At 40.6% G+C, this 232272-nt stretch overlaps 3 protein-coding genes across 13 annotated transcripts; 1 reads left to right on the top strand and 2 right to left on the bottom strand.

The window, feature by feature from the left end:
- Positions 1 to 6783: 6783 nt before the first annotated feature.
- Positions 6784 to 11586, top strand: DYNLT1 (dynein light chain Tctex-type 1). Its single transcript, XM_068408171.1, has 5 exons — positions 6784 to 6919; positions 9217 to 9258; positions 10449 to 10572; positions 10793 to 10870; positions 11167 to 11586. Exons 1-5 carry the CDS (start codon positions 6893 to 6895, stop codon positions 11235 to 11237), a joined length of 342 nt encoding a protein of 113 aa, XP_068264272.1. The 5' UTR covers positions 6784 to 6892; the 3' UTR covers positions 11238 to 11586.
- A 2680-nt stretch (positions 11587 to 14266) lies between these two features.
- TMEM181 (transmembrane protein 181) lies at positions 14267 to 42313 on the bottom strand. 2 transcript variants are annotated; one of them, XM_068411999.1, is made up of 17 exons: positions 42224 to 42313; positions 38483 to 38586; positions 33274 to 33329; positions 31887 to 31977; positions 31217 to 31335; positions 29954 to 30073; positions 27897 to 27977; positions 26438 to 26537; positions 25567 to 25697; positions 24849 to 24940; positions 23707 to 23764; positions 22922 to 23024; positions 22773 to 22824; positions 22032 to 22114; positions 20835 to 20924; positions 19132 to 19198; positions 14267 to 18185 (listed from the first exon to the last, which is right to left on the bottom strand). In XM_068411999.1, the coding sequence occupies exons 1-17, from the start codon at positions 42229 to 42231 to the stop codon at positions 18107 to 18109; spliced, it is 1434 nt and encodes a 477-aa protein (XP_068268100.1). In that variant the 5' UTR covers positions 42232 to 42313; the 3' UTR covers positions 14267 to 18106. The 2 variants fall into 2 exon arrangements, with proteins under 2 accessions (XP_068268100.1, XP_068268109.1); XM_068412008.1 differs by lacking the exon at positions 29954 to 30073.
- A 22644-nt stretch (positions 42314 to 64957) lies between these two features.
- TULP4 (TUB like protein 4) lies at positions 64958 to 230694 on the bottom strand. 10 transcript variants are annotated; one of them, XM_068411837.1, is made up of 17 exons: positions 230654 to 230672; positions 218074 to 218144; positions 216444 to 216594; positions 198484 to 200775; positions 126355 to 126483; positions 125881 to 126042; positions 105432 to 105612; positions 102824 to 102958; positions 98705 to 98871; positions 89890 to 90114; positions 87438 to 87672; positions 86794 to 86938; positions 85169 to 85313; positions 83724 to 83817; positions 81965 to 82108; positions 74368 to 76955; positions 64958 to 72579 (listed from the first exon to the last, which is right to left on the bottom strand). In XM_068411837.1, exons 4-17 carry the CDS (start codon positions 198733 to 198735, stop codon positions 72463 to 72465), a joined length of 4719 nt encoding a protein of 1572 aa, XP_068267938.1. In that variant the 5' UTR covers positions 198736 to 200775; positions 216444 to 216594; positions 218074 to 218144; positions 230654 to 230672; the 3' UTR covers positions 64958 to 72462. The 10 variants fall into 10 exon arrangements, with proteins under 10 accessions (XP_068267938.1, XP_068267637.1, XP_068267851.1 ...); XM_068411536.1 differs by lacking the exon at positions 230654 to 230672 and adding an exon at positions 230520 to 230638; XM_068411750.1 differs by lacking the exons at positions 216444 to 216594; positions 218074 to 218144; positions 230654 to 230672 and adding exons at positions 229022 to 229093; positions 230520 to 230638.
- Between the last annotated feature and the right edge of the window lie 1578 nt (positions 230695 to 232272).

The raw sequence follows: 232272 nt of genomic DNA, 5'->3' as shown, positions 1-232272 counted from the left end.
CGTTCTGCAGACAGTCTCACCATAGTGTCCATTAACACTCAGCCACATACCTTCACATTTTTTTTGTACAGTCAACATAAAACAACCAATAAAGAAGCTTAAGTTAGTTTTGAACACAGGCCTACAAGCCCCATGACTGGAAAAGTCATACTGGTTGAGAAAAAAATGACCCTTTCTAATCTCATCTTATTGAAAAGACAAAACATCACAAGCCTAAGAGGGAAGACACCCTCTAAGAGTCACTTCTATCAATTACCTATGTTTGTTAAGTCTAAATAAACAGTTCAATACCCAATAATGCTATTATCTTTGTTAATACACACAAACACTAAAGAGTTAAGATATATATTATTTCCAGCTAAGTGCATTAACAATTTTGGCCTCAAACTGATGATGTTAATGTACAAACATATGAAAAATATAAAATTAAACAGAAACACAACTGAATTTTGGATATATTCTGTGACCTTCACTTTTGTAAAACTCCCACTAAACTAAAAAATACTGAATACACTTTGCAGCGAAGTAGAGAAAGAAAATGATTATTCAATCTAATTCAGCTTACACACCAAATACAGTTTTAATAGTACTGTCTAGTGTGTATTACAAGAAATGTAAGAGAGTTCCACTTATGGTACACCAAATATTAAAGATGTGTATATGAAAACTGGTTAAGTGTTTCAAACTTAATCTGAACTAAATACATACAGTCAGACTCTAGGCAGAAGGTCTAGACACTAGGACAGAAGCGTTACACTTTCCCAAAGTAGTTACTGATGCTTCACGAATGAACCTCAGCTGAGAATCTGACCAACTACCTGCATTGCTGGATCACTGTTTTAAAATACTGCGAGTTTTAAGTTTAAAAAAAAAAAACCACCAAAACTTCAGATATATAGTGACAATGTATTTTTGTTGGTGCAGGGAATTACTTTACATAGAGCTTGCCCCGATTAAGTTACTTAACTTCCCACAAAAAAGCAGGAGGTGATAATTTGTATTTATAAACAGTATGCACTCCATTCTTTTATATTTTTTTCGTGAAACCCTTCAACAGACACCAGAAGGACAAAGCATTTCACAGAAGTGTTAACAAAGAAAAAAAAAAGATTGGTTTCCTGTGGAAACAAAAGAGACAGAGATAGGCATAATCATATTTTATTTCCTTACCAACTGCAATTTCACAGGAAATTACTCAGTTGAAACCTAAAAAGCCTGAGCAGTTTTTTAACACAATATATGTCATTTTCAAAGGCCCCTGCATCCTTTACCTGCTTTCATCTTTTACCTCAAGAATACCTCCCAGGATTGATGAGCATGTTTAGAGCCTTCAACTCCATTTAAGTCAATACAATCTGAAAGAGCAGTCAGTACAAACTCATGGACCTCTGCACTATACAGGATACCAAAGCACCCATTACAGAGTAAGTTATGCTTTCTATAAACTCCTAGGGTTTCCAAAGGCTAGTATATCTACAACGTCATCAGAAAATCCTGCTGAAGCATCAGTAAAAGCTAGCAAATTCATGGTAGTCGTTATTAGGTGGATCCAATAAAACTGCTCTAGTGATCTTCAAGAAAAATATATAAATGTCTTGCAGAGCTATTAAGAACGTGCCACTGTAAAACAGTTACTAAGAGCAACAGCTGTAGTTAAGCAAGTACAGAAATAGTTGCTATTTGATATCTCCTTCAAATTCTTCAAAAAAGGACTACCACCCTTCTTCACAGAAGAGCACAAAGAGTTTTCCACATTTCAAGCCTGTTTTGGGAACTGGATTTCCGATGACATCTTAGTGTATGAAAAATATTTGGGGCATACAGAATCTTATTTAGAGATGCATATAAATTTAAAAAAAAAACTATTGTTTCAGCTATTCAAGCTTGTACAAATTTAAATGGTGTGAGGGAAGGAATAGCTTGGATCCTCCCCTCATTTCCACTATGCCTTGCTTGCAGTTATACCCTCTGGGAGACACAGGTTCTGCCCTAGCCAGGGCAGGATTCTTCAGAAGGGCATTCGGCCTCAGCCCATCAGTGACACCGCAAACACCATCATCCAAACCACTTGGTCTGTTGCTACACTTCATATCCTATTCACAGGGATAAATCATAAGCACTGAATCTAATGCCAGCAGTAGACTGCCACAAGGACTAGGATGGAAAGATTAGCATCATCTTCTGGCACCGAACAACAGAACAAACTTACTGCAGAGCGAAGTGCCAGGGGCCCTACGTCCTACATCATCTACACTATGCAGAGAGACAAAAAGCCTCCGTGGCTCTCTCACCGCTGGACAAGATCATCACATGCTGCACAGAATACAGCTGAAAAATCCGCCATGTAGCCAGCAGCTATATCAATATTGCACCTGGACATTCTTACGGTTTTATTTTTCATTCATGAAGATTTAAGCTCAGACAGTCATTGCGTTCTGTCAATTTTTATTGCACATTCAAAGATAATTCAAAATCTAGCTTAATGATGAGGTAGCTTTAAGAATAAATAAAGTACTATATCCCCCAAAATGGGAGATAATCCTTGTGCCCCACAACAGACTTGAACCAGTAATCATTTCACAGAGGTGTTCAAATCGGACTGAAAAGCTCTTCACCATTGTCAAAGAAGAGCTCTGTGACATCAAAGCTGTCTGCATAAGATTAGTTTTTTGGCAGTAAAAAAAAAGTGGTGTTTTCAGTAATGACCCTCCTTGACAGGAAAAAACAATCTTAAAAACCTTCACAGATGACCTCCTTTCATGTTTACCCATTGAATCCAGGTAGATGATAGAAGTTTTACATGTTCAGCTAACCTCAAAGCCAAGCATCTTCTACGTAAAACCAAAAGGAACAGCAACCTCTTCAGTAAATACCATGACACTTCGCCCTTTTCCACACAACATAAAATATTTTCTTCAAGCATTATTTTAAATTACGTATTTAAAATAACCCAGTGTCAGGCACCTTGCAAATGGATCAGTAGCTTTCTGAAACTATCATGTGAAGTCTCAAAGCCATCGTAAAGGAGATGGGATGACCAGTGTGGTCACATCTGAGGAGATGTGTGCACACACACACTGCAATCTCAGAAGACCATGCTTTTTTCTTTTATATCAGGCTAAAATAGTATGTAGTTATGTAACTGAATATCAACCAAAAGGCCTACCTAGGACAAAATTAAGTTCGTAAAAGGTAGCTTTTTTTTAAAGTTTTTGAACTTAGAAATGCCTGACTTAGCAAGCTACTTTTTCTCAAAGCAATTTTGCATGTAATGTATTATTGATCTCCTTTCAGATCCTTAAGCATTAGCAAAATAATGACAATTAAATAAGAATAAATAAACTGATCTTCTGAAGTCACAGACTTCATTGCCTTGAGATAATTGTATTACTTCACCATTAACTCAGAAGGTGGATGTAATACATTCAGTAGCTAGGACACAGATTAAGGAGGTTCAGAGTAAAAATGATCACAAATGCTCCTGGAATTTATGGCTATTTTATATTCTGCAGAGGCCAATCACGTATATTTATTCTTAGTTAAGAAAATTACAAGGGTTATTATATACTGCCTGGCTGCAACAGTTTGATTTTCACATCCTTGCATACACACATGCAAATTATTTATAATTACTTTGATAATGTTTTACCAAACTTATGTCCTGTGATTTTAATAACATCCCACCCCAGCACTTAAACTTAAACAAAAAAAAAAAAATAAATTTTTAATCTCTAGTAGTGGTCTTTCCATGAAATCTTTGCAGTCTGAAGAACACCATTCCAGTAAGTAAAAATGCATCCTCTTGTGCAATGTCATATAGAACACATTAAAATATGTCCTTACCTTTTCAGCAGCCACTAAAGAAAGACGCATGGAAGTAAACCGCTTTTAAGAGACGAGTAGCACTCATTATTTATTTATCTTTCCTTAAAGAAAACTGGTGGCTGTTCTCCACCCCCTTTCCTTCCTTTTGACACTGAAATTAGACTGACGTATGTACAGAGGAGCATCCCCAAAATGGCTAAAAGCAAATGCACTCAAAGAAGAGCTCTAGCATTACAATAGCTTTTGCCAAGTCTCTGGTTTTGTTACCAGCAACAGCAACTAGAAATCAAAGAGAAGTTATTCATTTTTCTAACATTAAAAAGAGACTCTGCACAAGAAACTATAAAAGTTGACTGATACCATCAAAACATGCTCAGTCTTCAAGCCACACACAGGAAGAGAGGTGGCTTTGAGTTTTACATGGTTTCTTTTTCTGATACGATAGATGTGAAAATACTACTAACCTCAATGTCCCTAGGACGTGCACAAAAAACCCTGCTTTTATCATAAACAGTTATTTCCTGGAAACAAAATAGTTTTCTATTCAGGTCTGAATGACAAAGCAATTAGCACAGATAAAAGTTCAAAAGAATTCATTTTTTATGCATCTGCAAAAAGAAGAAAATTATTTTACCTCACAACTGGAAATCTGATCTCAGATAATGATTAAAAGTTAAAATATTATTTGTATTGGATATCCCAGTTCAGTCTATTACAGAACCAGGTGTGAGTAATTAAGTTCAAAATTATATCCAAATTATTTCAAAGGCTGGAAAAGAAGAGAGGCTCTTCTTGCAGGTCAATCTCCTTTCTTGTTCCTGGTTCTACCATATAAACTGTATGTACGGTGCAGAAGCCCTTCTTAGTGTTTTGGGTGTTTTAAGAAATATTATTTTTAGTTAAAATTAAACAGAGCACTGCAATTCTATTCACATGGCAAAATTAATCAGCCTGCAATTTTATAACCTCATGAAGTTAAATAGGTTCAAACACTTCCACCTGTGTATGTCAAGTTTAATCACCTTCAACTGTATCACTGAAGAGAGAGCAACTGTTAGTGGGGCACAGAACTAAGCCCGACAAAGAATATTTGGATGATTTGGGCCTTCATTTCAGGCAAAACTTTAACTAAATGAAAGACCAGAAATAACCTGAGGATTGTAACTACTCACGGCAACAGATTTATAGTATCACAAAGCCAGGCTGAGGAACGTTAGCCTTACTGCCAGCATTCCCCTAATATTTAACCAAAGCCTTTATTTCTTTCACTTCTATCTCATTGCATTTTTCCCTCTCACCCCTGGACATGGAAAACTGCTGCAATATTTTATACACACTGAGAATGTAACCAAGTTACAGCCTTTTATTCTTTTGTCTAAACAAGCACCACTTGTGCAGCCTTCCCATGGGCCTCACTTCTTTGGACTCTGCTTTCTGCTCGGTGGGAGCAGCAAGCGCAGGGCTCAGAGGGGCCGAGGGCTACCTCAGCACCCAGCCGCAGTCCCGCTGTATCCTGGCAGGGAGGGCAGAGCAAGCGCTGCCTGCAGGGTGCCCATGCAGTCCCAAAGTGAGGTGATGGGTCAGGGTCATCTTCTTCGGGAGAAACAGGAGGCAGGGCCAGACATTTGACTGGAGACAAGGCCAAAACATAGGGCCGAGATCCACCTCAGAGGCAGGCCTGGAGCAGAGGGCACAGGGGTGGAGGCCACAGCTGAGGCTGATGAGGGCAGCTAAGGCCTGTCCGTGCACTCGGGACCCCGAGGCTGTAACTCACTCACAACCTTCTTGAAATACAACGCCTAAAACGACACAGTATTCCTCATGAGGCCTTACGGCGCAGAGTACAATAGAGATGCTGCTTCCCACGTCCTGCAAGCTTCACGGCCATTTACATGTCCCAGTATGGCATCTTCTTTTTTAACAGCAGCATTGTGTGACGGACTGAGGTAAATCGTACCTAACACGCTCCCCTACCCTCTTGTCTATGGAACGGCTACCGAGTGAGCTGGTCCTGCCCTGTCTGCATTTACAGAGCTGGTTATTCCTGCCTCAGCGCAGGCCTTTGCACTTGCCCCCAGCAAGTTTTCTCCTTCATTCAGACTATTTCTCCAGCTCATCCAGGCCACTCTGAACCTGAACAGCATCTTCCACCGCTTACGTTGTCTCTCAGAGGTTGGTATCATCAGTAATTTGGGCAATGTGTAAACACTGCACACACACATACACAAGATCCATAAGCTGTGAAGAGTGTGCCCTTTAATGTCATTGTCCAGATTCCGATTCTGGCTGCTAGAAACAACAGGATCTGCTTAGAACTGTAAGAACACACATATTCTTCATGTCTTTCCATGGTTTTTTTTTGTTTCAGTTCCTGGGCACACATTACACACTCATGCCTTCATTTCAAGGTGTTTCCGGAAACAAGATGCAGACCCTCCTTCCCAGGGAAGGACCTCTCGGATCCACCTCCCCCAGGCAGCCCACCGAACACGCACGGCGAGCTCTCTGCATGAAAAACGCAGCCGTGACAAGCAGCCTCCTCTCTCTCCCTCCCCCTCAGCCCCACGCTTTGGGGCGTTTGACAACCCCATGGCGGTCCCACCACCCCGCCGAGCGGCATGTCCCGGCCAGGCGCCTCCTTGCTGTCGCTATGGCGACCGCGCCATCCTGGAGGGCGCCGGGCAGGCCGAGCCCCGCAGAGTCGCCGGCGCCCCCCGTTGCTACGCGCCCGAGACGCAGAGACCGCATTGCCCAGGCGTAAAGCGGGGGAGGGGGGGGCGCATGCGCACTGCCAGCCTTACAGTGGGGAGGTGCAGGGCTGTACGGAAGTCAAGCAGAGGCGGGCTCGAGGCGCGCAGGCGCAGAGTGCCGAGCGGCTTCTGTGGCCGCGCCCCGCCGCCGGCGGGCAGCACTGCGCAAGCGCCCTGGGCGCCCGGCCCGGCGCGGGTGGAAGGGGCGCGGAGCCGGAGGCGCAGGCGCACTGCGGGCAGCGGCCGGCGCGTGGGGCGCGGCGGTGAGGGGGCGGTGCCGGGGTGTCGGTTGCAGCGTGAGAGGCTCCAGCGGGAGGATGGACGACTTCCAGTCGGGGGAGGAGGTAACGGACCGGGGCGGGAGGCAGCGGGGGGGCAGCGGGAGGGCAGCTACGGGGCTGCCCCTGGCTTCGCCTTTCGGGAGGCTGCGGGCCGGCGGGGCTCTCGGGCGATACCTGTCCGCCCCGGGCCGCACCCTTCGCTCCCCCCCCGGAGAGCCCGGGGCCGTTGGGAGCCCCACCACCCCCCCATCGCGCCGACCCCCTGCCACGCGTATCGCCTTCGGGGTATCGCTGGCCGTTGGCGGTGTCTCCGAGCCGTGCGTCCTGGGCAACGACTGGAGACAGGCCCGGCCTTTGTTCCTGCCGCCCGGGGCTGTCCCGGCAGCTCGCCGTCCTCTGACAGTGTGAGCAGATCTGGTCACTGGCCGTGCCGGTGGGTCCAGCCCCTTGTCTGCGTTTCGGGTATTCGCTGGGCTTCTCTTCCCCGGCGTCGACCCACGCCTGCTTCTCTCCCGAAAGCTGCCGCTGCAAGTCACTTGGAGAAAATGCTCGAGGGGTGTCATGGCTTCTGGCTTCACCAGCAGGATGAAGCGGTGTGCTGTGGTAGGAGGTTTGCTGGTCCGGTTTAGATCAGCATGAGGAAAACTCGAGTAAGAGTCTATTTGTACAGAAAGAAAAGCTCAAGCAGATAGTGCGCATGTTACAGGCACACTAATGAGACAGCTATCTCATTACACCCCGTCAACGAAGATACAAAATCGGATAAATCAAGGGTCTTTATCGTGCTAAGTGACTCCCCAGCAAGTGTTGCTCTTGCAGAGGGACAGTTTTTCTGAGCTGTGACAATTTGCTGCATTGTTCCTCAACAGCTGCGTTGTGGCTTGGTTAGACAATAGCAAAGCAGTGTGAGGGGTGAAGGTGTGTCAGGCTTGTGCTGTTCTAAAAGCCTTGTGCTGATTGCTGGGCCTGGCCTGTGTTATACAGTTAGGGATATTTTTAAAAAACTGGTAATTAACATACTTGAACATCATTCTTACAGCTGTTTTCAAAAACGTTTTTGGAATTACTCAAAAATAGTACTGCTTTGTGGTTTGCATTTGTTGCCTGGGAACACCCCTTTTAAACAAGGTATTGGAAACATCGAGTCTGCTTTCCTTGTGCCAGAGGGGTACTGCAGGGGAATCACAAAGCATCCAGATTTTTTCCCTTTGTTTTTTAATACAAAAAGTGTTTGTATTATCTTCTAAAAGGATGGAATAGCGTTGTATTACTTGGCAACTCAGTTACAGCATACAAATCACAAAGCTGGATATCAGGACGTTATGTTCTGTTTTGCCATGTATCTAAACCCATCTATGCTCTCATCCCAAAAAAAAGGAGAGGTTCGAGAAGTAACACATCGTGCCTGCACACCCGAATTATGCTGTTACTTGTGTTTGCCAGCTGGAGAAGCTGACAGACCTCCCCGTGAAAACTCAGTCAACATATGCTTGATTAGGTTAATTTTGAAATTGTTATTCAGTCTTCTGAGATTAATTAGTTTGCTGTTACGTGCATCTCTTTTGTCTGATTCCTTTCCTCTGGCTTGTGAGGTGAGGCTGTGAGGTATGGTGCGGTGCCTGTGGCAGTGGCCTGTTTTAGCCACCACACTGGGAGGCAGTAATAGCCAAGGGACTGAAGCAGGAAAACATACTAACCATACAAGAAAACAGGTAGTGCTTTTAAGATTAGTAAAATGTTGAGGCCTTCTCTGTCCCCATTCCACATGCTTAATCTCTACTCCCCGGAGCCTGAGAGAAGGCTGAAGGTGGTGGGAAGTCTAGTGAGCTGGATTTCCCCTTTGGTTTCCAAGGGGCAGTTTTCTTCTTATCCCCAGCTGAGATTGTCATGACAGCTTTTCCTTGAGCTGTGAACTGATGTTTTGTCCACATCAATGCACCTGGAGATGTTGGTTTCATTTCACTGTAAGCTGTGTTTGCAGACTGAGGTTATCTCTGCATCCCCACTCTGTGAATTGGGGACATTAATGCCTATTGTAAAATGAGAATATATACGTACAGAAGCGCTATACATATTATTTTAAAGTACTTTCAAGATAAAAATTGAAAACTTTGACTCAAAAGGCCAGCCACTATTAGTTAATCTGTTACTTTTCATTACTTTGCTAAGAATGCGAACTTGGCTGGGTTCAGGGAGCCAGAGTACATATGAGCAAATAAAGGAAGATTTGGTATCTTCTGATGTGCAAGAAGTCTGACAAGGATAAATTAAGCTTTTGGTGCACATTCTTAACAAAGCTTGAACTCTGTAAACAGAAGGATGTGTCCACTGATTATTTAAAATTCTGCTCTTTTTTGTAGACTTCCTTTGTTGTTGATGAAGTCAGTAGCATCATTAAAGAGGTAAACATTTTCATTTCGTTGGTGTGAAAGTATGGTATGTTATATGCTGTGTGCTAAAAAGTATTCAGGAAAATCTGATAAGCAATATATAATAGATTTCTAGACAGGTTGCTATCAAAGTACAGGTAATTGTTGATTTAACCAATGTGTTGATTTAACCAAGTTCAAAAGATACTGAACATAACTTCATATGCTCCTCTCTGGTTGCAATGTATCCCTGTTAGAATTTCTAGGGGGATGTTGTATGTTAAGCCCTATAGAGAGAGATTTTGTGTTTCAGTAACTTACAGGCGTTTTTATAGGCATATGCATGTTACTGTGTTTTTTTGAGATGCTTTTCCTCTGAAGTGAGTTCTTGTTTGTTTGAAGTGATTGAACTATTCTCGTTGCTAAGGAACATGAATTTCCTGTTTAGAAGATTTCCAGAGGGATTTATTTTTTGTGTCCAGAATTCCTCATGTAGAGTAGACTAGTGCAATTTTTTTCTTGTTGCAAAGCAACTGTTTTGGTCAGACTCTGTAAATCAAATACGCATGCTTTAATACATGCTCCTGTCTCTTCTGAATCTGAAATTATTTTGTGGTTAATTTTTAAACAATTGCTGCAAGTAAAAAAATGTAACAATGAAAAATATGCAACTTTAATGTATTTTTGTTTGTGCCTTAAAGGGGAAACTTTCCTCGTAAGTAAAATGGATTCTTTGGCTGAAGGCTTTTGCTCTGTTAGTAACCAGCAACTACATGGGTCTTTTGGTTTGATTTGGGGTTTTGTTTCCCAAGAATGATTCTACTGACAAATCTGAAGTTAGTTTCTATAGAAGAATACGGGTGAATGAGCCATTGTTGTGTGCATTTTTTCAGTCTCTTCAGGACTATTTAAGTGCAAGACCCTTTTCATAACGCTGGCTTCAGGACACTGGGACAGGAACTACAGCTAAAGAATCAAAATATCACAAAATGAAGGGAGGGTGGAATCTGTATGATAATTCCCCCTATGCCTGGCTCAAACTCTAACCTGCAAGTTTTTTAGTACTTGAAAACACTTCCAACAATCAGTATGGACAAGCAGTATTTAGGATTTTTTTCTGTGGCTATGGGGTCTCATCTTTAGTGCTCCACGTTGGAATGGGTTAGTGGGTGCCTTATAGGTTGACAACAGTGCAGCTTATTTTATGTGTTTGTCGCCAATAGGCCATAGAAAGCGCGATAGGTGGCAACGCCTACCAGCACAGCAAAGTGAACCAGTGGACAACAAGCGTGGTGGAACAAACGCTAAGCCAGCTCACAAAGCTGGGGAAGCCTTTCAAGTATATTGGTGAGCTCCACTTTCTCCTTTCTCTTAAAGCTGGTACAGTCAAGTGCTCTGGTGGGTAGGGGATGGGGGAAGATCTTAGCAAGAATCATGTCTGTAAACTGTTCATAAGCATGTATATATGCCCCTGTGTGTGTGTATGTACTGTGCTAAGCAAAAATGTAGCTAAATGTTAATTAACATGTTAGTGATAAATAATAAAAGCTTCTCTACTGACTAACAGTGACCTGTGTGATTATGCAAAAGAATGGTGCTGGGCTACATACAGCAAGCTCTTGCTTCTGGGACAACTCCAGTGATGGTAAGTAACACAACTGTTGGATTTTTCATGTTGCAACTTTAATGCTAGTCCCCTTACGACTAGGCAGCATACTTTCTTTTTTCCCTTTCTTTGCTGTAGTTTTGGAGTGATAGCATACAGTTCGGTATTTTTTCCATTTGGCTGTGGTGCTAACTCATATATAGGAAATGCTTAGCTGTTGTGAAAGCTTCATTCTTAAGATTCTTAATGTAAACAATTACAAACATGCATATAAGGGCGTGTATTTAATCACTGTAACTTTCTTCTGTCTCTGAAACCCTTTTTTGTATTTGTAGGAACCTGTACTGTGAGATGGGAGAATAAGACTATGTACTGTATTGTCAGTGCCTTTGGACTTGCAATATAATTGCCTTGGAATCGTTCATCCTTCTCTTTTCTACTCCAGCACTTGATTCCATCTCTACTCAAACTGTGAACACTGAACAACTTCTGGTTTTAATGTACTTTTTAAGTAACTTTTTTCAAACGTAGAAATGTGAAAACATGCTGTTACATGGTTTATGTTTGTACTTAGTATTGTACCAGTGTTGCCATACTGTCTTAACACTTCAAGAACTTCTCTTCAAGGTGCTAATACTGAAATCTGCTGCAGTGCAAACACTTTCTCTAGATTTCTTTTTTAAGACCAATAGAAATGAGACACCGACTTTCACACTTTGTACTCTTGGTTAGCATTAAATTATTGAAATTCATAACCATTGGTGTGACTCATTTAAACTTAAATCTTTTGTTATTTAATTAAAAAAAGGTTCCAATTCTTTCAATTCTCTTCAGGGTAGTTGAGATACATACCAGAATACAAAGCACTTCCATAATTTTGCCAGTCACTGCAAAATTGCAAGAAAAAAAGACAATGTTTATCAGAAAGTAACTTGGCTGCATTTTTGGGACCTGTTTAATCTGATTGTATGGTATTTAGGACATGGAACTATAACAGAAATAACTATCTTCATTGAACAGAGACAGGTAAGTATTTCACATTCTAGAAGTGCTCAGCAAGCTATACATGGGTAATCATTCACTACTGCAGCCAATTACATTTGTTAAGTAGGTCTTGAACTTACCTGCTACCTTCTACATTGATTTTGCTGATAGTGAGTGGGAGGAGTTCTGATAGTTGGTGAAACGTGATCCTTTCTGAAAGGAAAAAACTGCCTCAAGGCAACATGACTAAATAACATGTGAGTATGCCTTCCAGAGTAAAGTTGCAGGGGAATAACAAGTAAAACAAGTTTTCAGCATAGGCTTGGATAAGGTTTTCTTTGTCAGCTAATTAAAGAAATGGCAGCATGCTGTGAATTTCAGGCTGCCTCTGTGAACTGCTATGCTGCTTCTGTAAGCAGTAGCTCACTGCTAGTGAAGGTGAAAGAATTACTTCCAAAGCAAGTATGGGAGAGTATTCCTGGGCCAGGGTCAGCCTGAGTGACCTGCATTTGCTTATATTTAGGAAGCTTTTCAAATGTTTTCAGAATCTGGCTCTCAGCTAAAGATGTTTAGAATGAGATGACTGCTCATACAACAGTATGTTTCCATGATCTGGAAAGATGTAATACTGAAAAATCAAATGACAGCAGAGGATTTGTTTTTCATAGTGCTAGGTGTACAGGGGTGCTCTCTGTGATAACTCTACTTAGCGAATCCAAAAGGACTGTAGAAACCCTGTGCTAGGCAAGGCTTCAACCCTCTTCCTTCCTATCCGTTTCTGCTGTCAGTAGGGCAAAAAAGTTGTTTTTCGTTTGGCCTTGGTACACTTGAGACTTTAATATAGCTGTAAGGCTTATATATTTCACAGAATCACAGAATGTTAGGGATTGGAAGGGACCTCGAAAGATCATCTAGTCCAATCCCCCTGCCGGGGCAGGATTGCCTAGACCATATCACACAGGAACGCGTCCAGGCGGGCCTTGAACGTCTCCAGAGAAGGAGACTCCACAACCTCTCTGGGCAGCCTGTTCCAGTGTTTGGTCATCCTCACCGTAAAGAAGTTTTTCCTCAAAAAAACTTCCTAGTATTTCTGCTAGCATACCAGTTTCAAAACATCTCTGTAAACACATTTCCTTCATGACAAGGAGGAAGGAGGTGGGAAGGGGGTGTCATCATCTACTGTAACTGCCACCAATGAGTATGACCTGTTTTCCACCTTTAACTGAAACCTAAAGGAAAGGGCTTCAGAATTAACTGCTGCTGGTAAATGAGCATTGCCATCTCTGATACTAAAGTAGGAGTAAGTTGAGCATCCATTTGTGCAGAGAGGTTTACAGCCATTTTATTCAGCACACACTGAGATTTCAGTCTCGAGTCCTCGAGTTTATACAAGGAATGGCATCACCTCAAATGCAGGGTGACACACTGATCACTTTTGCAGTCTACCAGCTATGAGCAGACTCTTGGAAGATAAATAGAATCGTTTTGGTTGGAAAGGACCTTTAAGATCAAGTCCAACCGTTCACCTAACACTGCCAAGTCCACTCCTAGACAATGTCCCAAAGCACCACATCGACATGTCTTTTAAATACCTCCAGGGATGGTGACTCAACCACTTCCCTGGGCAGCCTGTTCCAATGCATAACACTTTCAGTGAAGAAGTTTTTCCTAATATCCAATCTAAACCTCCCCTGGTGCAACTTGAGGCTGTTTCCTCTCGTCCTATCGCTTGTTACTTGGGAGAAGAGACTGACACCTGCCTTGCTACAACCTCCTTTCAGATAGCTGTAGAGAGCGATAAGGTCTCCCCTCAGGCTCCTTTTCTCCAGACTAAACAACTCCCGTTCCCTCAGATACAGAGCTAGAAGAAGATGAGTGACATCAGCATCTTCACCATCTCTAAACCTTTTTTTTTTTTTTAATCACTGGGCCATGGATTGAAGGTGGGGCAGCCCTTCCTGGGTGTGCTGAGAGGATGCATTGTTGCAGGGTAAGTGGGAGAACTTACAGCCCTGCTAGCAGAGGCATCTGACAGCAGACACACGAAGCATGCACTTTTGGCAGAAAGGTAGCTGGCACTAACATTCACCAGGGGAAGTTTTAGTGCCAGCATGACCGCAGCAGGCTTTGCAAAGCCACTGTTAAGCCATTTGAGAATGCCAGTTCCCCTTTGTAAACTGGCCATCGTATTTCTTGGGAAAATTGGCAACCTGTCCTTCCACCTTCAAGCCCAGGCAGGGCAATCAAAAAAAAAAAACCAACCCAAAACCCCCAACCCAAAACATAATTCCCTGGCTAATCTGTGCTGACACAGCCTCCTGGATCCCATCCTTATGCAATTAGCCAAGTTTAAATATGCATAAGAAAATACATGTAACTGAAAATATGTGTAAGTAAGTTATGAAAATGGTACAGTTATTCACTAGAGGAAAATAAAACTAAGATACCATATAAAGATATAAAGCTTTATTATGAACATATTTAACAATGATTATGCACATGAACTCTTCCAAGAAACTCAATACCTGACTTTTACTTGAAGTAAAATATTAGGTTTTCCTTCATATTCCATATTAGCATGAAGTTTTCCAACATAAATGGATAATTTGCTGTCTAACACAACTTCTAGACACATAGAATATTTAACACATCCTCATGCACATTTTCTCAAAGCAGCATTTAATTACAGCTTCTCATTAAACAGAGCATTTATCTTACACATTTTTATACCATTTTGGTACACAATTTTTCCATATTTTCATTTTACATATTTACAAACTTCTAAAAAAAAGTTTTACAGTAATGCAAAGGTTATTACTGGCATAAGCAAAAGGAAATGGGGGAAAATTAGGTGACTATGAATACAAATTGTCTTTTGGCTCAGAGAAAGACAACAGATCAAAGTCTTTCCTAGCTGGAACCCTCCTTCCCTTTTCCCCAGTATTAGTTCCATGCGTCTGTTGCACTAGCTGTTCCTTACTGGTGTTAAGCTTTATGCTTCCTGTTTGCCAGTCCTAGGAAAGTTTCCAACCAATTCCAACATCAACTGTATTTTTAAAGCAAACGCTACAGAAAATGGTTGCCATGAATGGCTCACACTTGATGATTATTGATTTCTTAAAGTCCCTCTTGATCATTGTGCACATGGAAGTCTTGCAGTTATGTAATAGATGGCATCTCCTTCAGAGCAGGACCACTGTATACTGTGTATATGCCTTTTTGCATACTTTTCTCATTTTATACAGTTCCACTAGTGATGATGGAATTATTTAATTACTTTAGCAGCAACAAAAGGAAAGCCAGGCTAGTTTCTTATCCAGCTCTCTTCTGTTACACCCTTAGGTTACAATACTTCACTCAGAGGTGAATTTATGCCGCCCATGCTGTTTACAATCCATATTGTAATATTCCTCAAGTACTGTCTCTACTTTCCAATTGTGGAGATAAGAGGAGTGAAACTGAGATTTCTTGCTAGCAAAACTATTTCCTCATCTGCTTCACTGCTTTTGCCTTTTTACTGTATATTGAATTTGATGCGACAGTGCTTCAGCCAAGCTTACCATTATGCTCTAGCACTTCCGAAATACAAACCTACTTTGCATGGCAAACATTGCTTAAATATAATCTCTAAAAATTAACAAGGAAACTATTTTCTCACTATTTTCGTAGTGAGATAGATAGATACTTAAGTACACATTTTCCATTCTCAGCTTTCCTATTTCCACTTTGAATGTAGTGATGTAGAAAAGTTAATGCAAATAAAAGCCAAGTGAAATGGGCTGAGAACACAGCTTAGAAAAAATCATCTCAAAGTTAGATTAAAAATATTTTCTTTAGTTAATGAAATCCCAAAGCATGACACTGTATTTCAGGGTAACAACCAGTTCAGACTGTGATAAGAAACATCAGTATACTTTGCACATTGGTCAAATCAAACATTTTCTCTCTTCAGAACAATTGAGAACAGAATTAAACAATATCAGAGCCAAAAAGATCTGAATATATAAGGATCATGTAAATAATCATTTTTTGAAGCCCTAATTCCTGCACCCCCTGTTACTCCAATGGAAGTCAAAAGGATTTGGGGTATGCAAAGGATGCCTAGCTGGCTCCCAAGTTTGACTCCACAAATTCAAACAGCTGTAAAAGCCTCGAGAGTTATCTGGGGAATGGTAAAAATGAGAGTGGGCTCTCCTCCTTTAGGATACAAAGATCATCTCCCATACTTGATAAAAGAAAGTCTAAAAGGAAGTGCTGAAGGTACAACTTACTGCAGTTCACTGGAAAAAAAACCAACACACTATTAACTTGAGGTACTTCTTGAGTGTTTTCCTATGTTCTTCTAAACTGACACCAATTAATTAAGAAATGAAAGGAAAAGTCCTTCTCCTTCCCCCCAGCAGTTTCCTTGCTTTAGACATACAATAGTGCTTTGGCTTCTAACAAATAAATGATCCCTGGTACAGAAGGTTTTATATGTCAAATACTCTCAAAAAATATCAGAGCTCTACATAATTTTAGAAAGTTCTCTCTCTCACACACACAGAATATCTTACCACACTTGTCTTTAGCAGAGCACTGATGTAATCTGAACTATTCTATGACATCAAGGATGCAACCACATGAAGCAGTTCCTCTGGTCCTCTTTAAGCAAACTGCTATCCTGTGAAGTCTCCCCTGCATGATCTGGAACAGCTACCAGGAGATTATTGCAAAAGGAATGGTCTAGAACAGTTGTTGCATCAAAGCAGAACAAATCTACTTTTTCCCCAATATGATTCAGCACGTCTAGCAGGACTTCATTGCACTCTTCTGCTTGAAGTAGTTCAATGATGAGTACAATTCCTTAGTGTAAGCCAGCACCATTTTTTGTCTAATACATTAACAGTGCTTTTGAGAGTCTTTTCTACAGCAGCAGGGCAGAGAAATTTTATGAGAGTAAATCACAGTTATGAATCCGTGGAAAAAAAAGATACTTTCAGATAGGTCAAGTACCTGAAAACAAAAGCAGTTAGAAACAAACAGCATCCACTTAAATAAAGAACTGAACAATGGTGTAGGAGAAAACCAACTTTTAAATAGAGAAGCAGCAGCATTGTACTAGGAATACTTAATTCCCATATAACTCTGTTCCAGCACAGACTGCAATACAGATAATCACCAAATGTGCTAGTAAAAGTTTCAATCAGGACAGGTGGCGACAGTGGTATGACAAAGTTGTTGAACTATGCACAGAACATGCTCAAAAGCAGACTCTCATGCACATTTAATACATAAGCAACCATGATTGTTCCTAGGATGTAGATTAACTATCTATTAATACAACTTAAGGAAAAATTCTGATGTAGAAAAAGCCTCTATAAATGAAATGTTTGGAAATTTGGAATTGTAATTCTCTATGAAACTTTCATACTGTATTCTCTGCAAGTGTAACAATCTCCTCCAGCATACAAAAAACCCAGAAAGAAGAGAACTGGCTTCCTTCTGAGATTTGTTGCTGCCTAAATATTTCCCTTTCAAAGGTCTGTTTAAAGTAACAAAACGAAAAAAACCCACACTTTTGTTGTGACAGTAAAGCATGTTATGAATCATACATTATATAAATAATTTTGCACCACTGAGGCTATTTTGGCTCACTAGAACTTGACTATTTGCAAGTATCTTGCACTTACAAATCCAGTAAACTCATTTAAATGAATTAAAGAAATGGTTTTAAGTCTATATCGCTTCTTGAAGGAAGAATGGAAAGCTTGTGTTTTCTTGCATTAAAAAAAAAAGAAAAGATAAAAACCTAAACCAGTTCATTCCCTGCCTCCAGCTCAAAAGACTAAGGTAGAAAATGGAAAGGGAAATGAGGCACTTCGTACAGCAGTGGACAATATACAAAGGAGCTAACACAAATGCAACAGATGAATGACAGTATGCTGTACATAATCCTCAAAAAAAAAACCCAACAAAAAAACAAGCAGCAAGGAAGCAATTTTAAAATCAGCATATAATCAGTGACACTTCTAAATGGAAATAGACTTAAAGATTTTAGTCCACAGACATCCTGCTGTCAGGCATTTTATAAGACATGTAAAAGTTTTGTTTTCTTAAGTTTTCACCACAACCTTTTCAAGCATTCTTTTTTTCAGTTTTAACTTTGTAAACAGAAACTGAAGTGGGATGTCCTTCCTGGGAGTTGGTGTTCAGATGACAGCAGACTGTAAGGAAGCCAAGGAAGTTGTCCATCTAGGAAAACTTCAAAATTGGTTTAATTCCAGCTGAACAAGTCTGTCTACATCAAAATCAATCACTGTCCGATTCCTCTTTATACTTGGCTCTAATAGCTTGGCCATTCTGAAGTGGCATTTCTTCATAGTCACTCCTGTGAAACAGATACTGTTAAAAATTCTGAACATGGTGTTCAGATAGGAAGTCCAAAATAAACAGAAAAGTTCTAAACTACATTGAGGCATCAAATTTTATTTGGGTAAGAAGATGGTATCTGTTTTCCTTCTTTGTTGGGGATATGAACAATATATATGACTTCTCTCCAAAGGATGATGCATAATAAAAGTTATTCCAGTAACTACAAGCCACTCTTCACAAGGATTAGTATAGAAGCAAGCTGGTACTACCACTACTCATGTAACTAAACAAAGGCAAGCTATCTCAGACAACGCATATAGCTAGTCTAGCACAAGCTAGTGCAGGTTACTGCAGCAATAACCCCATCCTCACTGTTTCAACCACGTCAGTGTCCTTGGTAAGAGGTGAAAACATCAAGGGCAGATAATGAGTTTGCTCCGTGTCTAGCACAAAGACACTTGACCTGGATGGGTTTTAAGTGCTGCTATAAGTCTCATATTACACAAATTCACACAGGTCCAGGAAATTTTGCTAGATTTGATTATTCTTATTTCTATAAGTGATGGACGCTTAAGAAGAGCCATTATCCTTCTCTGCAGCATTTACGTGTGAGCTGCCTCTTTGCTAACTCCACCCGAGTCCTGCAATCCTTCCCTGTTTAAAAGGAAGTCCTTTCCTTTCACGTCTCTCACTGCCTTCACTCCACGACCTACCAGCATCCTAATACTTTCTTACCTGTTTGTATCAGTGTCATGGCAATCCCTTTTAGAAACCAAAAAAAAGAAAAAAAAATAACGTGCATTCTCATTGCATTTCTGTTTCAGAATAAGGCTACATTTCTGTTCTTTAGGCAGAATACTTTCACTAACAACCTACAAAGCCTTCACTTATTTAATGAATATGGAAAAGAACATTACAAAAATAACACACCAAAAGTCTCCGTAGGTATTTTATAATCTTACCCATAAATCACATCATCATCTGAATCATTCAGCATAGAAAAAGCAGGATTGTCTTTCAACTGTGATTCTGGAAAATACAAATAAGGATAATTTAGTGCATTAAACGTAGAAATGTGGCTGTACTTCTAATCCAACACTGAAGCAACAGACTCAACAACTTCCAAGACAGTCATGACTACAATTCAACAAAACTATATCCAAACAGGAATTCTCTCCTTTAAATTCTTCACCCTTCAGCCACATCATGGTATTCTTAAGAGTTAAGGAGATTACATTAATTATCTTGTATTATTTTTAGATAGATATTCTTCATGTAGTATAAGCTGATTTCTTCCCTTGTGCAGTCTTCCTACGTCATATTATTTCAACCTGCACATAGGAGTAATTAAGTCATATTTCATTATTCTTAATCAAAAGTTCATATATATTTAAAAAGTGCAGACTTCATTAACTTCTTGGTTATTTCTAAGCTACAAATATAGCAGACCAAAGTTGCAATCCCTTGTATGCAAGTCAATGATCAGCCAGTTATTTTACATCTTTGCAATAGATGAAGGAAGGACTTCTGCCTTTATGGTGACATGAAACGTAACAGATACTTTCCATTGGCTATTTATGACAATTCCCTCTACCTTGTTTTAAGGCCTTCATTTCTTGCATAATCTGTGCTGCTTAGCTGCAGTTCATAATTATATGCAAGTAAAATTCAATCCAGCAATTTGCCATAAACATCTTTTTCCTGGCAGCTTTCTACTTCCTCCCTTCTATAAACTAATACTTCTTGCAACCCAACAGCAATTTTTTAACTTTATCATCACCCAGGCACTTGTCTTGTCTTAATGGAAAAATAGCATTTTTCTGTAACAGTTTCATCCATCTCAACTCCAAAAAGTTTAGAGAAAGGACCAGCTCCAGTATTTAGTGCCTTCCCCTTGCATACCTCTCGACATGCAAGATGTAATTGGACAGGGTGCCAGATAATCTCACCTAGGCTCCCTTTCCCATGAAAGGATGGACCAGATGATCTTTCCAGGTCCCTTCCAACCTGGACTGTTCTATGGTTCTGTATTTTAAACTCAATGCTTACAGCGGAGAATGCATTCAGTATAAATATTTATTTTACAGCATCTTTATGTTAGAGAGGGATAATGCTTTATAATCATCATGTGAGTCAGATGACATCCTCTACGTAGGAATGCAAAAAGAGAAGTGACACTGATTCAATCCTTAATCTCCCTTTTCATGGGCTCTGTGCAGCCCTCTCCCCATAGCAAGTTCCCCAAAATTCCCCTGTGTTAGCTTCACTACTGCTTTTCCAACAGCATGTTACCTATCCAGTTTGCCAGCATGCCAATATATTAACCTTACTGTCAGAACAAAGTACAAATGAAGTATTGTTGCTCCTTAAGGATTGTCTGTGAGTCAGTGCAAAAGTTAGTGCATGATATGCAAGCATCATATTGACTGTAAGCTTGATCTAAGTGCCTAAGAATTCAAGTCAAGCTAATCAGTTGTATACATTGTATGTGTTCCCTTCATATTTCCAATACTAATTTGCTCAGGAGCAGTGCAGCTTCTGCCTATGTTCACTCAAAGCAAATTGAAACAGTAACGAGACAACCGAAACATAAAGATGTTACACAGTATCTGCTAATATGCCAGCTCTTGTCATCTAAGTTTGCTAGATAATTGCTTACACTTACCATATAGTGCATTCTTTGAGGGGGAATACACGAAGGCTAATGTGTAGAGATAAAAGTTCAATAAACCATAAAATGATAAGAATTCTGCTGGTAGTAAGCGTCAAGGATATTGCTCAATATAGCTCCATACATATTAACTTTGGAAACAAGACCCAAACCATACATAAGCTGTTTCAATGGGAAGAATGTTTACTGCACTAAAGTTTGAGAGCATGAATGGCTAAACAAAACTGCAGGTTTTGATTCAATGACAACTAACGTACTCAAGCTATTTCAAGGTATAGCTCCCACTGAAGACAAAGCTTTAACACAAGTAACATTTGCTGAGATAAGGTCTACTCTTGAGTGGTGGAGTGCATGGTAAATTGAATAGTTCTGCCTTCAATGCTAAAAGAAAGCTTAGTAACGGGGGTGTTTAGGTGGGGTTTTTTTGTTTATTTTTTAAAAAGTTCTTGCTTGGCACAGTGATTGAGAAGGAAGGAGAAAGGATTATCTGTAGATAGAACTCTGAAGATGGCTTCTTGCCATCATTTTGGGAAAATAGTAAAGGCTTTACATATTCTTTTCTACTAGCTCCCAACACACATCTAAGCTTATCAGTAACTGGAGCAGTTACAGTCACACAGGCAGTTTCAGAAAGTAGGATGAACTAGGATCTCATTGTTCAGGTCCAGAAATACAGTTTGTAATCCTGTTGCCAACAGACATCAGAAATAGTTTCTCTCAAGTCAAATTCTCTGCTATGACCTCTTCAACATGTAGACTTGGATCAATGCACAAACACATTTTCGGTGACTTCTAAACTATTTATTTCTTCAATATTTTGGTACGCCCCATGCCAACTGATAGGTATAGAGCAAAATGAATTCATGCAGCCATCCAAATTTGTCACAATAACTTGTTAAAATTACTTGAATGCATGAATATCTAGCCCTTCATTCCTTTTGAAGAGTATCAAATCAAATGCAGTTGTGATTTATGTGATGTAAACAAATTAGACTGAAACTGTCTCAGGTCATAATCTTTACAACAGCCACTGCAAAATGCTGACATGAAACCTCGATCAAAATGGACTGACCTTCAAAAGTCTACCTAGAAGTCAAAGGTCTCAGTCCTTAGGTACATCATTTTTAAGTACCTTCTGCATGAAAAACAGATTAACATTCCTAATTGAGCAGTATCACACCACAAGGATATAATTCTGATAATGAGTCGACAGCTCAGCAACAAAGTTGTCCTGTAGAACTTGTGCTCCAAAGCGCAGGTAGAGTATAACAATGCTGTGGAAGAAGCATATAGGTGTACTGTGTCTTTGAACAGCAAAATTGAAATGGTAGGTTGATAGAAGAGTATATGAGAAAATAATTATGTTAACATGCTGACCATTTATTATAAGACACATTTGCTTTCATAGTTCTTAATTGAGAATGATTCTTTTGTGATTAAAAGTCAGCAGTCAACTGAGTAAAGCAGAACACCCCCACCCTCCATGGTCCATTTCCCTCAGATTTCATCCACTACAGACAATCCAAGAGTCAACAGTAATTTGAAGTAACTGCTTGGAGTGAGGGAGACAGATATTAACAATAACCTAAGAAACTAATTCTAAACTTCTGCTTTGACTAAGTGAAGCTTACAAAGCTCTAAAAGAGCTGCACTGCAGACACGGTGCACTGCAGACCACTCAGCAGTACAGAAAACATCTCTGCTAAGTGAACGTCTAAATCTTGCAGTGCATTGCTGTGGTAACAGAAATAAAGTTGGCTCTAAAAGCCTGAAGAAGGGTTAAAAAATTAAGAAATGCTTGCCATAACAATCATATCAAAAGACATTCCTCAGTTTCACTGACAATTTTATTATCCACAAAATGTATTCAACGCCCTGAAAAAAAGGTTATAAAAGTTACAGTACTGAGAAATGTACTTTGAAAAGCCTTACCTAATGACAAGCACTACAAAGGTTAATGCAGTCAAGAATTTTAACCTGAGATCTGAAAAAGATTGAGAAAATTTGTTATTAGCAAATTTACACCTACATCAAGGAGAAGGAAGCCTGCCTGGGGGAGAATCAAAAGAAATATTCCTTACCAACATAAGGCATGTTACGAAGTTCTGAGCATGCCCTCACTATCAGGAACAAAAGGTAAAGAATGTATGTGGTTGCCACCACAAGGAAGAAGATTTTCATTCCCTATAAGAAGAGTGTTAGTTTTCATTATTTAATGAGATTTGGTCTATTCCTTCTTCCCTCAATAGAACTCATTATTTCCCAAAGCACAACATAGAATGGTCCATTTATTTGGGGAAAGTAGGCTCATGAAAGGAAGTACAAAACGAGGATGGCTATACATCAAGATAAGGTTTTGGGGAATGTAAAAAAAGGATGTTTAATAGAAGTCATCATTTTGTTCACTGAGTTAACAGTGAGCTGAATCTCAATGATTTTCTAAAAACACAGCGCCTGAGAACAATACAAGGACCCGTACAAATTAGATCTTCCTTTACAACAAGAAAGTCTGAAATTTACTAGGACAGAGGATCTTGGCAGGAGTAAAGATGTACGAATGTGACTTAATAAGAGGCTTAAAAAATTTTCTTTCAATCCCAACATTCACGAGTCTGTGACTAAACTTGTGGTGTTGAGTCTCCAGATTTGCAAGACAATTTACTCTTCTCATTGGGATGGAGCTCAATAAGGCCTATGCATGATTGAAAGCAAAATTAAAAGTACCCCAGTCAGAATAAGACCATCTGACCAGCATTTGCTATTTTCTAAATTATGTTATAGATTTTAATAGAAGAACCAACCCCACCTCCTTGTATTGCCTAACTCCACCTGACAATTTAATAGCAAGAAAACTTCTCTGACTTACCTGGAAATTACCTGTGTCAACCCTGTATTGATATGTAGGATCATGTACTTCATTAACACTAGAAAAGATTCCAAATGAAAAAGTGGTATTTACATCATTACAAAAGACAAAAAGCTGTACTGACCCAGAAATCCACTAACAAAAGAAAAGGTTTAAAGTTACTGTACAGAGTTTATAACTAAAGGTTTTGGCCGTGTAAACTGGTGCAATGCCATTGATTCCAACAGAGTCATGACAATTTACAGTACATGACATCCTCCTTCTTCCCAAACCCAATTTTGAAGGAATATGGAGGATTTCAATTGTGAGCATGTCTAATCTCCCCACTTATTTTTTAGAAAATGTATTATCTCCTGAATTCCTACAAGCCTTCAGGATTCCGTGTTTAAATTTTATCCTTAGTGATAAGAATTATACTCAAGAAATAACTGTGGTATAAGCCCTTCCCTCATAGCAATTCTGCTGATGGGGCACTAGCACAGGCATTTCCTGCAACTGCACTGCTTTCAACAATGTGCATCGGCATGGAGAAGGTTAGAAGGTATCTTCCCTCTGAGAAATAAAATAAGAGGCGAACACTTGAGACTAAAACAGTTTAGAAACTACAAATCTACCAAAACTGAGAAAGTTTTGTGGGTGTGGAATAGTGACACCTTTATGTTAAGACAACAAATTGGGAAAAAAAAAAGAGAGAAACACTAAACCAAGCCAAAGAACTGAGTTTTGAGAAGAGATAGCATAGCTTGACTGAGCAGTGTCAATACCAGTTGTGCAGGTTTAATAGTTGAGAAAGTTTGGTCAAACTGTGTAATAGTTAACTACACAGAAACTGTTGCTTCAAGTAAATACTAAAAGCTAATTGGGACATAGTGCTAGAGGGAGTATTGTAGGGAGCCATAACATGTTGACAAAGTAGTGATTTCTAGATCTCACTCTGATTTAAAAAATTATGTACTACTAGATCATCCATGGTGAATTCTGTTTTCAAATCAGTCACAATTTGCAAAACAGAAAGATGTAAGAATTTGAACTCCATGCCTATAAAACAATCAGAGCATTAAGAAACAGATACCACTAAATAATCTTCTCATTCTTGAATACTCTCAGCTCGTTGCTTTTGCACTAAATTTTACATTACTTACGTTTGCCATATTCCCAGTGTAACAGAGGCCAGCCACAATAGTCCGACAATAAAGAATTTGGGCAGATAGAAAGTTAAGCACTTCCTTTCCCCCTGTTGAGGAAACAATAGTGTGGTGAAGGAGTGAACCCACATTTGAGATTTCATTCATTCTTGATAGAATAAATAATTATCATCTTTGTTCTGTTCAACATGAACTACATTAAGAGACTCGCCTTCAGTGTTTTTAACCCGCACAGGTGATTACAGGAGACATAAAATTGTATCATCATTTGTGTTAATAAGATGCAGTAGATTTGGAGCGTCCTATTTATAAGGTCCCACATATTTCACTGATACTGCAAATATAGGAATATGCTCCAGAATTCATATTTATCTTATGCAGTATTTTAAAGTGGTTTAAAAAACAATCAACCACCATATACAACAACAAAACCCTTCAAGCAGGAACAAAGCATAATGGCATCATAATACTGAAGACTGTCTTGCAATAGTTTAGAGTGGACTGTCCCATCTATCTCGTTCAGGCATGGTAGCCTCAAAACAGTCTACTTCACCAAAAATAATTTTAACTCCAAAGCTTCAAGATACGTTGTACTTTAAGAATAAAATAAATGTCTCTTTTTTAAAAATTTCGTTTTGTTTTTGTCACCTTTTGAGAGAACTGAAAAACCAAGTACTGTCTTCTCAGTAAGTAGTAGATAATGTTGCACCCTTACCTGTACTCTTATACCATGGTAGACGCAAAGCCAGAACAACAACAATGCACACAGAAACAGCGACTGGAATAGATCATCCAGCATTCCAGGAAACCAGCTGTTCACCAGAAAAGAAAGGGGGAAAAACGGATCTGTAACAAAATAAGAAAAAAAACTTAGAGGGCAAAAAGCACATTCTTTTCTATTATGAAAGGTAAAGTAGAATGTATCTGCAGAGGAACAAAAAACCCTAGATTTTTCAAATTACACCAGTAAATGAAATTGAAGTTTGCTGTATCTTGAAGTAATTCACAAAGAAAACGGTGCCTCCAGCAGCAATCCTCTGTGCTGTAGAAATAATCTGAAACGGTTGCCAAGAATTCTAGAAGATTTCAGGTTTCATTAGACTTTCTACTAAACCACTGCTCTTGGTGATGACCTAAAAAATTATCATAGAATGACTGAAAGGTAAATATTCTTTTGGTAGTGCTAGAGAGTGCTAGAAGTAGTCTCCATTGTTAACTAAAGCATGAGTATCTGAAAAATTAAGAAATAAGACTTAGCAGACAAACACAGAAATTGCATTTACATGTCACTATATGAAAGGTTCAATATTAGTTGCAGTCACCTAGTCCAAGCAGAGCTTTAAACAAATAGAGCTGACATTCTCGTGACTGAGAAGAATGAAATCCACCTACTCATTATGCCCTTGAATTTGATACATTTAAAAAGGGTTGGTTTTTGTTTTTTAAATTAGTTTTCTGAAGTATCATAAGCAGCTGCTTATAAGTTCACGGCCAAATTCCATTTTGCCTTTTCTCTGTCTTTCACTCTCTTTTTTTTCTCCCCCCGCTGTCCCTGAGCTTTTCTAAAACTTCCAGGATACAAGTACCGTTGTAAAGTAGCAGGAGGGGAAGGAGGATGGACATCCATTTCTGTTCAATACCCCAGTCTCTCATGGAGAATTTCCGAAGGGAATGTGCAAACAGACACTATAAAACAACAACAACAAAAATTTGTAAGGAAGGAATACAGCCTTAATGGCTTTGCCAAAGTAAAGAGGTAACACAGCACATTGCAAAGGCTACTTCACAAGGTCTTTGCCACTGAGAAGATTGTAATGCAGGAGCCACGTCTCCTAGCTTCTACTTCTCCTTCAAGTTTGCTGGCTTACCGCAATGCAAATTACTTAATCTCTCAAGGAAACTGAGAAGGAAACCAGCTAGTACCACACAAATCAACAATGTATGAAAAAATGTTGCCTAATTACTGGTCACATACTACCAACAATTTCCACTTAAACTCACTTTTTAAAAAAACAGATTCCATATTGCATTCACAGTTACCTGCTGAGTGACATCATCTATGTGAGAAAAATGCTATGCAAGTGTTCAGTGCTTTAGTGTCCTTAGTCTGAAAATTCTGCGGTTTAGATTTTATGTTGGGTTTTTTTTTTTCCAAACACTTCTTTTCCAGGGGCCAAACCAGGTTGGAGGGGAGAGAGAATCTAAATCGTAGCATAATTTTAGGTTGTAAGGGACCTCTGGAGGTCATCTGGCCCATCCTCACACTCAAGGCAGTGACAACTTTGAAGTTAGATCAAGGTCATATTCAGCTGAGTTTTGCACATTTTCAGAGATGGTAAGCCCACACTTTGGGCATTCTATTCCAATATCTGAGCCTACCTGCACTGAAAAAAAATTTTTTCTTGCATCTAATCACAATTTTCTTTGTTTAAGCAAAATTAGAATCGTAGAATCATAGAATCATTTTGGTTGGAAAGGACCTTTAATCATCAAGTCCAACCATTAACCCAGCACTGCCAAGTCCACCACTAAACCATGTCCCTAATCACCACATCTACTCCTCTTTTAAATACCTCCAGGGATGGTGACTCCACCACTTCCCTGGGCAGCCTGCTCCACTGCTTGACAACCCTTTCAGTGAAGAAATTATTCCTGATATCCAATCTAAACCTCCCCTGGCACAACTTGAGGCCATTTCCTCTCATCCTATCGCTTGAAACCTGGGAGAAGAGACTAACACCCTTCCGGCTACAACCTCCTTTCAGGTAGTTGTAGACAGCAATGAGAATTCTTCCTGTTCAATTCAAAATCAGAGTTTAGAAAAACAAGTTTTCCCATCTATCCTATTTTCTTAATGCCCCTTCAATACCACTCGTAAAAACATAAAAGCAACAACTGCATAAGTATTTTAGAAACATTTTTTGCACCCATTCAGTGATATCTCAACTCTACTGCCTGGGGTTAAGTTACTAAACACAGCACTACAGAGCAGTGTTATCAGTTGCCTACATAATACACTCCAGAAACACTGAAACAAAATCTTACCGTGACCATAAAAGTAAGAACTACAAAGACAAATCGGAACCATATTTCCACTTGTGAAAAAGTTGGATTGTAGGTCTTCCACTACAAGAAAACAGAAGAAAAATAGCCCAATGAACAGTGTTTTGACAGGGTACATACAACATCAATGATTAGCACTTTCTGCAGATACAGAAAAGGTCTCTGGCTTTTCAAAATTTAAAGGTATAAGCAAATTCCACCATGTCACCATGGGAAGACAAAAATAAATTCATACCCATAGAACCAGTTGATGAAAAGATAACCAAAGCAGCCTAATATGCTTGCTTCTCTTTTACCCTGACACTTAGTAACCTACTCGGTGTGCTGTCATATGTTAAAGCACTTCTCAGGACAAAAATGATATTCTTCATTGATTTCAATTGCACTTTCATTCAAAGTTTGGCTGCCAATAATTAAGTAAATCCAGTACGTTCTTCTTTATTACCACGGTCAGATGCAGAAATTGATTATGAAGAGGTTGATAAGGTACAGGCATGCTTCCTGGAATGGGTTTGTTTTCTTAAAGCTTATTCTCTTGTTTCAGAAGTGGAAAGAAGAAAATCAAGTAAAGGAAGAATAAATGAGCTAAGCAGAAATAAAGAACTTTTTTCATAAGTTAAGGAGGAAAAGTTCCTTCTTCTCCTCTAATTATTAGAAGGGCACAAATATTAATTATAACATGTCAGTTTGTATAAACTCTGGTCTGTTGACAATTTACCTCATACCTGTCATGCTTCTCTTTTGAAGCCACTTTTGAAATGTAAACTCCCTGGTACAACATATGCTCTGCCCATCTGAACAAGAAGCTTTACCTTTCAATGTATTAAATCTGTCAACCTCTGTCTTGTCTTTTTAAACCATAAACGTAGAATGAAAATTGTAGGTAGAGAATCCCATTATACAAAAGGTCATCTATTATTTCAACTGAGATCACCATAAACCATTGTAATAATGAAATAAATTGACAATTTTAGTTGCTGTGGGAAAGCAGGACTTTGGTTTTAGGTTTTTTGGTTTTGCACACAAGGCAGCTTTGCCTTAAAGGCAGCCTGCAAAGCAAGATAATAAACCGTACAATAAACAGTATGAATGCTCCAACACTTAGTCCTGTTTGAAATCTGGAACTAAGCAAAGGGTTTGTGAGTTTGGGGTTTTTTTTCCTCTTAGAGCTTATTTTTAATGATGTGCTTTATGCACTAGAATATTACAAATATTAATAGCCAGGAAGTTCATTTAGTATATACAAAACATTTTTGCTTTACGGTAAGATTTTTGCTTGCTACCTGCTCTGACATACCGAATGTTGCATACAGGTAGAATATACCATAGTAACCTGTACTATAAATTGGGTTTAGTTCCATTTTCTCCCAATGCAAATGTTTCTTCTAAATGTCTTTCTGGAGCCAATCAGCACACACTGATGATGTAACTGTTTTATAAGAAATCTTTAGCACTATGAACTGAGCTAGTTATTTCACTAGGGATTATTCTAGTGAATTATTTTTCTAGCCTGCTTATTTCAGCGGAATAAACATTCTTCTCTTCCTCATAAGCACAGTCAAAATAAAAATCTTCATTTTTCTATAAGTTTGTTAAATCTTTCTAGCCCACGCTTTTGTGAAGTCTGGAAAAATCTTGCTAATTCAGATGCACCTTCTGGAAAGGCTGAAAAAGACACCATGCTTTAGAGAAGCAACATCTCTATAAGCAAATGCAGAAAACTGGATGTTCTAGTCTAGCTTGCCTACTGTTAAAAATATCTCCCAGGAATTAGACTAAATTTATCTGTTCCAGAAACAACATTAGCAGTTCAGAAAGAAAAATCTTTCCTTATAGAGTTTAAAAAAAATGGTCTAGACCCTTATTAACAGCAAATGCTATAATAGTTCTGACATTAGTAGTGACAGAAAAATTAATTATGATGCATCTTTATGTTTATCTTCAAAAATGAGATAACTTTTTTATTACAGTTAAAGCAGACTTCTACAGCATTAGTAATTAAAGACATTTCTTTTGCTAGTACAAAACTTTATACTTACTGTGAAAGTAATATTCTGGATGGTGTATGTTAACTTATTTAAGTCTTCAAAGCTAACAAATATGTTGTACTGAGTGTAGTTCAGGTAGCCAAGGTGAGCAACAATGATTTCACTGCATTTCTGTGAACACATACAGTGAAGAATAGTATGTAAAAGCCTTCAGTTTATTCCAGAATATGCACTGTAAGTATAGGTTGGAGAATTTGTTTCTAAATGGTCAGATATTGATGATATTTATTACATGCCTTACCAATCTTGATCAGTCAGAATAAGACTCAAACAAGACCCGCAGATAAAGAATTTCTTGAAAGATACCAGATAAAGCAGAAGAAACTGATAAACTCAGTCAGCAGGATCAAAGGTTGAATTGATAAACAAGGCTAGCTTTTCACTTAAGCTGGTGAAAGCAACTGCTTGCAGCACCAGGAAGAATCTGAATAACTCTGTCAGTCAAGCTCTAGGTCATCGGATTGTGAGATGGGGCTATCTTGTACTAACTCATTTCTAAAAGTTAACAGAAGGAGAGAAAACCCAACCATATCGCTCTTTTGGCTGTGTATAATTAAATCTAATGGAACACTGTTCATTAATTTCTGCAGATTTCATATATATGTGTATATATAAAAAAAGAAAACATTTGATTTACCCTATATGCTTATCACAAAAAAATTCAGCCATGCCCTTCCTAAAGGACTCGCATCTGGAAAAGCTGTTTTGGATGTCTCTAAGCTTAAAAATTCCAGTGAAAATTATACTAGAAACTCAAAACCTTAAACATTTCTTCACAGGTGGCAAGAAAGTTGGCTTTTTCAGAACATAGATGCCAGCTGATTTCAACCAAACTCTCTGCTAGGTGTTGGAGGAGAATTTTTCTCTCCTCTAGAGCCCTATATCCAATCTTCTACTACAATATTCCTTTCTTCAGTACTGCTACATTTGTTCAGGTGACTAAGCAGGACACGCTGCTTTGCTGGCAGAGAGCTACTCTAACAAGAGAGCTACTCTAACAAGAAAGATGGGTCTCTAAGGTCTAATGGGTCTCTAGACACAAGTCATAGAAGTAAACAGAAAAAGATGGATAGGTAGGTATCTTGCTCAGCATTACTACCTAGGTTACAATTATAAAACAAACTATACTCCAGAGTCTTTCCTGAGACGTGCTTAACAGATATATTCTTCTCATTTGCAATGTAATGTAACATGCACACAAATAGATTTAAAGAAAATGTACTGTATTAGAGTTTTGTTTAAGCAGGCACATACTTGTGCACAACTGAGTAATCTCGTCCGATTGTGAACTTGATTATTAACATATGGCGTGCTTCCATCCTTCACCACTCCAAGTACTTTGACTGTCATAGTAACATTCTTTTTGAGGGATACTGTAATTAAAAGAGAAAACATTAAGCTATTGCTACACGCAGAAATGAAATCTCAAATAGACTTCCAAATATAGTTTAAAACACATATGATATCTAAGATTACTCAGAGTTATTCAGTTATACTTTACTGGAGTAGGGGTCCAGTATCTTAATAAAAAAAACACAAAACTTTTTATTTATATGCTTAGGCAGTAAGTCACAAATGCCCCATACTAAATCTTAACAGTTTTATTGAGAAATTAATATCATCACAATCTACACATCTAATTCCCCCCAAAATGAAAGAAGAGAGACACAGATTCCCTAGATACTACTGCTGTCACAGAAACAACAAACAACTTATCCCATATACCTGTTGCTTCCAGTTCTCAAGATCAGTGCTGTCCATGTCTTTACTGGGGGCAGGGGGTGGAGGGGGAGAAACTGTATCAGAGGAAAAACCCACCAACCATAGCCAGAAAGCAACAGGATCATGTATGTGACAGATGAAATTAAAGATACAATATACAGGTTGCTATAACAGTTTCCTGAGAATTAGGTAAGATTCTCACCATCGTGCTGATCCAACTCAACTACACAGGTCAGCCACAGCTGCTGATTGTAAGTCGACAGTGGTGGTGAACTTAAATTAAATGGCTTCAGCTGTAAAAAACCCCACGAGGTTAGTACCAGCCATTATTCTGTTACATGATAAATCTGTAGTTACAGTGATGTAAGGCATGTTAATTATGTTTGTGACAATATTTTTGGGAATAGTTTTGGTATGTGCTGCTCTGTGGACAATACAATAAACAGCTCAAATATAAGTCTTCCAGAGAAGTAGCTTAAACAGCATGTGTATTTTGGACAAGGAAAGGTACAACTACTTAAAGCACATAAAAGCAGCAGCAATAAAACTAAAAAGTTCAGATATGAAAAACAAAATCCTGAGACCTAGCCTGGAAATAAAAAGTCATTTCTAGCACTTTACATCAAAAGTCATATTTAAACCTGTTTAACTGACTAAAAGTCATATTTAACTGATTAATAGTCATATTTAAACCTGTTTAACTGTAATTATTAAAACAACTATTTTTCCAGTAGATTTTCTAAAAATCCTACATTCATTTCAAAAGCATGGAAGATATCACTAACAGATAAAACCTACATGCAGGAAAGACTTTTCTTATTTGATATAAAAATACGCTTTTTAGAAAAAAAAATCCACCCATAATACAGTACCAATCCAAATATATATAGGTGACTATTAGACCAAAAAAAGAAACGTTCCAGTGTAAAGAAAATTTACTTAAAAACCAAATCAAAACAACAAAACCTCTTTAGCACTTTCACAAAAATTACTTTAGATATTAGGTTGACAGCAAAGAGCTAGACAGAAATAAAAATGCAAGAACTGAGAACCAAAATTTGAAAGCTTTCCAGAAAATGAATGTGAAGGTTCACGTTAGGAAGCCAGCCATGTCTTGGTCATGTGACAGTGAACCATTAACAAGAAAAAAGAAATATTCCTTCCCAGCTGATAGAAAGGAAGATCACAAGAGGGATATCGTTAGTTGCCACTGAGAGCATTGTTTTTCAGTTTATGTTCTCAATTTCCATTTCTGGACCCTCTACAAGAATCTCCAACATGAACTCATCAGGGAATCCTATCAACACTCAAGTGTTACTTTATCAGAAATTATGTGCAGAAACATCATAGAATTCTCTACGTTACCTGCTCACAAAGTAAGAGACTAGAAATTGCTGCTGGGCCACTCATGAAATAACACAGTGGTAGTAAAATATTGTACTTTCAGTTTCGAACTGGAAAGCACCATGTGGCCAAGAAGTTTTCCAGTAAATATGTAAATATTTAAAATAATTTGAGGGAAGGAGGGGAATGTTTCTGATATCAAATAAAGCCATTCATGTAATCCGACGATATTAATTAACTCTTACCTTTAGGCTGTTATTTAAGTCGGTTCTTGCTACAGAAGATTCAATTACATTAGGACCTACACAATATATAAGAAGGAAGAAAGAAAACAATGTTGAAGTATGTGTATTACTGATAAGTAACAACATAAATATAGGATTTCAAGAGACTGTGCAAAATACCTCCCTGCAAAGCAAGTAAATAGGATCCCACTTTTCAGATGTTTAAGCTGAAAGGTAAATCACTTAGACCATTTAATTATAATTAATAAACTCGGCCTGAATGTTCCTTTAAGCCTCTCTGCCATAGTATCTAGGCATGATTAAATAGGAAGTAAATTGTAAATCAAGAACTCCATGTAAGAAGCCCTGCATGTGTACTCTAAACTACTATAACAAGCCACACGGTATTTTTCCCAAGCTAAGCTGTACACTGCAGTCATGAAAGTACTCAGCTACAGAAAAAGCTAGCAAAGCACCAGTGGCACTGTTGTTACAGTAACTTGAAGCTCAAGAAGGGCTGCAAAAATCACCTGAAAAAACAGCATATTTAATTGTACTATAAAGTTGCTATAACCAAACTGCTACCATTAGCTGATTTACATAGAGCGTAGTGTCCATAACACGTTGTACTCAAGGCTCAGGTACCAGTGCAAACACATCCCATTGTATTTGAGTGCATGATGCTAATGCCTTTTTATGTACCTGTAGTGTACGTGCTTGTACAGTCACAACAGCAGTCCTTTCTGGCTACTGCTGGATTTTCATCACAGTGATCTGTTCAAGCCAAGATACCCACGTGTTTGTTTAGGAACAGTTCTCAGTCTACTCAGATTGGGCCCCTCCTTTTCTATAGAAATCTGGGGCTATAATATATTATGTATATCATCACATAAATAAACGTAATTGCATAAAAGTTCTATAAACAATTTCTCCTAAAACAGACAATCAATTTAATCAATGAAGTTTCATGTCCAATTGTAGTGGGAGATGTTCAGCTCGCTACCAGACTTTTAAAGCAACCATTCCTCCAATCATTCTGGATATGAACACACACACTTAACATGTACTGATCAACTGCATCCATCTGCTCACACCCTACCTCCAGTTCTGTATGCAGTAAATGGGAAGCAATAAAATCATAATTTATGTTAGAAAAGACCTCCAGAGGCCATCTAGTCCACCCTCTTATTTAATTAGATCAGGTTGCTCAGAGCCATGTCCAGTCAAGTCTTGAACACCTCCAAGGACAGAGCCTCCCACAACATCCCCGGGCAACTTGTTCCAGTATTTAACCAACCTTATGGTAAGAAAAAGATTCCTAATATTTAACTGGAATTTCTTGTGTTCCAGCTCGTGTCTGTTGCCTCTCACCCTATCACCATGCAGCTCTGAGAAGAGTCTAGCCCCATCTTCTGTGTATCCTCTGATAAGGTAGTTCTAGACAGCAGTAAGGTTTCCCCTTAGCCGCCTTAGGTATGCAAGAACACATGGTACCGGGGAGAAGAGGAATGCAGGCATGTATGTACATACACAGAAGTATGTACTCATGCATGCATATGTACATACACAAAAGGACTAAACCAGAAAAATGAAAGGGAAGAGTAGGAAAAGGTCTGTATCTATATACCAGGGTGTGAACAAACACAGAGGAGATGTATAGCAGGTAGGGACATAGGCAGGACATATATGTGTGTATTTGGGTCACTCTAGAGGCTTTCTAGTCACAGTAAGATTTCTCTGTCCGAATGGTCTCTCTCCTTACGTATTCAGCCTGGGAATTTAATGTAACTTATTAATCCCAAAAATATTCTGTTTCAGCCACAAACTTAGTATTAAAAAAATTATGCAAGTAAAGCAGTTTTTCACAAAGACCCTGGACTTCAAAGTTACTACAGAGAAACAATGGAAAAGAAGGAAGTTTAGAAATGAGCAACATGGGCTCATTCCATGCAAGTGTTTTAGGTTAGCTGTCATGACAGCTCTAAACATGCAGCATTGCTTGGGTTTCTATAACCATTCTACGATATTAACCATCTTACAGACTTTAAATGGAAAAATGAAGAATTTCACCCATCACACTCAAAGCTTCATATTAGATTTACAGTTCAACTTCACGAACAGCCACCCATTATAAAGTCAGTTGGACATCACTGAACTTTTCAGTTCTCAAGTACATATAAACGGGGCAGATTTTGGGAAGGCATTTTAATTTTGAAAAGCATAATTCAATTTCAGTAAGTGCTCACAGTTGATAAGTCATCATTTTTCAGTAATGAAGTCTTAACAAAAACAAAAGAATGAGCCTTTTTAAAAAGATTTTTTTTTTTTTTACCAGAAGATATGAACTAATATTGGGGCAGAGAGATCATAGTTCCAGTTTTCAAGAGAAGCAACCAAAAAAATAATGAGGTTCTACTGCTATAACTGGTACTCCTCTAGCAAGCAATATATTAAAGCTTTTCAAAGCAACTGACCAAAACGATGCTGTGGTCATATTATTAAAAAATGGTGATTAAATTACATTGTTATTGTTTTTCTTCTAGTCTTGCTCAGTTAACAGAATCACATCTGAAAGCAAAGAACCACCCTGAAGTGGTGAACAGGAAAACTGCACAGGTAGAGAAAATGAGCCCTGCACCTTGTATTCTCCTTGCTCTTCTCTCACCCCACATATAACAGATCCATTGGGAAAAGGGAAAGAAAGTGAGTGTAACTTGGGAAATAAAAAACAAGTCTGCATCTGTCTTGGGTTACAAGAACTGAAGAGCAACAGCCACCTCAGTTTAAACTGTCTTGTTTTCTCAGATGAGAAGCAAGACTTCTGCGAGGCTTCCCAAACTGTAGATAGAGATGTTGAGTATGGGCAATGGCATATTCAAGTAGCACAGGAAATATGGATGCATCTCCCACTTCTTCATTTACTTAGTGGGTTTGGTGAGTTTTGCTCAGACTGCACCCTTTAACGAGGGAGCACTCTATTGTTAGTGCCCCTCCCTCTATTCCCAGGAAGCAAGAAGCTGTGAACAAAAGAAATGAAGAACATCATAGTAAACGTTCAGTGGGTTTCCTTCCAAGGTAAACAGCATTCTTTTAAAAATAAAAAAGTTATAATAATGAACTGTGTTCACGCTTTGTCAACAAAACTATCCAGCAAACTTCAGTAAGGGGAAAACCGGGGGAGGCGCGCTCTCGGGTGCTGGGGAACGGTCCGGAGTAAGCTATGCGATCTCAATGTGAGTATGGAAGCTTCTCGTTTATTAACAAAGAAAGCAGTGGTTATATAGACTATGCATATGTTAATCACGCGCCCCGATCGCACTTGTGATTGGTCCATAGGTTTACATATTCAGAGCCGTGACCGCCCCCTCCCCTCCCGGATGTAGTTTTGCTTCCCGCGAAGCAGGCACCACGAGGTTCTTTGTTCTGCACCGTGCAAGGGGAGTCCAAGGTCGCTAGCTCTGGGCTTAACCCTTGCTCAAAGCCTGGGTTGCTCAGACTGCTCAGTGGCACAAGATCGTGCCCCTTCTCACTTAACCAAACCTCTACAGCAAACCAGTCTTACAAGAACAAGAAACCCACAGCCATGCCAGTTCCTAAAGAGGATCACAGGCAAGACCCCAGCAGGGTACAGATGACCAAGCATTGCTTACAGCAGCCAAGTCCCCTGGACCAAAGGCAACCACACATCAGCAGATCACTCTGCACGCAGATGCAATGCAACACACCAACACAGCTCTCTTTCAGGTTCTGCTACTGATTAAGAATGAAATGCTCAGTTTTCTCTTCCAGGAGCATTGCTTTTTGCCTAGTCTTATGTAAAACAACTTTCTTGCTTTTCTTGTAACTAGGCAGTATAAATACACAAATATGGTTCACTTTTTAAGCCAAATAGCCAAATGACACTAAAGTAAGTCATTCCAGGTTTTTTTCCTTTATCATTCATATAAAACACATTTTTGTAAATGTATTTATACAGTATTTTAGTGGCCAAATAATGCCCTTCAGCATCCTTAGGCAAGTCACAGGAATATCAGTGGTTAACCTTTACAAACTGGAAGTCTGTTTGGACCTTAGGCTGCTTCAATAAATCAAGCAGCAAGCAAGAAGGTTTTATTTCACAGAAAAATTTTATTATTTAATGCTATTATGAAGAATGTACTGCCTACAAGGCACGGATGGGCATAGAAAGCCCGAACAGCTGCCTCCAATTAACCCCCCCTTCTTTCCAAGGCAGGCAGAAGCAGATGAGTCCCAGGCCTGGGCAGCCTGTCTCATTCTAAAGGAAGTGAAGGACAGGGCAGAGGTAGAGACAATCGTACAGACAGGTCAAGAGGTGTCACTGAGTGGCACAGGAGAACACACTGGGTGACAAGGAAATAAGCAGCAAGGTGGATGGAGGTGGTAACATCCTTAAATGATTCTTACATGGGGGGTGGGTTGCTTAATGAGTACAATTTCCCACCTTCCCCTCTCCCTGTCTCTCTTAACTTCTGTGCTGGCAAAGCTATCCTGACAGCAGAGTATTAGCTTATTAACACTGTAGTGACAGCACGCTGACTTCTTTTTCAAGTACGTTTTAGACCTGGAAAAGCTCTCTGGCATGAAATACAGAGGGCTCCCACGCTTTCCATCTGCCTAATGACACTCTGCATCTTTGTTGACCAGACTTCCACAAATCTCTCTGATCTCCAGGATAAGTATCCAGGCATTATGCGCTTAGCCTCCTCGATCACGTCATGACTCCCACAACAGTCTTTGAAACCAGAGACCTAAGCTCATATATGTTCAACAACAGAAGTTATTATTTTTACGTTACTAAAATATTTTATATTTCTGTGGCATTTATCACCCAAACATTTAGAAGACTTTACAAACAGTTATCAATTTCCTCACAGGAAATCAAGTGTTAGCACCACCATTTTACAGACTGAAATACAAAGAAGAAAATTAATGTAGCAGTCTGCTGAAAAATTATGTTACAATGAAGCTGGTTTTGTTTCACGTTACTGACTTCCTCTGCAAAGTAGCTGCAAATACCAAATCTGTGTAGGTCGTACTCCTGTGAAAAAATGAGAAGGAAGAAACGCTTTCCCCTCCCTGTCAAAGGTAATGCTTCCTCAGACATCTCAGGGGCAGTAAGCTCATTAGCATTTAAATACATCTGTAAATACCAACAGGTTTAAACAAAGCATACAAGAACTGTAATCTTTTAAAAAGACAACATCCTTACCTGCTATTCCTATGAAGACTGTCAGACCAAAACAAACAAAGAATACTACGAAGACCAGAACAAAATGCCGTTTGGACAGTGTGTATAATCGCATCGGTGCCAGCCTACAGGAAGCAAAAGAAAGCACAGAATTAGCTGTTGGTCATATTTCTAAAGGGGGGAAAAAAACCAGGCCCCATTCATTCTTCCGCAAAGAAAATTAAACCAAACTCTGAGGTAAGATGTAACACTAAGAAAAAAAATATTAATGCTGCTTTATAGAGCAAGGATAACTACTAAGAATTATTAAACATATGTATGTGCATGCACATCCACACCCCAAAATGTATGAATTTGGCCCATTCTTTTTACGCTAGGGTTTTCTATTGTCCTAAGACTTGAGCAAGAGAAAGCATTTCTTAGAGGGAGAAAGTTACATTTTTTTAGTTCATAACGATAATAATTTAAACATCCAAGATACCAGGTCTCCTGCACTGACAGCTTAACCTAAAGGGACTGACGTCACTAACAACTCACCTACCTGCACAGGATCTTGAGTTTTCTACACCCTATATATATATATATACTTAATCCCAAATGCCAATTAATAGAGACATTTCAAACCAGAACTTGTCTGTACAACTTTTGCAGGGATAGAACTACAGTATTTTCCTTAAATCAATGTCTTAACACCTCAGCGTTCATGCACTTAAGCCACTTTAAAGCTATTACATCCGTACAACTACTAAAATAACTAACTAAGGTGCATTTTCCTATCTGTTCCAAGGGCTCCTTCAGTTCCACAGATGACCTGATATTCCTTGTCTGACTAAGAACACCATGTATGGGATATTATTTGAGATACCAAAGAAAATCCTTTATATATAAAAATGGTACATAAAATGTTGATATGCCTAAATTAACTATGAGGGTTCAAGTGGATACCAAATGCTTCATGGAAGAGCACACACTGAGGATCACTCAATACACAGAAACCAGGTCTGGATAGGAAAGTCTATGGCTTGAGAATAGCTGACGACTGGTAAAGTATTGTATATATGCAGGAAAGTACCACATATGCTTGTGCTGTTCTTAACAGCTTACAGATGGGCATCCACTTCACAGCTACAGTCTGATGCAGGATACTTTTGACTTGCTACGCATATTCTTGGGTCTTTTGACAAGCTTCCTGATTTCCAAGTTTTTACAGACATTTCAAAATGCATAATGTGAACATGAAAAGCAGCTTCATCTCCACAGTCCTTACAGGAAAGTCACCAGAGCTCACCACCCAGACAACACTCACAGCGTTACAGCTACCGGCAACTATCCCCTTGGTCTACTCGTATGCCAGAGCACAGATCCGCTTGCAAGCTTTCAAAGAAACGTGTTCCAGGCATTGGCTCATTCTCTATTGCAGCTCCTCTCCAGGTGGTGCAACACCTAGTAGTCAAAATGGGTAGGTATACACCTACCTAAGAACGGTCATGCTGGCACTTAACAGAGAAGAGACCAGAGAGGGTAGGGACACACTCTGTGTTTCCCCTTCTTCGTTCATACTGGTACTCCTGAAGCCTCATTTAAGCCACTGACTGCATGTGCTACTATACACGTCAGTAAGGCAACGTGGACACTTTTTGTATGAGCAAATGTAAGACCTCGGCCAAATCTTAACTACGTTTATCATGCAGCAAACAACAATTTATAGCATTCCTATTGGATGATGTATTCTTCATTGTCCCTTGCTGGAATAACAGAATTTCCTCGTGTGGTTTGAGTGTCCCATTTCAACCTATCACCAGCTGACCCACAAAGCAGAGAAAATCCTCCTGTATGTTCACTGTTTTAACACCTGCCTTTTGGAAAGAGGTTATATAAAATTTATAAATATACTTAAGTGCAAGTTGATGATCCCCCACTAACAGCTTCTTTCTCACATCTGAAAGGCCTAATAAAGAATGAAATGTTTTAAAGGCATTTATGGGAAAAGCAAAAAGGGTTCCTCACTCTGGAAGCACCTGTTCAAATAAAGAACTGTGCTTTGCTTTACCAATGGAAGATGCTTTAATCCGCCTAGCCAAGGCAGTCCAGAGCTCTGGACTAGCCATCCAAGTGTCTGCAGATTTCTCAGGCAGCTTTTACCACCTGTACTGCATTTTATCCTAACTCAGACAGAAACTACGTATTTTATAATTAAATTGGATATGTCTGAAACTAACTGCAAAGAAGCAGAAAGCACTGAGATACAAACAGAGAAGTATTACACTTATACACCTCAAATAGTAATCAGTAAAAACTGAACTGCACTAATACAATCTGTGATAGACTGAAGTCTGGAAACTCACACTCACAACAACTGCAATCCTTCAGTAGCCATTCATCGTGAGATGTAAAGGTAGGTTAAATCTTGCTGTTTGAGTAAAGTTTTCACTTAAATCGTTAAGCAAAATGTTTCTCAGGCTGTTCCTCATCTTCAAATCACTTTGCATGCCTGCACAACACAGTCTTTACTAGAGTAAAGACTATCATGAAAAACAGAGCCTTTTATACAATAGTTTTCACTTAAGACTCTCACTTTACAGATGGGGAGGCTGTGACAAAATTGGGATTAAGCAGTAGGTAGCACAGAGTTGATATTAAAATCAGAAATAACTCACTTTTATGCACAGTAGCTTTTCTGATATACTAGCCTCAACATCTCTGCCTCCAACTGCTCTATTTTAGGCTCACTCCCAAATAAAAACACCAAAACCACTTTGATTTAAATGATTATATATGCTACCTACATTCATAGTACTGGGTCTACCTGTACACACTGCACTTTCTCATGGTTTAAAGGCATTGCTTGCTTCGGTGTCCCTCGGAAGACCTTGAATTCCTTCCTGCAGATGTATTCCACAACGGTTAATAGCTAATGAGGCAGCACATGACTACCTAAAAAGATGCATACAATTAATATTAACAGTACTACGTAGTACTGTTACATGACAACTGAGAGCCAGCCATTACTACACTAAACAGCTTGTGTGCACAGGGTGGGTCTGGCTTTTTTTCAGTGTCTTGTTTGTTGTATTCATTGAAGCCTGAATAATTAGTCACGACTATGGCTCTGTCCGTGCGGAGACATATCTGGGAAAACAAGTTTTTCTTTTTCCTTAACAGACACAGTCTGAGAACGGAGATACAGAGGGGTTTATTCACCACAGAAGAGGAAAAACCCGCGGCGCTCTAAAGAAGTAGGGAGTCACTCTCAGGTTTCTGACTGGCAAACCACAGCCTCAAAAGCATTAGGTTAGCCCTCGGTGATCTGATTCCCTTCATGAGAACTGACGTGTATAAACCCAGTGACAACATTCAGGTCTTTACAGGGGAAAAGCCTAAATTACCGCACCCGGCCAGAGGAAGGCATTTCTTCCCTCTGCCCCGGCCCCGGCCCCAAGCAAACAAACCCGTCCCGGCCCCGGCAGCGTCGGGTCGGTGCGTGTCGCCCCGAGACCTAGCGGACCGAGCCGGCGGCCGGGGCGGTGGCGGCCGCGGGGAGCCCGGAGCAGCCGGCAGCCCCCCCGCAGGCAGGCTCCCCGCCGGCCATCAAACGGCCGCTCCCGCCGCCAGCGCCCGAGCGCGAGGGCAGACCCGCGAGCCCCCAGCGAGCCGCCACGCCACCCGGCACGCGCGAGGGCCCCCGCCGCCGTCGCCGAGCCCCCAACCCGCCCCCGGCGCGCGAGCGGCGACCACCCCCCTCCTCCCCCGCCCACCACTCACGGCTCCATCCCCGCGCCGCATGCGCAGTGGAGGCACCTCCCCGCCGCCGGCCGGGAGCCGTCGCCGCCGTGGCACAATCACAAGCGGTGCCTCCCGGCGGCTTCCGCGTGCGTCACCCGGCCTCCACGCGACTCGGGAGACGTCACAGGAGCCCACGCTGCCCCTCCGCCGCGGGGCCGAAGGGCGATGCTGCTGGCAGGGGGCGGTGGCGCTACGGCGAGCCGGAGGGGACACGGGCCTACGCTCCGCGGCTCGCTCCCGGGCGCAGCGCCGGTGCTGGGGGCGGCTGGCGGGGCGGCTGACGGTCACGGCGGTCGAGGCCTGGCCTGCAGCCTGAGGGGCAAACCGCCCTCTCCCGCGCCGTACGGCAACCTGCAACCGCCGCTTTTCCGCAACGGGAGCCGCCGGGGCGGGCAGCGGGCGCAGTCAGGGGCTGCCGACCCGCCCAGGCAGCCCCCGCCAGCCGCCCGGGGCCGCGGGAGGGAGAGCCTCCTCGGGAGGGCAGCTCAGTCAGGCGCGGAGCTTCGGCGCTTTGAGGCGCCACCTTCGCTTCGGTGCACGGGCCCTGAGCGCAAGCCCATGGCTTGTTCTCCCCTGCTGAACCCCGGGGGCTCAAAACGCCTCGTTCTGTCGGGTGGCAGCAGTAGTTCCCGCATCTCCAGTGCCCTTTCTCAGCTTGTGTTGTAGTAGCAGCAACCACATTCATCGGAGGGAAATACCTAAGACAGAGGAGTGGTTCTGAATCCGATTTAAGCCTGTCCATTTTAGGCATAAGGACTGACGTGGCTTATCCCCGCTGAACGTGTGCATGTTTATTGCCCGTTAGAGACGGCCTCCGGGTTTGCAAATGATTTTTTTTTCCAGCCTGATGAAATGGCGATGTCTTTTTCAGTGGAATGAAAATGCCATTGCTGCAGTCACCTGCGTGCAGCCCTGTGATACTCAAGAGATGTGATTAATGTATCATGTTCACGGAGAATTCAGTCAGCTCACAAGCGCCAGAAATGAAATCCTAGGAGTAAGCTACTACTTTAAACACACAACTTAATAAAAATCTCCAGATCGCTCCTAACACTATTTTATTCTTGCACAAATGTTGAGATGAAGCTGGATTTTGTTCTGTTTTCCTACTAAATGTCCTGAGACTGGGCAACAAAGATATTGTCAACTGATCCATTGGGTAGTGATGATGAAAACGAGGCAGTTTTAGGGATTTTGCCAAGTTATATTTTGTATTCATTTTTGTAAGCTCTAATATTTGCTTATAGAAAGCCAGCACTGCAGTTACTTAAACGTGTGGGGATACCTGATGTCTAGGATAAAGTTCAGAGTGACTTCCTGGCTTTGGTCATATGCGTAAGGTAGAGCCACCTTAGGATGATCCCTGAGATGTTTAGAAAGATCAGTCAACATCATATAATTTAAAAATTGTCTCTTCACCAATCAAATACTTCAATTAAAAGCTTACTTAGATTGTAAGATGGTTTTATTGCAATTACTTTTTAAAGGTACTTAACATTAATAACATTATTCATTTCATGCAGTTGCCCTACAGGTAATTCATGTCATTACTGGTGACCTGCGGGACCCAGTATGTCCCTTGTGTAACACCACTAAACCCAAAAAGAAACATGCAGGGAATTAATTCAGTCATTGATACTGGTATTTATCTCATCAGTTAGATCTGTGATTTACAGCACTGATGATTGTTTAGTAATCTCATAAAAAGGCTGTCTTGAGAAATGCAGAATACCAAGTGATGAAGGAAAGGCATTTATAAATTTTAAATCAACAAGAATCACTACTGTAGGGCAGAAGATAAAGCTTCAAGTACTCAGGCCAAGCTAACAAACTGTATTTGCTCAGAACAAGATAGCACTGCCAAGCCACAATTTGAAGTCATTAGGTCACGTGTGACTATGACATGCATTGTATGGCTTTCAGCACGCTTCAGGCTTCTCCAACAAGTTCTCCCTGGCCAGAAAACAAAGGAATGGTGCCTACAGCATCTGTGACCACTTCCAGTGTTCTGGGAAGCGCAGTTGCAGAGTTACAACCGCTGCCATTTATGTGCGCACATCTGAGCTATTTGGATGACTGCTCCAATCCCTCTGGCACTCAGGTGTCTCACTAATGTGAATGAATTTATTCTCCTCAAAACAAAAATACATTCTTCTCATTGAACAGGTAGGAAACTGAAGCACAGAGAGACTGAGCCTTGCCAAAAGTCACTTGGAGAACAGTGTGGGCAGCAGAGCTCGAAATCCAGCTTGCTTCAATTTTAGCCATGGGACCACATTTCTCTTTGCCATCTACCAACCTTCAAAGGATTGTGAATACAATGTAAACACATATGTTGTACCCTGTAAGTTTTGTGAAAATAATGGCATTGAGTTTATAAACTAAACACTCAGAGGGAAGGCACTGTGAAACCCCTCTCCCTCCACAAGCAGGGAGTCAGTCAGAGTCTCTCTCGAATTTGCTCCTTGCAAGAAGGTGCCTCACTCAGTGCCTTGTATGACCTGCTCTGGGGCAAAATAGCGCAAGAAGCTATTGTCTACCTCATTTATTGTAGAAACAGGATGGTGTATGGTGAATGAGGCTTGCAAGAAGAGGCAGGCTGATCTACAAATAAGCAGGCTGAATGCTAGCTCGGCCAGGATTCTGCTTACAGTAACCACCTTAACACGAATGCTATACTTTCATGGCTCATACCTACAGCTTTAGTGACAAAAGGTGAAATCCAGTCTCTCTGTAGCTCTTTGATTTTTGCCAGCACAAATGTTTGTGCAGGAGAGTGGTGAATCAAATAAGGGAAATTATCTGGGTTAAAAGTCATTCAGAAAAAAAAAGGGTGTTCTGCTGGATTAGTTGCTCAGTCACTGTGCAGCTACAGGAATATTTGTGGGCAGACAAGAAAGACTGCAGAGATGTGTGACTAGGGAAAGGAGAGCTAGGATGGCTTCTGCCAGCCACAGAGCCAGCTTATGGCAGCCTAAAGCAATCACGAAGCTACAGTGTTAGCCTCCTCCTCCTGCTGCTGTTTCCAGCCTTCTAGCCCCAGCTGTTTGCTTCACACTGGGGTCATTCGGGTTCTTCCCCCAGCTGTCAGGACCCAGCAGTGAGCCCTGGAAGAACAAGAGAGAGGTGCCAGTTGTGGCTTGAAGCAGCCACTGAAGACCCTGCCAGGCTCTAGCCTGGAAGCAGCATGAACCTTCAGGGAATTTGACTGCAATTCTCCAGGAAGGTCCTGCTGACCCCTTGGCTTCTCACAGACTTGCACTTTGAGCACTTGCGAAAGATTTTAAGAAGGGGGGAAGAAGTGTTATCCTTATCAGAACAACCCTCTCTGGTGAACTTCAAATTTCTTCTCTGAAGCACACAGGCACTAGTTTCTCTAAGGAAAAATGAACAGCTTCTCCTTATTGCTGAGTCAAATTATGTCCTTTTCTCTGGTCTTTTTGCCAAAGGAGCAGAACCCCTGTGAATGAACTTTTCCCACACGTTTTGAAGATCAGCTATGTTGTAATGAACTGGAAACACTAATAGGAGATGCTGAGGAATTAAGAATATTGGTATCATCTATAATTACCTCTTCTGTTACCCGTATAAGCAATATCAAGCATTAACTAAAGCTGCAAGTTAAATAATACATTTCACGATATCCTATATATAGTCTTTTCTTTTTGATGTACAAAATGTCATATTATTGCATGATAGGAGTTTAAAATGTATTTAAAGCAGGGCGGATTGTAGGTCATTTACCTTAATCTCTGGGTATTATTACTAAGTTCAGTGTCAACACTGCGCTGCCCTGTATAAGTTGATTGGCCAGTGGGACACGTTCATTAACCCAGAAACTAATTTCTCAAGAGTACCAAGTTGTCACTTATAGTTATGCAACTCTGATGTCAGACCACAATTTGGCTACCCTCCTGCTCTCTCCTCTCTATCAAGTAGGCACATTAATTGCTTGCTTTCCTATCAAAATGTTTTCAGCATGCTGAACTCTTCGACATCAGCTAGGGGATAGAGTTATGAAACTCCCACTGAAATAACTGTCAGCTGATTGCGAGGCCTGGTGTCTTCTGGTAGGCTTTGCGTATCCCATTGACAACATGTCGAAGAGATAAAATGTAGATGGTTTAGTACCATTGGTACTAAGCTCTTTTTGCACCCATAGCTTACTTAAAATTGCCTAGCACAGGGGGGCGAGCCGTCGGCTGCCAGCCCTCCATCAACAATCCCTGCCCGGCCATCAGGGCCAGGAGGCATGCTAGGGAAGGAAGGAACATATTGGAGTGGGAGGGACAGACACCAGTGAACAAACTGTTCATTCAAGTGGCTTGTTTGGACCAATTTTTCAGGGGTATAAATTAGAACAATCCTGAAGCTGCTGTAATAAATCAAGGGCTGATAATGCTTTGTGACAGTTCCCAGGACTGATGGGAGAGCGTAACACTTTTCCCTTCTTTTGCCTTCTCTGAGTTTATCTGCTACACCAAGCGTCTCCTGGTGTACCACAGACTAACCTTAGATGTACTAAGTCCAGACCAACCTTGTATTGGGGTTACCAATGAGGTTGTTTAACATCGTGCCCATTAGTCTGTAAATATACAGTCTCTTTTGCAAGCATACCATGAAGTGCCATGTCTGCCTAAGGGAACTATCACCCAGACAGATGGCATTAATCAGTGTGCTGAGCAATGGTTAACCCTGCTCTCTCCATCGCTCCCAGATGTCTGGGTAAATTAGCACTTGCTTGTGGCAAATACACCAGGAGGCACAATTTAGAGACTATTCTGGGATATTGGGCAGAACAAACTCACTAACATCTGTGTAGTGTGGATGAGTGTCCTGGGGCTCTGCAGAGCAAGGATGGCGTAGCTTGAGATGGCTGAGGAGCCTGGCACCCTTAGTTATCACCCCTGCCCAAAGAACAGGCTGCTCACAGACAGCTGCTGAACCACATGTTCAAAAGCACTGTGCTTTAAGGGAAACCATCACCAAAAGATGTCATTAAACTGGGACACCCTCAGAGCTGAATCAGAAATGACTCAGCCATCCGTGAAGCAAGAGCACACTTACTTGGGAAAACAGCTACATGATCCATCTGTGAGCTATGTCATTCCCTCGCACTGAACCCCCCTGTGACTGAGAATGAGCACGTACCAGCACAGGGTACAACAAGCACTCCTCAGTCAAGAGGAGTCACAAAGGGGACTGCTTGGTGTTTTTCCATTTCTGTATCAGCTCTGCTCCAAAGCTTGCCAGCTTTGAGTTTTCCTGTTGGCACTCCGAAAAGGATGTCCGTATAGAAATCAGGAGTGAGACTACAGCAGCCAATTTTTTTTGTTTGTTTTAGCAAATATTGATTACTTGCAAGTTCATGTCCCCCCTCCCTCTGCTTCCCTCTCACTTAATGGACTAGGCCACTCCATTCCCGAAGAGGCAATGGAAACCACCAGCTGATGGCCAAATGTCTTTGCTCATCAGCAGGAGGGGAGAGTTAAGGCTGGCAGTGGTTGACAGCTGCACATTTGTGAATACAGTGTGTGAGAGGGACGAAACATGCTTTTATATGGTTTTACCATCTCTTCATTTTGTTAGTTTGGTATAAGATATTATTTGCTGTTATTAAGATGGTTATTTTAAAGAACCTCCTTGGTTTGAAGTAAAGACAAGCCACACTGCATTACTTGGTCAAATTTCCAAAATTCCTTCTGCCATCAGAGCAGTAAGGCTCTCCATTACATCCCTGACTGTGCTCATTTATAACCTCACCAGATGAATAAAGTGTGAGAGAGAGAAGAGGATGAAGTATGTAATTCTCCTTCCTAAGTGACAGTTGGCTGTAAGAAGAATACATAGTAGCATCAAGAAACCCTCCTCCTTACCAGGAATCTAAAAAGCAGGTGCCATTGCTACATCCATCCCTAACGCTAAAGGGAAACACTCACCAGAACAGCAGGTACACAGTGACAGTAACAGTAAACTTATTCTGCACTAGGTCACTCAGGTTAAGATTGTGGGATGCAGAGAAGTACTAGCATGATTTCTAAGTCACGAAATGTTATTTCCTTGCCAAGAGCCCAATATTACTCCACTTCATTCTAGGCGACCTGTGGCTGATACCTCTTGGGGATACTCTTACTGAAGAAAGGGCAATCTAGCACTAACTCTACAAGCTCATTTGATGGAGTAGCATCTCCTCTTTTCAATACAGAAAGTCCCTCCATATACACTTTTAGTCATAAAAACGAGTTAATGACAATTTACCTTGGAGAGCTTGGGTTTCTTCTGGAAACAAAGCTCAATAAATGCCTCTCCCAGGACCTCTTATTTGTTAATCCAAAGCTTTTCTCTCTCCCCTCTTTCTCCATTCTAGTGCCAATATTCATTATTGCTCTGCCAGGTGCACACAGGTACATTTCCATCACTCCTTATCACCTCCCATGGCTTCTCACACAATGCTCAGGTACAAGGAGCCACTGTTTTGACAGGCGGGATGGTGGTTATGTTAAACTCTGCCAAGCTGTCAGGCAGTTTTTTCCAAACTCCATAACTCTCTGTAGTTTTTGCTATTGTGAACAATGAGACAAATTTGATCTAATGGACCATGTGTGCCTTCATTGAGGAAAACAGACACAGAGTACTGAAGTCAAATGATCTAAGCAGGAGAACTGGGGCACTGTGCACAAACAGGCAGTACTTATGCTCAGATTCATAGTAAAATAGAGCTGGAAGAGACCTCACAAGGTACTTAATCTTTCCTTCTGTCTCAGGATTGAATCTGTCAGATCTATGTCTTTCTTGGTATGTGTTTGTCAAAAGCTTTTAAAGACCTCCAGTGATGGAGATGCTACAGTCTCCCTGGATAACCCTTCCTGTAGTGTTTTACCATCCATCCCACTCAGAAGTTTTTTCTTAATGTCTGATATGAACTTTTCTTGCTACATTTAAAATTATTCTGTAGTATTTTGCACAAATGATCATGAAGTTTCTCTTTACAGAAACTCTTATTCCCCCTACTTGGATTTTCCTTTGGGTTAGCAACCCTAAATTTGCCTCACAGCTGTATTTTCTAGGCCTTTGTCCATATCTCTGTCCTTAGGCTCTCTTCCACTGGCAGGCCCTTCAAGTGTGGTGCCCCGAACTGGACACATTTCCAGCTAAGGTCTGGAGTGATGACTAAATTAGATGGTTTAATTCTCACATATTGCAAACTGTGCTCCTGTTGTACACCCCAAATTACTTTTACCTTTGTCACATGTATAAGACAATGTCATTGTTGGAAGAGGTTATTTTATAAAGCATTATAATTCCCATACCCTTTTTTACAAAAATGTTGTAACCCTTCATTCCCCAATCTGTATTTGTGTGGCTGAATAGCATTCATTCTCTGTGTAGGTCTTGGCGTTTGTTTCTCCTGATTTTCATTCTACTATTTCAGACCCTTTCTCTGGTCCAGAAATTCTTCTGGTTTATAACCCATTCCTCCAACATGTTTGTAGTCTCTCCTAGCCTTGTGCAATCTCAAAACGTCAATACTCTCCAGCCATCACTGGTCATTCATGGAAACAAAAGACAGGGCCATGTACAGAATAAACATGGGTGTAGTCTACTCAGTACGTCTGTCCCTTTTGACCTCAGCCTTTACCAACCGCTCTGATTCCCTAGCCAGTTTTGTACTATTCCAGGGTCGTTTCACGGCTGCTTTAGCCCACGTTCCCCTCGCTTGCCATGACAGCAGAAGACGTGCCGCACTGAGGAATGCAAAGGGAAACTGCTTTTATCACCTCTGTAAGGACACTAACGTGAGGGTAGAAACAGAGGGGTTGGACCTCCTGCCCGGCGGCGCTGCCAGGCTACGTCCCGCCGCAGCTGCCGCTGCCGCACGCCCGCGACTGCGGGGCCCGGGCTCCCCCGGCGCCGCCCGCCTGAGGGGGGCCCCTGGGCTGCGGCGGCTGCGCCCGGGTGCGCGGCCGGGGGTCGTCGCATGAAGCCCGGCCTCAGATTTCCCTGTGCCGGTCCCCGTCCAACCCCCCCGCCCGCCCCGTGAAGACCGCCTGGTCCCCTCCGGAGCCCCGGCCGAGCGCCGCGGCGGCCACCCCGGACAAGCCGGGCGGAGCCCCGGCGGGCGGGCAGCGCCCTGGGCCCCGGGGAGAGCCGCGCCCGCGCCCGTACCGGTAGTAGCGGTCATCCTTGTAGGGGGTGAGGTCCTCCTTGATCTCCCGGTAGGTCTCCCGCACCCGCCTGCATAAGCGCTTGACCTCGCCGCACAGCGGGCTCCCGAAGGCGGCGAAATCCGCCTCCATGCCGCCCCGCGCCGCCTCAGGCCCCGCGCTCCGCCATGGCGCCCCGCCAGAGCCCGCCCGGCGCTGCGCGCCCGCGGGGCGGGGGCGGCGCAGGAGCCGCCGCAGCGGCAGCAGCAGCAGCAGCGGCGGCAGGGGCGGGCCCTCGGCGCACGGCCCGCGCCCGCGGAGGCGGCGGGAGCTGCTTCAGCACCACGGAGAGGGGCGGCCGGTGCGCGCCGCCGCGGCCCGGGCGAGGCCGCCACCCCCGCCCCGGCGCCCCCGCCCCGCGGACGTTCCGGTGGTTTGGGCTGTAGGAGCGGGCGGTGGGAGCCGGGGGCTTTGACTGCGGTGCCGGAAGCCTCTCAGCCTCCCCCGCGACAGCTGACGCCGCGCAGCCGGGCCTCCCCCGGCCCAGTCTCCCGCTCGGCCCTGCCCTCTTCCCCCCCGGCCCGCAGCTCCCCAGGGAAGTAAGCAAAGACCTTGCATCACCTCCGCTGAAAACATCTGATTTTTTTTACAATAAAACTCTTTTGTTCTTAAAAACATAGGAGCTCTATTTAAAATTAATGCCCCGATTTTTATTGTCTCTTTTACCCAACCTAAATGAGGCCAATTTGCGCCACCAAAGAAGGCCTAACGTGTGCATAAAAGAAATCCTATGCTAAATCCACTTTTCATGGTCATAATGCCAAAAATTGTCCAGCATTGAGAATGAAGCTGTTTAGATTTTCAGAGTGGCTTCTGCTGAGCAGTAGTCAATTTGCAGAGTGCCGTGTTAGCTTCATTTGTATTAAACTTTTCTTCATAAACAAATTCACATTTAAACATTGTTTTAAATTATTCTATCAATTCAAACAAATTTCATTAATTAATGGCAATGATGGTATCCATATTAAATATGAAAATACATTACCATTGATATGTCATTATTGTTTCTAGAGAGTATAAATATAGAAGTCTGCTATACTGCCATGGTGGTGCAGCAGGAGAGGGATGATACGTCTCCCGTAGGTGGGAGAAAGAGAGAGGAAGGATTGCCTTTGACTGAGAACTTCTGTTTCCATTAGGCTCCATTTAGGCTGGAGACTAGAAGGTTCGTAACAACCACAGGACTGTTGTTCTGGAGCTGTCTCCAAGGAGGAGCAAAGAGACCAGCCAGTGTTAGGGCAGAGCTTGACCAGCTTTTGAACAACTACTTTGAAACCTCGGGACAGGCTCAGCAGGTCCCTCACACTTCTGTGACTGTCTGTATGTTATAACTTGCCAGCACCCTGCTCGTTACAGTACATGTGGCTGATGTAGTCATGTAGGATTTTCCTGGAAGTGTTCATTTCTGTGTAAATGTTTTATTTGTGATTAAGGTTTAGCCATGTCTTCCCTCAAAGTAAGAATTAAAATTCTTTGTTATGTGTGATGAATGCGCTGCTTCCAGCTCTCAGGCTCAGAGGTAGGAATTCTCAATGGGATCTTTAAATGGTAAGTACCAAAAGGAGGAAATAAAACATGTAAGGCTTCAGCTGAGTAAAAACACATTCACTGCTGGGAGTTATGCAGTTAGTGTAGCAAAGTAATAAAAAATATGGTCCAAGATTAAAAACTGATTACCATTTAATTACTTACAACTAAGTGACCTCTATTGCATTTATTTCTCAAAAAAAATAACAAGGCTTGCTTGGGGGCCCAAAGCTGCACCATTCCAGAGATGCAATCTAGTTTCCTCCCTGTTGTGCTGAACATTATCCAGACCAGCTTCAAACTGTGTCTGTCCCCTACAGCTCAAGTGCCGCAGGAGGAAATCACAGCCCCTATGGAAGGCCGACAGTCAGGCCTGCAGGTTCCTCACACAGAGAAGGTGTTAGCACTGACATATAGTAACCCACCAACTTTTGCTATCAAAAAATAAAACAGACAGCGTTTCAATTAACAATTACCAGACATTACAGGATTAAAATTACTAGGCTTGTGAATAGTGACGTTTGTGTGAAGACACAAGCTAACTGGGTATTCCCATTGTGGTCCATATTAAACACTCAAAGACTCCAAGAAGGTTAAGAATTAATTTTGAGTCTCCAAAACACTTCAACACGTCGATAAAACAAGCAATACCTGGAGCTGTGTGCATGCACCAGTGTACAAATCAAATGTTTTCAGTGCATGGCCTCCTCTGCCTGGGAAATGACTAGACACTGAAAGCATGTAGAGCTACACCAGCCATGCCTTGTGCAGCCAAGAAAACACCCAAGGGCTAAGGACATCGGTGGTCTATGAAGCTCAGCCATCTGAAAGTGACTTTGAGAAAATGATACTGTAGTTACAAGTCTGGCCTGCTGCTTTTTTAAAAGTGCAGCCCTTGCTACACGCTAGCAGTTCCTAGGTAAAATTTTAAGGAAAAAAAAATTAGCTTCCATCCAAATGTTTTCTTCAAAGAAATTTCAGGTCATGTTTGGCTTTTTTTTAATGAGAAAAATATTAAAACAAACTTTTAATATTAAACAGGCACTTCTATTAAAACTGCCAATCTATTGTCTTTTGTCAAAAACCTAATGAATGGAACATTTCAATTAGCTGCTCTTTTACCCTTAGCCCTGCAGATGCTAACAGGCCACATTTCTACCTTTATCAGTTGTCCTTCTTTCCTGTCCAGTGCAGTCATGGCACAGATTGGGCTGGCACAGAAAAGCGTTTGGTTCTGCAGGAAACACAACTTTGGCAAAAGCAAAGAGAGGTCAAGGTTTCATAGACAGCTTTGCAAGCAAGATGCCAGAGTAACCAACAAATTACCTGCACTGGGGTATGACTTGCCCCACTCATTTCAGGGCACCCTAACTCATCTATCCAAGCACAGCACCTTCTATGTCAACCTTGTTTTACTGCTTTTCACAGCACATAATAAAAGAGAGGCAGCATCAAACCGCATCTAAGAACAAACCAATCTAAAGCAATACTGAGAGTGCTATAAATCTCAGTTAGAATTTAAGCATCTGGAACTCAATCCATCCCCCGAGTGCTTCTGGACTTCATGAGCGAGAGAAAAGCCCCAAGAGTCTAAGACTAAGCTGTGATCAAACTCAACATCTGTTCAATGCACTTCCTGTATCATGCCACATGGACAGTCTTATTTTGAGGGTGGAGCTTAACAGAAGTCCCCCACATAATTTTTCTTCTTGATTCTTCCCCTGTGTATAGTTACCCTTCTACAGCATCAGTCACATGTATTAAATTGTGATAGTAGCTAAATAGAAAGCTTGGCAATCCATGTAAAAGCACCAGGGTTGTTACTCTGGGCTCTTTCAGAAGCAATAGCAGCTGGTGCTGAGAAGTTAAGGGAATAAATGCTGCCGACTCAAGTCCCTCTTTTTTCAGCAAAAGAACAAAACCACAAGCAAGCAGAAGTCCAGCTGCTTAGCAAATACTTTCTCCTTCAAAATTGTTTTGAGTCAGAGAAAGGCAGCAGGGGCAGGTGCTGGACTGGCACATCAAATGGCACAGAAACAAGCACACATCCATACTGAGTCTCCCAAGACAGGAGAGTCTGTGCTGCTGTTATATAGCTGCAAATATGCCTCTGAGTCTTGCCACATACAGAAGTCGTCACTGAGTATCCTCAAACTACATGAGCAGAAACTGTGCTGAGCCCCACAGAAACCTCAGGACTTTGGTCCACCCTGCCCTCTTCTTCACTGCTGCCTTGATTCTGGAAGAGAATAACCCCTGCCTCGCCCCAGGCCATCACGGCTTGACTGTCCCCTCCTGTCAGATAACTACTTTGTCACAGTTAACCAGTTACGTGAGGACAACTGTTAGCAGGCAGCCCTTGCTGCGCATGCAGAGGGGCGCAGCAGCGTGCTGGGGACAGAAAGGTCGCGGGAGCTCAGCAGGAGCACGGCGCTCACTCATTTATTTGAAGGGGTGGCACAGAGACATCAGCTGGGACAGCCCCTGACAGATCATCCATAACAAATCATCTCTGAGCTGGCAGGAGCGCTGGAGCCACAGCTGCTCTTGTCATCGCTGGGAGGAATAATGGAAGTCCCGACCTCGCTTCAGCAGCAAGAGAGACTCATTGCTCTCTTTCTACCTTTGGAGATGAATCTTCCCTGAATCTATCTTGCTTTGAAGAGATGCGAAGACAAGCAATCAAATAAGATTTATAATATCTTTTGATCAAAATTTAAGAAGAATCTCTTGCAAGATGATTCCAAGGATGAGAAAGAGGAAACCCTGATCACACCTGATTCACACTCTTCTGTACCTCATAGTACAGCTGGGTTGCTCTTTCCTTGACTGTCATGTAGAAAGCAACAGAAAGACTGAAATGGCCTAACTGGGAGCATGACTAGATTGCCTGTCCTACAGATAAATTAACATTTTAATATGGTGTTCCAGTGTGATTACTAGCTTTCAAATGTCGGATGTACTTGGAATAATAATTACCAGTGGCATATATTAGCTTAAATATCTTGCTTGTATTAAAAGGAATACTTGTATGGAAAAAAAAAACTCAACAACTTGTGATATCTAGGTAACAACTAGGGAAGACTTAAGAGTAACTGCATATTTTAAATTGCTGCTTACTTTTTGTATTTTGGTTACCTTAGTCAATGAAATAAATCACCATCTTTACTTTTCAGTTCTCACACGGCATATTGCTGCAGGTATACTTTAGAGAAAAAGTGGTGCCTTTTGATACCAGTATTTTAGTTCAGTTAAGTTTTTGAAGATAGTGAGAATTCTTTAATTATGCTCTTCTCTGAAATAAGCTAAACAGACAAATTGGCACTCTCCCTTCTTCCAAGATAGTTTAAAAACCGGGACAGCAGAAGCAGACCCAGTATTTTATCAGGTGAAATCACTTCCCTCTTTCCATTGCCCTACTTACCAATCTGAGGATAATACTAGCTCTTTTTGCAAGAAGATCTCTTGGGATTGCTAACATATCATATTGGGATGCTTGTCTGCTCTGACCTGTGCCTCCAAATCAGACCTGCAGTTTTCGGAGCTCAATTACTGATTTTGAAGATATGTCCACATTCCTTGCTTCTAAATGCAGAACTTTGCATTTGTCTATATTAAAAATGCATTTTGTCTGTAATGTTTCACTGCCCTGCCCTTACTGCTATTTGCCATTCTGGCAGTTTTGTGCCATCTCCAGCTTTGATCAACCACAGTCCTGTATTTTCTTTCAAGTCCTGCTTACTGTCAGATGTAGTACTCACCTCTGCAAAATCCTATCAGAAACACTCCACTCAGTGACAATTCCACATGGCAAGCTACTTTGTGAGATCTCTCGGTTCATTTGTAATCCATTTAAAGCACACCTCGTTCACACTAGTTATTGCTAATTTCTTTATTGGAACCCCAGACAGTAGTTCATGAAATGCCCTGTGAATGAAATTTTATCTACAAATTGAGGTAACAACCTCAAATAATGGTGTCAAAGGACATAGCGGGATAAGATCTCTTTTTTTGTCCATAATAACATATCACCTAAAACTACTTTCTCATGGTTTACATCCTTATATTCCAGGTTTTAACTGACTCCTATATCATCCTTTTTACTATTTTGTCCGCTGCTGGGGTCAGCATGGCTGGCCTGCCACCTACTTCCTTTTTTTCAAATATTGCTAGCTAAGCATTTTCTCAGGCTCGGAAATTTCACAGACTATATAAAATTCATTAAAAATGCACACCAGTTGGCTGGAATTCTCTTCAGCCTGCTCTATGCCACTCTTGATGACAAACTAGCCAAGTCTCAACCTTTTGAAAAAAGAGTGAAACAGGATGAAGTGACACAGGTCGATTTTGGTTATTACTGCAAGTCATTAACTATACTGTCTGAGGAACGGGTTTGGCACGGTGTTTAATTTTGTACTTTAATTTTGTACTTAATTTACCCATCTATTTTAGCAGAAAAGGAAGGAGGGTGTTAAGTGTGCTCAAGTGTAGCAATATGTTCTCCAACAGTAAGCAGTATGTGATACCATCTTGCATCACTCAGGGTGCCAAAGTATAGCTAGTAGAATCCCACATTTTTTTCTTAAAGTTAGCTCATGTACTTTGTAGCTCATGTACTTTGGAGAGAGACATTTTTCCTTTAGAGCTAAAATTGCAGAACTGGCTCTGGAGCTTGGGATCTCTTGACACGCTGCCTAGTGCCTTTGTGTACCTTTTACCTCCTTATGTGAGAAAGGAATTTCTTTAGAAGCTTTTTATTTCAGGGCTGTACAGTAAGTTTCAAGCTATAGTAGGATTCCATCCAGTTATTGCTGTCCACAAGAGAGAGGAGAGAATTATTAAAATTACAGCTCTTCGGATCAGTCACAGTTTAAACTAAGTCCACCTCCTGGGTACTGCTCATTGTATCTGTACTATGAGCAACTGGACACAACACAGCTTGCTTTTCCACATCTCTGCATTGCTCTGAAGACTCAAATTCTTTGATGATTCAAGCTGTCTCTCCTGGTTGCCTGTGGGTGTACTGTCTGGTCCCTCAGGGAATTACAATGAATATTCCTCCTGCTAGTTTGCTCAAATCCACTGCTTTACAGTCCCAGGTGATTTCTGTTGCACCAAGAATCTGTTTCACATTTACTTTATTTTTGTGACATACTGTAAGACACTGCTGCAGTCTGCAGTTCCCTCATCTCCTCTGGCTTTCCAAAGATTTTATTTGGTCCCAACAGCTACAGTCTGTATGTTCATTCATCACCGGCTCCATAGGAAAGTCCCCCTCTTGGTGAATTCATGCAGGCATGAAGAATTAGGGTGAGCTGTCCTGCCTTCCTATTCCTCCTGCAGGTGCACCTCAGGAACTGGTGTTTGCTTTGTGGATGCTCTCACTTCATTTTTGATGTGCTGTTATGAAAAGCCCCTGCCCCAGCACCACACTGTTACCATCACTGATAGATCAGGTTCCATTGAGGCTTGCTGGTATGCCATGTGTATCATACACTGGAAAGCCAGAGCGTTGTGTTGAAGTTGGTTTTATTTTGATTTTTTTTTCCTTTTTAATTGGCTTGATGAATACATCAAGGGAAATAAAGAACACGGCAATAAAAGGGAAGCTATTAGAATGCAACACTGAGGAGCTGAAACGATGGCTTATTCAATTGCTCTGAGTCAGGCACAGATAACTGTTGTTATAGGGCTTCTCTGTGTCACTGCGTTAGAAAAGTCATTGTCAGGAACCACCTGGGAGGAAAATCCAGTTAATTTGGTGAGCTTGCTGTGTGTAAAACTCCTGGGAGTAGCATTCATCTCACAGAGTCAGTGAACCAAGGTCAGAAAATTCAGTTGCTGGTCTCATTTGAAGTAGCAAGGTTTAATAATGCTTTTTGAAGACATCAGTGTTGCCAGACTTTGGATCCTACAGCCTTTAGTAGCTTCAAAGTGATGATTAAGCTTTTAAAAATGGTGCCATGCCTGTTGGTGACGTATTTTTGCACTGTAACATTTAAGCTTTACATATTTATCAGTCAAAATTTGATTATTAATACAATAAGAATGATATACATTGTTTAAAAGCACCATAAACAGACAACATAGTATTTTCCCTTAACATGTTCATATACTATAAAACACTTGTAAGATTCTATTTCAAACAAAATAATTCACCTCCATGTCTTACAAATCTTCAGTGAAATGATTTTACTCAGTACCTCTCTTCATCTTCAATCTTCTGGTAGGCAGAGTTGCAGTTTGCACCTCTTTGTTCAAGCAAAGGCATGACTGATCTATCTGTGTGCATTGACCATGGTAGGATACACCTGATAAAAAATGTGAAAGGCAGCTGTGGTGGTAATGATCCAAACATCCTCTCTCTGTCCAGATTCTTCTGGGTACCAGTTGTGTAGCCACAGCTTGCAGGACGGAGCAAAAGAGGTTTGCCTGCAGCAACTGCCTCCAAATTCCAGTGTAACTGTACACAGTGCAAACTGACACAGCGCATGCCCAAAGACAGATGGGACCTACTTCATTCATTTTGGACATTATTGACATCAAGTACTGCCCATCACAGGATTTCATGTCACCTATGTTTCAAAAACATCTGGTGAAATTGTTAGTGCTTGGAGCTACACCTGCGTGAGTTTTCTATCTATCTCCCAACTTTCCCTCACCTATAAAAGCACTAGCAGCGTTAACATCCTAAACAAGACACATAGGCTTGTTACTGCTCCACAAACATCAGCCTCGGGGGAGCATTCGACTTCATGGATGCCTGTGACTCTTGTTCAGGCTTGCGTTCCAGTCATCTGGTATTCTGGGCAAGATATAAAATTGCTGCATCCAAGGCTAAGCTCAAGAATAGTTATGTCTTCAGGGGTAACTGTGGCTGATTTGTACCCATGACTTGAGGCACAGACTGCATGCAAAAAAGTCCATCAGCTTTTGTAAGAGAATTTATTAAGTCTGAGCTTTTTTTCAAGTCACTGATTAGCTCAGGGACTCATTTATGACACGGATAATTTATCATATAAACTTACTCTCTTCTGCAATGAATCTGATGAGGCTTGATGGGATGAGGCCTGAGCTGCTGATGGGATTAAAAACCTTTCTCCATTGCTACACAATTCTCTTCTTGAAATGAATACTTGCTTTGGATCCTCTGTTGCTCTCTCTGCAACATTTTTTGGTCATCTTTTGGAAATATCAAACATTAGATAAATTTTGCAGCTTCTGTATCATTTGGTAGTGCTAATGACCTGGTGAAGTCAATGCCTAGTTAACACTTCATTCTTTGGATTAAATTCATTGTGTACTTACAGAGACTATGATGATCTCAGTAGGAGTCACACTTATAACCCATTGCCAGTGGGTTGCTAGTACCCAGGGAATACACAGGGACTCCTTCAGTTCTCCGTGTTGCACAACAATTAATATTTGTCCTAACAAATTCCTCCAACATCCTTTCCTGAGCACTTTCCAACTCCATTCTTTCTGTTGGTACTTGAAAACATCTTAAATTTCTACTTGGACATCGAGTCATAATGTTTCTATGAAGATGAATCACTTCTAAAACAATTCCTCCTGATATCATTATGTTGTTCTTCCCTAACTTTACATACTTTAATAGGTTATCAACAACGTCAGAGAGGCAATTAGCCAAGCAGTTAACGGACTGACAGCATCTGCCTCATTAGCACTGACTGCATTTATCTAGTGCACTCAAACTTTTCAAACAAAGCTTCAACACCCACCTGATATTTTAAAGTCATAGGTACTTACAGGTCTTCATGAGTTATCTTGAAATTAATGAGTTAAATCACAGCTGTCAGTTGTTTCATATGATTACTAACTCATGCACGTAATTACCACCTAACTTAACTGTTTTGCGAGTAAATTTTGTGGTACACCCTGTTCTTTCAATCTCTTCAGCTGATTACTTCTCAATTGCCTGCTACACTAAGATTATTCCAAAAGAATGTAGAGATCCAATTTAAAGACGACATCATCAGTTGTCTGTAAAACTCTACTCAAAAACATTTTAAACATCTGTTCTTTTGTTCAAATTGTTTTCAACTTTGTCTCTTGCACTGAGTAATCTACACATAGATTAACGCAACAACTTTGGGAACATGACAAATATCACTTTATCTTCATGAATTCCATGTTTTGGTGTTTCAGACCTGACCTCCAGCTTAGGACAGCTGCACTTCTTGGATCTTTTCTTCACTGGCTTGCTTGTAACTTCACAGATGCGAGAAATTTTGCTATGAGGTTCTTCATTGTTATTATCTTTGGATAAATAAAGATATTTTCCTAATGGATGCAAATGGCTCTCAGTATGCAACATTTTCTATTTCAGAATATTTACTTTTAGATTATAATTCTCACCATCTTCTAAAATTTTATTTTGATTCTCTTCACATTTAATATTCACACACTAACAATTTCCACAAAAAAGAGGTTTCCACAGCCACTGTCTTTCTAGTGGTGATGGCACGGATGACCATACATCTGAATGATACATCTGAATACAAGTGATTTACATTAATGCATCAGCTCATGAGTTTTGTCCTTACTTCTTCTGAGGTAAAGTACATTCTGTCTCATATGCTGCTGATCCACCCCTGACAGCTTCACTGACTTCCCAGAAGCCTCTCCTTTCTCAATTGCTATTGCCTTGGCTCTTTGGACAGCTTTTTCATCATGAACGTAACTGCAGTACTTCTGATGATGCTCAGTGTGATGCATTTTACTCTCACTAGAGTTTTCCATAATCTCCAGAAGTGGAATCCAATTGTGGATTCTGGCAGCTCTCTGAAGGATGCTCTCTCAATTTACGGCCTGAGGGGACACTTCATCAGCATCCGGAACTTCTGAAGTTCATAGCAGAAATTCCAGTGTGCATTATACATACACCATGGTTTTTGGAAAGATATCCACTCTTTTTTCACAGTCACTGATATGTTCTGTTGATCAGACACAATTCAAATCTGCAAAAACCTGTATATTTTATATATGGTAGATAAAAATATTAGTATAATATAAATAGGAATACTAGCAGTGGATTTATGAACAAAACTGGAATCCTGTTTTTAGTGACTCTCTAAGCCATACAAATAAAGCCTGTCAAAATGAATGTTTGCTGTCTCAGGTTATACTAGCTACCACACCAGCTCAAGGAGAAAAATCTTAAGGTATGTTCATAGCTGAGGAAAACAAGGATGCTTCCCTCATTAGAAAGCATCATGAAATGAGATAGAGAAGTCACTTAGAAGTCAAATCACAGTTAGGTGACTTCTGAAGATGAGACTCCGCATTTGGCTGCCTCTGCGTGAGGCAATTAGAAGACTCCCGGATGTTTAAATCATCTTTAGTATCTTCCCTTTGCTATAACTGCCTCATATAGCCTCTTGTCTAAAATAAACATCCTTTCAGATTACAAAAAAAGTAAAAAAGTCCTATATGGCTTTGAAAGGAAAGGGAAGAAATTAATCTCACCAAAACTGCGCAACAAAGGGAACAAAGACATTCTTGTTTTAAGAGAGAGGACTATCACCAGGCTGCAATGAGAAAGGAGAACAAAGAAATGCTACTTAACTGCAGTTCACATCTAACTTTCTTCCTTATCCATGGGGAAGTGAGAAATAGAAGAAAATGTGGAACAGCTGGAAAGGATAAAAATATCAGGAGATGGAACAAAGCAAAACATTCTCCCAGATGAATAGGTTTCCCTTTGATCAAATAAAAAAGATTTGAAATGTGTAATAAAAAATGAGAATATGCAATACACAGCTATAATGAATGAGGAGTGAGATGAAAGGTCTGAGATGAATCTCGATTGGTATGAAGTGCTCCAGGTTTTTTTTTTCTGATCTCGTACAACTCCCTCACAACTAGGTAATTACTTAGCTCCTGAGTCTATCCCATTAAGACTGCATAACCAAAGCTGGGCTGCTGTTGAAAAAATCTGCAATAAGTAAAGATTGCTATTTTATTATTCGTAGTTACTTTGGTAGTAACACCAATAAAAAATGGAACATGGCATTGACCAGAGACAATAACCTAGCTTGGTGAAAAAGCTCATGATCTAGCCAGTAGTTACTAAATCATACACATAAGCTTAACTATATGTATAGCTGCTGTATTCCTAGTTTCTTTTTGAAAAGCCCTTACTTAAATATTGTTCTCTCACTATCTGCACAGGTCCTTCTGACCTCTAAACCAGGCAGCATAAATAGAGGGCACTGGGCACAAACAGCCCTTATATTAATCTAAATCATAAAAATAAGATAGCACTATTATCAACTCAACCACAATCATATGTAAAAAGGAACAAGTAAATGCTATTGATCCCTCTATAAGGCAAGAAAATGATCACTGGAACCTTTCTAGGATATTTTCCTAAAGGCTGGTATTTTTATTTGTCTACTGCAGCCCCTGTTAGTTGATAAATTTTGCATTTGCATCACCTGCCCTTTCCAGGCAGGCATGCCTCAGGAGTCATCTCCCCCAAACAAGCCACCTCTCCACATCTATTTGCTTCCTTTCATGCCTCCTCCCTCTCAAGAGCTGGTTACAGCTCCAGTGTTCTCACTGAGGCACATTTATGTACTAACATGTACAGAAGGTGACTCAGCAAACTTGAAGTTTATTTACAAACTACAAGTGACTGCATGTGTTCAATTCAGCTGGTTGCACCCAGCAGAGAGGGGCCTTCCAAAAACAATCTTCCAGAACAACAAACCAAACTGCATGAGCTCAGTTCCATGAGCAAAGGAGATGCTTTGCCTGTTACCCTGAGTGAATCAACTACCAGTGCTGTAGCTGGCAGAACCCCCAATAACACTAAAAAAGGGCAGGGAAGCAGAAGTTGACTGAACTTTAAGTCAATATCCTTCACAAAGAAGGAAAATCAATCTCAATCTAAAAGGAAAATGCTTGAATCAGCTTAGTTCACCTGGCCAGTTACTATCTCAGGGAAACACCGAAACTAGCCAAAGCAAAGAGCAGAACAGCACAAGGGCAAAGCGGAGTGCCATGACAGAAGCTGTATTGCTGTTCCATTTCTCTGTCTCCAGACGTAACAACTAAATTTCATAATTTCTGCATTTTAGTAGACTTTGAATTTCACCTGTAAACTAATCTAGAACTAAGGGAGATTTCATGAATGTTGGCAGACCCTCAGCACTCATTCCCTGAGCAGTGCTGGTGCTAGAAGAGGACTTTTCACAGTAGCAGTGCAGAGCATTCAGACACAAGGCTGGGAATCCTCCCCCTTCTCCTCATTCCCAGATGCTGACATTCCAGGTTTAAGCTTGTTTTAGAAATGCTGGCATATGAATGGTGACACTGGTTCACAGTGAGAATCCATTTAAGCCCAGTGTTTTGTCTCCTACAATAGCCATTTGCAGCTTCCTCGGGAAGAGCAAGAACAGAGCAAATTCATATAGTATTTCCCCTAATATTCCCCCAGCCTCTAACTATTTTCAGCTCAGGGAACTTTCTGCCCCTGTCGTAGTTTGTTTTGTGTCCCAATGGATCTCTCTCTCATGCACTTCTCCAGTCTTGCTTGAATTCTTGTAAACTTCTTGTTTCACAGCATCCTTTGGCAAAGTGGTCTGCTACTCACCTCCTTGAAGAGCCACCTCCTTTTGTTTGATATCCTCCTCCACTATTATTTCATTTTATTTTCATTTTATAGCCCCTAGTTTTTCTACAGTAAGAGACAATCAACAGACAAGCCCTACCCACCTTTCCAAATTACTCCTGTTTTGGTGGATCTCTAGCAATCCCTTTAAGCTACCCCTTTTCCAGGCTGAAGAGTCCTAGCCTTGGCAGTTATTCCTCATGTAGAAGCTGATTTATGCTTTTCATCATCCCTGTTGCCTGTTGTGAATCTTGTCTAGATCTAATCTACCTTTTCTAAGACAAGGGGACCAGTACTGCACAGTATGCAAAGTGTGGCGACTGACAGTTCTATACAGTGACCCTGTATCGTCTGCTTTGCTGTCAACTCTTTTCCTAAACATTACTAATATTTTATTTTCTTCTTTTGACTGCTGCTGAGCACCAACTGGATGTTTTCAGAGAGTAAACTATCAAACTCTCAGAGGTCTCTTCTGAGTAGCAGAAGTCACTTCAGAGGCCATCACCACAAATGTGAAGTGAGAAGTGTTTTGTTTCCCCATGTGTATCACTTCACATTTACCCATAGCAAATTTCACCTGCCATTTTATTGCCAAGTTTCATAAAGACTTTCTGAGATTCTTGATGATTGGCCATTCCTTTACTATTTGAGTAACTTCATATCATCAGTAAACTTTGTAGCTCAATGTTCAAACTCTTTTCAAGGCCATCCATGAATATGGTGAACAGGTGAGGATCCAGCACCAACCCCTGCAAAACTCCACTGGTAAGCTGGGTCCATTATGAGGATCCATAGCAGGATTCTCTCATTTGTGCCATAGCTGGGATGTTTACTACGCAAGGTAAGCTACTTTACTACCTTTTTTATTTTCTCAGCCCCCAGAATGCTTATTTTAGTTAAAAACCAGAGACGAACACTGGCCATCACAGCATTTTATTCTGTTATTAAAGATGACAGGACAGAGGAATCCCTCGTGGTAATGTTAAAGTTTCCAGTATATCAATGACAAAATGAGATGTACCACAAACCCCAAAGGTAATTTCCTTAAAAAGGAAAGCAAGAAGAGGAGAAACAGCACAAGAATCGGCTGATATCCAGGCAGATAGGAACATTATTACCACAAAATCTTTGCCATCCGTCCTTGCATACGAATGACACAAAGTACGATGGGCTGGTGCACGCATCAAGTTTAGTGGAACTTGCGGATACAGTTATTGAAAAGAGAAAGCATAATGGCATCTGGCTATTTATTATTCAGATCGTTTCAGTGCAGATTTGTCATCTGCTTTAAAAGTATTTAAGGTGCTTGACAAGACGTAGAATGCAACAAAAACAAGTCAGGAATTTTTTAGTCTGCAAAATTTTATTAAGCAACAGCTGGACAACTCTTACAACTCCAAATCATCAAGGAAAAATAGGGCAATCAGTCCATCTCTCAATCATGTAGACAGTAAAGAATTTGGACAAACCACATTTTTATAGGGAAACCAACAATGCTTTCTAGGCACCTCCTGCAAAATCTATTACACAAGATACATAAAAGGAGAGGCAGATCAGGGTAGTTTTTAAGTACAATGGAAACTATGTATACCATGGTATACTGAGGAGAAACAAAAAGAAGAAAACTTGAGATTCCAAAAAATATATTTAAAAAATAGTATAGGTATGTAAAAGTACACAAATTGTGTACCAAATTTTCAAAAGCCTGAAGAAAAACATGCTGGGCTTGCTAGCTTAAGAACGCATGCACCTGCATGACTAGATGCTCATTAAATTAAAAAAAAAAATTCAAAAACCTGTTCAAAGTTATAGTACCAAAATAATGCATTTATAAACAAATGCAACTCCCCTTTTTTTTTTCAGGAAACACTACAGTGCCTTTTCAATCAAATGCATCCCCATGCTATTCCACAACACCATACATTTTATCTACAATAAACAATGAGATCTTGAACAGACATACCTTTCCCCAAATGCACAACACACAAAAAGAAAAAGAAGCAGTGAATGCAGAAATAGTGAAATGAAAGGAAACCAAAGGCAAAACATGTATCAAGCAAACAAAAGAAACAAAGGGAAAATTTAAAAAGTTCTGAACAAATAGCTTGAAACAACACAGGTACAAAGTACAAGCCAAGCACTATTCCAATGAAATACTTGAAACTCAGGTGTCTGCACACTTCAAAAATGTTTCTCTTTTATTATTACTTTAATCTTAATCCTTATCTTAAACCATCTACTTGGCCAGTAAGATAAACATTCCACAAATAGACAACATTCATCAGGATTCAGAATTGCTGAATCGGATCATGTTTTAAAATTTATAATAATGTAAACGGGAGGGCAAAGGATTAAGAACAAAATTGTAGGCTTTAACATTATGCCATCTAATTTTTTCATTGAATGCTCTGGATAGGTAAGTATTTGGCAGTTTAATTTATTTAATTTTAAGTCTCACAAAATTTTATTGTTTTGATCCTGCAGTCAGCTCTGGGTCAGCAAATATGTGCACTTGTGTGCTCCACAACAATTAATTTGCCTTGAAGCACAAATTTCTCATTACAGATCCATTTGCAAAATCAAAAGTTGAAGTGTGAAGTTTTTAGTTTTCTTAGCAAGAATTGCTTCACTGAATCCTATTTCATTCTTTTGTTTGGTTACTTGCTTTTGTCTTAAAATCTGATTTTCTAGATGCAGCAACAATCAAACTGCCTAAAGAAATTATCTCCTGATACATCTTCAGAGGTATCAGGCAGCAGGCAAAGCTGAGTCATTTAATCTTAAAACTTCTCTGCAGGATTTTTTTAGACAAAAATTAAGTAAACACAAAGATAGAATAATTCACATAACCCATTGTTTACAAGCAGTAATTAATCTTATTCCTTCAAGAACAGTGCACGTAAATTCCAGTCCTGCAAAGAGGACCTGTGGTGCCTACCTGCAGACTACTCCTGAGGGTAGCAGGACTCTAAATTGGTATTTTCTGATGGATTGTGCTTGCCTTGAAGGTGAAGGGACTTGAAAATGAAAAAATCTGTCTACCAGAATTTTTCAATTTTTGTCAGCAGTATGATAACATTTGCTGTCTTATACTGGGAAAACCATTATGCCAATCTCTAAATAACATCAACAGCTTGCTCGCCTGTGATGGAATCCTAGAAATGGGAATAAAAGGCAAAAATCTGAATAACTGCTCTGTGGCCAGGATTTTACTTCTAGCATTCTTCAGGGGGTTATACACAACTGTCAATATAGTTGTTGGCTAATGCTTTATAACTTTCTTAAGCGGATATATGGGCCAGATTAGTCATTCTTACTTTATAATCACACAGTAATGGGAAAGTACATTTTGGGTTGGATTCTACTCTCTTATGTATCTTGGTGTAACCATGTAGCAAGGGTAGAAGTTGGCCCTCTGATAGCATGTGACGCAAGTGACTCATCTGTTAACTAATCTCCAAGTCAGATTTACTGGTCTGGAGTGGTTTGGGCTCTGCAGAAATGTGCGATTTCCAAACTGTTGCTCTGGGAAACACATTCTTAAAAGCTAGTGAAAACTTACTCTGTCTTTTCTCCCCTTTGTCTCAATCAAATCAGTTTTTGCACGTGTTGCTCTCTTCATATGAGGATTTAAACTGTTTCTGGCAGGTAACAGGGCACCAAGATAACACAGGATCACACACATCAGGCTGCAAAAAGCAAATGCACAGAAATTATCTGAGAAAACAATCAGGCAAGCTCCCAAATCTGTCTGGAATTTCTGAGAGGACACTAAAAAGATACATCAGGGATAAGCCTGGACCTATGGAAAGTCTAAGCTCAAGGCTTCAGCAAAGTCAGTTATCTTTGTCTGACACCTGTACACCTTCATGCATCTTTGTAAAAACAATGGAACAAAACTGGAGAGAGACACGTGGAACCGTTCTACTTCCGGTTACATCACAGACAGTTTATCAAACTGAGACGAACCTGTGTGCAGATTTACTGATATTCAGGCAGCCCATGGCACATGTTACTGCTACCTCTGGAACTGAGTGCAAAATTATCATGATAATTCCTTTTTTTTTCCTCTTTTACCCCCCTCCTTCTCATAGTTTCTTAGGGTGTTGCAGAAACATGATATTGCAGAAATGTGATATTCTCACCGTTTCAAGCTAAAACTTGCCACTCCATGCATGGTGCACTTCATACCAGACTTTAAGTACCAATTTTTAGACTCTGTTAGGAGCTGTATTTCAAGGATATCAGCCATTTTTTTTCCAAAAGAATCAGGTTCTCTGTTGCATCCCTTTGCAACTCCAGTGGAGCAGATTCTGACTTCAAATGCCACCATGGCCATCAGCTGACATTGGGGCTTTCTCTGCCCAAAGCTGCTGCAGCCCAAACCCTGTGGCAGCTGCATGCAGCTCTTGGAGCAAACCTAGAAGGACGAGTGGAGGAACGCCTGCTGCATCAGGTCTCCGATGGAGCATCCCGAAGAGGCAAAGCTGCTGCAGGCAGCGTCAGGGCTCAGCTCCATCAGCTCTGTGCAGAGCTAGCTCAGATAACAGAAGCACTATGGCTGTGTCGGAATTAGCTGAGCACAGCTGAAGGAGTGTTATTAGTCTGAGCAGAGGAAAATGCATCTACTGCATTTGTTGTGCCTCAGTTAGCTTATTCCAAGCTAGTTTGCTTGTATCTCTGCATAGCACTGAATTATGCCATTGCCAAACCCTGCTAAACTATGCAATCAACTTCTTACAAACTGAGCCTATATCGTTATACCCTCTTTTATCATGTAAGCCACCTTATTTTGTATCTCAAGCGCTGTACTAAGAAGATGGAAAGCAAATCAAGCCTTGTACTTCTAAAACCACTCCCAACCGAAATATATAGTTAGAAACACAGGAGGAAAACAGTGGAGAAGGACAGATTTCTGTAGGTCCCAAGGAAGTCAGCTACACTCTTTGTAGTCTACACAGTCCTCCATAGTAAACTGTGTTCAGCTGCCAAAAAAAATATTTTTGCCTGCCTGCATTATGACATCTTGCATGCTATCCAGCAAAACCAGATCTTTCCATATGCATTTTTAAATTCTTGCAGCAAAACATACTGCTAGCAAACAATTACTTACAAAGATGCTCTTTAAATATAAATAAGAAAGTGTGTATAAGTCACTGATACATAGTAATAAAATAATCCCTAAATCACTTATTACATTACGCAAGATAAATAATTTGTCTTTTGGACATTAACAGGAAATCTGCATTAAATTATCTTTAAAAAAAACACTCAAAACTCCCTCAAAAAAAAAACCACAACAAAAAACCCCATAAACCCCCTAGACTGTCACAATTATTGCACAACTAAAAAAAAAGCTTTGGAAAAAACATATTTAACTACTGGAAATTACTGTATGTATAAAAGAACTAGATATTTTTGAACACTTTGCTACATTCTTCCTAGAACTTAGTTTTATCTACAGAAAACCTGGGTTTTACTAACGAAATACAAAATATAACATCTATCTTTTGGCTGAATGCAATAGCGATCGTCAGGATTTAAGTTATTATTTTGGAGAGGGCTTTTAAATTTGTTTCCTATACTGTACCTCAACGAAAAATAAAACAACTGTCATTTTCGCTTGTTCTTTGTATAATTTAGGATCCAGTTGCACACTCAGACATTTACATAATTCCCATTCCTTCCATTAAAATTCTACATATTCGAGAGTATTTCCTCTCTCTAATACTGTGTGTTCTCTACACCATTAAAATCCTCAATTAAAAAGTCTCTGTTAAATTATTTTCAAAAAGATAAAAGATTATCTTATCCTATAGCATTTTCTGACAAGTAAATGGGAAGGATGTTGGAAATTGCATTTATTTTCCTAATTTATGATAATTATTCCTAGTGCTTTGCTGGGGCAGAAACCAGGTCTATTCTATGTCAAGGCTCTTTGTAAGTGCCATCAGAAGGATACAAGCATGTCCTGGGCCACTGAACCCAAATTACTAACTCCGATACTTGTTGTATCAGGTTTCATTTCTTGGTTCTCTATTAGCGTAAAACTGCTGATAATTGGAAAAATTTGGCAATGAACCAAGTGAAGAAGAATACTGTTCCCTGGAAGGTTAAAGAAACTGCATGCAGAAGTCCTTCTATTTAGATTAGATTTTGTTCAGAAAAAACATCCATGTTGTTTCCACGTAATAAGAATTTTGGCTTAAAACTATAGGTGATGTTTCTTCCAGCTGAAGATTTCTAAGATGTGACTGAGTGGCCCTTCCCTCAGCAAGCAAGCAAGTAAGGCATGGTGTGTTTCTTCTCTTATGGTGTTCAGTGTGTGCCTGTTATACTCTTATGAGGGTATGACCGGTTAGCACGGACCTTAGGGCAGGTGAGGACTCTCAGCCAACTTTCCTCCTCGTGTATTGGAATCAATGGACTGAGAATTCACCTACTGTTTGTACAGTGTATAACTCAATATACACAAAGGCCTTAATAGTGCTTCCTCCACAAAAATCCAAGGTAAACACTTCTATTGATTTTAAAGGAACCAGAACCAAATCCATTTTGGTTCCTCTGTTCCACACACATTATACATACAGGCAGTCAAACTGCTGAATAAATCATGCATGTGAGAAAGAATACAAATGGGCCCAGACAATGGATGGACATTCAACAAAATTAATTAATTAAAGCAAACAACAATCTGCTAGATGCCAAGGGGAATGTTGTGCCTGACCACTCCCACTTGTGAGCAGAAGCTGCTGAGGTCTGGGATGATACAGGCATGGTACCATATACTTCCCCCCTCCTTCCTTCCTACCTCTACTTCCTCTCTTCAAGGAAACGATCTTGCAGGTGTTTTGTGCTGGACTTACCCTGCGGGACATTACCTGTGGATGATCTGCCTCATCATTTTCCTTAGCAACTCTCTGAAACTCTTCTCTGACTGGCATTATTCCCTCTGGGCTGTACAGCTCTAGAAGCCTCAGCAGAGCAGAATTTATAAGCTCACTGCATGCTGGTAACTTCTACTACAGCAGGGTCTTATCTTATGCGATATGTTCCCTTAGAACAAATCAAGTGCCACACATATCTGCCCTACCATTAGGATTTATGAAAAGCAAAGAGAGAAAATCACGCCTGTTTATCTTACGTTATACCCAGTTTTTCAAGTAAGAAGTTAAACTGTCGATGAAAGACAAAGCAGCCATTGACACCTCAGCCAACATATCTGTCTCAGTGTGCCTTCCACTTCAAAAGAGTAATTTCTGAAGGAAATCTGCAGTTAAGTTTTGTAATCTAGTGTCCAAATATATAAATAGTTTTGTGTTTTGTGTATTACTGGGGAAACTACTTCCATGTAAAAACATATTCCGTAGCAAAATGCAGGCAAGGAGGAAAGAGAGAAAGCAAATAAATACGTGCACAACACATGGACAACACAGAAACTCTTCTGTGCAAGCAACCCTTACGAAATGCTCAACAGGTCTGCATGTCCAACTGGAACAACTACAGACCAAGAGTCATGCTACAGTTATTAAGCCTTCCTCTAAAACACCCCATGTAAACTCTGGCTTCCTGCTCTTATCTGGAGCATTATATTCTCAAACCACAATCACAAAGACTACTCAAGTAGCAAGGTGATAAAAGGGATGATTCTGTTCAATTTTTTCTCCCTCTTTCAACTCATTTGTTCTCCAGGCAGCCATGATGTAGTTTCCTGTATGAAACTGCTTTCCTGATGAAATTGCTTCCTGTAATGACTTGCTATACTTCTGTCTCGTTCCTAATTCAAGCACTGATACACAGTTGAGAACTTGATTCATACTGATTGCTAAGAAAACTGAATACACTGGGCCTTCTCATTCTGTTTATAAAGTGTAAACACATTTAAATGAGGAGCATGTACAGGTGGCTTCAGAGGTACATCTGGTCACACTGTACCTCTCCCAACTACAGGCCAAATGGGAGAATACTGCTAACCAATATGAGCAAAGAAGCAATGCTCATGATTATTTCCTCCCCTATTTTCTGTCACCTACTGAAAGACGTTTATACCCAATAACAGAAGAAGCAATGCTTGTAATTATTTCCTCCTCTATCTTCTGTCACCTACTGAAAGATGTTTATCCCCAATAACAGCACACAAAACAAGCAGACATCAACTTCTTCGATACAGTGGGTTTTTAAACCACCCGTTGGTAACAATTGTTTCTCTTCTGAATAATACATCATTATTTATAAATTAAATATTGACCTATATAAGCGTCCTTGGAACTTGTGGTGCTCAGTTATTATCAGAGATCAGAGAAGAAACACGTGTCTTCAAGTATTATAGCTTCTTTTTTTTCTTTTTTTGCTGCTATCACTGACATAGTAGTAGTAGTACAAACTGGACCAGAAAAAAAGTTACGTTCCCTGTTTTAAAAAGAACAGCATGATATAAGGCAGTCTATCAAAAAGAGCAGTCTTTTTTAATCCCCCTATGAGCTTACATCAGCTACTGTAGCAAACACAGCAGAACCACCACAACAAGCCAAAAGCCACACTTCTCCACGTAACACTGAATGGCTCTCAACCCTTCGCTCTTTCTGAGACCCAGCACAATGCTTAAAAAGAAAAAAAACACCTGAAAACAAATGAACAAACAAACGAACAAAACAGAAAACAGCCCCCCACCCTCCACCCCATGACTGATTAGAGTTAATGCCCTTCTGTTGGGCACCAAGAGACTTTTCCAGTTTTACTGCCGCCTTTGCTCCCAGGGACCTCTGCACACCTAAGCAGGCTGCCCTGACATTTTCCGGTTTGGACTTTATGAGAAGGTTAACATTTTGCTCTCTCCAGTCTCTGCTTGTTCATTTGAGGCGTTGAGTCACATTAGCCAGAGCAACAGCAAAGGCTTGCACTGCAGAAAATGGATACTGAAAGTCCAAAATGTAAGCATTGCCATCAATCCTTCCAAACTGCATCACCTGGGAAGCAGGGGAAGAGGAGAAGGGAAGGAAAAAAGAGAACGAGGTCAAAAAAAGTGAATCACAGAAAAGGAACCAAAGAAGAATAAAAGCAAAATGTTTTTGCTCCTTTTTAAGAACACCTCACCTCCTGAGCTAATATGAATGGGGCTACTCACAGAATGGGGTACAATGCCAAAGAAGAGGAAGAGCACTGTAATATTTGTCTGTATAGAGTATTTGACTGCAATATTTGACTCTATAAGAGTAAACTGAACTTTAAAACACGCTAGACTGTATATAGCACTGGTGTAAGTAGATTGTCATCAATTACTTCAGCAGATGTGGGTTACACCAGCATCATGCTTCGTGGAGGAAAACACCATTCTCTCCCTTGGAGGGATCCTATCATCAGCCCATCAGGAAAAGAGATTTTGTTTTCAAAGAAAGGAGCTTTCAGGGAAGAGGAATAACCAATCTATCTCCTGACTCCAGCACTTCATAGCCAGTAAGCTGTATGTTCTCAGCAGTTCTGTTTTCCTTTGCATAAACTTCACTAGCACATAATTACATCAAGCATGAATTAGCAAAGGGGCGGTGGGAGCTGTTTGAAATGTAAAGCAAGGCTAGTCAGGTTGTTCACTGTTCTTCCACAGGGAATATCTGAAGTTTGGCCTATAATTCCTGCTTTTTCATTCGCTTCATCAGAAGCCCAGATTGTATTTGCTCTACAGTGAAGATACTTGACTTAGAATGGAGGCTGGCTGTGCAAGCTGAGTCAGGCTTTGCTCCCCCACCAACAAAACCTACGGCTGGGTGATTCTGCACAGCTGTCCACGGGCACGTATCCACAGCCATTTAACTGAAGAATAACAGAGTATAAATGGCTCTGATCACTGCCTTTTTAATGAGCTGTTGTTACAAACAAAACCAAGAGATTACCACTGGTCACACCTGTTGGATATTTAAGGCATCTAACTCCCAAGTTAAATCAGAGGGAGTTGAGAGGCTTGATGTCTTTAATAAATCAAAAGCAACTTACAGAGATGGGACAGCCGGACAAGGAAATAAATACGTGTCTCCTGAGTCTCAGTCCAGTGTCCTCCTCATTGGTACCACTTAATAGCCTGGGTTTGGTGTAGTAACATCCCACTTGGGCCAAGGTGAGAGAGCCTAAAATTAAATGCTTTGATTTTTTGAACTGTCCACAGACCCCTCTACCCATGGGCGGTTCAGAAGCATCCCAAGAGCACTTTGTTCTGGGGAGGGTCAGTGCCTCCCTCCTCTAGCATTAAGAACCAGCCCCAGAGGTCTGGTAACCCACAAGGGGAAATTTTGGCATGGAGGGAACCTAAACACCTGCCCATCGTCTCTGCCTTAGCTGTCTGCTGACTGGCCATCCTTTGTAAGCTCCGCAAGAAGGGAACAGTGTTCACTCAGCTGGCTGCCATCCACAACCACCAATGGCAAATGCAGCTACTGCTGGGGAGATCTGCTGTGTTTATTACAAAACCCACCTACCTTCAGCAGTGAGAGCCAGTGAGACTATAGGAGGCCCTTATTCCTGTGTCCAACTGGAGTAAAACCAAACATATTTTGTACATTTACTCTACAACTGAACTTCACCCTTCATTCTGAATCTATGCCTTTGATGGCTGGTTTTTATCAACTACGTGGCAAAGTTTTTTTTCACGGAGCAGCTAACACGAGTGGGAGGCATTTGACCACGTGACAGGCAGAGCTTACTTCTGGCATGGCTTTCCCAGCCCCTGTCCCCCACCCCACCCTGTCTGTGCCGCCCCCTCCTACCTGTCGTCCTTCCAGCTCAATCTGGAAGTTTTTTGCTGACTCCTGGGTCACCCGCCCTCCGAAGTCCAGCTGGTAGACTTGCGTCGCCTCGTTCCACAGCGGCTGCTTGTTGGCCATCACGTACACAAAGCCCTGGCTCCCCAGCCTCCCGTCCTCCTTCTCGCTGGCCTTCCGGCACTTGAATTCATCCAGCTCACTGGCTGTCCTCAAACTCCTTTTGGTTTTCCAGCCCTTTTTGCTGCCCTGGCTCTGGTTCATTAGTTCATCCCCACTAATAAAAAGCTCTGGCTCGCTCTCCGAACTGTCCTGAAACTCGTTCGTCTTGTTTAGCTTCTTGGACTTCAGCTGGTCTTTCTGGCTCTTGACTTTCTTCTTCTCCCTCCCCAGCCGAGGGCTGGATATTAGCGAATTGAAGTCCGTCAGTGTCCTTGCCTCCTTTTTGACCTTGCCCTCGGTGATAGCCTGCACGTTTCCTTCCTCGGCTCGACTGTCCAGGCGCTTCCGGCTCTTCTTGCTGAATTTGTCCGTCCTTTGAGGAACGGGGCTTTCCGTCAAGGAGAGCACCTCCTGGAAGGTGTCTGCCGTCTCCACCATTACCTCTGTGCCCACGTGGCCCTGCAGCTCTGCTGGTGGGGGAGACATCACCGGCTTCTCCACCACAAGGAGTGGCTTGGGGGACAACGTGCCCTGGGGGTTCTGTACGGGTGGGCAGGCGCTGTAGGAGCTCCACGGGTGCAAGGCGATTGGTGGCAGCTGTAAACTAGAGCAGGCGCTACTTCCCGGGTACATGGGTGGCAAAGGGCAATAGGAGAGGCTGGATGGATAACCTGGCTGAAGCACGACTGTGGGGTCCTGCTGTGCAAACTGTGTTGGGGCCAGAGCTTCTTTGGGGGAGCAGGGGGGCTGCATTCCCTGAAGGGGAGGGGCATTGTAACTTCCTGGGTAAGGTACTCCAACCCCATAACTCGTTTGGAAAGTGGCAGTGGGACTGGTTGGAGACTTGGGGGAAACAAACGGCACTCGAGACATATCCAGATGTTGAGCTTGACCGATGATGAGAGGAGTAGGTTTTAGAGGGTTGGGCACTGAGCTCTGAGATGTCCTTTCCTGAGGAACCCATATCTCTTCACTCACCATAGGGTCCCACTGGTATGGTGGTGGCCGTTTTACACCGAGGGCAGCCTCTGTCAAGGCCACAGGTACGTGCCGTATTGATTTCTCCACTGGGCAGTGCTGAGAAAGGGCCTCATCCTCCGTGAAGGCAGAGTTGATATAATCTGCTCGGTCACGGGAATTGTCAGGCGGGCTCAGCAAGCTGTAGGAGGACTGGGAGGCCAGAGGCAAGGTACTGACAGAGTGAGAGATGACGGAGCTGTGCTGGGAGCCGCTCCCTGTGCTCAGATCAGGTCTCATGCCACCAATACTGGAAGTGCTGCTACTAGTGTTGGCACTAGTGATGTTGCCCACACCACCAGCGTTCGCATTGCCACCGCTGCCGCCACTGCTGCTGCACTGGCTGCAGGTGTAAAAGGCGGTGGGTACTCTCTGCTGGTACTGTGCTGTCACAACGCTGCTCTTGGCTTTCGGGGGAAGTTGCAAGGTGGCTCTCTGACCATCCACCAGCTGAGCCATTTTCAGGGCTGCCTCCCTGCTGTTCCTCCGCAGAGTTGCATGAATGATACTGCTGTCCAGTCTCTGTGTGATGCTTCTGCCCTGGGACAGCTGGCTGGCGATGTCAGGGTAGGGTGGTGGGTCCCCGGTTGGGATAGAGTAACGGGGGACCGTTAGCCGGTTCAGGGTGGCACTGGTGCAGGGCTGCTGCATCTTCTTCTCAGCGGCGGTGATGCGCAAGGTAGCGGAGCTGCCAGGCCCTGGCAGAGTGTAGGTGCTCTGGGCACAGAGCATCCTGGCGCGAGGCCGGCACACCTCCTCCACGTTCCCGCTGCTGTCGAACGTTGTTATCCGCTCGTACCCCAGGGGCGTCTGGTAGTGCCCTGCTGGGAAGAGGGAGAACTCCCCCTTTTTCAGGCAGAGATCAAGGGGCGGCTGTGGGGGGCCGGGCGGGGGTGGTGGGGCAGTGGTCAGCACGGCGGGGATGGTGCCAGGGTAGGGCGGCGGGGGGTTCATCTTGTTCAGCTGCAGCTCCTGGGCGGCCCCAAAGACGACAGCATCGCCTTCCACCAGCTGCGGCCCCGGCCGTGGGGCCTTGGCCTTGGGCAGGGGCTCGTGTTCACGGTCGCTGTGGTCCCGCAGGTCGGCCAGGGCGATGGCAGGGGGCGCGGGGGGTGGTGGGGCGAGGGCGGGGGGCGCGGGGGCGGCGCGGCCCAGCTCCCCCCCGGCCAGCGCCCCTGCCCCGGGCCCCGGAAAGCGCCCTGGTGCCCCTGGGAAGGGCCCCACCCCCTCGCCCCCTCCTTCTGCCGGCGGATTGGCCAGCACGTCCAGCTGCACGTTCTGATTGGCCAGCAGCGACTGCACCAGGCCGATGCTCTGCGTGGGCGACATGGCCTGGGCTGAGCTGTGGATGGGGGCGATGGGGATGTTGACGGTGCACGGCGGGCTGCTGGCGGGGGCACCGGGGGCGCCTGGCACTGCAACGAACAACACAGCGTGTCACAGAATTATAGAATCATTTAGGTTGTAAAAGACCTTTAAGACCATCAAGTCCAACCGTTAACCTACCACTGCCAAGGCCACCACTAAACCACGTCCCTAAGCACCACATCTACTCGTCCTTTAAATACCTCCAGGGATGGCGACTCAACCACTTCCCTGGGCAGCCTGTTCCAATGCCTGACAACCCTTTCAGTGAAGAAATTTTTCCTAATATCCAAACTAAACCTCCCCTGGCACAACTTGAGGCCGTTTCTTCTCATCCTATGGCTTGTTACTTGTGAGAAGAGACCAACACCCACCTCGCTACAACCCCCTTTCAGGTAGTTGTAGAGAGCGATAAGGTCTCCCCTGAGCCTCCTTTTCTCACGACTAAACAATCCCAGTTCCCTCAGACGCTCCTCATAAGACTTGTTCTCCAGACCCTTCACCAGCTTCGTTGCCCTTCTTTGGACTCTCTCCAGCACCTCAATGTCTTTCTTTCTTGTAGGGAGGGGCCCAAAGCTGAACGCGGTATTCAAGGTGCAGCTTTACCAGTGCTGAGTACAGGGGGACAATCACTTCCCTAGTCCTGCTGGCCACACTATTTCTGATACAAGCCAGGATGCTGTTGGCCTTCTTGGCCACCTGGGCACACTGCCGGCTCATATTCAGCTGGCCATCGACCAACACCCCCAGGTCCTTTTCCACCAGGCAGCCTTCCAGCCACTCTTCCCCAAGCCTGTAGCGGTGCAGGGGGTTGTGCCCCAAGTGAAGGACCCGACACTTGGCCTTGTTGAACCTCATACAATTGGCCTCAGCCCATCAATCCAGCCTGTCCAGATCCCTCTGCAGAGCCTTCCTACCCTCAACCAGATCAACTCTCCCACCCAATTTGGTGTCATCTGGCATGTGACGGCGGTGACGAGGCCTGGGCTGTGGGTCACCTCAGTCCCCGGCCCAGAGGTACAAGGGGCCGCAAGGCTTTGCTGACTGCAGCAGTTAGGCAAGTGGTTGGGTAACAGGCACTAAAATAGGGAATTTTCTGAAGCAATGTTTCACACATTTTTGGGTTTTCTTCAGCACTTGTGGAAGACATGCGAGTTGCTAAAAAATGTTTAATGGGAAAATTTCATGGCAGCATTGACATAAAATTCAAACTAGGGGGAAATTGTTTTTTAGATCTAGTTAGAAGAAAAAAACACTGCATGTCTTTTGTACTTTGCCATTCCACTTCACCTTTGACTGTTTAAACTACCTGCTATCTTTATGTACTTGCTTAACCGCTCCACTGCATTTGGATGGACTGCTATCAGATCCCAAAATCAAGGGATCAGACCTTAGTCTGAACAAGTAAGCCAGCCTGTCTCCACTGATTCCCATTGTAACAGCTGGTTGCCAACTGTAAAGTAACTTCTTGGGAGTGATGCTTCAGAGGTGAAGTTCAGAACTCACTTTCAGTCTACACCCTGATTGCCACGGACTTTCACAGAACAAGGAGTTCACCTGATGGGTCTGAATTACCATTCACTTATCAGTCAATTTTAACTACTCCTACTCAAATCAATGAAAGTTTTGCTAAATCAGGACTTACTAGTTTTCACGGAAGTTTTTTGATAATAAATACATCAACAAACAACAGAAAAGAAAATCCACTCACAGACCTGTGGCTCCTGCCTCCTCTTCTTTGCCCCTAGTCCTAGGACCACTTACATGGCCTGGCTTCCTCTAGGGCTGCTGCTACCTGATGGTGAGCCTCAAAAAAGTCCCTGCTGGCCCAGGCTGACTCCCTCTAGAGCCAGTCAGGTGTCACTGTGCCATGCTGAACTGGGGTTCAGGAGGAAAATGAAATGACGCTCCTCAAGTCTGCCCTGATCTGACAGCAGTTATGAGTTTTGACTTGGACGTTTGTTGTCATCAAAAAAAAAAAAAGTGGTGGAGGAAAAGAAAAAGAAAGTCGAAGATCGGTACTGAAGGCACTGTATAGTATGTAGTATAATGTCCCCAGACTCAATGAGCTTAGGAAAACTGGAGAATACAGAAAACCGTTGGGAAAAGCGAAGTATTATTATCTCTTGACTACAGTGGGTGACAAAGCAACCAGTAACGCAAAAAGAAGGATGATGAGAGAAAGAGAGAGAGAGGAATATGATGGAATGAAATACAGACAAAGCTTATAAAAATTCTTGAACAAAGATTTGTAAGGAAAATATGTGAGGAAATGGATGAGAAGTCAGATGCGAAATGTAAGGGGAAGATGAAGAAACAGATGGAAAGCCAAAAATATTCAAGAAGCGGCTACTGTAGTGAGGGCAACTTCAGCATCAATGTTTGGACAGGCTGCAATCAGAAATGTGAAAAGAAGCCCATGTATATTGGAAAAGTTTCCCACATGTGGTGGTGGTCAACAAGGGACAGTGAGGCAAGAAGTAATTCAAATGATTTTAAGCAGAAGCATGGAGCTTGCTCAATTGCTTGCAATTCCTTTTGCAAAAAGTGGTGAGAGTGATTCCAACAGGAACTAGCACTGAAAGGCTGGAGCACAGCAGGGTAATGAGGACACTGGAACCAAGTACTGGTGCAGAAGTCAAGATAAGAAGCAACAAAATATAATAATGAAGGGAAACAGTAAATACTATATTAAAATCTCCAAGAATCTTGCAGATTCTTTACTAGTTTTCCTGTATAAAAAACATAGAAAATAAGTGAGTTGCATCAGCAGGGTTATGGGAGGGAAAGAGACTAGAGTAATATCCAGAATTCTAGAGTCATATCCAGGATCATTTAAGTGTGCCAAATTCTGTGGAGACCTCTGATTTGCAAGACCAGATCAGGCAAGAGATCCATTAGCCAGGACTCCTCCAGCCACTGCTCAGTTCCTAATTATTTTCTAATTAAAATTCTAGTCATCTACCTATGCCCTATAATTATATTTTTGATAGCATTAGGCTTTTTTCAGCATCAGTCACGAATGTGGTAGACATACAGATAGGTCTGTGGCTATGCTGGAAAATTTTTATGGTAGTTCTGTTCGTTCCTTTAGAAGAAGACCAACAGCTAAACTTAACCGACCAGCATGGTTCTGTGGTTGGCTGGCAGGCCATGCTTTCATCCTGATGCCTGCAGGTTAGCAATTTATCCACCAGAGCTTGAGGTTTATTTGTTAGCTTGGCTTGAGTAACCCGGAATGTTGCTGTCATGGGTATTAAGTGCCTTATCAAACAAAACCTCATGTGTCGCAGTGTTGCTTAATATCTCAAAATGTTTAAATACAATGTTTTTTTCATTTCTCCAATGGTTTTTCATTGACTTGTTTGCATAATTTGCAAGTTAAATCAATTCACTGTCCATTTGTCTTGCCAAATTTTTACTGACTACGTTAAAAAACACCTGCCCCAAGAGTACCTCACTATTAACATTCCACTGCCCAAGAGCAGCTTTCTACTATGTTTTTTTTAATCATCTATCACGTGATTATTATTTACACGGCAATATTTTTTTCCCCACTAGTATATGGCATTTTCTTCCTTTACATGCAGACTTTAAGAAAGGGTATCGCAAAAAATGTTTTTGAAGCTTGAAATAGCCTCCAATTGCTAAGTCAGAAATGAATTTTCAAAAGAAACTAGAAAGAAAAAAGTGGACAAGAAGAAGAAAGCTGTTATGGAGGACAGGGTAGTACGATTCTTTTACTAGCCTTCTCAAAGAGCTGTAATAAAACTCTTAACAATTTTCCCTACATTTATGTGGTGTTCATGAACCTGCAATTCCGAGTACCATTTCAGCTGTTTTAATAACATAAAAGGAATTGACACTGCAGATCTAATCCAATTTTCAGGAAGGGATGCGAAGACTTTATATTAACTTTTTTTTTCCTTTTAATTTTTGTATTACTTTCTGTCAGCTTGGACCATGTTTCATAATAGAAAATGCTGAGCACTTCCTATGCATATTATATATACGACCATCAATGTCTCTGTTGTTTTCTTCAGATCCTACAGGTGAATATCATGGAGACAAAAATTAGGCAAGCCAAGCCACAAATCATGAAAGAATGGGCTTTATTTTAAGCACGCGAGTATTTCCTTAGAAGTCCAGAGGACTACTCTGACACTTGGGTCAGACACAAGCTTTGGTGCTTTCAGCAGTCAAAACCTTGGTCTGAAATAATGGGAGTATTTCCATTTATTTCAACAGACTCTAGCACAAGCCTTTAATTGCTTCGCAGTGCTCACATTCCTTCTTAAAGGGTACTAGCATGATGGCCACTCTTGTAGTTCCAAAAACCTGTAACCTGGCAACAGGAATCCCCCACTGATGTCAAAATTCTGAAAAGTGTATTAATTTATCTTCTTGTCTATTACTTGTTAATCTTACTGGCATGATGATTTTTTTTTTTTTGATTGGAGAAGGTCCTGAGTACTTCCAGTCCTTTTACCTGCCACATTCACATCACCTGCATCCAAGCCTTCCCTGCACTGCTTAAGTCTTCTGCTACCTTGCGTCTCAGTGAAATGAGAAATTCTTCCCCATTCCCCTTGTTTATAGACTACTTTACTATTTTAGCCTCTCTGTAAGACTTGGTATTGATAAAAATCCAAATGGGCAGGAGTTTTACAGGAACCTGCCCTCCAACCCAAGCTCCTATCTGCAGGCTGTGCTTTGCTGCCATCAGGTCACAAGAACGACCCTTTTGGGCTTCCAACACATTACAATTCTGTCCTACAAGGACGCAGAATGCAAGGCTTCGGTCTATGGAGAATTCTCGGTGAACTAAATAGAAGATGATTAATTTTCCAATTAACTTCAAACTTACACAGATTATATTTTCCCCATATTTTAGAAAACAATGTCCATAATACATATGAGCTTTACTCTAATTCAGTTCTACAGGACACCATCAGAATAAGGGATTTGTATGTTTACCAGAGGGGGCTAGTGGGCTAGTGACACAAGTGATCTGTCCTCCATCTAGCTTAACCATGGCAGACCTCCAGCTCCTCCTTACCTGGTAAATCATCTTCGTCTTCGCTGAAAACATTTGGATTAAAGACAGGAAGGTTAATGTAGTCCATTGAAATCTTCCGCACTTCTGGGAGATATATTGTCATCTGCCTGGGCTGAAGATGCAGCAAACTGGTTTTATATATTACTGGAAAAAGAGTATAACATGAAATAAAAAAAAATCTGTTACATAAAGAGCATCTAAAGCTAAGAAAAAATAAATTCAAAGCAGACAGAAGGGTTATGACTATTTTTATTTAATGTATTAATGAGCAAATGCATATATGGGCCATTCTTAGACAAATCACTATGTAACACTTTGCATAAACAGGATAAAAGAGATTGTTACTTTCAGCTATTTCTCTTTAAATAGAAGCAGCATCTCTGTAGTTAATTAATCTGTAGAAATAATAAATTGCTTCATGTTGTATTCACAACTATTTTTAAGGAAGGAAAATAATTTTTCCATTCTACTTTTGGAACTCTTCACCACAGGATGCTACTGACTTATATGAGTTTAGGGGAAAACTGGAAAGCTCTCAGGAAGGAAATCTGTTGCGGGCTACTACACACAAAGAAACCCCTCCTGGCTCAGGAAGTCCCTGGGACCCAAACCACTGGAGACTGGGAGAACATTTGAAGCAATTATCACCACACTTATTCTACACTTATATCCTTCCCTTCATATCTGTCACTGATAATGAGAGAATTAGAATGACCTCTGGTCTGAACCAGTAGAGTCATTCTTACACTGTATTTTCACAATCATTGCAAATGCAGATGTCAGAAATTTGTAAATTACTTGAAAAAAAAGTGGCTGGAACAAACCTGAGGGTTTCCATAACACTTTATTAAGTAGGAGGTGCCACTGCCCTATAGTAGTAGCACTGGTTGTCCACAGGGTGACAACATCCTGAGAGGACAGCCTTTGCCTGGAGGCTGGGCCAGAGAAGATCCTCTCCCCAGTAGCTGGGACTCCCATCTCTTGTCTGACAGAAGTCAATACAGCCACAAAAGATATCTATTTAACTAATTCTGCATCCAGGGCATCATTATGTAGTCCTGACTTAACTATATAATGCAACAGAGGAAAAAATAAGTTTTCCAAAGAGCTTCTAAAACTCCTATACGTGCATGAATATTTCAGCTCAGAGCTCAGTTCTGCTACGTGGTACCCTGTTCTTTACTTAGCCTTCTTCCTTTCAACAGGACTATCTAGGGAGAAATGGCGTACACAGAAGAAGGTCAAGAGACTAGACAACTGCTACTTTTAATGAAGGCTACCAATTTACTGATGCTCCAGCAAGAGAATCATATGATAAGGCTATACGCTGACTTGAAGAATCTTGAGCATGATGTTGTAAGAGCTTTTTTAACATTATTTTGGTATAATTAGTAGCTAAATGACTATAAAAATCTGAGTTTTAAAAATATTTCTATTACAGTAACTTAAACTCCGTGATTTTTATAGTCTTCTTGCAAAAATTTTCTTTATTCTTTTGGGTTTTGTTCAAATAAACTGTAAAAATAAAGGTCTGGGAATCTTTTCATTACAGCTGAGACTTGTAAATTTTATTGATCATCTTGTTATTGTATTTATAGATTTTAATCTCTTCTAGTTACAGGGGATTTTGTAAAATCTAATTCCTACTGTCCACAGAAAATAAGTGTTTTGTTAAAGAAGCCTTTTGATCACATGGCATAAGTTTGTTGTTTGTTAGAAAGAGTCTGACATGCAAAAAATCAATAGAGTTTACTTTTACCTGCACCAAGGTTAGTTGGTAGGAAAGCAGCCAAACCCACAATTTTAAATTTCGTTCCCCAGATATTAGATGTGACCTGAGCAAGGTAGTTGTGCTGCAAAGCAAAAACAAGATCATTTTCACCTAATAAAATCTGTATCAAGCTCTAATAAAAAGCTGCAGAGCAATCAAGCTATTGCAAGTGATAATACAATTTCATCTTCTCTTATTTTTATTTTATTGAAACAGTCTAATGTGCCTATGTAGCAACTGTTATACCCAGTCATTAAGAAGTCTCATTTTGGTATCTGAACACCATCAGAAATGATGTATATAACAGCCACATAGGCTGACTAAAGCTTTTGAAGACCTGAACAACATGATGGCTGCTTGGTGAGAAAAGGTCTGTTTTCAGACGCTTGCTCCACCTGGACAACAAGACTGTGGCTATTCTGTATTTCAGAAAGTAATGCACCCTGCCCTTTGGTTCTATGCTTACGAATCACTTACAGAACAATAAATAAGACAGAAATTAATTACTCATAATGACAAACATATTTTTCCTGGAGCTTCCAAAGCAGCTTCCCAAACCACTGCTTCCACGGTGATCAAATTATGGGTCTGAAAGACCAAGAGATTTTCTCGAAGGCCAGAGTTACACTGTCAATATCAGGAGCAGGATCTAAGCCTCTGGTCTCCTGCTCTATTCAAAGGACTTTTGGTCCTATCTACCGCTGCTATGTAAGTGATCTAGAATGTTTCCATATACAGGAAAAAGTGAAAAGACAGAGCAGAAAAAAACAACTGAAATGAAACAAAACACAATTAAAAGAACGCAGGCTGGTATTAATAAAATATGTAACCCAGACAGTCCTACAGCCTGCTAAGTTTCATTTACCCACAGGTCATGAACACCACAAAATGCTAATTCCCTGCCTTCCTTCCAATTAAGGTTGTTCCATGTTCTTGATCTAGTTGAAGATGTCCCTGCTCACTGCAGGCGGGTTGGACTAGATGACCTTTAAAGGTCCCTTCCAACTCCAACTATTCTATGACTCCATGAATTATGAAAGAGAGAACATGTGGCCCTCTGAAGCAAGCATTTCCTTATCTCTGCAATTCCTAGCAAAGCAGAGAACTACGGTGGCATTAGGACAGCTCTGAGAAACTGAATAAGAAGCTTTTTCACACACTATTTCAAACAGCCAACAACATCACCTAGAATAAAACCTCTCCCATGGATTCACATTGACAGAAGTTAGTGGTGCCAGGATTTATGAAACAATGCCTGATATTCCATTGACGCTTTCAAACATTAACATTGAACTGGAAGATGCAATTCTCTAGTTGTTCCATCTAGTTACTGTAATTAAATGAAAAATTTTTATTGGTGATCTATATCACAACTTGCTGCCTCTGGAAGGAGGTGCATTTGGACTCAGGTCTGGTAACAATGTGCACAATACCTGAGTAATATCTTCTAAAGGAAACTCTCTTCGGGTTAGGCTTGGGGAACCAATAGAAGGTTTCCTTATTGGTAACCTTGGCGATCTTGATATCTCCTGCGCAGCTCGTGACATCTTTGGAGATTTGCGAGCTTCTATATTGATTCTGCATATAAAGCAATAATTAGAATGATCAATGGGCATACAAAAATGCAGCCCGACACACTTGCTGTAACTCGACCGGATTCTTTCTGATTCATCTAACAAAGCTTACAGCAGTTCTGCCAGATACAATATATCCTTCACTAAGCCATAAAAAGGTGTAGGGCTGAGCTATTTCAGCTATGCAGACTTCGAGCACAGCCTCAAGAAATGGAAACATGACACCTCAGCTGGCAGATCTCCACGCTAGCACAGCAAACGAAAGCTTCACAAACTTCACCAGTGCTCTTACTCTAAGACAAAAGCTATTCCTACCTCCCAATATACAAAGGTGGTTATGAATAAGAGATCAAGCATCTGAAAAAGCTCACTGGTAGAAAAAAAAATGAACAAAAGTTACTTTTCAAAAGTACGGTCTTAGAAAACCAAGGATACAGAACAGTTGTTTTTCCTGCACCATTTCAGTTTTAGGCTCAGGAACTGATGGTTCTTCTGTCAAGTACTACTGAACTAAAGCTTGGGTATTTCACACATTGTGTTCACATATAAAGGGATGCATTTGCTTTGCCTCATACTAGGATAAGCTCATAATATAAGGTCTTTGGAAAAGTGCCAGCTGCAGCTCAAGGTTATAGGCCTCAATCCCCTAACATGAAGCTGGCAGATAGATGTCAGTGCCTATGAGAAGCATCACAGACATCAGTGAGGCTCTGTGCAGCTGGAGGGTTCCATCTATGTACGCAATGAATACAAAGAAGAGCTGTCAGAAAAGCAACCAGATGAATAATAACCTTATTTTGCATATCGTTACAGAAGCTCGTCAACCCAGTGTTTAGGAGGATCTGTTTGTTGAGGCTCCCTTGCAAGGTCACCACAGCAGCAGTGCCACCTATTGCCAGGATCTATGCCACCTATGCACGGACTTAAGAATTTGAAAATACCCCTGAGGAAATAAAGGCTTTAACTAGACCAAGGACCCGAAGCACACAGGAGGTAAAAAGACAGATTGTTTGAAGGACAAAATATGTCCTATGGTGGCAAGAGTTTACATGTGGCAGAGGCAGTTGTGGAAGAGTTTATAAAATCTTTCTTCAAGACTGCTTGGGAATAAGTGGTGCCCTATTGTTTCCCATTACCTTTTGCCCCAGAACCTTCCCCAAAGTTCACCTCAACACCAATCTCTGAGATCACCACAGAACTGCACACTACAGAGGACCCCACTCCTCCAGAAGACTCCTATCTGCCCAAAGGAGTTTGCTTTTAATTTTATGAGGTGTCAAGACAGTGTTTTAAAAAGAAAAGAAAAAAAAGAGAGAAGAGAAGAGAAGAGAAGAGAAGAGAAGAGAAGAGAAGAGAAGAGAAGAGAAGAGAAGAGAAGAGAAGAGAAGAGAAGAGAAGAGAAGAGAAGAGAAGAGAAGAGAAGAGAAGAGAAGAGAAGAGAAAACCTGGGGAAAAAGAAGAAGAAATATTCAAGAAATTATTACCTGGGGAGTTTGGGTGATTTACTAGCTCGACTGATTTTGGGAGATTTCTTTGCTGCCCAGTCATCACTCAGTTCAATATCGCTGGAGTCCGAGCAGTTGCAGCTGTCAATCACAGTGGAAATCAAGCTGTTTCCATAGATTTCATCTACCAAGACAGGCCCCAGAAAATGTAAGTGCTACTTCAGAAAACTGATATCAATTACAACTACCAGTCGTCAGAAGCATAAATCTGATCCACAGGCAGCAGCTGAAATAAACCTATGCAAAGAAAATTAACCGTTCTTCACCCTGCCTAGTATAAACTCCAAATTTCCAATGGTTTGAACGCAAGTGAACATGATTCAGAGGGGTGAATAGCATTCAATCAACTTCAAAATTGAGACTAAAGAATATTTTCTGCTAATTAGCAATCTATTCCCCACTATTCAAAATATAAGAAGTTCTCCTTTGGAAAACAGAAGACAGCATGGTATAATTTCAGAGGCTTGAGCCTAGGTCATGCTAAAGATTTTTTTCGCATCAGAAAAAAAAAAATCAGATGCCACCTTCCATGTTACATATATAGATTTTCTTTAACTCTTGAGGATTTAACATCTAAAGTCTTTCTAAAACATTTTTTATACAGAGCAACAATTCAGTTCTACCTGCTTTTCCATCTGTTTTAGGATCCATGATGACAAACTCTGGCCTCAACTTGCTGATACGACGTCCTTTCAGGATAGGCACCAGTCCCCCAAGGTATTCCAGGTACAGGGTATAACATGGACCACCGACCTCTGGGTCATCTTCTGTCCGTTTCATCGTGCAGTGAAGCCGTTCATTGCCAGCTGTTGGGTAGCTGACAAAATCTCTCATATTGTTTGGGTCTGGGATAGGAGGCTTAATTAAATCAAGGAAGGAAAGAGAAAGTTTCCTATAGGTTACTGGGTTTTTTTTTTTCTATGGTGACTTAATCCCAACACAACTAACTGAATTTCAACCCAACTCTAACTTGGCAGGTCAAGATTAGTACAGGTTACTGTGTCAGTTATGCAGGACCCACATGAAAGACAGAGTGGCTGAGTATTATTTAGTTAGGTCAAAAGCAGCTGTAAACATAAAACTAAAACTAGTTACCTCAAAGAGGAAGGTCGGACCTGTGGTTAGAGCACTGAATTAGACAACAAACCTGTATTAAAGTCCCGACTGTATCACAAACTTCTCTTTTAACTTGGGCAATGTGGTCAAGTCTAAGTCCCAGAATATCTTGTCTCTTGCTGGCTCTCCAAGTAAACTTGGCCACGCAGGTTCCCATTCCTGGTTAGTATTGGTACATGCTATGCCACTATGCTACAATGCTGCCAGCTCCGGAAGAAGCTTGTACCTCTTCCATCACTTCCAAGCACGTGACCCATCTTCGCTGAGGGCCTATTTGTGTGCAATGTGAAGAAATATGAGCACAAAGCTCAGGGTGGGTTACTTTGCCCTGTTTGCCAGTACACTCCATTAATCCATGAAGAGCTCAGTCCTAAAGCAGTTGGACTGCTTCTGGCTAGGACAATATAGCCTGTATGACACAAATACTACTAAGGTGTATAAGTCAATACAGTTTCTTTCAAAATGAAAACACAAGAAAAAAAAAGTAGGGGAAAAAAGGAGCCTTCTTAACCTGGCGAGACGGATATGGGCTGAGGAGTGATCTATAACATAGTCCTCAAGCTGGAGGGAGAATATGAATGTATGCAGGGAATAGGGTGCCTTGCCAGGCAGTGGAGGCATGGCTGACAATGTAGGTGGGAGTATGCAGTTGGGGGAGAGCCAGGGTAAAGTATAAAGCAGTGCTGAGGAGGCTCTAGAAACACACACGAAACAGCAGGGGAACGGGGCTTCTGGGAACTCTGATTCAGCCTCTCAGCTATGCAGCCCTGTGACCGGTTCTCACCCCGGCAATCCCTTTGGGAGGTGACAGAAGGGTTGTCAGCAATGATGTGCCCCTGTACTGCCTCTGCCCCTTTGATCCCCATCATGGCTCCCAGCCCTGCAACCACCAACTGCTGCCTTCATCCCATCTCATCCCTTCCCCTTCCCTGCCTTTCCTAACAGCTAAGCATCACTAATGCTCTAGAGAGCTGCAGGGGTGGCTCTGAGGCAACATGGAAAGCATCCTGGGGAGAAGTAGGCATGCTAGAAAGAACTGAGACCCATTGGTCTGTTAGATGCATCTTTGGAGATCGAGGAGTTATGGTTACAGTAAGGAATTTATCCTTCTCTGGCAACTGAAATGTTTCACAGTCACACAAATTGCCCTTATTAGCAATACCCAAATGGAACTGTGCTGAATCATTATTTTATAGGCATAATTTGTTCTCATTTAAGCTGGGCCAACTCCACTGATTTCAAATTAGTTATTCTAGCAGGCTTAACAAGGACCTGAAACTGGCTTAAGAGAATGCTCTAACACATACACAAAATATATGTAACGCAAAAATATGTAGGGCATTTACCAGCTAATGCTCTGGTTTATAGACTATGATAAAGAGTTTGGAAATCCTGAGATGTGACTGAGGGCAAAACCATGAAACGAAGGGGCTGAGCAGATGGCTCTGCTAGTGGTATAGGATAAGGCATGATGGCTGGTTCATTTTCCCATAGCACTTTTGGAGCAGTAAGGTTAGCAGAACTCACTGTCAGTAGAAATATCTGGGCAGGCACAGGTCTTAAGTATAACTTTCCTGTCAATATAAGGACTCATGTGACAAGTAGGGAGGCAACGGTTTTACCACTGTGAATCTCTCCTATAACTGTGACACAGTATTATCATCAGCATGAGCATCTTCAGAAGTCTTTGTGAGTCACTAGTGTATTTTACCCTTGGGATGTCCTTGGAAAGGCCATCCCCATGGAACAATGCAGATCAGCATGTGTGAGCCCTCTTTTCAGATTTTAATAGGCACCGAATGGATCAGTGGGCTCTTGAAGAGGACAGGAATGACCCTTAATCAAGCTTTTAAAATTATAATACCTTAGAATTTATCCATTGTCACCTAGGAGCAGCATGGGGAGGGGAACCAAGCAACCTTTCCTCTTCCACACACACACATATTTCTTTCCTTTTACCTTGATTGTTGGTATAAAGGCAGTGGTGAGGTATGAGCAGAGCCGAGGGGGCAGGGTCAGTTTGCTGATATCCTTGTCATCCCGCAGACAGCTAGCGATGGTCTGCTGGCACAGCAGCTGCAGACTGGAGACCCTGTGCTCAACTCTGACAACGTATAATGCAGGTCCAGAAGCCATCATCAGGCGGGAATCCCTGTGACCCCAACAGATCGAGATGATGGGACGCTGCATGGAGAGGAAAAGGATACAACTTTAAAAGAGCATATACCTTCCCCAAGATAGTTGCACACCAAGTGGTCACATGAATTCAGCACCAACCATGTTACCCTAAGTCTTCCAGAAACTTAAAAGTGCACGCCATTGCCCACAAAAAGAGAGAAGAATGTGAACTTTTGAAATTATTGATAGCAGTCGTTGATGTTTACACACTGCTTTTTACTCACAAGGCTTAAAGCTCTTCACACAAGGAATTGTCTACCAAATTCATTACCTAGAGAGGATAAGTGACTTTAAAGTCACACAGTATTAAAAAGTAGGATCTTTTGATGCCCTAATCGGATGATTTCTCCAGTCATCTAATCAATCCTCATCCACTAGCAATGGCTCACATTTTACAACTGAAAAGTTAAATTATATGCCCAGAGACACTTAGTAAACTAGTGGACAAAACAAATTGGCTTTCTTGTCTTGCACTGAGTCTTCTGCTGCACAGTGTCTCTTTTGAACTTCCTATTCCCAGAGGAAGTGAACTGTGAAAAGAGCACCAGGAACAAAACAGAAAATGGCCTTCTATCTTTAGCTTGTCTACACTCAGAAATGTCTCAATTCACAGCAGTAAAACTAGAAAGAGTCAGGGGCTACTGGCACTAAGTGTCAGAACGCAGAGCAGAGCAACAATAACCAACTCAGATGCTGCTTTGGACATTATTCCCCGCTCCATTAAGAGATTATGTGAGATTACTGAGTTGTGCTTGTAAGGAGCTCTCTCAACTCTCTTCCTAAACCCCATCTTTTTTCATGTAAAGCACCAGCTTTTTGTGACCTCTTATAGCCCTATCACTATTACTTTTGCTCTTCGTGACTGTTAGCTGCATCCACCTGTCATCTCTTGCTTTCTGTATTACAAAGCATCCGTATTTGCACATGTACACATGCTGTATGGAATTTCAATCCCATAGCTGCTATCTCTATACAAATAAACAACACAGAGTAAAGAAGAAACTGTCACTCCATGAAGAATACTGTGCAGCAGGCTGTAATCAGTGAACTACAAAAGGTTTACTTCTTCCTGTGAATGGCTCCCTTCTTTTTACAATCCGTGACACTCAAAAGTTTAAGCAAACTTGTTTTTAATCTAAATTATGAACTGTATTTATTGAAAGGTCAGGGTCTCTTTGGAATATCTTTGTTCTTCACAAGATGCACCAAACAAGAATTAACTATACAGAAGATAAGGGTCAAGGCACCATCAGTAGTAACTTTTATTTAGTTTTCCCTAGTAATAACTCAGATACCTGGGTTAGATCAGCCCAGTAGTTACTAATTTAGACTGGGGAAAAAAGCTTTCCCTTCAGTTACAAATTCAAGATGCTTAAAGGTGAGAAACTGGGACAAGATGTTTTTATGTGAATGATACAAAGCAGAATGCAGCTGTACAGCACTATATCAATGTCTATCACCAAGGGTTGGACAAAACAACTTTTTCAGAGAAAAGATCTCCCATGCTATGTCATCTTATCCTAGATTTAAATTTCAAGGAAAATATTCATTTTAAAGTGGGAGGAATGAAGAAGCTTCATTTTCATTACAACTAGGCAGCACCACACACACACATGCTTCCGTGGAGGCACAAACCTTCAGGCTGACTGATATGCAAATGGAAAGCAGCGACATGTGAACCTTGTGATTTTCACAGTAATTGCTAAAGTGATTTTGTAGTGGAGAACTTCAAAAGAATTGAGAAATCCTTTGTGTACCATCAGTAATTATTACATGGTTTCTCCCAATCATAATCTGTGGGATAGAGCCTTAAATTTGATGAGAAATCACATAAAGTATTCCTTACTGATTGTTTTTTTCGTAATTTGAGAGTGTGGCTCAGCCCTCATACTGTCTGGCAGTAATGAGAGAGTTCAAGCTGCTTGAGAAATAAATGCGATTGAAAAGGCACTGACAAAAGTCAGGTACCTGCCACATCTACTATACGACAGCCTGAGAAAGGCACCAGTAAAAGTGAGCCTGACATCCCCAAGGGCTGAAACCCAGCATGGGCAGAACTATCTACCTGATCGTTACCGTGGGATCCAAACCGCATCCTTCTGTTCACCTTGCATCAACTAAAACTTACCTATAAATACGGTGAAGGAACAAACAAGTATGTGACTTAGCACACAAATGTTTATTTATTGGAGAGAGTTTAATGCCAGAAGAGAAGCCTAATATCCCAGCTATCATAACCCAATACAGCACACCCAGATAGCCCTACCATGAAGTCTAGTATTGCAGCTATTACGACCCAATATATCACACCCAGATAGGCCTCTGTCCATCCAAATAGAGACAAATGAAACCACTTCTCTCCTCAGGTTACTGCTACATGCAGAGAACAGCAGGGATGCAGACAGCACCAGTGCAAGAACCTTTGCAATCTTAAACATATTCCCAAGCAACAGGTTTTTCAGAAGCTTTGAAACGCTGGGTGGGACCTCTGGAAACACAGCACTGTGGACCTGGGGAACAGTAGAAAGCCAGAAGTCGAAAGACATTGCTTCACTGCATGATTTCACCACAATTTCCCAACAGGCAACCATAGTTCAGCCATCTTCTAAACTTCTGAATATCTGATTCCCTTATATTCTGTTTATGTATTTTCATGTAAACAATATATGAGTGGGTGCATGTTTAAATACACACACACATGCTACCTGTAAGTGTTGCACTGTTTGTAAATCATGACATTTCCAGTCTTCCATTTGTACATTTAGTCTCCCCACACACCCCGCATGTTTTAATCTTAACATTTTCAATCCCATCAAAGAGTACTTGTATCATACTGGTTTGTCTTTGCTTACTGATTCAGCAGACACACCTGGTCTTCCTTTTCTACAGAATGGTCAGTCCCTCAGTACTTCTCAAGCCTAATATCCAGCAACGCTTCCTTTATGGTGAAGGGCTAAGATTTAAGATTAGGTTCAGGGAAAATTAGCCTGTCATTACAGGGTTGGAGAAATAAAAGATCACCCAAATGCCAGATCTGACCTGACCTTTAAATGTACTGCTCCAATAATATTTTTCAATAACTCTGCTTCCCATTCTTTCCCTTGAAGGACAAGGGATATTAATCAATTACTGCAGCAAGTCAGTTATGAGCTGGCCACAGCTTTCCTTCCAAACTCTGCTGAGAAAAAAAATTGAATCCAACTCCCAACGCAAGTTATTGCTCCTCATAAAGCATCCACTTATTTGCATTGTTTTAGCAAAAAAAGAAAGGAAAAAAGTTGTTGATACCCGTATTGCACCTGTTAGAAAATGAACAAGCAGATTCTAGCATAGAAGAATTTTATTTTCCACGTTTTCACACTTGTTTTTTTCTCCTAGGAACAAGGAAATGCAGCGACAAATATAACGTCTAATGAGAATTTCTAATCTCACTTTGCATATAAAAAAATCTATCAGGTTTTGAAAAATCTCAGCACAAACTGCAAATATCTGAATGAATTCCAGGGTTTAAATACAAACAGGTAGGAAAAAAAAATCCTGGAAAACCCCTTGAACTTCTACACATAGGTAGGATTTATCTCTATGACTATGATGTATTACAAATAATTGGCTAAAGGGGAAAAAATTGAGATGTTTTATCAGGAGAAATATTGACTGAAAACATACCTCAAAAAGTGGCAAACAAGGAGCTTGTTTGCCATTTCGTTTAGAGTTAGCTTGAATGTCACCTACATCTACTCAAATCTGTACCCCTAGCTGGGATGTCGGCTCCCCTTAGAAAAGCATGTGGGAATGGATATTCCTGCTCAAGCTCTGTGGCTGCTTCTTGTAAGTCACTCATCTGTCTCTCTTACAGGAGAGAACATAATTTATATACCTTTCATCGCTTGTATGCAGTTCAGTCAATGAAAACACTGTTCAAGCTGATTCTTGCTGCCTGCCTTGAGCTCAGAAATCCTGAGCCATGGGGCCTGCCTGCTGCTTGCACTAATCCCTTGTCTGCTGGCACTGGGAGTCCCACCAGTAATGAAATAAAAACGGTGTCCCAGGGCAGAAAGCCCAGCAACAAGCAGCAATTTTTCTTGGGAGAAAGAACCCAACTGCAAAATAGTATCTAGTGAATGGTATGTGTAAGTAAAACTCTGATGTACATTGCCTGCTTTCTCTCACTTTAGACTGCTAATGTGGAGACACACATTTTTCCCTCTTATTTTTCTCAGAGAGAAGCTGGAAGGTGCAATGGCTGCAGTGCCCACCCAGCTCTTGAGAATTGTGTTTGCGCATCTCTGTACTGCCATGGCATTCATGGATGGCTGCTGGAAAGCAACATAACTTCTTCATTCTTCTGTTTCCCATATTTACAGTGGGAATAATATTAACTAGGAAGAATTGATGGCGATAACAGCAATAAAGACTACGATGTGGTCAGAAATTACCCTCCTGTGGCCTTATATGATTTTTCATGCAGCAAACTCTTATTTAATTTGAAGATGTTCCTTATATCCTGTTTCTACAGTAATTTTTTTTTATATATTTCAATACAATGATGGGATTTCATTTTGGCAGAATGAGTCTTTGCTTAGACAAGTGTCTCTATTTTCCAGTCCTGATCATGACCCATTTCTGCATCAGTCAGAGATGGTCTTATGGCCTATATGGAAAACATCACAGGTTTGTTAAAGTTGGCAGTTAGGTAATTTTGAAGTGATCCTGTAGGAGACGACTCTGTTTAAAGTTCACATGGGAAGATATGAAGCAGCTGTATCCACTCAGAAGCGACAGGAGGTACAGTTAGCTGATATAATAAAGACCTGTCCGCACATCAGATGAGAAATTCTGAAGTGACAGAACTGGGCTGCAGCATTTCCAGTAAACAATTTTAGCAAGACTGCAAAATAGTCTTGAATGAGTTGATTATTCTCATCCCTGCTTGATGCCAGGGAAAGATTGTGAGGATTTAACAAATAATGTAAGAAATTAACATTCTTCCAATAAAAAATGTATGACCAGCAGGGCAGCCTGCTGTTGTAATCACATTTTTAAACGCTGAAAAAGTAGGACCGTGATAAAACTGCCAGCTAAAAGAACTGGGCATATTTGTGGTACATATGGTTGGTGTTTGTGTACACAAGGGCGAGTGTAGTAAGAGCTAAGTTTTACAGAAATTGACAGTATATTTCTGAATAGTTATCAGCTGATCAACAGCCTTTAAGACATGGTCTTTGTATAAAATAAATAATCAGTATCAACTCTTTGGAGTCACAGTATGGACCTAGTTTTCATAGAACTGCTTCCAATAAGATAGAAGTCTGGTGTGACTTTCTGAAGTCCCTTCTGAAATTTTTTCATCATTCTTTCAAGGTTCAAAACAGTTGGATTCTGTGTAGCAGAAGTTCAATATTTGCCCAACCTCTACCAATGCTTCTTCAGCTCTTTCCACTATATTCTGCAAATATATTCTTGCAGCATGTCAGGGTGGCAGGCTGAAGCCCCAGAGCAGGGCACAAGAGAGACTGCGGCACTATGCTAACTCTACCATTCTGTTTATGAATGCTATTTTTCATGCAAAGCTACTGTGTTCATTTGGAGACTTCTAAACAAGTGTGATTTCCCTATCTAGGGTTTTATAGTCAGCGAACTAGATTCATGAACTATAAAATCCTACAGTGAAGATAAGAGCTTAAGAGAGTTAATCAAAGGAGACAGGATGCCAAAACCATACTAAAGCTGGAGGAGAAAGTGGCATATAAAACACTTTGAAAGGATCCAGGACAACAGTCACCATCAAGATGAGTAACCTGCAGCATCCAATTCTGCCTTGGGGTTTGCAGTGACTTTATGTTATGTAACATTCCAGCCAAGTTGCATATAAATCCTACATCACTTTTAGTACGAGTTTTGTTAAAACAATAAAATTTCTTGTTTCCTGAATATCCTACCAAAGACACTCAGGACAGACAAACAGCAGAAACAAAGACAGTTCAGTATATAAAATTTTCAGACGTCTGCCTTATCAAAGAATTGGGACAGAGGACCACATGGAAAATCAGTTTTGCACCTGTAATCCACTATTTTCTATGTTCTTTGTTGCTTTACATTTTTTGACCTTTATATTCGGAACAATGATCGTTTAGAATAAATGTGCTTTTCCAGTCACACATTTGCTTGCTTCAGAAGAAACAGTTTTAGCAGAAGAAGAACTTGAGACAAGGAAATTCTTTTCTTCAGTTCTTTTCAATAACCAGTGATGAATTCTATAAAATCCCATTACAAGGCTGACTGTCATTGTACAGAAAACTAATGAATTTACTCTGATGAATTTGTTATTAGACAAATTACTGGGACCACTGGCTCACTTTGTCATCTTTGCATACACGTCCTTGGAGCAGAGATACAGAATAACAGAAGTTACTAGCAATTTCTTTTTCAACAGCGTTTTTTATCTGGTTTTGTTAGTAAGCCAAATACTTAGCAATGTTCTAGCATACCTGTCTCTTAGCTGGGAATACCGTTAGACCAGCATTCAAATACATAGAAGCATAAAGTCCACATGAGCAGATACAGGTGTCCTTCTGAAAGACCCCTCACTTCCTCCTGCAGCTGAGTAAATATGAATTTAAATGCACTAAATAAAGAGAATAACCACTGACTAATGAGAGAAGAAGAGTGGCTCTAATTTTAGGCAGGTTTACGCACACACTTTTTGATAAACATAAATCTATCAGTTCGAATGTTATTTTTACCCTGGTGTCCTAAGGAAATGAGACTCCATGATTGTGCTATTTATTGGCGGTTGCCACCTGCTGACCCCCCCCCCCCATCCTTCACTTCCAATCTGGCTTAGTGACTTCTGAAGCTGTTGGCTTTTCACCTGAAGTTGACAATGGGAGAAGAAATCTCCATGATATTAAAATGCTGCAATTTCAGTGAAAAATAGCAGCTGGAAAGAGCAGAGCCTCAAGTTAATATTTTCACTATGAGAAATACTGCAGTATGAACTTTGCAGTTACCTGTTCTGTGTGACTTGTCAGTTGTCCTATAAGTAATCATATAACGGCAGAATAATTAGCCCTCACGTCAGCCACAATATGGGCTTTCTCCCGGCTGATTAAGTAGAGGAGAAAGGAGAAGAATTGAAAATATGAAAAGAAGTTGATGGGATATAGGGAGAGCTAGAGGAGATGAAGCATTTGAGGTGACTGGGAACAAAGTGAGGGAGACACAAGTAAGGGATGAGCCTGCACACACGCACACCTTAAGGCAACCTGACCTCATCAGTTCCACTGCTCAAATCACAGCTTGATTTCACAGCTGGACCCCAGAGTGTTATACTGGCTCAACAGCTAACATGGACATACAGTATTCTGGTACTGAAGTAACAGAATAAGGTTTGGTTTTTACCTGGTCTGGGAATAAGCAACACTGGTATAAACATGTTTTCTCCACAACTGACCCAGAGAGGAAAGGGCTGTGCCACTTAGCTGAAAGGGCTATGTTTAAGACAATAAAGCTGTGTGTATGGGTAAGTCCTTTAGGTACCTAAATCAGCATTAGACATCACTGTACGTATTTAGGTTGGCTTTAGAGAATATTATTTTATACATTACAAAACTAAAGAATTCTATCTAAATTAGAGTGCTAACATTAATAAGCACAGGTTAATGCTAAATATGAGCAAACACAAAAGCTTAGCAGCTGGTTTACTACGTCATCCTTTTGTATCCATCCCAGATCAGGGTACTGAAAAAGAAACGATAATAAATGGTATCATCATTAAACATAATTAAGTAAATATATCTATAGTATTTTCCTTCACTTTTAGATTTCAAAGCTATTATAAATTAATTACGTTTCACTAGTAACAGTCAGAAATCAGAACAGTCATCCCTATTCTGCAGAAAATGAAATAAACTGTAGAGTGACATTCAGCTCTTTGATGATACTTCAGAATATCATCAAAGACCTATGAAGCATGTTGTGCTCCTGAGCAGCACACAGATCATGTGCTGACATTTACTTGTCAACTAACATGACCAAGGTTACAGTGGAAGTCTGTACAGAAGGTGGGAACAGAAGCAAGACTTTCTGATTCATCCTTCTCCATCTCATGTCATAAAAAGTAAAATACTGCATCAGATCCACTGATTGTACATTGGTAAATTACAGCAATAACAAAGAGAGAATAATCTTGTGGTTATGATACTGGACATGGAGTACTTTTATCCAGTTCTTGGCTCTGCTACAACATCAAGCAAGTTACCTATTTTTTTCTCCTCAGTTGCTTATCCATAAAACAACAGAATTTCCTTTTTCTATCTTGTCTACTCATGGCCCAATGGTTTTGGGAAACAGACTGTTTTTCATTATATATTTGCACAATACCTAGCACAGTGGGCCTTAGAATCAGATGCACTCTTGGATGTCTACCTTAATGCAAACAATAATTATTTATAGTGCATTTTTATCTACATTGCATTTTAGAATGTGTTCAGGATGTTCTACAACCCTTGTCACACTGCAGGTCTATACCAACCAGCTAATGTGGGAAAAACATGTCAGCAAATCATTAAGAACTGACTTAAAAAATACCTCCTACCTGCACAGGTGTCTCCAGAGTGTAGATATGTTCCCCGCGCACATTGTAGAACTTGACAAATGCGCTTTTCAACAGAGAACCATTGCCGAGGTCAACCAGCTGGCTTTGCTTCTCCATGCCCGCTACTGCAAGTAGGTCTCCTTGTGTACACCACTGTACTACCACATCTGAAATTGCAAAGACAGTTTGCAATAGTCACTGATTAGAATCAGTAGGAACAGCATCTCCTGATGCTGCAAAGTGACCTGAACAGCTAAACCATGCTCTCAAAAGTTACTAAATTACTTAGAAACCTAAATCCTTCCATTGAAACAGTAGCAAATATGCTGCATATACACTGCCGAGAACGACTCTTTTTATTTTGTAAATTGCAAAAAATGTGTAAAAACCATTTATTTTTCTCTCCTTATGATGAGTCTAGAATGTAATCAGTGGTTGCTACTAAGTACCTAAGGACAAGAATTTATCAGAGATGTTAAAACTGATGTGGAAGATCCTATGCACATCTTTGGGGTAAGTAAGTGGAATAAAGTTAATAGTCAGACAAATAATCTCACTAAGAGAGCAGCAAAGAGTACTTGTCTGGAAAGGCCTACAGTGCAAAAAAGCAGCATATTTGGCAATGCCTCACGTTCTCACTGGCTGTGAATACAACTTTTAGCATAACTCAAATTAGAGTTATAGTTTAGTATAACGTCAAAGTAGAAAGACTTGGATTTTTGTCCATAAATACATATGGCCTCCATGTCATAGGTTTTCTTTTGACATCTGACTTGTGAAAATCTACTCATCTGTCTCGCAGGAGTTTGCCAGAAGCACATAGGGATTGCTTAGTCTTTCATATACATGGATATGAATATACATATCAGTTACTTCTCCTACAGGCACCTCATGATGAGGAACACCCACAGCTTAATTTGTAGATGCTAATTTCAAACCCTGATATCCTCCAGCTCTTTGTCACACTGCAACAAGAACACTAAAACAGTATTTTGTGTTTCTGCTTGTGTTTCAGAGGCAGATTTGCACGTGCAAGGAATACTGAGACAGTTTTAAACATTTTTACTCTTAAACCGGAGGTGAAAGAGAGTTATTTTGTGCTGAGACAAAGTGAAGGTAAAGACAAAACTTTCATGCTCTTGGATGCTCAATCTGCCGAGAACCTTTTGAAGACATTAGTGGGCGAGAAGCTGTCTTCAACTGAAGAAGCAGGAGAGAAATGAGAGCTGGCAGAAAGGATCTCAAGATTGTTTCAAGTTGAGAGAAATGAGAGTTGGCAGAAAGGATCTCAAGATTGTTTCAAGTTGTCAACTTGTCATTTTCAGGGACTTTTATGTGCATTTTAAAATGGTTTTGTATTATTTCAACTTTCTGATATTTCTCATGGGAATTATGCTTCTGTACCTATCAGGGGCAAGATGTGTGTTCCTCAAGATAATTTTTCCACAGCTAGGCACCATATGCCTCTTTTTTTCTCTTAGTCCTCAGCCATTTAAGTAATCTACAGTGGGATTTAATTCATCTTTCTCAGACAGTACTATAGGCAGGTTAGAAATCAATAAGGCAAGCTGATCAACTCCACTTTTGGTAACTGGCTTAACTACACCATTACCAGAGTGAAAAAACAATCATCTCTTTTGGATACATCTTCAGGTAAAACTTTCAGTAGATCTCCATACCACGAGGAAGAGGAGTGATCACTGCATCCTACAATTAGGTTGATCCAGAGGCAGCGAAGGCCTGGGCGTGGGCTGCAGCATCCCCCTTGGACAGCGTGGCTCCACAGCACGCTGCACTGCCAGCGGGGTCTTCAATGACTATCGAACCTTGATGTACAATAGCTCAACTGATAATTAGGTCTCAACGCAAGCACAGAGATTAGAAATCAGATGGAGGTTTCATCTAGGGTAATGGTCTGCAAGTGAAATGGTGGATCACAGCCATCCCTCAAAACTACTTGCCAGCCACTACAGGCATGTATACCAGCAAACCTTGAATAGATAGCGCTCTAAACGTGCAATAGCAGTGTGGGTAGTGGTTGTAGCTAACTAGTACTACCAGTAGATTCAGTTCAGCAGTTCTGCAGGTAGCAGTGTACTGAGAATCACTGAGTTAAAAAGTGTAAAAAAAGAAAGGATACAACTGAACAGTTCGGGACCTCCACTAGAACAGATAAAACTTCCAGGAGTGTGCAAGTTGGATGAAAAGAAGAACTTGTATTTGGGTAATCAAATTCTCATTCAACAGCAAATGTTTTTCTGCATCAATTTAATATGAATACTCCCAGTAAAATGACAGCTATGTAAAGCTAGTAGAACAGCAAAAATATATTGGTAATGCTTGGAAGAGTTTTCTAGTTGCCTGGTTTAAAAATACATTGAGTAGCCAACAGCAGTCCATAAAGACAAGGGCATCTGCTGCAGAGACCACAAAGCAATACTTACAGATTTCACTCAGAAACATGTGAATTAAGACTCGCACACAATACTGAAGACCATCCACTCTCAGCAGAATATCAAGCGGCTGGAGAGCATGGAGACCCTGAGCTGGGTGGTTTTGCACATTCTTGCATGTGGCAACAACCAGTAAAAATACAGTCACTTGAAAAAAAACATGATAAGAAGGTACAGAAAATGTTTACATCTATATGGCAGCTATATGCGAAATACTTTCCACTGTACAATGGGTAGCTTCAAAACAACAGTGACATCTCAATCACCTTTCTCTCTCTGTCTCATACACACTCCCAATCCAGCAAGATGTTGCACATTCTTCTTCTACTGATGTCAATGATGTAGTCCAGTTTACAATTAATAAAAAATATTTCTATTGTAGCTTGCACATTAATATTTTGCTAGAGGAGGGGGACATAATTAAGGGATCTTTTTTCCATTAGTGAAAGTCAATGAGGAAAGAGAAACAGGACAGACATCCTCAGTAAGATAGAGCTCTGCAACTCTAAACAGAGAACAAAATGGAGTTTGTTTCTCCTACGGTTTCCAGCTGAAAGCTAGACTACATGACAACTGAAGACTACTTCCTATCCCATTTACTGTAATTCTGTAAAGATGCTGGGCACACCCCTTGGTGGACACCACAAGAGCTTCTCTAAATTGGTTCCAGTTTCCCAGACTTTAGGCATCCTTTCAGCTGAAGTTTTCTGGATCATAGGGTTGCCCCAGTGTGTTACATTTTGCCAGCCATGTGCTTCTTGTGTTGGCACAGACGGAAGCAGGAGTGGAAAAGGAACTCAAAGGTGATTTTTTACCTCCTAAGACTACCCTACACAGTGGATTACTCAAAAACTAAAGGGCAACTTTTCACCAAAAATACCCCACTGTTACAGAACAGCTAGAGTCTGCTCCAACAGCTTATTTTTTTTTCATCTTATATAAAACTAATTTACCTGTGGAGCCGAAAAAGAATCAATGGAACCTATATTTAAATAAGTGCTTATGTACCGTAGCGAAATAGAACTTCTCTCCAGGCAAAGCACTGTAAATTGTACCGAGAGCGCTGGCAAACTAAGGGACTTTTTGATAGGTAATAACAGTAAAAATTTCAATGCAAATTAAGGATTTTACATGAAATACTGATCTTACAAACATTCATGCACATCACTTAGCAAGATGTATAGTAATTAATCAGTGGAATTTTTCTTCTCTCAGAATAACTTGCCTCTTGATAATTAATAATTCTAGCAAGTTTCCAAAATGTGTGGGAGTCAAAGCAGCATTGTGATTCGTACCTGGTTACTAAAGCACAGGAGAAGACCTTGTGAATTAAAGATGCGAAGGAAGCGTTACATAGCAGGGGCATTCACACAAAGAAGCATAAACGTATTAGCACATTCAGCTGAAAAACAGCGAACAGATCAATTTGCTCTACAACACCGCCATAAAAACACGATCTCAAAAATGGAAACATTTTTTCAAACACAAAAGCTCTCTCAGCCAGGCACTGCTCTTCTCCCAGCAGGTGTCACTGCTGGGAATGGCAATACCGGTGGCCGAGTTCTTCTGGGTTAGGACATCCACAAAAACAAAACATATACACACACCGCTAAAAATACAAGAAAAACAGAGCAGAGGAATGGGGTGAAACTGCTTCCTTTTGTACCTTTCAACCCTGAGCGGATGATAGTAGGAGACAAGTCATCGTAATTGTTCATTAAACTGATGTCTCCCGACGTGAAGCTGACAGTAAGTAGTGGCTTGGTGTTCTGCACTGGGACTGGATACGCAGCTGGTCCATCTGCAAAAACAAGGCTCTGGAGTGAGCAAAAGGCAAACAACCAGAAGGAAATACACTGTACTTCAGCCTACCACCATCAGGAGTGGTTCCAAGCCCCAAACTCTACCTGCTTATTTCTGCAACGTCTACGGGCAAAAGCAATGCAGGTTTAGCTAGTTTGTTTGTCTGATTTTGTGAAACCTCGATGTTTTTACTTTTTGCATTTTTACTGCAGCATATCCAAAGTGATTTATGAATATACTATTATGTTATACAGTGGTCGTTTTCAATCTTTCTATATTGTCAACTCCCCAAAGTGTCCATAAATTGAAAACCAGTGCTTTGGAAGGCCTCCTTGGGACCCAAGTTGAAAAACAGTGTAATAAATAATATAATCACGTTAAAAGCTATTTGTTAGATACACTTTCTGCTTGGGAAAGTGCTGGAGACTACTCCTGAAGTCACTTAGAGACATTATAAGAACTTCTAAGAGAACATCCTGACCTTTCACAAACTACTGTACTCTAAACGTTAAGAGCTAGGCAAAGCATGAGAAGTTACCTGCCATCCTGCATAACAGTATCCAATGCACTCAAAAGTAGAGACGAGCCCAAATTGAACTCCTGGCTTTAAAAACCATTTCTGCAAAGTCTCTACTCCTCCGGGCTTTCAGCATTCACTGAAATTCTCTTGTTCAAATATTTAATGACCAATATCACCATCTGTAGCACTCGCTGTTTAACTCTTTTTGTTTACAAGCTCTGACAGGAGATGACACTGTTCAGTCAACAAAAACGGCAGAGCCAGTTAAGAGTGGTGTTGCTTCCTGAACTTGTAAAAAAGCTGATCAAAAGTCACTTTGGAGAAAGATGTCTAGTAATTAGCATCTCTATGTGTATATGATTTGATAAGAAAAACCCATCAAACTTCCAGCCCTTCCTACACATCTGTGTGAGTCAAAGCCTTGCCACCTTTGAGACGTTTATGCTGCATCTGCTCTAAAGAAAACACATTATGTTTGGGTAATCATTAAAACAGGCTTGTAACGAGTCCACCCACCCCCTGACTGATTCAGAAAAAGCTAATGCATTTGGATCATTCAAGTTCTCATCTGTGTACTCTGCATCTTCACCGTCCTCCAACTGGAATCTCAGTATTTTAAATAGCAACGAAAAAACAATTTAAATTTGTTCATTTTCTTGCTTTCGAAACTTGCTAGGAAATTTGAAGTTTGTTTCTTTTATTCTAAGGTAAATCTCACCCACTACCAAAAGTGAGGTACGAAAGCCAAAACAAACCTCAGTTTTAAAAGATGCTAACATTTTACCAGATGATTACATTATCTTCTATCACTATTTGTTAAATACGTATGCTTATTATATTGACATATATAAACATGATTCTGGAAAAGGCAAATTTTTGGACTGAATCCAAATTAGAGTTAAGACTGCAAGAGTCCTCAATTCAGTGGTTCAAATCTGAGATGCAAATTCAGCATTATTTCTACCTATTATATATTTACATTTTTCATTGTACGATCACTGTTATATTAATTTAGTTCTTCATTTATACACTGGAACACAGGAACCGCTTACCTAGATCTTATAGACTAATCAACAGCATTAACGAGAAGTATTAGCATTACTTGAATAAGAAGGATGGGGCTGACTGTGAATGGATACTTGGGCCTCCTAGGTATTTGCTATTGATGATTTCCAAAGAGTTTAAAACCAAAACATTTCACCCAATGAATTATATTTATACTTAAGGGGAGGGAAGGATTTCTTCCTGACCCTCAAACTGGCAATGTGCTCTGAAGCATGGGAATTAGTAACTCCAGACAGCTCCAGTCACCTTCTTCTACCCTGTGTAACTGCAGGAAATATTTTCATTTCTAATCCTTCTGTGGAATTTATTGAGCTCTTTATGTCAGGACTATCAAGGATGAGACTGTAATGATAAGCATTATCTGTGTTTCATAGGATTTCTTTAAAATTAAAGATGTAGTACTTTCAGCTATGTCTAGTACTGGTTTCTTTTCACATGAATCTATATAATAACACACTAACTTCTGTGACTGCGCTCTGACTACCTCCATACATACCGACCATTGCAATACCTCACATCTGCTTATCAGTGAAACCTGATATGCCCCTATCTAGCGTTTTTCACTCACCTTCACTAAAAACTTTGAGCTTTGTGTTGTTATCTCATTTGCGCAAATGGGAGGCAGAGCAGCACAGACGAGGTATGACCTGCAGCAAGCCACGCAGTGAGGCTGGTGGCAGAGCTGGGGACGAGCCCACTCTCCGGTACCAGCCCTCTGCTCCATCCCCCATGCTACCTCCACAGGAACGCATCATCTTTCGGCCTCTACCAGCTTGAAACTGTGACCATCCTGCTGTTTTAGTACAGCATGACAACTCCCTGGCGTTACAGATGTCTTCGTGAGCGCTTGCAAAGCTGAAACAGAAGAACGTGCACATAACACTACCTTGTGGTGGGGAATAGTCGTCGGAGTCCGTGTCGCTCTCACTGCTGTCCTCCACCAGGAAGCTGGGGTAGTTCCAGGACATGTTGAGGATGCCATCTGACTCATGAAGGAGCACATGGGCCAGCATTCGGCCATGGCAGTCCATGACAATAACCTGTCCATCAGCAGTGCCAAACAGTACCTGAAAATAAGACAACTGCCCTCAGTCCCACCAAACATCAGCTGCTGGATCCTCCTTCAAATGCATCTTGTAATTAACTAGCTACGCTGGAAATTAATTGAAAGCAATGCAGTCAGGGTTATGAAATGGTGCACCACAACAGGACACCACAACCAAAGATGTATTTAAAGAATGAAGTCAAAGCAGCCGGGTCTAGAGGTAAGTTCCTAAAATCTGTGAGCAAGTAATGCTTCACAGTGGGGTGCATTTTGTTCACTTTAATATGAGCCATTACATTTTATTTGAACTTGGTCATTACCACCACCAAAGTGAGCTGGTAGAAGGGCTACCACAGACTCTGCAGTATTCTTGGATTATAAAGAAACCTCCAAAACTGGTGGCAGAAACCATGGTATGCATCAGTCATAACAGTATCAAAAAGCACAGCTGACAAAAATGAGTTCTTAGCAGAGATTTCAAACAGCCTGTGAGAAATAGAAAGTGGAATAGAGGAGGACAGGTTATTCAGTTGATGAGCTGAGAAGGTGGGAGAACGTCTTCCAAAAGGGGGTGAATCTGGGATGAAATCGGTGTGCCCAGCTCGCTCCCTGAAATGCCTGTACACCAATGCACGCAGCATGGGGAATAAGCAGGAGGAGTTAGAAATCCGTGTTCGGTCAGGGGGCTATGATCTAGTGGCAATTACAGAGACTTGGTGGGACGCCTCGCATGACTGGAATGTGGTCATGGATGGCTATGTCCTGTTCAGGAAAGACAGGCCACTAAGGAGAGGTGGTGGAGTTGCTCTTTATGTGAGTGAGCAGCTAGAATGTATTGAGTTCTGTCCAGAGGCAGATCAGGAGCGAGTTGAGAGTTTGTGGGTGCGAATTAAGGGGCAGGCTGGCAGGGGTGATACTGTTGTGGGTGTCTATTACAGGCCACCGGATCAGGATGAGGACGGTGATGAGGCCTTCTACAGGCAGCTGAGAGCAGTCTCTCAATTACAGGGCCTGGTGGTTGTGGGGGATTTCAACTACCCTGATATTTGCTGGGAGGCCTACTCAGCCAGCCATCCTCAGGCCAGGAGCTTCCTCCAGTGCATTGATGATAACTTTCTGATGCAAATGGTGGATGAGCCAACTAGGAGAGGAGCGCTGCTGGATCTGATCCTCACTAACAAGGAGGGTCTGGTGGAAGAGGTGAAGGTTGAGGGCAGCCTTGGTTGTAGCGACCATGAGATGGTAGAGTTCAGGATCTCATGTGGCAGGAACAGAATAGCTAGCAGAATCGCAACCCTGAACTTCAGGAGGGCCAACTTTGGCCTTTTCAGGCAATTGCTAGGGGAAATCCCATGGGACAGGGTACTAGAAGGTAAGGGGGCCCAAGATAGTTGGTTAGCGTTCAAGGACTGCTTCTTCCGAGCTCAAGATCAGAGCATCCCAACAGGTAGGAAGTCAAGAAAGGGTACCAGGAGACCTGCATGGTTGAACAGGGAACTGCTGGGCAAACTCAAGTGGAAGAAGAAGGTGTACAGATCGTGGAAGGAAGGGCTGGCCACTTGGGAGGAATATAAGTCTGTTGTCAGAGGATGTAGGGAGGCAACTAGGAAAGCTAAGGCCTCCTTGGAATTAAACCTTGCAAGAGAGGTCAATGACAACAGAAAGGGCTTCTTCAAATACATTGCAGGTAAAGCCAACACTAGAGGCAATGTAGGCCCACTGATGAATGAGGTGGGGGTCCTGGAGACAGAGGATAAAAAGAAGGCGGAGTTACTGAATGCCTTCTTTGCCTCTGTCTATACTGTTGGAGGCTGTCCTGAGGATCCCTGGACCCCTGCGGCCTCAGAAGAAGTCAGGATAGAGGAGGAATCTGTCTTGGTTGATGAGGGCTGGGTCAGGGACCAATTAAGCAACCTGGATGTCCATAAATCCATGGGCCCTGATGGGATGCACCCGCGGGTGCTGAGGGAGCTGGCGGAAGTCATTGCTAGGCCACTCTCCATCATCTTTGCTAAGTCATGGGCAACAGGAGAGGTGCCTGAGGACTGGAGGAAAGCGAATGTCACTCCAGTCTTCAAAAAGGGCAGGAAGGAGGACCCGGGTAACTATAGACCGGTCAGCCTCACCTCCATCCCCGGAAAGGTGATGGAGCAACTTGTTCTTGGTGCTGTCTCTAGGCACATCAAGGATAGGGGGATCATTAGGGGCAGTCAACATGGCTTCACCAACGGGAAGTCTTGCTCAACCAACTTGATAGCCTTTTATGAGGATGTTACCTGGTGGATAGATGATGGTAAAGCTGTGGATGTGGTCTATCTCGATTTCAGTAAAGCGTTTGACACGGTCTCCCACAGCATCCTCGCAGCTAAACTGAGGAAGTGTGGTCTGGATGATCGGGTAGTGAGGTGGATTGTGAACTGGCTGAAGGAAAGAAGCCAGAGAGTAGTGGTCAGCGGGACAGAGTCCAGTTGGAGGTCTGTGTCTAGCGGAGTTCCGCAAGGGTCGGTTCTGGGACCAGTTCTATTCAATATATTCATTAATGACTTGGATGAGGGATTAGAGTGCGCTGTCAGCAAGTTCGCTGATGACACAAAACTGGGAGGAGTGGCTGAGATGCCGGAAGGCTGCGCAGCCATTCAGAGAGACCTGGACAGGCTGGAGAGTTGGGCGGGGAGAAATTTAATGAAATATAACAAGGCCAAGTGTAGAGTCCTGCATGTGGGCAAGAACAACCCCATGTACCAGTACAAGTTGGGGACAGAGCTGTTGGAGAGCAGTGTAGGGGAAAGGGACCTGGGGGTCCTAGTGGACAACAGGATGACCATGAGCCAGCAGTGTGCCCTTGTGGCCAAGAAGGCCAATGGCATCCTGGGGTGTATTAGAAGGGGTGTGGTTAGCAGGTCGAGAGAGGTTCTCCTCCCCCTCTACTCTGCCCTGCTGAGGCCGCATCTGGAGTATTGTGTCCAGTTCTGGGCCCCTCAGTTCAAGAAGGACAGGGAACTGCTAGAGAGAGTCCAGCGCAGAGCCACAAAGATGATTAAGGGGGTGGAACATCTCCCTTATGAGGAGAGGCTGAGGGAGCTGGGTCTCTTTAGCTTAGAGAAGAGGAGACTGAGGGGTGACCTCATTAATGTTTATAAATATGTAAAGGGCAAGTGTCAAGAGGATGGAGCCAGGCTCTTCTCAGTGACATCCCTTGACAGGACAAGGGGCAATGGGTGCAAGCTGGAGCACAGGAGGTTCCACTTAAATTTGAGGAAAAACTTCTTTACTGTAAGGGTGACTGAACACTGGAACAGGCTGCCCAGAGAGGTTGTGGAGTCTCCTTCTCTGGAGACATTCAAAACCCGCCTGGACGCGTTCCTGTGTGATATGGTCTAGGCAATCCTGCCCCGGCAGGGGGATTGGACTAGATGATCTTTCGAGGTCCCTTCCAATCCCTAACATTCTGTGATTCTGTGATTCTGTGATTCTGTGAAAAACAGAGCCAAAAAGCAGTATGATCAATCAACTGAAAGTAGATTATTATAGCCCAAGAGGAAGGCAATGTGTTACACATTCAGGAAGAGATGAAGAGGAGCTTCTACCCACCATTTCAAATACAAAATGGATAATATGAGGTTTTTTCTTGCCCCTGAACTACTCCATAGCCAACACACGCTGACTGAAGTCAGACTGACTGGAATCTACAATTTCTCTTTTACAAGCATTTTCTGTCTTGAGGCTTTATGCAAGTTAAGATCCTGCATATTGATGAATTTTAGAAAATCATCAGGAAACAAGGATTAATAAATCCACAAAATGATAAATGCATTAGCCAAGGCTGCTGCTGCTACCACATAATTCCATACAAGGCAAATATGTTTTAAAGCAAGTTCAAAGGCATTTATCAACTTGAAAACTAGCCAGCAATAAAAATGAAGCTAAAAGGAAGGGCAAATCTTATACTTGCCCTTCAGTCTAGCAACTATTTCCTGTGCTTGTAAATTTAAGATTCTACCAATTCTATGCCCAGATCAAAAATTCATCTAGCCTTGCATCTTATCTCTAACAGTTGTCAAGAATTTGGGGAAGAGTAAGAGAACAGGATGCACTGAGCAGGCACCTCCCCTGCACACTCATGTACCTTCCAACAAAAAAGACTCCCTCTTCTTTGATCACTGATAATCTCACTTGGTAAACTTTACCTCTTAACACTAAAATAAATATAGAATAATTGTTCCCTACTTACATTCTCAACAATGGTCACAATTTTACAGACCTCTATTATCTAATCCCTTAGTCATCTCTTTTCCAAGCTGAAGGATCACAGCCGACTTAGGATCTCCCTGCTCAGTTGTTGTTCAAAGCCTCCAATCACCCTTGTTGACCTCTTCTGTCAGATGTCTTCCGTTCTATCTTCCTTCTGAGATGTCATGCCAGATTTGCAGCATTCAAACTGTGCATTATAGCAGACTTATACAGTAGTACTCACCTAGGAAGCAACTGTCATGGATGCACTTTTGAAAGTTTCAGAAAGGAAGCATGGCTTCAAAGGTCTCAGTCAAAAATAAGAAGTACTAAAATTTTTTCTACGATCAATGTGATGATCAGCAAACACGGAGGTTGTAAACTAGAATAGTGGTTTAACAGACGAACCTCAGGGAAGTCATTAAAATCTTAAGAAAATCAATGGAGTTATTTCACGTTAACGGAATCAATGGAAAAACAGTATCTGGCTTCCTTAACTGTAATCAACACATTACAGATATTTTTGTGTTAAATAGCTGCTGAGTTAAAACAGAGGCTAAAGCTTGCTAGAAGCCTCAGATTACTATTCTTGGATATAAAAGCAAGAACTCGAGCTTTGTTCGTCTCCCACTCCCATCCCTTTTGGCCCTTTATTCTACTTTTCTTCCACTTGTATCATCCCGTTTCCTTTCACACTGTTCATTATTTCAGCTGTTTTTACATGTGTAATCAGTGCACAACCACTTTCACTCTCTACTTTCAGAATGTAACCACTCCTGTTCAGATCTCTACAAAACAAACTTCTACAAAGCCAAAATCCTCCTGATTGTCATTGCTAGCTTCTCACACCACTTTCAACCTACTCTATAGATTAGGTTTTTACCAGTCTGCTAGGAGTTTTGTAACTCCAAAATACCCAGACAGAGAAGGTGAAACTCTGTTGTTTCTGAAAACAGCAGTATGAGAGTTCTGCCTCCTAAAATCCTGTAGAAACACTATATAATTGGATAGGAATAAAATGTTGGACTCATCACCCAGAGTTCCGTCTCATCTCAATCTAACGCTAATTCTTTCGAGCAGCACTGCCTTCAATTAATTTAAAATTATGAAGTCCTACAGTAATTTCCAGTTCAGATCAGAACAGCTGCAAATGGGCATCTTAATTCTTGCACTGGAACCTGAGAGAGCTCTTTAGCAACCTAGAAATGTCAGAGGGCACTCTTCATCTCTTTAGCCAGGCTATAGGTTTCAACAAGCAGCTTTAAGTTTCAGGGTTATTGTAGCAATACAACCTTTAAGATGAAAGCATTTATCAGGCTGATAGTCCTGCTGGCTGAACTCCTGCTGAAGCTGTAAAAATGTCTAATGGTGTTATCATCCATAATGTTACTCAAGTTGTAAATGCCACACTCAAGCTACTTATGTCAGACAAATAAAACTCTCTTGACCTTCAGAAAAAAGGTTGAGCTACAGGCTATGCCTGAAGGATCCAATGGAGAAATTAAAAGGCTGTATTTTAGCTGTGTAAATTCATATTTTTCAGGTATTTGCAGATCTAGGAGGTCTGCGGGAATGTTGGAAAAAGGGAATGAACAAGTTATTGTGTTTTGTTAACCCTTGAATACCAAAGCTAAACGATAATAATAGTAATTAAAAAAAAAGCCCCAAGTACTTATTTTGAAGTGGTTCTTTCACCCCTTCTTCTACTCTTCTTCTCTTGTCTCATCTCCTCCCCTTTCATACTGTTCATTATTTCAACATGTATTACCACTTGCAGAATGACATTTGTAGAATTACGCATAATCTGCTAATAAAATACCTAAAATCACCCAATATATTCAAAGTGTGAGTCAGTTACACAACATAAATACATTATTTCTTTAAAAAACATATCAAACATAACGAATCCTGCACTACAGTGAAGCTGTGCTGATTAAAGGTCATACAAATGCAGAGCAGTCTCCAACGGTGCCCTGATGCTGTACACTTGGAAGGGAAAACTGTGATAAACAGCACTGTGATAATTCACACATTTTTCTAGGCATATCAAGAGCTGAAAGTTGCTTTCAATCCTGAAACACAAGTGTCTGTGTTCCTTATGAAACCCAAGCTTGTGATGATTCCTATTTATTATAACAGATCGAAATAACTGAAAAACATCCTTCTCTGAAATCTGCTGACCTCTTAGCCTCTGTAACAGCTTGTGGCAATTTCACAAGCTAGGTTTGGTAAATAAAAAGGTTTCTTATCTAAAGGTTTTTCAACTAAAAATAGTTTTTAAACCATTTAAACCATGAAACTATCATTCAAGATTGCAATCCCCTTAAATGCCCAAGATTTCAAAGACTCTTCAATTAGCAGTCTGAAACATTACCAATTCCTAAAAGACATGTGGGAATCAAAAGATGGGAGTATTCTGCTCCGAAGTATTCGTCTCATGAGGAGATTAATATTAGAACAGCCAAGAAGCTGAAAAATTCAGTCCAAGAGGAACAACTCGAAGCTGTTCAGTGACTTTGCTATGTGTGGATCTGTTGTGCTGAACTATCGCTACTCCTGTAAGGTGTGTTGCGATGCCGTAATGCATCTGGACCAGATACAGTACTAGCAGAAAATGGTTTGGCAGCACCAAGATCAACAGAGCTACAATGGAGCAACCAAAGACCTGGTGTACTGTAGGTCCAGCTCGGGAGGCCCACTACTTTGTAAGAGAACTATAATTTACTAACAGCGATGTTATTTTTGCACAAAACACATTTTGTTGCTATTTAATTTGGTTTAATATAAGTAAATTCAACTTATCAACAGTAAGAATGCTCAAGCTTTCTGTTAATTTGAATACACTAGCCCAGCAGGAAAGGGGGAGATCTTGCCATCTCACCACATCTGGTTATATGCAGTAGCTGCCAAAATTAAATTGTTATGATTCATAGACTTAAATCAATGAAGCTGTGCTGACCTACATCTGCAGGAAACCTAGCCACTGTCCATTCCTGCATCTTTGCCTGTCCTCACTGTCAAAGCAGCTTTCCAGAACTACAGTTACTTTGACTTTTATAATAGCAAAGGATAATCCAATTCCAGAAATAATGTATTCAATGACTTGATGAATATATGATGGGTAAAATACAGTGATGCTAGAAGGCTGGAAAAGGAACATCGGCTTTACTCCTGCTGGCCCAGGATTTTTCAAAGAACCTCCCTGACTTTTTACAAAGAATGTACATCTGACAACTGAGGGAAGCAAAACAACTCACAGACTCCGCTAATTAAAACTGCACTGAAAATGAATCTAGTAAACTCCATCCTAGTAGAATTTGATTATTTAAACCCCAAAATTTTCACAGGCAGAACTTGCCTTGTAGGACCATGCAAGGTGCATTAAGAGATGGCATTTAAATTCCTGGATACACTGAAATGTTCTGAAAATTGTCATCTGTCATGAAATCTCAGGTACTCTAATCTTCCCTGGGCTGTGGCTAAGTTGCCAGTAACTCCACTGAGCAATTTCTTGAGTTATATCTCTTCCCTCTCCCACAGGATAGGTGGCAGGTGGAAGTTTTTTTTAGGTGTTTTTTTTTTTTTCCACACAAAGTTTTTCCAGGAAGTGACTGATCACATTAGAAAGGCAGAGGGTTAGATGTGTCCTAGAAGATGCTTACTGGACCAGTCCAGCAAACTGAGCTCTACTGGACATGAAATACTCCAGCCTTCTACAGCCCTAAATAATGCAAATAGCTGTAGGTAACCTGTAAATGTTGCTATCTCACAACAGTAAATATTTTAAACAGTAGTAAGTATTTTAAAATAAAAAATAATTTAGAACATAGCGTGACATAAAAGCAAACCCACTGTCCCCATTTTTATAATGCAAATTAACTACTTAGTCTTCCCCTTTGTGGACTGATTCCTAGCCAGGTCTTCTCCCTGCACTGCTAATCCATCCAAACACAGTAAGTAAAATATGTATTGTTATAATTTGCTGGTGTTTCTACACCTGCCAAATCATTCATGCAGTGGATATATCCCCACTATGTCAAAGTGCAGATGCAGGTATTTCTGTCAGGAAATCCTAAAGGGGGCCTATTTGCATTGAAACTTGTTTCAGAACTAAATACACCACTTCGGCTATTTTTTTCTAGCCATCACTTTCAATGACACATGCAAAGACTTCTGAGAAACTAGTGAGTCATGATCTCCCTCTGGAAGAAACGTCCTACCTGAGTCTTCAGACCAGTTCACAGACGTTTTGTAATTCCGTGTTCAATTTTTGCTGTAACCAGCTGCAAGGTGCACTTCTAAACCTTAACTGCACATTTATTGAATGTTCCCAAACCCTTTTCTAAATATACTGCAGAAAAATAGTGCTGCCCTTCAAGACTTAAGACAGAGACGTGATTATTTCTGCTAGCAGCTAAGGTAGTTCATACTCAAGATCCTTCATAATTTTTGGATGTACCAGTTGGACAGAGGTGCATTTGAAACTAACCTGTTCCAGGACCCCCTTTTAATTTCCTCAGACTCAGGCAGGAGTCTCTTAACAGTGAAGTAGTAGCCCAGGGCAGAAATTTCACCAGTATCTTGTGACCAAGTAAATCATGAATGATCTCACCAAAACTTAGATGCTTTTGGTTTTTAACATTCTCCAGGGTTGTACTTCCAAAGGTTGAAGCAGTCCTCTTCCACCTACCCACTTTGCAAACACTGCTCTTTCAGCATTTTGTTTTACTCTTTGCCTTCATGGTACCTCTTCTGTTTGGTACACACATCTGAAACCTTGCTGGCGCTGTACCAGGTAGTACGAATGCCACCACTAACAGCTTACCTGCGTACCTCTGCATTTTCAGCTGCCTCGTTCCATGTTCTGTTTCACTGACATTTCCCTTTCCAAAGTTTAGACCTGTCTTTATGCTTTCTCCTTCAGCCTCCTCCCCCATCTCCCTCAAAAGGAAAAAGTCAGCACTGTATGTCGGAAATTACGTTCCGCAAAAGTGCTAACAAGGCCAACTGCGTCTGCATTGTCAGAAGACGCTGAGCAGTTCAAAGAAGCTGAATCAGTTCTGTTTGCCCTGATTTAGCCATCTGGAGAAACATTAGTATTCATGATAGGAACAGCCTTCACAGTTGTCACCATAATGCCATCATACTAATAGAGATAAATCTATTTTGCTGATCCAAAATTAACTGAACTATAAACTGATTACTATACAAAATAAATGATGGATCAAACTTCTGTTTATGCAGGTAGGCTTAGTAACATAGGAAATACTTGGAAAATTATTGCCTTTAAATATTTTCGTTCATTAGCCTAACAAAAAAATGACAGTCTTGCAACAGCTGAGTTAGAACATTTTGCAGTCCATTTAGTTGTGGTATTAGCATTGTGCATTCCTTGTACTCTTCTTGTTTACTGTTCTTGTTACTCCATCAGAAAGTGGGAGACAGTGCAGGAGCCACCTCCTAGGACACATTAAAAAGTGAAAATTTGTTTTTTCTCCATATCATATTTCTGGCTTTCCTTCTTTTTACCTCAAAACACAAAAAGAACCAGAGAGAGGGAGACAGCTGCTCTCCTGCTGAATACTTTTTGTTTCCATTAAAAATTCAACTGCTGTAAAATGATTTCTTGAACCCACACAAAAAGAGACATCACCACAATTCACACACAAGCTCAGGGGGAAAGCACTAGGTTTTCTTTGTCTGCCTTTATGTCTGAAAAAAATGAGAAGAGTTTTTGTTTCCTTTGGACATAAGGAGTTACCAGCCCCACACGTGGATGATACACCACAAGATCATCCAGCTAACTGCATATATACACAGCAGTAAAATTCTCATTAGAGACCATTAACACTTTCAAAAGCAGCACTGGTTTAGTTACCTACTTTCAGGCATGTTCCTTCTCTCTTACAAAGCTCATAGGGTCAGGTCTAGATAACTATTATAAAGCTCTCAAATGAGAAATACACTGGACATCTTGGTGACAAATCCATTTAATAAATATTGAAATACTAAAACCTGGGGATTCAAACCGTGCTGACTTTATTTCTCTCTAAAATAGCATAACATAGATGAATGACTGTAAATGAGATACAGCCTTGCACACCATTTCAGGAGCAAAAAAATGTAAATAGCCTCAAAATCAGGATCTCAAGCTATACAGCTACTCTGGACATGTGGGGATGGAGGCAATTGTCCAGGCAAAGATAATGTTATTTGAAAGCATTCTGGCAAATCACAGAAAGAGTGATTATTATATGTCCCTGTAATTATACCTGGACTAATTCTGACTTGGGTATATCCAGGCACACATCTTTCTATATTCTTTCTCCACTCTTGAAACAGTTTTCAAGAAAGCATCCTACAACAATGAGATTTTTAAGTGAAAAAGAGTTGCCCTTCTATATAATGTTTACTGAATTAACAATATGCCTCCATTTATTTTAGACTTGGAAAAGAGTTGTGTTTTTTTTAAACTTGTGTCAGGTTTCAAATCACGTTCGAAGTAGTATGCAAAATGAACAAAAAGCCAGCAGCTGGAACAAGTTCTACAGAACATTTTCTGTAGCTTTTAACATGGACAGGACTCCAAGCCTGGACCACTGAGCTTCCACAGCAGAAGTACTCTGGAACGCTCTTTAAGCAGTAAGGTTTTCTATTTTCTCACTAAACTCTGCCAGGAAAGTGCACACATGTCTATGAAAACACATATTCTTCACATATATCAAATTATATATAGCAACAAAACCAACTATTTGGTGCTGTTAGGTGGGAAAACGCAATTACTTTTACCAACAACCACTCAACCAGGCAAAGAAGTCAATTGATACACTGGGCAGTCTCCTGCATTGTTCCCAAGACAGGGCTTAGTTATTTCCTGAAAGATATGTTGACTGGTGAAGCTAAAATTTCCTTCAGAGTTTTAGAAGTCTGAGAGTTTCTGCTGCAGTTTTGTGGCTTGATTTTTTTCCTAATTGAAAATGGTATTACTTAGCAACAAGGATTGCACTCTCAACCAGTGAAAATGCAATACAAAGCAGTCTAGAAGCAATGTCCTTGCTGTTTTGAATTTCAAATACAAAATCAAGAAGCCCCTGGGTTAAGCTATATGCTAATGGAAGCCAGCCCCTCAACTTCTGCATTCTCCTTCCAGGTCTTGTGTGCTGGCAGAGAGGGGTTACTCAGCATGGTCAGGAAATACGTAGAATGGGTGAGGTCAAGTATAACTGAGTCAACATGGAGATAGGCTGAGTAATAAACTGTTACCGAAATGAGGCACTGAAGAAGAATGACCATCCTCCTAAAAGCAAGGAAAGCAGGGAAGGATTAATCCCTTTTCAGCTGATGCAGTTGCCAACAATCCCTGAACATCTGAACGCTGAGAAGAAATTGGCTCCTGAAAAAGGGCAGAGAGCTCAAGTTGAATCCACATAGGATGAAACACTGATGGGAAAGGTTTTGGAGAACAAAGAGATACTGCTCGCACTTTCCATTGGCACACTATCTCTTTGTGTCAAATCAATGGGAAGACCATGTGATATCACTTTCCAAAAATACCATCTCCAATTTACTACAAAACTTGGCCTTGCTTTCCCAGACAAGACCTAGAGCAGAAATCCACAAATCTTCTCCTCCAGATTCAATCACTTTAATCCTCCTTCCCTGCACCAAGGTTTCAGACTATTCACAGTCTTGAACACATCTGACCCAAGTTCAAGACCCCATGTGGCTCCTGGTCTTCTTACTAACTTCCAAAAAATCAACAGATCAAGTCCCAGTGATAATAAAGTTCAAATTAACCACTCTGGCAGCTACATCTCTTTTGAACTGAAAAGACCACAAAGCTCTGGATGAACCAAAGAGGTCCTGAGGCCAAAGCATTCTCAGCCAAGTGGCTCTGGCAATGGAATAACACAGACTGTTTCTGAAAAAAGCTGTAAAACCCTCACAGTTCGGAGAGTTTTTCCTCTGTAAGAATTATACTTCCACTCACATGCCCTCTCCTGACCAACTCAAAATCTGAATGAACAAATTAAAGCAATTTTCCTACCTTACATATGACTTCTCCTTAAAAAGAGAGCAGCTTCCTGGAGGAGGTGCCACTTCTTCCCTGAACTGCCTAAAAAGTAGCGTAAGTATGTGCTGCTACTTTGCACAGGTGCACTGCAAATCTTCGCTCTTACTATTTGCCCCTACAGCTGAAGCATAACACAGTGCTTTTCAGAAACACAGTTTCAGATTAAGTACACCCTGTCCCATAGAACTAAAGATTTCAGGCTATATGAGCAAATATTTCTGTACAAGTGACAGCAAGGTGAGAGGAGAGGCAAATGTCTTCTTTCTTCCTGACACTTCCCACACAGATACTGGTCGTGTTTCTATTTGTGTTCATCTTTACTTCGCTGACCCAAACACTAATGCTCCAAAAATGTAGAACAGTACTGGGTATAAAAATGGTAAGTGGACACACTAGCTGAATAGCAGAATGAGCCTTCAGCTCTCCCTCCATCTCCGGTTTGTCACTGACATTGACATCTTTCCTTTCCTGAGGGAGGGGAAGATGTGGTAGAGTGCGCAGAGCTTAACAAACCCCAGATTCTGGTCAACTAAAATAAGAACATCGTGACCTATCTAAGCGTCATGTCAGATCCAGGTAACGAGTTACAAGATACACTGTTGAGGGTGATCTGTACATCCTAGTACACTGGGTATTCAAGAGGATGCAGAAATCCATTCAGCCATTCGCTTTTTGCAGTAACAAACATCAAATACCCTGTCTACAAGGATAAGCAAGACATTAGAACAGTTGTATTCCCCCTTTCAGACAGAGTCATTGAGGGAGAAATTTATTTGCAAGACTCGCCTGAAACAGCGTTGACATGAAACATTGCAGGAGCTACTGAGAAAAGATGAGCCATGATGCTGTCAGCACATAAACATCGCCCATGTTACAGCCCTCATGACTAGAACAAATGGCACCATCTCATCAGCTCTCTCAACGTCTTGCCACTACAGGCTGGATGAAAAGCATCAAGGGAAAGATTAGGCAAGGCACAGATGAAGCGAGTGGGAAGACAAAAGCACATTGAAGCATCACCTTGTTGCTCTGCTCCTTCAATTACCCGCTCAATAACTGTGCAGTAACGACTAGGGTTTCTGGCAGGAAAAACCTTGCCTGGAATAAAGCCACGGAGAGATGCCATGGTTCCTGAAGCTGCAGATGAACCTTAGAGGCTCCAGGGAGAACATCCCTGTTCTTCACCCTCCCCAAAACTCAAGGCAAAGCCTATGAAGTCCTCAGCTGAGTACTGAAATCTGCAGTGTAGCTGCTCATTGCTAGGGAGAAACGGAGAGCACAACTAAAAAAAGGCACAATGCACCAAGCTATTTAACTCTTTTTCTTCCTTCTTTTTGGAAGCTGTATTCTCAGCAGAATGATGCATGAAAACCTGCTTGAGACAAAAAGGCAAAGGAAAAGAGGAAAAGACAATGCTGAAAAAAGGAAAGCAATGCTAATAAAACTATGCACAGACACCAGGGGAAAAAAAGGAAAAAAGAAATCTATTCTTCAGAAATAGCTGCGTAATGCAGCTTTAAAACAACACAATAAAAAGAGATGGGAGAAAGAAAGGCTAACTAGCACTTAAAATTCACATTACTTTTTCTCACAAAATCTATCTGTCACTATTATGTGATATCATAAAAATCAAGTCACCAAGCAAAGAACAAAAACAAAGTGTTACTGGCTTCCAGCATGTATAAATGTATAAAGCAAGAATACAAAGTCTCCACAAAAACATTTAAACATTTTAAGTATATATTAAAAGCTCACATATTTTGTCTATAAAAGGATGCAATAGGATAGTAAGCATTCACAGAACCCTTAGCACAAGCAAGCAGAAACTATTAACTTTAATAGCAAGTCTGTCACAAAGGTCTGAAATGTTTCTAAAAATAGTCCAAAATATTAAAGACAATTAAACTGTGGCGGGTTTTGTTTATCTGTTTGTTTTATGTAACAAGCGGATTTATCTTGAAAGACAATTGAAGTCTCCTTCCCCTGTCCTCTTTTTGCATTTTAATGGTACTGCTCAATTATGCAGCATGCAACGTTAAAATCCTTATATGCGATTTAGCCATTGTCCGCCGTCCTTGTGGCTTGAACAAACTGTCTAGTTAATTAATGACACTTCTTCAATGCTATAAAAAGCCTCTGGCCATTTTTCCCAGTAATTTGAGCAATTCATCCATCAATGAAAATAAGTCTTTCAGTTCTTCCTCAAAGGCTGTATCTTACAGCGCAATTCTGAGTGGCTCTGGTCATTGTAAACACATATGTAAGGTCATTTGATAGTCTCTGTGCCCAGAATTGATGGGGGAAAAGATGCATTTTTACATGTTAAGACACAAAAATATAGATATTCCCTGGCATCTTAAAGGCTCCTTTACGTGAACCCGTAAAGATCCTGAACAGGGACAAAAAGTATTCTAGTAAAGACCATAATCATTGCTTACGCTTTCAAATCTTACAGGCTGTAATTTTTTTTCATTTTGTCCTTCCTTCCCTTCATTCATAATAATTCAGGTAAATATTTGCCTTCCTGCCCCAGTTGACTGTTTGTAGCTCCCTTTCATCACCCTGTCAACTCATTAGAAAGCTGTCTTCAGGACTTTTTTTCCACACAGCTAAATGTCTGAGCATAATTAAACTTGATCATTGTGACTCCTGCAATAGCAAGGATTGCCTGAATCACATGCATGCTACAGCACCTGATTAAAACCAAAATGGTAGAGTGAATGGAAGTGCAAAACTCCTCATTCCAGAGCAGCAGGCAAAAGAAGATGTAAGTGAGAAGATGACATCATGGCCCAAACAGAAGCAACATTTTCAAACACTTAAAAATTCCTTATTTTTAAGCCATGTTCTGGAAGCTAGGCAAGGCTACCATCCCTACCATCCCTACCACCAGCTTAGGAGTTGTTCAGCACAACTATTTCCCTGAAAATGTGGTAGCAACTGCAAATCACAGTCCACAGATAAAAACAGAATGATCCAAACTCAGACTGTGCTTTAATGGTTTTATTAGTTAAGATTCCTGCCAGGGACTAAAGTCACACCAAAACCAAGGAGCCTGAGAGGCAAGCTCATGAAACGCCTGGTGCCACTGGTAACCATTTGACAGTGTTTCTTGTTAATTAGCTCCTACCTCCTGGTGAGAATTGTGCCGTAGCTTCTACCTCACGGCAGCCACTTGGCACAGCGCAGCGCTGACCCTATCAGGGCCATGTAAGACACCAAGTGCTGTATTAGCACACAGTTCCCACCCAACTACATCGCTGGATCCAGAAAGTAGCATGCATCCCCTCCTTCACATGAAGCTCCTTTCTGCGTCCCAGTCTCCACCATGAAGCGCAGCAGGCAGGGTGCTGCAGGCAGGGCAAAGGAGCTGAAGCCTGCCCCTGCCTCGTGCCTATCAGGGAAAAAGATGCTGGAGCGTCTGTGGTTGCCATGGGAGTAGGGACGGCGAGCGCCAAGAGCAGGAGTGACTAACAGCGTAGAAACTGCCTTCCTGCACCGCTACTGCCAACTACAAAAGATTTTTAAAAAAACAACATACAGACCTCCCGCACCCTGTGTTTTGAGATAAAGCGGTTTCATCTGCTACTGGTCTCACATGTTTTCTTCCAGTGTCTCATAAGACCCTGCAGTGCACATGGTGTCTGTTCCTAACACTGTGCTGCTTTCCTCTTCCACCAAGAGCCAAATTTGATATGATTAGACACAGAACAGGCTGAAACTCGGGGCCTGTATTTACACATTCTTAGTCCTAATGCACATTGTGTTGCGTTGGGACCACATACAACAGTTAAGGTTGTACCCCACAGGATGCCAATCAAATTAGCTAACTGCTTGTATACCTATTTTCAAAGCAAACAGAAGAAAATGCACTGGCAAAGTTCACACATACCTGTCGTCTGTCATGTCCTGGCCAAAGAGAATCCTGGCCAGTCCCTAGATTTCCAGAAATAAAAGCTTGCAACAGGAAAGAGAAGGTAAAAAATAGAAATGGGATCTTACAGCTGTCAAAAGTCTAATAATTTACAGTAGCTGAGATGCAGGGAACAAATATAGATTAATAGCACCTCTTGGGATATCCAGGAATTAGAAGATATTAATTAATTTTCATCAAGGCTTCCCTCTATTGGAGAGTGATTTCCTCCTGATTCCCTTCTTACACACAGAAACAGCAACAAAAACAACCCCAGAGAAGTCCAGGGAGTTACACTATATTGCTAGAAACAAGAGGATGATCAGACCCCTCTACAGTTCTCACCCCATTCTCTGACATTGTGCCTTTCTCTCATTGTGAACAGAGATAAGCCTCTTCAATAGGTAAAATCTGGAAGAAGGAGAGGGAGAGAATGGCTCAAGGGCAGCAGAAGTTGATAGAGAAATGTCACTAGGAGCTGAGCAAGCACAGAGGAGGGGAGATGAAGCACTGGAAAGATATTTTATATGACTTGCGGGCTTAGGAAAAACCCTTAATTACTTATTGCCATTGCTTCTGTAATTATAAATAAGCCCTTTGGCTAGACAAAACTTCAGTTTTTCTCACTTGGGAAGTCATTCAGTCTACTTGGTATGTACACCCCCTCTTTGTAAACAAGCTTGGTACAACACCACAGAACTGTCTCAAGACAGGGCACAGCATTCTCTGATATTTCAAATTTAATTTTCATTTCAAATATACTTTTCATCTCTACATGGTCTTAGGTGAGCCTTCTCACTGGAAAAATACTCCACATGACTCCGAGGAAGCAGGCTTTACTACAGCCTCTTCTAGCCCTGAAAAAAAAACATTTCAAAACAGTGAAAGGAAGGCCACACTGCTGAGTGATCCCATCCATCCAAGTTCAACCCAAGTGTGACATTCAGCTCGTGATACAGAGGTCCCAGTCCTCTAAAGTCTCACTGTTCTGTGTATTTGCTTATTATCCTCAAGAGGTCATTGGTGTAATGGGACTCTGCCTCAGCCAGATGCATGCTCTGGTTACAGCGTATAGGAGCAGGAAACACCTAAAGTCCTCCACAGGAGCAGGACTACAGACACACAATGAAGTGAGAAAATTAACTTCTAGTCCTCTACAATAAAGATGCAGAACCACAATCAAAAGGCCTGTGTATTGAATTAGCTGAAGAAGCTCATAGCTCAAAGTCCAGACTCAAGACCTGGTTGTGAGCCACAGTAAAAATCTAGCGATGACCTTCATGAGATGATCATCTGACAACATATGATACTGAGAAAGAAAGCATCGCAGTCAAACAGATCATATCAACCATCCTATGACTCACAGTAAGTTTCTCCCCAACAGACAAGGAGAGCACAAGAAATCCTGAAAAACAACAGAGCCACAAGAAGAATGATACCACTCTCTTCCTAAAAAATGCAGAACAGTTGCACCTAGTATTAATAAAATCAGCCAGTAACTTCCTCAGGACAAAGTACACACCAAATCAGGACTGTACTCTACCCTGGACATCTCTCTAGCTCTCATCCCATCTCTAGGCTCTCAAAAGACTTTGGGAAGCACTAACTATGGAGCTTCAGCCACAGGTGGCATCAGCTACCACCTCAGGTTCTTTACTTACAAGCCTGTGTCAAAGCACAGCAAGGACACAAAACCAGGGGCCACACATGCTATGTCAAACATGAAGATGGTTAGCAATACTGGAGCTCCAACCATTTCTTGCCTGCAACAGAAAGGTGGTGGTAGGAAATTACCCTCCTCTTGCAAAGCTGACACAGAGCCATGGTGAGGAGTGACAAAGGTGACGGCCTACTGGTCTTGAATAGACAGGCGTAAAGATGGAAAATGAGACTTGAAAAAAAAGATGGATGCATGCAGCAGAGGGCTGAGGGAGAAAGTGAAGAGAACTGAAGACTGAGGTGAACAGACAGGCTATACTGAGCAAATTTTTTGAGGACAATGGAAAACTGATACTGAACAATACATTCCCCTTGGAAATTTAACTTTCCAAGTTAATTGTGTTAAAGGTCATGGGACTATGAAGTGTAACATTTTCCAGGAATACTTTCACTAGCAATCTTCATGGTGACACACAGGTGACAGAAAGAATAGTATGAAAATATAAATTTAAATTTTGACATTTATTTTTCACTCACTGTATTGACAAGCAGATTACATTAGGCAATAGGGAAGATGCTGAAGCTACTCCAGACTAGAATAATATTCTGTTCTTGTTTGCATAGATACAAATCAGGAGAGAAATTAGATAAGGAGATAAGCTAGTAGGGGTATTCATTTCCGTGTGTGCTTATTTGTGGGTAATATATGCAATGTCCTTCCCCACCAATTTGCTGTTTTTAGTTTGAACTGACCATAGTCACTCACCTAGAACCTCAGTGAATCATATTTCCTTGTGCCTCCAGAGACAAATACATCTAAATACATATTAGAAGATCACTTCTTTCCACCAACTCTGGAGAACAGTACAAAGATCCACCACCAGTTAACATGCAAACCCCATAGTTAGGAGAACCGTGCAGAGCAACATCAAGCTTGTGACTGGTTTTGGTCTCTGTTTCAGCGAGTTTGTCAGAAGCAGTCTTGTAACTCAAGCAAGTGATTTTCACCCAGCTGGAATCGGCCATTATGTTCAAATGTGCTTATCTGGACACTGAATGAGTGTTTGTTTTCTGGAATAACCATTTATGGAGCATCCAGATTAGAAAGCACAAACATATTGGCTAAACTGAATTAAAGGCAGTCACCCCAAATTAAACACTCAAGTGAAGATATTTCCAAATACAGCAGCAACAACTGAGTATCACATAAACGGTGTAGCCTCACGTTTAAAACATAGGACTGAGAGCTATTAGATATTAGTTTCCCCTCCTACTTCTGCTGCTTGTCTTTTCCTCTTATCTTGAGTAAATTACTTATTGTCAAGACTTCCATTTCCCCAGATTCAAAAAGAGGCAGTTGGACTCCCTGGCTCTAAAGAGCAGTGTTGCAATAATTAATTCATTATTCTTTGCAGAGCACTCTAAAATTATTAGATGCTGCTGCAGAAATGCATATTATTGGTGGTATTATACTACACTAGCAATTCCCAAAACAACTCTATCTTGCGTGGACTTACAGTGTTCTAAGTTAAAGTCAGTGGTATCTTGAGTCTTGAACCAGTACCTTTTCATGGCGGTGTAGAATGAACGAAGGAAAATAACCCAGTTGTGATCATCACACAGTTTCTCTTTGCACTGTTCTACCCCAAAAATTTCTTTCAGTACTATATTATACACACATTAACCGCAATGACAGCAAGCATGCAGAAGGAAAGACCATTCCAGTAAGTTCAATAGTGAATGGCAAAGGGCAATTGTAAATTCTGCAAATGAAACCTATGGGCTAGCTCAAGCCCTGCTATAAATGGTGATGTGGCCAATATCATATGCTTTATTAGAAAAACAGTAAAGAAAATCTTTTTAACTGGCTTTTTCAAAGCTCAGCAAGTTTTAGACTCCATGGTTGGAAAAATGGCCGCCTTTTAAATTATGTTGTTTGCATAAGGCTGAGAGGTCTCTCTGACACTCAGAATCAATTGGATCCATTTGCTCATGTGAAGGCAAACATAACCGTGTCTGTCACTTGAACTGCATTTGCTGCAAGTGCACACTGGACAGCTGTACACAGAAATGACCAGTCAGGTGTTTACTAGTCCAAGCTGTGTATCTGCTCAAATGCATTTTCAAGACAGCTGTATCAACAAGTTAGGGGTACAATTACAGATTCCTGTCTCAAACAACTAACTTTGAATAAGATTGCATGTGAATTGAGGTGAAAAGAGATGATAAGTAACTTGGTACATTATCATGTTTGCCTAATGAGAATGACAGGATGAATTTAATTTTCGCTATCTGTGGGAGCATCAGTTTTGAGGAAAACTGTTCTTACAAAGTGACCGTTTTATTTAACACCTTTTAAAGAGGTGTATTCTACAGCATATTGATGCAATTAATACCTCTAAAAGCCCCATTACCTGTTGGTCATCCGGAGTCCATATGCCACAGGTGATCTGACTCTCCAAGTTTATTTCTGAAGACCAGTGTCTTTGTCCACTGACTGAACCGACCAGCACAAATCCATCTCTATAGGAGATAAGTGCTTGAGTCCCATCATGGCTCCATGTAAAGTCGCTTACCTTAACATATCAAAGACAAGAAAATACATGTGTGGGACATACAAGAGGTTTTTTTGCTTTAGCAAAAGGTAGCACTGCACAGAACTAGACAGGGTAATGAGCCCAGTTGTAGCTCTGATGTCACAGCTATTGGTTAAAGCAACTGTCCTTGCAAAGTGTCTGTGCGACAATTCTCACATATTCCTTTCAATAAAGAAATGTTTCATTTTCTCCTGTGCTTTTCGAAAGGTATAAAGCACCATTCATTGTCCTCTTCATTTTGCCTCTCAGGACTTGATCACTCTTGACTGCAGAGAAAACAAGCATACCAACCTGTGCCCCCCGATCATTCACAAGCTCCACAGACCATCTGCCTTCGTATTGTATCCAAACAAATATTCCTCCATCTGCATCGCAGGTTGCTAATTTCTGGAATGGTTCGTTCCATCTTACCAGCACAACCTTAAAAGATTACAAACAAAAACAGTATTACCAAAACTGCGTGTTTTGCTAACAACTATTTAACAAGAACCAGTTAAACAATACTGCAAAATAAACTTCACCACATTTAAATCCTAAAGATGTACAAAACGGTAATTTTCAGCACAGCATTAGGCGCCTCTCAAGAACAGCTGGAATCATTTTGTCACGGCTGTCAGGAAATGCACAATCCCTCACCGTCAGGCCTTTTTGGAAGGCATCCCATGTTTTCCATAAAATCACACTGTACAGTGGAACACAGACTTCATTACAGAAGCAGCAAACAGGAGGCCCCGTACGGACCATCCAATGCTCCTTCAAACGATTTCCCCCACCGTAATCTCAGAGACTGTCAGACTCCACGTCAAATCATCACTTCCTGCTGACTTCAAATGAAGTTGCATGCACTGGTATCAGATTGAATTTGAATACTCACATCAATAGTGACATGGAAAAAAATGTGAGAGTCCCCAGTTATTAAAAAATAGAAATTTCACAGAACAGTTGCTTTGCTACTGAGTGCAGAAGGAATACAAAGCAGTTTTAGGCTCTTCTCTCCGCATTAGAGCTATCTGGGCTTTTCTGGAGAAAATAATGAAGTCTAAATCTACCAAACTGCTCTCTCATTTCTAATTAATATCAATTTAACAAATACAGTATCTCTTTGACACTTCAGTATAGAATTGAAAAAAGCATGTAATCCTAGTGCTTGAAGCAGAAATTAGCTGTAAAACCACTGACCTTCTGTAAGTGACTTTTTCTTAAAAACTTTTTTCAAATTGGTTTTATTTCAAAACCATGCAGATATATATGGGACGCTTGCATTCATACACAAGGTGATTCCCCTCAGTTACTTTACAGAGACACGGCATATACAAAGAAAACATGTATTAAAGAGTCAATCAATAGGGTGTTATTTTAACTAAATGGGCATCCAGCTTTAATGATGCTTTTTCATAAACCTAAATAGATAATCAATCATTTAAAAGAGACAGAAAGAGAATATTTTCTGGAAATATATTTTGCTGTTTACAGAGATGGAGTGATGCTCCTAAAGATCCCAGTGCTAAGATGAGCTCTGAGTAGACAGACCCACCATGCTTCACAACTAAATCAACAGTCATTTTCAGAATTAGGATATAGATATGCATACCCGAAACCTAAACCTGACAACTGGAAAAAGATGATCTTACACTTATTTAACAAGTGCTACACTTCTTATTCACAGAGTGTCAAGGGTCAGAACTTCAGAACGTGTACATCAGTGGAGCTCACCAGCCTGAAGCATCAACCCTTGAACGACTAAACAGCTAAAAGGAAACTGTTTCTTCATGCATATGCGAAGATTATGGGGAGAAGTGAGTATGACAAACCATACTCTGTTGTTAAGTAGCTAAGAATCCTATTGAGATTTTGCAGAAAAATACTTGGTTCTGCTTTATTATAACCTTGCAGTTGCACTCCAAGTCACAAGTCCTGTCTCCAGTCAGGTGGATTATATCATGCCACTAGATGGACTGTATCATACATTGCTTTTTGTTTGTTTGTTTGGAAGAGCAGTAAATAAAATATTCCATCATGGTAATACAAGGAGCTGTACATTGGTAGAGGTTTGGCTCTGTCCCTTCTGTCTAAGCAAGAATAGCACAGATTTGACAAAATTTTGTTTTTTATCTGGTGTAACTCCCATGCACAGAGACATCGTTTCATCCACCCTGAGGCAAAACACAACAACGAGATAACTGTGCTTGCCTGAAATGCTTAACAGTATTAGGAAAGAAGCGAAGAAAACCCCAAGGATAACTCTGAAAAATCTTAACCTTTAAAAGCTAACGATGACTATTAATAGAGTGGAAGGTACTTACCACCACTGAAAACCAGACCTTTAATGCTTAGACACTGCCCATGTTGCACATTTCATAGATCTTACAGAATAAATTGCTAGAGAAAATTTAGAAACAAAAGATAAAACTAACTGTTCAAATAACATGTTTTTTATCTAACACCCTCAAAGGTGCTACTACCTGTCTTAAAATTGCCCTGTTTTGTCTGGCAAAGATTTGAAACGAGCATATGATTTTATAGATTAGACATATCAGGTGACTTAATGATACGAATTATGGGCAAAGTGACAACAGTTACCTTGATGTGATTTGTCTCTTTTCTACATTAAATAGGAATCTTGTTAAAACTTGAAGATAACTTTTGATTCAAATTCTGTACAACCTGTCTTTTCCTTGGATTTGATAAAACATCCAAGGGTACGTTTCAATGTAAACATGATTAACTGGAGCCTCCCTTCCTCCATCCCAATTAGATACAAATTAGTAACTTCTAAAATAAACTTACTGCTTTATAATCACAAATGAAAGTGAGACAATGATTTTATATGCCTTCTGATAACATCCTCATAAGGAAGCAAACTTGTAAATTCAAAATGCAACTTCTTTAAACACAGAGCAAAGATTATCATTTTATGAGATCATTTTAAAGATGCTTCCATCATTTACATTTAACATCTGACTACAGGTGCTGAGTTCACAGCTGCTTTGAATATTTCCAATTTTGTTTTAGACACTTACCATACTGCAGCAGAGGTAAAGAAAGGAAGAAGGATTGCCCTAAGTATTAAGACGACTTTTGGCTTTTATCTTGGCTAAAATGGAAAGCATATGAAAACATGCCTTATTGATAGAGCACTTAAATAACGCATAAGCTTGAATTACCCCTCTGCAAAGAGGAATTTTATTGCTAATCCATAAATGCAAAGACATTATTACTTTCACTAACAGCTTCAGCTCACAGGGGACCCATTTTTACTTCTGCCTTTATGGTTCTCTGCTTCTTACTTAGCATCTTCACACAGGTACTGAAGGACTAAGCTGTTTTACCTTGTACTGAAAGAGCAAAAATGTTGGTGTGCCAAAGAAAGCTGTCAGTGGACCATTTGTGGTCCACACAGCCTTTGTATGTTACCTAAATATTTTTGTTTGTTTGTCGCTTGTTTGTGTTTTTTTCAAAATACTATAAAATAACAAATTATGTTTGTTCTACTCGAGAAAAAATGTGTATCACAGACATTAATCAGCTTCTAAACTGCTATCTCATATAGGAATGATCTCCCATGAATAAAACTTCAAGGAACTCCTGGCCTAATACATTAAGTACAACATAAAGGCCAATATATCGCTCCCAAACAGGATGCCTTCCATGAAGTTCAACGAGCTTTTGAATCAGGGTCTTATGTTTTCTTTGAGCTCCTTTTTATACAATGCATAGTAGTGAAAACTTTATTTCAAAAGTGGAACATTCAGCATCTTCAATAGCTCTGTTTTAATTGTCAACTTGATTTTCAGGAATTAAATTTAATTAATCCTAAAGGTGCTAGAAACTCCCCAAGAACTGACTGCATACTATAATGCTGCAAACACAGCAGAATCAGCAAAAAATAAAACCTTTAAAAATTATTTTCATCACAAACTAAGGATATGCGAGGATTTGTTATCCTCAACATTAAAAAACTTGTTTATGTATAAAATTAAAAGGGAAAATATTGTTAACTCACACGTGGGAGATGAACCCGTGCATCCACTTCCAGTACTATGGACTAATCAAGAGTGAAATAATTTATAACATTTCTCAGTTTAAAATATTGTGCAGACATAAATTATAGTTTATGAACCTCAGTTACTTCCCTGTACTTCTCATCTTCACAGATGCTCCATTTGGAAAAGCCCTTGTCTTGTGGCAAAGGAAACATCTGTGTTACTCTAATTGAAAAAACAACAGACAATAACTATTTTTTTTTTAAGATCACTTAATTATGCTTTAAAATTTCCATTTTCATTCACTCTAGTGCTTTTTGGTCCACTACTGCAAATAACAAAACAAAAAGTCCCATCAGTCTCTGGCCCAGAAGATCATCAAGTTTCTTAGAAAGACACTGCCACAGAGACACCATCATGCAGGTAGCAATGTTATTATTTGTTAAAATCTTAGACAAGAAATTTTGAGTATCTGCAATTTTTGAAGTAGCAAATATGTGATTTATAGTAAATGTGACCTCCTCCCAACAAAAGGCAGGTTTGGTGATATAAATTCATTATGTTCTATTGACACTTTTATTGATTTTTTCACATTTTCTAACATGATACAAGAACACAAAAATCCAAAGGATTCTGAGAGCTTTTGTTATTCCTGATTTCGTTACAGTTTTTGAGGGAGATGACTGGAAATATGATACCAATCAATCTTCCAAGAGCAGAATTCCTTAATCTAGAATACCATACAACAGTCATTACTGAGATCTTACCTCTGTAGTTCCTAAAACATACGGTACATAATTGCTATAGAGGCAAGGGACAAACATCTAGAAAAAACAAACAGGTAATTAACTAGGGCAATTAGTTCCTAGAGTTCCTTATCAAATTTAGATAGATTTTATTACTGATACACTGTAGTGAGTCACAGTGAGTCATTTTTTAAATCTCTGATCCTCTGATACGCACCCACCTTCCAAGCAGTGATGGCAAAAGACCTAACTGTTCCTAGGACAGAAATAGGAAAATTAATAAAGGAGATTAGGCTATTGCCTACAGTAGCAGAGTACAGGACTCAGTCTATCCGACAGCTTCTTCCAATCCTGTGCTTTTAGGAAAGTACTTAAGTTTTTAAAGGAACATATAAGGATTGAAAGAAAGCATTGGAAAAGGGGACTGGGAAATCTACCTAGAATCACCGAGCATCACCTGTTTGCTGTATGAAGCAATCCTATTATGCAATCCCCTAAAAAGGAGACTGATCTTCACTCATGGTTACAAGTATACGGAAATATGTGCGTATAGTATGTGCAACACACTGGCACACATTATGGCTTATTAATGGCAACAAAGATATAGAGATGTCTAAGTATATCTATCAAAGAAAAAAGATGAGTGTACAGCAGGGAATAGAAATGAAACATTAAAGGGATCAGAGAAACCAATCACTGCCTTTACTTGCTAATACAGTTCAGCGTCTCTCTACATAATATATATATAGATAGACATATATAATGTGTATATACATTACCTACATATAACACGGGTGTGCTCATGAACACACATCCCTATTTCCTTGAGGAAACTGGGCCAACTTCGTACATTAGTCGACTTGAAGTTAGTTAGCTAAAATGGATTTTTATAACGAAAATGTAATTTAAAAGTGGCAACAGGTACCCAGAATAAGCAGTAGGTTTGCATTTAACAAGCTGTTGCTTCTCATTATACTTTGCCTATAACCAATGTACGGTTCTAAACGGTTCCACATATGTTTAGTTCAATGAAACGTAATGTTTAACTACTTTTTAAATATTTGTATTTTTAAAATAAAGGCTATCCAAGTTTCTCTCTCCTAATTTCTCATGCTGCAAATAGACTGTCTGCAATTGTTCTTACTTTCACCTTCACTTATGACCTTCATTTCTTGCCATGACAATAAGGCCATGACAATTCTCTCCATTCGAACTAATTCAATCACACAGACAAAGAGCATCACCTAAGTATTCTTCCTACCAATAACACTAGACAAAAAAATCAGCAGACAGGGTAGACAGCTAGTTTGCCTCTCCTGGTGTGGCACACCCATCTTTCCATACTACTTGTCTTATATTGCATTCTCTAATGATACAGCCCCTGTCTCTCCCACACCTGTGGAGCTTTGACTTTTTGTTTCCAGAGACATTACACCTGGGTGGAAGCACTTCATTTGCATATGGAGCTGCCAGTTTCCAAGGTACGACACCCATCAAGGAATTATTATTAGGACAAAACTACTACTATTAATAATAAACATTGTGCTGCAGCTAAAGAACAGCAAATTTATAATAGTCAGGGTCTACACTTCTTGAGAAAAACTGCCAAGTTGCAATAGGGGCTGCACATTATATAGTGGGTAAAGAAACGGCGAACGAATTCTTGTAGACAGAAAACACCATCCAAATTCTTCCTGTTTCTTTAGTCTAAATAATAAGAAAATGAATTCTCTTCCTGGAAGGACTGGAGTAGCCTCCAGATATCTCAGGGACGGATGTCTTTTAATAAACCTTATCCCTGCTGTGGGAGAAGCTGCGGTCACTGGTGACGTGTGCCGGCAGCACGGTGGCTGCTCACAGCCCGTGGGGGGTTTGGCTGCTGCCGCAGGCAGCGCTTGCCACGGCCACTCGTACAGTAGAGGTCTGCTGCTTTATCCCAGGATCCTACTTTTTCCTTGAAAAAAGCGTATTATTCTGCCAGCAGCTGTCATCTTGCTTTTTCTGCTCTTTGAAAAGGATCTTCAATTTCTATATATCTATTTAAACAAATATAACAACATTCTTGTGAGAGATGATATAAAAGCTACTAACTACGAGGTTTTAAAAATATAAAAAAATACATTCAAGGACCAAATTTGAATCACCTCTTTTTTTTTTTTTTAACTGGAAATCTGATTTTATGGTATAACATTATCAATAAGCTAAGCGTGACATCCATGTCAGCTGGGGATGTAACTTTGCACTAACTGAAATCAGAAGTAAGGCTGGACCAGCAATAAGGTGTTGACCTTAATGGACCTGAAAGGTCCAAATCCAACTCTGTACCTTCTTCTGACCATAGACTTCTCTGTGGCCTTCATGTGAAAACCTACTCCAAAGCAACTACAACCCTAACTCAAAACACCTCAGGTAAGGGTCTAAAGGTAAGTACAATGTAGTGATATATTAGAAGCTCTGTGCCATTTTGTTCAATACACTTGCTCTATTTTTTTCCCCTTTCTCCTTGGCGTTTGTTTTCATAATGCTCAGAGCATGCACCAGGCTGAAGAAGACTCAGATGATCTGCTCAGCTGAAGAAGAAGAAAAGGCCAGCTAGGAGCAGTGCAGTTTACCAGCAATATCCTTCTGAGTAGGCACAGGGGAGGTTACCATTTACCCAGCACTCACTCGCTCTCCATGTGAGTGGCTGGTACCCTCTACAAGTAATAGTGTGATTGCTCACCCCCTTGGAAGTGTTGATGCTCTCCACCAAGTTTTGTCTATTTGCTTCACACATGAACACCACATATGCCTATTTTTAAAAGGTATCTTGGGGCTGGCATCCAACCCACCACATACACCTATTTTTGAATGGTATCATACGGTCGGCATCCAATCCCCAATGGAACGCAGTCTGACCTTTAAAAGCTCTAGGGGATGATTTTGGCAAATAGGCAACGGCAAGAAAAACATGTTTTGATAGCTACTTTGAGGAGGGAATGCACTTAGTGTGAGTAAGATGTTGTCTTAAAAATACCTAGACTGTCAACATCTCACTGAATACACTTAGGAGCCTTGATAGTAAACTGCCAAGGCGAGGACTTAGAAAAGCTCTAAAGCTTTACTAATCTCCTTACATTCCGTAAGTCATACACTTCATTTTAAGAAATACACCCCCAAAGTCTATTGATCCCAAGGATTTGCCACATAACCATTTTGTATGTTCACAGAACGCAAAACATGCCATCTGATCACCTACCTTAGAGTAAAGCAAACCCAATACGCCTCACAGGTACCAAACAAGAAGCATTATGCTCCTATGAATAAAGTGGCTCACAGGGCCAGTCCCAAAGGAATTACTCTTTTCACCTTGGAATCACCACGTTTAATCGTGGCTTCAAAAAACTACAGCTGTAGGGAACATTTAAAAAAACTAACAGAAATTAGCTGTATCCAAGGTATATTCAATAAATGTGTTTGGGCAGCTGAGGATATTTGACGGGTCACTTGTCAGAACTGGAAGTCACATGCAAGAAACAGAAATGACAGGTGATATGAACCTAACGTGAATGACAAGATGTTGGTATCTGGCTACCAGTTCTCATTTGAGTACGTTTCTTAACTATTCCTTCAAGGGTTATTAAAGAAAATAGTTGGGTATAATCTGAAGGAAAAGAATGAAGGCATGAAAAGAGTAATGAACTGAAGTCAATCACCCATATGTACAAGATATCTGCACACTATGTTCTTGGAACGGAAATGGGTGGAGGTCTGCTCACCTCCCATCTCACAGACCACAGAGTGACAGTGATAAGGAGTACAGTGTGCTTTTGACTCCCTTTCCTTCACAAAGACGCTCAAGTCCCAAAAGCTCTATCACAGAAAAGATAACTGTTGCCAGAGAAAAATCTTTTTTAGAGTTACTCCATGCTCACTTCTAGTGAGGGAAAAACCTTTACAGGATGTACACTACTACCACTGTCTCCTATCAATGGTCTTCCTGTCCTTAAGCATTCCTGCAAGATATTTCTGTTTAATTGCCCATACGTACTCCCTAGAAGCGCAGAGGCAAGCCCAAATTCACTAAAAATAAATCAAAACCGAACATTGATAAGGATAAGCAAAGGATAAAATAGCACTTTTCATCGCCTTCCTTTATAAGAAGAAATATTTTGCTTTGTCCTAGTTTCCGTACAGATAATAAAGAAACATAATAAAGAAAGGAGAGATGAGTATTCTAGCTAAAGATGAACAACCATTTTGCCTTGAGATCAAAATACCCAGAGCAAGATAGTTCCCCCTCTCTCTAGCAAATCACTGATGAGCATCATTAGGAAAGATCTGTTGCTGTTAAAAATAAGATACAAGCAGTAACTGCGCAGAGCTGGCAACTCCTTGGGTTTGAGCATCTACGGTCAAATATTTTCCCACAAGAATAAAAGCACCAGATTTAAAATTCTCTGGTATTTATCCTACATTGAATTAAAAGTACACGAGCCTAATGCTCATTTCACTAAGGTCTGACAAAATTACATTACAGATGGTATAAAACACGACCATTTTACAACCTCCACATTTACATTCACTTTCGGGCTGTGTATAAGAAGCTCAATGCAAATGAATCTCAAGCTTTAGAAACAAGAATAACACTCACTGACATCCACCTATACATCATCACCATATATGAATTCAGAGACCATGCTCATCTTTGTTAGAAGTTCCAAGGAGAGGGGTGAAAAAAACAACTAAAACACCCCCCCCATAATACAGATTTAAAATTCTTTCTGTCTTTTTTTCCCAGCTAAAAACACAGAAAAATATTGGATGCAGAGACACAGACACCCTGTAGCAGAGCCTATATAGCGCTTTTATTCTCTCTCTTCTTTTTAAAAATATGCAATCAAGGACAAAATACTATTTGGAACCATGTATTATATCCAAAATGATGGATCACCAATAAGTACAAATTGGCGGTCAGGGCAATCCCAAGCACAAATAACAGGCAGGGCAGAGAATGGATTGAGAGCAGCCCTGAGGAGAAGGACATGGGGGTGATGGTTGATGAGAAGCTCAACATGAGCCGGCAATGTGCGCTTGCAGCCCAGAAGGCCAACTGCATCCTGGGCTGCATCAAAAGCAGCATGGCCAGCAGGTCGAGGGAGGTGATTCTGCCTCTCTGCTCTGCTCTTGTGAGACCCCACCTGGAGCACTGCGTCCAGCTCTGGGGACCCCAACATAAGAAGGACATGGAGCTGTTGGAGCAAGTACAGAGGAGGGCCACGAAGATGATGAGAGGGCTGGAGCACCTCTCCTATGAAGACAGGCTGAGAGTCAGGATTGTTCAGCCTGGAGAAGAGAAGGCTCCGGGGAGACCTTATAGCAGCCTTCCAGTACCTGAAGGGGGCCTACAGGAAAGCTGGAGAGGGACTTTTTACAAGGGCATGTAGTGATAGACAAGGGGGAATGGTTTTAAACTGAAAGAGGGTAGATTTAGATTAGATATTAGGAAGAAATTCTTTGCTGTGAGGGTGGTGAGACACTGGAACAGGCTGCCCAGAGAAGCTGGGGATGCCCCCTCCCTGGCAGTGTTTAAGGCCAGACCGGATGAGGCTTTGAGCAACCTGGTCTAGTGGAAGGTGTCCCTGCCCATGGCAGTGGGGTTGGAACTAGATGATCTTCAAGGTCCCTTCCAACCCAAACCATTCTATGATTCTATGAAAAAAAAAAACAAACCAGAGGAGACAGGGTAACAATAAACATTACTGAAAACCATTCCTACTCAAAATGAACTAGCTCTACTCTGCTTTCTCAACTACTAAGCAGCTACTTAGGAATTTTTATAGTATCTTTCTACCTTGTAAATGCTATCTTGTTTGGGAATACCACCAGGGTAATGAATTACTGGAAAAAGTCAGTGAAGTGACTATGACAGAGGCACTCTCCCTTATACTCTATCTTCCCAGTTTGGTGGTTAAAAATTCCTGGTGAGGTGTTCATATAATAGTGAAATATAATTTTATAACTTTACATGTATATATGCACGGACAAGAACATTATTCAAGAAAAAAAACACTTGCACTACTAGGAAATTTTAAAGGAAACTCATAAAAATGTAATATAAACGGCTTTTTTATAGAACTGTGCTAGTTAACACAGAGAAAGGAGGCAACACAAGTTCTTCCCTATTCTGAGAACTGTCAGGAAAATAATGGTGTCTTGTGACCACATACTGAGGATCTGCCCATATCAATACACTAAGCCTGTCTATATCAAATATACTAAGGTAACAGATAATTTTTCACTCAGCATATTTAAACTCACATCAGCATGGCAATTAAGTAAAATTATTCCAGGTTTCTGAATATCATCATTAGCATTTGTGATAGAGATTTTATAATCAGAAGCTGGTCAATGACTTTCTTGATGATTATACAGGGTAGACGATAACTTAACTTGCTTAGCTGAAATCACTGTAGCAGTCCTCTAATCAAGTCTTATATGGGACGTGACTGCAGCACAAGCTTTGTACAAGCCCTCTGCACAGAGATGAACTTCATCCTTTAAAAACTGCAGTAAAAACTTCATTTTTGTCAGAAATGTAAACAGAAAAGACCTTAAAATTCAGAGGCAAATGTCAAAAAGTATTGTCCAAGCATGATTATGTCTCTGACAGCTACAATGATTCAACCTTAATTATTTTTTTCAAACACAAGGAAGTAAAAATAATCCAAACTTCAGTAACAGCACAGATCAGCACTTCAAATCTGTTAACACTTCCCAGGTGATAACAGCTGTGCACTAATCTAATTAAGGTGAGACAGAAGGCAGACAGGAGACAAATGGTATAGCTGGGCACTTCCCTGCTGAAGAGGGACTACTTTACTAACGCAAATTCCCAAAGAAATACTCAACTATTGTTATACTGATCATCAAGTCCAACCATAAGACCTCTGTGTAAGTTACACACAATTGCAGAACATTTCTGGCTATCTGAGGAATATCGGTGACTGTAAATTAGTCATAGAAACTGAGAAAAGAAAGCATTCGTGTAATCTTTACTGCGCTGCTTGGACTGTCTCTGAGTGACCCACAGAGACCGTGCATCCCTAATCCTTTTGTGAGAATGATGAAATTCCACCATGTTACTTTGCAAAGGTAGGACACCTGCTTTAACTTCCACCACGGGGCCACCATCTGAACCCCCTGCCTGCCGGCTGCCCCTCAGTGGGTTCGTTTATACGATGCTCAGCTACTGGCATTTGGGGCTGCTATTAAGCGACTGTATAATTGCCGAGATGGACATAGAAAACAAAGCGGCAAATGAAATAGTGTCAACTTCCAAGGTTAATGATGCCAGGGAGGGAGCGGGCAGTAAAACAGGGAATGCAGAAAGGGCAGCACAGCCACTCAGCACCTCCACCTCTCAGGACAGAAAGCTACAAAAAGGAGAACCTAAATTAACAATATAAATAACTACAGATCACAATATTTACATGCAAAACATTCAGTTTAGCATATTACAATAAATAAGACAACAGATACCTACCAAGAATTACTTTGTTAATATATATTACCCCCATGGAGGCTCTGGTTCAGGCCTGAGACACACTGGCCCACCTAATTTGCAACTGATGCAATATAAACTTCTGACAACATGAACACAAGCTAAAGAAATGCCACACTCTAAGAAATGCCAAGTGGCAGATTTTGAAAATGCCACCCTTGCTTTGGCCAGCCTGCAATTCTGCACAGACTGTATTCAAAATAAACCCCTGTAAGCAGTTTTATCTTAATTTCTTATGAAATAAAAACTGTTCCACGATGCAAGTGGCCAAGTGACCAATAATTTTACTTGTTTGACTTTACAGAGAACACAAGGGAGCTATAAATAAGGGGTTCAATCAGTTACTTGGATAGAAGGATCACAATAGGCAAAGTGGACAGTCCTGGAAAGCACAAATCATTGCTATTCCTTTTTATTGCTGTAGCCTAAAGAAGCCTCAACCACAAGACACCTTCATGTTGTGGGAACTGCACAGTTTATGAACAAGGACAGTCCTTGAAGTTTTTAGCCTTGAAGACAAAGCAAAAAGCAGGCCAGGGAAGCCGTGAAGGGAAGGCTAGCTCTACAGAACTGTAAAATGACTGTATTCACTCAAAGCACTTGAGAGGGCTGAACTCTAGGTTGGGAATGCAACCCCTGGGCATTGTAATCCCCTGACCAGTAATCTCTGGTCACTGTGAGACTACCAGATCGTTGGCCATAAGGGTGATAGGAAACACACATCTGACTGTCTAGGACAATACTTGACCTCATCTAATGCAAATATTAACAAAGATATTGATTACCTGTGGTGAATAAAGCAGTTTTCAAGGAATTGAGCTAAAACTGACTTGCTTCTCAGAGACCAAAGAGCAACAATATTCAACCTTTAACAACCTGCCCAGTATATGAGCTACAGATAGAGATGAAAGTTCTGATCTGTATCCAAGAGCCTGAGCCAGCTAGCTTATAAGCACTGTATCACTGGAAAGCAATTTTTATAGTTTAGATAGTTTATCCTTCAGTTCACTCAAAAAAGAGAGAGGAAAAGCAGTAAGTACACTAATTTCTGCACCCCGCCCCCCTGTAAAATCCTTAAGAAAGTTTCACCAAGCAAAATAAGCAGATGTTTTCTATCCCAAGTCACTTGCTTGTCAACAAGCATCTGGAATATGACTGAGACAAAAACCTACTGAAGGAATGAACTGTATTAGGCAAGCATGTCTGTCTGCTCACTGCCTCTACGTCATCCAGATACCACCTCCCTCTTTCCTGTCATATGAAAATCTCAATGCTAATGGCTATCGTTTCAGGTTCTCAATAACATGAGGATTAATCTGGCTAGGCACAGCAGAGAAGCAGAGGCAAGTGGCCACCAAAAAAAGGACTTGTGAGTGATGGTTGATGAGAAGCTCAACATGAGCCAGCAATGTGCACCTGCAGCCCAGAAAGCCAACTGTATCCTGGGCTGCATCAAATGAAGTGTGGCCCACAAACGATCTTGCCCACAAGCGCTACAGGCTGTGCTTTCTGACTGCCACAGTTCTATGCAGAAAACACTGCCACTGGACATCCCCTTATCAAGCACCAGTAGCATTACTTTAGACTGGGCTGAAGAAAATACCTGTCTTTATCCTATGCAAAATTTTGGTTTCTTTATTTCTTTATACTTTACAGATTTTAAAATAATGGTGTTTTAATATCATTAAAAGAGCTTAAAAAGCAAGAACAGTAACTGAAATTTTGAGATATTAGATTAAAGGCAAGTAATAAAACAAAAAATGTATACCGGTAAAGTGGAGCCATGGAAAGAATCAGCAAGTACTGGAATGACATGAAAAACCAAGGAAGGTAGGACATTATTAAATGTTAGTAATGTAACAGGATGATATTCAGGAAACAGTATTTTAGGTTAAATACTAAGTAAAGCTTCCAGCAGTGAAAGAAATGGTTGAACAGTCTTCTAAAAGAAAAGGTGGAATGAAGCCAACCTTTGGAAACACTTCATACAAATTTTCACATAGCATTATAAGTATATTGCAGGGACTTACTTTTTTGTGTGTGTGTGTTAACTGACTTCACATAGTTATTGCAATTCAGTGGTTCTGTTCTTAAAACATTTTCTTACTCATTGACTGAGATTTGAGAAAAAATAATTGTGTTATTAAAAAACAACAATATTTTTATTTTCTAATTATTTTTATTTTCTAATTTTTTTATAGAACAGTATCACTTTAAAGCTCAATTGAGCGCTGAAGTGTTGCACATGTATGGAATAAAGATGTATTATTTCAGTATGATAAGTATGTGATAAAAAGATACAGACCTGTTCTATGTGGGAGGTGAGGGGGAATGATCTATATCTCTATACAGCTATGACTAAATCACAATTTTTGTGTCTGTCTACAGACTGGGGGTATAGGTGACGGCTGCCTAGGTGGTCTGACAGGTATTTTCACGACAGTATGCAGATCTGCAAGCAGTAAGTCATTCGAGTAAGTTTTGCTATATGTGTGTGCTCTTGCTATGCTTTGAAATGTTAGTCTGCTAGTATTTGCAGGGTACAATGTCTTCCTAAAGAACAACAGCTGAAGTGAAACAGTATGGGAGTCATTCACTTTTTCAGAAACCTTTAGTAACAAAGCGGTGACATCACGAGCATGACGATCAAACAGCTCCATTTGAAAACTGTTTGTTCCTATTACTAAGCAGCTAGTGATCTTGGGGAGGAGGGGGGAGGCTGATCATATGAGGCAGTTCTGAGTAGCTCATATTGTAATACAGAAATGGGAGTGTCTCTCTTCTCCAAAGAAAGTAACAGAAGAAAAGGGAGGTGGAGGGTTAGGGCGACAGATCAAAAGCGTGGAGTCAGAAATGGGACCCAAGACCCAACAACGAGTGCTTTTCACCAAGCGAAGTCCTCTGCGCAGTACCAAAGAGTACTCTGTGGAGGACTTAAGGATACACCATGGACCATCAAGCATCCTAGTGTTTAGATGCAGGAGTGAAGGAGTCCCAGTAAGCTGACTCCTGACCAAGCTCAGTTAGCACAGGTCAGGAGATGAACCTGAGCTAAGGCTCCAGCTAAGCATCCCTGAACAGTGGAGTGCAGGGATCTCACAGCTGTGGCTCTCGGCCACCAGCTTCCTCCACCATCCCCTGTCTCAGAGCCCTAGCTGGGAGGTGGACGCACGGCTCGTGGCAATCTCTGTCTCCTCCTGCTCTGCAGCCCATCTGTACAGCCTACCAGCCAGAAATTTTTCAGCAAAGCTCCATCTCTGTGTCCACTACATCCTTGCAGTTATATCCAGTTTTGCTACCATTACTATACAGTAATTCATTCAAAGTATGTTTCTGTAGAAAATACCAACAAAAACATCGTTGTACCCTATTATGCCAGTGTTATCCATGATGCTGACACCTGCCCATGCCTTGTATGGGCCACGGCAGGGGCACTCTGCCTGGACCATGACTGCGCTCCCAACCTGCCTGACACTACATGTGTCACCAAATCTCAAGTTCAGCCTCTGAAGAACGTTTTGTTCTTAGCACGCCGTGTGCCAAAGCTGACACCTTTGCTGAGGGGAATGAGCACGAGCCGGGGAGTCCTGGACAGTGTCTCTCAGCAGAGAGCAAGGGAGTGCAGAAGAGGCAGCTGCTGAGCAACCCCCGGTTCCCAGCCTGACTACCAGTCTCACATGATCTTGAAATATTAGATTTATCAGTACTAAAAATAAAACCATGTGATGCAGACTCACACACTGTAGTCTGTTGTTATGCAATGAAACCAGGACAGCTGAGATACTGTAACTATGAGCCAATCATCTAGAGTTAATAAGTTTTATTTGCATTTATGATCCAGTTAGTCAACACTACTTTAATAGAAATCATGGTAGCCTTTTGAACTTTTCCAAAATTCTGTTATTATTACTCCACAGGCATACACGCAATTTATTACCCATTGATTTCCTATAAGTCTCAAGTAGGGTGTTTTTTTTCCATACCATTTTACCACTTCCAATCAGCAGGTTTGTAATATTCTTGCCATTTGAAGGTCAAACATCAACATTTTCCATTAACATTTTGGAATTACCTTACCTTCTGGCAATTAAGTAGAAATTAGTTTATTTTTTTTGCATATATAGCTTTCCTTTTTCAAGGGGGTTTGATTTCAAAAGTCCTTTCAAATATCTCCCTCATACACTTAAGATCTGCAGACATCATTATTAATTATTGTTTTGTGTTTTTTTGAATTATCCTAAAATATTACGTCACCTAAAAAGAGGCACAACTCAGAGAGTAACTGTACATCAGCACTGAGATGAATGTGCTTGTAAGACTGCAAGTACGATTCCTGAGGAGGTTACTATCACATAAAATGGCAGGACTGCATGCACTGGCTGTCTGATGTCTGGCAAATATCAGAGTCAAAGTCATTTAGGGTCAAATATAATTTAGTACAAATGAAACCTTAATAAAAACAATCTATTGCTCATCACTGTGTATCACATACGCATGTAGGCCGGAATGCATATCCATGAAAACCTGCATACTGGAACTGCACCATGGAGATGTGCTTTTGTAGGCAGATAAAACAAATTTTCCTTAGTTTAGGTTTGCCGATTCCCTTTAATGATTTAACTGAAGACATCAGGTAAAGACAACAGTTGTTTATGTCACGCCTTCCAGTCACTGTAAGTGAAATGAACTCCAGAATACGAGTGCAGAAAGCACTCTTGCTTTAAGGGCACTTTTAAGAGATGAAGAGTTCTTATTCATACGCATAATGCATACAAGGCCAAAAAAAGCAACTCAACACCTTCTACCCAAATTTACAATCACATCAGTTCCTGACGTTATTGCATTTGTGGAATCCCATACCTGCACCCTTGGTGACTCCAAGAGATGCTGGGAACCACCCCTACCATCCCCTGGGCTACTGTGTTCAGGTAGTGCCTGAAAATAGACCGCACTGCTCTGAAGTCAGGCATCACCCACAGAGAATGCTCTTTGGGATGTTACTGAGAATCAGAATGAATTTCACACCTTTTATACCAATATTATAAGAATTACACTACTAAATTCCTACTTAACACTCTACCTTAGGAAGGAAGACGAAGAATAACCAGAGAAAGAATAGAGAGAGATCCCTTGTAGCTAGACATTGTCTTAAAATCTCAAGTATAAGGCCTAATATCCCCTAAAAAATTTGCCAGCATAGATTATGGCAGCTGAAAATATTTCTGATATCCTTGAAAAGAACCCTTTTAAAACCTTGTTAAATTCTGCAGCCTAACAACTTACTGCTGTAGTGATTTTTATAATTTAATCGCAGATCTGAGAAATAATTTCCTTTTATCAGTTTGTCACCTTCTGATTTCTTTAAATAACCACTTACTTCAGTGCTTTAAGACAAGGTAAACAGAAAGCACCCCGACCTATCTTCTCTATTACTATTTACTGGTTTATACAGTTTTAGCACGTCTCTTCTCTGACTCATCTGCTCTCTAAGGTAAACAGTCACAGTTTTCTTCAGCCACTCTCCACAACTGAGATTTCCCCGATTCTTATTCAGTTTCATTTCATGTTCCCAGAACTCCCACTAACTCTCGAATGCTATCTTCAGGTGAGATGAGGGCGTTCTTGATATATCGGCTTTTGCTTTTGGTAACGTTCTCCATGCTATTCTTTATTGCTTTTCCTATTCTTAATGGTATGCTTTCAAAATTACTGGGATCTTTTCCTTTACCACTGTATTTTTCAAGTCAGCTGCATACTGAGAAGGAGCCTGCTATACTCAGGTCCGGGTCTTTCCTAAATGGAGGTCTCTATGGAGGGGTGTAGTACTGACTGCCTCCTAGCTCTCCATGCTCAGGGATCAGACACCATTTAGACTCTGCCAAATTCTGCCTTTCAGCAGGGCTAGCAGAGCAGGCACAATCCCACACCAGTGCTATTTCATGCCTGTAAGAACGGAACAGTCCCCACCAGTTTAAAGTGTGGATTTATCGGTGTAGTGCTGTTAGGAGGTCTAACCGGTTAACGGGCCTTTTGCTTCTGTCTCCAATAGAGGTTTCGAGCCATGCCAGCAAATTGACTCTTATCTTAGTAGTACTGTGTTCCTTAATAACCATCTGCAAAGGACAACGAAACTTTCTAAAAGTTTCATCAGTTAAATCAAATGGTTTTCCATCTGCCAAAACACCTTCCTCCCCTTCAGTCTGGCATGACACCATTTTCTTCTGTGCAACCTTGAAGGCTGCCATCTATGAATTGTGACCTGTCGGCTAATTTATCGACTACCACTATAAGCTTACTGGGCTGTAATTCTCCTGATGCTTCCTAGAGCCTTCTAACACATTTAGTTCCACATTTTTATTGTTATTTCTAATAAGACTGTACATATTTTGTCTAACACCTCAAGCACCTCATTCTTGTGCTGCTCTCTCAACAAATCTGGATGACTATGTGCAGTGAAGACCGGTACTAATAAATAATTTAACATCTCTGCAATATTCTGCTTTCCTGAATTGCCCCCTTTGTGCATGGCAATCCACCCAGCAGGTCCATCAGTTGTCTCATCAGCTTCCAGCTTCTGATTCACTGAAAGCACTCTCTGTTATTTGTTCCTGTTCCTTCAGATACGTCCTCCACTGCCAGCATTTAAGTCTCTTGGGGTCCATTTTTACCTGCTGTAGAATTATTTTATGGGTTTACTTTCTTTTAAGAGTCCTAGCGCCGAGCACCTTCTGAAGACAGCTGTTTTCTTCTCTCCAGGCAAGGTGCACATGGAAGACCGTTCAGGTATTGGATACTGGCTGTAGGATCCCAGGACAGAGGCACCCCTTCTGTGGATGGGGAACTGCCAAAGCTCTTTCTTCCTTGCTCCACTCGCAGGAATACCATGGAAAAAAATGCTCTTGGTGAGTGGGCTTGTGTAAAGGATCACTATATCGGCCAAAACTCACACTTTTACTCTAATTTTCCCCATTTGTTTGGTCTTAAAGTACACCAGAAGGTGACAAAGTAATCTATTTATAGTTTAACACCAAACAATTTCAAGTATTTTTCTGTGGTCATCAAGAGCAGAATCATGAATATTAACAGTTCAAAAGACAAAAAGCCTGAAAACTTTAATATTTTTATGTTAATTTCATAAATTTGGGGTCTAAGCCACAATTTTTGAATACTGCTTGTGTAAAGAAACACTATAGACACCTTGACTAAGAAATGAAAGACAATTAATGAGATGATCCCCTATGGTCTCTTGGTCTCTCTTCTGACAAGATAAGGAGAGTTAATAGCTTCAAAACAGATTCAGTATGAATCACTGTCTTTCACTCTTTTCGCTACTCATCACATTTATACAGTGTCTATACGTATAACACTCCAAACATGAAATGTGTCCCTTTGTGGTCTCTAGCAGCCACAGATGAAGAACAAGGAGATTAAGTTAAAAGTACAACACGTACAAAAAAACAAAGGCACACATTGTTTGATTCTTTCATTATTGATAAGCATAAGATGCCTTTATGTTCCATGTTACCTAGGCTGAACAAGTATTTATTAGGCTACTTTATAACTAGGCTCAAGATAAATGACATTTGACTTGTTTTAACAATACAGGGCATTGTCTTCCCTTAAAAGTAACCTGACTTGACAGTTGCACTATGCAATACTCTGGTTTTCTAAACAACAAGGCTGTGACTCTTAAAGTAATTCTTACTGTAGCCCTAAACAGAATGACTGTGGTTCAGCTGTAAGGGAAATAACGCGTGCATGAAATGGTATGAATTGATGTATGCTTTCAGCAAAAAGTTAGGACAGTTGAGTAATGCCAATGCAGTGTTTAGGATCTACACAAACACTGCCAGGTCGGTTGAGTCAGATCTGCCAAGCGCCGTGCTTTGTAGGAGACTCAGGAAGAGCTGCTATACAAATTTTCTTCAGTGGGCAAAGCTCCCATCTCAGCTGCTTGTTCCCACGCCTGGTTGCCATCTTACTGTTCCTTCATTTGTGCCAATGCAATGGTGTGAGTGGCCACATGGTAAATCAGATCACAGAAATAATCTCTCGCAATGATTAAGTGTTGCTGAACTATGCTGCAGGAAAACAAACCTCTTGAATAAGTTCTGATACCAAAAGGCTGTCCATGAAACTGCATTCATGCCCCTTTGGTACCTCTGCAGTCACAGAAACAGGCTGAAAGCACAGTAGAGCATGTTCATCTGATGACGATGGCCTCTTATGCCCAACACAGCTCAACTCCAACACGAGTTTCATCTGGCTTGTTAAACTCCAGAGCTGAGGAAAGGCTACAGTCCTGTAGAGCTCCACAACCTGGGTGCCTTCCAGGGGAGCTTTCGGCATGCCTCACCCCCAGCCAAGAGGAAGCCTCCTGCCGATGTACGACCCATGGCGTGGAGCACCCAGCACTGGGGAACACAAAACCCGAGATATCTGCCGCTTTGTTTTTACAGCCCAGTAACCTTGACAACATCTAAACACAGAGGTCATCTCTGGCCATTAAAGTCTATTCAAAGGAGCAGGAAGATATATATGAGTTAAAAGAGGATGATCTGCTGTTCTCATTATAAGGCTGACACATGCCTCAAGGCTCTGTGCTTTGCTTCCTAACTATAATTTGAGAAAATATTCAGATCATGAGTGAGACTAGTGAATTTTGGGGGATTTTAACACTTCTATTTTGGGTGCGAAATTACTGGCATCTTGCCCCAAACCAGCATCACAGTCAAAACCAGAATTCATGATCGAAAGGTTTATTTTTTTCTTCCACAGTATTCTTTTCATCTCCCACACTCACTATAAATAATGCACAACTCTCATGTTAAGTGAATTTAAAAAGGTTGAAGGCCAGAAATATACACTTCACAAGGGGGTCGTAAAAAAACTTTCTTTTTGGGCAGCTAAGTGTTCCAGGCTAACTTACCCACCCACTCACCACGTACCCAAATCTAGAAGATATAATAATTCATCCACAGTAAAGAGATTTTCTTCTAAATTGGTTTTCTGTGAGCTAAATCCATGCTGCTCTAAGACTCAAGCTGTGCATACTCTCCCTATTCAACAAGGCTCTCATTTGAGACTCATCCCTGCTTACACAGCCCAAGCATTTGAAGTCTGCATAATATGGTGAATCTCAGAGTCCTGAACCTGACTCTTTGGACATGGGATATAAGTAATTCCCATTTCTTCACAGAGAGTTATCACTATCCAGCAAAATGAGAACAGAGCTCCAGAAATACCGGTAAAATTGACAAAAAATTTTTTTTTTGTCATAAAGAGCTGCTATTTAATGTATAGTCACTAAGCTAAGGGGACAGCAATGCTATTCCTAAGAAGAGAAAGGAAGATTAAAGGGCTTCCCTAGATCACAGACTAAGATTACTTCATTAACCTTCTTGATTTTTTCCTTCTCTTGCTAAAATAAATGCATAGCAGTTAAATCATATAATTACATTCTCTATTCCTGAAGCATATACTATCTACACTTTGGTGTCCACTTTATATCACTACTGCCTAATATTATCCACAATTCATAGCACTGTATTCTGTTCACTGGTCAAGGTATCTCATGACTGATAGCTGCAGTTACGGGCAACACAGCACTCCTGCGACGGTGTGCTGTGTCACTGCAAGTATGTCTTCTAGGACAGAAGTTCTCAACTTGGGAGTAATGAATAGCATTCAGGAATTACAACCACCCTCTCTTTTCTTAAAATAGATGAGAGGAGGTGATCCAAAGAAAATGTTTTTTGTAATGAGAGGGCAGCGCACAAATAAGACTGTTCTACAGTACTGGACTGAACAATCTGGAGTGGCTTAGGGACTATTTTCAATCTGCAATGCATCGAGGCAAGTATTATGACCATAGATAAATATGACAAAAGTAAGCACATCAGCTTGCCAGGGAAATTTTAAAAATTCCTCAGCATAACTGCAGGCACATTGTAATGCAATGTGGTCAGCCACAGAGCCAGGCTTATAAGAACAAACTGCCTCATATGGCACATAGACAACACTGCACTCCAAGTAATGCAACGCTACATGGAAATGCAACATAAAATGTGATTCACTTAATATGTTTCCCGCATAATGTTTTGTGAAACTTTCTTTTCTCTGAAAAAATTCAGCATCTGTACCTTTTCACCTATATTTAAGACAAAAGAATGTCAAAATACTTTTATCCGACTTTTAGCTTGTGCCACCTTAGAAGGACAGGTTACAGAAGAGGAGTTAGGACAGAAACAACCAAAAAAAGAGGTTGAAAGGAATACCGCAGTTGAGAAAGATATCAGCCTCTAAAGTTCACAAGCATCTGGCTCTTCAAAACCAGCTGAACTTGGCTTGTTCCCAAAAAGAACATCTGAGAGCTTTAATCTGCTCTACCCAACTTCCCAGCAGAGTCGGGAGGTTTGGTTGAAGACCAAACTTGCAACAGCTTCTGGGAGCAAAGCAGCAGTGCGGATACTGGGCTGCAGAGCCAGCCTACAGCCTGCTGGCTTCCAGCTGGGCTCACTCTCATGAACACTAAACCTCTAGAACAGAAACAACAATAAAAAAAAAAGCAGGAAAGAAGGAAAGATCTTAATCTAATGGGAGAGGTGGTGCTACAGCAAGAGCTTGAAAGAATTAACTGCACTCTCCTCAGCCAACTGCCTTTCGAGCCTGACTACTTTCACAGACTCCTGTGGATGAGCAATGCACTTATTTCCACTTCAAAAACTAGTAGTAAACGAGACATTTTCTTGATCTCTATGCCACATATGACAGTATCTTCTCCTCTAACAATAAGACATACCAAAAACTTTCTGACCTGAGTGTGTTCCTCAATGACAATTTTGACAGAATGACAAGGGTCAGAGATATTCATAACAATTGTACTAAATATAACACACAAACCACTGAGATGCAATTGCTTCTAAATACCAGATACCTATGACATTGAAACAGATTCTCATTTGAATTCAAGTCCAAATTCATAGACACAGATATAGACCATAAACCAGCATCTCAGCCATCTCCGGCACGGCACTGAGGCGCGCTCTCTGCTCGAAGAGAGCTGCAAATAGTAAGAGCAGGAATAAACGTGAAATAAAAAAGCTACCTCATTCAAACGAAGGGCAGCTGTATAAAGTTCTTAAAACATTCATGTAACAATGTATGAAAAAAACGTGCTGTTCTGCAGTTTCTCCCTTCCTAGCCCCATCTCTTGCCCTGCCGTGTTCCCGTGGTGCTGCCCGATCCTGCAGCCCACAAGATCACAGCACAAGCGGCATTATCACACCAGCTACAAGATGAGCACTCAGCACCGGGCTGCAACTCACTCACAATTACTTAATAAAGCCAGATTCTTCAAAATGTTTTCATATAAATTGAGTGTCATTAGGGAGGCCTGTATGTCTTTGAAACGACTCTCTACCAAGTTTGAGTCAGTCCGGCTGCAGACACAAATGCATCCAGTGCTGGCTGAGCAGTGGGTCTGGATAATAGACAGAAAGCTGTCCCTCTTACACTGTATCTACCATCCCCAGCAGTTCCTTTCTTTCTTCTCAGTTTCTGTCCTACCACAGTCACACAATGGTCCAAAGAGAAAAAAAGAAACAGTCACCAGTCAGATAGAAAGAAACTGTCATTAATAACACAACCAGCATCTCTCAGCTCTTGCATGAACTGCAGCATTTGGAGAGCTCAATGGCCTCTACAGAGCGTGGTTAGAAATCATTATTCCCCAAATTATTGATGGGGAAAATAAAGCACACTAAGGTGAATTAACTAGTCTGAGATCATACAGCCTGTGAGTGGCAGACTTGGGATTAGAACCTGTGCATCTGGAGTCCCAAACCACTAGTATCTCCACCAGGGTGGTGGGTTCCTACATTAACTGTACAGGGAGAATAAGGCAGATCTGACACTGCTGACCAGCAACAGAGAGCAAACACATTTAAATGGCAGCAAGTGGATAACGTGGTGGTAATTCTGCTCTGGTACTTTCAGGTTCTTGTATGTTACATGGGGTCAAAAGAACCACCTACATTCTCCCATTTTTATAACCCTGAACACCTGATCTTCCTACTGTAATGGCACTTTCATGTTGATCTCCCCTATCTCTGCCATATGAACTAACAGAGCAACCCATAATGTTAGCAGTCTGTTGTCCCCCTAGATGCCCACCTCTACCCAGTGCTGGGAGATTTTACTTGTGGGCTTTGCAGGTATTTGCTGACAAGAGACCCATGAATGCAGAGTTTATCATAGCTATGGCAGGCCATGGTGTTCAGTACTGTTATCTTCCACCTTTTCACACCATCATTAAACTTCCTTAGCCCCTTTCTATCCAAACTGTCCTTGGCCCCATCCTATTTCTTCCCCACCACCAGATCCTTGTCCAATCTTGTTCTAGTTTCCTTTCCTCTACTTCCCCAAGTCCTTGTGAAGAACCACCCCTCAACCATTTCTTCAATTTTCCCCATTGCCAGTTCCCACTCCTAGCCTCCTTGGTGGGCTTTCCATTTCGGACTCCCCTTCAGCTATGACTTGCCTTGCCTCATCTTCCAATCTCTTCACCCAGACAAATTCACTTCTCTCCCCTCACCACAGCTCTTCCTCACGAATGGCTCCTCTGCTCTCCCCTTCCACCCGTTCCTGCTTTCAGTTTGTCCACATCACTTTCATCTCGCCTGTGCTCCCCATTTTCCCTATTGCCACCCTCAGCTCAGTCATCTCAATGCAGAAGCAGCCAAAGCAGAAACAGTCCAACCTCATCCCTGTAGCATCAGGCATCGTTGCACTGACCCACGTTGGATGGATGCACGTGTAATCGAATCAGAACGAGGAGAGACAGGAAGATACTCAATAAGGAAGAAATCTTCAAAGATCTAACTGCTAAAATTTAAAATGCCTCTCTCAGATTTCAACGAGTTATAAATTGTTCAAATAACAGACCTGGGGAATACAGAGACAGAAATCCCTGTTCCACAATTCAGAGATAAGAGAAGTATTCAAAGGAAAAAAACCCTATCATCCTGAGCTAGATAAACAACTTTGAAAAATTTCAGCCCAAGTGGTTCCAGCTGACAAACTTGTAGGCACTGTAAAACACAGCCTCCTAATGAGAGGTGTCAGACAACCTCAATAACAGGCAGGACTTTTACCTAAGAGAGTACCTTGCTGCTTTACCCAGGACACTAAGACATAATTCCCCTCCCAGCAAAACCTATTCTGTTAACCCTACTTGTACGTAGTCCGAGGAGCAGGAGAGGACATGTCTGCTGCACCCTCTCCTTTCTGTGATACACACACCACCTAACAACTTCATGTATGCTTTGCTCCTGAAATACATCCTCTGCACAGAAAGTTCACAATAGGGATTTTCCAAGCTAAACACAACTGTACCAAAACAGATCTCTCTGTATTATATTCAGTGAACTTTCCATAGCAGTATCAACGTCTGTTTTACACACTATCACTGTACAACCGTTTGTCTTTAGACATATTAATCTTAAAACTGTCTAACGGTAAAATCTTCTGAAATTAAAATTACTTAGAGCTTTGCCTTCCAGATAGGTTAACAACCAGATCTTGAGAAGAAGAGAAGGAGAAAGAAGAGGCAAGGACGAATCATTGATGGCAAAAGTTTGGTGGAGAGAAAGAAACACTTCTGAAAAATCACTATAATGATCCCAATGCAGGTTAAGTATTGGATGCAGTTACATCATCTACTGTCTCTGACAAGTTCTTTTTCTAGACTGAGTTCCTGCTGAGTGCTAAGAAATCAGAGGCTTTGAACCCTGCTCACATTCTTGCCCAGCAGTTCCCCTCTAGTAAGCAGCCAATGTAAAAGTACCACATACAAAAATAATTCATGAAAATTTTGTTCCCAAGAGAGAACTCAGTAACTACATGCATGACAAAAACTACCTTGTGAGCAGTCCTAGCTTTCACTTATGGGCTGTCATGTACATCTAGGTACCCAGTTCACTTACTCTACATGCCTTATTTTCAGACAAAAGCATTTCAGCAAATGACAACCATTTGAAATGGAGAGAGAACCTTTAGTAAACGGTATTTCTGTGATTACATACACTAAATCCATAGCATGACCTGTGTGTGCAAAGCCCACTTGGCCAATTATTTTAGATAATTTGAAAACAGTGAAATCACAGATTTTCAGGAAGATGTACGGTTTAATTGTAATTTCTATTACTCCAACTGAAATCTCCAATCAGCAAGCGTAGCTTCAGTAACAGAAGCATATCAGAGATGTCTCCCCAACTGGTAAACACTGTCATATTCCTGCTGTAAATCAGCTAAAAACATATAAGCTTTAAAAAAAGTATTGCTTGGATTTTGTACACTCATATGCAAAGATGTTTGCTTTTACTTCAATTAACTTTTATCCATCATGAATAATCCATTTAACTAATCAACATATGAACTACTCTAAGGAACACTTCATTCAATGTAAAATTTAATATAAAAAGAGACCAAAAAGAAATTAAAGGAGGACATTATTAAGCTGTTGATTTATTCTTTGCCTTTTGCTAGCATAAGTATTAAGTAACTTCCAGCATTCGCTGGTTGTAGATCAAAACTAAAAGCTATGCCAAATAATATATAGAGTTCTCAATTTACCAGTTCAGTGCAAGTGAATTACTTTTTAAAACATTATTCCAGAACAGTCTTTCTGCTGTTATATTATAGGCTGTGTTTTGCTCTCAGCAACTCTCAGAAAGAAAAAGTATGTACAAACATACACCAATGAAGTTAGTAGAGGGGTTTGGGATTTACACCATGTAAATAAAAACAGTGCTGGATTCTTCCTTTCCAAAACTAAGCAAATAACCATATGGGTGCTTTTTTGCTGAGCTATTTATTGAGGCATTGGCAGGCATTCATTCAACAGTGTGCCTAAAAAATAAACAAACAAACCCAGCAGTCATTCAAGTGAGGAGATGTTTTTTCCAGATACCAAAAATACACGCTCAGCAATACTGCCCTGTTTAATACGACAGTGCACTGTGCTTACTATAGGACAGCCCACAATCAAGTTCACAGATGCGAAAACTTGCTGACCTGAAGAAGTCCTGCTTGACTTCCAGCATTACCTCTAGAAACACGTAATACCTCTCAAGGGAACAGCAAGAACAGCAGCTGCTTTCACTCACCGACACCTGCTCCCTCACCACATTGGTTTTGAGCAAAAGAGCAAAGACTCATTTGGCAAAGGTGCATAACTACAAGGCATGCAGGTATTTTCTTTCAAGCTAGCATCAAATGACAAGATAAAGATGAGGAGCAGATCAAAACACAACCACGTAATGCAGTCATCCAAACATCTAAGAAACATCAGGAGATGGGACTTTTCTAGAAGTTGCTACAGATAAGAAATAGGTGTTAAAATCTGATATTATGAATTTAGCATTTCAGTCAGGATGGTTACTACAAACACTATTCTATTCTATTTTAAAATTCTTTTTTAAAACCTATTTTAAAATCTCACCATCTTAAAGACCTGTCTGCACTGTAGTTCCATTCAATGGTCCTATCAAAGGCTAATCTTACCCCTGAAGAATTACAGATCTATGCATGACACACTTCACATTTTCACAGTGTATTTATAGCTCAGGGTGGCAATACACTTTGCAGTCTTTTTTTTTTCCCCAATTATTATAATGGTTCCTTGCAAAGAAGGAATTATAATTAGCTCTACTTTACAAAAGTTAAGGCAATGGCAAATCAAAAGATCTGTACAAGATTAAAAATAGCAATATAAGAATTATTCCCTTCAAAGTGCAAAGGGCAAATCTACTGAATTCAGTCATGTAGGTATGCAAAGACACCAGATTTTTCAGGTAATGTCCCCTACAAGGTACTTGGAAACCAACTGTGGCGTTCTAACAGTCTTCAGTCCGTAAGATAAAACCTGGTATCCTTAATTACAAAAGCTTAGTATATAAGAGTGCATTACCTGCTGCTCTGGCCATATCTTAATACAGTCAGAAATGACTCATCATTATATCAGAAAAGCTTCAATACCACAGACCGAGAAACTAAGCCTACGACTGGGATCACAGCTTTTCATTGCCATCACATGAGAAGCAACAGGCTCAGATCTATGACCTTCAGGAAAATGAGCAAGGAAAAAAGGGTCAACAGTTTCTCTTTTTTTTTTTTCTTTAGAGTTGTGGACAGTCATCCCAACTCCTTTTTCACCCCAAAGTGGCTTATAGAGAGTCACATCTAGATTCATTCATGAGGCAGTAATGCACACACTAATCTTGGTTTATGTGTCTGTACGAAGCTGCTGAACCGAATGCTTGCAAGGTCCAGAGCATGAAAAGGCTGTAACCTGAGATTTTCGTGTTTCCTTACCAGGTGAGAAGCAGAGTTTTCCTCTTCAAATTAACATTTTAGGAACAGTTCAATCAAATACAGGAAATCATCGACCAAAAAGGCAGCCTACTGCCTTACTGGAAGTCTAGCAAAAGGGATCCTGGTATTTCCAAAAAGTGAGACTATTTAACAGATCAGAAGGCATCTAAAACTGCATAACCTATGGATCAGTAATTCTTACACAAGTGTAGGAATGTAGGACAAGGAAAAGGTCCAATGGGGATGTGGTGGAGAGGTAACCTATATCAGAGGTCCCACCACAGTCAGAAAAACCTGACAGGCGTATAGCTACCTCCTCCACAAGGAAGAAGAGAAGAGTTTTAGTGGTTGGAGACTCCTTCCTAAAGGGATCTGAGGGCCCAATATGCAGAGCTGACCCCCATCACAGGGAGGTCTGCAGCCTGCCTGGAGCCCGAATCAGGGATATCACCAGGCAACTCCCCAACCTGGTGAAGGCCACAGACTACTACCCCCTGCTGATCTTCCAGACAGGTGGGGAAGAAGCTGCATCCCAGAGTCTGAGGGGGATGAAGAAAGACTACAAGGCCCTAGGACGGTTGGTGAAAGAGTCTGGGGCACAAGTTGTTTTCTCCTCCCTCCTTCCATTTTCAGGTGATGACGTGGGATGGAATAGTAGGATTCTCTCTATTAATGCCTGGCTACGAGACTGGTGCTACAGGCAGGGCTTTGGGTTCTTTGATAATGGCTGGTTTTATAAGACACCAGGCGTGACGGTAATACATGGGAAAGGTTTATGTCGTAGGGGCAAAAGGGTTCTGGGACAGGAATTAGCAGGGCTCATTCGGAGAGCTTTAAACTAGATCCGAAGGGGGATGGGGTAGTAGCTGGGCTTGCAACACTGGGGCAACGCTCTAGTGTTGAGGTAGACCAGGAGGCCCCCCATCCCCCTGGGGTGAAATCGGTGTGCTCAGCTTGCTCCCTGAAATGCCTGTACACCAATGCGCGCAGCATGGGGAATAAACAGGAGGAGTTAGAAATCCGTGTTCGGTCGGGGGGCTATGATTTAGTGGCAATTACAGAGACTTGGTGGGACGCCTCGCATGACTGGAATGTGGTCATGGATGGCTATGTCCTGTTCAGGAAAGTCAGGCCACTAAGGAGAGGTGGTGGAGTTGCTCTTTATGTGAGTGAGCAGCTAGAATGTATTGAGTTCTGTCCAGGGGCGGATCAGGAGCGAGTTGAGAGTTTGTGGGTGCGAATTAAGGGGCAGGCTGGCAGGGGTGATACTGTTGTGGGTGTCTATTACAGGCCACCGGATCAGGATGAGGACGGTGATGAGGCCTTCTACAGGCAGCTGACAGCAGTCTCGCAATTACAGGGCCTGGTTGTCATGGGGGATTTCAACTACCCTGATATTTGCTGGGAGGCCTACTCAGCCAGCCATCCTCAGTCCAGGAGCTTCCTCCAGTGCGTTGATGATAACTTTCTGATGCAAATGGTGGATGAGCCAACTAGGAGAGGAGCGCTGCTGGATCTTATCCTCACTAACAAGGAGGGTCTGGTTGAAGAGGTGAAGGTTGAGGGCAGCCTTGGTTGTAGTGACCATGAGATGGTAGAGTTCAGGATCTCATGTGGCAGGAACAGAATAGCAGAATCGCAACCCTGGACTTCAGGAGGGCCAACTTTGGCCTTTTCAAGCAATTGCTAGGGGAAATCCCATGGGACAGGGTACTAGAAGGTAAGGGGGCCCAAGATAGTTGGTTAGCATTCAAGGACTGCTTCTTCCGAGCTCAAGATCAGAGCGTCCCAGCAGGTAGGAAGTCAAGGAAGGGTACCAGGAGACCTGCATGGTTAAACAGGGAACTGCTGGGCAAACTCAAGTGGAAGAAGAGGGGGTACAGATCATGGAAGGAGAGGCTGGCCACTTGGGAGGAATATAAGTCTGTTGTCAGAGGATGTAGGGAGGCAACTAGGAAAGCTAAGGCCTCCTTGGAATTAAACCTTGCAAGAGAGGTCAAGGACAACAGAAAGGGCTTCTTCAAATACATTGCAGGTAAAGCCAACACTAGAGGCAATGTAGGCCCACTGATGAATGAGGTGGGGGCCCTGGAGACAGAGGATAAAAAGAAGGCGGAGTTACTGAATGCCTTCTTTGCCTCTGTCTATACTGCTGGAGGCTGTCCTGAGGAGCCCCGGACCCCTGAGGCCCCAGAAGAAGTCAGGATAAAGGAAGAATCTGTCTTTGTAGATGAGGGCTGGGTCAGGGACCAATTAAGCAATCTGGACGTCCATAAATCCATGGGCCCTGATGGGATGCACCCGCGGGTGCTGAGGGAGCTGGTGGAAGTCATTGCTAGGCCACTCTCCATCATCTTTGCTAAGTCGTGGGCAACGGGAGAAGTGCCTGAGGACTGGAGGAAAGCCAATGTCACTCCAGTCTTCAAAAAGGGCAAGAAGGAGGACCCGGGTAACTATAGACCGGTCAGCCTCACCTCCATCCCCGGAAAGGTGATGGAACAACTTGTCCTTGGTGCTGTCTCTAGGCACATCAAGGATAGGGGGACCATGAGGGGCACTCAGCATGGCTTCACCAACGGGAAGTCATGCTTAACCAACTTGATAGCCTTTTATGAGGACGTAACCCGGTGGATAGATGATGGTAAAGCTGTGGATGTGGTCTGTCTCGATTTCAGTAAAGCGTTTGACACGGTCTCCCACAGCATCCTCGCAGCTAAACTGAGGAAGTGTGGTCTGGATGATCGGGTAGTGAGGTGGATTGTGAACTGGCTGAAGGAAAGAAGCCAGAGAGTGGTGGTCAATGGGACAGAGTCCAGTTGGAGGCCTGTGTCTAGCGGAGTCCCTCAAGGGTCGGTACTGGGACCAGTTCTATTCAATATATTCATTAATGACTTGGATGAGGGAATAGAGTGCGCTGTCAGCAAGTTCGCTGATGACACAAAACTGGGAGGAGTGGCTGACACACCGGAAGGCTGCGCAGCCATTCAGAGAGACCTGGACAGGCTGGAGAGTTGGGCGGGGAGAAATTTAATGAAATATAACAAGGGCAAGTGTAGAGTCCTGCATCTGGGCAAGAACAACCCCATGTACCAGTACAAGTTGGGGGCAGAGCTGTTGGAGACCAGCGTAGGGGAAAGGGACCTGGGGGTCCTAGTGGACAGCAGGATGACCATGAGCCAGCAATGTGCCCTTGTGGCCAAGAAGGCCAATGGCATCCTGGGGTGTATTAGAAGGGGTGTGGTTAGCAGGTCGAGAGAGGTTCTCCTCCCCCTCTACTCTGCCCTGCTGAGGCTGCATCTGGAATATTGTGTCCAGTTCTGGGCCCCTCAGTTCAAGAAGGACAGGGAACTGCTAGAGAGAGTCCAGCGCAGAGCCACGAAGATGATTAAGGGAGTGGAACATCTCCCTTATGAGGAGAGGCTGAGGGAGCTGGGTCTCTTTAGCTTAGAGAAGAGGAGACTGAGGGGTGACCTCATTCATGTTTATAAATACGTAAAGGGCAAGTGTCAAGAGGATGGAGCCAGGCTCTTCTCAGTGACATCCCTTGACAGGACAAGGGGCAATGGGTGCAAGCTGGAACACAGGAGGTTCCGCATAAATATGAGGAAAAACTTCTTTACGGTGAGGGTGACTGAACACTGGAACAGGCTGCCCAGAGAGGTTGTGGAGTCTCCTTCTCTGGAGACATTCAAAACCCGCCTGGACGCGTTCCTGTGTGATATGGTCTAGGCAATCCTGCTCCGGCAGGGGGATTGGACTAGATGATCTTTCGAGGTCCCTTCCAATCCCTAACATTCTGTGATTCTGTGAGATTTAACTAGAAATGCAACCCAAGCAAACAGCAAAAAATGGTTGGGGCGTAACAGCTTGTATTTTCCCTTAATCCTCTTCCACTGCTACGATCTAATACCAGAGACTTCCATGTGAAATGGTTCCTCAGCCACGGCAACGTCAATTTCTAGCAGCCTGTGAGCTACTCCATATAGGCTAGGAGGGATATCCTGATTTAACCTAACAGGCAGATAATTGTGCGGTTTTCTTTCTTTTCCATTGCTCACATTTTTTGAGCTGTATTGTATGATGTGAATTTTATAAATTGCCACGGTTTAAAGCTGGGCCGGCTATTAAACCTATGGCAGATGCTCTCTGTTATCCCCCCCACTCCCCCCAAAGGGAAAGGGAAAAGGGAGAGAGACTTACGGGTTGGAAAGTTAAAACAGTTTTAATAAACTATAATAATGGAAAAGAGTATAATAATAATAATAGAAATAATTAAATATATACAAATATATATACAAAACCAAGATTGAGCTCCCCTGAAGTCAGCCACGTCACCACCAGCACTGCAGGGCAGGCTCTGGGAAGGCCCAGGCTGGGCCTAGCGACGGTCGAGAGCTGGATTCAGGAATACACGGATCAGGATCGGGGGCAGCAGGAAAACAGACGGAGTCCTCCTTGGACACCGGCCATAGCAGAAAGAGAGCGAGACCCTCATGATCCCCCCGCTTTATACTGAGAATGACGGTATGGGATGGAATACCCTCGTTGGTCAATTTTGGGTCACCTGCCCTGTCCGCTCCCCCCTGCAGCTGCGACCCCCCTTTGGCTCTTCACTCGTAAGCAGTGAGGAATTCAGCAGTGACCTTGGTTTCTCTAAGACTAAGTACAGCTAGAGCCTTTCTGCACAACATCCCTACCGGTGCCTCAGTGATAACTACAAACTTCGAGCGTTATCAGTCCTGGAAGCAGACACTGTCTGCAAAACATGCAGTTATTTTCAGAAAGTGCAGTTACTTAGAGGAGACTTAGCTGAAAGTAAAAATCACTGAAAGGAAAATCGGCCTGGTTTAGGCCAAACCAGGACATAAATAAAAGCACATTTCCTTTTACATGGCTCCATCAAAAGAAACGTGGCCAGCAGGTTGAGGGAGGTGATTCTGCCCCTCTGCTCTGCTCTCGTGAGACCTCACCTGGAGTACTGCGTTCAGCTCTGGGACGCAGAGGACACAAGAAGGACATGGAGCTGTTGGAGTGAGTCCCAGAGGAGGGCCATGAAGATGATCAGAGGGCTGGAGCACCTCTCCTACGAATGGAGGCTGAGACAGCTGGGGTTCTTCAGCCTGGAGAAGAGAAGGCTCCGGGGAGACCTTATAGCAGCCTTCCAGTACCTGAAGGGGGCCTGCAGGAAAGCTGGAGAGGGGCTTTTTACAAGGGCAAGTAGTGACAGGACGAGGGGGAATGGTTTTAAACTGAAAGAAGGTAGATTTAGATTAGATATTAGGAAGAAATTCTTTACTGTGAGGGTGGTGAGACACTGGAACAGGTTGCCCAGAGAAGCTGTGGATGCCCCCTCCCTGACAGTGTTTAAGGTCAGGTTGGACAAGGCTTTGAGCAACCTGGTCTAGTAGAAAGGTGTCCCTACCTGTGGCAGGGGGGTTGGAACTAGATGATATTTAAGGTCCCTTCCAACCCAAACCATTCTATGATTTTATGACTAACCTGACTTAAGGAAAATTTCAAGGCAATTTAAAGGGATGCCTGGGAAGGGGTGTAGCAGACAGCATCTCAACATGTTTTCCAGGGTATTCCAGGAAGGTGGTTCATAGCATGAGCCAGTGCAAACCTCCTCACTGGCCACTATGATCAGGGAAGTCCCATGGCATCCAAAATACTTGGGAAAACATCTGCATTTCGGAAGAGTGTAACAGGCACCACATTCTTGTATTAACAGTAACAGTATATAAATTCAGAGGAAGAGTGTGAGTCATTCATTCCTCAGTCCATTACTTAGAGAACAAACAGATCAGTCTGGATTTATGACAGAATTCTTGCTCCGGCTATAAAGTATAACCCTGACATTATAATATAAACTGACATGAATTTAAAATTTGAGTTTCTACAGCATGTGTATTTCCTCACCTTTGTTCATCTACTTAACATCTGTGACACTTCATCTCTTTTATCAGTGTATGTCTCTCCCATTTCTGTGCTCCTGCCTCTCCTCCTGTATATTTTGTTTCTTGCAATGATTTCAGTGGTTTACTTGCTTTTCAGCACCATATGATTAACTAGAAAATAATTTCTTTTTGTTATCTGTGCCTATTTGAAAGCTCAAAAATAACAACCACACCTAGAGCTGACGAATGGACCAGACGGATGGCAGTCCCTCTGCCAGGCTCCAGCCTGACGGGGCGTGAACCACATGTCAGGATGTGGACATAGAGGTCTCTGCTAAGCACAGCCCAGGAGCCCAACTTCAGAGCCATAAAGTTCTCTGCAATTACCTGCTACAAACACACTTTCAGGAAGTTTAAAAAAAATAAAAAACTGCAGTCCTTTTGTTTTCACTAAAATATTTTATGCGATTATTCAGAAGTAATCACCCTTAGGCTCCAGCCCCATCTCTACAGGTTGCCGGTGGGTGTACTTCTCTGTATCTTCTACACACATGATACAGTGTACTGTTCATATTGGTATCTGGCTTTCCAGGTTGGTAAGTGAAGAAGAACAATATACAAGAGAGAACTAAAGCTCTTACGAACTAGGAAAGGGATGAACAAAGCGAGTTTACATCTAGCTACAGGGCAGGCTTTGCTCTCTGCAGCTGGTCTCCGTAGTTTTTAAAGAAAATCCTGAACATGAGATCTTGGAAATACTAGCTGTAATACAACTGGAAAAGTAAGTGGGGTTTGAGGGCTGAGGACAAGTGGAAGAGCAGTGTGTTGTGGTTGAATGAAGGGCTCTGCCATTCCCCATTCTTCCCTCTTTTTTAATTTTTGTTTCCTTCTTGAAACCAAGGCCACTTCTGCCTTTGGTTGTTAAAGGCTAGGAAGCTTGTGTTCAAATCTAAGCTAGTGCAAAACTGTATCAAATTTAAAAGGTAAATCATATGGCATTAAAAGCAAATAAAATCCCTGCATCTCAAAAAAAATTTCTTTCTGTAAATTCTGATGTGATATCACTAAAAAAAGTTGATTGCCCATGGCAACTAATAAAGACCAGTTTGCTACATACTCCTGTCTTCCAACAACTGCCAAAACACTCTGTTGGATCAATGAAAAACTACCTTCAGCATCCAGATTTTGCAAATTCAAGCACCTTTAAAAAATTACATTTTTCTTAGCATTTGAAAAAGGCTAATTTCAAATAATAACCACCAGTTTAATAGTAAAGATGCTGAAGTTCAGTCATTTTCTTTGAGAGGGTCATTACAATCAGGCACACATTCATGGAAGGTTTCTTCCAAGTTTGGGTGCACGTCTGAGACAACTGTGTTGATCAACTGGCCCTTTAAGATTAACGTTATCTAATTGGCCAAGTACTAAAAATCAGAGAGAGATGAAACGAGTAGAGGAATAGGTGGAAAGCCACTGGTGACCTTGAGAAAATGCATAATGAAATGCATCCAGGGAAAAACCCTTCCTGTATGGGAAATTAGCTTAAAGGCATACAGGCAGGTGTAAAGTGGAAGAGTGACAGACAATAAACACACAAGACAGACTATAACATTTACAGAGCTGTAAAATTACTCAGTTTGCGAGGTTTTTTATTATTATTAAACCATGCAGCCATATTACAGAACTAACTGAACTCTGAAGAATTAAATTCTAATAGAAGCCAATTAGAAGAACAAACTTTTCAAGCAGACAATTCAATTGGCTTACCAATATTACAGTTACGATAGACAAATTCAGACCCTTCTATCTCAAGATGAAAGTACAGTTAATGAGGTGAATAGATGATGACTTTTCACACACTGATTACATAGGTTTGAATTTCATGCATCATCTGACTCACTCTGTCAAGAAACACTGATGTACCTTCAGCACCTCTTCCAGCTAGTGACCTAGGGACCATCCTAATCCTTAAAGTCTTTCCATGGCAAAGCACTGGATACAGTCATTAACTACAGCATAACCACACCAATATTTGTGTAAACATGTCTAATCTTACACACGTGGGCATGATGCAGACATTGACAGGTAAAGCACACTTTCAGTTTAGAGCTTTCTCCATGAGGAATCTTTGGGCCCCTTCCAGCACATCACATGCTGAAGTTGACTGCAGAGTTAGAAACAAATCACAGGTTTATCTTCCAAACTCAGTAACTGCAATGGAAGTTCAATATATATAAGAACTGTCCTTTCATCTCAATTAAAAATAATGTCCAGTCACATGTTTCTGCTCAGGAAGGAACACTGGGAAATCTGATAAATATTACATGTTAGTTACTCCGGTGTCCCAGTTCTGACACTCAATGCCACAGGGGGTGTACCTAGGTTTTTTACTATTTGTAAAATCTTCAAGGAATAAGTGAATCACCTCTGCGTAAACAGGGTGCAGTGAGTTCTTTCCATTTCAGATGGAATTTTTCCATACGATATTGGAAAGGTAACCAGTTGGGGTATACAGCTCCATTAAGCTTTTATCTTAATTAGAGGTTCTCAATAAACTGCTCGTTTTAACTGAAGTCCTGGCCACAAGGCCATTTGATTTCATCGGGAATAAATGGAATGCTAGATATAAACCGCTTCATCTGTTTTTCTAAAGAGGTCTGCCTGTGGCTGCCCTGGAAGCAGACACAGTGAATGCCATCAGCAAAAGAGATGAAAACATCTCACATGACAGCTTGAGAAGCAGGGCTTTGGAAAAATAATTTAAGGATGACAAGATTATTGCACAGGCCTGCTGCAGCCTCATCACTCTTTGAAAGGCTTTATGTAAAGGGTTTATTGCATAAAAAAATATTACTGCACACATTATAAATAAATGACACCTCTTCATATGCAAACATTATAAATGCCTACAGTTCTATGTAGTATTATAGTAATCAAAATGAAAACATATTCCTAGTCACTAGTAATAAAATTGACCAAAGCCCATAAGGATACACGGTTGTATCTGGGTCCCAAAGGTAGCACCTTCCACTAACATTAGGAAAATAAAAGAGCATGCAATAAGACAGCAGAATTGACAATTGTCCATCTTATTTCTGTGACTGAATACTAGCTTTAACATCTGTTAGGAATACCAAAGGCATCATTACATGAAAATACAATTAGTAACGACTCTAGCTCAGTACTGCACTTAAACCCAAACATAAACAGTGTTTACTGTGTAGTAAGACTGAAGTATGTGCTTAAATGCTTCCATGGAGTGTGGACCATAAAACTTGGTTCTTCATCTCATTTCCTGTCCCATATCCAGTATTTTATACCACATACTGTGTTACTTGGACTGAAATAAGTTGTGGAGTCACATTTCTTGGAGATGCTCAAAACCCAACTGGACACAGTCCTGGTCTGCTCCAGCTGACCCTGCTTTGGGCACAGGAGTTGGACTAGACAATCTCCAGCGGTCCCTTTAAACCTCAATTATGCTGTGATTCTGTATAGTTACAGATTTGAGTAAAATCAGGAGAATGAGGCTTTATCCCATTCAAATATTGGTGTTAGAGTGGAGGGGTTTTTTTTTCAGAAATATAAATGGACACAAAGAAAACCACTATGGCCACTCTGACCCATTAAAAGCATACACACAATTACACGTTTCATGTTCATGCACACAAATATGAAGTGGTTTGATTTTAGCACAGTTAGCATTATTTGGTGGGGGTTTTTTAATTGTTAAAATAACCCATGCATTTTTATATCAGAACTGCCAAGCCTTCTATACCATTATAAAAGATACACCTATATATGAACACCAGACACTGAAAAGATCTGAAAAGGGAAGATCTTTTTTTTTGTCACTGTATAAACTCTTCATTATTTATTTCTGACAAGCTACAGTCAAATACAAGCTAGACAATACTCCAGCGAAAATCCTTCTTTGTTAATGTTTCAGGCAATTTCTACTTTTCACGAGAGTTTGAAAGAGTGCCAATTACATGGTTCTCTAATGTGATCAATAAGTAAAGGGAGGACAAACGGAATTATGTATCTCTAAAAACATTCTTAAATACATTGGAAAGAGAGGAGTGTTAACCACCTTTTACAATGGGGTACTTCAGAATATATACATGAAAAAAAATAGCGATACTCTGCTCTCTTTTCTCCTACATTCTCCTTCAAAAGTAAGGTCCAGCTCAGGTCAATAGCTTGCTCAGAAAAAGCCTAGTTACAGAACAGCCTTTAACATGACTGTGTTACCAAACCCCCTAATGCAGGTGCATCTATAGAAGCCTATCATAGTTTTAACCAAACATTTTGTGAGACAAGATGACAAAGTTCACTTCAGACATATACAACATTAAGGTGTCAACATGACCCAAAGGGCACCATAGCACTTGTTATCCTCTCTCTTCCAATTCCTGATATGTAAGATCGGGAAGCCAAAGAGGCAGAAGGGCATTTCTGCCCTCATGCTGCCCTAACCTCTTCACCTCTTGACATTTACATGTCAGTCACATAACACCAGTGCATCAACCACCTATACCCATCACATGTATTATTCAGGGGGTATTGTCAACTCCCGTGCATGTCAATGTCAAGTCTATAACTTCAGTGGCTGTGCATGGTCCACACTAACAACATATTCCTACAGCAATGTCCTAATATGGTCAAATTCTACATTCTAAATTTAATAACAGAGCCAAAACATCTAAATCTTAACAGAAATCTCAGAAAATACGTATTTTTCAAACCTCCGCTGCACAATGAAATTTTAAACAATATTGTTCCTAGTCAGACCCTTAGTTCCCAGGGTCCATTATGTCTTAGATCTGAATGACACTGTTGAGCCAGTCTAAGTGTCGGCTACTCCTGAAAGGAACAGTTCCTGTCCAGCCTCTTCTCCTAGCACTCACATAACCCTTACTTCAGGGGCTAAGCTGGCAGGAAACTATGAGAAATAAAAAAATTTTTTTTTTTTAAAAAAAAGAGAGAAAACAACGGGGGGAAGAAGGGGAGCCTGCTTTTTGGCAGTACCCAGTCACTAGATTGCAATTGTTGTACTGTAGACCATACCTTGCCTGATAGTCATGATGTCATCATCAGTCTTGCCTACATCTCCAATTAGGCCGTGGAATTACATGGAGAAGAATATAAATACTAAAAGATTATAGAACTATGTATCTACCTCTCAAAATGAATTTTCCTGAAAGCATTTTCTAACCAATTACTGAATCCTGCATGTATGCTTTATTTTGTCATACTTTGTCCTCAAGCTTTTTATTTCAACATCCACCTACACTAGCAAAGATCCATCACAGATTAAATTCAGGCAAGAAAATCAGTAGAAGGAGATGTGTAATAGTGATTATTATGGGCTAAACTACAGCTGATCTATGAAGCTCCTAGGAAGAGATAATCCATGTCTGAGCTCATTAATACAATAACTGAAAGATGCTCCAAGGCCTAGACTATAGAAGATATGACTGAATGTTTACAGTGGTCCTTTCTAACCTCAAATGCCTGTGCACCTCTGGCCAAGAAACAGCCCAAGAGAAAATACAACCTCTAATTCACAGTTCCTGCCTGATGACTTCTTGACCCTAGAAAGGGAGGAGAGAAGTTCTGTTGAATACAGAACTGTCACAGTTCATGTTCCCAGCCCACTGATGCAACCGTTTGCCCATTGGCAATCCTCTACCATCAGCTGCCCTGCAGAGCTGGCTTACCTGGTCACGCTGCTGCCTAGAGGTACCTGTCAGGGGAACATAAGGTACCAGCTGAAAGGTACTGCTTCTGCTGCCACCCTGCCTGTCAGGTTTTCCACAGAAGAAAAGGAAAAAAATAATAATTAAAAAAACCCTCAACCTTCAGTCATTAAGGCAAAGCTAAAACAACTAATTTGATCAGTATGTGGAAAATTCTAGCCATGAATGATCTAGCACCAAGTCTTTGTTTTCAAAACCTTTAAGCAGCTGCTAACTTAACTTGATCAACTCCTCCATTACATGTGGTTTGTACTGCACTTAAGCTGATAATTTTTATTATTGATAACATCCTTGTCACATCCATCCCCTAGTTAGCTTTGGGCTCCTCATTCAGTACTATTTCTACAGTTGCTCTGGAGACATTTTGCAAAAACATCTACGGCCATGATCTGCCAACACTTTCTAAGCTGCCCTCAGATAAGCCTAGCTCCCCCTTTCAGTCAGTCTGCGCATGTCCCAACACTTTCAGCACTTTTTATCAAAAGCTATCCATCAATATATTCATTAATGACTTGGATGAGGGATTAGAGTGCGCTGTCAGCAAGTTCGCTGATGACACAAAACTGGGAGGAGTGGCTGAGATGCCGGAAGGCTGCGCAGCCATTCAGAGAGACCTGGACAGGCTGGAGAGTTGGGCGGGGAGAAATTTAATGAAATATAACAAGGGCAAGTGTAGAGTCCTGCATCTGGGCAAGAACAACCCCATGTACCAGTACAAGTTGGGGACAGAGCTGTTGGAGAGCAGCGTAGGGGAAAGGGACCTGGGGGTCCTAGTGGACAACAGGATGACCATGAGCCAGCAGTGTGCCCTTGTGGCCAAGAAGACCAATGGCATCCTGGGGTGTATTAGAAGGGGTGTGGTTAGCAGGTCGAGAGAGGTTCTCCTCCCCCTCTACTCTGCCCTGCTGAGGCCGCATCTGGAGTATTGTGTCCAGTTCTGGGCCCCTCAGTTCAAGAAGGACAGGGAACTGCTAGAGAGAGTCCAGCGCAGAGCCACGAAGATGATTAAGGGAGTGGAACATCTCCCTTATGAGGAGAGGCTGAGGGAGCTGGGTCTCTTTAGCTTAGAGAAGAGGAGACTGAGGGGTGACCTCATTAATGTTTATAAATATGTAAAGGGCAAGTGTCAAGAGGATGGAGCCAGGCTCTTCTCAGTGACATCCCTTGACAGGACAAGGGGCAATGGGTGCAAGCTGGAGCACAGGAGGTTCCACTTAAATTTGAGGAAAAACTTCTTTACTGTAAGGGTGACTGAACACTGGAACAGGCTGCCCAGAGAGGTTGTGGAGTCTCCTTCTCTGGAGACATTCAAAACCCGCCTGGACGCGTTCCTGTGTGATATGGTCTAGGCAATCCTGCCCCGGCAGGGGGATTGGACTAGATGATCTTTCGAGGTCCCTTCCAATCCCTAACATTCTGTGATTCTGTGATTCTGTGATCTCTGTTATCACATCACAGAATGGCTGAGGTGGGGAGGGGCCTCTGGAGATCACCTAGTCCAACCCCCTGCTCAGAGAAGGGTCAACTGGAACGCGGAGCTCAGGGCTGTGTCCAGTCGGGTTTTGAGTATCTGCAAAGATGGAGACTCCACAGCCTCTCTGGGCAACATCTTCCAGTGTTTGACCACCGAAGTGACAATGGAAACACAAAATTGTGCTGCAGTATCCAGAGGGTAACTTCCTAGTGAGGAGGAACGGTATGCACTGATGGCAGAGTTATTAAACAGCAGTAGATGGATATGTTCATTAAAAATGTTATTCCAAGCCTTGATGGACTCCAAATACTCTGCATGCACTGTGTTGCTTTTTATGTGCCGCTCATTTCATGCTGCAAATAGTTCAGCATATTTTAGCTTTAAGCCTCTGAAGTCTCACTGAAATAAAAGCTATACATAAAGTGTTTCCAGGAGCTAACTATCTTCCTGCTTATCTTCTTGTCAGCATCATTCCTAAATTATTTTACAAAAATCCTTACATACTACAGAGAAAAGCACAATACAGAAAAACCTTGAACTATATCCAGCCTTTTTACCCAAATCATGGGTTTTTGCTATCCTTCTGGACAGTAGATATTAACTAGTTTCTATTTTCAGTTCTAAATTTGGAAGGCAGGAAAGAATATAAATATATTTGTTTTTACCTTTGCTGCTGCTTATCGTTATGCTGAGGCATATTGCTGTTTCCCAGGAGGTAAAAGGAAAGATGAAATTAATGGGAGACAGTAAGTCACACAAATGGAAGAGACAGACTGTGAAGTGCACTAGACAAAAACACAACTATATACATAGCACGCTTTCTCCCTCTGAGACAATTTTTTTCAGATGACCTTACTCAATTTCATACCAAGCGCTACAGATCAATAACCACTTTTAACATGAAGGGATCTGCAAAACATGGGGCTATGCAAAAAGCATAATGTCTACAGATTGACCATTCCAAGTACCGCACGGGAAGGTACAAAAAAACTCTACTCATTAAACAGATTAAGCATGGTTAAAAGCAAAAAAGCTTGACTACAACTTTAAGCTAATGTGGAACAATGCAAGTATTAGGAAATGCAAACCCCTTAAAGGTTCTTACCTTATCATTTGCCTAATTACATATTTTTAGTATTCTGTGCCATAAGACAAAACAGTATGGTCCAATGCACCTAGAAAATATCTCTCTCTCAAAATTTCATTTCAGAACATCAGATTCGACTTAGAAAAGTCACATAAAATCAGAAAAAAAACCCCAAACTGAACGAATGTAACATCTCCTGGCTGTGGAAAATGTGCCTTTGGAACGGCAGGACTAAGCACACGTGCCACCTTCTCCTGGCTGCTCTGCGTGCAGGCACTAAGTGTTCCTGCCCAACATTTCACCAAATTTCAAAATGACTAACTCCACTGTAGACTGAAAGTGCACGGCATTGGAACTCAGTCGACATAGCCTGCACTTCAGATAACTGAATAGAGCAGTAAAGCTCCCAAGAGATTCAAATATGCAAATAACTATTTGCAGGTTTGGCTGAAATCTTAGCCTCTATGGCAGAGTCTCTTTTTTTCCTTTTTTTTTTTTTACCTTTCCCCTTTTTTTACCTTTACAACACAATTATAGGGTATGGCAAGAGTATCTGTACAAATTTCAAGTTCTGATCTTCCCGGTACTGCAGAAATACCAACTACCATTTTTATATGTTGTAAGGTTTTCCAAGTAAATGAAAGATTCAACCACAGTTACATATTAATAATATCATATATACCAACATCAGCAGGTGCAATACTTGCACAAAAAGCAGAACTCTGAGGTAACCCTAGATATAAATTAAATTAAAACCAGGTTACTAAAATGCTGAAAATCTTGCTTTAAATCATTCCTATGTCCTAAGGGATCTTAGTGCAAGACTCTCACATACTGTAAAAGCTCCCTGAAATCTCATGCACCATTCAAAAATTCTGCCTATTTATCTGCTTAAGGATTAATGGCCATGTCATCTTCCCCCACTCTTTCCAAATTAACAGGGACTGATGACTTTTGCTCTGTAGCAGAAAATTCTATTAAGAACCACAGCGCAAAGGGACAGCCACATCCCAGTGCACCTGAAGGATCAGTGATGCCATCTGGCCTTAGGGAACAGGACAGCTCCTTTCTTTCAAAACAACCACCATCCTCCATAAGCGAAAAAATATGCCACGTGGGAAGGCTTTGCTAATCAACCTGAAAGGCTTTCTTTTTGTTCTCTGGCTATAAACTAGGGGTGAAAAACTGAAAGAAAATACCGATTTCTATGTGTTTTAATTAATCAGCCTGATCAGAACTGGAACACAATACTATTATTCACAGTCACAACTTTCTGATCACTAAAGAGCATCACAGAAGACTACTAGTTCGTGCGTTTTAACTATGTATTTCTGAGCTTAGAAAGTCAAATACATGAAATTTAACATTAACTCCAGAACTTCTCGTGTTTGGGGATTTCTCTCTTTAATGCCAGGCTGCATTGTTCCCAGTCTTTACAACATTTTTGTAAATTCACCTAAATAAATTGCATACATTTTGAACATTAATTCAATCTTAATGAGGGCTTACACTGGGAATATATGGTTGAAAAATTAACTCCCTTGTAAATTTAACTTTTCTTCTGGTGAGTTCATATGATAACAATTTCCTGACTAAAGCCTTCAGCAGTCTGCAGGGTTTTATGCTAAGTAACAACTTCAAGAGCTCTCTTACTTGTCTTAAGGTTTGGGATAAATAGGGGATGGAGCTTATTATTTCTGCCACTACTTATGATAGTGCTCTAAGGCTTCAGCTAAGACAACGATCCCACAGTGCTAGATTTTCTGCAAATACGCTATAATAGAGAGTCCCAAAAGTTTAAAATCTGCATATGAACAAAAAGGTGCTAAAAGGGAATTAATATTATTCACATTTTACAAAGGGAAAACCAAAACAGAGAAAGATTAAATGACTGGCCAAAACAGTCACTCACAAAAGACTGAACAGTTGTAGCTGGCACTGAATCACCATCTATTGCTCACTGAGACTGTCCTCCTCCTCCTCTGCGAGCTTTTATAGACAACGCTGAGGAACACCAGAGGTCCTGAGAGCTTGTGGTCGCCTACTACATGGGGAGAAGCTTTTTTGGCCATAAAGGAGCAAGCTTTCAAAGTGACAAAAAAAACCCAAACCTTTTATCCACACATAAACCTACCTGCAAATGGAAAGTGCAGAAACAATTCACTGCAAGGAAACGACTGAGAAAATGTCTCATCTAATCACAAAAAGAAAGATCGAGAGTGGAGAAAGCAAAGCCTCTCCATTCCCTCTGTAAACCAAACCTGCTCGGCTGAGCTGACGCCAAAGATGGAGCTCAGATGAGAGCATCTAAACCAACAGGAGTTTACTCTGAACCTTGTATTTACCACAGCCATTAGATAACCAACACCTAACGCATTTAATTTTTTCGTTTTAGAAGAACTCCTCAGTTGCTCAACCAGCTATTTTGCTGCCACTCTCAGAAACGATGCCACTGGCCCTAAGACAGCCCTAATGGATGGAATCCTCATCTATCCTATGCTTACGTCGGCTTAAATTAACAATTTTACTATCTCCCTTGGCAATTCAGTTCATTGCCTAACTGCTCTTGCATTTTTAATCCACACACCCTCTTAAAGTTCATTTTTCTAAGCTGCAGCAACACAGGTTCATTATTTCTTTTACCCCGAACAGCCAGAGCAAGCAAGACCCCAACTTCTACAAAACTGCTTTCCGTCACAGCTTTCCTTCAGTTCCTTTCCTACTTCTCTCTAAAATATATGACAGTTTTGTATTTCTCCTTTCCTCTTCAAACGGCATTCAGAACTAAACACAGGCTATGTTAAAACCCAGCCATTGCCACATAAAACCCGCATGATGAGCTTAGCAGATTAATCTTTACAATGCGCAAGACTGAAGTGCCCACAAACTGGTAAGCATGACCCAAAGAGAGAAAGAAACAATGAATAGCTCATATACACAATAATCCTAGTAAGTAAAACTGACAACAACCTCAGAAAGGGAAGAAACGGCACTAATTCCTCTACAGAATTAGTTTTGTGTGGGCTCAACCAGCTCAGCTGACCCTCCCTGGAGCTGCTAAACACTAGATCTGATGCAGAGGAACTGATGAGAGCACAACTGCCTCCTTGCCCCATAAGATCATCTTAGCTTTAATGTCCAAGCTCAGCATTAGTAAACAACTTCAGCCACTAAGTTCAATGAGCTAACACAAATTATCCAACATTTGCTGCGGGCTAAGAGCACGCACACAGAAAATGACCCTAAGTTGCAGCGATGCACAGCAACTCTTTATCTTCCCTGATCTGCTCTTGTGTTGGAGCCTGGGACAATGCTCGCCATGCTGCAGCATTTAGGGAATACAGCCCCAGCCCAGTAACTGGCTCCGGGAAAAAGATCATTGCAAGTATCTTCAAAATGAGGCCAACTGTGGGATTAAATATTATTGTCTGTTACCAGTGCAATTCTAACCCTTTAACACTTATTCAGGTTGATTCTTCATCGTTAGCCTGTATTGACATTTTTTAAAATTTTGGTTTCTCTAAATATAATACAGAGTAGAAAAGACAATTATTTTCTTATTTTTCAGCACCTTTCAGTTTGATACATGAAATGGCCATGGTTCTTTACAGCTGCGAATCTCCTGACATATATTTCTGTGCTTACGTGCTACAACTCTACCAAACAGCTTTTAAGTCTTGTTAAAAAAACCCTTACTGCATGCCAATCAGGCATGCCAATCAGGGACTTAAACATAATTTTTAAACAATTTTCCAGGAATCCTACAATATCATAGGCTGCTGGTAGTGACTTTAGCACTTAATGTGGGTTGGCACTTCTCCTGTCCAAGACTTTCTGAGGTCTTTTTACTTTTGAGCACAAACTATTATCACAAGGGGTAACGTCAAGCTGGTTTTGGAGGCTCCCAGAGTAAATGCAAGCAGACCAGGTATTCTGTAGTACAAAAGAGAGGAAAGCCCACCATGCGGTTGTGTAATTAAAGACTTGCTCCTGATGCCTGTACATAAAGTAAAGAACTCGTGTCACACAGCTGAATTTAATTCAGTAATTTTGTGACTTTCATGCACTCAATACTTCAGCTGCCATAGTGTTCTTTCACAATTTTTAAAATATATTGTACCCACTCATTTCAACACTAGAACAGGTGCAACATGCCAAGCAACAGCCTAGTACAATCCCATTTTAGATAAAACGAAAGCACTTAATGGGAAAGAAGATGGCTTACCAGCACAGATGCTTTCAACTTCAATATAGCAAACCATCTGGGCATTGGACTTGCCTCTCAGTTAGAATAAAAGCTATCAAGACACAAAAAAAGCAGCTCATTCCAGAGCTTTTGTTACTACTTCTTCAGCAGTAACAAAATTAGTGACAATTGCCACCTGTTATTAATATGCTCTGTGCAACAGAAGATCATGTAATAATATAGCAACATTTCTTTTTTTACTAGCTCATCTTCCTGCCCGGGACTGCAGGAGCTGGGACTGCTACAGAGCCGTACTCTCAGCCCAGTACTCAACTCAGTTGCCACTCTTCTGCCTGAATATGAACCAGTGGTGACAGGCTCTGAAGTAAGTCCCATCCCAGTGCGAGAGTAAGAAAGAAAAAAGAACCACGACCAATCCATAAGAGACAGTAATTGCACATAAATGCTGTCAAGTTAACACTCCAAAATTAATAACTTATTTTACATTATTAAAATGCATAGTAGCACTGTCCCTCTACAGGCAGAATACAAATCAACTTTAAGTAGGATGAGCAAAAACTAAATAGATTTTCACTGAGCTCCTCACAAATGAGTTCATTGCTTATATTTAATTATTTATTTTCTTCCTTTAGAAAGTGCCCTAAAACCTAAAAATATCAGAGTTGACAATCTCTGTACCTGTTCTGAGGTCTAAAGAATAGGAAACATACAAAACAAACCAACCAACCTATTTATCCAAACATATGCTTCCAAGAACAGTCATTATGCAGACAAGTCTCTTCTTTTTCATAATCCAACCTCAATGCATTGATTTTCTAGGAACTTAGGATAACCTAAGTGATTTTCACACCGTATGTTTAAAAGGTATAACTCAGCTGCATTGCACTTGTATTTTCATCTCTCCACAGTCCATACACAAGGCGAAAAATGACAGCATGTGTTGAGATGTCTTCTCACGTAAAGGACTGATTTGAGGCGCTTTCGGTAGCAATTCAGCAATCGCATTAAACACTATTTCAATTTCCCTTTCCCCAAAGGAAAAGACTGAAATAATTGATTTTGTGAAATTTCTGCAGCCTTTCATTAGAACAACGACAGACACTTTAAAAGACTTCTAACAGTACGAGAAAGACAATACTGGGAGAGGAGCATCTGGTTATCTCAGTGCACAGCCATGAGCAGACCGCCTTTGGGTCCCATTAACTCCTACCAATTAATCTGTCTCAAGTAGCCCTCTGCATTTCTCTTGACAGCTATATGTGAGAGGGTTAGTATTTCAGTAGTACTTTGAAGCAATTTAAAGATTATCGATAATGTTGCCACCGGGTACTTACTTAAAGGTAAGAAAAAATACTGCAAGGGCTTATAATCTTCATTTGCTCAATGAAACAGAAACTGGCAACATCTGAGACAAAAGGAATGTACTTTTCTAACTGCAAGACAAGATTTTTATCTGATACAAGTTGTATGACCAATTTTCAAGTTACTGAATTCTACACTAAGCTTGGTATTACAGTTTGTGACCTACTGGTGGCCAGACTAGACGATGCACTGGTTCCCTGTTTCCTTGGGCTTTTAGAAGAATGAAACTCAAATCTGTAAGTCACAATGTAGACACTGACAGGAGGATTAAAAGAACTTCTCATAATTGTTCGCACGGAATACAAATGGCTGGACATAAATACTAGTACCAAATTAATTTTGTTTTGATGTAAGTGAAATAATCTGCAGAGTACATCTACATTCTTTCTCTAGGAGATCACATAAGTTCATTGACTTCTGTAGCTTTCAATATTTCATTTTTATTTTAAAATAAGATTGTTCAAATAATTTCTCTAATGTTTGCAAAAAAACCAGAGTTGCTGATTTGTTTGTTTCCTACTGGACTCCTAGAAGAGAACATTCAAAAGCAAAGCTCTACAAATAGTGACAGAATTGAACGGCACTGGCCATCACAGATCTTCCAAGAAAATTAAAATCACCTAATGTTAAGATAAGCCTATTAACCACCAAACAGCTTGGTCTCCTAACGAGAAGTTATTGCAACTTCAAGTCATCAACCAAAAAAAAAAAATTAACTTTTGAAACAACTGAGCAGAGGCTTCCAAAGCCATAGAAAATGTGACTACTGAAAGACAACTCAGATGAAAAACAAGCTACTTTTCTCCATTGAACTAAAGAAAGTAAAGCACTATAAATAGGTCATAACAAAAATAGATTCTGCCTATAAAAAGAAACATCCAGGCCCAGCCATGAGGAGATCTATGTACTCACTACTGGAAATTCCTGGCAGACATCTGCTGAAAAGAAAGGCCATTCCCTGCTCTGGTGCAAACACTACTTCTCAACACCGTCAAGTGGGAGGAGGACAAAGAGAAAGGGGGTCTTGCTGGATATTTTCTTTCTCATTATTATTATAGTGAGAGCTTCTGCTTTAATCTCCTTTCTTCCTCTGCTCTGTTTTTCCATCTCATTTCTTTCACCACACTGGAACATTGCTGCAATCGCAGGGCAGCCAGCAACAGCATCCTGTATGCTCCTCCCTCAAGTCAAAGCATTTAACTACATGGTGCCTGCTACCCGACCTCCTAAGTGAAGTTCCTGCTGTTAATAGCTTCTGCTAATGGACAATATTATTACCACCAATTTTTTTTTCCAAGTGAACATATGTTAGATTCCCCACAAACATTTCTTTTTCCACTGACTGAAGCAATCTAATCCCAACTGACTAGTTTCACTTGCAGTTAACTTTTTGAATCTTCTCCATTTATGAAGCAGTCAAAATCCACAATTGGATGGTTTCACTTTTAAAAACTGTAGACAGCATCTTTTCCCATAAATGCTGAAATCCAAATAGGCCAACTAAACAGTAAGCAAGTTCTTGCTTAATCCAATGGAAAGCTAAATTTTCTTTTCTTGATTATTTCAAATATTAAGAACTTCAGCTTCCATGGTATTTTCTTTCTTTCAGAGAGACCTACAAAGGTAAAAATCTGGTTTCTCAGGCAGCAAAAGCAATCTCCTTTTTATAAGCTTAAACATTCTTTCTTATTAAAGTATTATTTCAAGTTGCTGCATAGAAACCAAATTTATCTTCCAGTATGCAGCAAGACAGACAGTCAGCTGAATTGCAGGTGGATTTGCATCCATCAGTCACAGTGACATGGGAAGGCAGTATAAGAAGCAAAATCCAGTATCTTGAAAAACAATAACTTTTGTATCAAAGCAAAGATGCAGCCTAAATTTTATTAAGCTTCACAGTCACAGAAGATTCAAGTGTTACATAAATCTCTGATATGGAGAATGAGATACAATATATTTGATTACTGCTGTGTCACGTATCAGGGAATTAAGATAGTATTTCATATTAGGTGTGCTTTTTTTTAAGGAATAAAAAGATACCTATGGCAATTCAGGAAAAAGTAAAGAAATATTAAAATTTAGATTTAGACACTGTGAAACAACTGGAAGGCTTGAACACTCTCAGAAAAAGGAAAAAATAAAAAAATCAATGTGTCAGTTAAGGAACCAGCACCACAAAGAGTCACTAAGTGATCATGAGAAAAATGATGAAAAATTCAGCTTTATTGTCAGCTAAACCATCTATCCCAAGCAACACAAGCTGTAGAAGATAAAAGGAAATCAGAGGGATACTGGAACTGGAGTACTAATTCATGCAAGTAAATAAATTAAGACTAGTAGTCCAAAGATAAAATACCACTTTGCACTTACGTAGCATTTTCCACATTCAAAACACTGTGAAAACATGAAGTAACTAAAATAAAAAAACACTGTGCCATTAAAAAAAAAATTGTAATTCAGCTCAAGCCACATCGATAATTACAAATGCAAGTCACAGAATGAAGTTCAAAGTAGACATGAAATTTCCTTCAACTGAAAGTTACTTCTCTCCTTTTCAAGCCAAACCTCATAGAAAATGTGGTAAAGTCAGCCAATTAGCTTGTATCTGTCTTGGATTATACAGCCTATTCTGTCTCTTTCCTCTACAGTCCTCTCCAAAGTGCTTTTCCTTGTCCAACTTTGCATGCCTGCAATGATCCTGTCCCTCAGTAAAGCTTCAATCAATTTTTTTTTCATATCCCTTATCAAAAGCAAATACTGTTCTCTCCAGCCTGCAGCTCAGACTGAAGGATTGATTTAAAATAGTATTTCTTCCTAAAGTGAGTCATCTTAAAATGCCAGTGCTTTACATTTTAGTATCAATGCCATCATAATTTTAGATCAAGCACTGATGCCGATGGATTTACACATGAAGCCCTGCCAAGTAACCCAATTTGCATGGCAATTAATCTCTCATTAATTTTGCACTTCTACTTTAAAAAAATAATTTCTTGGAAGTCTATAGATCTCACCCAAGAATACATCAGTAAGCATCACAGTGAGTCATAAACACCAAATACCTACTCAGTGCTGCTAATAAGACCCCACCAAGGTTGTTTCTGAATATTATCCTCCATAACAAGAGAAGTTTAATCAACAGTGTTACGCAAAACCTCCATTTTACAGCTAGAGGAGACAGAGTCACAAATTCACACTGTGGTCTGAAGCTTCCCTTCTGTCCTCTCTTATCACTGAAACATAACAGTTTTAAACATTTACTTGGTTGGAAAGCTCATTTTAATATCTGAAGGTGAATGTTTCTTTTTACAAGTGCCGACTATGTTGGCTGAGCTGTTTACATTATGCAAACGGCCATAAAATATTCCTTTTTATAATTAAAAGACCTTTTTTGCAGAATCACAGAATGGTTGAGGTTGGAAGGGACCTCTGGAGGTCATCTGGTCCAAGCTCAAGCAGGGCCACCTAAAGCCAGCTGCACAGGACCACATCCAGGCAGCTTTTGCGTATTTCTAAGGAAGGAAACTCCACAACCTCTCTGGGCAACCTGTCCCAGTGCTCTGTCATCCTCACAGTAAAGAAGTGTTTCCTGATATTCAGCGGGAACCTCCTGTGTTTCAGTTTGTGCCCACTGCGCCTCTGGTCCTATCACTGGGCATCACTCAGCTTTCTACTCGAAAAAAAAAAGAAACATGAGACTTTACAAGGACTTAATGGACAACGAAAATAAGTGCCTTTGACATTTTAAAGAAAATTTAAGTTAACAATTAAGGCTGCAAGAACCTCACTTATGCTAATGTCTGCACTCCCTTGCTAAATTTCTCTTTTTCCATTTCCCAATACAATGACTCATTTATAGATTTTAAGCCCTTTAACTACTATTATGTACTAGCTTTTTTCCCTGTTCTTTCCAAATCTTCGTCTTATGGGAATTTTATTCCTTTGTACATTTTCTCTAGTTTGTAGGTGCCCGTGTCCTTCACATACCCTTTGCATTTTAATATGTTCTCAAGGGAACATGCTCATTAAGTTGCATTATTTCCATATATTTATTTTGCTCCATTCAGCAATAAAGATATTGGACATTTAATATCTTCCTCACTAAAACTTCAAAAAATGTTCATCATTTTCAAGGCGGACAAATATTACTGAATTAAGTGATCTGCTAGCTGAAATCAGAGTAAAGTAGCCTTATCACGAAACACAAGTGTGGTGGTGTTCTTAACGCCACTGTACGTAGCATGATCAAAGCCAGGAAGTGGAACACCTCTAGTAAGACCCACAAGTCTTCCCTCCAACGCATGAGATCTTTCTGAGAAAGGCAGTCACAAAAAGTAGTTGCCAGATAAAACAGATCAATACTTCAGTACATCAGTATTACTACGGAGCAAGCCTAGCAAAATAATACATACCTATTACCTGGTCAAGAGAGACGAATCACGTATACTGCCTACATAAACACATCTTGAAACGCTCACATTTTAAAACAAACAAAGATTATCTTATTTCTCATGACAAAAGTATAAGATACGAATAACTGATTATATGACAACTTTAAATACATAGAGGCTACAGAAGCCAGAAAGAAGAATCTCCCAACATTTCAAACACACTTATTTCCATTAACTCATTAGGTGAACAGCTGCTCTGAATTGCCAACCCTATAACAAAAAAGCCCTGACCTTCTAGACAACAGGTAACTAACTTCTGTTTAGCTTTAAGGCTTGATGCAGTTTAAAAAGGTTTCTCCAAGGCGTGTAGGGTGGGCTTCCTGAGCACAGACACACACCTCTTCACCGCAAAATCCAGCCAGAATTCAGATCCCAGGGAGGGCTTATTCTGAAGGAACAAGCAGGACTCACAGCCCGCGCCCTGCTCGCTTTGTGCTCTTCTTCCCTAATTCCCCTACACAGAACAGTAGTCTCTGTTCCTTTATTAGCTTCTCTGCAGAATCCTTCAGAGCATGAGCAAAGGTACAACAGTGACAGCAGCTCTCCTGCCTGCTCACCCCTCACAGTGAGCGGCTCAGGGAGACCCCAGGAGCAGGGCCAGGGCTGCAAAGGCAGCTGGTGCCCCAGAGAGGACACAGTGTACAAAGGCTGCGCACCTCTAAGAGGAAAACACGGCTTGCGGGAAAAGAAGAGATTTAGGGGAAGCTTCTTGCAAGACGCATGCAGATGCAGCCACAACCAAGCAAGCCAGCAGCTCTCCACAGTAATCTTGTCAAACCAAGCTCCCTTTCCTCCCATGAGCAAACACATCTCACTTTCAGGTCCCATCTGTACATACAACGCTCCAGGTCTGCCAGCGCGATTTTGACAAACTGACTGACATGGCTTTTGAAGCTGTTCAGCACCTTTTATCTGTGTGTCTGTATGTTGAATGCAGCCATCCTTCACACTGAAAAAAACCAAAATACGTATCATCATTCGTCACCACTGTTTTGACAAATATTACATGGAACAAAGAAGCAGGAATTGTACTGGGAGTCCACGTGAGGTCCTCTATCCATCACCAGTCAAAGTGTCCCCCACTAGGCCTTCTTTCAAAGAAACACATCAGCCCTAACTATAACAAGCGGTAACTGTCATTATGTTGGCCACCACTCGCAACTGGAAGGGGGTGGAGGAGGCAGGGAAAACAGAAACCAGCATTATGCCACTGTATGGGTTTTCATTTCTTTTGTGATTATTTCTTGTTCCTCTAGTCTCAAAATGCATATAAGGCAACTTGAAAACACATTGAGAACAGGGGAAAAAAAAGATCCAAATGTACGGATAGATTAGATTCTGTATGCGCAACAGACTAGAACTATTCAAATCAGGAAAATAAATGACTATAAAAGGGATATCATATAGTTCTATTAAATCAGGAATGGCACGGAGTAAATATGTAACAACTGTTACTGCTTTTTCCACTGCAGAAAATAAAGGTCATCAAAGGAAATCAAAGCTACAATGAAGAGGATGAGGCTTCGCACCACTACGACAAGTTTGGATTTATGAAGACAACCGCAGTGTCTAAGAGAGCTTCAACAGAGTCAGAGCTCTGCTTGATGTGACAGAAATTGCTACTTTACATTCTCTTAGCTATTTCAATTAATGTATGTTTTAAATGAAAATAGCCATTCTATTTTTAACTTACAAATACCAAACACACATTAGTAAACAGGAACTGAAATTTGCAATGCCCCACTACTTTGTAAAGCTCCAGCCACACTGTTTATAACATCCCTTGGATATCCGTCACAAACCAGCCAGGTTATGACTCTCCAATTTATACAAGACTCTGCAAGTAAGAATTTGTAGCATCTCCCCTAGTCACCTGCAGATTGCCTTCAGTTACATCTTTAAGACAGGACAGTAATGACTGAAACCTGTTCCAGTTAGATGACAATTATACGTGTGCTCCTGATCCTGATGTGTAGGGGATTCCACAAAGCAGCTGTCCCAGCATCGGCACTGGGGATTGCACCAGGACCACTGGCACCAGGTGAGCACAAACCTTAGAGGTCACAGCGCGCAAGGCATGGGAGTTCTTAAAACTGCTGCCTTTTTGCACATCCACTCTGCTCAGTATCTCTCTGATTACCCTCCATGACAGTCAACTTTCAGCTTTCACAAGCATCGATTTCACATAAAGAGATCCAAAAGAAATGAAGAAAGGGCAAAATATGGTAACATTAGTATTATTAAAATATTTTTAATGCAAAAGGGTGTGATTGCAAGGGTGGGCGCAGGAGGGAGAGAGAAAACTACCAGAATGCTGCTTGAGGAAAACCAGCAGTGGAAATACAGATATATTTATTATTATAATTTTTATTTATTTATTTGTACCATTTAAACACATACCTAAACGGGCCAAGCAGAAAAAATAGCCGTCAGTGAGAATCCCATGAAGTGGCAGCCAAGCCAAGCAGAAACCAAACGCAGGTTGCCAGGAGGTATAAAAAAAAGAGCAGCATAATGTTCAGGGTGTGTTGTTCTGAAATTTAGAGCTGGAAGCACGGGTGGACCCTACCAAAACTGCCAAGTCACATGTTAGACTGTTCTCCCACCCTCAATAATTCAACCTGTTTGGGGACAACAACTTGGCACAGGTGAAAGATTACAGTGCAGATTACAGGGTCCATTTGTGGAAAAATAATCTACTCAAAGGGGGATAGTTTAGATAAGCCCTTGTACTTGGTCTTCATTTAACTATAGCATCCTGATGGTTACAAAGGGCTTTTTTGGGGAAAGATGAGAAGAAATCAGCAAGGCCAGTAAAATCCAAAACCTCGACAGGATGCATCTTTTTACAACTTCTAGACCTCATCCTGCTAAACATTTCGGTACTTGGGTCTTCTGTGCTTAATGGGTGGACAAGGGCCCTGATACTGTAATTCCAACCAAAGAAAGCAAACTTGTGTTTCGGAAGAGCAGCTTTCAGACTTGCACCAGCGTTGCTGTCTCCTTCCTTGCAGCTGGTCATTCATGGGCAGGATGAAATGGCCAGGCAAAACCAAACTGAAGTCTGCAGGCTGCATGTCAGCGAGGAACTCTGTCTGCTCCGGATCAGATCCAGGCTCAGGCTGCCACATTGTACCGTGACTTCCAACCCTGTACAGCTACTTACGTTTTTGTGTAACATTTCAGCATGTACTTATTTTCTTGCTTTTTTCTGGCTGGCTTTACTGCAAGTCTTGTTTATTTCAACTGAGCTATTTTTATCTATTTTGGGTCCCCTCCCTTTGCTCTTTTATCTGCTACCCATGTTTTTCCCATTCCTTTGAGTAGCTGGGAACTAATCCCTTTGTGGGTGGTTTGCAAGAGGTCTGTTGGGCTTGTCCTTGTGCCTGTTTTGTTTTTTTTTTTTTTAAATCTTGCCTGCCTATGTATTTTATTTGGCAGGTTTACGTAGGGATTTGGTTTTAGTGTTTCATATCTCTTTTAATTCAGCCCACAGATGCCTCACAATAGGCAACTTAATAAATGAGCTAAAATAAATAAGGATGACATTCATATGGTTTCACACCACACATGGGCAAGAATAGAGTTGTTGCAATAAAGTATTCAAGTGATAAATGAATTAACAGGCCCAGACAAGAGGTAAACATCCAAAGGCGCCATTATCTAATGCCTTTCATCTGAAAGGACCCTGGAGCACTTTATTATATAGCTTTATTTATAAAAAGGAGATCATAAAATAGATTAATACTCTAAAAGACCTAGCATGCTATTTGTACTAGAGTTTGTCATATACTTGTAAGTTTTAACAGCTTTTTGATGTCAGATGGTTTGGCATCCTCGTGACTGAGAGATCCTGCCTCGGTCTTTTCTGTAGCTTGACTCGGTCTCTTACTGCTGGGATCCTTCACTGATGAAAACCCTGCAAAATGGGGAAGGTGAACAAAGAGCTTCTGCTACAAATCAGCTTCAGGAAGCCCATCTCCAGTGACAGATCAGCTCCAGATACCTGCAACACAGGGTGTTACCACTATAGACCTGCAGTGGCTCTTGCAGCTGTGTAAGGCAGAACCATTTATCAGTGCTGGTGGTAACAACACAGAGAAGGGCAGCCAAATCTCATTCCTTAGCACAGCCGTGATGAAGCACTGGGGCTCCAGGTTTGTTCCAGCTTCAGCAAAGCATGGTAATGAGCATATTCTACCGCTGCTCAGGTAACTTGCACCTGAGGGCCAAATACAACTCGCTGGTATAAGTTACCCATTTATTTTCATTACTCCTGGAAAGCACATGACTGTAGTGCCCCACACAAAGTCCACTCATGTGGCAGAGGAGGGGCCAAAAGCATGCAATTTTCCCTTAACACTTGAGTAAGGTATCGGTTCATCTGGGTAGAAAGACTGGGCATCACTGGTCTAGATAAACTGCATCCCTCATCACTACCTGTGAGAAATGTGGTATAAACTGCCAGGCGGATCCCTTGGAGTGACACCCACTGCTTCCACTGACAGTGACAAGAAGTGACAGGAAATTTCAAAACAGCATCCAGAGTTATTAGCTCGCTAATAACCACCCAAAAATGAATACGAATTGGTGAGCAGCCTTCCATCAAACAATTATGTGATTGTCGTGACTAGAGCTGTTCCAAAAATTTTCAGCTGATCAAAAACTCTCAAAAACAAGCCTCTTATTTTCAACTTAAGACTACTATTGTCTCACAGAAATGGAATATCTGTGTCTTCAGTTTAAGTATTTTCAAGGTTTCCTCACCCTACTTATCCCAAATAGTGAATGAAGAAGCAGCAGACTACTTTCTTTAGGCAAAATTACAAAGATGAAGAGGAGTAAGCGAAATAGCTTTTGAAAATTGTATTTTAAGTGAAAAAGTTCAAATACTTTCAATTTGTAAAAAAAAACACAAATAGAAAGTTGTCATTATCACCAAACTAGACTAATATTTTACATAATCTAACATACTTCACTAAAACCAGTGCTGTCCACATGAATATTCAAAAAATAATAACCCATCTTTCGCTATTAAGGAAAATTATGAAGGAAAAATTCAATTTCACAAGAATGGGAGCTAAATCTATACTGACAGAAGTTACCCACGAGTGCCACAGCACAGTACTATGGAACTGCCATTGCTAAAGAACACTTGTAAAAATAATTTGGAAAATTAACCATCATCACATTGGACGGTGAACCCCAAAAAGCACCCTCTGCAACCACCTGGAAGTATAAAGGGCATTTAAAGACATTTTACGCCCTTTTTAAAGCCTCCTCTACAGTTCATGCACCTTCTGTAAGGCGTTTTATGGGCTTCTGCCTCATTCTGGCAATATAAGGGCTGTAAAATGAAGCCTTAAGGGCGATTTATTTAACAGTAGCAACTGTTTACTCAATAAATTTGCTCCCCATGTGTCTTCAGAACTCACCTCTGCTGACATTCAAGATAAAAATTAACACTGCAGAGTTAGGATAGTAAAGAGAAAAGATTACATGTTTTTGTTGCTTTCACAACCAAAGGAATATCTTTACTCATAAATACAACAGTTCATTCCATTACACCTGCTTAAACTCGCTGGAGGTACCAAGCTGGACAGATGATATAGGAGAGCTTACCTACATTAATCTACAAAACCCTGATTACTGGTTAGGATTAAAAGCTCAACTTGATTTTTCAGACTGAGGTGGTATTTGCAGTACTGGTAAGGGTACAGTAAGTTTGCTGATAAACTGTCTGCATTTCTCAAGCGATTCTGGAGTTAATTGACAATAAGAAACTTCACGTACTATCTGACTTCCTTCTAGCTTTCACGCCTACCCAAGGGAGTCACACCATCATGTTGCAGATTCAATTAAATGCTTGTGATTCTCAGTCTTAATAATCACTGCAGCATATAAGTACATCACAGATTTTTTTTTAGAACATTTTAGAAGTCAAGCTCAAGAGGACAAGTTAGATCTAGTATCTCTAATGTTATCATCAACAACACTGAACTCAATTATTAAAACCTCCCATTAACAGGAATCGTGTTATACACCCTCTGGGCACAATCCGCATCATTACAGTTTTTCTGAAGCTCCGAACAGGTGATTTCTAAGCTGACGAACCAACTGAATCACAATGAGCTGGATGTAAAACACAACTAAAAATCCCCTTACTCTCACTGCTATACACATGAAGTCTCAAGTTTTGAAGTTAGCTATGCTGTTCATTAAGGAATCCCTCAAGATTAGCTAGATATATACCACAAAAACAGTGCATTGGTGCCCACGTGCTGTGGGGCCAAATATTACTCATGATCAAAGTCTGAAGATGAGTCATGACAATTTAATTTAAAATTGTCTTGTGAAATTAAATTCCCAGAAGAATATCAAGAGTAGAGTCACAAAAGCAAATGCTTTCACACCAAGAAATACTGGCTACCTGTGTAGAATTATAGAATCTGAGCATTTAATGAAAATTAATGAATTCATCTTCACAGTTCCAAAGACAGCAAAATGATTACTACCATTATGCAGAAAATGAGAAATGCATCCTGGTTATAGTGAAAAGCTCAGTAAAAAAAGCAGTCCTCTACAGCAAAGTTCAGCTGCCTCAACCACAGGACTTCGCTTTTCTTCATGCTCTTCACTGCATACTTATTGATTTCCAAAACAAGTAACACAGAGTTTGTTAGGCAACTTTCCCCCATCCCCATCCAGGCACTTAAGGGAAGAGGATTCCAAAGAGCCAAAAAAATTGTATGTGTTCAGGTAATTGAAAACTGAATCACAATATGTATGCACCAACACATTCGAAGAAATGAACTGACACAGTAAATCAACTGTAGGTAACGCTGGCATTTCATAACCTCTGATAGCTTAATCTTTCTCTCTGATACACAACGGCTGTCTGACAAATTGCTCAAGCTTTAAAAAAGAAATAGGAAAAACCTACATGTTGCTCCTGATATCCACCATCAATCCACAAAGCGATGAGCAGGACTGATACCTACTATCTACATTTAACTAATAGCTATTAAAGTTGTCGTCTCTGATTTGGATCACTCACTACAGAGGATGAAGATATTTTGACCACATCTGATAGCTGTTTACGAATCAAGGCTAATTCAGGACCTCAGGTCCAACCCCAGGGCCTGGCAGAAAGTGTCACCAGAGAAGCAGCAGGCAGGCCTGCCCTCTCCCTGCCTCCTGTCCCCTCCAGGTACTCCTGCATCTCGCATCCAAACAGTCCCAAAATCCCACCCCACCCTTCAGGCCGCCCTGTTCCCCAGGGCCCGCTCATTCCCACTTCTGCCTGCATTCTCAGCTCTTTCCCTGCTCTCATGGATGCTGTAACCACTTAATGAATAATTAATTACATATTAGATCCCTACATCAAATGAGTAAAAACCCCTGCTTGAATAAATGCCAGCAAAAATAATAATGGATGCTTATCATGTAAAATTCTCTTTTTTTCAGCAGTACAATGATAATACAGGAAATGTCACAAATCCTAGAGAGTAGAAATAATGCCAGCAATTCAGGTGCTTCTCTTATTTGCACCAATAATTTAAAAATAACATTTTTATAGCAAGCTATTTCTAATACTACTACTAATAGTAGGAAAAAAAAACAACCTATAAAACAAGAGTGCCTTCAGTATCAAAAAGCTTTCAAATTTCTGTCTTGAAGATTACAAACATGAAGGACACAAGAAACTTAAAAATAATAGCTACCCAAAAACATCAAGTTTAAAATCTTTTAAGTCTATGTCTTATTTTCAGACAGGAGATACACTTGTGACTAAATCTCTGGGCGTTTCAGTATAAAAGCATCATGCTCAGAAACTACCCTGATAAAACATCTCAAGTCAAGTAATAAAACGCCTAGTGCACAGCAATAATTTTCATCTTGGGTACTTACATCAAAAAGGTGTTTCTAGTTTAGTTTCAGCCATTATCATCAGCGAGTCTTTATGGCACTAAAAATGGGGAACTTGTACAAAAGAAACACTGAAAGCACATCAACAGCCATAGTAAGAGCAGACACTATTTCCTTCAAAACAAAACAGCTGAATAGGCAAAATATGAGGACAGAAAGCTTACTTCTTCGGTTAGTACGGCACAACAGATTTGAAGAACCATTAGTTAGAAAATAAGAATATTCAAAGGTCACTATAAAAAATGCTATGCTCTCATTTAAAATAGTATCATATGTTATGGTATGTCTCATCTATTTGCACATTTATCAAGCTCCATATGAATTTTTAGCTCAATATAAAACATTTGTTTTATATTTTATGAAGCTAGCTGAAAGTAAAGCATGAAACATTAGGAGACTGTATGAGGTCTCCAAATCAAATGGTTTAGTTCCTCATTAGCTTATTTTCTGTGGAACAGAACTTTTCAACAGCTGTTATGTTTTCAACAGCTTTACTTACACTGATTTATTTTATCTGACAATACGTATTACAATTCCTTTTACATATATATGCAAACCACAACTTTTTTATATGATGCTTTCTAGTCATATGAACAAGCTGAAGTCCTTCAAGTCTTACAAACAAGTTTTGATTATTGTCACAATTATGCATCAAACTTGCAGCAATAGCAATTAAAATAAAAATAAGGCATGTATGAAAATATTAGATATGTACAGAAACAAAATTACATGTATTTGCCTCAAATGGTAGTTTAGGCTCATCTGTTTTTAGAGAAGTCATCTCCCTCTCCCATCTCAGGCATAAAGTGGCTCATTTTTGTTCTTAGCAGCAGCTCAGGACCTTCAGGATGGCGAAGTGACCTACACCTGTAATTAAGGACACCTGCTGCCAGCCATTAAACACACATCTCCCCGGCCAGTGTAATCACAACCACATCTCACTTATCCACTGTGAGGGAACTGAGCAGGAAGGTGGCTGAGGGAGGACAATTTTAATACGTACCTAGTGATCACAGAGACCAGAATCATTACCACAATTAACCCAATGCAACTCCACCGCCAGGTAGGACCTTTAGTAATACATAATAACATTGTGTCAAAGCCTAATCTGAATCTGTTTAATCAACAGAATGACTTTATGGCAGCCATAAGACATAATAACAAGGTATAATTGGTTCCATAAGTAGTATGCGTTAAAATGACAATATTCTCATCTAATTTGTTAACCTCCCTGCTGGGTTTGTTTCTTCTGGAGAAAGTACTTAAAGCAGGACAAATTTTATCCTTAACAACTATTCTTAATTAGAAACACTGCTTCAAAAGACTTCAGATTTCCTTCAAACAAGAACATCATATATATATATTCCAATACATATTTCTCAAAAAAACAAGTGTTGGTTTACATTTTTATAATGTGTATAAGTATTGCTAATATTCAAGAGAGCTTATGAAATGCAGACTTCTCTCACAAGTGGAGTGCAGGGTCTGGGTTCCCTAATTAGTAAAAGGACTACTAAATCTGAAGAAACCATTGAGGGGTAATGGTAAGAATGCTGCAAATGCAATGGAATTTAAATGAAACATGTAGATGAAGACTGATGGCATTGAATGAGAAAACAGTAATTCCTACTCTAACATCTGTGATCAATGGTGTGTCTTGTGGGCAAAAGCAGAATTGCTAAGATGACATACCTGAGAAAGCATTTATCTTACACACTGATAAACGTAACTTACGCTAACGGCTCACCTTGTACAGTAAAGCAACCTGTGCCTGTAACTGTAACATCAATTGTACTTCCATTTCATACACTTTATTCAGTATTGGTCCCATTTAGGTCACAAAGCATATACCTAACACAAGATATTACCAGAACAAGAAGTGACAGATACTCTCAAACTGCAGCCTTTCTTAGCCACATAGTCCTCTGTGTATTTTTAGGAAATCTTATTTCAAGGAACCACATTTTGAGCATCCATTCCCTACAATAAATATAACTCCTTCCACAGCAACACCATTTATTAATTAATCAGGCAGGAAACCTTATCACTTTTGTGAAGCAGTGGAAAACACAGCATCATATGCTCCCAGAATACTTCTGAACTGAACAGCAAGACATTTGTATATTACCAGGCTCAAGAAATACTTCACAGGACCACATGAGAATTAAGGGAAAGAAAAGCAAAAGGAATAGGGTCCCTTTTCCTAACAATAATCCTAAGGTAAAGGCCTGCTTGTATCCCTTGTAAACTAAGCTCTCTAGTATGCAATCAACACTCTTCCTACCAATAGCAGAGCATCAGAAAACTGTCTTACGGTATTCTCAAAACAGCTTTTTGGGGTATCTTCACATGTGCACCCTTTAAAGATAGGGTCATTCCTCAAGAAAGGTCCTCATTAGGATAGCTAGAAATTACAAACATCTCTATTTTTAGTATTTTGTAACTGAATAATCAAGCCTATTTGAGTCTCTTTCCTACCTTTCTTTTTTTTCCCACTGACATAATTCTCTGTTGTGTCTCTACTTGAAGAATGACCTTGGTGAATGAATGAAGAGTGACAATGGTGACCTTAAACCAATGACTTGATTCATTCCTTTTGGTGGAATCAGGTCTTCTGTGAAACTCAGCTTTCTCTAGCTCTTTTCAGGTTAAAGGCTTTAGAGCTGTCTCTTCCCTGGGTAGAAGAACCCTCTGTGTTTCTTCTTTCCATCTTACTCAGATGATGAATTTCTTCTTCAAGAGGCTGAAACACTCCCTGTTTCTCAACTTCTCCAACACCTCTTGAAGGTCCCTATGCTTGGCCCTCTCTCCAGGACACTACTCAAGATACTAACTTCAGGAGGTCACCATGCTGCCAATAATCAGCCTTCACTTGTGTCTTCTGCTGCTGGCCATTATCCTCTCTAGAAACTGCACCTGTGGAATTGACTGCTGCCTTCTGCTGACTGTCAGTGAATGCCAGATCCCCCACACATTTGCTCAGCTTCACAAAAGCCAATGTCTTTCTCAGCTTGGACAACATTTCTAACACTGGCTGTACTCCAGCTATGCCTTGTCTCTCCTTGATGAAACAGTAACTTGCCATTTTCTCATTTTACACATAGATGAGCCAAGTCAGTAATTAGGGCACTGCTATCCTGCAGTACAGTTTCCTCCAGAAGTCAGATCTTTCACTGTCTACTTTAGCATCTTTTTATTAGTTTAAGCAGGGCCGCAGATTTCCATAGCTTACAACAGACTTATGCTCTGCAGCTTCTTCTACAACTTCTTTCCAAGGGGCATGGCTTTTGCCATCTAAACAGTTTCTTCTCCTCTTCAGCTTAGGGACAATTTTCCTTCCCAAATTCTGCTTCTGTGTGAAGTTACCATCACATCCAACAGCTTTGACTTTCTTCTGCATTTTAATTATCTCTTCCTATAATTCCTCATGAGGTTTTGACTATGCTCTCCAACTGCTTGACTACTTGGAGTATCATCTGGATTTATCCTCAGAAAAATGCTATCTGCCTCTTCTAGCACATCAGTTTGTTCCCTCATTTTAGCCAAACTTTAATGGCCTCTCTCATCACTTTTGCGTATTTAGCACTTCTTGCCTGCCTTCAGGAGCTGTGTTCTCTGATGTTGCTCCACCAGTTTACGTGCAAAGGATTTCACACAGATTTACAAACAGACTTCACAGAATCACAGAATGGTTGGGGTTGGAAGGAACCTCTGGAAGGTCCAAGCTCCCTGCTCAAGCAGGGACACTGAGTTCGTTGCCCACGGCAGCATTCAGATGGCTTGTGAATATTTCCAAGGATGGAGACTCCACAATCTCTCTGGGCAACCTGAGGCAGTTGCCCTCACAGTGAAAAATTGTTTCCTGATGTTCACAGGGAACCTCCTGCGGTTTAGTTTGTGCCCATTGCGTTTGTCACTGGGCACTACTGAAAAAAGCCTGGATCCATCTTCTCTGCACATTAACTTCCTCCCTTCAGGTATTTACATACATTAGTAAGATCCTTCTGAGCCTTTTCTTCAGGCTGAACTGTCCCAGCTCTCTGAGTCTTTCCTCATATGTGAGGTGCTCCAGTCCCTTCATTGAACTCTCCCCGGTATGTCCATGTGTCTCTTGTACTGGGGAGCCCCCCAGAACTGGACACAGTCCTCCAGGTGCAGCTTCACCAATGCATTTTCATTACTTCCTGTAACATTTTTGTTATACAAGTGGATTACTTCTCTTCAACGAAGTTCCTAATGCAAAGAGAATACTGAGAACTTCCTCAGATATTCACACATGTTCATAAAGGATTGCTATCAGAGCAGAGATGCTGGTTGCCCAAGGACAAGTGCCTACAAAATGTCTTTTGTCTGTCCTACTATAATGTACTATATACTACACTGACAAGCAATTACTTGGCGCTTGATGTTCAATTATGTTGTGAAATGTTTATGGTTTGTAATGGGTATCTTATCTGTTCAGACTATCTGTAATTTGATGAATTCTTCTGGGAACGGTTTAAACCAAGGCAGTGTCCTTAATGATTATTGTGGCTCAGAAATGCTATCATAAAACTTGATTTCTCCACTATTCAGATGCTCAGTATGTATGTATGCATATACAAGGCCTTCAGAATTACATATTGAGTTGTGACCTTCCTTATTCAGAAGGTGCTCATATGCCAAGCTTAGGTATCAACTGTCAGTAGTAATCTCACCTATTCACTACATCTGTAGGTCCTCATCATTAAACTTTTGTTAAAGAAAATGCATTTATTTTCCTCGAACACCCAAATTATCGTGCTGAACAAATGCTCCTATCCAGAGCAACAGAATATCTTCTCCCTAATTCAAAAGGCACGAAATACCCCTTGGGTGTATCATTATCTTGAAATATGCATGTTGTTATCTTTCAACAATTAACATGAATAAAAGCTTAGGGTCCATTTCTGATAAAGGTGAGCTTGATGCCACTTCAAACTTTTTTGAGTAGAATTATCTAACAACAAAACTGTAGCCACGTGTTATTGCATGGTAAAATGTAAAACCGCATTGATGACCTGCTTACAAATATAATTAGTTTTATTTAAAAGCAGACAATACTGTTCTCATGTCATATTCCTTTTTTAGTCAGCCTTGAGGGATAATTTTCTAGATCCTTATTAAACCAAAACAGAAAAACTGTAATTTAAAATTTTCCTGAGCAGGTGACCTCTCCTTTGCAGGAAACACACTGTGCGCGCATGACCTACAAAAGCAATTTTCAAGAAGCACATCAATGCAGCACTACCAGCTCTCATTACTTAACTACAGTTGTAGCAATATTGGATGGTTTCCTTCAAAGCCACATGACTGTGTAAGAACAAATGTAGTCCTGTACCTTATTAGTAAGAGGAGAGTGCACTGAGAAGCCAACCCCCCCCGAACTTGGAGGACTCACGGAGAGGCTGAGGCTCTGAGGCAATTGAGAAAGATGGACAGAGAGAGAGAAAGGGCCAAGTATTTGTGGAAGTAGAAGCTGAGTGTGACTGGAAAAAAGAGTATCACAAAGAAAAGATAAAAGACACATTGAAAGTGGTCACCCTTAGAGTGAACAAACTATACAGGAGGTGTATCGGTACAGTTTAGGCCATACCTTGGGGTTTGCAAATTGATACAGGGCATAGAAATGGGAAGCAGCAGGACTGCTATTCCTCAGTTAAGAGAAGTGGATCAATCCCTTCCAACTTCCAGCTCCATTTATTTCCTTTGCTAATTCTCTTAAGAGAAGGCTATGAAAGGCACTTCTTGCATGCCACAGAGCATATTTAAGCTTCATCAAAAATTTAAAAGATTGGTAAGAAAAAGACTAATGAAGAGGTTTAAATGTATTTTGGCTCTTTTAATACTTAAGAAATCAAAGCACTCAAGCACCCAGACGAAGTGCAGAGCAGACAGTTCAAGAAGGTACAACAAAGAGGCTGCATGAAATCCCAACGTGTTTGTCCTTTCTGAAAGTAAGTAGTCAGAAAAGCCCAGCAATACTAGTCACAATACAAATTGAACCAAGCCAGCCCAGACAGGCATATGACCTATTCTCCTACAAGTCACTTCCCACAGTAGCACTAATTCTGCCTCTCTCTGCAGCACTATTTTTCTGTAGCCATAATAGTTTAAGGACAGAGGAAGGGCATGGTTTGTAGACAGATTTAGCATTGTATCAACTAGCAGGGCTGTAAAAACTAGGTAAGCCTTCAGAAATACAAGTCCTTCTTCAGAACCTAGCATGCCCAAAAGCTTGTCTGTCTTTTCCAATTATACTAACTTGCTTTAACAAAAAGATAGTATTTCTGTCAATAAACCTTGTCTTGTCTTCTGTGTGCAGTGACAGAGAAGCAGGAGAGAAGATCTGCAGCACCACTGCAGTTTACATCAGCGTAAGTCTTGTACCACTGAGGCTTCTATAGCCAAAAGGCATCATGCATCACTCTACCTCAATATTTCTTAAGTGTTCACCAGTAACAACTGTTCCAGCCACGTCTGAAGGCAACAATTGATACAGGGTACCCATACTGTCAAAACTCACATGCCGACTTGTTTTTTTGCCTGTCCAGGAATCACAATAAAAATCACATTTAAGGTTCAAATTCCAGTTACAATTAAAAGAGACAAAGTTTAAAAAAAAAATGAAGTTTTTCTGTATTTTTTTCTATATTCTTACCAGTGACGCTACAAATCAAGAAACACTACTGAAAAGGTTTATTTGTTTTTTTAAATTTATTTCCTATACAAGCAATACACTTCTGGAAACAACCTGCTCTGCCAGAATTGCTCAAAAGTTTCATATACAAGCGCAAAAAGCTGGACAGAATAAAGAAAAGCTTTCTTTTTAAAACAGGAAAAACGATTTGTAATCTCCTTCCACTCCAAAACAAAACCAAGAACTGTGCAGAGACTTCCATAACTGATGTAGTATGAAAAGCAACATTTACTGAATATCTTTAAAGGACAGCATTCCTTTGAAAAGCTGTAACTAAAAATGATTCATTTGACAGTCCTGCTGAGATGTGTTTATGTCCCTACCTACTTCTAAATCCTGTGCTAAACAAAACAGGGTGGTTTTTGCAGCTGTAGTCATGCACTTAGGACACTCAAATAACGTCAAATGTAAATAACTGAGCAATTTACTTTATGTTTGCAGTAAAAAATGTTACACATAATAATACATTCAGCATGTTACTTAATTCACTGCATATGAATTTGCATATCTTGCACTACTCTCTAATGCTTCAGTCCAGCAACTAGCATACTGAATCTTATTAAATATCTCAAAGATGTCTTTTTAGTTAGCACAGTGAAAAGAAAATGCACACCTGCAAAGCATTTTTTTAAAACACTAATAATATAGGAAACATTAAGTGCCATAGAAAGTTATCATCTTAATACACTAGACAAGACAGAACCCATTAATACCTACAGCAGCACCATCCAACCAATTCGATTTGCAGACATCCTGTAAATCTTTCACTGGAAGTGAAGAACCCTGTAGAGCTAATTGAAGGCCACTGAGGATAAGTTTGGGGTTTTTTTCTTATTATCTTTCACAGACCCCCTTGTAAATCTCTCCCCAGAAACCTCACCATGGACCAGAAGCTGAAAGCTGGTGTCTCTGTGGTATTATAAAAAAAATATTCAGCCTGGCATGCTTCAGAGCCTACTAGTCACACTGGGTAAAACCCTGACCTTGCTGAAGTGACCAGATATTTTTCATTTAATCCTTAATTTATCACAGAAATAATAAGAGTCATAAACGGAATGTGCTCAATTACTTTTCTAACACTGTCTCCCAGTGCAGCCAAGGGAAGTCAAGTTAGGTCAAAATCAAAGACTTCTAAATTTCACTCTTTAGTTTCTGCACAGCATTGCCTTTACAGATGCAGGAGAGGGGAAGGTATTTTAGGCCACCGCATCTCTGCTCCCTGGCTGCTAATTCACACGTCGTGATACAATGGCATATCTTCCTGCCTTCTAACCTTTCTGACAGATTTAAGAAGGAAACCCACCGAATGCCAGCCTCCGACAGTTTGTTCTCCCAGACCAAGGGAAATGCTCCAAAGCCAAGCTGAACCATGCAGCTCTGCAGTCATTCACATCTGCTCCATCCACTACCTACCTCACAGACACCTCCCATCCATCCCACGGTCAGAGATGCAAGGTGTTCCTACGACACGTGAAACTCATCGTAGCTGCCCAACTGCTGCACAACACATATTTCCCCTTCCTTCTGCATCAAAGTTGCTTCTGCCTTTGATATGTGCCCATTTAAATTTTCATTTTTAGAATGCTGAGCCTTACATAAATGAGATTCAGAACTGCAAATGCAATGCCGAAGTTAAAAAGAAAGATCTATCACAAAACGCAGTATTTTCACCTCTTGCCACAGAATAAATGGAATATGCTTATTTTAATCCTTGTAGTTCTCCTTAGAAACCGCAAAAAAAAAAATGAGGTTGTTAATTAAAATAATATGGCAGCCACCTCCTAGTTGCAAAATTTAAAAACCAACCTTGAAGCAAGTGTAAAAACACAAGCGTGGCTCATGCCACAAAGCATTTCATTCTCAATTAATTTTTTTCAATGCAATGAGTCATGCAAGTCCACCACTGCAATATGTCAGTAATCCAGTCCCAGGGATTCTTCTTTCTTATTTGATGTCCTACAGGCATGCAAATTTTTGCTACAGCAAAAAAAGGAGCTATGTACCAAAAGAAGGTTTCAGTGAATCTCTTCAGCCATCATAAAAACATAGCAAAAACACATCACTAGCATCAACCTTCATGACCCACTTAAAAAGAGTCTCACGTTCTTGCCAAAAGCACAGCGCTGCTGCATTACCTTTTTCAGTTTTTCACCCTAAAACTGAAATACAATGTACTGCTCTGCCCACAGCAGATTGCTAATTACACCCCAAATAGAAAGCATTTAGCTTCAGTATTTTCACCTCTTCCACTCTGTTCATTACAGCAGTTCACACTTCATAACTGAATGCACACTAATATTAAAGCAGCAATGTATGTCAGAAAAGCAATAAACTTGATGTGTCATCCTAGCTTTATCCCAGAGAAAAACGTGTAGCAGTATAACTCACCATTTCTAGGAACAAGACAATACAACACACTCCTAGAACTGGTCAGTGAAACACACAGGCTCTTGAAGTTTTAAGTCAATCACATCCCTTTGGGTACACTCTGTACAAAAAATGTAGCTTTAATCAGACGCATATACCATGACATGCTTGCAGAATTAGCATTTTCCATTGTAGAACATGGTACACAGAAGAGACAAGGTTGTTGTTGGCTTGCTTTTTAACATCACAATGGGAAAACAAAACATTTACTACTTCTTATGCAAATATTAGCAATAAGCAGTGCTGTTCAATGTTTTCTTTCTTTTAAAGAATCTTTCAACAGACACATTTAGAAGGAAAGGTGTTTTCTAAAGAAAAAAAATCTTCTTGTCCATTCAACTATATACCTTTAACAACTAAAAAATCCTGTATTACAGTTTCATTCTTACCAAAATCAGTACGATGCCCCTATAAAAGGATTACATTCACTAAGCCTGGTGAAGAGTGTTGTATAACACATCATCTTGTAAGGATGCTTAAAAAAATATGCCAGCAGGAAAACCTGACAGCAGCCACAGACTCATCACAGAAAGCTAACTGCACTAAAGCCACTTTTCTTCCTTCACTATGACACATTTTTGACTCCATCACACAGAGAAATGAACTGGCAGTCTGTTCTGGTCATTCACATGTTTTCTGCTATCAGAAGGACAACTTACAGAAACACAACTCTTCATTAATGACAAGCTTGACCCAGCACATTTTAAGCGCCCAAATGAAAAAAAATTTCAAACAGCACATATTCCTTTCATTGGAGAGTCTCTCTTGTGCCAATCACTGTTAGGTGAAAAGATGCGCAAACAGCACAAGTCAATCCACACAGCAATGATGCAGTGACCCAGAAAGAGAATCTAATGGCCAACTCAGTAAACAAAGCAAAACTAGCCAAAACCAAAGGGCAGCACACACATCAGCATCTTCTCCATTTAACCGGCAGACTTCAACCTAGTCTCGTATTTCCACGTTCTACAAGATTTCACATTCCCGTAAATAACACTTCTTCCATTGTTTCCGAGACACATATTATGCAAAAGGAGAAAAAAGCAGGTGCCCAGGTTCACAGAAAAGTTAGAGAAGAAAACATGGAGAAATGAAAAGTTATCATCATATCACACATCTCAAAAATAAAATGCAATTTGCAATTGAAAATAATACCAACAACTAGAGATGGCTCAAAACAAAATGCTGGATTCAAACATTCTTCCCTTTGCGAAAGGGTGGCTGTAATTTTCTGAATGAACCTGATACAAATATACACATGAATCTGTCTCTCATCTATAAATATTCAAGTCTATATAATTTACAATACACTCACACACCTGCATATAGACAAAGCATGTGGAAGCAATTATTTAAGACTAAATATTTATCCCCTGCTCCCTTTTTTCCTTAAAAAGAGGATTGTTACTAATGTTAACACAAGAATCAAACCCACCCACCTCTAAATCTTTGGGGCAGCTTATGTCAAAAGGGAAGCATATATATTAGAGTCCAACAAGTAAGGAGCACAAAAGACAAGAAAAACCACATTGTAACTTTGGTTTTCATTTCAGTATATACAGTATCATTCCACCCACTAACCTAAGAGCAAAGCTTTGATTTAGACAGATTCTTTTCAAAGAGCATATTCAAATGCAGCCTATATAAAAAGCAGAAACAAACTATGTCCTCACACCTGTCCAAGAAACTCTATATGCTACAGAGCATCATCTGCACTTCCCATGAAGCATTATGCAGACAAAGAGATAGGTGACAGGAAGATGACAAAGCACAGCTGAAATATCAGCTTTTATCAGCAGATTTATCCCTTTCACAAAAAATAAATGGAAAAGTTTTTGTATCATTGTAGTCAGGACAATGCCTTACACTTTGAAGTTACAGTATGTTACTGCAGAGCATCTCAACATTTCTGTGAGAAGTCCCACATGCCCCTTTTTCTAACAAAATTAAAAGTCTTTCTAGAGATGGCAGCTATCCCCTGCCACAGGCCATTCCAGTTTGCAGCTTCCGAAAAACTGGCAGACTTCAACCAAGCTCCTCTCCCACTCCCTTGCCTTTCCATTAGTCTTCCAAGCCAGACTTCAATACTGTGTAAAAGCAGTCAACTATCATAATTTATAAGTCCCTTAACACATATTTTTAACGACTGGACTCGATGATCTTAAAGGTCCTTTCCAAACAAAACGATTCTATGATATTGAATTTGCCTGGAAACTGGAAGGTGCTGGGGAATGAAGGAGAAAATAGGCCAAACCAAAACCAGACCCATTTCCAGAGAACCTCTCCACCATCAGCCTCATGTGCTTGAATTTACTAGAAAGACTCCAATAGATCCCAATCACATTTGGATTAGTCTTGAGCCTCCTTCAGACCGCCCTGTCAAATTTCAAGTAGAAATAGTACAAAAAAAAAAAAAAAAGATTGCTACAGTTTCCTTTAAAGTGTAACACACATTTTGCTTACCTCACTGTTGTGGCCCCTCAAATTGAAGTTGATTCTTTGAGGGGTGTTCCGGTCCCTCCTGCAATGGCTGGAAGTAAAAGTGACGCCTACAACTCCTCTGCCATTGCCTGTTGCCAACCAGCCTTCCTCATAGTACCGCCTCCTGCACACCGGTTTCTCCTTCTCACTTTTGGGGACTCTCCCTTTCCAGGAGAGGCAGAGGATGTTGGAATCGCTGCAAAGAACAGGCCCATGTTCCACTGCTGCATACATGCTTTTTAAATATTTTATTTTTTGACATAAGAAAGTAATATGTCTAGTGCACAAAATTTAAATCAATTTTTTTTTTTTTATTGATAAGACTGACCTGGGATAGATCATTGAAAGGGAGAGGATGGGGTCAGTGTTTATAAATATCCACCAAATGCATAGTGAAAAATTCCTCTATAAAAGATGATGGCAGTTGGCTAAGAAAAAGTAACACTTAAAAAAAAAATCAGGTTCATTTTTGTTTTTGAGTCTGTAGAGTGAGGGTGCACTTATCCTTTGGAGAAACAGCTACTTCATAAGAGGCGCTCAAGAAATGGTTAAGTCATCTTTTTGCTCAACTTGATATAATCTTTATACAGCCTGAGATTCCAGTTTAGCGTAATGCAATTCCAGAGACAAAGAGTTGCAAACGTGTAGGTTTCAAGTAACTTAAGGCTTTTAAGATTTCCTCCAGTCAGATTTTCTTCAAAAGTTCAGTTGCAGAAACTTAAACACACGCACATACATATATATGTATATATATGACATTCATCTTTTCCAAGCTGCCCTCTGGCATATCTTTTCCATCTGATGTATTTCTGCTGCTAAAGCTGAAAGAGATTGCATAAAGGGAAAAAAAGGCACACAAACCGTGCGAAACAACAGACCCAAACTTGTGCAGGCACTGGTGTGCCAGGCCAGTTGGGAAATCCCTCTCGGTACTGAACCACTTGTTGGACTCAAAAGTTTTTGCAATCCAAAGCCAATCCAATTTTCATTGCAGCACTTTTTTTCCACCAGAGACCCAACACAGCCTGAACCGTTTATCACGCTATCTTGCCTGCTTTCCCACTTTTTGCTGCCACACACGAATGAAAAAGACACCCTCTCTTCATTTATAGCAGAACCAAAAATGCTCTAAAGCTTTTAGCTTTCAAAGCAGGTAAGTTTGCCTCAGGTGAACCATGAAGTTCTCTCTCCTCTGAAACAGGCTATGATGTCAAGCTGTTTTTCCTTTACTTTTCTCTTTTTTCTGCTACAAGGAATCATAGACTTTCCATCCTACCGTAAAAAACAAATGCCAGAATTAAAGCACATCAAGTAAGTACTCTTTCAAAATCTTCTAAAATTCAAGGAAGGAAGAAATATAATCATCTAAAAAAGAAAGAGAAGCAGCATTAAAAATCTGACTTCCTGGGTTCACTATTTCTCTAGGTATTTTCCTTGCTTCTTTGATCGGATCTTTCCTTCTTGATGCTTGTCTACAGCACAGATTCATAGTTCCAGACACAACATTTGCAGCTGTACAAGAAGGAAACATATGAAGTATTCCAATCGTTTTATTTGAATAACATTAATGAGCTCAATTATATTGAGTATTTATACCACACTAAGTGAAAAGAGGAAAAAGGAGAGGGAGAAAGAATATGCAAGTTTGATGACCTGGTTAACTCAAGGACGACGAGGTTTGCTCAGTTCAATGCCCAGACTTGTCCCATAGTTCCTCAACTTATTTACTTCCAGTCATCGTTACTCAACATGTGGTCACGATTTATGAGTCCGTTCACAATCTATTGAGCCCAAAGGAAAACGTGCCAAAGACCATACATTATTCCTCTGCAATAACAAAGCTAGTTTCCTCTACCCTTTGTATTCTTCTATTTCCCTTGCACCTGTTGGTTTAGATTGTGGAGGTATTTATTTGGCTTTTTCTGTGCAGAGGGTGTTTTTTCTTCCTCTTCTTGCAAACTTTTTTGACCTGTGAAGACCATGTGGAAAGTTGAACATTACTGGCAGGTGTCTTTCCATGGGTTACTAATTCCTGTGCTGTAAAGGTGCTCCATCTGGTTCTCAAATAAATTTTCATCAATTGCAAAGCTCTCAGGAATATATAAGAGTAAGTCTATGTGATGACAAAAACATGTGCGTTTTCATGTACATGCAGTGCACACACCAGCTCACTCCATCTGGTACTCAGCGCTGCATCTGCCTTTTCAGTTTAGCTGTGGTAATCTTGTAAGACGCCCGTCATTCAAAGCTTGAAATCCCTGGATTCTTCAAATTCTGCAAGACAAAGCACACACATTACAAAAAAAGAAAAAAAAAGTGAATAAAAAAAGCCACAAAATAACTTAAAGATACAAGGACTATTGTTACAGTAATCAAAGCATTATAATTAATGATTTTATATGGGACCCCTATAAAATATCTATATTATAGATAGATGCATGCAATATTCAGACACACACACATATGTACTTGGACACACACACAAATACAAACTACAAAATTTTTTTTTTCACAATTGACATGTATAACTAATGGAATGTATCCAGGAAGGATATATCAAGAGGACAAAAACCAAACTAATTTTCTTTAGGCCACAGTCACTGGGGCAAACTCTTAAACAAAGATTACACAACTTTGGAGTCAGGGAAGGGAGGTCTCAGTGACAGAACACACACAGAGTTAACCCTGAGGCATACAAACAGAATCACAGAACGGCTGAGTTTGGAAGGGACCTCTGGACATTTATCTCGTTCAACCCCCTGCTCAAATAGAGTTACCTACAGCCAGTTGCCCAGGACTGTATCCAGGCAGCTTTTGAGTATCTCCACAGACGGAGACTCCACAACCTCTCTAGGCAACCTGTGCCAGTGCTTGGTCATCCTCACAGTGAAAACGTATTTCCTGATGTTCAGATGGAACCTCCTGTGTTTCAGTTTGGGCCCATTGTCTCTGGTCCTGTCACTGGGCACCACTGAAAAGAGCCTGGCTCCCTCCTCTTCATTCCCTCCCATCAAGTGTTTATACATTGAAAATATCTCCCTGAGCCTTTTCTTCTCCAGGCTGAAGAAAAAGGAGATTTTCTTCAGAGTCACAGCTCTCAGACTTTCCTCATATGAAAGATGCTCCAAACCATGAAAGTATACTGCTAAACTTATCGGTCTTAAAGGAGACTGAGAAGATTCCTCCAAGGCTTAAATTACTGCTTTAAAGAGATCTAAGGTACTCCATAATCAAAGCTTAGAAGTTTGAATCAATACAGATGAATTTTAAAGACTATTAAAAACCTGCATAAGTCTCCATTTGAAAAAGGGGGTAAAAATTACTCAAATTCAGTTATATACAGAAGAGCGTAAATAAGAGTAGAAGAGACCAAGGAAAAGGCTGTCCAGGGTATTGCAGAAGTTGTATCTGAAGTGCACACATATGCACAGTCATTGCATCTATACAGTTACTGCTAAAGACCACTCATTTAAATTAAGAATTGCATTTATGACATTCAGCAGAGCTGTAAAAATGGTCTTGTCTATATTACATATGGCACTGTACTAGCCTCACATTTCGAGTAATTAACCACTTTTTTCAGTCTAGCATAGATGTACCAGTAAGATTTTTTTTAAAAGAGAAAAAGATAAGAAAAGAAATTTATAGATAAAAAGGCAAGGTCATAAAGTAGCTTACAACATTATTCAGCTACCACACTTATCAGGAACACTGTCCATGAGGTTTGGTGAGTCACCATCAGAACTTTTCAGCATTACAACTAACCGAAGATTTAAAAATAATGGCTGCTACCAATTTTTTTCGACATACCATGACGAGGATATGAGAAATGTCACCTAGACTTTACAGATTTATGGTGCTTCTCAATTACAATCCAAAGAAAGTTCATATAAAGCAAAATTCAGAAAAAACTTTCAGAACACAATAGTTTGAAGAAGAATTTCTGCGCTTATCCCACAAGCAAACTTGTCAAGGATCAGTGCTATTATTTCCATACCCATGGGGTCTTCCTAACACACATCTGCATTCAAGAGATGACATCTTATATTAGCAGCATGTGTATTATGATGCAAGCCTTTACTCTTCCTACAGAGAAACAAAAAAAAAAAAAATGGTTTACTGAGAAAACAGGAAGTCTCTGAAACATTAGTTAGAGCAGCATGAGTTAAGCATTAAATGGAATTGTTTGAACTGTGCAAGTACCATGACTTTACAAGTGGATTTCAAAATACAGACAACTACAGATGTAGTGGCTTTGCACAAAATCTGTATGCAACTGCTGTCCTTATTCACTGCATAAAAAATTAACAAGTTTGAGAAAAGGACTCTTCTGCGTCTTGGCCAATAACCTTCTCTCACCCGAGTCCCGTTTCCCATCACTTTCAAGATTAGACAAACCAAAGGCTTCTCCTCCTAAAAATATCGTAACTGCATTAGGAATGCTGGACAGGGAGAGATGAAAATCTAAAATAACTACAAAAGGAATAGTCAGTCATTATTCAAATACCTCCCTCTCAATACAATACACCCTATGAGAATATTTTACTGTTAAATCACTGAGGGCCAACGCTTCCTTTATGTTGTATTCAGTAGACAAGATACAAAATACTTTTAAGACTGTAGTGTCAAACACTCAAAAGATAGGCTGAATTAAGATTATGTATATCACATATAAGATTTAATTCTTTCCATTCCCCTCTCCTTCATTTCCACTCACTCGGTATTTCCTAAGAAATAACCTAATTAAAAGATTCAGATGCTAGGCTTCCCTCAAGAAAATCAGTAACTAATTTAGACACCTTCCCTCCTTCTACCATTACAGCAGTCCCACAGTTCTGCTCCTTTTCACATGTTTAAATCAAGCTTTTTGCCTTCTTTTTCCCCACCATGAAACACAAGGGAATGGTTACTACCTCTATTGTAAAGCATGTGTAAGAGTCGAGGATAAAAAGCATTATAGAAGAGCTAGGTGTTACTTGCACAATCTCACCACTATTCTGAATTCAGTTTGGGCTCCCCATATAAAGAGAACTTGGCCTTCCAGATGAAACTCATCCAAACTAAATTTTTAACCACGGATTTTTTATAATCAAACTTTATGCATCTTTTCTTTCAGAGCAGGGCAAGGGCTAATCATGGAAGTACACTGGATTTTGAAAAAATATTTATTTTTGCTGGTAAATTATTTCTAGCACTACTAGGACACTAAATATCAACAAATTGCAGTTACCTACTTTTACTCTCACTTAAAGGGTAGCTGAAAATATCTTTGCTCTGGATTATCCCTTTAACAGAGGGAGATGCTACATGAACTCGCCCTCTAATACTGTTATGAGTCTAAGCCCAGTGACGTAAAATATTTCTTAAATACAGATACCTAATGAGACAAAAACATACTAGACCTGTGACACAGTAAAGAAGGATCCACAAGTATTTTATTTGATTTTGCTTTGAAAGCATAGCTCTTCTCAAATGCAAATCCAGCAACAAGCTATGTTTCCACATTATAGAAATAAATTTAGGCAATAATTTTAAAAAATGAGCTTATTAACAGTAGCTGTCATATTTTAGTGTCAATATTTAACTCATCATTTTTATGTCCTGTTTCCATTAACTTATATAAAGTGTGTTAAGCCACAGCTGGACAACCAGAAAAATATTTGCTTGTTCTCATGCATCTTTCATTGAGGTGTCTCTTTTGTTGACAGAAAGAAGTCATACACAGCCAAGTGTACCGACACCACAGCAAGCTCTTCAGCAGTTTATGTTTATTCAAAACGCCACTCTTCAAGGTTCCAGAGCAGAGTATCTGAAGGTGAGGATAAAAGGAGACTGGCAGGGGATGGAAAGCAGAGAAGGAAAATTCAGGTGAGTACACACTATTTCTAAATTACTATCTTCAAAAAAACCAAACCAAAGCAAAAAAGGACTCACAGCCTGCATTTTGAAGATTCTGACTGCTCAAACACTTTATGGAAAGAAACATAAGCTACAGACTCTGAAAAGTCAGGCTACCAGATTTCACAATTTTTCAGCCTAACCAATTTCATTCCTGTCAAACTTGCATGAGGTCAAAGGAAACTGCAGTCCTTCCTCCCTTTACACTCTGAGAAGGAAAAAATATACACCAGTATCCACAAAGATAGCAAGATACTTACAAAAAATGCAAGACGACAAACTTGCATTTTGTTTTGAAGGATCAAACCACAACTGGTTCTGCACAAGCTGATGGCAGATGATCCCACCACCTATCAAATGGTGACCGTGGGGGTAACCTTCACGGTTACTGCCAAACACTATACTACAGAATTGGCACACTCTGTAATACAGTCACTATATTACAAGCTAAATACTACAAAGCTAGAAGCTGGCAAGATGATACATTTTGTTGTTTATTTAGTCCAACTTATAAAGTAACATAAATTATTAAATAATCCTATCTAAAAGGAAAGAAAAAGATTTAACAAAATTAACTACTCAATTCCTAAAAGGCTGAAGTACATACAATAAAAGATAACTGGTTTGGAGGTAAAAGGATTTTTTTCCATTAAAAGAGGGCCAATTCCATAGGGAAAAAATGTAATTTTGACCTGAATAGGTACTGGTTTTCCTCCTCTTTCTCTCACCTCTTCTAATTATCTTTGCTTTATCCACCTTCCATTGTAGTATAAGTCACTGAGGTTAAGATCTTCCTTTCATATTACACAACAACACAAAATCACTTTGGAGGACATGATTCTAAACAAATACCAAAGTTAACTCGTGGTTGTAACAATGTTCTTCACTCCTAGAAAAATGAAGGAAGAGCAGAGAGGGTAAAAAAGTTAGAAGATGGTTGATTTTTGTTCTGTCTGCTCTTAAATGATTTTCTCTCCACAATGTTTGCCCTTGGGTAATTCTACAAGCTCTTCCCCTACTCAGGGACAGCTGCATAGCCTGGACAAGACAGTCGTGCTCATCAGAGATGTAAAGAGATCTGTAACCCCAGTATAGCTGCACAGAAACAGATATGTAGCAAAAGTGTAATGCCAGGCACTGTGATAACTGTCAGCCCATTAATACAGATGCTGTAATGTTAGTTATATGCACCTATATATCACTAAGCAAATAGAACTGACAGAAAATGTATTTGTTGGCAAAGAGACAAGTGAAGCTTGTATTAGCAGCTGTTCAGCAGACATTCACTGTGAATATTGACAGAATTTATTTCAATGCAATACTCCAACAAACTTACAACCATCTCATCCACCAAATTATACTCTCAGCAAAGTGAAAATAAAAAATAGTAGCAGATGATCAGCATTTCTGATGTGCTAAATGACCCTCCTGGGCTCTTGTAATAGGGGAGACGGCAATATATGTATGTTGTATAAATTTTTTAAAGTGCAAGACCTTTTTTCATGTATAGCTGTCTTATATGAAAAATAAGGGAAATATTTGTATTATTTCTAGAACTATTATATATATTCCACTTTCAATGTTTGATGCTACACCATCAGATTAAATGGGAGTTAAATTTAAAAATACAGTTAGAAAGAGCAAGCAAGAAACAAATTTTAAAATGCCTTCAGGAAAAATATTTTCAAGGAAAACACCAAGGGTCCTTAAGCAAACTGTAAGAAGCTACTACTTGTGAGCTGCCATATTTATATGCATTCTCCAAAAGGTGGACACCTGAAGACATGCAATACAGTAGATTGTTAAAACCCCTGCCTATGGAGGGAAGTGAGGTAAGCAGTTCTGCTGTTCACAGGGAAAAGTTAGAAAAGATGAAAGCACTGCAGAACAGACTCCGCCCCAAAACTAAGGATATCTGAGCTAAACAAGCCCCACTGAAACATGCAAGAAAGAGAATACCTAATTTAGGTATTGTTTTTTGTTTGGTTTTGGTTTGTTTTTTTAAACACTCTCTTTAACAACTATATACTTCAGGTGAATAAATATTATATCCACTTGTGGAAGAACTGTTACAAGTCCCTTTAATCAGTTACTGGTCAAACATGCTCATGGGAAATTTCTGAGGCAAATAATGCTAGATCTCTCATGCTTATATGATAGGGAAGCAAACCAGAAAAATAACCGAAGGCTAGACTTCACAATAAAAAGCATTCAGCTGCAAAACAAACAGAAGATATTTCTGCTCCTCTGGCCCTCACCATTTCTTTCTCAACCCCTAACATGGCTCACCATGCCCCTCACTTAAGCCAGGACAATCATTCAAGGTGCTACACTCTGAACTACATCAGAGAAATGATCCAATTAAAAATTTCAGAAATGAAGATTCACAAAAGCTTAACCAATGTAAATCTGGTTAGCTAGATTCAGCCGTGCCCTCCACTTTCCTTGTCATAAGCCATACCCCTCCGGCCTCTCCTAACACAAGCGCCAGCACTCTGTTCCAACTGCGCAGTTCAGGAAGCTGATCTTGCCAAAAAATTACCCTCCAAAACCAGCAATCAATTTTAAGGGAGCTTCCCTTAGTGAACTCACCATGCACGTACAGCAGCACTATTGCCAATGTAAGGAAGGGGGTGGGAGGTATGGCACCACAGCAGCCTAGATTTCGATCAGTTTGAACTGTGCTCAAAAGCTTTTTCTTTTTTGTTTTAAGTTGAATCAACCCCCGGCACAGTCCCAGCATGGTCCCACATTCAGCTGCACTGGCAAAATGGAGGAGGCGGAGCTGTACAGCAGAAGTGAGAAACAGAAGGGAGGAGTACTTGCAACTAGTATTGCCAGTTGAAGGCTTTCGGTGACAAATTTTGGGCACAGAGTATTTCTGAACTCAAGGGTTTGCCCTCAGAAGGGAGGGAAGCAAAGTTTGTCTCTTGAGGGTGAATTTAAGATGGCTACCACAGTGTCCTGGAGCCAAGGCTACCCATCAGCCATGAAAATATGCCTCATTTTCAAATAAATCAAAGCAGGCTGAAATACTTATGACAGGTGTTGAAAGATGTGTTTCAGAAAAGAAAAATGTACAAATAACACATATTAGCCTTTTAAACAAACTGGAGATTTACACCACTGAAATGCGCATTCAAAATCTTTAGAGATTAAAAGAAATGTGAAGTGTGACCAAGAACTTCCCTGCACTTACAAGTGTGAATCTTTTCTCTCAAGAAAGGGCTACAATCCTCACAGCACAGACAGTTACACAATGTATACTTCAAGGGACATTTACTTAAAAACTGGTAACAACTGTGTCTCGTTAATGACATTCAAAGACCTTCAAGGGAGGGAGCCCCACCTCTTACCATCTGACTGCACTGACCTTGCCTGTAATTACAGAGCAATTTCTTTCCCTTAGGAACGTTCTGCAGCCTGCAAACATCCCTCGAGCCTGCAGCGCTTCCAGCTAGTTCCTAATTATCTCTAATGTCTGCCCACAGGCTCTTTTAATACTTTCTTATGAACATACATTAAAGTTTTGGTATCCTTCCCCAAAATCCCAATACATCTTTGTATGTGACACATGCACTGCAACACTGGAAATTAAAAATAAAACAAAAAAAGGCGTGGGAGACGAAGGCAGAAAATAACAGAAGCCAACAGTTTTTAAAATTCAGAAGAGCCTCATAAACAAGAATTATTTCTGTTGGACAGCAAGACATACTTCAGTCAGAAATCTGATAATCTCTGCAGAGCAGTTTGAGTGTGGCGTGTTGCAGCAGGGAAGGATGCTGCATCAGCCCGTGGGGAGGGAGCTCCTAGGGATGCCCGCAAGCTGTATCACAGGTGTGAAGTGGATTGTGGGTACAAGCTTCCCACCACGCAGCCCTTTGCCCACCACAGGCTGCTCGGCTAGAGCTGTGAAGCAAGGCACTTCTTACACTGGAGACCTTCAATGAGTTGGATATTTATTTATTCATTTAATACAAAAAAGACAAGAATTGCCATTTTCAAAGAACTCAGATTCTCAGTCTTTGGCTTTGGGATCAATAACTTAACTCTAGTCCTGACTGTCCCTCAAATGTGCCATAACTGAAGATTTCCTTTTGCGTTGGAGGACTTGCACCTACCTCACAACCACTGCTCAGAGGTCTAGATGGAGAGGAGGGATAGTACTGCCCTCACGTAAGAGAGATGCAAAGCTAAGGAACAGCTTCATCTCCTCCCCATACCTGTCCCCTTTTGCTTCAAGTTCCATGTTTTTTCCTCAAGGTTCTGGAAGGTTGCGCCAAGGTCTCTGGGTTAAAAGAATATAATAGCATGAAGACAGACAGACTCAGAGTGGTTGCCTCAGAGCAACCTTGACATGCGACCGTCACTGAAGAGGCCTTTATAAGAGCTGGGACCTTTAAATAAATGCTTGCAGCAAAGCAAAGACTTCTGTACAGAAGTGAGTTGCTTCACTAGGAAGACTCAGAGTGCATGAGATTAGCTGCATACATATGTGCCCAGTTAAGTGAATGTTTTTGAGCTGTTCTGTCTGCATTAATATGCCAAGTGTTGACTGGTCACCTGTACAGAGAGAGGCAAGGAGGCCAGCAAGAAGCAGGCATCCTCTACTCACAGTTGTACTCTGGTGGGTAAGCTGAAGCCAGGAAGGCAGATCTGCACCTAGATAAACTAGCACAGCACTTTTGTGTCTAATTATTTTTACTTTGTAGAGGTCTTCACAATTATGATTCTCTCTTCATCCTGGCCAGATGCTCCTGCTAGTCATATGAATGATTTAAGTACATAAAAGACAAAATTTTGAAGTGGGGGTAAGAAACAGCACTTTGCTGATTACAGAAGTATTCAGTGGAAGGACAGCTATCAAGGAATGCATCTTCTAGATTCTTAAATATGATACAAAACCACACGTTAAAATGATCACAGGCGAAAATGAATGAACAGAAAAAGATTTTGAGAAACTCTGGAAAAGTTTACTCAAGGAGCAACGCAAGTTATTTTAAGTAAGAATTCTGAACATTTCACTTTAATGCTGTCAATGTAAAAAAGAGACTACTCAAATTTTGTTTATAAAATTCAATTCTATAATTAACTAAAAATTTAGTTGAGATGCCAATTCTTCCCATTCGGCTTTGTCAATCTGCAAAGAACAAGCCTTTGAAAGGTGTATTTTTTAATATAAATCTTTTTTATTTTATATTGTATTGATATATCTATTTCTTAACACAGTAACATTCCAATATAGCCAGACTTCGTGTAATTCATGTAACTCTGGTACAACTACCAGATAGTGCTTGCTTCTAACTATAATCTCTACAAAGTTATGGAAAATGCTCTTCCGTTGAACAAACATTCAGGTTTTACCAAGAAAGTAAATAAATGTTATAAATTTGTGGGGTTTTTTAAAGTAAAAGTAATCTTCTCACCGCTTCCTAGCTATTTAATTAATTTTATTTCATTTTTTTCCCAGGAATTTATATAAATGCAGTAACTGTCAAACTTCTGGGACCCAAGTATTTCTCTTCCTCAACACAAAACTCTCAATGCCCTTCAGCATCTTTACCTAATCTATGCTTACAAGATTTTTATTTGAAAGCTCCGTTTCAAAATCTACAAAGCATGAAAATCAAAAAGGAAGATTCATCATCACAGTTAAATCTACACCTTTTAGATAAATATTCACACAAAGCTAATGCATTCACATACACACAAAGCTAAAGCTATCCACAACTAAACAGGAGAAAAAAAACACTGGCATTCTTTGTTTGCATTTTCTTCTTTCCCATTGCCAAGTTTCACCTTACCACCTTTCCCAAGGAGCACAAGGATCTTCAGATGAAGATGGTAAACTTTTCAAAACAGCCAGAGAAAAGACTGACTTGACTGAAGAATGTCAGCTTCTTAAGTTTTCTACTTCATTTTGAAAACTTGGATTTGGGAAAGTAATATGACTGCATTTAGTAGATGATGTGCTACTTAGCAGGCTGCTTCTGCTAAATCTGACAAATATAGGTCAATACTCCTGCACTCATGCTTTGCTCATGCAGAGGTTGCCTTTTTTTTTTTTTTTTTTTTTTGGAACATGACCGTAAATTCCTTAGTATTCCATCATGCTTGGAGATTCTAGCCAAAAGTAACAATAAGAAGACAAAAGCAATCTGAGATAATTTCATAAATAGTATAATTTTGATCTGAAATTTTGAAGCTATCTTACACACAGTCGCTTTTCTCCTTCTATGCCTAGAATTACTATACATTTAGACAAACTTGTTTTAGTACAATCATTTTTTAATTAAATAAGTACTTCATAAAGTACCTCCAGAGCTGTATTTACTAATATTTACTATATTAAATGCTATTTCTGTATGTCTATGTGAAGGAGTGAAAAAGCAGAACAATGAGAGAAAAAAAACCAAACAATGGGTAACATATAATCCACCCTGATCATTCCCTCTACAAAACTCAACATCTGTACAGAAGGTTCCTTTTCTGTATTGAAAAAGTCTGCTTGCAAACTGCTCAAGGAAAATTCTGCTGCTTTTTCTGGTAGGCAGCTTGGCAAGGTAACATCATAATCTTGCAGTGTTAGTGGTCCCCTTGAGCTTACAAAAATCTATTAAAACAAATTACATGAAAACACTTTTTTTCAGGATTCCAATTCTATAGCTTAAGAGGATCAGTATATTCCAGTTTCTTTTTAGATTCAAGGAACATAAGGCAGTATACTACTTCGGTATCTAATGCTGTCATGACACCCCAATACTTTCTCCATTAACTGTGTATTCCGCACAGACTACAGAATAACAGGAGGTAACTAGGAGAAAACTATATGCTTTCTTGTTATCTGTACTAGCTAGATTGCAATGAAATCAACACTTCAGCATCAGCTTGAAACAGCCATTACAATTGATCTGTAGCAGATGGATGCACAAAAAAAATTACTTAGACAAAAAGGTAAAATATACAGTATTTCACAAAGCTGATACAAAGCTTCTGAAATTAAGTAACTCAAGAATGACATTTTAAGAAAATTCTACACTAATAACTAAAATGATATATTACTTTTCACTTACTGTTCTACTGAATGACAGCATGAAACAAAGACAGCTGATGAACAAACAAAATGTCAGAATACAAAAATTCCATTCCTAACTATTAAAAGAATGAAAAACCTAAATTAAACATGGGGAAAATCTAGTTACTCAGTGATTCTAATACCTCATATAATACCTGATACAGATGCTGTCTTCACTGGATCATCAACTTACCAACTCTGTATTGGACTGGTTGATTAAAATGATGTAAGATATAAAACAAAAAAAAAGAAAAATCTGTCATGCTTTGTATATAATCCAAAGATTATATGTTACCTGAAATCAGCCTACTTCTTTCTAAAAAGATACAGAACAAGACATTACATGTAAATATCCTATCTTGCTTATAACCATAGACCATCACAGCAACAGCCGTATTACTGCCACTGCTATTTCTCCTTGTGTCCATACTGTAACGTATTTCTCTTGTACAAGGGGCTGTGTAATGCTTGTGCCACTGGTCAAAGTAGAATATGGAAAGGCTGCTAGGAGTATCTGGGAGAAAAAGGATGAGTAACGAACTCATAACGTTGCCAGGACGAGCATTTCAGTGCATTAACAAAAGTGCAAAGCCGTAAGAGAGCATAAGGAAATGGCATACACTGTTCCAAACGTTAAATATACCTTTAAATAACTGTAACATGGACAGTAAATGGATAAATGTTCCACAATAATCTTGAAAAAAGAAAACCCCCAAAGACGATTATCATATAGGAACAACTAATTTAATAAATTAATGCACCTGACAGATTTGTAGTGTGTCAGTTATATCTTGCAAATATTCCCCACAGTGTCACTCCTACAGTAATCCGTCCAAAATCTATCACCAAGAATGTCACTAAACAACATTTTACTGATGGATAACCACAAAAACCCAAATACTCCATCCTTTCCTGTCCATCCCTACTGGACAACAAAAGCAAGTAAACCCCAAAAGATCCCACACATATATGGCATTTAAGGGGCCTGCTAACAAAACCAAATTTTCTTCCCCTTGCTCTCAAGAATGATCACAGTATAGAATTAGGCTTAGGAGCTCTCTAAAACTTCTTTCCTGTTTCCATCCATGTAGAGAGAGATATTCTACCCTCGGTATTCCAAGACAGCTACGAATTGTCTGCAATGTCTATCTGGTCCATTTAATTATCTTGCATATATTAAATTTTTTTGTTATCCCTACTGGAGATCAAGTAGGTAGGAGACAGTATTAACAAGATTCACGGATTACCTCCCCCGCCTCTTTAAGGGCAAAAAAATCAATAGAATAATACCATATCCGATCCATCAGATTTCTTTTTAGATGCCTAACTACAATTAGCATCTGAAGCAAAGTACTTTCCAAAGTCTTGTAACCGATGTAAGCAACAAAGAGACCTACTACTATCACCTCATGTCTTACATTGATTAAAGTTTGAGAAGCTAAAGTCCACATCCAGAAAATATGTTAAATTGATATTTCAGTTGACTGAAACCAGCAATGTGGCTTTTTATGCATGTCACTCACAAGCTTTAGTTTGCACTTGTATGTTTACGAATTTTCATTTCAGATGAAGAAATCCATCTCACAGAGAGCAATATGAACAGTAAAATAAAGCAAGACACTGCTAGATTCTAGACAGACATACTAGAGCAATGCAGAGCTGCAGGGATCTGATTATAGACAGTATCTCCTGCTGGGCAGTCTCCCACTGGGATGGGGAGCACATACACCAGGATGTTCTACAATAAAACAGTGTTTGTTTCTTATACTGATGTCGCAGGATTATTCCCTCTCAATGCTTCAACATTTTAATTTACCAAAATTTTTAAGGAGAGCATAGCAAGGCACATACAGGTTCATAACATTCCCCTGTCCAATGTGTTCTGTGATTCTTGGATCTGTTGCTCTCCTTGCAAGAGCCAAAAGCTAAAGTACAAAGCAACTGCTGTGGGTTGATAGTGAATGCCCTTTATTGCTGCTTCTCAGAACTGTACCCAGATCGGCCAGAGCTCTAATAGACTAAAAGTAAACGCAAGCATGTCTTCTGGAATGCCAAATGCAGTTGCAAAGAAAATCAGGATACACGCAGGTCATCCGCTTTGTTCAATATCTGTTACTGTTTTATTTGCTTTGAAGCACAGCTACAAATAACTGACACCTTATCAATTTTCAAAAGAAGCTTCTATAATTACATTGGTATGCCCTGTGAAAACACTGCTGGGTTTCTCATAGCAACCTTCAATGATTCAAACAGCTAGCCCTGCTTTTCCCACAAAATTATTAATACTAAGAGAGCTTCATCATTCTTCAACAAAAGAGCTGATACATGACTGGCAGAATTACCATTATCAATGGTAATCCAATGGCTTTATGACATCTTATCTCTTGAGAAATAAAAGTTTTATGGCGAAAGTAGTAGTACATTCAGTATACAGTAAGGCACGATTGCTTATGTAAGATCTTTCTCACCACTTACGATGCCTTGAATGCACACGTTACAAAGTCTTTTTATCAATGCTGTAAGATAGGTAAGTATGATTCCTGTTGTAACAGATGAGGAAACTAAAGCTATAGGCCAACTGTTCAAAGCAGCTTATGCCATAGAAAGACTTCTTAATCTCCACCACCCCTATGACCTACTCCAATTTGCCTTCCTAGATCTGGTTGGCCCTCATCCCTCTGTTCACTGCCAGCTGCCTGACTGACATCTCCTTGGGCAGTCTCAGTCTCCTAAAACATCAGAAAATAAATATTTAAAAAATGAGGAGTATTCTGTGGCCTTAGGGAGCTGGATCAACTCACTGAAGGTTCAGCTGAGTGTCAGAGATGAAGCAAAGAAGCAGGCAGGACCCACAAGACTTAGGTGCAGGGAGACCTTTTAGAAACAGAAAGATGTTAGATCAGCTATGCACCATGGAACAGAGCTGGAGCATCCTCCTTAATACTGAAGGGAACAACAGCATCAAAATAAGGAGGAAGAATTTACCATTACTGGCTTCCAGTCTGTGCTATGATCCTATCACCACTGAGTGTGGCTCATCTGATGTGTTCCTGTCCATTTCCATCTTGCTTCAAAACTTACCTGGTTTTGGATCCACAGGAAAAGCCATAACCAACATTCTGCTTTTTGTTCTCATATTTGAAAATATCCATCAACATTTGGTGAAACACATCTTGTGTCAAAACACTTCTGCAGTTCAAAGCATATGGATAGATACTCAGGACAGGGTTAATTCAAAATGATTTACAGTAACCAAGAATAGTTACTGTCTGAATCATCAAGCAAGGAAACTTGATTTAAATATACAATTTTAAGTTGATTTTGCATTTCTACTCCTTTTCTGAAAGAAAGCCTGTTACTAGATAGTAACCTTAAACTGGTGTTGATTTGCAAGTAAACATAGCTCATACCTCATATTTGATACTTCGTTTTGCTAACTTTAATGCTATAATACATTCAAATTTAAGTAATCACATAATTTAAATACATTTGTTCAGACTGATGGTTTTCATATTTGATGTTAAAGAATGGTAAATGGTCCTTCTCATTTTCTGGACCAGATGTTCTCCAAACTGCCAAATACGTACCACTGACACACAATATATGAATAAGTAACACTGCAAGTACACAAGGTACTTAGAAGTATTCTAAGACCCAGCCTAGAACAAGAAGTTACCGCTGCCAACAGTCAAATCCAATGTCACCAGCGTTGCTGGGGATAGCAAAATGAAGTTGCAATATTTTAAAGGATTAAATTTTAGGATTATCTTCCAAACTCACAACTGTGTCAAGTTGGTTTCAAAGGGAACTAGAATTCCATTTATACAAATCCAAGTTTTACAAGATTTAGAGCGTGTTACTAATAAAATAAAACTACACTAGATGTTTTGGATTCATATGCCTCAACTAATCATGTTTTCCATTGAAAACTATGTTTGTTTATTTATTTATTTATTTTAAATAAAAGGAAGCATTATCTTTAGCTAGTGAATTGAGGTGACTTTTCGAACACTACATCAGTAGAAATAGCCGATTGCAACACCACATTTCATTTTTATTACATTTTGTACGAACAAAACAATCCTTTTCAGTTTCTCCTTTAAAAAAAAAAATTGACATAAACTATACTGAAATAAACACACAATTTCCCATCTATGCCTACTGAAGAAAATCTGTTGAAAGCTGATCTGCCCCTTCAGCAAACTGAATCCAATTATTTACCCAGCAATTTCCCTCATTTCAGTGATCTGATGCACTTTAAAACTTCAGAAAAAATATTTAAGCAACATATACTCATTTATTAGCAAAGCCATTTTAATTAAATTTGACAATTATGCTAAAGGCTAAATTTACTACAACAGACTTAGACAAAAAGTTCCACTTAAAAATAGTATGTTTTTATATCCATTTTTAGCTACCCTGTAAATGCTCTCTAACATCCCACAGTAAAAGACTTTTGGCTACGGTACTGTCAGAAAGGCTCCTCCTCCATTACGGACCCATGTCTGCACTTCCCTCACAACACAAAAAGGTCCTGAATCTCAGTTTAAAGGCCAACAATGAAGATAAGACCAAGCTAAAGCCAAATTCTAAAGTAAACGGTATGAGGTACAAGCACATATTCTCTTCTGATCATTCAGCAGTGGACTGGTGATAATCTCTATCAGGTACAGCAGAAGACATATCAAACTCTCACAGCCAGACTTCAATGCATTTTGCCTCCTACAGCCCTTTAGACATACTAGTTTTATTTCTTTAAAACTTCAGGAAAAGATACCGTCTTCATACTTCCAATCTCAACATGCACATGCTTTCAGATAGATGAATATGGCATGAACGATGTGTATGTCAGGTTCATAATAGAGTAGCTATGCAGAAATTAGTATTTCTACTCCCCCCCCCCCCCGCCTTCAAAGCCATCTATGTATGCACACACGAGAAGAAAAATTGTAATGGATATTTGCCAAACCCTTCAGTGTCATATGGCAGCAGCAGGTCAGTCTTTAGAAGCTGGCTCCAACCTGACCAATGACTGATCTGCTCCCTTCCAGCTGAGACATCAAGTCACGACAAACATTACCCTGGTCGTGCAGCTAACGACGGAGCTGAAGGGAATCCCTCTACAAGGAAAGCAGAGACACAAGGTGCAAGTTTCCTTCTGGGAAAATGGGGTGAATTAAGGTCATACTGAGAACAGGCAGGTGGTTCACAGGGTAAAAAGAGCACTAGACTAACATGTGGAATTCATACAGTTTTATTTTGAAGCTATGATGCTAAAGCTCTTTGGCAAAAGGCCCAAATCAGATTTCAGGCACAGTATCAATTTCCTGGACTGAGTAAACAGGCCAACAGCCTGAACATACACACTACAAAGCGTCATCTGCCATCTAGTACAAAGGAAGTTTAATTACCTTAGTAGAGACACAGAGTTTGGGGGGAGGGCGGTGGGAGAGTCTGTGTCCTTCAGTCTAGCAACAGCATTTGTAAGACACTTTTACACTCAAAAAAAACCCCAAACTGAAAACAAAACCAAAGTTATTGAAGCTTTTTTTTCATTAGCATGCCAATGAAATGTTAAATCATTTGACATGAGAAATTACATGTTCATAAAATCCACTAAGTAAGAAAATCCTGTCTCAATAAATTAGACACTTGAAGTTCACATAGGGAGATAGGAGTGTGTTATCAGAAAAACAATGTACAATCAGCAATTAAGCAAAACAGAGATAAAATGCTGATGAAAAAAATTAGGATGGCAGTGATTCTTTTCATATTATTCCCATAAAGACCCAACTGATAGAAGTATACAATGTGTGTTTGACTTAAAAAACAAATACAGATTGCAAACTCCTGAGAGGAGAGGGTGTGTTACCCTCATGCTGGATTCTTTCCAGACACATTTTTGGCTATTACTGTAATCATATACCACAACTGGGGCTGAGGGAACAGGACAGGGCAAACAAAAATACCACTTTGACAGCCAATATGCCTGTCTCAACCCAAAATCTGTGTATAATACCAATACCTTCATTTCATTTTTGTTTCTATATGACACAAACATGCACTAAAAAAAACAGCAGTGGAAAGCAGGAAGCAACCTTTCCAACTGATCAAGGCCGAGGTTCAGAAAAATATGTCTTCATATGCTCAGGCTATGAACACACTATGATACCACACTGATTTTGGGTCTAACCACAAAGAGGCGGGCATTTGACTGAAGGATGTTGTGACTATACTACACAAAATCAACTTCTGTGATACTAAGGATCTAACAAAGCCACTGACAATAAACAATTGCTTTTCTAGCTGAGAAAGCAAGCTAGAAAAGTGGCAGCATTTCCAGGCTTTCCACTGACATTACGCTAAGAAAGAGGTAATTGTCCCAAGGCAGATTTAGACATCACCAGCATGAGGGAATGTTTTGTTTATAATTAGACCCATCAGTGAGGATTTCAGAATTTAGAGGACAAAAAAAATCAAATACAGACTAAACAAACCTACTCTAGGAAAACTAAGATTTTGCCCACTTTCTTTGCAAATACCAGAAAAATTCTGCAGAAGATATTCCATGTGAATAGGTGCTATGGCAAATAACTCACAATTTGAAGTATGTTTCTTAAGCCTTTGATCCTTCAGACAGCACAGAGTATGGGACATCTCAATATTAAGTCTGAAAATGTTAATATAAGAAGAGAGATTATTGGCTTTCAGAGCAGTGGCTATATACTGGTTTTTGTCTGAATAGTGTTTTGACGAGAGTTCTGGGCCTGAAATTCTCCAAAACACTGAACAAAAGGTCTTTGCCTGTCAGTTCACAGCAAGTGTGCTGCAATGTGCACTAGATATCCTAATACTGCCAAACAATCTGTGTACTTCTGCGAGTTTTATTTGTCATGGAAACCAGCATCTCCCACAACTTTTCCCCTCCTATTATCACTTACTCATACTTTAAAGAAGACAGCTTCGAAATATCCTGCAAGAAAAGCTTGAAAGAGAGAGCTTGAATACTACAGTACAGGCCACCTAACAAACATCAGAGTCTGGAGATCAAAACCTTAACAGTCTCACTTTGAGGAACTATGCATGGTATCAACCGCATAGCCACAGGAGCTTGCCCTGAAAGCAGAATTCCAAAATGCAAAGGGATGAGGCAAGAAACATGACAGCATTATCATCTTTTGACAAATTTAAATCCCTGAGAGATCCCTGAATTTACTCAGCTACTCAAAGGCAGCAAAAGTAAACCTCTGAAGACAGAGAATGTGTCTCTCAAAAAATAGAAAGGAAAGACAGATAAACAAGACACATTACAAAGAGAGGTAGCAAGCAGCTCAAGGTGAGACATCCAAGAAGCCTCGCACCACAACTTGAGAAACCTAGTGAGGAAAACTATCATGAAAGAATGTGGTTTTGTTCATTGCATTTTTCATTTGTTCAGTTAAATTTCTGAATAAACATCTACACCAGAACACTGACAATAAGCCTCAAAATGAGAAGCAAAGACCTTCTTGCCCTTTCTTACCCCTCTCTGTGACCTAAGGAATTTTATCTTTGCCTCTTCACCTTGAAGTACAAGTCTCCTCTTCACAAGGTCTCTACCTACACCTAAATGCAAGAGAAGAACAGACTACACAAGAACCAGCTTCATATCTGTAGCATGAATTTATGTCTAATGACAATAGAAAATCCCATAATTACTTTCTCTGAAAAGAACACTGCTTTAGTTTAACCTAAGCATCCAGCTTCACATATAATGCAAAGACAGTGCTGTGCAGAATTTTAGGCTACATAACCTTAATGATTAATTCTTGTCTTAACAAATCTATGACATGGATAAATTGTATTTTGCATATCATATACTACACTGTTCAAACATAAATCTGGGGCATAATAGCTGAATAAGTATTAAAGAAAAGTATTATAGGAATTAGGAGTCTGTCCCCAGAAACAATCCCAAACAGGTAGGATGAGATTTTTCAATGAAAGAGCATCCCTGCTTTATTCATACTGCTTCAGTAAATAGACATTACTAAAGGATTCTGAAAATGAAAACTCCCACAACCTTACTCAAAAATCTGCAGCCAAAAAGCATCTCTACAGATAAAGCTGAATGGTCTATAGATGCGATTTCTATTACATAGGAGAGAAAGAAATGCACTAAGCTGTTGAATCAACCTTTCTGTCACAAACACACCCTTGCCAATGAATGAGCAATACAGACTTCTCATTGCTAATTCCCAAAACACTATATTCTAATTTATCAACAACGTAGACCCTTTCTGTGATTCACTACCTGCTACAAACAGGTAGGGCAGTCTTTCACAAGTGCTACACAAGTGCTTTAGTGGATGTCCAAATATATGCCCTACTCAGGCACCTCATCCAGGCATGCACTTTTGCCAATCTTCTTATTTTAAAGTATCATTACTTTAGCATCATTGCTGTGTCTCATGGTTTACAGACGTTAAGTGATAGGCCAAGAGTTCACAATCTCAAGAATCAACAAGAAAACATGGAAATACGGAGTCACATAACAGTATTTATAGCTTTGTCCTATTTCAGTCCCCTTTCTTTCTGCAACTTTTTTAGTTTAACCTTTACCTAGCATGTTCATCTTCAGTTGAGTGAACATTTGACTCATTTCCAACTGCATGATGATTTCTTTAACATGACCCTGAACTTCAAATCTTTTATCCAGTGTCCTGGAAGTGCTCTACTAGCCTCAGTGATCCTAGGAGAAGTAGGAAAATAGCATTATTCCCATTATATTTCTGAGTTAAAGACAATTAAGTACCTCAAGGCAATACAGAAGCTCATGACAGAACTGGGAGAGAAGTACAGGAGTTCTGACTCCCAGTCTGCTGCTGTAACCATCAACTAATGCACAACAAAAAATCCAAATGTAACTGTTAACTTAGACTGACACAGGTTCATTTAAAAAACATAACTGAAATTTTATCAGAACACTCATCTACATTGGATTGCGGTTGTTTTTTAATATGTTGTACTTATATGGCAGCAACCTCCTACAGCCTACTTCACCTTCCCAATCACAAGACCCTGCTAGAGTAAACACCAAACAAGCAGAGGCAGAACTTCAAACACACTTATGGGAATACCTGAGGTTATCTGACAGGTAAGTGGTGCTACCCCTATACAAATGATTCTGAAATCTGATCCAGAGGATGCGTGCATTTATCTATTAAGAAGGACTGGAAAAGATGCCAAAATTCATTAGGATTCCTCAAATGAAGGTAAAACTCCAGGTCATTAAAATTAAGTGAAAACAGGACAGAACCCTTTTATAAAAATAGACCTTGCTGTGCAGCCAAGTATGTCTGCATGCGATATTTATTTAGTTTTAAGTTGGGGCAATTTTCCACATAGATTTTTATATCAGCTAACATAATGAGGTGCTTTAAAACAAAACAAAAAAAACCAAGATTTTTTTCCTCACTACATTTGTCATAAAGATACAGAGGAAACAAGGAAGCAATAGCAAAACACAGTCTCCTCTAGCATACCACAAAATTGCAAAACTGTAAATTTCAATGAAGGCAAAGACAATAATAACATCAGCATCCAGGAAACAGGGTCACAATTCTTAACCACAAAGACTGGAAGAAATTGTCCTGTCTACTGAAAAAACAAACAAACAACACAAAACCAAAACAAACCCAAACAAAACCACACAAAAAATACACCACACCCCCAAAGACAAACTCAAAAAAGTCATGTAGTCTTTAGTATGTTCTTCAATGCTTTTTCCATTCAACCTGCATCACCTCAGGTGCATTCTTTTCAATAGTTATCAGCCCACACACAGAGAAGTGCATTCAAAAATATCATTTTGGAGCAATCAAAATACAAACAGAGATGAGCATTGTCAGCATTTAAAGATCTTTCATTCAATGCTTCCACACTAGTCCTGCCAGTGCAGAAGGCAACAACCCAAACCTCTTAAGATACTCCAAGGGAGAAAAGTTACTCCAAGAGTTTGAGCAAGTGTTAGGCTCAGAAAACAATGAGATCTTAGTCTACACACCAAAACAAAGCAGAAGTAAACATAAGTGAAAACAAACAGACAGTTGCACATCAGTATGGACATTCATTCATCAGCCATGACATTTGTCAAAACTATGACAATGCAGGTGGAGGCAAATCAATATGATCCAAATCCTCACAACACATCTTTGTGGCCCAGAGAAGGGGGAGCCCACTGGGGAGCCTGCCACATGAGGAAAGGCTGAGAGAACTGGGCTTGTTCAGCCTTGAGAAAAGAAGGCTTAGGGGAGACCTCATCACCATGTTCCAGTACTTAAAGGGTGGCTACAAAGAAGATAGAGACTCCCTTTTTACAAGGAGTCACATGGAAAAGACGAGGGGTAATGGGTACAAGTTACTCCTGGGGAGATTCTGATTGGACACAAGAGGAAAATTTTGCACAATGAGAACAATCAGCCATTGGAATGATCTCCCCAGGGAAGTGGTGGACTCCCCAACATTGGACACTTTTAACATTCAGCTGGACAGGGTGCTGGGCCATCTTGTCTAGACCATGCTTCTGCCAAGGAAGGTTGAACCAGACGGTCCTTGAGGTCCCTTCCAACCTGATATTCCATGATTCTATGACTGACACATCCGTCCCATCCTATCTTCCTCAACCAAAAATTGACAACTAGTAGCATATCTACTCCTGGAGACACTATAAAAACCATATTATAGTTTCCCATGCAAAGGTCATTTAAATGTTTTAGGAGAGTTTTCATTCTCTGCCCAACATAAAACAAATGCCGCTCATTTCTTATTTTCACGCTCATCCGTGGACAACAAGGATTCAAATCCAAACCAGGGAACAAAGCTTTCCTAGTATTTCTGGAATTTCAGTGAGCAATGCTATTCTAAAACCAACAAGAGCTCGCACTGTCACCGCAGCACTAGACAATTCAATCACAAGTATTTTCTCTCCAAACCAACTAGAAGCTCCCTCGCACCAGAAGTATTTAAACCAAACTCCAAAGGGGGAAGGGTAAGACTGAATTAAGTAACTATCCAACCTTTGGAATATAACCTCCCTATGACAGTGACAAAATACTTTACTTTTGCATCTCGTGAAAGTAGGACACTATCTTTTATTAAGTCTTTCAGCATTACTGGTCAGAATTAATAGCCCAGAACAACCACTATTCAGGTCATCTGTTCTCTGTATGAACAATAATGATTGCAAAACCCACCAACCCAGTACTGAAAATGAAACTGTATTATAAGAATTTTCCATATAATCTTCTTCCTCATCTCCCAAGCTACAACATCATTCTCTAATCAGTGGTCTCTCGTTTAAATCCTTGGAAGAAAGACCAATTTCCAATTCCTTTATTAATAAAAAGAAGTATTTAACCCTCTGGAAATATAAGGGAGGGACTAATACTGTACAGGCATACTCCTAGCACTAGTACTGAGCACAAATTATACTTTTTTATACAGTATACTTTCCTCAATCTTATTACAGGTCCAGTGAACAGACTTTCAAATTCAAAAATTCTCTTTACAACACTGGGAAATAATGTATATTGGATTTAATACATGTTCCACAGGGTTATTCTACTGGCATAAAGAAAGACATTCAGAATATCTCCTCTTCAGGCTGGCAGAATCTGGAAGGAATCCACCTCTGGAAGGTCTGTAACTCAGAGGAAGAGGACTTAATCACTTAATCCTATGATTTGTATTTGGTTTTAATAGAACTCTATTGCTGCACTGAAGTTTCTGTTGTTGAAACAGACTAATTCTTGCTCATGGTGGTCTATTACAATTCATAATACAGCTTGCTATGGGTATCTTCAGAAGAACCATGTCCCTATCCCTCTAATCTTTTATTTTTCCTTTTTTATATCATCTCTGCTTTGGAAAAACTGCAAACGGTTCCAAATTGCATACCTGTAACATGAGGTGGTTTAATTTTATCCTTTGATCATTCATGCAAGATAGCAGATTTTCACTGCGTAGCTTGCCATGTTATTAGAAGATCCAAAGGCCTGTATTTAAATCTCTCTCCTAGAATTCAATGACTTTCATTGCTTTATCTAATTAAATTTGTAAAGAGTTACTGGACAATGGGATTTGTAGCCCCATTTTCTGTTCTGACAAATTAAAAAAAAAAAATTAAAAAACCCCAAACATACTGCCATAAAGGATCCTTTGCCTTAGGCATCAAACATCTTTAAAGATCTGCTAACGAACCCTAACACTCAAGAGGAGGAAGGAGGAATCCAAGCCAGGGATAAGTCCATATCAAACTGAAAAAGTCCTCAGCAGTCTCCAGAGCAATCCAAGTCTGGAAAGGCAAATCAAACCCACTTGATTTATATCACTGTTTCTTTACAGATGAAGTGAAAGTTCAAGTATTGGCCATAGGTAAGAGTCATTTCATTTACATACTGTTCTGTTTCCAAATTATTCAGGAATGTCTTTCTTTTTTTTGATGACCATATGATAAATATGGGCATAATACCTGTCCTCTGCTATTCAACTCAGAAACTTCACACGAAAATCTGAATCAAGATTTTCTTCATTCTTATAAACAATCACAAACTTGGCAATTACTTTCCAAAAGCAAGATTTTTATGCTCACAATGTTTCTACAGGTACAATTCATATACAGATATAAACGCTGTAGTCTTTAGAAAGATACACTGCTAAGAGCAAAACTGGCTATAAGCAGTTCTCAGGTTCCATTTTCAAAGAAATACAAAGCATAAAAAACTTGGCATTACTGAAAGTGAGAAGATTTTATGAAGAATTCTGGTTTATATTTCTCAGTAATTAAAATAAAGTCTGCATACAAGGCCTTACATTCCATATGTACACATCAAGCACTCAACTTTATCCACACAAGTATGACATCAAATTTTACAAATTAAAAATAACAGGGTTTTACACCACACAAAATGAAAGAAGTGGAGGACTGTAACTCTTAAGCTGGCAACAGCCTAACTAAAAATGGACACTTATGCTTCTGTCATTCTTGTGTCATAGGATGCTGTGGATGCTAAAGCTATCAACGGTTCAAAAAGAGATTGCATAAATTCACCACAACTATTAAAACCCAAATTATTAAATACCAAATCATCTGCCCAGAGACCCCTAAACTGCACCCTGCTAGAAGCCAGTGATACCTCCTTCAGATACTCAGCTATTTGCACGCCTTGTGATACTCTTCCCTAGGCATCTGCTATCATCCACTGTTAAAAACAAGGTATTGATGTAGAAACACCTTTGGTCTGAGCTGATACACCATTCTTAGGCTGGTATTTTTGTGCCTGGGAAAAAGGAAGGTAAAATATCTAAAGCTGGTTCAACACCTACACTGTTCAATTCCCTCATTTCCAAACACTATGTAGGGCACTTGTAAGGCAGCCAAGATATTTATATAGTAACAGTTCTTAATATACTTACGTCACTCATGAGAGCTGGGGAAGACACCACAAATACGTAACTCTTCCTCCTTCTCCCTTAGCTAAATTCATTCCCCCTCTCAAGTTTTACTTAACACTTAAAACAGCTTTATGAGAAACATTTTTGATATTTTTATACAACACTGAGTATTATCAACAGCCTATATTATCTGCAAGGAAGGATTTGTGTTAGTAAATCTCCATTTTGTGTATTTTACTCAGATTTTAGACCGGTAGATCTTTGGGGTTGTGTTTTATTTTTTAGTTATTTACAACTGAAAGGATTTCCTAGAAGTCATCCCATCATGCCATTAGAATAGGGGAATCTGTTCTTTATCAAGCACAGGCAGCAATAACATCGCTACTAATGCCTGGATGCCCAACAGACCAGGGTTCCCACTGTACTAGATACTGCACCAAAACAGAATAAAAGTGAGAGCGCTCTCTCCCTCTCACAATTTAAGAATTTTGTTAGCTATGGTCTTTCTCCAACTAAAGAGCCTCCTGTGGACTATGATCCATCACAATCACAGTGGGCAGTCAACCTTTCCTTTTTGCAACAACTTGATTTGCTACTTATCTTCAAAAACACTGTTCTTCTATAGTACTACTACTATACATGCAGAAAGATTCTTTTCTTTCATATTGCATCCAACATTTATGGCTCCTTTCTGTGTTTTTCAACTCCTTAAGTGGTGCCAGGTACCATTGGTAAAGTATTTGCAGTAGTTTTCTTTAAATGGCTATGTGAATAGGTTTGGCCTTCTTCCAAATTTTACTTTGCAATTCTTATTCAAACTAGTGAAACAAGAGATACATGAAGATTGTATTAAGAAATCAGTTTAGCTGCAAGATATTTGCTTCAACAAACCTTTAATGAGAAGAGTGTCTTCAAAGGAGATGAGTCTAATCCGTCACACGTACAAAGCAGAGGAAAAACTGATAGGATGGATTGATAATAGTACTGAGAAGTGCTAGATCTTCATATTCTAATAGGAGAGTTAATCTTCAAGTACATGCTTTGCGAAGAGTACTTTGCACTAGACAAGGATGTTGGAGACTATTCAAACCCAGGGTACAAGGAAAGCTTATGACTACCATCTGGGTCTGTTAGCTCTGAAACTATGCAGAAGGCAACAATCACAAATGAATCAGGACCTCCACGCTACACAAACAGCCCAGCTTTCCAGTGGGAGGTTCTCCAGACCAGCTTTGATATATTACAGCTATCAAGGATATGATGTGCAGCTGAGTAATACTGAGGTCTTTCATGGGTATAAGCAAAAAGCAAAAGCTATTATCATAGACCATTTAAAAGATATTAACGTTTTAAGTACTGTAAAATGATGTAAACAAAGGCATTAGTTAAAAATAACACAGCATAGAAATAATGGATCAAATACAAAAGTATGGATCAAAACAAGAGTCACACAAAAACAATGAACACAGAAACAGGCAGAAAAACTTCTTGGAACTGGACCTCTCAGACCATTTTCTTCTCTCTGACCTTTTTTCCAAATAATTTGAATCCACAAAGATCTAACTGGAGTCTAGACGCTAGCCTGCCAACAAGCGGGCACTGTTTTTAGAGAGTCAACTGAAATAACTGACTACACCTGTAAGACTGCTGGCAAACATTTCATTACAGTAGGCAAGCCTTCGTCCCCTTTAATAAAGAATTTACAACTTAGATCCAATTTATACGAGCTCATGTTTCTGGATAGCATTACACTACCTGGGAATACAGTTCCCATACTATTTAACATACAGTATACTACATAGTTCCCAAATTATAATCCTATTATCAATTCTTTCCTATATTTCCTAACAGGCTGCCCAGAGAAGTTGTGGATGCCCCCTCCCTGGAGATGTTTAAGACCAAGCTGGATGGGGCTTTGAGCAACCTGGTCTAGTGGAAGGTGTCCCTGCCTGTGGCAGGGGGGTTGGAACTAGATGATCTTCAAGGTCCCTTCCAACCCAAACCATTCTATGATTCTACGATTCTAATTTGTATTTTATCCCTAAATTACAATGCTTTAATATATTGTCTTGAATTAAAAAACAACTAAATGGCTTTCTGTACTATGTTGGAAAATATCAACCCAGCAGAAGACCTCAAGTCCTAAACTAAACTATTAAAATGCACCAATAATATAATTAGTGATAATTATCTGCACATCCCAACTGACCCTGGTAGTTGGAAAACAACAATTTAAGGGTGTGCACTTCACACCTCTAGCATCAGAAGTTTGTTCTGCTACCAGATGCATTACAAAAATGGGCCACTGAAGGTGACTGGAACTGGTCGTTCCAGTAAAAAAATTAAGTGCAAGATTCTGTACCATTTCTACCAGCCCTACAAGGTGGAAACAAAGGAAAACCAAGATATGAGGATGCTGTCCATGTAACTCACTCATTCACACAAACACTTTTTTTTTTCCCCTGATAGATACCAACAGACATCTGTACAAACGCTCTTAGCAGCCAAGCTCCCTGGCAACTGAGCTAGCAAGATGCACCATTACTACTTCGATCATCTTAACAGAAACTGTCCTGAATCATTCTGTAACTCATCAACGAATTTGGTTAAGTCTTCAGCAGGGTCTCTTCTGACACTAAGAAGATAAGTCTGTTCTACTTAAAGCACAGGCTTAGCTTCCAACTTTGGTATGGAAGGTACAGTATAAAATTACCTCAGGCATCATTAAGCAAAAAAAAAAAAAAGCTACAACAGAAAACTGTACAAAACAGAAAGGTGAGTTAGTGGGTTTTCTGTTGTAAAAAAAATGAAATAAAAAATCTGATTTTATTGTTAGACCTTCTTAGAGTTTCTTATAGTGATCACAGGCAGATAATGATCTCTTTATAAGCACCAGATGAGAATAATTACCCTTAGATAAGAAGAGAATAATTACACTGAATTCTTTTGCAAGGTACTTTGAAAACTACTAATGAAAAGTACTGTTAAAAGCTGTGTATTATAAGTATGCTTAATAATTACATAAAACAAGTACAACTTTTTCTAGAGGCTAGATATAAAAAAAAATAATTTTATTTGAAAGTTCAGCTGAACCAATCATTTTTTTGTGCTAAAAATGATTCAGTGAACTAAGGAAAGCTGCACTGCAACAGTTTTCTTGGTGTAAGGTTACAAAAGAACCTTTTAAATCTATTAATCAACTTATTGAAGAAAATGTAATGAATACTTTAAACTGTGCATCAGGAACTCAGTATAGTTCAAAGTAAGTAGGGTTTTTACAGAACAGTCAAATGTGTTACGGGTTTTAGAATAAACACCTGTTGACTAGATGAGAACAAATTCCACAGTCCGTTGCTAGAAGCAGTGATGTGTTGTACAAAAAAAAATCATCTTTCCATGAAACTCATTCACAACAGTTATAGTTGTCAATTTTCTAAGCTATTTTTAATCTTATAAATATCTATCAATATACATACACACACACCCCAACCCACTACCTCCTTTCAGCCCCCAAGAAACTGATAATGACCTCATAAAATTCCATTGGGGGTGTGGGGGAATATGCAGTTTTGTGAAATAGCTCTGCTTTGCTTGACGTTCACATTGCCTGTGAAAAATGAGCCTCACTCCTGCAAATGTTCCGTATAAGAGCAACCAGATTAGGAGCTCCTGGCATGAAGCTATTTCTCGAATTAAGACTGCAGGATCAAACTGATAGCTAGCATCCCTAAGGTTCACCATGATTTTGCTATTATGGAAAAACCTATGATGGTATTATTGAAATAATTTTACCAGAAATCTTGATGCAATGAGAAACCTGTTCCATTAATAAACCTCTTCTTTTTATATAAGCTAACTCTTTAAGCTTGAAGAATGAATAGTTAAATGTTAGTGGTTCATATTCATATAATCATCTTCAAAGCTGTCAATATTGTATTATGGTAAAACACTTGCTATTTTGAGCAAGTTCTTACTATACTGCATTTTATTAAACAGATATTTTAAGACTTAAATTTCACAAAACAATTTGTAAAAACAGACATTAAACACAATGTTATTATTTACAGCTCCCATATGTGTAGAAAATATCTGTTGCAAACACCTCTTACCTACCTAAAACAGTAAGTTGCTCATGAATAGGTAATCCTTGGACAGGCAAATTCCTTCCGAGTAAAATGAAATGGCCTACGACAATAATGTGAATGCAATTATATTTGTTTAAAAAGGCAAAGAAAAACCTTTTCTATTAAGAGGCCTTTGTCTCGTTCTTTTTTGAAAACATGTATATCTAAGTCATGGAAGAAAAAGGGCTCTTAAATACTAAAACATCACATTTGACACATTTAAACTGAAAGAGGGTGGATTTAGATTAGATATCGGGAAGAAATTCTTTACTGTGGGGGTGGTGAGACACTGGAACAGGTTGCCCAGAGAAGCTGTGGATGCCCCCTCCCTGGCAGTGTTCAAGGCCAGGTTGGATGGGACTTTGAGCAACCTGGTCTAGTGAAAGGTGTCCCTGCCTGTGGCAGGGGGGTTGGAACTAGATGATCTTTAAGGTCCCTTCCAACCGAAACCATTCTACGATTCTATGACTCAGGAAGTCCCTTAACCACAAATTGCTGGAGGCCTGGCTGGTTTCCCAAAGCTTCACAGCAGTTGTTATGGTGTTTCCTAAGCATCTGCTATTTGCCACTTGCAGAAACTGGAATCTAAAGTAGACGGACCTTTGATCTGATCCCATACAGCTGTTTTAATCGTATGTTTTAATGTTTAAGGCAAATTTAAGTACTGAACTGGTAAATGATTCCTGCACTTTTCAGGAAACCTGTAGGAAGCTAAGGTGCTCGAACACGTTCACACGCAGACATTTATTGAAAGGCACGATGTGAAGGCACAACACAAAAGACTGCGAAGGGGTTGCACTCGACAGGCGAATTTTACCGTATCGTGGGGCAGATTTCCTAATCGTCTGCCCCCCACCCCCACCCCGAAAGGCAGGGGCGTGGGGGGAATATAGGAAAAAATAAAGAAGAAAAAACAGAAAAAGTCGCCGCGCTACAGGGAGTGCGCGGTGGGTCACAGGTGATGCCAGAGGCAGCGCCACCGCTCCCCGCTCCGCCGCCGCCCGCGGCTCCCGGAGCGCCGGCCGCTGCCAGACCGCGGCCGCTCGGCTCCGCGGAGCGGCGGCCCCGGGAGAGGGAGCGGAGCGGACCGCCCCCACCCCACCGCCCGGCTTGGGGAGCGCCCGGAGCCGCAGGTATAAGGGACGCACCGGGGTTTCCAGCCAGCCTCCCGCGCCCCGTTCCTGAGGCCGCGGGGGGGGCAGGGTGGACGCCGGCCGGCGTCCGTCATGCGCGCGGGTAAACCGCCACAGAACGCGCGCAGCGCGCGGCACACAACCGATGCGCACGTCCCGGGCCGCCCCGGGACCCCCCACCCCCAAAAAACGGACCGCTCTGCCGGCCGCCGGCCCGCCCGCAGGTGCCCAGCGGAACAAAAGGAAAACCACCCCGAAACCGCCCGCGGCCCCGCACAGCGCCCGGCCCAGCCCCGGCGGCGCCCCCGCCCTGCGGCCCTGCCCCGCGCATCGCCCCCCCACCCCCGCACTCACCTCGGCGGGGTGCGGCGCGGCGGCGGAGCGGGCGGCGGCCACTCGCACCCCCGGACTCCCTCCCCGCTCCCGCCCCGGCCCCGCGCGCCTCCCCCTGCCACCCTCCCTGCCCGGCCCCCGACTCCGTCTCTCACCGCTACCGGAGCGGCGGCTGCGGCTGGGCCTGACTCCCCCGCCACGTGACCCCGCCACGTGACCACCACACTTCCCCGGCCCGGCTCCGCCCCCGCCGTCTCGCCCGCAGCGCTGGGCGCCGCCAGGGCCGCTCGGCCGGGCAGGGCTGGGCGGCGGGGGGCTCCCCCAAACCCTTCTCTGCGGAGCCCCGGGCAGCCCCCGCCGCCCCCTGCAAGGCCACGGCCCATTATTGGGGCCCAGCCACCGCCATGACGGCGTGACACTGTAACGCGGCGTGATAACAGCTCATTGGACTAGGGGAAACAAGCGTTGGGGGGCGAAGGCTGCCGCCCCCGCGTCCCTGTCCCCCCAGCCCTCTACCTTCCATACCTTCCTCTGAAAAGAAATCCCAGGATGCATTAGAGAAAGCCAAGGCTGTATGTGATCCTGGGGGTTATTCGAGAACAGAGCACTTAGAGCCGACTTTTCCCTCCTACGTTCAGGGCTAACAGAGGGAAGGAGAAGTTGATGGTGCCGGTAGCTGGGGCATCAAGTTCCATGACGTACCTCACACTCCTCCCAGCAAAAATCACGGGCGCTGGCACCTCTATATTCCTACATTTTGACTTAAACCAAAAGCCACAGCGGGTGAAAAATTAACCGTGTTGACTAGTGACCCATGCTAAGCATAAGCTTTGCTGCCAGAAAATAATGCTTACAATAACGGGTCAAGGGGGTGTCTTACAGGAGAGAATGCCTTTATCCTCAAACTTGGCAATTCAGGACACAATCCAGAGATATCAACACTACAAAACCTGGGGGAGCCTCAGTAAGAAGGGATTTGTATTGCAAACATACTCTGAAGCTGTATTCAGGTATCACATTCAGCGCACATTCCCGTTCTTCAGAAAGGGGCAATGAAATACCCAAGCATAAAAAGTGCGAATCACTTAGTACTTTAAGGAAACCAGGAACAAACTGTAACCATCAGCTCTAAAAATGTAATCTAAAGCACAGTACATGGGGAGCAAGGAGTGAGAAGGCCCAATCCCCTTCTGGCTTTAGTAATCAAAATTTACTGACCAAAAAAGTAAATATTTTTTCACACTATTCCCCAAAGATCCATAAGGATCTTATCTTACAACCTATAGCAAGAAGGGGCCAAACTTTGTGCCATAGGACGATCTAGGTCTGGGAAAACCTGAAGCCTGAGATAATGTGTTAGAGCTAGGTATAGATTTCTTCTGCTAATATAATTCTCATTTGGAAACATGTTGCTTTTTTTACTGAGGATTTTCAGTTGCACTACACAGGCTAAACCCTTGGGCATCTCTAAAGCTGTAATAACAGCCCTATAGCTGAAGTGCAGTAAAAAGTTATTAGGGAGTTAGGACTCTGTTTATTATTATTAACTGGTGAGCTGTGAAAACCAGAGTCCCTGAATTACTTCCTAGACAGCTGCAAAAGACAACGACCTCCACCACCCCACTTACTGGCAGGCTTAGATTTATTATATTGGGATTACTTCTTCACTAGAAAATTCTGAGGAGCCAAAGCAGTTAAAACCCCTGTATCACTGAATTCTTGTGTTTAACTTAAGCATCTGTGCCTTAGGTCAATTCCTAATTTACAGATAATC

This window comes from Nyctibius grandis, chromosome 1, assembly GCF_013368605.1.
Source record: "Nyctibius grandis isolate bNycGra1 chromosome 1, bNycGra1.pri, whole genome shotgun sequence".
Classification (NCBI taxonomy): Eukaryota; Metazoa; Chordata; class Aves; order Nyctibiiformes; family Nyctibiidae; genus Nyctibius; species Nyctibius grandis.
Note: the sequence above shows the minus strand (reverse complement) of the source record. Positions and strands in the feature narration are given on the sequence as shown.

Coding starts and splice junctions, on each gene's coding strand:
- DYNLT1 (XM_068408171.1), top strand. CDS start 6,893: ATGGACGACTTCCAGTCGGGGGAGGAG. Junction 6,920..9,216: donor ACTTCCAGTCGGGGGAGGAG/GTAACGGACCGG, acceptor TCTTTTTTGTAG/ACTTCCTTTGTTGTTGATGA. Junction 9,259..10,448: donor TCAGTAGCATCATTAAAGAG/GTAAACATTTTC, acceptor TGTCGCCAATAG/GCCATAGAAAGCGCGATAGG.
- TMEM181 (XM_068411999.1), bottom strand. Junction 26,538..27,896: donor TTCTTACTTTTATGGTCACG/GTAAGATTTTGT, acceptor GTTGTTTTATAG/TGTCTGTTTGCACATTCCCT. Junction 24,941..25,566: donor ACCATGGTATAAGAGTACAG/GTAAGGGTGCAA, acceptor TTTCCTCAACAG/GGGGAAAGGAAGTGCTTAAC.
- TULP4 (XM_068411606.1), bottom strand. CDS start 198,735: ATGTATGCAGCAGTGGAACATGGGCCTGTTCTTTGCAGCGATTCCAAC. Junction 87,673..89,889: donor CCTTTATACCAACAATCAAG/GTAAAAGGAAAG, acceptor GATTTAATTAAG/CCTCCTATCCCAGACCCAAA. Junction 86,939..87,437: donor TAAAACAGATGGAAAAGCAG/GTAGAACTGAAT, acceptor CTGTCTTGGTAG/ATGAAATCTATGGAAACAGC.